Source organism: Coloeus monedula (genome assembly GCF_965178545.1).
Source record: "Coloeus monedula genome assembly, chromosome: 12".
Lineage (NCBI taxonomy): Eukaryota > Metazoa > Chordata > Aves > Passeriformes > Corvidae > Coloeus > Coloeus monedula.
Window position 1 is genome coordinate 20,574,491 of NC_138792.1, and position 226,301 is coordinate 20,800,791.

The following is a 226,301-nucleotide window of genomic DNA, read 5'->3' on the forward strand; positions in this document are numbered from 1 at the left end:
GTTCCCCCTGAGCCTCCTTGAGACCCCCAGTTCCCTCAGCCACTGCTGATCAGACTTGTTCCCCAGTTCTTCCAGGAGCCCTGCTGCCCTTTGCTGGACATGCTCCAGCACCTCCATGTCCTTGTAAAAGTGAGGGGCCCAGAACTGAACGCAGCACTCGAGGCGCAGCCTCACAATAAGAAATAAAAATGACACTTTTTTTTACAAAGTTGTCATCATATTGCACATGTTGACCAAATTACAATATAATGAGAAACCCAAATACCAATACACATTTTAATTATCAAGCTGCTGCCATTTTACACCACAATATATGAATGATTTACACCCCTATCCCTGCAGAAATTATTCTGCCATCTTGTTATTTTGTTCTTTATGTTTTATTTATTAATTAATTAATTTTAGTAATAAAAAGCTTCTTCATTTATTTCCAAAAGCCACTGCATGTCTTGAGCAAAACCTCTCCTTGCTCTTTGGTGTTCTTTGGTGTTTACTTACCAGTGAATGTTTATTGAATATCAGCTATTGGGGAGGGAAATAAAGCCATAAAACAATTGCTTTGGGTTTTGCCTGAAAAAACTTTTCTGGTGGTTGTGCTTCCTTCTGAAGACAATTTTTTTGTTTCCCTCTGGCAATATTTTTGTCCTCCTTCGGCACAAGGAGCTTTAGAGGGTAACATTTGAAATACAACAGTAAGGATGATGGTGATGGTTGTTTGATTTGGCTGTGGTTGAAGTCAGTGCAGTGCCAGGTACTGCTGAATAGCCCTGCTACCCATGGAGTAGGCAGGAAAAGCTTTCTGGGGAGAATCCTACGGATTTCACATTCAAGTACAAGGCTGAGAATCAAAGGTATGGAGCACAGGATGGAGGTGGAGGCTACAGTTTGTGTGCTTTATTAGAAAGTGATATTTAGTCCTATTTTATTCCCCATTTTCCATGCCCAAGTGGGGATACAAAAATGCTGCTAGCAAGAATTTTCCTGCTGCTTTCTAAGCCGTGAGATACTTTTCTCTCTCACGGAAGATAATAGCAGGAGTTCTGTAAACTATGAACACCTGTGACCTTGTAGAACTATGTTTATGGTACAGTAGAAAAATATTTTGACAATAGATATTTAGGATTTCTAGCCAATCCACCCAGGGGGTGGCCGATCCTTTGTCCAATTAGACTATGAAGAAAAAGTCTATAAAGGAGTTTGTAAAATAATTAAATAAATCAATCTTGCTGCACAATTCCTGCCTGCTGGATCTTCTCTCCTCCTCCTCCCTATGGCTGTGGGATACAGTAATATTTACTACAGTAATACACGAGTGTTTTTTCCTTTCTTTATAAAGGAACTTAAAATGAACACAGCCAGTAGCTTTACTCCTTACAGCACAGCATCTAAGAGCACTCTAGGGATGCTGCACCTCACAGGAATATGGAGTTCTTACACACTCAGTTTCAACAAGAGGCTCAGCAAGGCAGAAGAATTAACAAGTTTTAGAAACAGCACATCCAGTGGACTTCATGTTTTGTCATTGTGATGGTTTACAGCCAGAGATCCCAGGAATAATGATCATGTGCAGCAGAATCACAGATTTAGTTTGAATTCCTAGTACCAGGTTATGATGAGCCAATTCATTTCAGGGGGCAAATGACAACACAAGGAGATCCAAACTTTATTGTAAAATATTTTGACCATACTGGTGTGGAGCCCACAGGCATTAACGACTGCAGGAGCTTTCAGAACTTCTCAGTGCCTTGGGTTTGGCAGGCTCATTACCCACAAACCTGATTATTTACTTTCATCCTTCTCAAGAGAACAAGAAATGTCATAATAAAGAATCTAAAAAGACTGAAATTACAAAGTGGAGGTTGTCATTTAGTCACAGACTCAGCATTAACTCAGTTACTTTATAGACCTCAGACTCATATAGAAACCATTTATCTCTCATCAGAGACATGATCAGCTTCGTTGATTTTCTGTAGCCCAGCTGCAGTGTAGTCCAGTTTACACTGACTTCAGTGTGTGCAGCTAAATATTTTAGTTAAAATGCTGGGGAATAAAAACTCATTTATTTCCCACAAAGCAGTGCCTTATTAAAAGAAACCCCAAACATTATATAAGGTCTGTAAGAACAAACCGGGGGGGGGGGGGGGGGAATTTTTTAAGAAAAATCATTTTAGGAACAGGTTGAATCTTCTAAAAAAAGTATCTCTTTAGCTGCTATATTTCTGTGAAGTGACTTAAGCACCATCCAAACAGGAGCAGTTAGACAAATCCTGCCCTTTCTGCAGTCTTGGTTTAGGTACAAGATGTAGCTGAAGTTAAACAGGGTGAGACCTGTGCAGCTGCCAAGAACAAACAGCCCAACCAAAACCCAGCTACTCACTCAAACATCCCTCACATTCTCTCTATTTGGACAGCACTTTAGGAACAAAGGCAACCTGTGTACGGGACAATATTCTAAGACAAGCTCTGCCAACTTGGCTTTAAGGAGAGTCACAAAAAACTGATTGCAAGGGTTCAGGAGAGAAATAGAAATAATAAGAAAATTGATAATGGATGGAAAGTGTCCTGGGAAAAGAGAACACTGAATGGCTCAGCCATCCTGCAGGTACTCCCATTTATATCTTATCAGAAGGAAAAACAAAATCCCAGACCAACAAAACTTCTCGTAATTTTATTGATGGCCATTCAAATGTAGGGTAAAAATGATAATGAGTGTCCCAGTTGGAGTCAAATATGGACATCAAAGGCTTGTGCCAAGAGATCTTGTGTCCAGAGAGTTTTGAGCTCCATCCCAAAACACTGCAGGCAAACAAGTCTCTTCTCTGTTTTCACTGTACAACTTGTTTTTAAACTCTAGAAAGCCATTATAGATTAGATACTTAATTGCATTTGCTTGTTTTTTTACAAGATTGTTGATCTTATTTCTTTTCATTCTCAAAGCAGCTACAAAATGTCCAGATGTTAAATCTAAAGTGAAGCAAAACAAGTCCCCATAAATCCCATTCAAAAGGAACAAATGTTGCCAATGGTGACTGAAACCTTAATTACTTTACTACTGATTATTTTATCATAAAGATGTGTATAAGGTACAGTGTTCCCAGTCCTGAAGCAGCTCTTTCATCTTCCACAATTACAAAATACAGAGGTTCCTCGCTAACTTACTCACTCTAACTCATATTAATTGAGCTAGAAGCACATCAATACAACAGCACATCAGCTGGATGAGGTATCACATATGCACTGTGCTTTGTATCCATAAGGACACTGGTTTAGTGTTCTGTCACCTCAATATCTGCATCTTAGATCTGCCACGCACTGCTCTCTGTTGCTCTGGGATAAATGCTCTGTTAAGGCATGAACAGATGCTTTTCCCGACCTAAGCCTAAGGTTTGTTTCTTATCTTTCACATCATACATGTTTTACCCACAATTATGGGTGGGTCTCATGTCACTCCATCTCACTGTTTTTTTCTCTCTCTCTTATCCACATAGGTTGCAAAGGTTTACGAGCAGGAGTTTCTTTCTACAGGCTTATACTGCAGCCAGCATCCTGCTATTTCCTAGGCCTCTAACTGCTATGTTATACAAGTATTTAAGAGGTGATATTTTCATATGTTTGGATAGAGATCTACATCTCAGTTACTTGATTCCTTACCTGTACTCTGGTATCTTGCAGAGTTAAGCATGACACAACCAACGAAGTTGGTCCTGCTCCTGTACAATTCACAAACTAATTCGTAAAAGGAGATGAGCATTAGAGATCAGCTATCTTACAAATACAAGGATAAAATGGCAATAAGAAGTAAGAATTTCCTACCATTTATGAGTTGGGAAATATAAATCATTGTTCAGATTCTTCTTTTGGGAAAGGAGAGAACTGCGATAAACATGAATGCTGTATGTATGGCTTAACCAGGTGGACTTCACTGCTAACATCAAGAACATTGGGTTTTGTATTCTTTTATTTCCTAAAGTAATAGAACAATTCCGAACAAATCTGAAAAGGATTAATACAAGTTGTATTTGTTTTGATTTATGATGTAATTAATGCAGATTCCACCCTGCTTTTAAATACACAACAGATGTTTGTGGTTATAGTCAGTAACTGGAACATGCAAACCATTGAGGCTAGAGGTATAAAGAAGATACATTTAAAGATCAGTGAAGGACATTGGAACAATTTGGGTTCTAGAATTTTCTTAAGATTTTTTTTCTGCTAAGATATAAATAGCTAATACTACTCTCATTTAAATAACCCTCTTTAAGTTTCTGAATTAAACCAGTCAGGAGCACTGTATGGTTCTGGGAGCCATTGTCAGAGCTATTGCTTCAAGCCATCTGTGGCTTACAGCAAACATCTTCTCCTCATTTGAATTCAATACACTTTTAAAATCATCAGCACTTCCTTAAAAATAAACCAATCTCAGATTGTACACCTCAGTTTTTCATCTAGGAGAGGATTTTACAGCTATGGATCTAATACACTCTTGTGTTTTTTGATACAGAATATCTTCTTTATAGTCAGACAATAAAGATATCTTAGACCAGCAGTTCCTAAACTTTCTGGATGAACAAACACTGTTGATTTCTTAATGAGTTAGGGATCACTGTCAGATGTATCTGAAAACATTGACTTGTGAGTAATGGCAGAGGCATTGCTGACTGTCCTCTGGGAATACCTGCATGAGACAAGTAAAGCTGCAAAGTGTATGTAAGACATAGGCGTTTGACATTCAGAGTGAAGACATTCAGAGAACAGTCCGTAGTTTTGGTCAGGATCCCTCAAAAGAGGTGGATAATCTGTGTATGTGATTTGGGACTTGAGTCTTGTCTATGTGTAGTTTATATCCTTTATCACAAAGAATATAGATCCTTCTGACTCCCAGAGGAGATGCGAGTGATCATCTGTATTTTTTTTATAACCAGCCTGGCAACCTGGTCTGACTGATTTTAGGCCAGCAGCACTCCCTGAGCCTGGGAGTGACAATGTGTGACTGGGGAGGGGGACCACTTCCTTGTCAACGCAGTCCCAGCTGGGATTGACACAACTTTGGGGAGGCATTTTTTTCAGGCTGTTTTTTAAAGTACAAGGACAATTCTGGTGTATGGCCCAGGACAGTCTGTTGTCTAGAAACCTACCTGGCCCCACAAGGTAACATTCTGAGAGCCTGTGAGAAAGGAGAGATTGATTATTCATTAGGTATCAGCAACCAACATGCCGCTACCTCTCACCAACACCCACACATGACTAACCTGTTGCCAGATCTTGTCCCAGAGCTGCTGGCTTTGAGCTCAGCTGATACAAACCACCCTGCAGAGCTCTCATTACTTTACGCTCCAGCAACATTGTCTATGTGAATGGTGTGGAACAGCCAGGCAGAAAAGCTGTAAACAAAACACACACTCTGCCATTGTGTTTTATTGCAACTTCCATGGTTTTCTGAACTGAAATTGTGGACTTTCCAGCAAATTACATTAGCACTACTGCAAAGTCTTTGTGTATTGCTATTTGTTACTTGGACAGCAGCACAGAGGCTTCTCAGTGTTGTCCAAAGTGCTTTCCCATTTCCAGTACTTTTGGCAATGTGTGTTGCCTTCATACTCTTGTATCACCTTGGCGAGGATAAAATTTAGTTATCACATACTGCCTGGCAGGAAACCAGCCTTCTGACAGGTATAGCAAAGGCTTGTAACAATAAAAGTATCCGTGTGTGGGCTAAAATTCACCAGGATTTTACATATCCCATCAAACAGTTCTTGCCAGTTTTCAGCTCATCACTTCATGGAAACACACTGCAGTTATCAGCAACCTATTACATTTAAGATTAAAAAACAAAAAGCAATTCTCAGTGCAAATAGACTGTGAAATATATTTGAAAAGCAATATAACAATGGTAAATTATATTTTAAGAGCTTTCTTCTAACAGTAACTATCACACTAACAGTACAACATTGGGACACTGGGAATACTTAAACTTGATAGTCTAGCCTAAGGACTGCAGTAAGCTTTAGTAAGTCATTACCTGGAGTACCATTTACCATGGTTTCACTTGTCAGAAGTCAAGAGATGGACAGTATTTTAAAGATCCGTGGCTCAGATTCTGCCAGTGTACACTGCCATGCCTCATAGTCTGAACCTGAGCTCAGAAATACCCTGGAAGTATGAAAAAAATGTGCCACGCAGATTAACTGCAGTGTTGGACATTTCACTTTAAAATAGTTAGCCTTACCTTAAACACACTGAAAATCTAGCAGCTGCTATAGTGCTGTTTATCTCCCCTTCTTTCTGTAGCTCATTTGGTGACATTCTCTATTCAACAAAATTGTGGGAATAAAGCCCCAAAAGCATTTAAACCTGGGAAAGGCCCCAAACCAACCACTCCAAAGAGATTTTAAATTAAATTGCATAATAAACTTTCAGGTTTCTTCTTCCAGAACAGGCATGATGGAAGAAGGCGCAACACTGGGCAACATTTTGCATGTGAGAGCAATGACCCCAAGGATGAAAATCAGCAATGGCAAGTGAGGGAGTTTTACTGCCGGGGAGGAGAGAATTAGGGAGAGTTCACCGCGGGAGTCAAGCAGGAGATTAGTTTTCATTTGGTAGCTTCAAGTCAAATGTGCTTCTAAATCATCACAGAGAGATATGAATGCAGTTGTGATTGTGGGTTTGGGAGACAGAGGAAGAGGGAGAAGATTGGCAGCAAGACTGCCCTTGGTGAAAAACGCCATTTTTGCTTTACAAAAGCAGAGATGAATACTGAGCTGTGCAGGCTCAGCCCTATGCAGAGCAGCCTGGAGAAGACAAGCCTCAAACATAGGACAAAGGCCACAGAAAGCTGTTTCAGCCTGTCACCCCTGAACTGGATGCTTCTGCTTAAAATATCCCAAACAATTCTGCAGTCTCTCCCCTTCCTCCATTTACCCAGCTCCAGACTCGACTGTAGTACAGATGTAATAAAAAGAAATGAACAAACCATCAAAAAGTTTGAATCAGTGCAATTCATTTTACTTTCTTGCATCCATTTTTGTTTCTCTCAAATTGCCTCTACCCAGTCACTTTTCTATTTTGAACACCCCATCCCCCTGCCCCCCTCCCATAAAACACAGCTTCTAGTTATACGGTAATTTTGTCCTATAGCTTCTTATAACTTGATTTTTTTAAAGCTAGCTATTGTTTAATTACTACTTTGAAGTCAATTTAGCAGAAGAAAAATCCCTAGTTTAAGGTGGCTTTTTGCATCCCCACCAAGCTATTCAGCAGGGCATTCATCCAGGATACAAAACTGGGCTGAAGCTTTAGGAGTTGAATGGATCACTCCAGTAGAGATTTAATTTCCATGAAATTCCTTCGTGAAAATCCACTCACTCCTCTTAGATCTGACAGACAGGCAAAGACCAGCCATACCTTTGAACTGAGTAATTTTTAAATCCATCCCACCCCTCTTTGCCCCCCATGTAAATATGAATTGCTGAGGCTCAGAGTGCCCTGGTAGACTTTAAACCACTCACAGAGTGCGGGTAGGAGGGGAAGCAAAGACAGGCACATGACGCCGTGGTGACTAAACTTAGGGTGGTTCTATGAATGAGCACCAAATCGCTCTGCTGCCGGCTGTGTCCCGCTGCGGCTGAACCCAGAGCTATTCCCGCAGGGGCAGCGGCTGCGCCGCCGGCTACCCCCGCGCCTGCTCGGCCATGGTTCGCGGAAACCTGCGGGCAGCCACTGCCTCGGGCAGAGCCGGTCCCGGCGACCCCGTTTCCCTGGCCCTGTGTAACAGCGCCCGGAGATGCACCGCCCGCCTGATGCGCCATTTCATTGCCGGGGTGCCTGCGCTTATAACCCAAACAATCTCGCAGGCGCGGCGAGCCCCGCCGGGGGTGCGTTGGCTCCCGAGTGTAACACGGGAGAAGCCGCCGCTGCCGCCGGGAGCTCGGTGTGAGACCCGAGTGCTGCCGGTAGCACAGTCCCGGTCCTGTGCGAGCTCTTCCCTGTTCCCTTTCCAGCGGGAATCACCCCCGACCCCGGCCGTGTGTGGTGCGGAGCCCCGGCCCCGCCCGATCCCCGCGCCCGGGGGCACCCCATTGGACCCGGGAGGTTTCTGGACGGACAGCACGAAGCCGAGCCGACGGCGCGAGTCTGGACTCCGCACCTCTCCCCACGCCTCCTTCCGTCCCCTGCAACTCCTGGACTTCCTTCCACTCGTGTGTTTTGGAAAACGCTCACCCCGAAGTAACCAAGTGCGTCACTTAATGGTTGGGACAAAACATGGGGGGGGGGGGGGGGTGTTATCTATTTATAAAGCTTTAATGTAGCAGGCAGGCAAGATTTTTCTACAATTATTCACTTCACTTTTCTTCATTTAACAGCTTCTCGCTCCTTATTTTCCCGAGTGGTGCTGCATTCCCGCCTCTCTGTGCAAACCCTATTCCTGAGCTTGGCTGCTATTTTAACTTTGCTCGGGCGCACATTTGGCTGTTCAAATTTCAGTCCATAGCTAAGCGCTGCTTTTCTTGCCCGAAGCAACTCTTCAATTCATGTCCTGAAGTTTGCTGATTTTTTCCCTTAAACCTTGTTTCAAACCCTCAGTTTCGAGATCTTTCCTGAATCTTGCCCGTTGACTCTGTAAGCGGGGGGCAGGGAGGGGGGGGGTCTCCACAGTGAACCCCATTTTCCCTTTTCCCATTCCTGCTCTCCCGGAGTTCCCACGCGCGGCTGTGAGTGAGCTCCGGCGGCTCCCGGGCATTTCTCTCCGCAAAGCTGCGGATGCCTTTGCATTCCAGGCACAATGACCCTCTGTTCCCTGGAAGCTTTCTTCAGCTCCAACATCTAAATCACCAGTCCCACAGCAGGCAGAATCCCCTGCTCTTTCCTCCTTTGAAATGTTTATCTTTGCATCTCCTAACTCGGGTTCATATGCTCCAACAAGGAATTTGGGAACCCATTGTTTTCCTTTTGAACTCTTCTTCCTCTAGAATTTTTGTAATTGCCGCATTGTAGAGGGTTTTTTTGTTTGCTTGCTTGTTTGTTTTCACTCTTTTTTCTCCCTTTCAAGACAATTTTTCAAACATCAGCGATTCAGATTGATTAGCTTGACTAAAGTCCTGAGCACTGAAATTATGAGAAGGTATCTCCTCCCAGTGTTTTCTCTTCATTCCTAAAGTTTGTTTGCTATCACAGGGCAAAAAAAAGTTTGAACAATATAATTTCACTTTGATGTGAATGCTGACTGGTTTTATTCTAGAAAGGTTTAAAACTTTTAGTACTTCTCCTTAGCAGTCTTGACATGAGGAAACTCACCAAGGTTTCATTCAGTGTGAGTAGGGGTCTTAAAATACACCAACTAAACACACAGGAGCTCATCTGTGTTTTAGCTGTTGGTGTGATATTAAAGCTGTTGGTATGATATTAGTTTGTTGGAGAAAATATACACTTTTAAAAACAAATGTTACAGTTAATGCATTAAGGAAAACTTATTTCTAAAATACAGTCAATTTTATACGACCTATGTTTGAAATGTTTGCATTTATGGAATACACACTATATTTGTTGTAAACTCAATTAATTGCATCACCACTCAAGCTCCTCAGAGGTTCTTACTTTGTTTTAACATTTGCATTGGGATCTGGATGTATGAAACACGACTGTGGTTTAGGTGCTAAGTGTTATTTAAGAACTGTGGAGGTGTCAAACCTCATTACACCGAGTTACTAGAAAGCTCTGCAGAGTATAGACGGGCAATAGGCTGTCTCTGGCAACCCTGACAATTGCCCTTTAATCCTGACCTACAGGATTCTTGATATTCCAGCCATAGCCCATTCTTTGTGTACAATCTGAGCAGAGACACATTTATACAGAAACACATTCCTGTAGGAACTTCAAGGGTATCTCCAAATCCCTGTGAGTTGAAACTAAATTAGGACATAAATCAAAAGTTTCAGGAGTGAAAAATTTGGAATACATTGTTATCCTGTTTACGCAAAGTTATCTGTTCGAGTATGTTTTATTGCACCATAGTTGCTGAACTGAGGAAATGAAACACAGTTGTTGTTAAAAACAGAAAAGTAACAAATTTTATCTGGATTTACATCAAAATCCCATAAGAACAACTATAATAGGTGAAATATATTTCGGAAGGATTATGGTAAATATTTGTTTGTTCTCAGAATTGGATCATCTAAAATCAAAAATTTTATAAGATTTATAAGCAATTTAAATGAGATACGAACAAGATTTTTGGCACACACTTTATATTTGTGGATGAGGAAAGTATTTACTAAATAACAGCAGTGATATTTCACTTAACCAAAATTAAATAATTGGGCAGCAGTAAGTTCAGAGATGCTTTATTAGGTGTTGAGGTACTCCTATGTGGTATGAGTAAATTGAAATACAAATGCTGCAGAAGGGATGTCTTCTACTTCAGTTTCCATTTAAACTTCTCACTGACATTAGAGGAGGATCAGTGTAAATTGGAGGCAGTCTGAAGTCCTGAATTTCTGTCTCAGTTGACTGAGGATTAATAATCATAGAATCTGTCTTCCTCCTCTGTGGGATTTTGATTCTCCTCATCCAGCAGTGATCAGACATTAGCACAGTTGTTTCAGCCCAGATTCAAACAAGCAGGTACCTCTGTCTCAGAGGTCAGCACCATGCTGGGCTCAGAGACTAAATTAATCTGGAGAGGAGTCTGAAGTCACACAGGCAAGTATCTTATTGATCATAAGAGAATGGAAATTTCCCCTGAAGTCATTCTACAACACGAGTGATGTGCACTAGGAGTGCAGATGACAGAAATCTGCAGCCTATTCTGCAGTGAGCAGCCTTTCAGGGCTTCTGTAGGGCAATTTGCCAGAGTGGTGCTTTTATGGAACAGGTTAAGAACAAACTCACAGCTAGATAAAGAAAAAAGGGAAAAGGAAGAAAAGAAACAAGACAGGATGAAAGAGAAAGAAAAGACAGGAAGAGAGGAAGGAAGGAAGAGAGGAAGGAAGGAATTCGGAAGGGAGGAATTCGGAAGGGAGGGAGGGAGGGAGGGAGGGAGGAAGGAATTCGGAAGGAAGGAATTCGGAAGGAAGGAATTCGGAAGGAAGGAAGGAATTCGGAATTCGGAAGGAAGGAAGGAAGGAAGGAACTCGGAAGGAAGGAACTCGGAAGGAAGGAACTCGGAAGGAAGGAAGGAAGGAAGGAAGGAAGGAAGGAAGGAAGGAAGGAAGGAAGGAAGGAAGGAAGGAAGGGAATGTAAATACTGTTATTTATCCTCTATAATGCTAACCTTTGACTCATTCCAACTGTGTATCCCAAAACTCATCTCCAAACTTTGGAAACAGATTTCTGACCACATTACCAATGAACACAATTAGCCATGACACATTTGTTTCATAATAAAAGTAGGCTGAGTTCCAATGCAGCAAATGAGCAAAGTAAAACCAAACAACAAATACACATTTGGTCAGACACTGAAAGTTTGAATTTTCAAGCTCCCCAAAGACCTGGTATTGTGTAAGAAAAAGAAACACTTATAATTTCCTCCCACCAGCCTCAGCTGAACTTTTCTGCATCCTTGTTCAGACTCCAGCCATTGCTTCATGCTGCAATCAGCCAATTCAGCTCAGTGAAGAGAGACTGAAGGAGACCCCCCCCCTTTTGTACCTCTGTCCTGCTTCAGCACCAACCTGGGCACACAGGGAACTGCCCCAAGCACCCACCCAGCTCTGCCAAGCTGGTTTGCCGCAGAAACCTCAGCAGGACAGTAACTCTCGATCTCAAAACTTTGGATACCCGTCACAGAAATCGATTTTGTTCATCTATGTGAGACAGTGTACAATGTGACCTACAAAAGTAATTTGTGCCGATGTAATTGCCGGATAAATCAATTAAAAATTAAATAGTAACAGAAGGAGTTACCAAAACACTATTCCCAGAGGGATATAGGTACTGTGTGCAGCTTACTTCTCTTCTACTACAGAGGTAAATTATACAAGTTCAAAGCAACTGACATGAGTTATAACTGCCTTTGGAGCTTCCCACATTCAAGCAGCTGTTCTCCAGCCACATGCTGATGAAAAGCTCTGGAAATGCAACGATTTTGGTTCACAGTCTTAGTCTACGGGACTGGCAGCTTATCCTCTCAGTATTGCCCTAAAAATGGGCTTCCTTACAATACTTATTTGACCTCTGAGCTAAACTGATAGCTAAGGGGCACAGGAGAGGAGGGAAGGAGAAATTCATCAAATTTCCTGCTGCAGCCAGATCTCAGAGGAAGTTGTTGCTTCCTGCAACTTGGGTAGGGGAGCCCTACAAGCCAGATGGAGATTTGCTTCAAGAAATATCTATTTAGGTAAGTCAAAAGCTGGACAGGAGCAATCAAAGAGAACTGCCAAACAAGGCTGGAAAGAACACCACCAGTCATACAATCACAGAGTGATCTGGGCTGCAAGGAACCTTAACGATCAACTAGTTCCAACCCCCCTGCTATGGAAATGGACAGTCCTGCCAAAAAAAGATCAGAAGACACCAGATCTTATATAGCAGCATTTACCTCTATGCTCTGAGGACAGATAATCCCATCATTACGTGATAGGAACATGGTGCATCCACAGTCAAACCCTGTATTTGTGGAGTGACAAGCACATTTTGGAAGGGAATGGAGAGACACTGCGGCCTCCAGCTTGTTACCTCAGTCCTCTGCCAAAGATTGCTCACCCCATAGATCTAAGGACAGAGTGACTGGCATTGCACACTCTATTCTTTTTTTTTTTTTTTTTTTTTTCTTTCTTTCTTTCTTTCTTTCTTTCTTTTTATGCAAGTGGGTTGGAGAAGCAGTTTGGGTTTGGAAAGTATCCCTCATCCGACCCTCTTACATCTGACTTGTGAAGAGCTGCCTTGCTCTGTGGGTTCCCAGGTTTTCCTGGAGGTTCAGCACTGTATATTAAGAATTTTCTTTGCCTCCTTTCAATAAAGATTTGTCTTCCTGCAGGTAGCTCTGTGTTCCTTGAGAGCAGTGGAAGGGTTTGGAGATGTCTCTACCTGACAACTGTGATTTCAGTGGGTTGTGCTGGTTGTTTGACACAGAAGTCCAAGGAAGTGTTGGAAAAAACTGTTTCCTGTCCTGCACTCCGTCCTCCTGCAGAACAGCCCAGCATGAACCTCTGACAGGGTTAATGGAGGTGGGGGAGCCTACTGTTGCCCTTTCACAGCTGAAAGGGCACAGGAGAGCAATTACAGCTCTTCATACTCCCTTAAAGGTATTTTGCATTTCATCAGAACAACAAACATAAAATATGTTCCTGAGGCTTGTAATAAAAGACGATAATTTTTGTAGCATGTAACTTTAAATACGAAATTATAAAAATAATACTTAAAATGTAATGATGTGGTTTGAAGTGTATTTTATATGTGACTTTCTTGTATATGATGCAGGTTCATGTATATATTATGTCATGGAAATGTGTGACATATGTGCTTCAGCCTCAACATTTACTTAGCCAAGGATGTAATTAACACCTTGATAGAATGAAGCACATCCAATTTGTATAAGTAGTGAGTGTTTGGTCTATATTGAGCAAGAGCTCAATATATAAACATTTATTGGATAATCCTTTCCTCTCAGTTCTTTCAGCTTCTGTCCTTGTCTTAAATGGAAGCACTGAACAGAACAGAAACAAGCCATTCTCAGCCCCAAAATCTATATTTTTGTCTGATATTAATTTCTTTTTGTTTTATGAAATCCTATTTTAAATTTCCCTTCAAGTTGCTGGAGATACCAGGCTGAGATGAGCACATGGAAATGGCAATCTGAGTTTAGGAAAATTGGGTGATCAAACAAGACAGGACAATTTGGAGCAGCCAGGAACTTCTGCTTCATTAGAAGTTAAACCTTCACTCACTATATGTCAGGTCCACCAATTGCAAAGGAAATCATCTTCTTATGGCATAAATGAGTGTAATCTATACATTCAACCAGACAAAATGCATCCAGTGTGAAGTATCAGTGATTCAAGGCTGCTAATCTGGTAGCAACTCTCCAGTCTGGATTAGATATAGCCAATATTGGAGGATTCCAGTGGCTGATAGATAAACTGGTTTAATTTAATTCTGGTAAATTAGAAATACCTTCAATTTCCAAAGTAACAAAAAATCTGACAACACAAACGAAAATGTCTTCTGGATGTGGACACTTGGTCTTTTCTTCTAATTTTCAGGTGCACTCCATCTGCTATTAGGAAAATTAGCACCGTACCTTGACACTACAGGGTTGAATTCTTGGAAAGGGGAGGGACTGCAGGGGATCCAGAAAACAGCTTTAAATAGATTCTCTTATCTTGTTTTTCAGGGAAGATTTGGGAGGCTTTGGTATACATTTCAGTACAAAACCCGTTAATTTACAAACTGCAGTGGTTATGTTGGGAAATGCATCCTGCTCTTCTGTAAGCAAAACATCCTTATCTTGATGGATTATTTTCCCAAAAAAAAAGGAAAAAGAAAGAAGTGAATGGATCACAGAAGCCTCTGCCTGCCTCAGAAAGCCTCTGCCTTGGCAGAAAAGGGAAAATGAGAACATGTGGCAATCCACTGACAAGTGCCGTGAAGCTTTTCGGAATTAAATGTTTCAGGTTTTGCATACTTTTTTTTTTTTTTTTTTTTTTTTTAATTGATCAGGAAACTAAACAGAGCAACACTTGATCAGAGGTAACACGCTTTCCATGGAACACTTTACCTTGGGAAATAACTCGTTTTCCATCTTTAAAGGATGGGATCAGCCTGACTCCTGAAGCACAGAGGAGCCTGACATGGCACTGCAGGCTCCAACACTTGCTGTCAATAACTAAATCAGGAGTCTTATCTCAGCCCCCAGTGTTAGGGAATGAGTCTCCTCTCTCCCAGCCTGTCCCCCTCCACAATCCGACCTTGTGTTTGATCACTTCCCCATCCCTTGCAGCTCTGCTCCAGCTCTTACCCAGCTTCTGCAATTTTCTCCACCCTTCTTCTACTGCTCTTGCTGGGACCTTGAGAACTGCTTCAGAGGATGTGGATGTGCCTGAAGGAGGGGCAGTGTCCTTCTCCTTCAGAGCTGACTTTACCCAGGGCATGATGCTTTGAGCCCCAAATTCCAACAATTAAATGCTGGACTGCACCTCCCCTTAAAGAGCTGCCTTGTATCAGAAACATAAAAGCTAAAACGGGGATGGGGGTGTGCTGTGAGGATGTTAAAGAGATGGACTATTGCAAATAACATTTATTTGGTATGATTAATCTTATTTTAAGGATGAAATAGACATATTTAAGAAATGTGCTTATTCCTTTCTTGACAGATTTCAAAGGTGGGCTGTTAAATTTCCTGTCTGAAATTTAGTTTTCATTAGTCTTTTTATAAGGGTAAGGGGTCCTTAAGAACCATGATTTAACTGGAAGAGATAACAAGATGATATTTAGATAATAAAGAAAATAATTAGCGTTTCTCAATAAAGTTACAAATACATAGTGAAGTCCTTTTAAAAAGATGGTACCAAATGAATTAATCAATTTAATTACAGCTAAATATTAAAATAATGTCAATTTTTTGCTGCTTGGCAATCATTATTTGAATGCTTAGAAACACTCCAGGATTAATTGCATGACTTTATGAATAGATATTTACTAAAGTTTGGATATTGAACTGTGTGTTTAATGAAACCTTTTCTCTTGAACTGCAATCTTAACTGTAATTTAACAAATCCTGCAGCTTGAGTTCTGCTACATGAAATACCCTCCATGCCTTGACTAAATTTAAGGTCCTTTAACTGCCTTTTTATACAGAATTTTAGGCTAGGAGGAACAAAAGGATGCACTTTTCACGACCCTGGAACCCTGTGACCACTGGGAAATCAAAAGGGCGGTGACACGAAGGAAAACTATTGTCCACAAAAATAAGCTCTTCAAGGGGCACCAGGAATGCACAATAAAATCCCAGTTTCCTTTGTGTAGCTGTTTATGCCTATGGCTTGCATCATCCAGAGCTCAAAAAAAGATCTAAACTAAAAAGGAATTCAGGTTTCTGAGAAAAATCTATATTCTTAAAAAAAACACCAACAAAACACCAAAAACTATGGGAAAAAGAATCTTTTTAGAATTCATCATTTGTTTACAAATAAAATATGTAACTCTGAGGTAATGGAAATCCTCCTGTCCTCTCTGTGGGAACTGGAGAGGTAGATTTAAGAAGTGATTCCAGCAAGTAGGAGTAGATGGAAATAACTTGATTTGTCAGAACTGTAGGATTTAGTGAATTTGTTGCCTTCTTTCATTACTAGAATGTAGCAGCATGTAAGAGCTTAATTAGAGAATGAGTTCTACTTTGACCTGAAAACATTTCAAGTAAAAAGGCAAAAGTAAAAAAAAAGGACTGGTCTTAAATTCTTAATTAAGCAAAGCTGCGATTTAACCTAGTAGCCTTTTTTCCCCAGAAGACTGGAAAATATGGAAAACTAGCAAATAAAAAAAATATATAAATAAAATTATGTGTGAGCCTCATGTTACACTCTCTGAAAATAATTTATTGTGTCATATTTTGTTAAAAATTTTTTTTTTAAGTTATTGTTGTTTAAGTCTTATTCAAAGACATTTTTTAATTCAACTTGAAATCAGTGAAGAGAAAAAATTCCATTGACTTTAATAAGCTTTGCCAGGGAACCGCCTGGTAATTTATTCAGAACATTATAATGAAATTTTCTTCTCATAAAATTGTTCAATAAAAATGTGTAAAATATGCAGTTATCACATTTTTGTTCGTGTTTATATGTAACTCGGGTATTTGCAGAGCAAAGTGAAAGAGCTGTGTGAGCAGAGCAAGTTTAGGCAATGAAAATGGTCAGATACTACTTGTAAGCAACAATGAAATCAACAGAATTTTCTCATTTCTCCTTAGAGACTTTTCAAAAAAGTAAGCAACAGCAGATTTGGAGAAAAAACCCAAACAAACAAAACCACAGTTCAAAAAGCTGTAGCTTTAACAGTTTGCTTTTGTATCAGGAAAGTGAAGAAGTTTTTGTTAAATAAAGATTGTTTTAAAATTGTATAATTTAACAATTAAACCGATTGTGAGAATTTACTCATAGGGAATGATGCTAAAAGTAGACACATTTTATGTTGCAGCTGTTGGCCATCTCTAAAGAAATATGTAAAATAATCACTTTTGAAAAAGACAAGTAAACTGTCCTGAAGGCACGTTGCTAATGCACGTGATCTTTTTAACAATCCTTTTTGGTTGTGGGTTTTATAGGGAGAGCAGAGGATACGATCCTGCTAGAACTGGTTGTGCACAAGCTGGGAGAAGCAGCAGGACAAAGCCGCCGCCCCCAGAAACCCTCGCCGAGAGCCCAAACCCAGCAGTGACCTCTGGAGCCCTGGGGCACTTCATGCCGCCTGCACCGCCTGCAGACAAACTGTTCTCATTCCTAGCCGGGGTTGCAAGCAGTTTGTGAAGTGAGTTACTAGATTTCCTACACAACAAAGAATAAATTTACCTGGAATTCTTGTGTAATCTTGTAACAGAAAGTAAAGAATTTAAACGCTCTTAAAAGGTTGATGAGTTTTTTCACATTTAATCAAAACTTGCTGTTACAGAGGTCGAAAGGAGATTGCAAACAAGCAAATCTTAAGGGGGAAAAATCACATTAAAATTCATATTATTCTCACCGAGTCTTCAGTCTTCATAAAGTTTTGTGCTTTCTGGTTAGTAAAAAGAAAAACTATTTCCCTTCTGGGCAAGCAAACCACTGTCACAAACTGCAGTGATGCCACAAGCCATGGCAGTCATCAGCATTTTTAATACAACACTCCTCAGGAGGAATTTAAGAGAAGAGGATCTGTCTAAATGAGTAATGTAGAAAGGAAAAGTCAAGCTAAATCAAAATGAACAAAACAGAAAGACATATTTTCTTAATACTTTATACTCTGTAAGGTACAATATCTCTTAAGCACTGAATGCTTAAATTATACAGAGGCTCATGTGGAAAATCCTGCTGCAGAATCTCCATTTCAGTTTTACATGTAAATTAAAATATATATATACTGAGTGTACTCTTGTATTTTGCCTTCAAACCTTTTATATTCTTAACAAATTGCACAGACATTTTTAAAGCACAACAGTGAAAATCTAACACAGAGGTACATGGCAGAAAATATACTTTAAATCATACACAGATATATTTTTTCTGCCTTTTAAGACAAAATTCTGGGTGCATTATAACAAAAGGATGCACTTTGCACGACCTTGAGAGCCTGTGACCATTGGGAAATCAAAAGGGTAGTGACACTAAGGAAAACTATTGTCCAGAAAAATAAGCCTCTCCAAGGGGCACCAGGAATCCACAATAAAATCCCTGTTTCCAAGAAAATTCAGGCATTTCCATCAAAAAAGACTAGTAAGATAAATAGAATGTCCTCATAAGCCACAGATTCTTAATAATACAAAATGTCTAAGTCCATGGTAAACAAAGCCCCAAGGAAAACTAACATCTCCTAACTCAGGCTTCTCAAGACCTGGGTCATGACCCAGTGCCTTGTCACAAGGTACCTCAAAAGCATTTCTAAGCTGAAATTGCAGGGAATTTGTTTTGCATAACATATATTTCAGTTAGAGTTTCACTCCTTGCAGAGCTCATAAAACTCCTACAACTGTTTCCATGCTGATAGATGTGATTTCAGGGTTAATAATGATTGCTGCCGTTATCTTTTAAGGATTTCAGTTTCCATGTGAACACACACTGATCTAAAAGAAACCCCAGCATGCTGGTTGCTTTCTTGCTTTCTGCCCTTAAATTTTGTGCATTTTTGGTTTTTTATCCCCAAGTTTTTCAATAAATCCATTTGGAGACTTTGAAAAATCAATAGTAAATGAATTTTGCTACACATTTTGTATTTTGTTTTATAATTTGGTATTAAGACTTAATATTTAGATTACTTTTTTTTTTACTTGATTCTTTTCAGTTTCTATTAAAGATTTCATGGGAGAATAAAATATTTGTGATAGATTCAAATCTCAGAATATACTATTTTGTGACAAATGAGTGTGGCTATGGTGACAAAGTCATTTGCAGAACATTAGGGTTTACGTTGAGTCCTGCCTTAGCACTAAACTCACCTTATTCTACCCTAATCCTGAAGGAGGCAGAAGCCAACAAATCTGTTATCATTTTTTGCTGTTCAAAGGCATTCTTGCTATCGAATGCCAAGGTTTTGCTAGTCAGCACTAGCAAGAATTAATTGAACTAGGAAAGTTATACACATCAATATTTTTAGTTGATTTATGCTTTTGAAAGGCTCATTCTGCAAATATTTAGATACATGAGTAAATTTGCTCACATAAGTAAAATTACTTATATGTTTATGTGTTTGCAGAATTGACCTATAATTTCCATAAAAATCTAAAGAAAACCATGTCTGATTTTTCTCTAAGACTTAATAAAAGGGCATATATAATAGGAGGATGGGAGAAATGGATGATTTATTTATTATCAGTTTAATACAAATCCTTAAGAGTTACTGCCTCCATGAATTTCTACACTTTGGCTTTAACTTTTTATTCCTGAAAAAACTTGTGGGGAGCATTATTAAAGGTAAAATATAATGAGTTTCAAGGGCTGAATCACAATAATCTGTGTGTTTTCACTACTTTTTGCAAAGCTGACAACTCTGTGATGTAAACTGCAAATCTGCTTTAGCTGGTTGCATATGGCTCACGTTTAACCAGGAAACAATTTCATGTAAGGAGCTACACAGTAAACAGTTCTTAAACACTTACAGGACCTGATGTCTTGAGATGCGTGATTTACATGGAAAAATACCTTTTGTCCACATCAGTTTCATGTTCTTTGTGGGTTAATGAAATTACAGCACAGAAGTGTTGCTTTGTAATAGGCTACAGAGTGGGAGTAAATTTATGCAAACAGGGAGACGGATGTCTTTCCCGAACTCACAGCCCTAATTTCTAGGGAAAGACCATGCCAGAACGGATGATTTTTTTGCACATCAGATGAAGCAGGAGTTGTAGTCTCCTGGCTGGAAGGCGGCGGGAGGCGGCAGTGGCAGGACGGACGGAAGGCTCTGTGTCCGCCCGCGGATGGCCGGGGCTGTGAGCCAATCTCATTAGCTGTGTAGAGGAGCTTTTCCTGCGGTGCCGGATCTTGGACTCCCATCGGATCCTGGACTCCATCACATCCTGGGCTGCCATCGCATCCCGGGCTACCACTGCCACTGCAGAGATGCTGCTGCGCGTCCCGGCTGCCAGCGGTCCCCACCTCCAGCCGCTTCCCCGGCGCCTCTGGCTTCACCCCAGATGTCCCTCTCCCTCCCTGTTATTAAAGCGAGTGGATATTATTCGTCTTTGGAATACTTTTTTTTTTCCTAGTGCTGTACTTCAGCCTGTTTGCAGCCTGGGGGCAGAGGCACACCGGCTGGTGCCGGCAGCCAGAAAAAGCCGCTTCCCGGAGGATTTCACAGCTCGGACTGGTTCTGGAGGGGGAATAACACCTCCTTCCCTCTGTTAGACATATAGTTACCTCACTCTGAGGCAGAAAGGAGCTTCCTTCTTAAAAGGAATTTTTTTTTTTTTTTTTTAACCCCATCTTTGCATGTTCCTATGTGAACTCCAGCCTGCAACCATCTTCAGCCTTATTTCCCGTCTGGGCTGGATCTGTGGACTTTTTTTACTCCAAGCAAGCACATTTTCCCAGTATGCTGAGATCAATTACACATTCTTCCTCGTGGTAAGGTTTGTTTATCTCCTGTCATGCTGTTCTTTCCCAACAGAACATTTTGAGTTTGGGATAACAGGATCATCCTTTTAGTATGCACATCCCAAAATGTGTTAAACTATTGTTAATGTATTTCATCTTCTTAGCAGGGATCTGGAGCACACACGACACATGCACTGGAAAAAAGCGTTGCCTTGGGATGAGAGGTGAGATCCTGTGTTATGCCTGTAGCCATAGAAGTGGGAACATATAGCAGGTTTAAGATGGTTTTATGTCCTTCTAATCCTGAGCTGCTCTGCAGGCTGGAGTAGACATCCTAGTGCTTAGTCAGCCTGAATCTCAATGTATTTTAACTAACCTGTAACCTCAGCTGTTCCCTGAATTTACAAAATGCTCCTGTGAGAGGCAACAACCTCTGAAATGCACCTGCCAGTGCCCAGCTCCTGCACAAGTGTTTGGAAGAAAAATCACTGAAGGGGAACTTTGAAAAGCTGCGTAATGAAATACCTCCCCCAAATGGATGTAAAAACTACTTCACACTGTCCTGCTCCAAGGAGCTCATCCTAACTGGCAGGATTTTGGAATTTAATGAACACATACACAGATTTCTGTCTAGGACATTTGCTTCGATCAGTGCTCTTGAAGCACAAACTGATGTTACACAGAGAAAAGGGCTGGAGGGATGTTCTGGGTGCTGGGTGAAGGAGGAGCATCCTGCCATTTGCAGGTGGTTTATAGAGCCTGCCCTGCACCTGCACAAGTCTTCTTCATTTAACAGGCAACCTGAGAGCTTCTGTCTGTAACTTGCTCATGTTTCTGCTGAAAAAAAGAGAGGAATCCTTGCATTTCCTATTGCATGCAACTGTTGGAACTCAAGAGTGGAAAAAAGTACCAGCTGGTTTTTTGCTGTGTATGATGATCAGGTGTGTGTGTAAACTCCCAGATTTCTTACATGTACAATACCCAAACCTCTGCCTCTTCTCAGAGGCTGCCTGACAGAAACAGCTCTCTAATACTTGCTCGACTCCCTTGAGTGCACACTGTCTGATCAACAGGGGAGAGGTACGTGTCTTCCCTGAGATCAATGTATAAACCACAGGACACAATGGAAACATGAAGACAAGGTCTGGTCCCTGGGTCTTCTCATCACGTGCTTACATCAAATACTGATAATATATGTGGATTTCAGAGAAAAATGCAGGCAATGCTGTGCATCATCCTGCAGTAATAGTTAATGATCTCAACAAAATACAAATTTTATGTGTAACCTGGAGTCACACAGTAATTTATTGACTAATTTCTAAAATGCCATGTGGTATAAGGGAAGTATATTTTGGAAGGAGATGTCTCATCTAGAAATGACGAGCATATTTTTAAGTTTATGCACAGAAAAAAAGGTTAAACCAGTCCTGTTTAGTTCCCCTGCCCTGAAGGAGGAGTTCAGAGTGTGCACAGAGGTGTGTTCAGGGCTGGGGCCAATTCTCCCTGCCCTGGACCTATGGATGGGCTGGAAGCATCAGCGGGAGCAGTCATGTCCAAACTACCCACCATGTGTATCAAATGTGTAGGATCAGATTCAGGGTGCAGCCTGCCTTTGTAGCTTGTTTTCATGGAAATACCACCGCTTCTCAAGACACAGCTTTCATGATTTGCAGACTTACACACTCCTCATTTAAGCTATTTACACAGTTTTAAGGGCTTAAGCACTTAAAAGTATTTGGATTATGTGGCTCATCCAAATATAAAGATTTACACAAAATCTAGAGAGTTCACAATATATTCTGATTGCTAGCTGTGGAGAAATAAAATCTGTTAAGCAATTTTACAAAAGGGGAAGTTGTGCCCTGTTACAAAATAGAAACTGTATTTCAGAATTAATATGTGGGGACATATGCATCAATTAAAATGCTGTATTATATACACAAATCAGAAAACTCAGCAAAATATCAGTAATATTTGGCAAAATTGGAAACCTGTGCGTGAGAGGAACTCACCCATCTGGAGTGAAATGAAGCAGAGAAGTTGTTACACAACAAAAACCTTCTGATGAGAAAGGCAAATCTCAAACCACAGAGAGTTTAATGCAGTGGTGTGGGCAGATATAATCCGTGATATATCAAAATGGCAGGAGGATGCGTGGGGTGTCTGAAAAGGTGTTTAACAAGACAGACTATCCAGAGAATCTGACACAGATAATAGATGGCCAGCATTCAAAACCCTGCCTTCAAAGAATTGATTTTGACATGAAAAAAATATAAACCCTATTCCTCAGCAAGTTCATGTGGGAAATGTTTCTAATTTCAGCATTACACATGGCCCTATCCTGTACCACAAAAAGGCTCATTTAGTCATGCAAGTAGCTGCCTTTCAATTTGATGACTTATATCCAGTTTTCAGGATTTAACCCACCTGAAATGGGAAAGAAATAGATTAAGAACTCAGTCTACTGAAAGGATGAATTCATTTAACTTCCCATGATAATGAAGGTGGAGGCAACTCACAGAATCAAACCCTATAGAAATTGCATAAGAGCTTTACAGAAATGTAATTTCAGCCTACTACAAAGTAATATAGACACACAATAAATGAAAAGGATTAGAAAGCTAAATGCAGACTTTCATATACTTAGCCACCAAACTGGGAAGATAAATGAGGAAGAGTTCATTCTATACATTTAAATTTTGTTATAATAAACATGTTTATAATAAATTGTCAAAGAGCTTCTAAAAGGACAGGTTTGAGACATTAGTATGCAGCAGTCCTTTACAGCATGTCAGAGATACAGCAAGTGTTACATTATTTATTACAGCAATCAATACAGTAAAAAAAAAAATTAAAATTAGACATGAAGTCTATGCCATTACTGTACCCTTGTTTCTTATTTTATATGTAGACTGGTCTTATTTAGGAGAGGGCTTAGTGTTTTTATAAGCATATTTCACTTAGCTAAAATGCAAGGTAACTTAGCTTATTCGTATCCCATTTTTCCCTATTAAATAGTTTTACAAATGAAGCAAATAGAAATTAAAAGGTGAATGCCAGTTTCAAATGTTTTACTAATACAATGACAAAAATGTGAAATCTTCCGTAATAAAACCTCTATTATTAGTCCTTTTTCATGACAAGTGCAAGTACATAGCAACGACTCAGAAAACTAATATTAAATTTTTCATTGACACTGACGAAAATCTCAAAGTATCTCTTTTTATTCTGTCCTTACAAGAAGAAAATTTTCATTCTACATCTTTTTCAGCTGAATGCTTTATAATAAAGACAGTTCATCAGCACATGACAGGTAATCCACAGTTACACAAAAAATCCAAAGTGTCGAGGAGACAAATGAAGACAGACCTTTAAGGAACTCCACTGGTGCAAAGATTTACCAGAGTTGTGACTGTGTGAGAATTCACAGAAAGAGTTTGCAGCCTCCCTCTTTTCAGGGGGATAACTCTGTAGCTAACAATTAAAGTGTTTTCTCCTAAATATTCCTTTGGGGTTTTTGTTTCTTTATAAGATGACCTCTCTCTCCAAACATTTTCTTCCAAAAGTATAAAAAGTATGGTGTCTGAAAGACTTCAGACCTGGCTATAAAATAGGGTTTTGGACACTGATTTCATGCTGGTGTTCTGCAAGTTTAGGAGAAGATCTTCAGGCTTTCAACTGTTCCCAAAGTTTTGAGAAGTTAGATTTTATTAATCTGACAGAAATATTTCCGTACAGGAACTGATCTTGGGTAGTTTGTTTCGAAAACTAGTTTTTTTGTTTCATGAAGATTCATCCCTCTAAGTTGTTTCTGATTTCCTTTTCTTTTATGCATTTGGATAGTTCAGCACAATTCACTGTGCTTTCTCCAGTATGAAAAAGGTCAGACAATAATTCTGATTTTGGTAGGGAACAGAAGTGGAGCAGACAGTCCAAGGCAAGCCTTGATCATAGCTATTAGAGTATGAATGAATCAGTAACCAAGAAGAGAGAGAACAGAATTATCTGCAGCACTCAGAAGAAAAGTGAAGGAAACAGAAATATCTTCTTAGCACGTACACATGCGGTTCCATTACAGGAAAAAAAATTCAGATTTCAGTATATTTGTTGTAAGAGTGAGGTATAGAGTTTCACAATAAACTCTGAAAGTTTTTCAGCAATTAAAATTTTTTTTCTCTCATCTCTGTATAAGGATTGCACCTCGCTTAGTTTTGCTAACAGACCTCCTAACCTGGAACAAAACCTTCCCACAGTGAGTAACATGTTTTACAAGCACCACCTTGCAACCTATAAATCACCATGTGCTTGCATCAAAACTCTCTGCCCAGCTGACATGGCAGAGAACCGCTTTCACTACACCATACCCTTTAAAATATTAAGGAAAGTTCTGGCACTTTTCTCTTTGACCATTACTTTTTTTAGCTACTGATGTATTTGCAGACCCCAGGAACTCCCTTCCAAGATACACAAAAACACAAGTCAAAGGTTAGCAGGAGGATGTAAAAATACCATTTAATCTTATCTGCGCAACACTTCAAGTAGACTTATTCCACCATCTTCAGGCTCTCTTTGTTCAAAGACTAATTTATTTCTGAACTGACAAAAAAGAGATAATCAATTTGCAGCATGAATTGAGTAAAAGCTCCTACTCTTACATGTAACTTTATTCATATACAAGATTTGAATATGCTTATGACACAAATGTTTATATTAAACACTTTAAAATCAATGCACAGCATATAAAACATTTTTTATATAAAGCAGAATGTTTTCTAGTACTGTGTCATGTTTAGTCCTTATTTGCTGCCAGTTTAAAAAAAATTTGTTTTACACAGTTAGACATGAAATATCTTTTCTTTGGGAATGTTTTCTCTGTTATGCACATATGAGTTACTGGGACACTTGCATTTTCCATCACTGTGTCCATTCACTGTTCTCTTTCTGCAGGGGTGTTGATAACAAATTCACACACCCATGCTAAATTGCTGACTTCAGTGTTGAGCGTTTTGCTCTCTTTTAGGATTTGTGGGTCAGGACCTCAGAAAAGCACTTTGCCTAATCCGGACAAAATTTAAATTTCGAATTTTAACTGTGTCCTCCATTACACGTCATCTTCCTGCAGCTCCAAACCAGGAGCCAGTAAATTCGGTATCAGTCCCGGGCACAGAGAGCAACCCGGGTGAGGATTTCCACTGTAATGAAGTAACAAATTGCAGTTTCTGGAAGAAATGAAGGAGCCCGTGGCTGGGTCTGCCTGCGCAGAGCCCGCCCGTCCTGCGCCGGCAGCGCCTGGACTCGGCCGCTTTGTCTGAGGCCTCAGACGCGTAGGACCTCGCCAACCTCGCCCTTCCAACCTGCGAGAAAGGGGACGCAGAATTCTAATAAAGAAATTAAACAGTAATAAATACAGGGGTGGGGGACACAAAAGCCCGTTTCTCGTTGTGTGCGATAGTCCCGATAGATACTGCCCGGTTTCCATGAGGACATTTTGTTCTGACTTCAGATCCCGATGATCGGGGTGAGATGAGGCACGTTCGGGGCTTTTTCGCCGAACCGAGCAGAGCCGCCTGGAGAAGCGGGGCAAAACTGTTCGTTACCAATCTATTTTATATTATTTATTCTTTAAAAAAAGATGATTACACCTAATCCCTGAGGAACCGTGGCCGCTGGCTGGGCACAATTAGCACATTTTTAGCATTCTTGCGAGGACCGCCCGCCAGGGCAGGACAAACACCCCGCGCGGGGGTCCCCAACACAGCCCGGGCGCGGGGAGACCTCTCGGGGTGCGCCTGGGGGGGGGCTGATCCAGGTGCAGTAGGACCCCTCACGATGCATCTCTGGGGTGCTCAGGTGCTGGAAGACCACGGTGCGTGGACGGGGAGAGCCGCCAGAAGCACCGTGTAAGCCCAGCTCGGCCGGACAGGACCCGCCACGTCATTTCGGGGCTTTTCACCCCCAAAACGACCGAAGTTTCCTCCAATCACTGCGCTGGTGGCCCTGAGCAACTGCGGCCACACGTGGCCGTGACGGCTGCGGTGGCTCGCGTTCCATGAGGGACGGGCGCAGCCCCAGCGCCCCGAAACCCCTCATTCTCAATCCCTCACTCCTCATCCCCGCCGAACGCCGCGGCCGGCCCGCCCCGTCCCGGCCCTGCCCGGGGTATCCTCCATCACCAACCCCCCGCGGGAGGAAGGGGCGGCCGGGGGCGGCGGCTGCCATTGGCCGGGCAGCGGCGGCCGCAGCTGCAGGACACAATTAATTATGCTAATGGCGCGGGGAGCGGATGTGCTCGCTTCCCCCCGATCCCTCTCCCCGTTTTTGGCTGGCCGGGCGGGAGGAGCCGCCCTGGCCCGATCACATGATATTGTCTTCGCGCCACTTTCGTAAAACCCTTTTTATTCCAGGGCTCAGCTCGGCTCCAAGGTACCGTGTTTATCTTCTCCTTTCCCTGCTCTCTCCTTCGCGCTCCTTTTTTTGTTTCCCCTTCCCAAAACCGGCGCGAGCCAAGGGCACGCCTCGCTTTGCACCTCTTCTATTATTTTATTTATTTTATTGCTTTTCTTTTTTTTTTTCCTTCTCTCTTTCTCTCTCTCCCCCGCAGCCTTCCCGAGCCCCGCCGCAATCAGTGCCGGCCGGCGCGGGCTACCCGGGGCGGGGGGCGCGCAGCGGGACGGGCACCCCCGACCCCGGGCTTGGTGCGGGGAGCGTGGGGGCGGCCAGCGCTCTGCGGGGCGCGGGCGGCCGCCACCCACCTGTAGGAGTGTGCGGGACTTACCCCGCGTCCCGCGTGGGCCCGTGGCTCCCCTGCACCGCGGGGCCCCCCACGCTCACCCCGTCTACCGCCGGCGGTTCCCGCGGCACCAACAATGGACCGGGGAGGCGGCGGCGGGAGAGGCCGAAACTCGGGGCGGTGCGGGGAAGGGGGATTGGGGATTGGGGGGGGGTCGGAGGGTGGTTTTTGGGGGGTCCACGCGTGTTTCCCCCGCGCGCGATGCGGGGCGTGTGTGAGGGGGTGTCTCGCGCCGCCCCCGCATGGCCGGTGCGCGTGGGGCGGGGGGGGAGGGGGCGCGCGAGGCGAGCACATGGCGGCGGCGGGGGGGGGGGGTGTCGATGGTGCGCATGCGCAGCGAGCGCGGGGTGCGCTGGGGGTTGTAGTGCGGAGGGAGGCGGGCCGGCGGCGCGCGCGCGCGGGCCGAGGGGGCGGTCGGGCGCGAGCCGCACCACGCGCTCGGCGGAGCCGCCGCCGTCGGGGCTCCGCGAGATTCCCCGCGCGCGCTCCCGCGGCGGTCTCCCGCAGGCAGGACCGGGTGGGGGCCGGGACGGCGGGACCGGGCGGGGGGGAAGGACGGGGGGGGAGCCGGAGCGGCATGGACACGGCGGCGGGAGGCGGCTGCGCTGCCCCGTCGGGCCGGGACAAAGGGGCCGCCCGCGGCCGTACGGAGCCGCACTCGGCGCAACTTGCCGCTGCGCTCGCGGCTCCCCCCTGCCCTGGGGGCGCGGGGAGGGCCGGGGTCCCTCGCGGTGGCGGCGGGTGCGGAGGGGGGGCGGGCGGGCTGCTTGGCGCGTTTTTGGGGCTTTGAATGGAGGACTGCATTTCCCACCGTGCTTTGTTTCGCCGCGGCGGCCGCGCGCGGCCCCGGACGGGGCGGGTAGCACGTGGCGGGGCGCCCCGAGACCCCTCCCGGGACGGGGCCGCTGCTCCCCCTCTGAAAATGCCGACGCCAGCGCCGAGCAGTGCCCCCAGGGATGCTCCGGTTCTACCGGGCATGGGAGACGCCGTGCACGTGGCGAGCAGGGCCGCGTAATCCCGGTGCCCGTCCCCCCGAGCAGATGGTCAGTGCTGGAAGATAACGGCGGCCCGGGGGCAGATAATTCCCCGCGGGGGTGGGGGCCCTCCCTCGCATAGCCCCCGCCAGCAGCACTCGGAGCGGCTCCACTTTGGGGAGAGTCCCTCGGGGGGCGGCCCTGCTGCCCCGGGGCACCCCCGACCAGAGCCTTCCCACCCCCGCAGGTTTGTAAGGCCGGGTTCTGACAGCGTGGCTGCTCCGGAGGGAAATTAAAAGTTGTTAATAGGCAATTTTTCCCCCCCCTCCCCTCCTATGCGGAGGGTCCGTCGCTTTTGTGCCGCAGCTCAGGCATCATCTGGAGTAGATATACTCCATTATCTGATGTCGAGGGTGCGGGAATCATGTGTCAGAACTTTTCTTGCACTACTGGGGGGGGAAATGTTTGGTGGTTGGGTGATGCAAGACCCTCGGTAAAGCTCCAGGAGAAAGGTTAACTAAAGTGTCTCTCATGCTGTAGTAACACGTGAGCAGGAAACTGGGATGTTTTGATATGCATTACGGTGCTTTTCAACTGCCATTAAAAACTGGAAGAAGTAATTTTTACCTTAATTCAAGGGAAAGCTAGCTACAAACCTTTCCTCATTTGGTGTGCCCTCAGTTAAACTGCCTTCTCAAAACTCTGAACCTATTTCTGCTGTATGCTTTAATAAGAAATCTCTCCTAAACTGAGTAGCAAATCTATATCTGTGTTATGCAACATTAATATTGGTCTTCTCTCTTGGCAGGTACTGTGGCTCCTGTGCTTCAGTCAAGATACTTCTGTGATGCTTTAGCTGTGCTGAAATATCCTTGAAATAGAAGAATTTGTTTCTGGTGATGGGCCTCTAGTTGTGCAAAAGTGCTTACAGTGCAGGTAGAGTTAAGGATCTACTGCAGTTTAAGCACTTCTGGCATTACTGTGGCGATTCCGGGGCATGGATGGAACCAGGAGTGTTGTGCTGCATTAGAGCTACGCTGCAAATGGTCCTTGTGTTAAGGTGCATCTAGTGCAGTTAGTGAAGTAGCGTAGAATCTACTGCCCTAAATGCTCCTTCTGGCACAAGCTGCTGCCTGCACATCCAAAAAATCCCGTGTCTATCTGGCTTTGGCTCAGCAATTACTGTTTTTAGTTAAAGGGTTTTTTCCCATTGAAGGCAATTGCTCAGAAAGCAGTTTTGTCCTAGCAGTATCAAAGTGCTCATAGTGCAGGTAGCTTGGAATTGGACCTACTGTAATGTGGGCACTTACAGTACTGCTAGATAAAGTGCATCCTAGCCAGTACTAGTTGCTGGAGAAGATGGTGCTGATTACAGTCAGTTTTGCAGGTTTGCATTCCAGCTTACTAAAATTGCTGTGCAAATCCATGCAAAACTGACTGTGGTGGTGGTGAATCTGTGGTGAATAATGGGTTTTCAAGCTTTTTTTTTTCCTTCCCCCCCCCCCCCCCCCCTTTCATGGAAGATTTGAAGATGCCTTGCACTGATTTCTCCATGGGTGGGGATTTGTTGCATTACTTGTAGCTGTATGTAGAGTATTGCACTTGTCCCGGCCTGTGGAGGAAAGGAGGACTTGTCATCAGGCTGAACTGCCCCAAATCTGCCAGTTTGGTAAAACTCTTGTTTTGCTGTTGTCGGGTGGATCACGATGCAATTTTGATTAGTTTAGTAGGAGAAAAATTGCACGGTATCCATCTGTAAACCGCAAGACCTTCATCACTGACAGTGTGGCTTGTGTCAGTAATCACTGCTCACAGTACAGTCTCCAGGGATGGGCACAGTCCTTGCTGGTGGCTCCACACCTTCAAGGGACACGAAGAAAGAGAACATTGATACTAAGGTTTGTCCACCATTTAAAAAGACTGAAAAAGCCCAAAACATAACCTGAAAAGGAGACCCCTTGAACACTTGTGGTGGTCCAGGGAAACACATTTTGGGGGTTTGTTTGTGTAATATGTAAATTACTATGGTGGACTTACCAATAAAAACATTTTAAAATAAAACTTGCGTTTAATGGATCTCACTAAGTGTGGTTGCAGTAGACAAGTAAGAAATACTGGAGATTTTTTTGCTGATTGTGGGTTACAGCCTCCAACAACCTCTTCTACCTCGATTTTAAAGAAGGTGCATCTGCTACAAACCTTGCTGCTGCTAATTCAGGGAGAATCTTTGCTAGGATTCTCTCCAGGCCAGTAGGATGTCCACTCAGTGCTCACCCTTAAGCAATGGTCATGCTCCATTTTTTTTTTTTTTTTTTTAGCTCTTTGCCTCTCACAGCCTTGAAGTTGGGAGCTGCATCCTATCTGGAATTGCTGCCCTGGGAGTGGGGACCCCGTGGTTTGTCCCAGCTTCAGAGACTGGCAAAATGGTGTGACCAGAAGTGGGGCAGGAGCTGAGGCTGCTGTAGAAGCTGAATGTAAGAGCTGGGAGAGAGTGTCCTGATTGAGTGATGGGATCTGGGTGCTCTGGCAAGGGAGGGAGCTAAGCCTGAGCTGTGGATGTGCAAGGGTTGATGGACATGGTGTTGTTGAGACCGTTGTTGCATTGCTGTCACATGCCAAATCCTGGGTTGGCTTTGACTTTTTTTTTGAGTGGTTTATCTGTTATGGGGAACCTCTTGAGAGTGTTGCTTGGATGCTTAGGCTTCTGGGTGTTTTTTCTAGCCTGCCCTCCTAAAACTATGCTTACACACATTGTGTGGCCAAACTTGACATGCCCCAGCATGGCAGCGTGCAGTCGCTGCAGTTGCCTTGGCACAAGCAGATGTGGTCTGTGAAGTGGGTGGGCAGCACCAGTGAGTTTTCAACACCCTTTTTCCCCCAGCTATAATACCGTGAGATCCAGAAGAATCTTATTGCTGGTCTGACTTACTATGGCCAATGCAGCTGGGCTGATACCAGTGTGGGTCCCTGATGGAAGGCTGTCCCCAGTGTCCCATGCTCAGATGTGGTCTGGAGGTGGTTATGCACAGCAGAGAAGGCAACATGCCAAGCACAGGAATACTTCCTTGGTTCATGCACAGCTGCAGAGCTCCTATGAGGGTGTCCTGGCAGCTGGTGGCTCTGGATGATTTTCTACCCCAGAATTTAATCTGAGGCTGAATTGTAATATTCCTTGTGCCTGGAGAGTTGTAATCTGGTCTTCAAATCCCTGTGCAAACAAGAGGAAAAGATGTTCCCTAAGTGTAGAGCCCTTCTGGCTGTACCACTTATTGAGAGTGAGGAACAATGGGTTGGAGTGTATGCTAATAGTGATTTACTGTAGTGTGCCATACCCCAGCCGGGTGGAAGGCATTGGGATGTGTTCATGCCAGGAATGAAACTCAAGTTTGCTACGGTGTTAGTGCACTCTCGGGAGATGCTCCAAGCCTGGCTTTGTATTTCTTGTACTGGAGCTGCACCCAGCTCTTGCATGGGGTCTTACTGGTGGTTTTGGTGTGACACAGGCTTGTGTCGGTGGGGTGGGTGCTGGAGGGAATTCTGTGCCACCAGTGTGTGCGTTCAGCACAGCCAGTCTTTGTAGCAAGGGGCTGGTGTGGTCATCCTGGGATGTGTCACTAGTGAGGGCTTCTGAGCACTGTGTGTGGGCCAGAGCCTGAGAAGGGCACCCCAAAACCACCCGTGCCAGGCTGAGCTGTTGGCAGATCGCAGGTGGCTTCAGCAGTAAGTGGGGTGGTGTTGGAGTTACTGAGTGGGGGGGACTGTTGATGTCTGTTCCCATGAGTGAAAGCTCTCCATTAGCAGCGTAGGTGTTGTGCTGTGCTGGTGAGTATCTGCACAATCTGTTCCAAATGACAAGCTTGCGGTGTGCACTTTGGGTAGTGTGCGTGGATTTCACTGACTGCTCAAAGTGCTGAAATACGGAAGTGAGCTGAATGTTCCTGTAGTTGTAAACTTGGCTCAGGCATCGGGAGGAAGCGAGATCTGTTCCCTGGGAGCAGCTTCTGCAAAGTGGTGTCCTGCTTGTGTATGCACGATAGTAAGTTGATTTTATTGTCAGGCTCTGGTACTTGAGAGCACAGCAGGGTAGGTGATGCCTCTCCAGAACTGTTGGTGGAATAGTGAGGAGGGGTTAACCCACAGGGTATTGGCATTGCAGGATTTGGAAGTGAAAAATGCTCCTATTATCACCTGAGCAAGTCTCTAAGGCTGGTGAGGAGTGAAATGGTGTGAAAAGAGGCTTCATGTGACAGCAGTCTGCTGGCTCTGAACTCATCACTGCATCTCCCATTGAGGCATCTCTTTTATCTGTGAGCTCTTCTGTCCTTTCCTCTTACTGAGGATAAACTATTGGCTTTCACACGTTGCAGAACCCCCTTTCTGAGGAGGTCTCCCAGCCTCTGTCACAGCTGTGCCCAACCTACAGCCTGTTTTACACTGGTCGAGTTTCTGTGTCAATACTTAGGTTTTCAAAGGTTTAAAAATGCCAAACCTGATGTTTTGAAGCAACGAATGATCCTTTTTTGTACTAGCAGCACTGAGCAGAATTGCCTTGTCTTAAGCCCAGAGCGTTGCTTTGGAAGCTTTTTCAGGAGATGCCCTTTGATTCTAAGGATTTGGGTGCTCTATATGATCAGGTGGAGCCCCAGAAGGACAGAAAAAGCTCAGAAAAACCAAGCAAGCTCTGCTCCAAAGCAAACCGGACTGAGAATGGTGGTTTTGGGTATTTTGGATATCTGAACTCTGAGGGTGGATGCAGAGAGGGGGTGTGCAGAGCTGTGCAGTGAGGTGTCCACTCCATTTCTGGAACTGTGGAGTTTTACCTCCAGTTCCCTGCAAGGAGGGAATCCACAGGATCTTGGGCTTTTCTGGTGTACCTTTTGGCTTGCCCTGATCCTGCCTTTGGAAAAGCTGAAGCTGGGGGTTCCCCCATCTGTTTGGGGATGCTCTGTGCAGCCCCTTCTCCCATGGGAAGCCCTGGAGGGGTGCAGGGATGGGTGTTCCAGTGCTCCAGCAAAGGAGGAAAGGGATGGAATCTCCTTGGCCACACATGCAGTGCTGCTGTTGCTGCACCAGTGCAGGGGCGGCTGTACTGCTTTTTAAACAAGGGGGTTTTTTTAATCCATGAGAAGTTGTTGGAGCCATGTGGCTGTTGGACACGAGTGCTGGGGGACTGAGGCTGTTCCAGGGGCTGCTGCAGCAGCTATTCCTGGGAGTGGGATGTCAGAAAGGAGTTGGCACTGGTAATTTTTTACTGCAAGTATATTAATAGGTACAGGCACACACAGACATGAGGGCTGATCGTGGAAAGAGACAACTCTTGTTCTGGAAACTCCAGAGGGCTTCTAACATCAGAGTACCTGGGCTATTTTTATAGAATGGAAATATTTCATATTATTTCAGTCTCCTTCCTGTCACACAACACTTTGTTTAATCTGTGTGTGGTTATTCCCAGCTGTAATCAGTGGTTATCCTGCGGAGCACCCAGTGGGTGCTTTGTTCTTCTGCAAAGGGAAGCTTGTTAAGATAATTCTTAATACTTCTGAATTATTTTGTTTTTTAAAAAGTATCTTCTGCTCTTCTGCTGTTGATGGACTTCAGAGTGGTTTTTAAATAGCATGTTCATGTCTAAATCAGTGCAATACACCCAGGTAAGCATTTCTAACTGGTGAGTTTTTCACACGGTCTGTGTGCTTGCTGGCCATCATCTTTGGTTGCTCCCAAGTTACTTTTTAAAAAGTAATCACAGTGCAAAAAAAATGTGAGGTGGGTTGTTTTTTTTTTTTTTAATTCCCCATGTTACTAGGTTTAAATCATAGCTGACAGAGAGGTGTGAGTATTTCTAATTTGCTTATATTGGTCACTGGACCAAGTGTTGTCCAGATCCAGAACAGCTCTTGACCAGGAGCCACTGGCTGAGAAAGTGATTATGTGCTACATCTGTCCTTGTCTCCTCCTGGCTTTTGTATCAAATCCCTGTGATAATACACCACAACAACATGCCTTGTTCTTTTTGCCTTTTTACATCTATCTGTGGATTTAAGTTGCTGTACTTCTGCAGTCAGTGTGTTGGCTGCTGCAGCCAGATCATAAGTCACCAGTTATTTGGCTAATTACCTTTCCCCTAGAAGTGTTGCTTTGTAAAGGTTAAGTGTCATTTGCCAAAGGATTTTTTAAAATGTAGAGAATTGCTCTACTGAATCAAAGGAGAAATCATCAATGCTTTTTTACATGTATAAATGTATATATATGTAAAAATAATATAGAAGAGGAATGTGGAAATTACTTTCTTATTATTTTAATTATTACTCTGGTGATACAGAGCTGAAGTGATTTTTTTTTTTTAACATTTGTTTGTTTTTTTTATGGAAATGGTTTCTTTGGTGCTAAGTGCCATTCTTCTACTGTTCTCTGCTGGAGGAAGCACTCAAGCTGGTTCCTGGGTAGGTGTCCTGCAGCAACAGCAAATGGCTGGCAGGACAGATTGAAAGCTTCAAAGAAGTAACAAATCTCTTGGGACTTCAAAGGCCACTCTTTGTCAGCCAGCCTGCCTGCCTGCCCAGAGCTTCATTGCAGCAATGAAAAGAAAATTAAGATCTTCCTGCCCTAAACCCACAGCCCTCTTCCCTCCTCCAAGGCCAGACCACTCTTCTGTGTTTGTCCCTTCTCATACCAAGCAGTGCTGCAGGTGCCCATTGGTGCTTTAATAAACACCAGTTTTTGAGGTAGCACCGTCTCCCAGAACATCCGCTTGTATTAATTTTTAGTGCTCTGAGATGGGTGCTTAAATTCTTGTAAGTGGCTTGGAAATCCCAGCCTGGATCCCTGTGCTGCAGTTGGCTGCTGGAGGTGTTGATGGACCTTCAGCTGCAAACTGGTGCTGTCTGTAGCTGAGTTTGCAGCTTTTCATCTGGGATGTGGGAGGAATTGTAGACTGATGGGGGAAGCACTGTCCTAGGAGATGGGAGGTTTGCTGTGCCCATGCACTCCCAGACATTGCTGTTCCTTCAGAGAGGCTGCAGGACTGGTCTCTCATATGGCTTCTTCCTTTTTACTTCCTATTTCCTTACTAAAAAGAGTCCTTTGTACCAACATAAGTTTACTGGTTTTCACTGGTGAAAAATCTGGATTTGCACTGATATGGAATAAAAAGGATACAGAAAGATGGGAAAAGAATTTAGTCTTTGCTTTCCTTCTGAGTTTATGCAACCCTCCAAATACTTCTTTCCTCAAAGGACCAATTTCTACTGAAACAAAATGGTGGTGATGGAAACCTTATAACTTAACCCTATAGCTAAAAAATGTTAAGCCTTACCTTTCAATCCAAGACCAGCATATGACAAGCTTGACTGGTTAAAAATGTTTTAGTTCTCTTTATCATGAGATAAGAAAGAAGAATGAGATGGCTGCTCACCCTTTTTTTGGGGAGGCTTCATGGTAAGTGCTTCATCTGCAGTAAAAGCAGTGGTTAGCTTTGAAGAAAAATTTAAAACTAACGGAATTAGGGCTGCATCAGCAGAGTATGACTCTTCAACCACCAATCCTGTGTGTGAGCAGTGGGGATGGAAGGAGCATTGCTTGTCATTCATTGCTCCTTCCTGTGCAATTCTATTAGTGCAGTAAATATAGCAAAATACCCTGGTGTTAACCCTGATTGCTGCGTTGCCTTGGCTCTGCTGACGGGCCATTCCCGAGGCAGCCCTGTCATAAACAGACCTGCTCAGAATTATTTTTATGTACCAAAAATCTCTTTTACTCAGTAACGCCTTACTCTCCAACTAAAACACGGGCCTGGCTTGTTTTAGGAGGTGATGACAAGCAGATAAAATGGAATTAGAGCCTCTGCTCTCTGCAGGCAGAGCTGCAGCACTGCCTTTCATAGTTTCTTGCTTGGGCAGTTTGTGTTGCAGTGCTGGTGCTCCAGCTGCTGGAAGGTTGCTGGCAGAAGACTGAGATTAGCAGATCTCAGAACTTGTCGGATGGGGATCTGTGTGAGCATCCTGCTCTGTGGGCTTAGACCTCCTTGTGCAGCTGCTCTGCCTGAGGTGCCTCAGAAAGCAGTGCCTTTTGGACCTGCTGCTGTGAGAAACTCATGTAAAATGTGGATGTTGAGGTGAAACTGCAGATGCTGCTTGTCTAGGCTGTAGAAAATCTGTGACCACCATCCAGACTGATGCCTTTCATTGCATTTCTCCTCATTTCCTGTCAGCTGTCACAAGTCAGTGGAGGCTTTGAAGCTGCACAAGTGAGACGGGGACAGGACAGGTCGTTGGTGCTTCGACTGCAGTTAAGGCGTTTTAGTTAGCAGAAGCATTGGAGGAAGTGGGAAGATGCCTCCTCTGTGGCTCCACATCAGCTTGTGGTGTTCAGCTGGGCACCAGCTGTCCCCCAGCATGTCTTCAAGTGATGGCACAAGACCTCAGGGACTCTCCTGATCCTGGGGTTAGTAACTGCATCTGTGTTGGGCAGGATTTGCTTCACTTCAACTTCCTTCCCACAGTGCAATTCTGTTCTGCTTTTCCCATGCTGTTCAGAAGCTACTGGCAGTGAGAATCAGCTTTGCTTTGCCTGTGTCCCATCAGAGGCTGGGGCTGCGCTGTGGATGTGCCGGCTCTCGGGGTGATGTGCAGGTACATTCTCTCATTTTCTTGCTGGGTTTCAGGATCCTGCAAGCCCCAGTCAGGAGCCACTATGTTCTGTTTGCATGTCAAGGGCGTCCTGTCTGAGCCATGAGCTACAGGTCCATACCAGACCTCTCACTGGGGCTGGCTACTGGGCAGTCTTGGCTCCTGGCCTGCACCATCACCCACTGCCCCTGAGTTACTGTCCCGGCTGCTTCTTGGTGAGTCTGGTCTTGCATCACAGCTGGTTTTTCAGTGACGGTTTGGAAGATTTGTGCATATCACTGATTTAAAAAAATAGAGTTGGTTGGGTGGGGAAGATACAGCTTTTTCAGCTCTGTTACTCAGCTTGGTTTTATTTTGGTTGATGTCGATTCTGAGTAAAGCTTTTATTTCCTGTCATGATAAGCTGTGGCTGCTCCAAGAGGCTGCCCAGAAACTACCTTATGTGATGTGAGTGCAGTTGCCTTTCTGAGCCAAGGCTGCACCCTCATGGAAAGTGTCGCTGGAGTTGTTCAAGAAAATCTCCTCTCTGTTCTGCCCATAAACTGACTGCAAATGGGGCTTTTCCTCATTTCAGCTGTTGTAGCCCCAGTGCTCTGCCTCCATGGAGGGGTTGCCTTGGCTTTGTGGAGCCCCTCATGCCCATGCTGTGGGACCAGCTCAGCCTTGGGAGTGGGTGCTGCAGCCCTGGTGCTGTGCTGGGCACCCAGGGGCTCTGTCAGGGCACTTGCCTGTGGCTGTCTGGGAATCACCAGGCCAGCAGACATGAGTGCTGTGCAGATGGGAAGGGAAATAGGCACAAAAGTGACTGAGTAAAAGCTGTGTGTAACTTAGCTGTGAGGGATTTTCTCCCTGCCTGGATCCTGGCCCCTGCCCTCACACATTGCTGGACAGTTTTAGTCCAAAATCTTCAGCCTCCTGGTTTTCCATTCACCACATGAGGGCAGGCTGTTTCTAAATAAAATACAGTGAGAAATCTTGAGCTCAGTGGATAAATTCTCCAACTCCAGGCTCCGTCTGGCTCGGGGAGGGCTGACTGCTGCATCTCCCTCCAGGTTTTGGCTCCCAAAGGCCAAGAGGGATGCGGTGAATGAGGATAGATGTGCCCAGGGCCTGGATGTGCAGAGTCCACCCAACCACCATCATCTCCCATGCCAGGAGAACCCTCCAGCGTCTCCTGTAACTATCTCACTGCTTTGTTATTCCTCTGGGCAAACTCCATTTACTCTAATGGCATTATTAGCTCTGCATAATAAATGTCTTTTCTCATCGTGCTGCTGCTCTTCCAGCCACAGGCTTGTGGTGTTTTCTTGCCCTGGTACCCACATCCCCCTGAGTGCAGGGATGCTCTTGGCAGCATCATGGTGCTGTCAACCAGCTCTGTGGGGATTTACCACCATGGTCTCACTGACTTCACAGATTCTGCGTGCTGGCTACTATGCAAGTTAACACAGCTTCCAGTGGTTTAAAAAATGTTCAGAGTTAACTGGAGTTTGTCTGATAGTTGTTAATGCTGCCTCTGCTTGAGTTTATGCCTCTCCTTGACTTTTTTTTTTGTATAGACATGTAGCAGCAAATGCCCAGTGGGAATATATGACTTGAAAAACAAAGCAATATGGATTTATCAGTGTAGCAAATAATACCCATGGGTTTATGACCCGTGGACTTACAAGCAAAGCAAGGACACTTGGTGTGTCAAAGGAGGATGTTGAAGGCTTTGTGGTTGGTGCCCTGGGCAGGAGCACAGGGGGTGAGAGTGGGACAGGGGCAGCCCTATGAGTGGCTCCAGGGAAAGTCCTCTGAGATGTTCCTCTCCAAAGCCTTCTTCACCTGCAATAACAAAATGCTTCGCTCTCACCAACAGCACCAGCAGAATTTGTGGGTCTGAGGAAATCCTCATGCTTGCAGTCGAGTGTTGGCCAAGGAGCTGTTTGTTAACATGTCACTGGAAGTGACAGAACAACCAGGGATGAGGAGAAAGCCCAAGCGCTTCAGTCAAGCGATGTGATTGCTAGTGGGCAAAAGCCTACCAGATAGTATTAATCTCAGTGTCAGACACATCACAGTGACTGCAATAAACCCCAGGTCTCTCTCAGTTATCTTGAGAATGATACAGTTGGGAGACATGATGGGAAACCCTCTCAGTGTGGCTCTGTCCTGCTCGCTCCTGCTCTGCTGCTTTTACCAGGTTTTTCAAAGCTTCACTTGGGAAATAATAAACCCAAAACCCCACAGAAAAACAACAGAAAGCAAACCCCCAAAACCCCAGAGGTGGCTGCTGGGGGAAGTGTCCAAGAAGATGTTGGTGTTTGGAACCCCAGCCATCTTTGAGTGAGTTTGTGCCCTTGTGCTGCTCAAAACCTGATTTCTGCCCAAGCCCTGCCTGCCCTCAGGGCTGTGCTTGCAGAGCTGCAGGCACCAGTGGATTTAAATCAGTGTAGATTGTTCCAGTCAGCTCCTCCTAGAAATGCTTCTGATTTGCTTGCTCTCTCAAATAATTTTTCATGTCCTCCTGTGTGAAGCATTTGGGAGGACACCTTGGCTCCATTTAAAGTTTTTAGCAGTGTCTTCAGTCTGGTGGAGCTGTTGCAGCTCTGTGGGAGAAATGTATCCTGTGCCACAGATGTATCCTGGGCAGAGGATGGGCCAGGCAAACACAACCTGCACTTCTGGCAACCCCTGCTTTTGCTCATCGTCATTCTCCACAGTTATGCCGGCGTGACTGCTGATATAAGGCATGTAAATCCTGGGCTTGAGGCTGCCAGAGCCAGAGGAAGTCCTGGTCCCTTGCCCTGACCAGTGACAAATTTATTCTCTCTTTCTGCATTTCTTAAAAATTGATTTTTTTTTCCATCTAGAGGGACATAAATAATTGGTGCTGGTCTGTTGGGCTTTTCCAGGATGGGAAGAGGTGGTTTCCTCAGTTGTTTTTTTCTCACTGTTGTGTGATGTGTTGAAGTGCAAAACAGCAGCCGGGGAGAGAGATGGCCAGGTGGACAATTGCTGCCTCCTGGATGTGGCCCCTCATCCCCAGTGGGGAGAAACATGTTATTTGTCTTTGGAAGTGGTGGCTCTCCTCTGCTATCACTCTCCTGTGGACTTACAGGAGTAAACAGCAAACAGGTCATGATGGAGTTTAAGGACTGAATTTTGAAAACCACTCCCTCCATGAGTGTTGTTAACCTGCTTATAAAGAGTGAGGAAGAAAAGTCAGTGCTCTGTGGGTGTTATCAGCTGATGAGATTAAGCCATAACTCTATTTCAGGTCATCTCCCAATGTGTTCCTTGGTGGTCCCAGCACCTGGACCAGGACCTGCTCAGTGGTGTGTGATCTTGTGGTTGGTTTGCTGCCAGTGTCTGCTGGCAGGACTGGAGCTGGCCGAGGAAATTCCTCACCCTTTCTGGCCATTAATGATAGAACGGGTTAAAGTAGCTTTTCAGAGGAAGACTTCCTCTGTCCCCAAATCCTGTCCACCCCACCACCTAGAAAACATGGAGCACTAAATTGAAAAACTATTTTCACAGTGAATAGATTCCTCTGCTAAATATGTAATCATGTACCAGCAGGCACTGGAATGAGCTAGTTGGATGAACAAAACCTAGGACTAGTGGGTATTAGGCCCTGGCTTGCAGTTGGTATTGTACTGGTCCCAGAGTTTGTGGGATAACAGCAACATTTCCACTATTTCTTGGTACTGGCCCTGTGGGCTGCTTTCCTGCAGTTCTTTTATGCCGCTGTGTCAGGGTCTCTGACCTGGTGCCAAGCTCAAATCCAAGGAAATCCAGAGCAAATCTCTTTGGAGAGCTGTGTGATGTTGGTAGAAGTGAAGGAAAGCTTTCCAGCTGCTCTACAGGGAAATTCAGCCCTCTGCAAAACACAGGGACTGAATGTCAATGAGAAAATTCCCACTGACTTCAGCTGGGCTAGGATTTGGGTTGGGATTAAAAGCTCAAAGTGCTGGTGCTGAGCCCAGCTCCATTGCCCCACTTCCAGCACTGCAACCTGAGGACTAACCTCTATTTTAGCAGCGTTCAGCCTGCTGGATTTGTTGCTGATCAGTTCTGCCATGGTTGCTGCAGGAGCTGAAGTGCCATTGGATGGTGCACAGGGTGTTTGAGCCCCTGTCTGGCACAGGTAGTCTCTGCTTACAGCTACTTCCCCTTTCCCATGGGTGGTAGCTAACAGGTAACAAGTTGGATTTCCCACCCCAGCTCCCTGTACAACCAAGAATTCAGGTATGGGAACAAACCTGCATTTCATTTTCCTAGTTTGGGATCACTGGTGACCTCTCTGGGTTTTAATTTGTGGCTCTGGCACCAGCCTGACTGTGGGTTCAGGATGGTCAGCCTGATGCCAAGAACCAGGATCTGCTGTCCTGCATGCAATGTTCTCCTGCATTCAGTTCACCCTTAGAATACCCACAATTAAATTTTAAGACTCAGCACTTCTCTGGATCTGACCCTGGGAAAACAAAAGGCTCCTCCAGAGTGGTATAAAATGTCCAAGGAGACAAACCACCTGACCTAGGCTTTTTTTTTTTTTTTTTTTAAATCTGTAGATGCATGACCATGGGGAGGGGAAAACAAGGCCAGTTTCTGTATTCATTGCTTTCCAAACAGGCCAGGATTGCTAACATTCTGCCCCATTGCTGACTGGCTTTAGTGACCATTCTTTAACATCATCCCATAATGGTTAAATACAGTAACGTCCCTTCAGATCAAAAAATCTATGGCACTGATGTCCCAAGTACTTTGGGATTTGGCCTGTGTTCAGACCAATTCATGAAACTCAGCTCAGAAGCTCACTCAGTGCCAAGTCTGTGGCGCTTCAGCTTGTCCTGTGATTCTGTTTTAGCCAAGACGAGCAGAAGTGATTTGACAAATTCTTGCAATGTGTTGCTTGGATGAGCTGCTGCCTGGGCTGGTGCCTCTCAGGGTTGTGGGGGGCACAGGGAGCCACAGGTTCTTCTTGGATACAATTCTGCAAGCAGGGTCAGGTGGTAGCTCTGCTCCTGGCTGGGACTGAGTGGTGCAGAGGGGTTTGGGTGCCTTGCCCAAAATGCACTGTTATTTGCTTTTTTCCCAGGCTATTTCTGGCTGCTGCACTTGCTGCCTGCCTGTGGCTGTTGTCTGGTGTAGAGAAGCTGCAAATGACAAAGCTCCTGCTGGTATCCCCCATCTGTGTGCTGAGCCTTGGAAGGCTCTTGCTTTCTAGCTCTCTCAGCTTCTGTGGGGTCTCACATTGTCTCCACCATCATACCCTTCTGACGCAGGGAGATGTTTCACTTGGAAGACATCAAACCAAGATTACAAGAATTTTGAGGCTTGGACATCAGCCTGCTCCATAATCAGAGGAAACAAAAGGTGAAATCCTTGAATAAACCTTTGTAAAAGACTTCAGATTTGCAATTAAATACTGAGCAAGCCTTGGTGTGTTCTGCTGCATCACAGAGAGGCGCTTGCAAGTCACAAGGGTCTGAGGTCTCCATGGTAGTTACAGATTCTCTCTCAAAAGGCTGTGGATGATGCTTGTAGGGACTGTAGCAATCCAATGGATCTGGATATGGTAATTCCAGAGCTGGCAGGCTGAAGTGGTGGGCTCTCCATCCTTGAAATACATCTGCCCAGAGCAGGGCCTGATCCTGTTCTGCTCCAGTCTGGACAGTTGCTCTCTTTAACTTAAACCGTAAAAGCTCAATATGGCTTTGTCCAAGCAGATCCCAGTGTGATGTTAACACCACCACATCCTTAAAAGATGCAAGTGGTGTTAATTTAATCATTATACTGTTTTTCCACAACAGATGTTGACATTTCACTATTGTCCCAGAATTAAATGTCAAGTTATTCCTGTTCAAAACTACCAGTGGAACGTTCAGGGATTCCATCTGCAGCTGTATTTAGAGCCTGCCTGCCTGCTAAGCCAGCATTTCCAAGCAGGTTGGTACACGGGCTGTGGTGAGTTCACGTGTGTACCAGAGAGCGGCCTAGGTTAATTAATTCCCTTTCCACACATTATAACCCAGAGAAGCAATGCAGCTGGAGGGGGAGGTTTTCTTTTCACATTGTGGGAATAACTTTTGGATTTCTGCTGTTGCAACCTGGAAAACAGAAGCAGCATTTAAGAATGAGCTGATGGTGGATGTGAATGCTTCAAACGCGACAGATACATGATTAATCTAAAACAAGTCATAACCCAAAATCCAGTGCAGAAACACTGGCACAGCTTTTAATTTTGCACTTCTCACTGCTTATGAGAAATTTCTAGCTATGCCTCTGAAGCCACTTTCTGTGCTCTTGGCAGCTATTGAAACACTTTGCCTTCATTTGAGGGGTCAGGTAAATATCTCCGTGCATCACTGAGCCAATACAAGTGCCATGTGCTCTGCATCTGATGCCGAGTGCCTCAAACCATCTCATCAGAGGCAAACTCTTCTTTTCTCAGCTGTGGAATGTTGTTTCTGAGCATCTTTCCCTGCTGCCTTGTTCAGGGGTGAATGCCAGTGAGAGATTTGGGAGAGACAGCAGGGATGGAGCAGGTTTCTTTTGTACAGCCCCTGACCTGCTCAGCTCTTATCATCGTGCTGGTGACAGAAGAACTACACTGGGTGGCTTCAGGTGGCCACAGCAATGGCAAAGCTGGGGATTTGAGAAACCTAAGATGCAGGTGATTTTAATGCCATGCTTGATAGCTTTAGCTGCTGTTGGAGTGCATAGCCTATGGTTTGACAGCCTAAAAGACAAAGGCGTTCTGCCAGGGCTACCAGCTCTGTGCATCCTGTGCCTCTCTGGAGAGAAACCCTGGGGGTAGAGGGGCAGCAGAGGCGTGGCTGGAGCCACTGGTTTTCAGGACATATGCAGGAGAAGAAGGGGGGTTGTGTTTTGGAGCAGAGGGCACAGGGAAGGAGGGAAAGAAGGAAGACAAACCCCAGAGTTTCCTTCTTGTAGCATTTTCAGATTGAATCTGGATGCCTCCAGACCAACACAAATGGGTGAGGGGCAGATGCAACCAGGAGGCAGTTTGAAACTGTGGTGACAGGAGAGCAGATAATCCACCCAGTACTTCTGATCCAATAGATTATGGATTAATGTCTCCTCAAATAAAGGCCTCAGGTGATTGCAAATATTTCTGGAAAAGAGATAAACTTCCTCACATGGTCTCAGCCAACAGTGCCATGAAATTGCAGCTTGGGCAGCTCACACCAGCCATGATCTGAGCCTCAGGGCCAACCTTTAGGTGACGAAGCAGAAAATGTCCCTTTGTTTTTTTGGATGGCAGCTTGCAGGGAGTGTGCCATTTTCAGCTCTATGAGCTATTGCTGAGATTATCAGTCAGAAGCACAGAGAGTTCCTGTTTCTGGAGAGTCTGAAAATGAACAAAGAAGAGTAATAAGAAATAATTTGAGGAAGTTTTATTATTATTACTTTTAGTGGAAGGGTTGTTTTTTTAATGCTTGATATGTTTTTTCCACACTAGATAGGTGAGCTTATATTACACAGTAAAATGCTATTAGTTTTCTCAAAAGATTGTCAATTTTCTTTCCAAATTGCTAAATTCAATTTTCTATTTTATGGGAATGCTCTTTCATTTGTGCAAAATCCTGTGCTTAGATAGTTAGGCCAATCTCATCATGCAAGACCATTAGATGAACTAATTGGATCTGTCTTACTTGTACATTTCTATCAGAAATATCTAATAAATGTGGAAATCCATTTGGAAATGAAGACAGCATCTTCATGTTCTCAGGACCTTGGAGATTTCTGGTGTTGCAGCTGCAGCCTGAGCCCAGACCGTGGGAATTAGCTGCTTTCCCGTTGGCAACTTTATCAAAGCCCTTTTCCAAGGTAGGAACCTGATCATCTTCATGATTGTCACAAGTTGCTAAAATATGCAGTTTCTCCATGGTATTTAATCGATGCTAATCCCAGGAAGACACAGGGGCATCTCTGGCCCTGTCCATTTGGGCTGTCACTGAGGAAGGCATGAGGGTGACCTCGGTGCTGTCATTGCTGATCCTCTTCAGTGTACTTATGAATGTATCTCCTTGCTTTCCCAGTAAAGCAAAGTAAAACCATTATCCTGTGTAGCAAATGGAGAGCTGTGGGAGTGAGGCAGTGAAGGAGCTCCCAAGGCTGTCTGGTCTGGAGGCATCTGAATGGAACTTCCGCACTCTAAATCCCAACACTTCAACGTTCACCTCTGCTTGGTCTTCCTGTCGATGCTTAAGAGACTGGCACAAGACTATCAGTGACTCCTTTTGTACTCAAGTTTTATCTTCTAAGACTCCTGGCTGGATTCAGCCAGGGATTTGCGGGCAGGGCTGCTTTTAATGGGATCGCTTTGCATTTTGGAATTAAGTAATTTTGTGGATGGGGTCCCAAAGGGTTGGATGCTGCTGGCCCATGTGGAGGGTGTCAGAGCTGTGCTGCCAGTGGGACCTCTCTGTGGCAGGATTCCTGTCCTGTGAGTGAGGATAGGTCTGTGTTCCCTTGGCAATGCCTGGTCTGGCAGAAACTCTGCAGAACAGAGTGAACCTTTTATGTGTTCGCAAGGTGCTTGGACTGACAGTGTGTGCTTGTATTGGTTCAGTGCTTTGTATCACACAAATATGAGGTATTTTGCTCTTAAACTGAATATACTTTCTTGCCGAATCAGAGTCTTGCCTTCCAGGGGAAGCCAAATGTTGGGGTTTTAGGAGTTCTCCTGGGGGTTTTTTTCTGTTAAAGGCATTTTCCCCATACATGTTGCTAGGGGGACAAATGGCTGGATAGTTAAGAAAAACAAAGACCTAACCACTGAGGGTGGGGTGCATCTGGCTACTCTTTTGTTTCACCTGGGTGTGGGGACAGTCGGGTCTTCGGCATTTGGACGGAGAGGGAGGCTGCTTTCTTCGGCTGCTTTTTCCTTCTGCTGGAGAAACCCTGGGATCCCAAAACCTGCCTTCCCTGCCCCGCTGGGAGCTGGGCTGTGGCTGCCCTGCCCTGCCGTTGTGTCGAGCCTTCACTGCGTTGTAGCCGTGCTCGCCCTGCCTGCCCAGACCTCCGGGGGGGTTCCCTGTTTGGATACATCGTGTTTGCCATCCGGGATTTGTGCTCATCCCTGCCGTTCCAGCCTGCCGTTCCAGCCTGCCGTTCCAGCCTGCTGTTCCCGAGAGTCCGGGATCGGCTGCCCAGGGGTTTGTGAAGCCTTTGTTCCATCCCTTCCCGGGATTCCAGGGCACGGGTGCCGCGTGCTCCCCGAGCTCGCTCCGGAGCGCCCCCTGCAGCCGCGGGGGAACCATCGCACCTGCCCTGCTCACCGGGAGCCGCCAGCGCCCCTGCCGGCTGCGAGCGGAACTGCACCCGAGGGGAAAGGGCCCGACAGCCGAGAAGGCTGGGACTGGGTTTGTGATTGTTTGCTGTTACTGCCATAGTTATTGTTGTTTGTTTGACTGGTTATACATGTATAGATATATAATAGTAAAGAACTGTTATTCCTATTTTCCACGTCTTTGCCTAAGGGCCCCTTGATTTTGGAATTATAATAACACAGAGGGAAGGGGGGTCTCATCTGCCATTCCAAGGGGGGCTCCTGCCTTTCCTTAGCAGACACCTGTCTTTCAAACCAAGACACTAAACCAAAGCCACCTGCACTCACTTTGTGAGTACTAAATACTGCTGACTGACAACAATTCTCATTTGTGAGAGCCGTTTCTAATAAAGCCAGACCTCTTTCTCCCTAAGATCTTCCTTCTTTACTCTTGCCCAGGTCACTAATGGTGAAAAATCCCTAAAGGCCATGGGTAAGACCTGAATGCTGCTTGCTCCACACTGCCAAAATAAGCAGGACATTTACTGCTGGCCTCAGAGAAGGTGCAGTAAGAGAAAGGGGGGCAAGGGGAAGTACAGTCTCTCAGCTCTAAGCATGTATTGTTTAAATTATTCACTCTCTTCTAAAACAGACCATTGAATAATACATTGTGGTCATTTTTCTTTCTAAATGCTTGCAGCTAGGCTGAGGTTAAAATGATGTCCTAAAATGCCACTTGCACTCAGGTTCCTCTGGAGATGCCCCCCTGTCAGGGCCTTAGTCCATGCTCTTCTCACCTGTGTTTTATGGTTCTGGGTCCTGTGTTGGGCAGAGTCAGCTCCAAGTCCTGCCCGGTCAGGTCCCCCGCACCTCCAGTACCAGGAGACTGATTTCAACTACCCCAAAGCACTAAAAATAACAAGCCTGGGTTTGTTTCTATTTGCTTTTTCCATTGCTGGCTAAGCTCTCTGGAGTCATTTGTCAACAGCTTTGTTCCTTCTTCATTAATCAGAAGTTTTGAGCTACTTGCACTAATCCCTGAGTTTATGGAAAACCTTTGAAGTGCCCTATACCAGAGTCATAACATGGACCAGTGGATGGAGCACAGTGACTTGTTCTCCCTTTCTTTCCCATCCTGTTCCTGTAACATGCTCGCACAGTGATTTCTGTATTTGGGGAGAATTTCTACTTGAGACATATGTAGCTCAGGTGGGTTTTGCAGTCTTACTTAAAGAACAGGGGGAGTAAGGAGAAACTACGTCTGCATCACACTTATCTGCTTCTCAATTTCTGGCTCATGTTTAATAGTAATAATATAAACCAAATCCCCAAAGAATTGTTTGAGAGGTCCGACATTTATGCATTGTATGCGGGAAAGTTTAGCATTTAAAAATAAAATAAATCTCTCTGTGTAAGGTGGTTCATTATTCTAACTGATTGGAAATGAGATAAATGTGAATGTTTAGTGAGGCTCCTTTTAAAACAAAACTTCCCTTCTGTCGATAAACTGTCCTCCTCCACAGAGCAGTGAACCTGCCTAAGCGTCCAGCAGGATAATTAGTTGTTCTTTGGGAAATGCCTTCAAATACACCAGTGTTAAATCTTACTAGGTTCTTTTATTAAATTAATATTTGGCTTGTGCAAGAAGGATGCAATCTTAATAGCCAAGCCCTCTGAGATCTGTTAATATCCTCACAAATGCAAGTGAGGATGCTGATTCTGAAAAGCCCAAGGTGTGCTGAGCTCTGAGCCCAGCCATCCATGAGGAGTACTTGGTGGCTTCTTGGGCAGCTACTGCTGCCATCACCTCTGGAAGGGTGTCTTGGGGTGACTTTATGATGTGTATCCCCTTATCACTGCTCTATGCCCAGAAATTAACTTTGTGCTTTTCTGTGCCTTTAAACTGAGCCTGAGAGGGGGGAGAGAAAAAAACTGAGCAAAGTTTTCAAAACAGTTGTTCAAGGACACAGATGCACGCTCCTCTGCGTCCTGCTGCAGCAGCAAGAGCGGAGGAAGCACCCTTCTTGCTTTTCAGCCAGCTTTCACCTCCTTGTCTCTGGAGGGAGATGGAGAGTTGAACTTTGTTTTCCTGGGACTTCGGTTTTTCCCTTCTTCTCTTCTGGACTGTTTCAACATCAGAACACATCAGGAGAATTTTCCACCAAGGCCCTGGAGGTGGGCCCACACGGACCCACCTCTGAGGAGGAGGAGAGAGACCGCACCTACAGAAGGACTCTGAAATCTTCCCAGGTTTCTCTCCACAGTGAGAGGTTTCATTATTTAGCATTATTATCCTTTTCCTGTGTGTTTGTTAAATAAAAGTTTTTTTATCTCTTTCACTTTCCTCTGAGGAAAATGTCTTTTTTTTCTGAACCTGGTGGGGGAGGGGTGGTTGTAAACTGCTTTCTATCAGAGGATATTTTCCTCCAAATTTGTCCAAACCGACACAAAGGGTCAGGCCATGAATGCAGCTGACAAAAAATAGTCAGTGCAAGGCTGTGGTATCCCAAGGGGATGGAGGGACAAATGATAAGGGAGCTGCTGATGGCAAGGGACAACTCTGCACACCTTGTGGAACCTTCACCTCCCAGGCAGAGAAGGGTTCTGGGACACAGCTGTGCTCAGCACAGACATTACATCTGTGATGGGAGACCTGGGGCAGGAAAAGCTCCGATAGGCCAAGCGAGCCTCTGGGAGCAGGAGGTGTCTGCAGCAGAGGGATAGAACAGTGCTGAGCCCCATTGTGAGCAGAATGTGCACAGGGGAACGTCAGGCACTTCCCTTCTGCAGGATGAGGCTCACAAAAATCCCAGGGGCCTGGTGGGTACTTGAAGAAAGTGGCTGTAAAAACAGAAACTCCTTTGGCTTGCAATTTTTTCTCCTTGTCAATTTGTGCAGTGACCTTTCCTTTATGAGAGAGAAGCCTGAGAGGGAGGGAGGGAGGGAGAGGAAGAAGATGCTGGAGAGGGACATGTCGACTAGCAGAGGTAGTGCCTGTCCTGCTGCGCAGTGGCTGAGCACCTCAGTAGCCCATTGGCAGCCCCAGAGCCATCCTGCCTGGGACTCTTGTCTCCTCCCTTGCTGGGACTTGGTGCTTGCTGGGGCTTCTCCAAATCCACTGGCTCTGGCAATGACTCCTGATCTGTGTTGGTGAGGGAGAGGAACACTGTGTCCCTTCAATTTTTTTAATTATTGGGTATAAAAGCTGACACTGGGTCACCTATCCACTCTTTTACCGACAAAATGGTGTTTGAGGAGCAGTCTAACACTTTTGATACCTTTGGAAGTGCCTCATTACCATGCGACTGGAGACAGCCTCCGCATGAGCCCAGCAGAAACAGTCCTCCATTATGTCTCTTCACAGAGTTTTTGCATATAATATTAAGCATTAAAATAATTTAATAAGGCATAAATCAACTTTTACTGTAGTGCCACTGCACAGGAAGAAAGCACTCCAGGAATTGCACCTGAATACGTTGTGGCCTCCTTTGGAGTGGGAAAAAGATATATATTCAATATAATTTCCACCGGTTCTGCTGTAAATCCTGTCTCAGAGCTGTGTGCTCTCCTCATTGTACAATGAGACTTTGTCAGCATGTGCAGCCTCACAGCTCTTACTTGGGGCTGCCTGGTCTGCCTGGACTGCAAAGGTCGAGTCTGACTCTGCCCTCTGACCTTGCACTGTGCACCACATCACCTTTGCTCCAGCAGCTCCAGAGCCTGTGTGTGCTGTTGAGCCTGTGCAGGGGACTGGGAGTACTGCATCTCCTTGGAGTTATATCCAGAGTGTCCCCCATGTCTGCCCCGAAGCTGTCGGGCTGCTCCCACTGTGCAGAGCTAGTCCACAGCTCTGTGGTTTTACATCCCAGCTCTCTGTGTGAGTGTGATGCCCATGGTGTGGCAGCCCTGGGCTGGTACTTGTCGGCAGCGCTTTATTTCCATAGGTGAATGCTCTGGGCTGATCCCTTCTGGGCTGGCTCCTGGCGACGTCTCTTCTGTTGATTAATCACCAGAAGATGATAAATGAAAATATCAGCTTGCTGAATAGTTTTCTCCCATCTCTTCTGTTTGATTCCCTCTGCAGAGCTGCATCTCAAGTGATTCTCTTGTACTTGGGAGCTTTGCCAGTGTTCAGCCCCACTTGCTAGGTGCTGAAGAAGAGAGGGGTACTGCACCTTGGGCAGTGGTAAGGAGTGCTATGATCATCCATCCTCCCTGCTGGCTGCATCCCACTGCCAGTGCGGCCCTAACTCCAGCACACTGCATGTTTCATTGTTTTATGCTGTGCTTTGGGTTCTCCAGAGATGGAAGGTGTGTGGAGGAGCTTTTGAGCCACACCAACTGTGTCTGTGCACTTTTAATTTTACAAAAGATGTAAAATCCTTCAGGTGACTGCATGGTTAGCTATACAGCCAGCTGCCCCCTGAAAACCTGTGCCTCATCCACAGTTAAGAGCTTGTTTGGGGAAGTTGGATCTGGATGGGATTTTATCCCATGAAATATTCTGCAGTTCTGTGTCCTTTAATGGGAGAGAAGACTTTTCAAACCCTTTGTAAAAAAAGAGGAGATCTCTAGGACTGGAGTGCAGAGATTTTCCAAGGCTCTGGGAGACATTTCTGATGTGTGACTGAAACCAGTAGATACTTGGAAAAAAAGTTCTAGGTCTGAAGTATCTCATTTTGGACAGGGAAAGTGATTTGTCTGTGCATTCTTGATGTACAGCCCTATTGGCATCTGCAGTGTCTTTAAATGCTGTATCTCTCTGAAGGCTCCAATGTTTCTGCTGTGTGATCTGCTCCCAACAAACTCCAGAGAGCAAGTGATTTATCAGCCACTGCTTTTTAGGGTGAGGAAAAGGCTAATGCTTTATGGATCTATCAGCATTCCTGTATGGCACACAGAATACAATATCCTGCCAAAGCGCGAAGGGATGTCTTCTACCTGGCAATCCATCATTTCTCCCAGTGCCCCACAGCAAATGCACTTTTCTTTTTTCCAGCAGGCTATGTGTGAGTACTGTTATATAGTGAAGAGCTTATCCTTTCTCCTCCTCCACAAATGGTTATGAAAGCCTGAAAGTGCAACTTCTGCAGGGTGCAGAATAAGATGGGAAGGGCCATTTTGACAGGGAGATATCACTGCCTGCAGCTCCTGGCTCCAGCAGGACCTACGAGATCTCAAGCGATGCAGCTGTGCCATAGACAGCACAACAGGAGCACAGCAAGGATGAGAAATCCAGGCCAAACATGCCCATGTAGACTGCCAGGTATGTACCAAAACCATGCAGACATGTCAGCAAATGTTCCAGGATCTTCCCTTCTCCCCTGCCCCAAGGTGATTTCCTCTGTTATAGGCATGGCTCAGCTGACCTTGTCCCCATGGAGCTCATCCATCCAATCCACAGAGTAAGTAAAATGTGTTTATAACCTGGTGAGCATCTACTGGGGAGTATGAAACCCTCTCCTACATCTCTCCTTGGTGTTTTAATTGATTCAGGGTTTTCCCAGTGGAGAACTTCATAAGAGCATTTGATAAAATCAGCTACACACGATCTTGTCTCTCATTACTCGCAGGCTTGAGGCAGGTAGATGATTAAGTGAATTTTTTATGGTGTGAGCAGTTGTAACAAGGGAAATTATCATCCTGGATATGAGACAAGGACTTGGCTCTTACTACATCTGCTGGCAGACAACTAGCCCAGTGACTTTGCCTCTGATATTGGAGCAAGTCTTCTGCTTTCTCCTCCAGGACAAACCTGCACACTTTGCTACCCTCACATTAAAAGGACAAGCCATATGGATGTGCCTCTGCTCAGGAAAATAGCTTCAGATTTTCATGAGGCTGATGTTGCAGTCCTGATGGATATCAGAGAGTCTGCAATTGTCACCTTGGGAATGCTTCTGCAGACACTGTGGCGGGAGAGCATCCTTTGGGCTTGGGGCTGGAGGTGCTACAGAACATGACAGTATTGTTGGTCCATGGATGGGATGGGATTCACCCCTTATTTCCACTTAGATGCATCCTAGACTTTATTACCCCAAGAAAAGTCAGTAATGCTGGAGTGACAACTAGGGGAAATGAGTGAAAATCACTCCATTAGGGAAAGTCTTCAGTTAAAATGTGAGTTCTCTTTCTTCCTGCCAGTGGATTTTGGGTACAACCTAGAAGAGTGACTGAAAGAAAGGGCTGCCACTTAGTTTTGTTGCATGTTTTTAGAAGCTTTAACTTGCTTTTGACACATCTCCTTGTTGATAAATAAACATTATTTTTGCAGGGAGTCATTGTCAAGATAATGTCAGATCCCACTGTGAAGCCAGATCCAATAAAGAGCAGTAATGTTGTTTTCTAATTTGCTTGAAATCCTAAAGCACTCCCTCATCTGAGCAGAGATGCCTCAATGGCACCTATTTGGTGCTGTGTGTAATTCTTTGCTCTAATGGCATGCTTGACAATATCTGTGTACTTACCTGAAGCAGGACAAGCTCCCTGTACTTAAATGAAATACACACAGCAGGCTTGAAGACGAACACAGGAGATGCTTGAATGCCTTTTAGACAACTGTAATTCAGGCCATAAACATAATACAGATTGCAATATTGTATATAAAGGAGTGCTTCAAATACCAGGCTTTGTGTTCTGCAATTCAGTCTAATTGATTCCTGACCTAATACAATGCTGTACCCCAAACTGTTGCATAAACATAACAAATCCATCATCAAATCAATGAAGTAAATGCAGAAGAGGTGTGGTAGCTATCTGGTGTGATGTGGCTCACATCAGCTGCAGCCTGTGTGCTGGTATTCCATGTAAGGCACCAGGAGAAATGAAAATGGGTAAAGGATGACTCCTCATCCATATCACTGAGTGCATGCCCACCTTTTGCTCTGCTGAAAGGCACAATTTGCATCGTGGAGCACCTGCACCTCTGAACAAAATGAAATTTCTGGGTTTCTCTGAATTCCTGCAAAGCGGGACTTTTTGCTGACCGGTTAATGGGAATTTTGTCAGTCATGCTTAATAGAAACAATAAAGGGATAATAAATAGTGCAGTCTGTGGACAGCAACAGGCTCCGACAATCCATTAACCAATGAGACATGTTGCACATTCCAGCTTATTAGACACGTATCCATAATATATTTTAACAATCTCTCCCTGGCAGGCATTTTCCTAGAACAAATACACAGTTTGGACTTCCATTTTTCATCCCTGTTCAAAATTTCAGAGTGAAAAAGAGCTGGTAGTGAGCCATTAGCAATAATTTGATCCTGCATTTGCATGGGAAATTTTTAATAGATTTTTCTTCTGTTCTTCTGCTTGCACTTGCTCTGTCATTGTTTTTCTGTGCATGGTGCAGGCTGGGGGCGAGCAGTGAGGAGACTGCCTGGGCAAACACTGTTTTGGCAGTTTTTCATACGTGGTCCTTGCTGTTTTAAATAGAGCCTTTCCTCACCCCACCTTCTTGCTTCCTTTTGTACAGCTGCCTGCTGAGCGATGAGCAGTATGGGCCCCTTCCAGCTGAGGATGCAATCTTGGTATTTACGGTCTTTTGCTGGTTGAGATGGAGCTGGAATGTCCTTTCAGCTGGTAGACACAGGATCTGACCAAGACTGTTAGACCCCGGGGGACCTTCAGCTCAGTGAGCGAGGTGTTCCCAAGAACTCCATCTGGAAAGTGGTGCAGAAATGCTCTTGCTGGAAGAATACAACCTGCTCGTGTAAAGCTGCCTGTTTCCAGTGTAGCTCCCCTGGTGATTTGTCGTGTGCACACCCAACAGCACCCCAGACTCGTGGCACTCCTGAGTGTTCTGGAGACTGGGCTATCCAGACTTCAGTGGTGCCCTAGGGGGGCTCAGTGATGCTGATGGCCCTGCACTCAGCACCACTCCCGCCTCATGGCAGGGTTTCCAGGTGAATCCCACTCCGTCCCTCCACCTTAAGGGAAGGGTTTGGTGCAGTGTGTGGAACTTTGCTCTTCCTTGCAGCCCCAGCCGGGGCTGGCGAGGGCTTAAGAGACGCTCTATTCACTCGCAGTGCAGCACTATGAACTCAAGCAACACGTGCGAACGAGGTACCGCGCGTCCCGCATACCACACCAGGTGCGCGCGCGGAGCTACGCAGGGTCTGCACCACACAGGCAGCGAGCGAGAGGGCACCGGGAGCAGCGCTCAGCGCGGTGTGAGCCCGCGGAGCTGCGCACCCCGCGCCCGTCCGCAGCGGCGCCGGTGCCGGTGCCGGGCGGGAGCGCGCGCAGGGGCGCGAGGCGGGGCGGGGCAGCCCCGCGGGGCCCAATGAGCGCCGGGGCGGTGCCGCGCGCGGGGCGAGTTTCCCGCGGGCGGGGGGCGGGCACCAATCAGGGCCGGGGCGGGGCGGCGCGCGCGGGGCCGGGGCCGGGGCCCCCAGAGCCAGCAGCGGGGCTGAGCTTCGCTCCGCTGCTCCCAGGCCCGGCGCATCCCGGCACGGCGGGGATGCCCGCTGGCAGCGCGTAGAGGAGCGCCCCGGTGGCCCGGGAGGATGTTGGGGAGCAGCGGAGCGCTGCTGCTGCCGCTGCTGGCAGCCGTGCTGCTCGTTGCTCCGGTGCCCGCGCAGCCGGCGGGGGAAGCCGCCTGCCTCCCGGTCCGCACCGCCTTCCAGGTGCTGCAGCCCGGAGCCAAGTGGGTCCCCGAAGGCCCCGTGCCAGGTGAGATCACCTTCTCCGTGGTGTCCAGCCGGCTGTCATCCCCTCCCTGGGGTTCACCCGGGGCTGTTCGGGTGCGGGGCGAAGCGGCTGCACCGCCCCGGGCCGAGGCCGCGGACGGGGGGTCGCTGTGCGGCTGCGGGACGCTGCGGAGCCGGGTGCGGGCTGCCCGGTCTCCCGCGAGGAGCTCCTCTCCCCCGGCGGCAGGGGCTGCTGGACGCTCCGTGCCGGTGACCGCCGGGCTCGGCGCTTCGGATATGGGGATAACACGAAGCCTGTGATTACGTCGCGGTAATGGGAACCCGCTGGAGAGCTAATCTTTATTGCGCTCGGTTTGTTCAGGGCGGTCTTTCACCCCGGGTGGCCGAGGTGAGCTCGAGCTGTCGGGCAGAGCCGCGGCGCTGCTGGAGGGACCAGCTGGCCCCGTCCTCGCATGCCGCTGTCGGGGGTCCGGTGTGAGGTCCTTGGGAGCTCGCGGTGTCCTGGCCGGCGAGCGGAGGCTCCGCGCGCCCGTCACGTCTCTGCAGGTCCCGGGTCCGCCAGAGCTGCTTTCCACAGCGCGAGGTGTGCCAGGGTCCGAGGCAATCCCGCTCTGTAAGGCTGCTCGGAGAGCATCCAAACCCTCATCCCAGCCCGAGCCCGGGGTCTGCCGCAGCTCCAGGGGATGGGGCTGGAAAGAGGCAGCGCGGCTGCCTCGGGCTGTGCGGGTGCTGTGCGGGTGCTGTGCGGGTGCTGTGCGGGATGTGAAGGCGCAGTGGGAGTCTGCAATAGGTTTGGGAGAGGTGTTACTCTGCTCTGCAGTTCCCATTACAGGTGGCTGCCTCACCACCTACGCCCAGCAAGGCTGCTTTCTGTATATATGCCTCATTCCTATTTTAAAATGTAAGTGAAATACTTGAATTCTTTGCCTTTTAAAGGATCTTTTGCAGCTTTTTGGGAGCTAGGGAATGTCGGCTGCTCCGGGTGGGTGGCTGTGTGCTGGGAGTATATGTACACAAACGGATCAGTTTTGATGGCTGCGTTATGGAGCTGTCTGGAGAGCTTGGTGCTGTTGTGTTGGGTTCAATACGCAGCGGAGAACGCCTGCCCTGAAAAGCTTATGATCAAAGTATGAAAAGGAAGAGGTAACAGGCAAATGTGACAGGCAGGGGAGGTGCAATGAGATCATCGCCAGCAGTGGCTGCTTCTAATAACGATGTGTTGAGTTACGTTTCTCGCATTTGGTGTCGCACAGGCCAGAAACACAAGAGTTCCTTCAGCAGTGATGTGCTGCAGCACAGGAGAGGAAGGGGGAAAATGGGGTGCCCAGGGCTGGGAATGTAAGATGTTGTGGCTGCTGGTGCAAATCCCAAGTCTTGTGGTCTGTAGGACTGTAGCAATGCCTCAGCTTAGCAAGACCTGTGAGAGATATAAAGGGAGTTTAGACGTAAGTGAGAGTGTACCTTTCCAGTCACTACCTACATTCCCGTCTCACATAAATTTTGACACTTAATGGTCCTTTCAGACTAGCTGCGGGAACAGCATCTCTTTCTGTCCCACAGGGCCTTGGTCTCCTGGTCAGTAAGGAACAGGCACTGGAAATACTTTCCAGTGACATGTTTGCATGAAGAGTTGCAGGAAAGGGAAAGAGCTGCTCTTATCACCACTGAATTGACAAATTCTGTTTGTCAGAAGGAAGGGAAGGTTTCTTTTGAAAGTCAGTGAAATTCTTGCTTTGATTCCTAAGTAACTTTACTGAGTATGTTTTTACATACTCCAGGGAGGTGATCGAGGGGTGGGCAGGTTCCTGGAGGATGACTCCCATTGTACTGAGGTGCTGCTGCGGCTGCCATGCTGCAATGTGATTGGTCCTTCCCCAGAAACCAGTAGCATCCTGTAGCCTGGCCTGGCTGTGATTACAGTGGGTGTTTTTGCCCTGGTATCTTCCCATCCCAGCAGGGTTCAGGTTGCTGGGGTTTCTCTGTTGTGCTTTTGCTCCCCTGTGAGCCCCAGCTACATCCATGATAGTCAGGGGGAGTAAGGAGCCCTCTGCCTCTCTGCAGAGCCTGTGGGGAGCTGGATCAATACCTCATAACAAGGCTGGTGTTTCAAGTGAATGCTTCCAGCTTGTTACGATGATGAAGTTCCCACATATCAAATCGAAAGTGGATTTTACATTTGCCTAAGTACATAAACTTGATCATAATTAAAGCAATGACTGCTTGCTTATACCTTGGATCTGGCCCATCTTGCATGACTCTGTTTGGTAATTACACTTTAGAGCACTTGCTTCTCCTAGTAGCAGCTGCATAAATCTCTGTAATAGGCGAACATCACTCAAGGACTATTTTCCAGGCATCTGTTTATTGCTTTTCTTCCTTTCATACATCTGTCAATTAAAAAAAGTTTCAGAGTTCCCAGCCACAAATCACCATGGAATCAATTCTGAGAACCTTTCCCTACCACCTGGAGAAACTGAAGCTAAACAACTTATTTAAAATGTGTTTTTTTGGTGGTTTGGTTTTTTTTGTTTTGTTTTTTTTTTTTGGTCACAAACAGAAAACAATTGTTTCTGGAAGACCCAGTTTGCATTATGAGCAGTTGTGGCTGAAGGACTAAGTAGTGGAAATGCTGCTGAATTGCAACACACACAGGAGAAATGTCCCAATGTCCCACAGCTCAGTTTTACCGCATCAGTGGTGTGTGGGCTGGAGGGACATTGGCACAGCACTCTCTCTAGGAGAGCTCTAAAGTAGACAGAGACCACACTTCTAATTAAAAAACAAACCAAAAAAAAAGGCAATTCTGATAAATGTGAGGGATGTGTCATGCTGTTTTGTGAGCAGTATTGATGTTCTGGGAGTAATTCTAGCTGCAGGCATGCACCAGGCAGTGAGAAGCTTGGTCTGCTCCGGTTCTGCAGTCTGGGGACCAGGTTTTTGTCACTCTGGAGCATGCTCAGAGGTGGGGAACAGCATGGCTCAACTACTGTCAGATGCAGCTGACTGTTCCGAGGGGTGGGAGGATGTAATTCATGGCAACATCTTGATTGGAGCTGGATCAGAGATCTTGTGCTGGGGAGGAGTGAAGGCAGGGTGATGGGAGAGTGCTTTTCCTAGGTTTTGATGAAGATGAGACTGAATGCCAGCTCCTGAACCAGCCTGTGGTTCTGTGTTGGGGTAGCTTCATGTACAGTAATAATTAAATTATCTTTTTCCTATGTTGCCTGTCTTAGTTTTTTCCTCCATTTTCCTTTTCTCTGCATAATTTCTCCTATCTATAAACAGCAGCTTGAATTTCCATTTCTCCTGCTCTGCTTTTCTCTCCTTTTTGCCATTTGGGTTTCTCTGTATTGGTGGTGATGCTCCACATGCTGGTGCATGTGGTTAGAGGGGAAGGGGTGAGCTGGTGCCTTGGCAGGATGAGGAGAGGGGATGGATGTCTCCGCTCTGGGACAATGGAAAACTGAGGAATATTTATCTTGACAGAAATATCTGCTGGTGGGTCTGTTTCCTTCTCCCACAGCAAGTTGTTATTTACAGCTTTTTGTTCCTTTTCTTTGATGGAAGCAAATATGGGTTCACCCTAAGAAAATAGGAGATTAACCTTTTGGAGTTGAAGTGTAAGGCTTTACAAGTGGCTGGCTAAGCATGTCAAGCTTTCTTTTCTCTTTTTTTTTTTTTTTGTTTTGGCAGCTGGTGTGTGCCAACGTACAGTTTAAAAATTAAAAATCCCAACTCTTCCTGTTGGTCTCTATGCGCCTTTGCTCATGAGCTTGTTTCCGTTGTACTCCTGCTCTTTTATTCTGTTTTTCCTGAGTGGGACTAATGATGCTCCTCCCTGTGCAGCCTTTCCATTTAGCTAAGCATGGTACTTTAAGAGCTCAGTTTACTAGATAATAGAGTTTTCTGTTCTTAATTATTTCAGGCCTGCAAGTTGTTCTCTTGATAGTTAAGAGAGCAGGAGCAGAACCCTAAAATCTAGCAACTTCCCCAGGCAGTGGTTTTATAGTGAGATCATTAATTTTATTTTTTTTTCCCAGAGGTTAACTTTAACAACATCCTGAGGAGTGTTCTTCCCAGTCTTTGGAATGGCTGTAGGATGTGTGCATGTGACTGTAATAAATCTGTGTGGGGAGTGGGTGCCGAAAGTTAACTCCATTGATGACAGTGTTGATACATTTGTACATTTGTTAGGAGGAAACTTTTGCTCTGTAAAACATATTTTTCTCTGTAATGTTTTCTTTGAAAATATGTGTTTTTATAGAGTGTTAGATTTGCATGAGAATCATCTGGCCAACATTGTAACACCAGGGGAGGAATCCAGAGTCAGATGGCCTTGTGAAACACAAGATGGAATAGAAAATAAAGGATAATTAAGCAGTAATAAATATCCCATGTAGTACCCATACTGTTCCAACTTAAATCACCTATTGAATGAGGTTGATTTAAAATTTATATCTCTTTAATTAGGTTTTAAAAAGATCAGCATTAAATATGGATTCTGGTTTCTAAACAGTTGCATTTCCTTTTCCTCCCCCCAAATGCTGAGCATTAAAAGGCACTGACAGATGTACAAACCCCTAATCACATAATCTAAAAATTTTTAATAAAAAGTATTGAAAAAGCTGGGGGGAAATCCTCTACATTTAAATGTTGAGTCACTGCTTTTATCTATTTAAAGCAGGATGCTGGTTGTAAAACAATTGGAGGAGGCAAATTGACCCAAACCAGCATCTTTCTTGTGGGTAATATTAACAAATTGGTGAGTTAAGAGGGTGGGAGGAACTCCTCTGACATTTCCAGACTGCAGAAGGCGAAGGTGCCACTGCGTGGCATAGCAGAGCCCCCTCACACAGGAGGAGGCTGCAGGAATGTAATGTTAAGCAGGGAGAGGTTCTTATTTTGGCAGTGCCTGGGGTAAATTTGGGGGGAATGTTAATCTGATTTAAGCTGCCATTGGATCTAGGTGGGAAGGCTTACGTGCCCCAGTGTGCACAGCTTGTCTTCCTGTATCTGATGACAGAGTTGAAGCTATCCTGGAATGCTTAAAATCAAAGGAAAATCCTTCAGCCTTGTGAAGGAGTCCACAACTCCCCATAGATGATCTTGAGGGTTTTAATTTTTGACATTTAATCCACTGAAATTATTTTCACTTCTGCTGTACTAATCACCTGTGGGAATAATTGTACATCAAAGTCAAATGTAATGGTTTAAAGTCACTGCTACCCGTCCATCAGTAAAAATTTTCTGTCAGGAGGAGGAAGAGGCAGGGTGCTACTGAAATTACTGCAGCTTTAGAGTTTATTTCTGTCAGCTGGGAGCGTATGCGAAATTGCTGGAGCATTTACACTACTGTTCCCCAAGATGGCATAAATGGCACAGCTCTGATGGTGCCTGGCATTCCTGCACCCATGGGAGGGGCTGCAGCCAGTGCCTTCTTATCCATGGGAGTTGGGTGTCAGAGGGTCAGGCTGCTGTGCTTGGCATCTCATCATCTCACTAATCTTGCAAAGATTGGTATGTGAGCATCCAAATGCAATTTAATAAAACGGTTGCAGTAATTTGAGGGACACTTTCTTTCTGAAAATGAATTTGTAGTGATTTATAGCAAAAGGAGAAGGTTGTTTGCAAGGGCTGAGACTGGCATTACAAGGTGTAATGACTTGAAACTTTAAGAAAAAGGGGTTGTGTAGGTTGGGAGATGAAAACAGTCTTAACAGTAAGGGCCATTAGGCAGCAGAATGGGCTTTGCTATCTCACAAGCTGGAGTATCGCTGGAGGTGTTTGTGTTAGATAAAATGCTGAGAAGGGGTGGATTGGGAGGCAGAGGTATGATTTGATGACTCACAGGACCTTTTCCATGCATTTTTTTTTGAGCCAGAAACGTGTGGCACCCTAATTGCTCATGTCTGGTCCGTGGGCTTGCTGAGTGTTCCCAGGTATTTGTGTCTCTTCATCCTTCACACTTCTGGAGCACACATGGTTTGCACAGCCCCCGGCCCTTCGGGCTCTTGGGGGGTGCTGCAGCTTGAGTGCAGAAGAGGCTCCTTCAAGCAATGGCACAAATAAACCCCAAATACAGTTGCAGGTCTAAAGGTTTTGTCTCTGTTTCATCCATGTCAGCTGGGGCTGAGGTCAGCGGGGTGGGTTTGTGGCTCCTGAGGGACTGGCATCAAAACCTCCCATCCTTATTTCTCCTGGGGGACTTGGAGATGGGAGTGTTTGAGCCAGCTCACCATCTGGGAAAGCCATACACAGAAAAGAGCTGGCAGATGGGAATCAGGCCTCCATTCCTCATCCCTCTGTAGCAGCACTGTGCCAAGAAGAACCTTGTCCCTGGTACCTTTCAAGAGCCTGCCCTGCCTCTGTTGTCCTGTTGTGTTTACCATGACATTTCTTATCATGGTCATTGGTGTTAGTTGGCTGTCTCTGTAAAACATTTTAAGCTGAGTTAATTGCCAGGCTTTTTCCTCCTCCTCTGTGATTGCTCTGATACAGCAAGTGTCTTTCTTTTTACTGCACAAAAATAAAAATCTATTTAAGGGGAGAGTTTGGCTTAATTGCTAAAAAGAAGGATGGGATGTGAATAGATGACCTTGCTGCTTCCTATCCTTGGCTTTAACTTGCAGAGACCTCTTAATTGCCAACACTCAGGTTTTCTATATTGGTATTTCCATTAATCATGGAAGGATTTTTATTTTATAATTTGAAATGTGTCCTAATATAATAAATGTAGGAGGAAATAAGCTTTGTATTAAAAAGAAATTTATGGCTGTATTGTAGTGTTAAAGAGACCATGCTAAGCCTTTTTGCAGTGTAAATTGAGTTGGGTTTGACTTTAAAAAACCTCTTTAAATTGCTGTTATATAACTGCTTCTCTCATTAATGCAGTATCTTGCTGTTATGTGGTTTTTTGGTCCCTTTTATTTTTTCAATGCGTGAAATACCTGTCGCTGTGGTCCTCTGGGGTGGATGAGTTCATGAACCACTGAGGCTTGAGCTTCAGATGTTGGTGGTTCTGTGTCTGTGTCAGAGGGCTTGAGGAAGGGACTTGTGTTGGGCATCCTGCTTTGCAGAATGGGAAACCGATGCAGTGGGGAGCCAGGATGGGAGTTTGGACCCCTCTCTCCCCCTTTACAATGTGGTTTTTTTTCAGCCACAGCAGGACCTGCACTGGTTAAATCTCCTTTCTCCACATGCAGTGTGTGCTGTAGATCAAGTGTTTCATGTTCCTTTTCCCATGCTGTGCCAGGGGAAGGGACAGGGCTGGAGGGAGGAGGATTTCTGCTGTTGCTGCTCCTGAGCCCTGACAGCTGGTTTTCCCTTGGCACTGTGCATGACTGTTCTTCAGGAGGCACATGATTGAACTGACATTAATATTAATCTTGTTCTTCTAGACTACACTTGCAAAAGTGACTTTTGACACTTTCTAGTAATTAGGGAGAGAGTGGATGTCGTAAAAGGTTCCTGTCTCCTCTCCTTCACAAGAGTCTGAAAGGATGTATAATCCTTCCAGAGCAAAGATGTAAATTACCAAAGTAGCTTTTACTGAGGAAAAAACCCTTTATAACAAGCAGGAAGGCAGAGTGAGGGCCGAGAGGTGTGAGGAGCCTTCACTCTGTCAGGGCTGTTGGTCACTGGCCTGGGGACTGCTTCCTAATCCTGGTTCTTGGCAGTGCTGAACCTAGCAGGGAGCTGCTTTTGGTTTGGGCATGATGCAGTTTGAGTGGCAGACACTGAAATGTGAGGTTCTGGCTATTCTTTGACCCTGGATAGCCGTTTTTAATGGAGCTGTTGTTTGCTGTTTCAGTTTCTAAGAGCAGCATCAGATTAGATGTGTTTTGCATGAGAGCTGTTTGCTTTGATATGAGCTTGTTGCTCTGGTTGTGTGTTTGGGGCCTCAGTTTGCTCTTAAAAGTTGATTGAAGATGAGACTTTTTTTGCTGCTACTTCCAGCTCTTTTGTTTCATTTTCTGTTGTCTGAACCTAGAAAGATTTCTATTTTTTTCCCTAAATTTTATCTATTTTTAGCTAACAACACTTTTCTTAAAGTTGTATACTTTCTCCAGGAATAAATGCTTTGGGAATGTTAAAAAAAGAAGTTTAGCATCACAGAGCAGTGCTGGAGATTCCAGAGCAAGTGGTGTCCCTCTGGTCTTTGTCCCCTGGCTTTTGTCCCATCCTGGTGAATGAATCAAGGTGCTGCTGAAGAGGCTCTTGCCTTGTGCAGTGCTCTCAGGATCTGTCCCTCTGCAGCGGGATGTCCACAAGTGAAGCGATAGGCCTTGAGCTTTGCCTGTTGCAGTGGAGGAAGCATGGGATGGGGACATTAGTGGTACAATTTAAAAGTCAGCACTAAAAAACCAAGTAAATCATTATAGTTGTGTCCTTCTGCTATTACGGTTGTTGGGGATACAGAAGGGTAGAAATTGCAGGCAAATATCACTGTTACATTTCAAATTACTTTTAAGTCTTCATGCAAATTACAAGAATATGCTCCTTGATGTACTACATACATTGCTCTATTCACTGTAAATACAGAGCCTCAAATCCTGTCTCTGTTTTCCACCTCCCACTCTATCTTTTCGGCCCACCTGTGACTCCTCACTGGTGTGCTGTGGGCACACAGGAGACAGCAGGGCGAGGCTCGGGATTGCTTTGCTCGGCACCAGCACAGCAGTGCATGGAGTGTGTGGGAGCTGAAGCAAGCACTGTGCTGGCAGGCAAGCACAGCTCTTGGGGGCCACTGCTCAGCAATGTGGGCTCTGCCTTATCAGTCCTCTACTTTGGCCAAGCTGCTTGCTCAGGACAAATTCCAGAAATGTCATCAATTTGCCCAAACAGTAATTGCGGCCATACTGATGCTTGGAGTTGGTTTCCTCTCCACTCTAAGCAATTTCACCTCCTAATGTGAATTTTCTACTCTTCTTGTGCCTCTCCAGGGACTGATCTGCAGGTATGTATCCCAAAGGGCTCCACGTGCTGCTCGAGGAAGATGGAGGAGAAGTACCAGGCAACCGCCCGCCTGAAAATGGAGCAGCTGCTGCAGTCTGCCAGTGTGGAGCTGAAATTCCTTGTCATCCAGAACGCTGCTGTCTTCCAAGGTGAGTGCTGGGGGTGCTCCAGTCACGTGCAAGAGGAGACAGCATTTCTGCTCCTCTTCCTCAGCACTAGGCAATTGGAAGTGAGATGGCTGGAAGCTTTCTGTTCACTTGTTATCATGTGTTTGTAGATATTATATATGCTTGTTTATGATTAGTAATACACCTGGTTTGCTGTATGGTTACTCTGCAGGGTTTGTCCTAAATATTCCTGCAGCTGTAAGAATGAATGGAAATTTAAAGACTAAACCTCTTGAGGTGCTCCAAGAATTAAAATCTGTGTGCAAGTATTGACTTGTCTGACTCTGTCAGTCCCAAAATACAGGTTGCAGGGATATGATCTGGTTGTCACCTCAGTGTAATGCTTGGTAAGATCTGCCTCAACTGTGTGTATTGTTATTGTTATCCACTGCACAACAAAGTTGGTTATTCTGTGGGAAAGGTGGCAGAGGCTGCTGGTTCCCAAATGTGGTCCCTGGTGCCCCAGGGGGTATTTGAATGCTTGGTGACCTGATGCCCTGCTGTCTGGGGCAGCTTTCTTTCTAATGATAGCATGATGGTTTTGTTTGTTTGCTTGTTTTTTCTTTGCAAAATGAATCTTGGAATATTTTTTAGTGTGATTACACACTAGTTTGTGCCACTTAAATCTGCAATCATCTTTTTAGGGCCTTTACACAAGCAAAACTTATTCCATCCATGGTTTTTGTGTGGTGAAATGACTGCTTATTTGTTGAGTGCTGTCCTATTAAGGTTCCATCATTCTGTATTAATGGTGGTTTTGCCTGTGTTTAAAAAAGCAGTCATGGGCAATCAAGCATTTTTTTCCTTCCTGGTGATATTTTTGCAGAATAATTGATTTATTTTTGTTTATGCCTCACTAATAGCAAGACCCAAGGCCTGCTGAAGCCTGTGAGATCAGGGCAGAGCTCTGTTCTGGGCCACAACTAACTGATGAAGTCTAATATGTTGTTTTTCTCTATGTAAGATCAAATGAATTGCTGAGGGGATAACAGCAAATTTTTTCCCCCCAGTAATTCTTAATGCAGTTACCATTAAGTTCCAATTCTAATAACCAGAATGGAGTAAAACTAATGAGTGAGTGGTTTCCTAGGCACTGGAAATGTGGACCGGCTTCAGAAATGGTGAATAACCTGGGTGGAATACAAAGTGTCTGCCTCCTTCCTTCCCATTTGACAGAAACTGCAACATTAGTTTTTATTGTGTGTGGGAATGACACCCTGTGGTTGTGCACAGCATTTGGGTGCTCTGGCTCTGAACTTTCTTCCTCTTCTGGAGACAGCTGAATCCCTTGCTTTGATTTTATTATATTCCACTCCCCCCCCCCCCCCTTTTTTTTTTTTTAACTGTTATTTGCATCCTGGCCCAGAGACCTGTGATGGGATTTTGAAGCTGAAGTTATTCTGAGAAGCCCTGGTATGTGGACTTGCCATTCTTGGTGGTGGGGAAGAAAAGCATTTAATTGAACAGTTTCTGACCACTTCTGCTTATGAAAAAGCTCGTGACTAATAATCGTTGGCAATCCCATTGCAGAGGAGGAATTCCTAGCTGGAACCATTGAGGAGCTCAGTTTAATTACCTTGTATAAAGCGTTTTGGACTTGGAAGGATGGTTCATTAGACTTTGAACACCATTTACTTTTGTTGTCTTTAAAATTAGTCTGAAAGTATGTAGAAGAACACTTTTAAATAGGCTGATCTTTTGATTGCTGCTTGCTTAAGAGTATTTTGATGGCAGTGCCAGAGGCTGTTCCAGCTATAGATATTGTGCTGGATGCCCCTGGCAGGGCTGTGCCTGGGGCTGTGCAGGGCACTCAGCTTTTTGGGGGATGCTGGAATGGTCAGGGAAGAGAAGCCCCTGACCACCATTGGAGCGGCCCCTGAGCATCTCCTGCAGGTCCTGGGCAGATTCCCTGTGGCTTTGGGAATTGGGACTGCAGGAATGGGATAGTTGAAAGCAGTGCCAGCTGTGAGATGTGCTCTGGGCAGGGAAAAGAGCTCCCAATGTGTCTTGCTTTGGGTCAGACCCCCAGTCTGGGGACCCAGTGCAGAGGATGGATAATTCCACCTGTCTCCAGGGAGGGGAAATGTGTTGGTATGGAAATACAGCCCAACCACTCGTATTAAAAACACAAATGTGAAATCCTTCAGAGTTAATTTTAATATTTTTACCCTGGCATCTAAAGGGACTGCTAGTCTGACAAGCAGAATCTCACCCAGATGTTATTATTTTGCACCAAATTTAATTTCTTCCTGCTGAAGCTAGAGCAGCATCTCTGCTGATAAAGATCAAGGGAAATTATCTGGCATTTACAGGAAATCTCATCCAGGCCTATCTGTTACAATGTTCACTTAGCAAAGTTTATTAGATTCTTAGTTTTAGACCCTTGGGCCTTTTCTTTATTGCAGTTAAGAAGGAAAAATCCCAACCAAAAAAATCCTCCATTCACTAAATTTAAATGGTACAATTAGCATCTGGTCTTATCTTGCAGGCATTTTTTAAAATATGAAGATGATTTAAGCAGTGATTTAATCTTTTGGAAACTTGCTGCATTTGACAGTGTTAAAATGGATTGTGGCTGCCACGACTGCAGTTAAATCTTACTCCAGGATTTTTTTTTGCAGGCAGTTTTTTCACTTTCCCTTGGTGTATCCATGCTGGTACCTGCCCATGTGGGCACCTCCTGGTTGGGGTTCTCAGCTCTGAAGCTGGGATGTACCCCATCACCTCAGAACTGCTCATCTGTCTTTTGTCACGTGACATTTAGTATTGCTAAATGTTCTCATGCAAACTAACCAGTAGTTAGTGCAACTCACCTTCTGGAGAGAACAGTGAGAACCTTGCCTATGGTTTGCTTTCTCCCCTCTTTTTCTTCTGGTAGATCTTTGCTTTTTCAGTGGGGGAATTTCTGGTCCTGCCACCATCTAGTCTTTTCCTATTGAAACAATGACAACAAAAAAAAAAACCTCAATGAATTCTACTGATTTCCTAAATATTAAATCTGAATAGCTCAACTTTGTGAAAGGTAAACTTGAGCAGGAAAATACCATTGTGGTTCTTCATCTGTCCTTCCCCTCACTAAGGAACTCTGTTCCCTGGGGTTGGCTTGTGTGCATGTTTATCAGTCTGATTTCTTCTGCTTCCCAAGCTTGGGAATATGCTTTTGAATGGTCACTTAATTTCTTGCCCTGCATATTGGTGACATTGCTCTATGGATAACAGAAAATGAAATCTTTAGCAACTGCTCACTTGCAGCTTTTGTGGTATGTTCCTCCCAGTTCTTTGTTCAAGGGAAAAGGCACTTTAAAAAGTGGAAAGATGGCAACACAAGCACAGAAGGACCTCTGAGAGGAGAGGAGCATCTGCACCCATTCTTTGTCAGACTTTCTGGTAATCTACCCCCTCAATCAAGTGAGAAGAGCAGGAACAGGAGAGCTGACTGCGAGGGACTGCTTCTGCACACTGAGCTCCTGGGGAGAACTGCTTTCAGTATTTTAAGTGATTGCTCAAGTAAGTGTTCAGCAGGATCTCTTACTGCCTTTCTGCAGCCTCTTCTGTTGATGCCAGTCCCATCCTGGAGGGACTTTTCCATGTGGTGCAAACAAGGGGCTGTTGGAGTGTGTCAGTGTCTGCTCTGTCTTCTCCTGGCAGTGACATAAATCGTGAGATACACAATGTGGTTGATTCTGACCCTGAACTGAGCTGTCCCAATGCTTGTGTGGGTGCACAATTTCCTTCCACCCACTTCCCAAATAGCTCCTGTGGGGCTGCACTGCTGCTGGAGCTTTGGGAATGTGCCGGATGGTGGTAAGGTAGTGTTGCCTTTCCCTGGTCTTAAAATTAAGAGCCAGACATGGTTTAAAGGAAAAGGGTTTTTTACCTTGGTATTTATTTAAGGATCCTTAAGGTGCACTTTGTTCAGGTGGAATGTGCCAAAATGCATACACACGTATAGATAGATCACGTATACAATTTATAGACCTTGCAAATTAGCATATCTATCAAAGATTCCCCAATGAGAAGCTTAAATGAATAGTGTGATATCCCCCCCCCCCCCCCCAAGGAATATCCCCCTGGATGGGCCTATCTTAGTTTACAGGATGTGTTCTGGAGAGTACCTTGGTTTCTCAGGATAGTGTAGGGCCTTCTGGCCTCCAACTGTGAGGCCCCCAGGATGTTTGGTCTCCTGGCTTAATGGAATATTGGGTCTAAGCTAAATTATCAGACTTAAAGAATTACAGGTATGCATGCTAAAAGCACTGGGGATACATAAAAGCTATATAAAAGGGTATATAAAAAGTATATATAAAAAAGGCAAAAAATCATCATGGCATCAGTAGGAGTGCAGTAACCCAATCTGGAAAATTGACTGGGATGCTGCAGTTGAGGGCCCCTTGGTGAAGGCCTGTAGGTGTAAATGAAGGCCTGGTCTGTTCCTTCTCAAAGACAATGGTGTCTTCCCTTCTGCAGATGGCAGCTGGAAAATAACAAAAGCTGTATCGGGGAAAACTTGCAGGGGCTACAGAGATTTGAGAGGCTTTTGGGATGTGTATTTCACAGTGGTTTCTAGGAAGACCATAATAAATCAACACCAACCAACCTGCCTGTATATGTTTATTTTCTTATTCGTAGGAGAATCCTGTTCCTTGTCTCCTCTGGATGGGGCCCTCAGTGGTTCTGGCAGAGCAGGTGCTGTGGGGAGGATGTCAGTTCATCTCCCCTTGTGTGCTGTGGTAGGATAAAGGCAGAGCTGTTAACTCTTAGTCCTTCCAGGCAGCTCTGAAGGCTGTAAATCCTCCATTAGGCATAAATGCAGCCATTCTGGTTATTTATAGTTATTTACACTATCCATTCATATCTGTCAGGAATGAAGGCAGTTTTGACATTGCAAGCTTCTATCAGGTTATCTTTAATCAGTTTAGAGGCACCTAAGCCACAAATATATCAAATAGCTGATCCTAATGTTGGAGTCCTCTAAAGTATGACTGAATTATTTATTTTGTTATGATGAAAATGTCTGGGCTTTATTGGGTTTTCTTTGAAGAACTTGATTCTGCTTGAAGTCTGGAAGATAAAAGATCAGTGATTGTCTCTCCAAGTTTCTTATTCCAAATCCTTCAAGGCTTTTAGTTTTTCATGAGCCACTGTTACTACTTTAGAGTCAAGGTGAGAGAGCTGAGATTTCTTTTATTCTATTGATGAGGTTTAACTGTACAAAGAATTTTATCTTTACTAATTATGCCTTGCACAGGTAAATCCAAGATACACACAGCAATTAGATGAGAAGAGATGGGCTGTGTGGTGGGAGCTTTTGCACGTTAATCACCAAGAAGGGGTCTATTGATACCAGCACTGCCCAGCAGAGCTTGTCTCTTATCATTTGGAACAGTTTAATATTCCAGTGTCTTTAAGCCAATTAAGTTTTGATAATTCAGGAAGGTCTTTCTGGTGCTGGCAGAAATAACGAGCCTTGGGTGGACTTTAGCACTGTGTTGTTCTACAGATCGTTGCGCTTAGTGTGGGGAGGGAGGGAAGAGGTGATATGGGGCAAGTGGGAGAAGTCTCTAGCTTGGAAAGTTACTAACTATTTCTGAATGTGGAGGTGAGAGGTGCTGGGACTTGGGAGGTCTTGGAGTTGAACCAGCCCTGCAGAGGGGAGATGAAACCAACAGGTCACAGCTGTGGTGTGTGGATGGGCTTGGTTGTGTAACCAGTGTGCAGGGTTGCACAGTTTTTCTAAACAAGAGGAAAGTGATTAGGATTACCTGAATAAATGTATAAAATAATTCTTAGCAGGACTTGAAAGTCTTCTGAGTGGGGTGGTCAGTTTAGTAGCTGCAGGTGGAAAGCACATGTGAAAATGTCAGCTCCTGCTTGTGGGCTTGTAAAATATTAAGCTGACATTTTGGAGTAGACTCAAAAAATGAATACTTTTTTTGGAAGAGAATATTAAAACTCTTATTAGACTTTACAAGTAAATAAGCTCAAGAAACAGATCTCTGTATCATCTTACCATTCCTCTTCCTAATTAGTCCTCTGCTAACTGCAGTCTTGCTGCATTCTTCTGTGGTGCACCTGTCTCCACTGTGGCTCTTCTCTCCAAAAGCTTTTTAATTTGTTGTTACTTTAATATTTTCTTTTTTTAATATCTTGTATTTAAAATAGGAATTGTCTCACTGGGTCAATTCAGGCTGGTGTTCTGCCTTTGGTGGGGCTTCCTGCCAGATGCTTTGGATTTACAAAGTTTGTAGTGGAAAACTATGGTGATACATTTACCAGGTTGAAAACTATGGTCTAAACCAATGATTACGGGTAGGTGGAAATAATGTCTGCATAATGAGAGATCTCTGCCTGTCAGAATTGGTCTAGGGAGGTAATGTTTCCTTTCAAATAACCAGAACTTACTGTTCATAAATCACAGTTAATCTGTTTATTACACCAGCATATGAAGCTGGAAGTCTGGAGTGTGCCATAATGCTTAGCTTTAGGAGCAGAGCTGTAATAGCAGCAGCAATTTCAAATGATTTGAAATTGGGGGATCAGCAAAATGCAGGAGTTTGTGAAGGCTCTGGGCATTAAAAATGACTGTTGAGGATTGATGAGTTTCTTTAACGAATTGTAAAATCCATCATGCAGGAGTTAGGGCATGAAACTGCCCTCCTGAGCCACATAAACCATGGCTTTGGAAGTATTGCATGACAGTGCATGCTACTGGGAAGGGATGTTCTGAAATATCTTTGATTTTGCTTTTGTTTCTTCCTCTCATTGCCTGAAGTTTCACTGCCGGCACAGCACTGGCATGCGGCTCACTGGGCTCTGGGGATGCTGAATGGGGCTTCCCCCACAGGAGCCTCTCAGTGCCCCTCTCAATGCTGAGCTTGAGGTGTGGGGCTCCCCTCCTGCCTGGGCTCCCTCTCTCCTGCCTCAGTCAGTACCAGAGTGGTCCCATTCCCCATGATTTCCCAAAACCCTGGTGCATCTTGGACAGCCTTGCTCATAGTTGATGGAGAACTTGGCATGTGTCTCTGGGGTGTCTCCTTGCAGGAGGGACGGTGTTGGCTTTTGCTACTGTTTCCCCGCATCCTCCCTTGAGCTCTGCAACACATCCCCCCGCACGGATGGCTTCTCATGCTTCCACCTACATTTCCATGCATCTATTGACTGCTGCAGGAAGATTCTGTGTTATGCCCTTTGCAGAGATTTAGCAGCAACCCTCTGGCATGTCCGTGGAGGAGTAAAATGTGCAGTAGGAGATATTCCTGGCCCCCTAGTCCCTGCTTTTGGAGCCTTCATGGCTTGAGGGGGTGCAGCAGTGGGGAGTTGTGTGTGGTTGAGATCCCTCCCTGTGTCCTGCCTCTGTTTTTCCCCTGCAATTAAACACTGCTGGTGTCCATCTGCTCATCGGTGAAATGAGGCTTGGAGGTTAATAAGGGACTTTTTGTAACTACCTATGTGCTGCTTCAGCAGTTTTTAAGCACTGCATTTGGTGTCTGGGCTTAGGGGTCCCCAGTTCAAAGTGCGTGGAGGAGTTCCTGGATGCTTGTGCCTTCTGCTGCTAGAGTGCTGTCCCCTGCCAGCTCTGATGCTGCTTTTCTGCTGTGGAAAGGGATGGTGCTTTCCTGCTTCTGAAGGGGGAGGGAGGAATTGACTGCGTGCACCTTGGGGCTGCTCCCTGGAATTAATGCTGCAGCTCCATAGGGAGTGTAGACCTTTTGGATGGGGAGGTGTCTGGGCTGGGGGTCTGCAGGAGGATCACAGCCTTGCTGGAGTGCCTGTGACATTTCCTACAGTTCCTCCACGTCTGCTTGGTGGTGCTGCCTCTGTCCCATCTGCTCTGAACCACGTGGGCAGAACACGATCCTCTGCCTGCTTTCCCTGTCGGAGAGTGAGTTGAGACAACCAGGGAGTGAGGGCTCCCTGTTCCTTCTCGTCTCCTGCTTCCACAAGTGGGCTGTTTTCTGTAAATACCTTTTGAGGTCCAAGTTGTCATCTTTTGATGTTCAAGTACTAATGTTCTTTAAATGCCTCCCAACGCTATAAAGCAGTCAAATGACATCTCTTTAGCTTGCAGTAAGGTGATCTAAATGTCATGTTACCCTTGAATGTGGTATTTATGGAACTACTTGGTGCTATTGAATATTTGTGTTTTATCCTTTGTAGTTCCAGTACAGAAATGGGCACAGCAGCATCTTCCATCACTTGTCCTGAAAGGATATATAGAGGCATTCTCATCCTGCAAAGTGCTTAAAATGCAAACAAGAGCTAGTTTGCATCTGCTGGGAAGGAAAGGGAGAAGGAAGCCAGCACCCAGCAATAAAGACAGGGGCTGTCTCTGTAACAAAAACATTTTGCTAGATTGTCATCTGCTTCACTTTTAAAGCAGCAATAAGATACAGTGATAAAATGGCCAATGGTGCATTTCATCCGAGGGAAATGAACTCTTGCTGAGCCAATTAAACTGTCAATACACTGTGGTTTCATGTTCCCCTGAGCAGACTGGGTCACCTCAGGTGTGTTACTCACTCTGACTTCACCACTGATGTGAAATCAATTTTAGCAATTTATAATCTTTCGTTCTACTGTGAAAGTATATTAATCTGTGAAAAACACCACTCAGACAGTGAGGACGGATGACAGTTTTCCTCATAGGTGTGTATGGCTGGCACTGCCTCTTGGATTATCTGGTGCATGGAAGGCTGTGTAACTTTTGGACACTCTAGAGACACTGACAATCTAGTCTTCAATCATGGGGCTTTATGCTTAAAATGTTAAAAAAATCATAGCAGCGCCTTGGTCAAACTTTTTACTACTCAACTGAAATTGAGTACTTTGAAATTGGCTTTATTCCCTCAGCCCAGAAAAGGCAGAGCTCTCCACATTGCTTTTGGTATCAAAGAAGTGCTTGTGGCAGACTTGTGGTATTACTGCTCACTAGAAAGTAAAGCAGATACATCTGGCATGGATGGTGGAGAGATGGTGAGGGATATAGGATCTTCTGTGTTTGTTTCTGTGGCAGCAGTATGTGAATGTTTGAGTTTAGGATTTTATCCTGCAGCTGTGAAGGGGATGCAGGCTGGACTGTGTCTGGTTAGGACTACCTGGAAAAACCCCTTCCATCCAGGCACACTGGGATGCTGTACCTGGTGCTGTGTCTACTTGCAGCCCTCAGAGTGCAGGTGTCATAGGAATCATGGAATCATTTAGGTTGGAAAAGACATTTAAGTTCATTGAATCCAACCATTAAGCCAGCACTGCCAAGCCTACCACTAAACCATGTCCCCAGGTGCCACATCCACACAGTTTTTGAACACTTCCAGGGAGGGAGTTAGATTGAATTTGTGATTGCTGTGGTGTGCACAGTGGCTGAGCTTATTTAGGTGTTTTTGATGGGTGCTGGATTGAGCCCACTTGTCCTGTGTCACACTGGTTGGTCAGAGATGGACACGCAGGTTTGCGTGTGGCAGCCAGGGCTGCACAGGAGATGAGTGAAAGTTCTGATGTGTGAAAGTAAAGCCATTTCCATGAAGTATTGCATCTAGGAATTAATGCATCTTCTATGACAGATTAAATGTAGGAAGCACTGTGTGTTTAATCTGCTACTATTAAAAAAACCCCAAAGCTTAATTGGAAAAAAATCATCTGAATGTGTGCTTGAGAGAAAAAAATCACAAACCTGTTGGTTAGCAAGTGAAGATTAAAAAAACCAACTCTCTGAGACAAAGCAAAACAAAGAGCAGTGTAGCTCAATTGCATGTGAATTCTTTTGCTGATTATCTCTTCCCAAATTTGTCATCTTCAAGTCAAAAAATCTATGACCGGGTGTCATAAAGAAGCAATTTTAAAAGCAGTAGAGGATAGTAAGGCTGCCTCTAGGATTACAGCTCACAGCTTTGGAATTCACTCTTTTTGAAGGAAATTGGTGAGTAACGGATTGCAGTAATACAGTGTATTTGTATTGGTCAAATTCCTATTATGATTACAGTGAAAAATTATGTTCCTTTTTCTAGGGAAAGGAAATTAAATAGGCCTAGTAATCCATGTAAGGAGATTGGCTTACTAAAAGGAGGAAAGAATGTGAAGGCTAATCAGATCAATGCATACTCTCAAATCTATCTCATTAAGAAAATAAAATCAAATTGCTACTGAATTTCCAAGGAATTATATTGAAATGACACACATGCTTTTACTGCCTTTTAATTATGAAATTATTTCAATATGCTTGAGTCTGCTATGTAAGTGGGCTATCAGCTGTTCTTAAATATTGGCTCATAAATTCAGAATAGGTCTTTAAATGGAAGAAAATAGTATCCCTGGTCCTTCATCTGAGAATGCCAGCCCAGATCATGACAGGGTGAGAGCTACTATTTGTACTGGAGAAATCTGCATTGGTTGATTCAGGTGCACAACTTCCCTCTGGACGAGGCTTTTAAGGTTGTTATTTATGCTGTCATTTGTCAGGGGGGCGCTTGGTCTCCGATGTCCAGCTGCACAGCCATGATCCACCTTCTTATGAGACCTGTGGGAATGGTTATGTGCTTAGTGAGAGCTGGATGGAGGCCTCTGAGGTGGCCTGAGAAGGATTTTCATGTGTGATGTAAGTCATTGCCCCCCTCAGTGGGGCTGGGGTGCACAGCTGGTGGGTGGTTGTGCAGCTAAGCCTCCTCTTGTGTAGACAAGACATTAAAAAAAATTAAAACGTAAATGAAAGTACTGTCTAAAAAGAAAAATGACAAGAAGAATGCTGAATCTCTTGCACAGCATTTTTGCTTCCAGCAAACACTTCTGTCAGGAATTGGCCTCTGCTGTTAATATGTCAGTAAGACACATTGAAAACTTTGGCTTTTTTTTTTTGGATGAGAAAATACAAGAGCCCAGCAGTGGATGGTGGTCTTCTGCTCAGCCTCTTGTGGAGGACAGGGTGATGGCTGATGGCCTTCTCTGTCTTTGCAGAAGAGCTGTGTGTGCTGGTTGGAGGGAGGATGGTGTTTGACCATCAGGGGCCTGCCAAAGTACTGCCATGGACACAGGGGAGCAGCATGTGTGAGACTGACCAGTGGCTGTCCCAGCTTAAGCAGAGCTGGTTTTAGGGGAGGGCAGGGGGGAGGGATGGTTAGTCTTGCCTGTGGTCCTGCAGGAGGATGGCATGACTGCGTGGTGAGTTGTGTGCTGGACTTCACCCTCTATAGAAATGAAGGACAACAGGAGGAGGATGCCCGGCCTCTGGGCTGCTGTATGCTGGTATGGTGCTGAGGGATGGCCTGAACACTGGGATGCTCTGCAGGTGCCTCTAGGAACAGCCCAACACCTCCTGGCTTGCTGTAGGTTCACATCTGCCCAGCTGTGCTGGGTGCCTATGGCAGCTCTCCTGGGGGTGGGACCTAGGATGTGGCTGAGGTGCTAATGTCATCTGTCAGCTGGCAAAGAGGGGAGACCACACAGTGCAGGAACCAGGAGATCACACTTTTACTGCAACTTGTGCGAGGCTGCAGCACTGGAATAAATGAAGAGAGTGCCTGCATTTAGACGGGTAGCCTTGAAAAGGGGGAAAGATCTGCCTTGAAGAGCACTGTGTCGATGGAGCCTTCACTGTCCTTGGGAATGAGCTTTGTGACTTCTGAAGAAAGACTAGAGGTATGTTTCCATACTGAGCAGCTCTTCTGTGTTTGCTGAGAGGTGGCACTTGTATGTTGGAATTTGCAGTAGCTTTAAAGCTGGAGGTGATAAGCTATGTTTTCCCCTCTCTTTCTTTGTTTATAGGTTGTTTAGATAATGGCCTGGAAATTTTATTAGTAACCTTGTACATCACGTTTTGCTACCAGTGAGAAGTAAACAGTGCATTTGACATTTGAAGAAATGGTTTATTTTCTAAGGGATGTGATTCAGAATCTGGTTCTTGAACTAATGGACAGTATAATGCTACTTTTTACTAGGTTGCACAGATTTTTACCTTGAAGATGCTCTATAAAGTGCTCTGCATTACTATTGTTAAATAAAAGCAAATGCTTCACATCAAATGAGAAGGCAGTGTTTGAACTGGAGAGAGGTTGAAACTCATTTCTTTGTCTAGCTTGTGATGCTTCACTGTGACATAAGAATGAAAAATAATTAGACTCACTAGTAAGTAAATATTTGGTCCTGAAATGCATCTTGAACATACAAAGCTGGAAAGAGAGTAACCTCTCCAGAGGCATGTTGATCCTCCTGGATTCATCTCACACCAACAACTAGATCACAAAATTGTGTCCAGAAAACTACATCAGAAAGACATTATTGAGGGTGAAAAGTTTATAAAGGTTATGAACAAACCAGGCAATCTGTGCAACCTCAATTTGGTTTTTTGTGCATTGGAATACAGCCTTTAATGATAGTATCACGAGTTTTTCCACAAGGTTCTTCCCTTGTGTAAGGGTACTGAATGAATGTCCCTTAATGAGTTGATTTCGTTCTCCTTGTTGTTTGATGTCTATTTTTGAATACTTTAAAATGACACCTAAAAGATAGAATCCTTCAAAATTTTCAATTACATGTGAGTACTTCATTTTCATGCTACTTCATAATGCTCAACACTGAGAAGAAGCATGTTTCTTTCACAGACAGAAAAACTAGAACTCAGAAGGACCTTAATTAAGACCTTTCAATTTTGTGTTCACTGCAGTGTAACAATAGATACTCAGGTTCTAGGTCTTGGGCTTGGGTTCAGCTTCTTTGGTTAATGCTGGCTTTTACACCACATGCCTTTTGTCCTCTGAAGCTGGCAAGGCAAAGAGCTGGAGGGGCAGTGTCCAGCTTTGAGTACTTCCATTTGGTCTTCAAATTAATAAAAAGAAGCATTAATGCACCAGACCCTGGGCTCTCTTTTGAAAAGCAGGAGCTTTCAAGGTTGTAAATATATAAAAAAAAAAATTCAACTCTTATTCTATCTTCCACCTCTCAAGGCAAAAGTGATTTGGATCTGGGTATGTTCCTGCAGATACAGCAAAACCACACCAAACTCGACCACACCCCCAAATTGTGACCAAAAAGTTCATGTTTACACAGACTTGAAATAAATCCTGTCAAAAGCTGAGTTCTATTTCAAAGTCTGGGAAATGCTTTAGCTAATTAAAGAAAAGGTCAGCAGGATTTCTTACTGTAGGCAAAAAAAAGAAAGATACATCTTTCTTCTCTGCCTTGTTCTTAGAAGCAGTCAAGCTGTTTTGGCTGAAATTAAAATTTGCCTGAGACAGACAAAAGGCACATGAAGTTGCAGTCCAGATGGCTAGATCTTGGCAAAATTATAGGTAAATAGGAATGGGGTCTAAAGATCAGAAGCATTAGGCAACTGTAATAAGCAGAGCTACCAGCTCTTCCTGTAATCAGTTATGATATTTAATCTGTCTCTTGCAGAAAGCTCTTATGCTGTTTTGAAGGTTGATCATTCATTCAGAGATTTGGAAGGGACTCAAAGCTGTAGTTAAAGTGAGTGCTTGTGGAATGTGAGATGGTTTTTTTATCCTCTGGATAAAGAATGTTAGGAATGTGTCACTTCCTCTCAGCTGCTCTGTGTGAGCTGTACCTGCTGTGGCCATGTAGACCTCAGGTGCCTGTGTTGTTGTTTTATTCATCCTGTAATCTGTGTAATAGATGAATAAAACAAACCTTGATCATAAACAAATCTTTTGTCAGTTTGAGTTTATTACTTATACGCTGATGCATTTGTAATAAAAAGTTTTGTTCCAATCTTGTAAATGGCTCTGCTTCTTTTTTCATTTGTGTTCATGATGCTGCAGGCGTCACTGTAAACAAAGTAAGGCATGTGTGGATATTTTTCCATGGAAGGCATTTCAATACCATTTTTAAGCCCTTTGGGGACTAACCCAGCAAGAGAACTTAGTTTATGGGCTGAAAAATGATCACCTGTTCAAGGACTTGACTCTAAACGCTATGAATGTGTCAGAAAATGTTTAGAATTCCTTAGTGTGCTCAGAGGAGAGGAGAAATGAAGGAAGACAAGAAAGATGCAATTTTATCTGTAACAGGAGCTGAGCCTGTTTAAGGTGGCAGGAGCTGCAGAGAATATGTTGCAGTAGCCCAAGTGGAGCTTCATGCCACCATTTTGGGGAGAAAGCACTGCTCAATTCTGTCAGTAACACGGATGCTTGTGGTTCATGGGACAATAAAAAGTGTAAGGACCCTCAGCAGGCTGGAGCAAAGTTTTATTTGGAACAGGTGGCCCAGGGGAATGTTTGAGTCACTGTCCCCTGAGAGATGTAAAAATCATGTAGATGTGGTGCTTGGGGACATGGTTTAGTGGTGGACTTGGCAGTGCTGGGTCAGCAGTTGGACTTCATCTTAAGAAGGCTTTTCCAGCCTAAATGGTTCTGTGATTCAGTGATTTTTAAGTAATACCAAAATGTTGAGTTGCTCTGGGTAAGAGACAATCTGCCCTGTTTATACACATTTTGGTGCTACTGGCCATCAGCTACAGCAAATGATGAAATCGGGTGGTGACCTGAGCCCTTAGATCTTTAGGCTGTAAAATTCCTGTGGAAATGGGATTGGTGTCTTCCATGGGCAATGCCCGTTGTGTCCCAGCCTTTCTGCAGAGGCTCTTTTGGGGAAGCAGAGATGGATCTCCTTTAGTGTTTTTGTAGAGGTCTGAAACTGCACATAACTCACTGAGATGTATTTTCAGGCTTCAGGAAGGGTGCTTGTGCATGTACTGGCACTGAGGTCACAGTAAAACAGCAGCAGCTGAGCTCAGGGGTGAAACGGGACAGAAGTAAGACTCCCATGTGTTATTTCTGAAGATGATCCCCTGCCTTCTCTGGGGCAAGCACTGAGGGGTGGCTTCAGGGATCCTTCTGAGAGACAAGTAGAGTCAACACAGCACTTTTCTTCATCCTCTCCACAGACAGCTATCATTTTGGGTTGCCACCTCTGCATGCAGAGGTGTCAAAAAAGGAATTTAAAGCTGATTGAGCACGGAGGATCAAGCCTATGGCTCTGCTCTCCTCTGGGCTTTGCGTGCCCCTTCTTCTGAACAGCATGCAGCTTTTCAGCCTGCTCTCAAGGCAGAGACATTTAGTTTGGTGCTCCTTATGTTTAAATCTTGTTTGCTTTTCTAACCAGCTAGTGGCTAACACTGCTTGGCTCCCTGGCCCACTCCCACTCCCCGTCAAGCACCCTGTCTTCCTCTCCCAGAGTGAGATGGTTGAGGAGGTCATGCAGTATTAATAGGGAAGCAGATCTCTGATTTTGTTTCTGCTTATGGATTCTGACATTTCTTACGTTTTCTGAAGTGTAAAATATTTCTGAGAAAACAACAACTTGGCTTCTACTGAAAAATTAATTATGTTGGCACTTCGCTCGTTGTGGTGGGCTTCTGTCAGAGGACAAAGCCACTGACATTAGGGGGAAAGGGCGGGGTGTGGAAGGACAGGAGGAACGTTAGGGAGAGGAAATCTGCATTAGCGTAAAAAGATCTAATTAAGCGCGGATTATCAGGGAGCAATGGAAACTCTTCAGAAGGCATTACCTTCTGTGCACTTATGGTATAGAGCTAACATACATCCAAGTTTATTTGCTTCATAAATTAGTTTTTCCTCTAATTACAATTAACAGACTATGACTTTCTCTGCTCTTCAGTGATGTTCTCTGTGTCTCTGCTCCCCTCAATGCAGGGATATACCTTGTACAGCAAAGCACATACAGTTCCTCTTGTGCTGCTCTGCAGAGTGTGTGGGAGTAAAATGGGGAAAAACAACCAGGTTTGGTGCATGTGTGCACTTCTAAAGAGTTAGAGGTCCAGTAAAAAGCACAAGAGGAGGCAAAATACCAAAGGGCTGTGCTGTTGATCCTTTCTGACCTTTTCAATGTTGGTTTTCCTTTTGTCCTTTGAAAGGAAGGGATCATCAGGGAGTTTCACAGTAGGGACACTAAGGAAAGGATGATTCAAGTTCTTGCTGAAATCTGGGGTTAGGGGCAGTTTGTCCACATTAATTGCAATGATGTAGCATTGGCTTATATATACACACACAAGTGTTTGTACCCAGTCCCTACATGGGACAGTGGTGGTATTGTGTCTGGTCTTGCTTCTCTCTGGGGTTTGCAATCCAGGTGTAAACAGATGACAGCTGTTGAGTATGGACAAAAGAGGGGATGTAAAAAAACAGGCGTGTGTTGATGAGCATGCAAAGAGCTGTGGTCTCAGCGTCACAGTAAAAAGAAAAAAAGGTGTGAAGGAAGAACCTGAAGGTATAGAAATAAGTAGCTTTGCCCATGTCTCTGGTAGCCCTTCAGATGTAGTGGAGCATGGGAGAAAAATTAGACAGTATATTCAAATTTCCATTTTATTTATTCAAGCAGTTTTCAAGAAGAAATGGAGATAAAATATGGGTTTATAACATGAACAGAAAAAAGGAATAGTTACTGTATTCGGAGCTTGCTTGGCCATTAGTATTCTATTAATTTCCCCCCTGCTTCTAATGATAAGAGGAACACTGGATACACTTAAAAGGATGCATGTCATCAAAATGGTATCTGACAACAGTCCCTTCACTGCTTATGATGCTTTTGATTAATGTAGATAAAATGTCAATGATCAGAATATAAAAACTCCCTTTTGTCTTTCTAATGTTTTCAGCTGCCTATTAAACAAATTACATGGGAAAGTGAGTAGTCTGTTACTTAGTACAGTGGTGTCACCCAGATACTTGGAAATGCTTAATGGTATAGAATGAAGTGTCCTTGGTTTGTTTATTTTCCTACTAGTAATGACTAGTAGGAAAATTCTAGGCTAAAGTCATACTTGCTCCTCCAAAACGCAGTTGCCTTGTCCTTACTATGTAATTGTAGTTTTAATGCATTTTGGTACTGTCCTACAGAGTTTTATGTCAGGATTTTAGTAAGAACAAGTGGTGGAGGTGTAGAGCTGAGTTGGGCTCTTGCCAAAACCCTCTGCAGGCAGCAGTTCAGAAAGAAAGAGCAGAACACTGTACTGGGGACTGAGGTCTCCAAAATGGGGAGCTGTGGCACCGAGAGCAGCTGTGAGGCTGGTGCTTGGTCAGGGATGAGAACAGGGCTGGTCTGATGTCCCCATGGGCCATCTGGAAGGGAAGACCCTATACAGGTACCTTCAGTGGATGCGGTAGGGGAATGGGTTGGAGCAGTTTGTTTTCCAAGAGCAGTGTGGTAAACCTTGGTCATCCATCTGCTGCTGGTGTGTCACTGCATCAGGACATTTTATGGGCATTTGTGGTTGCCCTGTGGCACTGCCCAGGCTGGGACTGAAGTGGCTGTGTTGCAGGTCACCAGGGCTAGTGGTGAATAGCATCATAGTCAATAGTGAGGAGGCAGTTCTGAGGTTTCCTTGTACAGAAAAGTGCCAGATGCCTCAAACTGGAAAATACTGACTTTAAAGTCAGCTCCCTGTCTCCCACAAGGCTTGATTTGCCCTTCTTGCTGCAGTGATGTTACACACAGTTCCCTAAAACATGCATGTTTTCTTTAAGGAAAGAGCAATACCATCTGCTGTTGCATCGTAATCAGTCTTGTGCAGATATAACTGGGAGATGTAAAGTCAGTTCTTCTGCTTTCATTTGGTTCCTTCTTTCAGGAAAACTGCAGAGATGTGCATGGGGCAGCTTTTTGTATTCCCTTTCCATTTCAGTAAGGGTTACATCCAAATGGAGCGAAGCATTTGCCATCCGCCTTCTGCAGACATTAACATTTCACACTTCCAAGCCAGAGTCTTCCTTTGAGAGCTGTGCTGGCCTAGATAAACAGTAACTGCAAGGATTATCTTTCTTTTGAGGTTTAGGGTGCATGGAGCCTGTGGGATCCTGCTTTGTGTTGGCACAAGTCAGTGCACAGCTGCAGATGCTTGGAGGAGAGGCTGGTCTTCAGCTGTAGGGGCGTGCTGGTTGCTGCAGGGGCGAAATCTTTGAGGTGGTCTCTGGTTATTTGCTTAGTAGCTCCCAGCTCTTGGGTACTCATCTGAAAGCTAAACAAACATCTCTCCTTGACAGGTCACTGATGAACACACACTGCTGATTGCCATGTTGGATAAAAGCAATTTTTTATAGTATTCAGCACTGCAAGTATGTTTTTTTTCAGTACTTTTTTGCTCTTCTGTAAAATGAGGTGAGCAATTGTTCTGTATTGACAGCTGGCTTGTAAATCAGCCACTCACTTGCCAGATGAGAATGTGGAAATGCCTTATAAGCACTTTCATGTTTTGTGATCATTTTAATTCCAGAATATTTAGAACCTCTTTGCATTGGTGCAAAGTAAAATAAAACATGGTCTCTGACAAGTGCCAGAACAAGCATGGGAGGAATCTCTCCTCTGAGGGTCTGAGAAGTGGATTTGCAGAGAAACTGCTGCAGGCTGCAGGGAAGGAGCATTGGCTTTTGGATGTTAATTTCATTGTTTAAGGTCAGATTATGTTGATCTAAATCATGCAACTAATTCCATCAACAAGCAAGACTATTTACATAGCAGATGGAATTTAAGTGCTGCTTCTCCTGCACCTCTCCCTGGTTTTGTATTTAGGTTGCACCTGAAAAAATAAACTGGTGTCTATGTTAAGAGTGAGTTTATTATGCTTACCTTGTTGGAGAGGTGTTGATCTGGGTATTTCCCTTATGGCAACTTACTTTTTATTGGTGTTTTTATGGCCCTTTCTGTGGTTGCCATTCATCTTACTTGACTTCAGAGCTGGTCTTCCAGTTGCTCTGTTTCTTTGATTGTAGCAAAAAGAAGCAGCTTCTTTTCCACAATGTAGAATTGCTCTCTTTTGGCCTCTCTCCCCTGCTTGTCAAAGTCCTAACCAGAGTTAATTTTGATGTCTTCCTAAATATTTTCAGTGCATAATGCAGCAACAGTGGCATTGTGTAGAGAATCCAGGAAAAAAATCAATTTGAGAGCTGGACAGAAAAATGCCTGCTAGGTAAAAACATATGTTTCAGAAAAAAACCCAAATGTCACAGCTTCCATTTTTCATAAGCCCAAGCTGTTGCCTTTCAGCTATCACAAACCAAGGTCTGTGGATGGGTACCTGACTCATGAACAGAGCTGGGGTTTTCCACAGGATATCCAGTGGAGGGTTTCCATGGGAGTGGCTGAGCTTTGTCCACGCTTCTTGTTTTCCCTTCTTGCTTTATTGCATGGTACCCTCTGGAAGTGGTGTGGAGGGGACAATACCTCTGCAGGCAGTTGCCTGGCAATGGTGTCGCTCTGATTGCTCTTCCATTTGGGGGACAAAACAGGTGCCAGGACATTGGTGTGACTTTTAAGGGGGCTTGTGGCTTTGTACAAGACCAGCAGCATGCCAGAGATCTGCATGTGGCAAAAATGTGGCTGTCAAAGAGGGGACCTGAAGAGGGATGGGACAGGACTGTGGTCATCGGTGTGGTGTTGCAGCCAGGGTCTGTTAGCATGCAGGGTTCAGCAGCTGCCCTGATGCAAGAAAATGGATAGGTTCACTCTAAAGGTCCTGAAAGGGAGTCCCTTTTCCCTTCTTTTTACATTGCTCTGAAACTTGCCTTGTGGCTTGCACACCTCTGATTCCACACAGCACAAACATTCCTCTCTCTGCTGCTACTGTTCTGTCTTTTCCTGACAAGACTGGGTCCTTTCTACAATCCGGTGAAGTATTAAATGAAGAATCTTATGAGTTTTAAAGTTTGTCTCAAACTTTGTGCTGTGCTAGGACTAGGGTCCATGACCAGATCTTCCACAGTCCTCAGATAAACTTGCACTGGGAGATGAATGGAGATAACCAGTGTCCTGATAGGATCTGATCCTTGAGTAAAGCAATGATTGCAGTGCAGTAGACTTTTTCCATCTTCTTCATCTTACTTTTTTTTGTGTTCTGGTTAGAACAGTCTGTTTTCTTGGTGTCTGCTTCTGTCTTTCCCTTACTTTTCCCAAAAAGGAGAAGGGAAAAAAAATAACCCACAAAATTTTGAAGCAGTAGTTCAGATTGGTTTCTTGTATCAAGGCATTCCTATCCCTTTGGATGGGAATTTCCCTGCATTTCAAGACTACCAAAGGAAAGCAGCACCCTTGAACAGGAGAGATGTGGCAGGAGACCTGGCTCCAGGGTATTGGTTTTCCCATGACAAACTGGTCACCTGCCCAAACCTGCGTTGCTGGAGCTGTGTGGGATTGGAGAATTGCTGCTCTTTTCTTTGGAGAGTGATGACACTTTCTTGCCTGTTTGGATTTCTGGATAGATAAGATGTTAGATGGAACTAAACCAGCATTCTGCTCCTGAGAGCCAGGACTGGGATTTTTGTCTCAGTTGAGACTTTTCTCTGGGATTGTCTTTCTGCTGGAGCCCTGCTAAGTGTTTAATAGGTGCACCAGCTTCTGGGATTACAAGCACTTTACTGGAACCCCCATTTTGTGTACTGATATTCCCCAAGGGAAAGCAATGCTCAAGTGTTAAGAGACTGGATTCTGTTTCACCCACCTCATATTATTATTACAAATCATATTATTTTAATGAAACAGGGGTCCATGTATTAGAGAATCCATTGTGTTGGCAAAAAAATTAAAGATGCATAGGAATTGTGATCATGTTAAAATAATTGCCTCAGTGGTAACATTAATGCTTTTTCACTTCACTTGCTCCTTGTTGATTGAACAACCCCCTTCTGTAGGCTATAAATCGCAATGGCTCTACTAATAAAGAACGAAATAGTCTAATAATGTTTCCAAATGTAGCATGGCTTCACTGTTTTAAGCAAGTGCAATCTTTTGTCCAATCCCCTGTTCAGGCTGGGAGGTATGACTGTGCCGTAGCTACACAGTGATTTATTACAATGTCTTTGTTACTGAACTCCTTCTGTGGGAGACAGGTTCAGAACTTAAAAAATGGTGTAGTTACCAGTAACAGAGAACTTTTAGTCATTTGAAATGGAAGATCAAGAACCCCAGTGAAATGCATCTGGTGATGGTGCCCTTCCTTCCAGGTGTCCAGTGCAAACAATCAAATGCTGCAATATATTAATGGCAGGTGTTTGAAGCCTGTGATTTTACTTATGTCTGAAGTTCTGTTTTGCATCACCACCAGAGTAGTTTCACCACTCATTGCTCTGTTTGCGTGGATGGTGCTGCAGGCAGAGGTACCTGGTTTGGATGGTGGAAGATTGGGTAGGGTGGCTTTAGGGCAGGAGAGCCCTGGGCATGCAGAGAATGGAGCTTTTGTCAGTCCTGTGCCCTTCTTCAAAGTACAGAAAATAGAAGCTTCTCCTGAGCAGGTATGCCATCTGCCTGAGCCCTTGCTGGAGAGAAGCTTTCCTTTGGAAATGTCAGTTATTCAAATTGGTGAGAAGAAACATTTTAAGGGTTCTTTGTTTCATAACTGCAGTTAAAGATCTTATGAATGGCTTTTCTTGCAGCTATAGCTGAAGTAAAGCCCCAAAGTGTTAGATGACGCTTTTTAGCTGTCACTTGAAGGGATCAGGAAGTGTTTAGTCATTTGAAATTGCCAGGTTTGTCAGATTGCTAAGGGACAGCTTCTTGGGGAGTCAGAGATATGAAACACTTGTACACACAGCTCCTGGTGCCATTCGTTTTCAACTCCAGTCGGCATCATCGCCCAGCAGCATTAAATACAGCAATATCTTTGGATTTCTTTAGGTGGTGGTGTTTGTCTTGAGCTTAAATGTTTACCAGTCCAGCCACATACTAGAAATGCCCCAGGAGTTCAGCCTCTCAGGAAATCGGCAGGAACTCGCAGTGCTGCTGTTGGAGCTTGGCATTAGGAGGGTGACGCTGCTCCCACAGCGCTTTTCTGCAGATTCAGCAAGACCTTTCTGTGATGAAGTCACTTTGCTGCCTGTGAGTTTAGGCTGCCATAAATTATTGTTGCTGAATCAAGAATGCAGTGACCCTAAATAAAGCCTCTTGTAGAAAACACCCATGTCTTTTAGCCCAACAAAAAAAGTGTCGCTTCTGTAGGCAGGTGCCGCCTCTTCTGAAGCTTCATTCTGCAGCTCTTCTTGCACATCTGCTGGTCCCTGGGCTGGGGACTGTTGTGTGTGCAAATCCCCTCCTTCCAGAATCACTGCTGTACCTGCTGTGGAGCAGAAATCCTGGCTGGGTATGCAAAAACCTCTTATGCAAGGACTTTGGTAAATGGAATTATTTTCATACTTCTTTTCATGTGTGATAAAGAGTCAGTTGTGAAGCTGGTACGGGGATGATTTGGGACCTGCTGGAAGATGGGCTAAAAGTGACAGATGCAGAACAACAATGTCGTTCTATCCGATGATGGAATTGTACTATCCAATGGCATGGTATGCTCTCCTTATGGCAAACAGTGCTGCAGTGAGTTAATGCTGCTCTCTTCTCCTGGAGGAGGGCCCCCAGCTGTGCTTTCCTGAACTTTGGTTAATCTGTTGGGTTCCCAGCTCATTAATGGACTGCGAAGCGAAATTCTTCTCAAGTCTGGGAGTGACCTTTTGTGGCTTTCTCTGTGTGCCTCTAGGATGTAGCAGCTCTGTGTGCTGCGGCAGACTAGGAGAGACTTAGTGTTTTTCCGGGAAGCTTATCTGAAGGTTTGTAGGCTGTGGAACATGGGCAGTGGTGAGATTCACAACAGGACTGACACCTTTGGTGGGCTTAGGGGGATTTTACACTCCCTGAAACACGTTTGTGTTGTAAAGGCAAAACTCTGGCAATGGACTTAACCTCCCAAGCACAGAGAAGCAGAAAACAGACCAACTGCTGTAAAAGTCTTCTTTTGGAGTGTTTTCTTTGCAACCGAGTAACTGTTCTGGCAATAGATGATAAATGAACAGGGCTTAACTTTTAAGAGATAATGTTAAGCTTCCACAACTGGGCATTGTGCTGGGAGCAGCTAAGCACAGCGAGCTGTCGTGCCTGCATAATAAGGTTTTTGATCTGACAAGTTTTACTGTAACTTCAGAGCAGGCTGGCAGGAGCAGAGAGGTCCAGGGGGGAGCAGGGCTCAATGAAATCTGTGCCGAGGGGGTGCCAGGAGGCTGGCTGTAAGCAGCAAAGTCCTGCAGGGGACTTACAAAATGAGCAATTTGTGCCTAATTCCTTTAGGTTTTTCTCAGCTAGGTAAGCTTTTGCTGCAGCACCCTTGGAGGTATCTACGTGCCTTTACTTGCTTACAGGTAAAGAGTGTGTCTGTGTGTGAGTCACCAAATACATCCCTTCATATTCCTTCCCAGGCTGCCTGCAGAAAACAAGTTGAAGCTTTTCAGATGTACCCAACGTGCCTGGATAAAACATATTGAAAACACTGTGAAAAAGCTCAGCCCTTGGTCTAGCAAGGGCTCTCTGAGCAATGCCAAATGCTGAACCAGCTTTGTTAGCTAAATTGCTTTAGCTGGCTTTAATGTTTTCATTGCTTAAAAGAGGCAGAGGATATGCTTTTTGATGTGCTGGTTTTAGAGTTTTTTTTGAGGAGGAAGGTGTTGGTTGATAAAAGTATATGGAGAAATAAATTTCTTGTATATATCTGAAAATCCTTATTTTGTCTGCATTCCACTTTCATCTTAGATTTATGTGTCAATTTATGTGCTTTCTGATAAATGCCACCTTTTGGTGTAAAACAGCTTGAATATTTAAAACACGGCAAACACGGCCTTTTGATTAGCTAAACTATAGATTTGCTTTGACATGTCATTTCTTTTGTTCTAAAATGCCCTGACAATTCATATCTGTGTCAGCCAAACAAGCAAATCTATGTACAAAGATATTGTTCATTCCTGAAGTGTCACCGTTAAATGAGCTGAAGTTTAAGCATTTGATTCCCCCCCTTTTGCATGATGGGAGGTCCATTTCTCAATAATGAAACCAGTTTTCTTGTAAAAATTCAATTAAATGAAATATTAAACATAAATCAGAATGAAGCTTGCTTTCAGTTCCCATATATGCCTATTGCTGCTGTGATAACACTGGAAAAGGCATTCATTATTCAAACTGTGCTTTTTGTCTCAGTATTGTTTTTCTGGAAGAAAAAAACTCACATAAAACAACAATGAAAACCAGAAGTTTTGTGGGCTACAAAGCCAGTCTTGATGTTCTCAAACTTGGAGGTGTGGCAGCCTCTCCCAGAGCACAGTGGCACTCCCATAAGCAGGAAAAATGTTTGGAAAATGCTGTTTTCCTATTCTCGGGGATGGCTCAGACCACAGTTGTTCTCCATGTGCTGAAGACTCGTTGCAATGTCATGTTCATACCTTTCAGAATCCCTGAAAATTTTTTTTTGAGACATAATTAAAAGAAGTGTTAATGCCTTCATTTCATCTATTTGTATGAAATAGGAGAGTCTTGGGGCTGTAAAGCCGTCCCTCGAGTTTCTGAAAATCTCTGCTGCCAGAACCAATGTGGTATTTTTAAAAAAACCTTTTAAAATTATTTTTTTTTTAAAGTTTAATAAGGTACTGGTGAGCTCTTAGTGTGAAAATACTTTTTTTTCCCTATGTTAGAATAAGGTGATATAAAAGGCTAACAAGGAAAGGTAGGTTAAAACACTCCAGATATATCTTGGAAAATATATTTCAATTATGTTCTGTGTGCTTTTAGTGGAGACGATAAATCCTAAAGAATTAAGAGAGCCATATAGATAAGTGTTATAGGAGAGTACGTCTCACACTTCACCTTTAGAAATTAAAATATTTGCTGTGAAATCAGATGTTTTAAGGGTCACTGCTTTGCTTGTGGTCATTAATAGCAGGAGGTGACTGTTGGAAGAACTAAGGGAAGCCGTTTCTCATCACATGGAAATTAAATGTGCAATTTACTGAAAGTTTCCTTCCCTGTGAAATGGCTTGCTAATGCCAGGCTCTGAAGGGAACTTTGCTTTATATTTCAAATTTGCATTTGGACAGACCATCTAAACTTTTATCTGCCTTGCATGAAATTGATTACATTAACATAACATGAGGTCACTTTTCTGTTTGTTCAGTGTAGGTGGGCAATAAGGAAGACAAATGAGTCATTTCCAAGATGTTAATGTTTGTAAGTGAGAGCACAAAGCAGCTCAGATCACAGGTGCCACTTTGCTGTACCTGTGTGTGCATACCCAGGAGTGTCTGTTGCTGGTAACTGCTACTCTGCTGCTGTTCAGGGGAAATTGGTATGACAAGTAACAATTACTTTAGACAACTACTGACATTGCACTCAAAACCACCCCCAGACTTTATTGTAACAACATTTTCCACCAGAAAGACAGTAAAACCAATGAGGCAGAGCCCGCCTGGCTGCCTCCTTGTGCTATGGGAGAGCTGTTGCAATGTCATAAATGGCCTAGTATGTCTAAATGTGAGCTCTGTAGCTGACTTTGGGCTTTTGGCTGTGCCCTTTAGTGCTCATCTGTGGGTTGCAGTCCCACAGATGAAACGCAGCTCTGGGTGCTCCTATGCTGATACTTTATTTTTTAACTCCCTGTATTGCTTTTGCAATGGGTATACCCCAGTGCCTTCATTTGTTCCCAGTCTGCGGACTGGGGTGGATCAGAGTTCCTGGAGCAGGGGTGGCACTTGGTCAGGGGTTTGTGTGTAAGCCAGTCTGCACCACTCAGCACAAGCACCAGGGCTGGTTCTTTGGCTCAGATCACCCAGAAGTGTGGGAGGACCACAGCATTTGGAGAGGCTCTGTAGAGTTTAGCTCCAAACTGGTGGTGTGTGTTTGTTTTTTTTTTTCTCCCAGGGAACAACCATCAGTGTATAAAGACAGTGCAAACATTGAATTCTTATGGCTCACACGACAGCTTTCTAATAAGTTTTTATTTCTGAGACCCCAAGGCGTTGGCTCTATCGGGGCAGGTTTTTACGTCTTGACCTTTCTGCCTTGTTTTTTAAGAGCAATGATATCCAGGAACACAGCCAGGATGTTCCAGTGACTTCCTTGCACTGAGCGATATGGTCCCTGGGGGCTGCCAGGCAGCAGTTGGGCTGACAGATGAGCATCTTAGTCCCAGGAGTCCCTCACTACCACAGGCTGGTCAGCAAATACAACAGTTAGGCATTGTGCTGCCAGTTCCCAGGAGATGGAAATCTGTGTGCTTCAGCTTGCTCCTTGCTATGCTCTTCCAGTGAGGAGGAGAATGAAGAGATGCAGCAGGAATCACCTTTTTCACTTAAATCATCTTTTGCTTTTGCATCTTATGTCTTGTAAGCTACATACTAGAATTATTTCTTGTAGGTCTGTACTCATGAATGACTTGCTCATAGGCTGGTCTGTGAAAGACACTGAATTTTTTTAACTAGTGGGATAGTCTGGTCTCAGAAATTATATTTTGGAGTTTCTAGGCTCTGGATTCCCCACCCCTTGTATTTTCCCTTTTGTCCCCTCCCTAATGACTATTATAAGAACAAAGCTGCTCTAGATGAGTTGTTTGGAGAAGTTTGTTTTACAGAAGTGTTGCGGATCTGGGGCAAAGAGGCATCTGTTGAACCTTGTTTAGAACTGCATCTCAATGGAAAGCTATGTTGGGAGGGTGTCAGTGAATCGATGCTATGTTTTTTCCACAGGGTCCCTCGCTGAGACGCTTAGGTGGCACTCTGCTAGCATCCACGTGTGCACATGATCTCACCCTCACAGGTAGTCGTGAGTAGCCGCTCACACACACACAGTCTGAGCACAAACCGGAGACAAAAAGGCAAGAGGGGTTCTCTGCATGCAGTTCTGAGGCGTTTAATGGAACCAACAGACTCGAAGGGAACAGAGGCAAAGAACAAAGAACAAAAGCCTGTGCGTGGTTTTTTTATGCCGAAGGGTCCCAGGGGCGGGCAGAGCATCAGAAGCCAATGGTCTGAGGGCTAGGGGGCAGAGGCAAGGTTGAGTGACATAAGAGGGGCAATAGGAGAAGGGAGGGGGAGAGGACCACTGACCAGTGGGGTCTCGGTAAAAGGAGAACTTTCTAGCACAGCGGTGTGGGGAAAGACCACTTCGTAGTAACATGGGGGGTGTAAAGTGGACTTAGCCACCGCAACAGAAAGCCATACAAAGGATGGGGTGAACACGACCAGTAGACTTCAAACTACCTTTACTTTAGTCAAACTGAATTCTAGTATGAGCCCTACAGTTTTCTTCCTACACCAGCCCCTATTAATTGTAGCTTTCTTCTGGATTTCTTGTTGTCTTGAATCTTTCTTAACATCTGGCACAGCAGAGTGGATTTGACAGTCAGTTAATATTTCACCATTTGGTGACACAGAGCAGAACAAATTTCTCCTGTTTTATATGGCACTCGGCATCACCACTCCTGCCTTCTTGTTCTTGCTGCTTAGCAGCCTTGGGTGCTTTTCCTGCTGTGCTCCTGCCCGTCCTGGTGTGTGTTTGTCCATGTGGGTCCTGGTGGAGGACATCTCTGGGCTCTTGGTTGAGCTAATTGAATCATCTCTCCGATTTTTCAGAAGATCTTGAACTTTAGTCTTGTTTCCAGAAATTTGAGGGGTTTTTTTGGTTGCATTTTTAAAAATCTCCTCTCTAGTGAGGTCCTAGGAGAGTTCCCTTTTCCATCAAAGGAGGGAGCGGGAAGTAGGAGTGCTCCTAGACAGCCTGGGGTGCTGTGCCCCTCCCCTAAGTAGCAGTGTCTCTTAAAACCACACATAGTTTGGGTGTCTGCTATGTATTAAGCAATAAGACCAGAAAGATGATTTGCAAAATATCCTGGTTTATGTCCAATCTGCTTTCTTTCCTTCCTTTAATGCTGTTAACTAAGGATGGCCTTTTTAATGTAGAAGATAATGACCCTCAGGTTTTGTGCTGTCCCCCCATCCCTGTCTGCCCCGTGGAACTGGGGGATGCTGTGTGGGATGCTGTGCAAACTCTGTGCCCTTCACCAGAGCATCCTCAGTGTGCTCACACCCTGCTTTGGGGTCCCCTCCCATGGGAATGTGTGAACCTTGCTGCCTCTTTCTAAGGCTTCCTGCGCACCTCTGCTAGTGTGTGAATAATGGCCAGTCTGCAGAAATGTCCCTCGATTTGTTCTGTCTAAGGCCATGGGTTTTAATCTGTAGACCCCATCCTGGGTCTGCTTCTGAAGGAGCTGTGAAACTAAAACCATTGGATTGTCACTTGGCATATATTTGCTGCCCAGGTGCTAGTGTGTGTTATTTTTGGGGATTTTTAATGAGCAGAAAACTGAATGATGTGGGATGCTGAGAAGAGCTATGCCTGGTGCTGTGCTTGGTCTCAGGAGTGACTGTGCCTTGGCAGACCTCTCTTTCATGTTTGCACATAAAAATGAAACCTGTGATTCAAAGTGGCCCATCCTGGACTGGGCTTTATGAATCAGTGGTGGGAGAGACTAAAATATTCATATGGTGAATATACAGTGTGAAATGTGGGAGACAGTGCAAGAAATTCAGTTTGCTGAATCACTGGAGGAGTATGGAGTTACTGAGTGCCCTGGCCCTCACTGGGCTTTCAACAGAGGCATAGGAGGAAAAAAAATCTGCCCATTGGGGATGTGCTGTCTAGGTCTGACCTCTCCATTCTGTTCACTGAATAATTTAAGCTAGTATGGATGTCTGGAGCTCATCTGGTCCAGCTGCCTCCTCAGGGCAGGGGTTGCAGTTTCCAAGTTACCTCTGCAGCTTGGAACACTGCCCCAGCCCAGGGGCTGACATCTCCCAGTCCAGTGAGCTTTGCCTGCATTTGACTCCTTCTCCCTCTCATGGTCTCTCTGTTTATTAGTCCTGCTGTTTTCCTGCCTTGGTGTATTGCTGTTTTCAAAGATGCCTTCTCCCTAAATTCTGATTCACACATAAGAGTTGCAGGGTTGATATGAAGAGGTGATTTGTTGTTGATTTACCTGGTGCTGTTCATGGGCATGAATTTTTCTGTTCAACATATTGAATTAACTTGAGTAACTAAGTTTACAGGGGGTGCCAGTTAAACCAGTATAACCAGCTTGAAATGATTACCCGATGCCACATGCAGAATACATGAGTTAGAATATTTAGGGCTCATAGGGCTCATGGGGTACAGCAATGTCCAACTGCACGTTAACTGTGAAATATTAAGCTTGGTCCTGGCATCGTTAAATGTGGTGAATCTCTGTCTCTGACACCATCCTCCAGTGAGCAATGCCTCCAACAGGCATGATTCTAATGCAGAAATGTTTGATATTTGAGGTGACATATGAACATTTCGAATGTTGTCTCCTTTGTGGAGTGCATCCCCTACCTTGGAACTGCCTGGAGTTTCCTCAAACAACAGCCTGCTTGTGTTTGTTCTCAGCATTGGGATGTTTGTGTTTTCAGTTCCTCATTCTTCATTAATGATGTACACAAGTGTCAGCAGAGCCTTCCTCTCATGTTTGTTATTTCTTGCAGTCATTGACACAGAGGCATGTGTGATAAAGACTCATCAAAGTCATCATTACTCTACAGTTATCTGCACTGAACTGTCTGATTTGTCTGTAAACCTCTCTTTTATCTGAGCCTGTTTCTGGCTATATGCCTCATTATTTACTTTCCTGTAGCACTCCCTTCTGAAGAGCACACGTCTCTTCTGTTTAATTCATGATCAAAATATATTAGTGTTCATATTTGTCTCCCTTTTTGGCACCGTATATATGAGTGACAAAACCCACCCAGCCTCCCAGTGCTACTACTTGTCTTGATCTCAGGCTTGGGCCCCTCCAGCTCATGTCTGCTCCCAGCCCCAAGGCAGCTGTTGTGGAAGGACTGTGGGTCTATCTTGGCTTGTCACTGGAGGGACTTCAGTCACAGCCAGGAGTAAAACCTGGACTTGTAGTTGCCTCCTGGCATAGCTCAGAATCCATGCAATGGATTTCATGCATAGTTGTGTTTTGCTGGGGAAAACTGACAAAGAAGTCAACACTAACTTGATTTATCTCTTTCAGTTGTACCACGAGAAATATGTTAAAATATATATATCTTTTTCTGGAAAGGAAGTAATAAGGTGTGAGTGAAACGTGCAGTCATCTCTCTGTATGTAGCACTGTCGAGGCTGCACCTTTACTGTGGGTTCAGTTCTTGGCCCCTCACTACACTGAAGTGCTGGAGCAAGTCCAGAGAAGGGCAATGCAGCTGTAAAAGGGTCTGAAGCACAAGTCTAATGGGAAATGGCTGAGGGATCTGGGGTTGTTTAGCCTGGCGAAAAGGAGGTTCAGGGGTGACCTTATTGCTTTCTACAACCACCTGACATGAGGCTGAAGCCAGGTGGGGGTCAGGCTCTCCTCCCAGGTAACAAGTGACGGGATGAGAGGAAATGGCCTCAAGTGGCACCAGTGAAGGTTTAGATTGGAAATTAGGAAGAATTTCTTCACTGAAAGGTTCGTCAGGCATTGGAACAGGCTGCCCAAGGAAGTAGTGCATCACCATTCCTGGAAGTGTTCAAAAGGCATGTCAATCTGGCATTTTGGGGATATGGTTTAGTGATGAATGTGGCAGTGCTGGGTTAGCAGATAGACTCAATCTTAAAATTCATTTTCAACCAAAATTTTACTGTGATTCTATACTCTTGTTCAGGCAGATGTCCCATACCTGTCCGTGTGTGGCCCCTAGCACGGAGCAGCAAAGCTGGCACCCAGCCCTGTGTGTGATCCCAAAGCATTGTGCCCAAGCAGCTCTCCCCCAGCCTCCAGTGGGTTTGAGGAGGTGACTCCTGAAACCTGCACCCATAAATATCACTTAAACCCAATTATGTGAAACAATTGCTGTTGCTAGGTGGAGGCAGTGGTGGCTGCCCACAGATGTGGCTCACAGCTCCCAAAATCCGTGCATTCAGTGTTGCCTTGCCTGCCAGTGCAGCTGCAATCAGCACGTCGGTGGTTCCATGAGCGTTTGTTTGTGTAGGGGAGAGGAGGCGCTGGAGAGAATTCTGTGGAGACACGAGAAGGTAACATTGATCATCACCACACAGAGATCCAGGCACTGTGTGTCAGTGGCAGTTTGGCGTGCCAGTGAGTTGGCTACACACAGTTATGAGTTTTCATTATAATTTTCTGCAATGCAAAGAAAAGCTTTAAGTTAAGGGATGTAGACCAGTATATGAATGAAATTCTGTTAATAATCTAATGCCTCTTCTTGGTGGTCTGAGAGTTCGGTTGCTGGTATTTCTATCCCCTCTTCTTTCATCTTGGTTTGCAGGTAGATGAAGGTGTGGTTGTTCTTTATCCATATTGAAGGATTAAGACCCCAAAAATTCATGTTCTCTAACATAAAGGCTGCAAATAAACACAGCAACTAGTTGGGTGCTGTTGAATGCTGTGATAATTACAGAGCATTAAATGACATTTGAGATAAAAGCCCTTCTGAACACACAACAGCTGTCAAGGTCAGGGTTTAGCAAAGCTTGTCATTCCTGTGCCTTAAAATGCAGATTGCATACCAAGTCCCAAATGGCCTCCTAACAGTGTGGAAGTTTTTTCCAGCCTGCAGTCGCACAGAAGTTTGAGCATTTTTTCTGAAATTAGTGAACCATTCATGAAGTTAGGCGCTATTGTGAATTTAGCTGTTAAAAAGATTGTTTAATTCCATTTGGACATTTGAGAGCTTATTGGTTAACAGGAGTGATAGCTTTCTTACAATATTTGGTATGCTGTTAAAGGAAAGTTTGCTGTTCCCAATTTTATACAATTAACCAAGGAAGAGAGTTTGGTTTTTTAACTCTTTTTTCCCCCCAAACAAAGCTTAGCCTGTGTAACTGCAGGGAGAGGCTTGAAAACCCAGCCTGGTCTTGCCTTACAGTCTAAGATGTCAGGAGACAAAGCAAATGAGTCTGCCTTGTTTTTATTAAATGCCCTTGATTTTTAGCCTAATTACTTTTCTTTTTATTGCTTTGGGTGGGCACAGAGTGAGCACAGGTTTTGATGACCATAAACCCTCTACTGCAGAGCAACATGCCTGTCTGTCCCAAGCCTGGCTCTCCTCTGCGCTGCTTTTCCTGCTGCTCCGTTTCCCTTGATATTATCACCACTGAGCGAGGTTTTAACCTGCCTCAAGCAGCATCTACTGTGTGTGCTGCTGGCAAAGGGGCACCAGGTGTACTGGTGGGGGGCTCTGCTCTGAGAAGGACCCCAGACTCTCCCCTGCCTCTGCCTCACAGCTTCCTGAGCCTGCTGCCAAACTTCCTTGTGTGCATGGGATATGATGGCACTTGGAGAGTGGAGGGGTGGCAAGATATGTGTCACCTTTTGCCCTTCCAAGTGCTCTGGCAGCTCCTGGGAACATTGCAGCCCTCTCTTCCTGCCGTCTGGCTCCAGCCTCTCTCTGTGGGAGCTCTGGCTCAGTGCTGGCACAGCAGAGCCAGCAGTGTCCAGGAAGCACGTGCTTTTAACTCGGTTTATCCAGGCTGAAGAGGATTGTGCTGCTTCTGCTGTCACTTTGACAGATGTTTGCACTTCACAGGTTGAATGGACTTGCTGTGGTTACATTTTGACTGAGGTATCACATAAAAAAAGTTAATAGGAAAATCCCGATGGCACAGCCTGCCAGGGTCAGTAGGGCTGGTGGTGGTGGGGAAAGGAATCGGCAGTCTTGGGCAGCGCTTTCTCTCTGGATAGCCATTTCTAATTTTAACAGGGACTGCAGGCACTTGCTTTTTGTTCTGCTGCTTCTGCTGATGAAGTCGTGCTTCCTGAGCAGGCCGCTCAATTACAGAGGTTTAGCTGAAGTCTGTTTGAAATTTTTTTTTTGACTAGCGGGTATGAAATGGAATTGGATCTCTCTGGAGCATTGAGATTGGTCAGAGCAGAAAGAGTAAGAAGGGAAAGTTACTTTGAAGTGGGATTCTTGGGAAACTTGCATCAAACTTTGCCTGGTTTTGTACCCAAAATACCCTTTATGCTGATGTCCATGTAGCTGGTATAAGAGAGCAGAATGTAGCCTGTAATTTGGGCAGCAACTATTCACAGACCAGGCAGCACACTGAACCAAGATGAAGCCAGATGCCAGCTAAATCAGCAGCATCCTCTTCCTCCCTTTATTTTTCGCATTACAGGATTGTATGTATGGGACCTGCTTTAATAATAACTACTGAGAAGGGAGAACTTGCCCCACTAATCATGAGCTTAAAATAGAATATTTGTCTCAAAGTTGCTTATACTTTGCTTTGCATCTTCTGTCTTGTGCCCTATGCTGCTCAGTGGCTATGGGACTGTGTTGGTCCAAAATCACAGTTCCCCCTTTAGAAAAACAAACCCCTCATTTCAGTAAGATAAGAGGAAGAAAGCCTTAAAGTTTTTCAAACCAGAGCACGTCATCCCTCTTGGAACTGTTGGTAAAAATTGATGCTATAGATTAAAATGAGAGAGAAGAAATGATAAAATCCCTCCCCCCCATCCCCTTTTCTTTTTTCTTTTTCTGGGTGACTTTAAATCATTCCCTTCCTGCAGATGGCTTGCTGTGCTGGAATGCCCCATATGTGGCATCACGTGTGTGCAATTACACATTTTGTCTTGATAAGTTTGACGTGTTTCTGTAGCCGGCTGTTTGTCAGTCATCAGCTTCAGCCCCCCTGTAAAGAGTCAGGGTTGTTCTTCCTGTGATTACATTTTAGATCCTTTTCCTTCTCAGCTGAATGACAGGTATTAGCATATTCCTTTGGAGGGTGGTGCTGGGTGTTGGTACCACTTGATGGGGTATTGGCAATCACCGATTCTCTGTTTGTCATTTAGCTCAGTAAGAAAAAAAAGTGTCTGAATCTGATAATGGAGAACACAGAAGTAATGCTAGCAGCCAAATGTCTGCTTTAGCCCTAAATCACTTGTTTCCTAAAGCAAAACAAATCTGAAGTGTGGGAATACCTTGGAGAGGATCTGTCCGTGGGAACTCATAGGTACTGATGAAACTCAGTACATGAGGTTTATTGGACTGAATGAGCTTACTGCTGTTTTGTGCATTATTTTTTTTTTAAGTGAAGAAGGCATGTTGTCTTTCTAAATAACTCTTCCCCATGGATGTCTGGGACAGCTCTTCAGTCTTGCCTTGCTTGCCTGTCAGTATTAGGGGTGGATCCTGTGGGTCTGTTGAAAGAAACCTTTTAAAGGACAAGGTGGATTGTTGGGTTGGATTGAAATTCCTGTTGCTTTTAATGTGGCAGATTCAGGTGACTAACTGTCCAACAAACCCATCTGTTTTGGATTTAGAGGAAATATAGGAAAAGCAGGAAAATGCCTGCTCTCTCAGTAGTACAGAATTAGAGCACACAGTGGGAACAGTTCTAGTCCATCAGCTGCAAAAATGATCTCCATCAGTAAATACCACTTTTCTGCACACAGGATCTGTTTCACTCTTTATGCATATGCCTGAATTAGGAACTGTGCTATTAAACTAGCTGTGAGCAGAGTGGTGTGTGCAGACAGGAGTGAAGGCTGCTCATACCTTGTTCTGCAAAGGGAGGAAATTTCCTTCTCCCCAGGCGCAGCTGGATGGGCTCAGCAGAGTGTGTGCCTGTTGCTGTGTTAGGTTTTTTGGGCTCAGTTGTCAGTCGGGACTACAAACCAGAAATTAGTCCATCATATAAAAGTTTCTGGTACAGCTCATTCTCAAAGCAGAGGAAACAATTATCAGTTGCAATCACAGGTAACAAGAGTTCCTGCTGCTGGTCCTTCCCCTTGCTCTCCTCTACCTCGTGCCCACACATTGCTGTCTTTCTCTTCTCTCCTCCTCACCTCTTTGTTGAAGGCACCTTGATAGTTCTTGTTCTGGTCCTTTGCTAACCTGAAGGTGTCCCAGGGGACAGAACACGGGTACTGCGGAGGGACAGTTGTGCTCCACAGCACAACAGTTCAGAAATTAAAATTTTAAAAAGCCAAAAATATTGTCCCAGTGTTAGCAATAACTGGCTGATAATTGTTGGCCTGCTGCTTTACCTTACTCTGTTCAGCCCCTTGTGGGTGCTGCTCTGATGTTGTGCCCCATTTCTGTTGCTCTTACCAGCTGCAGGATGGAGGGTTTTGGACACAGCCTCTGGAGCTGGGATGGCTGACACATCCCCACAGCAGTTAAGTGCTGGATGTGAGGCATTGGCTTATCTGCTTGAAGGTCCCTTTTGCAGCCAGGAGGGTATTAAAGACCACTTTGTACAACAACGCTGAGGATCCCTTTGATCCATGAACTTCTTGTGAGATTCTTACCAAGGCAGGTTTACAGCATTTCTCTTAGCAGCTTATTAGCCGTGGGCATTCTTGGATAAAATCACCCTGGCATCTCTCCTGCAAGACTTCAAAACATTTATTTTTCAATGCAATAGATCTGCCGTTGCCACCTGTAGTGTTGGGTCACCATCCTGTTTAGAAAATCCTGACAATGAAGCAGTCAAAGCCAACTGGATGAGTGATGCCTGAGACCTGTATCAACGAAGGAGCCAGTCTTCTTTTCCTCCTTTTTTTTTTTTTTTTTTTTTTTTTTTACCAGAGCATAAAAAGACTGACTTCTTCTGAATTGAGCCCTTGAGAGAGGTACAGAAACAGCACATGGTAGGGATGGGCAGAAAGGTGGGTGATCTTGGGCCAGGTGGACATTACCAGCAAGGGGGAAGCAGGTTGTGGAGAGGCTAAGGATGCAACTGGGCACTATCAAGCAGATTGTCCTGCATGAGTCAGTAAGGATGACTTCTGGCCTCCCCTTCACTGATGTTGGCAGTCACAGATGCCCTGTGATGGACGTGGTGCTGCCTAGGTTGGGAACTAAGCTCTGAGTTTAACGGGCTGAAGTCCTGGCAGACATATGGAAGATGTATCTGAGACTTGACTGAGCCCTAGGCAACTGTCCCAATTTGCACTTTGTGCCTTCCACACCAAAGGATTTTTATATTATCATCAGGCAGCCAGGACTCTTGCAATATGCTATTAGTTGTTTTAATGCTGTTTTATTAGTTAATAAATTCTTTTAGCTGTAACTTTAACCTGTAATACTTTGGTATGGGGTGCCTGGGGAGGAAAGCAAGAATCCAGAAATCATGTGAAAGCTTTTAATAAACCATTAGCCTTTCCTGCAGTGCAGTCCTGTGGGAATTAACTGCTCTGTGCATGAATGAATTCTCCCTCAGCCTTCCATGGGTGGCATAATTTTGTCCTCAGCTGGCACAGCAGATGCTTGACTGCTCTCTTGAGTGTAGTAAATGGGACATAACTTGTTTTCTTGGTGTTGGGGGACAGCAGTTTCAGAAGCTGGACAAATCCTTTAAAAATAGTGGGCTCAAGCATGTCACTAAACCCTTCTGTGGTGCTGGGCTGGGCTCCTTCCTTGTCCAGGCAGATAATACCAGAGCTCCTGCTGAGATAGCCTGTGTTGCTGGTTCTTGTGCCGCTTAGCAGAGATTTAACAACAAGCTGCATTGAATTTGCAAGCAGTGGAACCTAAGCCAGTGTGCTCTGCATGAAAGGTGTACTCGAAAAACCTGGAGCAGGCTCCATCCAGGCCATCTGATGGAGCTGGCACAGCGGTGGCACTTGCTCTGTGTCTCTGCTGCTCTGTTTGTGGGATATATTTTGCCATTTGCCAAGGAAAGCTTTTATTTGAGGCTTTTTTTTTTTTTTCTCTCTGATGGGGGAGAAATTAATTACCACCCTTGCTCCTCTTACTGCCCTGAAGACTAGAAATATTCAGAAAGTTAATATTCAAACAGCTTTAAAAACCGGTATCTCTAAATGTCAAGTTAACGTGCTCTGGGAACAGTCTGACTCAAGGACCCAGTATGAACATCAAATTGCATCTGCTGCCTCAAGGACTTGTGGGATTCTCTGGGGCAAACACAATGGAGAGATTGAGAGTTTATTTCAGCTTTTTTCAGTCTTTCTTCTAAAAGCAAAGTTGTATTTTTCTCATGCCTGTCCTCGCCACAAATGCAGCCTGAACCTGTCTGAGATGGCAGATTAAAAATGAAACCTCATGAATGAGAAATACAACCTGCATTTTTTATGATGGTGGAAAAAGTAAACCCGTTTTAAAATGTGCATATTTTTAAGACAGTAAATGACTAAGTAGGTGAGATGTAGGTATCAATAAATATTTATTCCAAAGAAGTAATCTCCCAACAGAATTGGAAATTGTCTCATCCTTTTAGGCAATTAAAATCAATGTTTGTTTTTCAGAGTGGAAGTAACATTTTTCCAGTTGCTTTTGGAGTGTGGCCACTGTTGAGTGAAAAGTTTCACAGCTACATAAGATTTTTTTCAGAATAATTGCACTAAAAGGACAGACTGATTTATAGGATGGATTGCAATGATCTTGAAATGCAGGGGAGGAAAAAACTTCCAGAGTTAACCCAAATGTGAAATTATTCTCTGAAAAAGAAGTTGGAAATGGGGGTCTGTAGTCTCCAGGTGGGCAGATGGTGAGTGCTGAGGCTGGGTCACATCTACTCAAGGTAGGAAATAGTCATGGAGGTTTATAAAATTGAGACAAATTATATATTCAAATGAGCCTTATTTTATAGACCAGGTAAACCAATTAAAGCTCTGTAAACACATGAATACAGATTCATGATCTCAAATACAGTTGGTCACTACATGACTGGCTTAGGTACACCTGCCACAAGAACTTAGGGACCTGTTTCTGGGGTTTTGGGGAAGGCTGTTGGTGCCTCCTGAGCCCTGTTTCCTGTTTGTCCTTGGAAGTCTCGGTGTTGCAGACTGTGACATGTGAAACAGCACAAGGAGAGAACAGTGATCACCACGCTGAGCTGTGGTGCTGGGATTGACCTGTTGCACATGTGCTTGGGTGGGAATATCGTGTAGTGGGAGCACCAGGTCCTTTTGTGTCTGAGGGGACTCTGATGCATTGGTGCAGTGAGTGGTCCCTGTCCCTCTCTGGGGATCCTGGCCACGTCACCTGGGTGCCCCAGGGCTGGTCACCTTTGTGGCCAGGAGCTGGTCCTGCCTTCCTGCAGTGGTCAGCACTGTGTGTCAGGTCATTGCAGGCAAAAGACCACAGCACTTAGGTGAGGGGCATTTAATTTTGCAGGAATAATCAGAAGGAACCATTGGATTTCCTCCCACTTACCTTTTAAATTTGTGTCGCCTTGCACACAATTGTGTACACTCTTGGCTTTTTACACCAGCTGCTCTAAATGCATTTTAAAGAGCTGAGGAATGCACACACAGCAAGGTCATATAAATTAATAATTATCTAAGTGCTTCTGCCCTTTTCTGCCTCCAGAAAAGAAGTGGAGGAGGAAAAAAAAATTTAACTGCCTTTTTTTTCACCCTTATTTTTTTCTTCCCTTTTTTTAATCTCTCAAACTCATTTTCAGGGCTGATCCTGGGCACTGTTGTTTCAGCCACAGCCTTGGGCTGGTTTTACTTTGACACTTCACTGTCACATTGCCTGTATTTGAGCCAGCGCATGAATTTTCATTTGCAAATGTGTTTGGGTTTGTAATTCATACAATTCAAATAGCTTAATCACAAGCCATGCAGAACTTGTAATTATCAAAACTTGGAGTACAGAAGAGGTATAAATCATGACAGTGCTGCTTTCCAGCTGCCAATTAAAAATGGGAATTTAAGCTGCCTGAGCATGGAGGGTTTAGGTTGGGAAGTTTCTGTTTCTGTGTCTTGCAGAAGAGTTAATGAAGAAAGGGTTTGCTCATAACTTCTCATTAAGCAACAGCTGGATTTATGAAATACTGGCACTAGTGGAATAGTTAGGACTTTTCTATTACTGATGAGTTGGACTCAGAGGGACGCATTATCTCAAAGAGTGCTAATCCTGAAGCCTGTGCTGGTGCTCTATGCAGTGGCTGGAAGTGTGCCTGGACCATGTGGAGCCTGCCTGGGCTGTGCAGGGTGCTGGGAAGAGGAGCACATCCTCAGGTGGGGTCCTCCTGCTACCAGGCTGTGGCCCAGAAGGGGTTGTGGGATCGGGCTGGCTGGTACAAAGTGTGGGACAGGATCTAAATCTGGACTACCTCCTCCTTGGTCACCTAGGAGTGGTGCCAGGGGATAAGGGCACCACTTGCTGAGGGGTGGGGAGGTGGCACTGTGGACCATCACTGCTGGCTCTGGGCTATCCAGAGCAGAGGGGCTAAACTGAGGAGAGGGGCTAAACCAAGGAGAGAAGACAGGAGGGATACACAAATGCCATTTGCTGCTTTTTTTGCCCCATTCTTTGGTAATGTGTTAGTGGTACCCAGCACACCAGGGCCCCCATGCCAGTATGCTGGTGCTCTGGGCACTGCCAAAGCTGTGGCCACGGAGCAGATATCAGGAACTACGACTGACTTTTAGTACCAAAGCAGAGTCCCTTTCCTTGGGGAGCCAGAGTTGGTCTTTCACGTTCTCCAGGGAAGCCTCAACCTTCAGGCTTCAAGGGGCTGGCAAGGCAGCACGTTGGGCTGATGGAGCTGGGCAGCCCAGGGTTATCCATCATGATTCCCAGGGTCTGTGGGGATGTTAGGCAACCTTGTAAGCCTGTTGTAATTTTAAAGCATTTTGATAATGTTTCCCTCAGCTTTAATGTTACATATCCCTGCGTATGTTCCTCAGTAATTGAAAGGGGTATCGGGCCAATTTGATCTGTCTGGCTTTGACTTATGCTGTCCTTATCTTGGCCTTCGTGTCATTAAGAAAAAAATTGGTATTGATCTGAGACTATACCATTACATTGTGCTGCAATTTTTCTTCCTTGCTAGTAGAATCTAAATCGATAAAAGGCAGCTGCTTGTGACGTGGGGCAGATATGATGCTGTCATTTATATATTGTAAATCCAATGATAGCTGATCAAATCAGTGCGTCTGCTGTTCCAAACCTGACATGATTGAATTGTCAATAAAAAAGATTCTACAGTAAGGGAAGTTCTGCTGGCAGTGTAAATGCCTGGAAGCCTCACTAAGTTTGATACAAGATGAAGCAATAAGCTAGGCTATCATTATATAATTCCAACAGCCAAAATATTTGAATACTTGTGTTCTCACATGGTACTGGAGCTTGGGGAAACCTTTTATTGCAACTTGTTTGAAGAAGAATTATTCTGAGACTGAGGAATATGGATGGCTTCTTCTAAAATGAAGGTATGTTGATGAGGACTAAGAAATAGTGTAGGACTTGTTTGAACTGAAGATGTGCAGTTTCAGGGCATTAGCAGGAAGGTTATCAGTGTTTCTGTTTGCTTGGAAACAAATCTTGCAGGAAGGAATGTGATTGATAGGATGGTAAGAAGAGACTGGCTCTGCTCCTGTGTGGAGTCTCTGTTAACATGAAATCATAATATGGTTCATGTTTTCTTCTGGACTGCAAAAAACCTTATATTATAAATCTGTTCATGAGCCTTTTCTTGGGAATTAGGCTGGAAGATGCTGCAGCCAGTGCAAGGTGGTGCCAAGCCATTTAAGAGCTAATGGAGTTGCTGCTGTAACTTCTCAGAGCTGATTCAGTTTCTGCTACCCAAAGACCTCACTGTACCATGTCTCAGCCCAGCTGGAGGAGAAGTGCCAGCAGGGAGAGAGGCTGGTATGTAATCTGCTCCCCTGCATCCCCCAGTGGAGTGTGCTGGAGTGGAGATGAAGGGGAATAGGACTCAGGGAAACACATGGAAATATGCAGTAAAATCTAAGTAAAAATGTGCCTTGCCAGGCTCCAAAAAGACCTTGCACATTCAGAGCACATTAAACTCTTGGACACAGCCTCACGTAGTGTTTTTTTGTGACACCATTTGGTGAGATGTAGTGAGGTCAGATGAGGCTGTGCAATGATCCTATGAGATCTTGGCTGGATCCTGAAGGTATCCATATTATGGTATCCCGCAGTGGTAGGGAGGAGAGCAAAGATCCAACAGGTGGGAATTGTACAGCAAGATTGATTTATTTAATTATTTTACAAACTCTTTTATAGACTTTTTCTTCATAGTCTAATTGCCGGGGCGGGGGGGGGGGGGGGAGTTCGGATATCTCTCCCTCACATGCCTCTGAAACGGACGAGCCAGCTTTACTGCTACAGTCAAGGTCTAGCAGCAGATTAAACAAAGACTGCCATGTGCGTAGTAATTCTAGCACTGATGGATCCCCAGATGGGAGCTTGCACCAGATAGCACAGCCTAGTTCCTGCCACAGCCCAAAATCCGGGGCAGTATCTGCGTTCAGGGAGAAACCATGCAAATCACCCCAGTCTAACAATTCACAGAGTGAGTCCTCAGAGATGGAGGCGTACATTGAACTGATAATACCTTTCCAGACTGATAGCACAGCGTTGGTTTTTAAGCCGCTGTTTGCCATTCTTTCAGTCCCTTCAGACATCCTGGTCCGGGGTGGGGGGGAAGGGAACAGCATACCTCTAAAGAAATTTGGCTTGGCTCGCAGCGTGCAGGACACAGATAACATCGGGGTCACCAAATACTACAGTATCCCGCAGTGGTAGGGAGAAGAGGAGAGATCCAACAGGCAAATTGTGCAGCAAGATTGATTTATTTAATTATTTTACAAACTCTTTTATAGACTTTTTTCTTCATAGTCTAATTGGTCAAAGGATCAGCCACCCCTTGGGGGTGATTGGCTAAAATCCTAAAACATCCATTGTCAAAATATTTTTCTACTGTACCGTAAACAAAGCTCTGCAAGGTTGCAGGTGTTCATAGTTTATAGAACTCTGCTACTATCTTCCGTGAGAGAGAAAAATATCTCTCGGGACTGGAAAGAAGCAAGAGAAATTCCTGCTAGCTGTATTTTTGTATCCACATATCCATGTAGATGGTCACCTGTGGGAATGGGTCTGCATCCAGCAGTGTGCTATTTTAAACTTGTTCATTCTCTTTGAATACATTTTTCAAAGTTAAATGGCCAGTAGTAATGTGAGCTTTCATTTCTACAGATAAGCTTGGACCAACTGCTTCCTCATGCCAGGGTTTTCCTATGTTAGAAATGGAGAGCTTTGTGTCCCTGCAATGCTGGCTGCTGTGTGCAGCTCCTTAGTGACTTTCCCCAGAATCTGCTGGAGGAAACCTCATTCTCTGCCCTGCATTTCTGCTCTACTTTTTCCCTGCTTGGTAGTTACTCGTGGACCTTGCTGATAGCCATAGCTTTTAAAGGATGTGCTAATTCAGTTGCTTGTGATTGACTGTGTTCTTAATCTCTTTATTGTGTTTCACCAATTTAGCTAAATCCTAAATCCATTAGGTACTCTCAGATTGCTTTACAAGTGTCCAGAGGAGGTGATTCCAATAAATCCACCCTAATTCTCTCTGCAGACAGGGTCTTAAGACTTCAGGCTTGGGCTGGAAGAAGAGTGGACTGATGAAGGAGTGGGCTCGCACAGGAACACAAAGGATGAGAAGCAATTTAGCCTCTGCTTCTTTACTTTTATTTTCTACCATCTAGTTGATGCTACTGTCTACTTCACTTTCTTGATGGAGAGAAAAACTTTGAGATGCATGTGCTGAGAAACCAGCTGTGGGGACTCCCAGTCCCCTTTCACAAAAAACAATGAGGAATTGAAATAATGTTCTGTTTGTTAAGTGAGGGTGGCAAAGCTCACTTAACAAACAGCATTTCCTGTAATGCTCTTTTTCTTCTATGTTTTTTGCCCTCCTGTATGAGGGTCGGTGTACTGGCATTGCTAAACACAAACCTGGCACTTGCTAACTCTTTTTTTTCCTGTCCAGTTTGCATTGCTTTTATGCTGTTTAAGCCAACAGAAATGCTTTGTTTTAGGACAGGAACTGTAGCTAATAATTCATTCAGAAGCAAAGGAAATCAGCTTTTTCTGCCTAATTGTCCTTTCCTAGCTTTGGAAGTGAACACTGCAATATGGTTGGCTCTGGGGGTGCCATCACACCCTGGTGCTGGGGAGGGTGGGAGCCCCAGCCCCTTCAGGGTCCCAGCTCTGGTGCCACCCAACCCGCAGTGAATTTCCAGTGCTGCATCTGGGAGGAATCATTTGTGGTTTGTGGCTGTTTGAAACGGCATCTTGTGCTTATACACTGCTTGTTAGGTCTGGGGATAAATGGCATGTCAGCCTGGGAAATGGGGAAGGGTAAGATGCCCATATTTAAAACTGGTTGGCTTTGTTAATCTATAAAGGTAAAGGCTCGGACTCCGTCAGATCAGGGTAGAGTTACACTGATGCTCTGGAAAGAAAAGGAGTAAAAATCTTCAGGAGTTTTACGGCACTGTAGCTTAAGCTAGTCAGTCTTTGGGAGATTTGGGTATATTTTTGTTGTAGTGGGGAAGTAAAGATTAGGATGGAACATGAGTGTCCTCATAGGAAACATGAATTTGCAAAACATTTTGCTTTCTCACTTGAGTGGAAGCATGTGATTTTCAGTTCCCATAACCTCAAGGCATTACAAAATCATGATTAAAGCCCTAAGAACAATGTGATCGGCATTAAAATTGGTAAGTTTGAAAAATTATACACTCTGAGGTTTTCCTTAATTTACTTTTCTTGTCTGCCAGCGCTACAGGTCACAGTTTCAAGCCTTTTTCCACAGCAGCAAGGGCTGGATTGTTTTGGTTTTTAATTGTAAATGGAGGTCTTTATGTAATCTGCTCTGTCCAAAGCTGGGGCTTCAGGAAAACAACAGATTGTGCAAGATCTGAGAGCAATTCCAGTGGTTGGGAATAGATTCAGCCTTTGTCAAAAGTGAAACTTTGCTACAACTGTCACTTATTGAAGTGGGGAGTGTGCCAGTTGGAACCTATATGGTATTTATATCCCTTAAATGATAAGGTATGAAAATGTTCACCTTGCAAAAAGCAATTGTTCTTATTAAAGGTCTGTTTATTAAACAGCTATCTCTATTTGATCTTTTTGGTGAAGAAAAATACACTATCGACTGTATATACAAATTGGATGATAATTTGGGTAATGCTTGATGATGGGAAGTCAGGAGCACAGCAGTGGCTCTGGACAGTGGGGAGTGTGCCAGTTGGAACCTATATGGTATTTATATCCCTTAAATGATAAGGTATGAAAATGTTCACCTTGCAAAAAGCAATTGTTCTTATTAAAGGTCTGTTTATTAAACAGCTATCTCTATTTGATCTTTTTGGTGAAGAAAAATACACTATCGACTGTATATACAAATTGGATGATAATTTGGGTAATGCTTGATGATGGGAAGTCAGGAGCACAGCAGTGGCTCTGGACAGCAGAGGTGTAGATGGCACTTCCAGCATTTTCTATTGTTACCCTTTTTTTTTAAGTTGTAGCCTGTTTAATTCATGGTTAATGATGGTTAATTCATTCATGTGCAATTAAAAATGCCCAATGCAGACTTCATGGAGACTGCACATAAAACACAGAGGCTTAGTAGGGTATTAGAGATTCATCTGGGTTCCTGGAATACAGAGGATCTTTGCTTTGGCTTGTGTCTAAGTGGTCTTTGTTTAACTGATAGCTGCTAAGTTTGTTTAACTGATAACACATGTTGTGCTGTTACTGGTGTTGACCTTTTCCCAGTTAAACTGGCTTAAAATCAGAGTGTTTATGGGGAGATTCTGCAGCCCTGGCATCCATGGACTCTTTGTCTGGGCAGAGGCGGGATTGGTGTTTGGGGGCGCTTCAGCAGAGCTGCGTGTTCGCAGATTTTAATGGCTCTGGTTCCAGATGGCTTTTAACATACTCCCTACACAGGCATCCTGGGCAGGAACTGCTTTTTCCATTGCCAGTTTAGGTTTTGCCACGGTGGTTTCATTACACTTCAGGTTTCTTGAGCACATAAAATGCTGTCAAATTGTTAACAGGAGGAGGAGGAGGCAGGTTTGCAGCACAGCCTTGGGCTCCGCAATAGCAGAGCTGCTGCTGTGTGTAAGGGGAAATCAAAGGAGTGCTTTGTGCCCCAGTCTGGAGCCTTTAAAGAAGGTCTGGGTCTGTCTGTGGGGGCCTGCTCTGAGCTGCTGCTTCTGGACATCAGGAAGAGCTTTTCCAGTATATGTCACAGTGACTGGACTGAGTTTGAAGAGAAGTGTCAGCAATGGAGCGAGTCCATCCCATCTGATTGCTGGCAGCTTTTCACTCAGCCATGGACTGAGCCTCCGTGAGCCTGCTGAGAGCCTGTCTCAGCTTTGTTCACCTGCTTTCAGCTGCCTTGAAGTTCCAGGGAATCTGTGAAGTGTTTGTAATGGAGAAGCACATGGGGAGGGTAGCCACAGTGTTGCAACGTGACTGTGGTCGGTCAAGTGTTTTCCAGAAATGTTTTTGAGGATGCAGGGATGTCATAGAGGATTGTTGCTCTTCTGCTGTCCCCAGCTCTTTCCCTGCCTCCAAAGGTCCCTCTGTTGAGGGCTCAGGGTATCCCTAGATGGAAGTGTAGACTGCCCATCAACTGTGGGCAAACTGCCCTGGTGCTTCACCCTTTTTGTCCTGGCTCGGGGTGAGGCTGTTCTGAGGGATCTTCAGGAAGGTCCTTGGGAAAGGGACCTTCCAAGGTCTTTGGGTCTCCTGTGAAAAGTGGAAAACCTTGGAGAAAAACAAGAATGTTTGCAGAATGCTATTTATTTCAAACAGGAAAATGGATTTTGATATAAATATGGGATACTGTCTGCAAAGAGGTTGTTCACCCCTCTTCACCCATGTTGAGAAGTAAATTTTTTTCCTGTGGCAGACACAAGCATACAGGTCTCCTCTTCTCTCTTCCCAAGGATCTTTTCCATGCCATGGTGCTGCATGGTGCTGGAGCTCGGCTCTGGCTTGGGTGAGGGAGATTTGAACCCAGATCCCAGAATCATTAAGGTCTGAAAAGACTTCCAGAATCATTGAGTTCAACTATTAATGCAACACCTCCATGTTCATCACTGAACTATGTCCCTAGGTATCATGTCCCTGCATCTTTGGAACACTTCAGGGATGATGACTCCACCACTTCCCACAAGCAGCAAATGATTAGTTCAAAGATTGGAAAACAGGTTGGCTCTGCTTTTTCATTTCTAGAGGCTGTTAAAACTCCCACTATTTTGTTATTAAAAAGGATCCATCTCTGACATGCTTGAGCCACTCAGTTAAGTGCAAACCTGATAGGAAATTTTTGGTTCTTGACAAGAAGTGAAAGAAAAATGGCTCTTCAAAGGGAAGTGTTCTCCTGGCAGGAACAGTGGTAGGCTTGGGGTGGGGGAAGGCAGTTGTCTTTGGATCAGAATTCTGTATTTGAACCTGAGCTCTTTTCCCCCTTGTTTTTTTTCCATGGATATAAAAAAATCAGCTGTTGATTCCCAAAGCAACTGAATAATTGTACCTAAATTGTTATAACCTCTCAAATATGTCAGTGCTTCCACTGGAAGAGGAGATTATGGATGGGAGGAGAAGCAATGTGAAGGTTTAGAAAAAGGCGATGCTTTTTCTTATTCATTGGAGGATGTCTGTAGATGGAAGTGTGCAAGCACTTACTCAAAGGCTCACTAAGACATTAAATACCTGCAGAGGGTACATTTTAGACAGGCCATGGTGCATTATGTCTTTGAAATGACCCTCATGGGCTCTGCCCCCCTTGTTCGGCAATAAACTAATTCTCAGGACTAATGGTAAAATTCTGGAAGGCATGAATTCCCAACTTAAATAGATTTACAGTGAGTTAATAGATTTTCCAGCATATCTCTTGCAACCTATTTGTGGTGGCATCATTTTAACATGCACAGTTATTGAAAAAATTGTCAGGATTTACAGTCTTCTCTGACCTGTGCTTTTGACACCTAGGAAACACTCCATAATAGACATAACATTTGCAGTATGGATATAGACCTTGTGTGGAAGTGTTGAGACAGGAGGTCTCTCTGGGTAGTAACTTTTCCTTGGGAAAAAGGGGATTTTGGGATTATGAGCATCTAATACTTAACAAATGTCACCAAGAGGGTCACATGTCCCACGAGTTGCAGAATAGACAAGTCAGAACAGTGTCATGATGAAGATGAACCTTCAGCTTTGTAGGTAATATATTCTGTGTTGGTTTCCACATGCAGCCTTTGACATACACGATCTTTATTTTGAAAGGGGTACGATGAAAGTATCATTTGGAAAAGCTGTTTATTTTTTTCCCAGGCATATTTTTCATTGCTCCTTTTGTTATTATTTATAAACCAAAAGTTACATTGATCTGGAGATTATGTGTTAAACCATGTCTGAGCAGTGGTTGGTCTATTACTGAGAAAAGCAGCTGCCATAAAACTTTTGGTAAATTTATTGATCAATACTCTCCATATTTCTCTTCAGAAAAAGAACAAGCTGAATTTTAATTTACTGGGAACGCAGCTGAACATATGGCCCCTGCATCCAGCAAGGTATTTAAGCCTGTGAGGAACTTTCCAGAGATGAATAGTGCCATTACTTTGCAGAGGACTATTCATGTTCTTGAAGGAAAGCCCCTCTGGAGAGGGCAGTGGAGCCTTGGATCAATTCCTGGCATCTGTGGTTGAGTCTTCCTCTTGAGAGCCAAATTATCATCTTGTGCTCCTTTTGCAATGGTTGCCTTATTCTCACAGAGGGGAAGAAGGAGACGATCTTCCTTGTAAAATGAGTGTTAATCAAGCCAGGGCTTTGAGCCAGGACAAGCAAGATGCAGGAGCCACGTGGAATGCTGGGTAGGGACCACCCATGGGCTCAGCTGGTGCCACCAGGACGTGGTGTCCCACCTTCTGCTTCCTCCCTGGGCTGGGACCTGCCCCTGCACCGACTTAGAAACCAAAGTCAAAATCAATCAAACAAAGAGAGCCCACAAAAAAACCCCAAACCAACAACCACCTGAAAAAGCCAAGCAAACAACCCTTGCTCAAACAGACAAAGGCAACCCACCAAAAACCCAACTCAAAAAACCTATCAAACCACCCTTCCCCATAAACAAACGAAACAATACCCAACCTCCCCCCCAGCAAAACCACCAGTGTTTTGAGGGGCTTCACTCAAGGTACCACAGAGGAAGGGAGAGAATAAGTGAGTCTAGTTTTTGGATCATGGTCAGGCTGGAAACTGGGGCCATGGGTAGGTTTTCCTTTTTTTTTTTTTTTTAAAAAGGATGGAGATGGTGCCTGGCATTTGTGTGCCGGGCATGCCCTGAGTCCTGTTACAGGGGTGCTGCTGTGAGTATGGTATCCTGTGTCAGCCCCTGTGGTGTTTCGGACAGGAGGGAGGTTGGGTACCCTGCTCTCTATCAAGCAAGAGCAAGATGCAGCTAAAATATTCTGCAAATGCTCAGTGAGTCAGGTGCTGCCAGGGGACATTGGAGTGGCTGCTTGCACGTGTGCTCCTGAGGTGATCCACAGTCTTATTTCCAAGTTGGAAACCTCTGTCTTTCTCTGAGGTGTCTTGAGACAAAACCAGCTTGAAAATCACCGAATTGCTTTTGAGAACTTGGACATTGTTCTGTGTCTTGGAAACAGTCACTCCTTAGGGGGAAGAGTTACACCTATATTGGTTGCTGTATGTTACTGAGTAAATGGCTTTCCCAAGTTCTGCTGGCGCAGGTAGGAAACTAATAACAGAAATAAATGGGCTGGAGTGACTAAAGAGTGGTCAACAGGTGGCCTGAAATAAGTTCAAGTCCTACACGTTACTACAGGGATCAAGAACTGATCTTCTGCCATTTGCTTTTCATCAAACAGTTGAGATACTTTAAAGAGAATTTGGCCAGGAGAGATTATTAAGGAAGGAATTTGCTGCTTAAATAAATAGTCTGCTCTCCATTGTTGGAGACTTAACAGGCTGATAAAAGCCCTCTGGAATGAAAGGGAGCCTGGAAAGCTCGTCTCAGATCTGCCTTGCTCTAAAGTTACTGAGACCAACGCACTTTCAAAGAATTTTTTTCAACTTTTTGAATACAAGCTCAACTTGACCTGGTGGCTTTCTTTATCTTCATTCATTCTGATGAATAAAGGAATTTGCTAGGCTTGCATTTTTTCAGAAGTTGCTTATAACTTTTAGTTTAAAATACATGGAGGAACTATACAAATTGGTGTCCTGGTCTTTAGAACTGCTTGGCTTGTAAATTTGGGTGGGAGTGCATGAAATCACTTGCCCTCTGCTTGATATGTGTGGTTTGTCATTCATCTTTGGAGAGGTATGCTGCTTTTTCAATATCTTTATAATCCCATTAGGTGGATGTTGCAGCCTCCAATTAGTAAAGGCTGTGTGGGTGACCAAGTACTGGGATTTTATTGGGTTTTCGTTGTCGTTTTTCTGTTTTGTTTGTTTTGTTGAGGTTTTTTGTTTGGTTTTGATTTGGTAGGGGTTTTTTTGGAGGGGGGTGTGGAAATGCACTTGTGTTTAAAAATAAAACCAAAACAATCCTAGATGTGCTTTTGCAATGGTAAAATGCCTGGATCTGTAATATCTGCTCAGTTACCCAGGGCAGAGAGGTCCTTTTCCCAAGGTGTTTGTAGCTGTTCCTGCTGCACTGGGCTGTGCTTGTAGCTGTTCCTGCTGCACTGGGCTGTGCTCCCTGGTTGAGCACCTGGCTTGAAATAAGAGTTGTAGATGGAGTCTGTTGTCTCTGCAGCAAACTGGAGAGGTAAGAGAGACTAGGAGCAGAGAAAATAAGTATTTGGGATAAAAAAAATGGGGAAGGTGAACTTGAACCCTGGGCCTCATGTGGGTTTTGGCATCAGGATGGAGGCGTGGTGTTGGAAAAGTCCGGCGACTCCGGCGGGGGGAGAAATTGCAGACCAGCCAATATGGTTGATATAAGCAAGCTCCGTTTATTAGCAATCCAGAGGCACTTATATAGTATACCAGCTTATTAACTCTTAATTGACTCAAACCTATCAAAGCGCATTTCTGCTTCTACCTAATTAGACTACATTCGCAAGCTTCTACTAGTTATGTTATCATTAAAAAATTCAGAGTTCACCCTCCTTTCTCCGGGTCTTATCTGCGCAGCTGCACATCCTCAAACTCCCTTTTTGTTCTCAGGCCTGTTTCTCACACAGGCACTTCTCATGCAGGCAGTTTCTCACACAAACCTTTGCTTTCAGGCCTTTTGCTTGTACAGTTACTGATTTGTTCCCTTTATCAATGATCCATGCCCCTGATCCTCTAACCATTTCCCAACAGCGTGGGGCGCATGGAGAGAAGTTTATCTTTCTCTCATCCGACAGGTTACCAGTACAACCTTTTCCTCTACCAGAGCTACCTTTTAACTGCAGAAGCCTCTTACATTTTCTCTCTCTACTTTTCCAGCTTGCACTCCCAGGGCTTGGATTGAGCCTGCTTCTCTAGGCCCTTATTCCTCTTGCCCTTTGATTTTGATAAAGTATCATGTTCACTCACCACTTGCGCCAGCCTTGACTGTTGGCATTTTTAACTTTGCCTTTATTAAATTTCCAGGAATCTGTTAAGCATTCACACATCTGTCATGGCATGAAGCATTACCTTTCCTGATGCTCAGGAAAACAAATTATACAATGGATGTGCAACCCATATTTAATAAAAAACGCCAAAGCCATGTGTTCAAGCATGAAGCCCCAGGAAAGATTTTACTGCAGAGTCATTCTTGTAAGGTGTTGGCTGTGAGATTTTGGGGGGTTTTTTTAGCTTTCACTTGGAGTGTAGGTTTCCTGTATTTACTTGGGTACTCCCAAGGGTCTCTAGAGATCTCTCAAGGCATCCTGGTGCCCTTCCAAAAAACATTGTTTGTCTGTGGTCTATTCCAGCACCCCTGACTCTGCCTTTTGCTGTCATGACTTGTGGATGCCAGTGTGGGGTACAGAGCACTGCGCTGAACTCCCTCCAGGCAGGGTCTGGTCCAGGCAAGGGGCTGGTTGGAAGTGGGGAGCTGTGGGCACCAGCATTTCTTGTTTCCTTGCTTCTAGGCTGGTAGCAGCTTGTGTTGGTGAGCTCTAATGTCTGCATTAACAAAGTTTTTGTGTGCAGGATATAAATATTAAATGGGAGAACCACAGTGTGACTAACTGTGTAACAGCTGGACTGTTACCTGGACTGGAACAGGAGCACATTTTCAGGGCAGTTTGAGTGGGTATAATGAGATGGATCATACAGTATTTTTATTAGAAACTTCAGGGAGTGTATTTCAAACTGTCCGGGCACTAGATAAGCTGAACAATTAAAAATAAATGGCTTTGGAGCTTGGTGTTTTGATAGAAACTAATAATTAAGAGAAGATGCTTTTCTGACAAAAGGGTAAGGATTTGGCAATGGCTGGTGAGCAACACTGGTTTGGAAACTTGTAACTTGGGTCCTGTGGGAGTGAAGGCAGTGGGCATGGGGCTGGAAGGAGCCCCATCTCATTTAAAGACTGGACCTTTGCTCTCTTGGACTGGTGGTGATGGAGCAAAGGTAGAAAGTGCAAACCTTGACGGCTTAAAATTAAGAAGACAGAATAACTGAATTGTTCCACTTTCTATTACTAATGCTTTGAAGCTAATCTCAAAAGCTTGGGAGCTTGAGACCATAATTTTTATGGTGACAATATTGTAAAAGTAATCCAAAAGGCTGTGTCATAGTTGGAAAAAATAGCATTTCCTAAGCTTTAAACCCAAATGTGCTCAAAAACCCTGTAAGAGCAGCAGTGGCACCATCTGATGGGTTTTGTAATGCCATAGACAAAAGTAATTATACTGCTTAGAAGAGCTTTTGTCTCCAGATAATGTTGTTAAAAACTTGCAGTGTAGTGTAAATCATAACAGAACAAATCTGGAGGCTGCTCTTATTGCTGCCAGGGGAAATTCTCTTAGATTTTGTTTCCTTTCTGCTCAATATATTGCAAACCTTTTCCAAGCTGGTAAATAAATATTACCTGCTGTTTGAAAAATGACTTGGGGTTCATCTCACCAGTAGTGCCTGTGGCCGTTGTTGCAAACAGTTGTTCCTCTCTTGGTGAGCTCTGCTGTGTTTTGGGAACACAGGCTATTGTGATGGGGCTGAAGTTGTCTGATTCATTGGAGATATTAAAGAAGAACATTTCTTCCTTTTATAGCTCACTCAGATGAGGATTTCCCTGGCTTCTTTTTCCACTTCTGAGCAGTGCCACAGCAAGAGCCAGGTCAGATAATATTTGGTTGAGCTTACAAACACCCAAACTTTTAGCATTTCTTTGATGAACATTTGAATTCCAATCCATGGACGTTGGTGTAGTGTTTTTGAGAGGCTCAGCAGGTTTGGCTTTTAGATGTAAGGCATTTTTAAAGGTTTGGGAACCTTGGGCCTGCAGGAAATGCAGTGACTGCATTAGGAGCTGATTAATGAACTGATGAATTTTCCATGTCCTGCCTGGACATCCATGCTTTTCTCTCAGGGTGGAAATGATTCCTGTGGGCTGAGAGATTCCAGTGCCAAGCTCTCTCCTGATGATTTGTTATTTGTGTCCTGAGAAGTGAAGTGAGAAGTTTTACCATCAGCAGGGAAGTGCCAGAGATCAGGTGGAGCCAAGGCAGGTAAAGTCTGGCCATACCAGAGGCTCTTTGACCCCTGCAGTTATTGCTGTGCCTTGTGCAGAGAGTTTGGTTTCAGGCCTTGTGAGCAGGGACCCTCCAGGGACAGGCCTGGGGAGCAAACCCAGGGACATGAGGAGAGCCATTGAAGCCTGGAAGAGGGACTTGAGCAAATTCACTGAGCTTCAGGAGCTGGGTCTCTTGCTGCCCTGGAGCAGTCACATCATAGATGAGATTCATTGTGGGAGGAGGAGCACATTCATACCTAAAAGGCATTTAAAGTGCATTTTGTGGAGCTGGTAAGATTTGAAAATGCAGGACAGGGAATCACTGTGTGCCACGTTTGCAGCCTGTGGTGCTCCCAAGCAGCAGCATCCTGGGGAAGGTGCAGGGAATCACAAAATGCATCATTGTCATCTGCAGAGGGAAATTCAGCTGACTGCCACTGATCCGTGTTGACCTCAATGGAGGTTTCTGCTGCATGGAAATCAGTTTCCTGTTCATTTTACAGTTTGGGATAGTGCATGAGGATTCACTACTCTGCTGCAAACTCCTGGAGGAGATGGCCCTGAAGCTTTTCTGAGGGCATAGGGAAATGGTGATGACACCATGACCTTGTCTAGAATTACTTGCCTGGTTTTCTCCCCCCAAAAAACCCTGAGCCTTGCCGTTACTGGCTCTTGGTAGTGGAATAACAAAGGTTGTAGTTCCTCCCCTGTGAAGATGTATCTTAGTGGTCAAGATAAGACAAAGTGTGGGGAGGCAAGTTTTTACGCAAACAATCCTTTGCAAAAGAGCAAATGGGAGTTGTGAGGTCAGCTCCTGAGAGGAAGCGAGAGTAGCCATGGTGGGAGCTTTCCTGCTCAGAGAGCATTTATGGTTGCAGGATTTATGTGTCTAGATGTCAAGAAACAGGAAAATCAAGGTTATAGGTGCAGTTTTAATGCCTTGGTATCCATGTGCTGAGGGGTGCATGGGTCACACAGTCCTGCACCTCCACCTATCTTGTTCCTTTCCCAGGTGCCCCGTGGATGATGAGCTGCTGGTGCAGCAGGTTTTGCTGTGGAGCCCCTTCACCGTTGCTGAACCATTGCCAAGAGGACTTGCTGTGCTGTGTGACACCCAGAGAAGGGCAGCTGTCCATGTTGGAAGCTTGGCTTTACAGCAAAACCAGAGCAACACATTACTGGAGGGGCAGCATGAAGCCTATGACATGTCATGGTATCTGACTGCCATGGTGGATCCTGCTGTCCCTCCTCCCAGTGGTCACAGTGGTGTGTGGAGGTGGCTCCACACAGCTCCTGTGGTGCTCGTCTTTGGTGAGCTGGCATGGGAGGCAAAAGGAGGACAGACCTTGTTTCTGGCTGGCGGCAACTTTCCAAACACCTTCAGCTGCTTGTGGGGCAGCACTTGCTGAACTTGGAATTGGAGGTGTCATCTCTGTAGCTGCCCCAGCTCTGCAGCTACCATCAGATTTTGGCTCTCCCCTCTCTGGTGGGCTATTGTATGGGAATGGCTCGTTGGGGTCACTTACACTGGGTCCTTGTGGCTCAGGCAACTGCATCACATAATCTCTTAAATAAACCCATCAAGTGGCGGTCATGGCTGGAGCCTCCTGCAGGCTGGGGCAGCCAGTAGGTTAATCCAGAGCTCCTCTGGCCCTGCCGCCGACCCCTTTGAAGTTCCTGCAGCTTAGGAGGCAGCGCGCTTTCTCAGGAAAGCTGGCATTTTACTAAGCAGAAGACTTTTATTATCTGGGCTGAGAACACAGTGATTTCCTTCTCCTGCCAGTAATCCCCACTCAGGGCACTGTTATGCTCTTTTACAATTTACTTTCTCTAATTGCCAGTTTGCAGTGGCCATGCAGCTCTCCTTGGGCTGTGTTCTGGGGAATTTTTGCACTTCGAAAGGAGCTTAGTCCTTCCCTTCTGGCTGCTGGAATCGGGCAGCAATTCCTCTCCAGGTACTTCAGCAAGAGTCCAGCCTGAAAAATAAGTAATAGCCTGTGCTTTTCAGCTAGTGACTGATACCTGTGGTCTAGAGTGGGTTCAGCTGTTTCATTCATCCTTTGGGAGTCCTGATAAACTGCCCTCGACTGATGCAGTCAACAGATGTACAGTACCAGGGCTTGGTTGGTGATGATGCTCTGGCTCCCATCCTGTAAATGCTACCTTGGTTTCTCTTTCCTGGACCGGTGTCTAAGCCACAAGCAGACAGTTTCTCCAAGAGAAATGCTGTGGGAAACGTTGCCAAAGTCTTCTCTAAAGTCCTAGTAGACAACATCCCCAGCCTTTCTTTGATCCACCAAGCTGGCCACCTTATCATAGAACGAGATGAGATTGGTCAAGCAGGACCATGAACCCACGTGGGCTGGGCCTGATGCCCTGGTTGTTTTGTACGTGCCACATGATGGTACTCAAGGTGATCTGATTTTCCCAGGTATTGTCACATTTGCCAGCCTCCAGTCTCCTGGGACCTCCCTGGGTAACCAGGACTGCTGGTAAATGAGGGACAGTAGCCTTGTGAGTTCTTCTGCCCACTCCCTCAGTACCCTTGGGTGGATCCCATCCAGCCCCACTTTAAGTGGAGTAGCAGATCCCTGACCATTTTCTCCTGTATTATGGGGACTTCATTCTACTGCCCATCCCTGTCTTCCAGCTCAGGGTGCTGGATACCTGGAGAAAAACTGGTCTTACTATTAAATACTGAGGCCAAGAAGGCATTAAGTACCTTAAGAAGGTACTTATTAAGAAGGCGTCTGCCTTTTCCTCATCCTTGGTCACTGTGTTTCTCCCTGCATCCAATAAAGGATGGAGTTATCTTGAGCCTCTCTTTTGCTGTGAATGTGTTTAAAGGAGCATTTTTTATACTCTGCTATGTGCACATCTGTGTGTATATTCTACAGTGATGGAGATTGTAAAACGTGAGCCCTGCTCAGCCGTGCAGTGCTTCTGCCTGCTGAAGTTGAGGGCAAGTCTGATGCCTTGCTTTGTATTCACACTGCTTGAGCCAGACTTGCAAAACAGCTGCCTTAAATGGCAGCTTTTGAAAATATCCTTGAAATAAAAAAAAAAAAGATAGAAGAGAGAAAAGATTAAATTATCCTCCAGCAATGAGAGTTTCAGTAATGCCATGTTATGAGTTGGGCAGATTTTACCAGCAGCAAATCCAGGCTGTGGGATTTTATGGGGGATTAGAAGCTTCTGTAATGCAGTGACCCCTCTGTGTCCCTGTGAGGTTCCCTCGTGGGAGTGCAGGCGACTGACCCGCAAAGTTTCCTCCACTTTGAAGTGCTTGGAGGCTGGACGAGGGTCACTGAAGCTGCTGGTAGCTGGAGATTTAGAATTCCTGCAGCCAGCGCTTTCTGAGGAATATTTCAAAATAAGCAACTACTGTGGGAGTTGGGTGGGAGAGATTTTGGATGTGTAAGACTTCTTTTTTACAAAGTTTTATTATTTCTTGCATCTATTAATAGGGCAGCAGGAGTCTCCATATGCTTTTATAGTCCCTGTTGCGCTTTCTAATGGATATATGCAAAAGCTCTGAGGTGCATAAAATAGACACTCTCAGCCAGTTATTACGATAAAAATTATGTGCATGTCATGACCTTTAAAGCAGTGGGACTGTGTGTGCATGTTCTTCTGATACGCCACTGTTCTCCATTCCTTTCTGAAGCCTTTCTTGCCTTAGGAGGTTTGCATAGGAGCTTGGAATATTTTTCTAATCAGTGAAGAGTCTTTTGGCTCTGATGAGAACTGGCAAAGCACAGAGGAGCAAGAAAACAGAAGAGTGATGACTTTTTCTAAATGGAGCTAACAGAGAAGAGGGTAAAGGCAAATGGTGAGGCACAGCATGAAAATCCTGGCATTGTCTCCACTGCTGTCAAAAAAACACTGGTCCAAAAAGTTCTTTGTGCTTTTTGAGGCAAAAGCTATTCTGGTGTCCTTGAGAAGAAAGAGGGGGAAAAAAGTTTTGTAATCTGTGTGCCCTCTTCAAAGAGACTTTTTTTGTTGTTGTTTTAAAACTTTTAATAATAGTTCAACCAGAGTTTGCTCTGCTTGCACAGCCCAGTCTGTGTCAGACTTGCCGTTGTGCCTGGAGAGCTTTCCCATCCTCTGTATGGGGGTGAGGAGCAGGATGCTGGCTGTCGTGGCGAGGGAGGCAGGGAGAGAGGGGCCCTGTGTCCTTGCACCACTGCATCCCTCGATCTGTGCTGTGAGGAGGGAAGGATTGCTGTCGCCTGGGAATGCAGATGGTTGTTCTTGGCTTGCCAGGACACTCCTGGTGTGAGTGTCTAGAGCTATGGACAAAATGCTTCAGCAGCATGCCTGGAAGGTGTGCAGGCACCAGATAGGATGGAGACACTGTTTCCAGAAGTGTATCAGTAATTTCTGCACTGCTTACACCACAGCTTTCTGTGTGCTGGGGTGGGGTGCAGCAACAGCACCCTGTCCATCCAGGCATCCCTGAATAGGGTGCACCCAGGAAGAAAGAGCCAGAAGTTCTGGAAGTGTGACGGTCTTAAAAGCTCTGGAGTAATGCAAGAGGTTATGCAGGGTGAGCAGCAAGGCCCGACATTGCTTGTGATAGTGTTGATACTGAACCTCTGTGGAGATGTGTGAGGCCATGCTCAGCTGCATTCCAGCCTTAACAAATGGGGGAAATAACTCTTATGGCTTTAAAAATTAAACATTCCTTTTAATTATTGAACATGAATAATTTTAATGCAAATTGAGCCAGGATGTGTGTTTCCAGAGTGACAGAGTTGAGAGCAGTTACATTGAGGGGTGTTTGTGACCTGTGAACCGAAAGGCTGTTCATTAATTTTAGCATTTTATGAGTAGTACCCTGGACGGTGGGACATGGGCTGGTAGAGCAAGCTGGCCAAAGAAAAAGACTTCAGTTTGCACTGATGGCCTCCCCTTCTAATGCTTTAAGATGCAAAGTGGTGTGTGTGTAGGTATGTTGTCCTTATATAGTGAGGTCTGGATATTTTGGAAGCCTCCTGATGAGGAGAGCTATAATTAAAGGAATAACTGTGCAATGACTGTGGGGTCTTCCCTGCTCACCTTGGGAAGGAGGTGTGGGCTGAAAGTCCTAAAGTCTTTGAAGGCAGAGATGGGAAAATGCACAGTGTTTTTTTCTAGAAAAACTACAGTCTCTGTCTAAAACTTAAATTTCATGGGACAGTTTGGGACAACCTGATATGTATGAGAGTGTTTCTGGCTGGGCACCCACAGGTGGACATGGCATCACTGTCTCTCAGCATCGCTTTGGACAATGGAGCAGCTCACATCCAGGGCAGATGAAACATTGGATCTACAGCTGAAGTGAGCCTGGTGCATTTGGGAAAACTGCAGCATTGTGGGGGCTTTTCCAGTGGCTTTGAGGACACTTGGTGCAGGGCACCTGCTGGAGTTGAGTCAGAATATTGTCTGTGATTAAACTCCTATAAATATTTTCCTTTTCATAACGGAATGTCAGCATTTACTGTTTCCTGATTTTAAACACTGTACAGTTTGTCAAACATTTATCTCTGCCTTAAATTAAGTCTGGAGATAGAATTCCTGTTAATTTCAAATCAATATGAAAGGGGGAGAGAAAGAAATTGCAGTCTAGCCCTTTTCTTGAATCAATATTTTCTTTAAAAGCTGAAATGTTAACTAGATCCTAGGCTTTTTTGCCATTTTGAAATGCAGTTTCTGTTTAAAGAATTTATACGTTTCCCCTGGAAATTGCTGATGCTGGTGTTTTGCAGCAGGCATGGCTACCAGCAGGTGTTTGACCCAAGGCAGGCAGGATGGGGTCAGCCCTGGCAGCAGTTATGTGGTAGAACATTATCCTCCCTGTTTCTGAGCTCATCGTCTCTTAATAACATTTTTTTTTGTTGTTCTGTTTTGCAGAAACCTTTGAAATTGTAGTGCGGCATGCAAGAAACTTCACCAACAGCATGTTTAGGATCTACTACCAGAGCATGGGGTCCAGGGCTCTTAAATTTGTTGGAGAACTTTTTACTGATATCTCGCTGTACATATTAGGCTCTGACATCAATGTCAATGACATGGTAAATGAATTTTTTGACAGTTTATTCCCTTTGGTTTACTCTCACTTGATTAATCCCGGCTTCCCCGATCCCTCTGTGGAAATGACTGAATGTCTGCGGGCAGCCAGGAGAGACCTCAAAGTCTTTGGGAACTACCCAAAGATGATGATGACACAGGTGTCCAAGTCCCTGCAGGCCACACGAGTCTTTCTGCAGGCGCTGAACCTGGGGATTGAGGTGATAAACACTACTGACCACCTGAAATTCAGCAAGGACTGTGGACGGGCACTGCTGAAGATGTGGTACTGCTCCCACTGCCAGGGGCTGCTCCTGGCCAAGCCTTGTGCTGGCTACTGTGGAGCAGTGATGCAGGGATGCCTGGCAGGCGTCCTGGAGATCCAAAACCTCTGGAAGGAGTACATTGGGTCTCTGGAGGGGTTGACCAGAGGCATGCACGGCATCTATGACATGGAGCACGTCCTCCTGAGCCTGTTCTCCGTGGTGCGCGATGCCATCGTCCACGTGCAGAAGAACGAAGGGAAGCTCTCGACAGCTGTGAGTAGTTCGCTGCAGTTCCCCAGGCTTGCTGCCATGGTTTGTACATGAACTCTGTGTTGAAACCAAGCTGTCCAGTTCCTCCCGCCAACAAAACCCAAATGCTCCAATTGCCAGTCCCTTCCCTCCCCCTCTGATCTTCCAAAACTTTTGGTAGCATTTGAAACTGGTGTTTGCAGGGCCTGGGTTTCCATTAAGGGCTTTGACTCTTTTTAGGTTCGTCAGAGCAGAAGGCTCTGGACTTGTCCTGGGGTGTGAGGTTGGGAGCTGAGATGTCCCAGTATTTTCAGTTTTCCCTGAGTGCTGTGCTTGCCCTGGGTAGCTCTCAAAAGGCTGGTCCTGCTCTCCAGGTGTCTCCTGCCTCCTTTAACATCTTAAAAAATGTACCTCCAAATAGATGCCAAGCAGAGACATGTGCCACAGCATCCCCTGATTTACCAAAGAAGAGCAGACTCTCCATCTTTTAGTAACTCATTCCAGTTTTGGGCTGCATTTCATTGCAGGGATGAGATTATTTCTTATTTTTACTTGACTCTTTAAAAACACATTGTGTGAATTTCTGAGCCTCCTGAGAAACTGAGGCTGTCTTGTTCTGAAAATCCTGCTGCTCTGTTTGAACACCAAGGACAAATGTACAGTGATTATATGATGCTTGTTCTACAGAGGAGATTTTTCTTGAGACACAATTGAGCTGCTCCATGTAGGTAGGGAAGAGTTGGGGATGGGGCAAAAGTGCAGGAGTGTTGTAATAGTTTGCTTAAAGCCAACAATGATTAAAATCTGACACTGTGTCTTGGTTTGAAAGACAGGTGTCTGCTAAGGAAGGCAGAAGCCTCCCTTGGAATGGCAGATGCACCCCCCTTCCCTCCGAGTTATTATAATTTTGAAATCAAGGGGCTTTTAGGCAAATATGTGGGAAATAGGAATAACAGTTCTTTACTATTATATATCTATATGTGTATTACAAGTCAAACAAACAACAATAACTATGGCAGTAACAGCAAACAATCACAAACCCAGTCCCAGCCTTCTCGGCTGTCAGGCCCTTTCCCCTCGGGTGCAGTTCCGCTCGCAGCCGGCAGGGGCGCTGGCGGCTCCCGGTGAGCAGGGCAGGTGCGATGGTTCCCCCGCGGCTGCAGGGGGCGCTCCGGAGCGAGCTCGGGGAGCACGCGGCACTGGTGCCCCGGGATCCCGGGAAGGGATGGAACAAAGAAGCTTCACAAACTCCTGGGCAGCCGATCCCGGTGTCTGGCCGGACCCTCGGGAACAGCAGGCTGGAACGGCAGGCTGGAACGGCAGGGATGAGCACAAATCCCAGGTGGCAGACGAGATGTATCCAAACGGGGAACCCCCCCGGAGGTCTGGGCAGGCAGGGCGAGCACGGCTACAATGCAGCAAAGGCTCGAAGCAACGGCGGGGCAGGGCAGCCACGGCCCAGCTCCCAGCGGGGCAGGGAAGGCGGGCTTGGGATCCCGGGCTTGGCCAGCAGAAGGAAAAACGGCCGAAGAAAGCAGCCTCCCTCTCTGTCCAAACGCTGAGACCGACTGCCCGCACACACTCAGGTGAAAACAAAAGAGTAGCCAGATGCGCCCCACCCTGTAGCCAGCTCTTTTGTTTTTCTTAAGTACCCAGCCATTTGCTCCCCTAGCAACATATATGGGCAAAAATTCCTTTAACAGAAGAAAAACCAGGAGAGCTCCTAAAACACTGTTTCCCTGTTAGCTGCTTGTTCCTGCCAAAAGAACTGTGTTTATGTAGGTCACTGTACTACTGACACTGTAAGTAACTTTTATCTTGGGGGGGGGGGACGGGACCATAGAAATATATCGGCTTATGGGCTTTGAGCTGTGTGACACTCAGCCAGCAGCACTTTGTGCTGTTCTCTGTGCTGGCTTTGCTCAGCCACCACACTTGTGCAGGCTGTGAAATAACATGGTGGCACTCAGGTGGTTTCCCACCCCAGGTAGTTTGGCGCACATGGAGCAAGCTTTCTGCATTGCTTAGAAGGGGTTTAGGGACCAAATTACACTGAGTTGGATTACTCTTGTGCTGCAGTGACCAGGAGGCGACTGTGGCTGGGCTGTGTGTTGGTCACCTGGGCAGATGGGCCCAGGCAGGACTTGTGGGCAGTGTGTTAAGCTCCAGGATACAGTGCAAGATTCTGGCTTTCAACTTGCCTTACTCCCTTTCTGCAGAAAATCACTGTTTTATAGCAGCCTGCCAAGCACTACTTGAGCAGGGAGGTTACAGCTGACAGTCCAGGAGCAGCAGCTCTACTGCCGTAGAGCCAGGGAAAGTTGTTCTCCCATCAGCCAGAACCATCAGTCAACCCTCTCTGGAACAGCAAAGGAGCAGATATGTAACTGTAGGTTTACCTTGAGTTCATGTGAGAGGGAGAATTCACATTACAGCTGATAATGAGAGAAAACCCAGCTCAACTCCAAGCCCAGTTGGCATTTCCAGGGCAGTAAGAAACAAAACTTATTTCTCTATGTAGAATGAGCCTGTTTAATCTCAAAAGATCCATTGACATATTCAACTGTGAGCAAAAGCATCCAGCATGTTTTGCATCAGTGAACCCACCATGCTTGCAGGTGCTAAGGCATAGAAGAAGCATTGTGCATATGGGCTGTGTGCCAGGTTTTGTGAGCACAGACCTGGGCATTGCTGTAGGATCCTGAAAGGACCAGTGTTTGTTCTCCCGTATCTTTCTTTAATTGGCACAACAACAAAAATGCACTTTTTCTTGGAGATGTCCATGTATATAGTGAACAAATATGACTGTCCCTTATATTATTGAATATTGACACCTTGATCTGTCTACACTTTGTTCTGTCTGAGAACATGCTTGTGGGAGGACAAGTAGATGGAGAGCCACTAAAGTCAACACAAAGCAGTAGAGCTACAATGTGCCCATCCTCTGCCAAACCAGAACATAAACTGACTTCCTTTACAATAAAAAATTTCTGGGCATTACAAAACCATTCAGTGCTTTTGTACTTGATAAAGCTGTTGAAATTCATTAGTGCCATATGTAGCTAGTGTGAAGGATATCAAGTAGCAGGAAACAGAATGTTTTGTTCACTAAATATCAAGTAGCAAGCTAGGTACTTACTTAAACATAACTCCTCTTGATTATTTAATACTTCAGTGATTTGTTTGTCTGCTCCAGAGACATTTTTGAGTTACTGGAGTGAAGAAAAAGTCTAAGCCAAACAAGCCAGCTGCCTGGCAATTTTCACCAAAAGAGAATGGCCACTGGGTTTTTGAAGTTTTTATTTAAAACACTTATGTTGCTCAGCTAAGGGTCTTACATCAGACCTGAGGCCAAAGCAACATTTTTTTTTCCCACAAATGAGGATATGAACTGTTCAGTGGAGAAATAAGGCAATAATGGAAGCACTGACAGTCTTAACTACAGTATTGCAGAGGGCTGACTCTAATAGCTGAGCTGCATCAGGACCTGGGGTAATCTGGGGTAAATATCTTTGTAAGATACCACTTTGTAAATGATAGAATAAAACTTTTTTATTCAGCTGTGCTATGATGAAAGTTTCTCTGTTAAACTTATCAGTACATACTGAGTTTCAAAGAATATACCTGGAAGCAAACAGTTGTATTTACTGTTATCCTGTAAATACGATTGTTTTTAGACACTGTAGTCATACCAAAGTATGAAATGCCATAGGGGTTGTCTTTGAAAATGTGGGGTTTTACACTTGCCCTGGCTTCTCATATTGACCTCTTTTATTACTGACCTTGGCCACCACTGCTTCTGTGGGCAAAGTACAGTTTACCTGTATGGTATTAAGGATAATGACAGGTTATTTAATTGTCATTAAAATCCTCTGGAATTATGGAAAACTTACCTTCCATGCCCATAGTGATTATACCATGAGTAACAACATTACTGCCCTTGCCTGTCCTTTGGCCATCTTTTGTTTTTCCACAGCATTGGCAGCATTTCTGCAGCAGTAGTTTTCTCTCCTGGTATTTCAGATCCTCAGATATGTTACCTGACTGAGTGTCTTTTCTCCATGTGGTTGTTTCTTATTCCCCCTTGCCACCCACCCCTAGGCTGGGTGTGGGCATTCACACACAGACTTGGACCCATTTGTAGCTTGGAGCAGATCTTGCTACAAAGGGCACAAACTTGAGCTCCAGAGGTGTTGCAGAGCCTCCAGGTAAGTTTCTGAGGAGCTCTACAGTCCCCAAGAGGAGGAAGTCATACTGCTGTAAATCTGCTTTTGGAAACTGTGCCTCCAGGCATGCATTTAAATGGGAGCCTGTGTGTTGTTCCTGGTCTGTAAACAGCAGTGCAGAAGAGTGAATTCAGTAATGTGGCAGTAAACAGTTCCCATCCCAAACCTTGCTTTAGTAGCTAATTTGTCAGTGGTGGTGTGTGTTAAGGCTTTATTATTTCTACAATTTGTCTGCTTAAAAACTTCACCCCTAAAACATGCTGTTAAAATACTTTATAAAGGAGGCTGATTCTCAGGGCACATTGGGAAAAAATCTACTGTCTAGGCCTATAGCTGTATTAATTTTGTCATCTTCTACTTTTTCTCTGGTTGAAAATCTACCTAGTATGTCCACCTCTTGTAGGTATTTTTATCGAGTGTAAGGAAGAGTGATTTTAGTCAGTCTGTGCTTTTTGCAACAAACCAAGGCAATTTGGAGAGATCCAGTACAAATAAGCTTAGTAAAATAATCAACCCCAGCACCCCTGGAAGTTAATGCTTTCTCTGTTACTGGAATTGGAAGGGAAACAATCAGTCTGCAGGTCTTACATAGGTAATAGCTGATCTCCTCAGAGGTTAGACTCATAGAATGATTTAGGTTGGAAGGGACCTTAAAGATCATCTGGTCTTAACCACCCTGGCATGGGCAGGGACATCTTTCACTACACCAGGTTGCTCAAAGCCCCATCCACCCTGGCCTTGAACATTGCCAGGGATGAGGCAACCACAGCTTCTCTGAGGAACCTGTGCCAGTGCCTCACCACCCTCACAGTCAATAATTTCTTCCTAATACCTAATCTAAATCTCTGTCAGCTCAGAGACATTCCCCCTTGTCCTATCACTCCATACCCTTTTAATAAGTCCCACTCCAGCTCTCTTGGAGCTCTGTTAGGCATTGGAAGGTGCAGTGAGGTCTCCTGGCAGCTTTCTCTTCTCCAGGCTGGACAACCCCAACTCTCTCTGCCTGTCTCCATAGCGGAGATGCTCCAGACCTCTAGCCAACTTTGTCATCCTTACTCCAATGGGTCCATGTCCTTTTTATCTTGGGAGGCCTTGGAGCTGGAGGAAATACTCCAGGTGGGGTCTCACTAGAGTGGAGGGACAGAATCCCCTCCCTCAACATGCTGCCCGCCCCATTTTTGATGCAACCCAGCTGCTCAGCCCCTGCTGCTCCCCTTGCAGTCGGTTATGCAGGTCTACCTGCAGAGCATTGCCTAGAAAGGAAAGAGCAGGGAGCTCAGCAAAGTATTTATTTTTCACTCAGAACTGATGACTGAGTTTCTAGAAAATCATATTAAATTGCAAAATTCACTGGAGCTTTGTTCAACCACTTGCACCTGTTGGAAGGAGGGAAGCAGAAAGGTACCAGTGCTGTATGGGAACAGCATGCAATTCCCAATGTGCTTGCCTGTGAGCAGATCCTTGCTGTTTTACTTCCCTGCAAACACCTTTAAAAGACTATTTAGGTGTGGGTTAACTAGGTTATACAGCTGTGCTGCTTGGGGTGCTGTGGAAGTGATGTGGAGGCGGATTTGATGTTATTACAAAGCTGAAGTGCTCACCTCACGTGGCTCAGGGAGAGTGCCTGGTGTGAACCCAGATCTGATGGCTTTGGGAAGCCTCTGAGTCAGGAAAACTGGACCCTTGCTTCCCTAGATTTTTAGGGAATCCTGGCAGGGAGTCCACGAGCATGCTGTAAAGATAAGCAGGTACTTTGGTTGGTTGTAGCACCACAGAAACATTGCTGCAGTGTGTGTTCAGAATAGCAGTTCCAGCAGATACACAGAGGTGAAAATCAAGAATATGTAAATAAAGAGACTTTTGGCACCCAGGAATGAGAAGATCACCTGTTGCCATACACAGTGATTTAGTACATTTGTCAGCACAGTGATGCCAGGCTGGTTTTCCCCAAATGCTGCCCAGGAGCTGCTTTTGGGGCCATCTCACCTGGTGACTTGCTGGAAGTTGCTGCTCAGCAGGTTGCACTGGCAGGGAGCTCTGGTGAGTTTTCCTATCTGCTAATGGATTTTTCTGTCTGTACTAGAGCTAGCAAGAGATTTGTGGACAAAGCTTTGAAATTACACTGCTGTTTGTGAAGCCCTTCCCTCTGAGACGCCGAGATTGGTTTCTTTGTACTTTTAATGTGGGTTGTTTTTTGTTGGCATCAGTCCTGGGAGAGTCAGCTGGATGTACAGCCTCTGTATTTTCAAGTTCTTTATTGGCAAAGTTTAATCCTCAGGCTATTCTCTAATACTCACTGGTAGCTAGCTCCATTTTTCACTTAAAGCTGGAAATACAGGTGAAGTTTTGGTTTTCAGTGATCTCAGACCCCCTCAGAACTATCCCGAGGTGTGTGTATTGTGTACTTTTGTTATCCATTTTGTGATAGGCGGTGTAAGGTGCCTGATAAGCATGTTAAAGCAAGCATGTGTTCCCCCTGCGGGATGAAAATAAACCTTATTATGAGGGCAGTATCAGCAGCATTCCCATTCCTGTGAAAAGACCTTGGGAGTACTATGATTAGTTGTCTGAAGAGGTTTCAGGTAGTAAAGATTTTCTGACACTTGGGGAAGCATATGGCAAGGCACTGAATTTCAAGGTGTTGATTTTGAGCTAGAAATCCCCATGGTGTTGGTTGCTGAAAGAGTAAGGGCAAAAGTTGTTCGTGCCTGCAGTTTTGTAACTCAGTATCAACAATTTTGATCCAGCTATTTTGGCACGCTGCTGCAGGACTTAAATCTCTGGTTTAGTACTCAAATACGCAGTAGCAAATTAGGGGCCTGCATCTCATTCTTGGAAGGGACGTTGGTATGAATGCTCTTGACCATCTTGACTTGCCTCTCTAGGGGAGTGAGACTCAGAGGTTATTCTCAGCCTAGTGAAAGCTTTACCTCTTGTCTGGCCTGGGGAGGGAGACCATTGGTGTCACAATTAATTAATTCACTGCTAACAAGAATTTTGCCTGTGAGGATACAGGGCAGCACGCCTTTGGTCATGGATATCCTTTTCCAGTGTGGGCAAAATGGCATGCTGGTGGGCCCTCCGGCTTGCCCTGGTGGCATGGCAAAGCTTTGAGTCAATTTGTCACTGAACTGGGTCTGGATGAAGCAGACTGAGTGTGTGGGGCTCTGCAGAGCTGCTGGATGGAAGCAGTGGCCAGTGACGCTCAGCCCTGTCACTGCAAAGCCAGAGGAGGTGGCACTGAACATCAGTACAGGTTTAATTTTAAAATAGCATTTGATTTTGCTTCTATTTGTAAATTTTTACATTATATTCTTCTATTTTGTTCTCCCTTTGTCCTTTTAATTGGACATGTTCTGACCTCTGAGATGTGCCATTTCAAGGGAATTTGCAGTGAGGCCTTTTTTTAAAATAAAAAGTAGAAGGTAGCTGCTGACAGTGCCCCTTCTGCCCTGCATGCACACAGGGCAGCACACGGAGCATCCTTTGACAGTGTGTTTGATGTCCAGCCCAACTTTGCACTGAAGATCACACAAATCTGTTTATTGACTTCAGTCTGAGACAGAGCACTCAGCTGGTGGCAACTTCATCCCTGCTACTCTGCAGCTTAAAAAGAGCTTTTTAGGGCTGCTGCATTTTATGGGCAGGAATATCATACAGCACCCACTGAGCGTGGCTTGATCTCCCTTCAAATCACGTGTTGGCTGCAACATGAGTGAGATGGCCACAGGTTTGTGTGTGATGGGATGTCTTGCATCTTTTCCAAGCTGAAGTCAGAACAAGCCTAAACACCTCATGCAGATTAATTACTGGTTCTGTGTAGGTGTGTGCATGTACCGTGGCTTTGCATGTACCTTGTTTTAGTGGAGAAGTTAATTTGTTGTTTTGCAACTGGCTCCTGAGTGTTTAAAAAGATACTTGGTTCTGGGATGCCCTGTCATCAGTGGATGTACAAAGTACATAGTACAAAGAACTCCCAGAGTTAGTAGGGCAGGATACAGTCTTAACAGTTGGAAATGAGGTTACACAGCTTTGCAATGTTTTGCAGCTTTCTTCACTGCACAGAACAGCTTATTTTTTTTCTCATATCTTTTCTTTTACCTGTCTCCCATCACAGCTGTCTTGGACAGCTGGACCTGGGATGCTTTGAGATGTCAGAGAGGAGGGAACTGGTGGTCATATCATCCAAAGCACTGCAGCAGGGGATGTGTGGGATGCCTGTTCCTTCACCTCTGAGCTTCAAGCTTTGAAATTTCAAGCTGTCTGATTTTGTAATAAATTGTAATGGTCAAGGACATAATGTGAGGTCTTGAAGTAGATTGGATTTAAGCAGAAAAAAACCAAGTTTCAGTCTGAACCAAAGATCACAGCATCAGCAAGTTCCCTCTGGACGTCTTGAGGCTTCGTCTTCATCAAAAACTGTGGGAGATGTGCTGGGCAGGGAGGAGCTGCCTCTCTGAAAGGGGAGGGTTGGGGCACAGCCCTTTCACTGGGGCTGTATTTGCAAATGAGCTTTACAGCTGAACTTCCTTCAGAGTTAAACCAGCCTCATGCTCTGGATCTTTGCTGAGATTTAGATTTGGTTTACCTGAAAGATGCTAGAAGCTGGTGTATGATAGAAACAGGAGACTTTTAGGTGTGGGCTGACCCCCCTGGCTTCTGAGTAGCCTGCAGAGAAGTGATATGCATGGCATGAACTGCCTTTATTCTTATTTAACTCAGTGCCTCCAGACGTGCCATTGCCCTGTACACTTACTGTGGAATGGTGGAGTTGCCTCTGGAATTCTCTGCTAAAACTGCTCACGCATCTTTCGTTGACCAGAGAGATTAAACCCCTGAGCACCAGCCCCACAGACATGGCTCCCTCGCTTGCTGCCCAGATTGCTGCAGCCTCCTGCAACCCCTATTAACATAGATGCTTTATTAGCAAAATACATTCTGGCCCATTTCCTTTCCTGAAGATTTTTATCCTTGCTTAGACCCGCAGCTTTGCAACACCAGAGTTGTGCTCACCAATATCCATCTCTCTATGCTTTTTATGCTAAACCCTCTTTTTGGCCTCATTATCCGTGACTGCAGTTTCCACTCAGACCTCCATCCGGGGTCATTCACCGGGCATCCTTCATCTTAACAGCGCTGAGTTTACTTTCAGTGACAGTAACCCCCGTGAGTGTTGCTGCCTTAAAACCAGAACTATCTCTCCCATTAGCAATGCTGATGAATGAGCCAAGAACAAACCAGAAACTTAAAAGCGACCCTCTGCAAAGCAAAAATAGTGCCCAGAGCTGCCCGGGCGAAGCAGAAGTGTTTTGTTTTGTGCTGGAGAGGATGAAGGACTGGGTTGCAATGAGTGGTTTGCTTCATTTTGAATTCTCTGCCTGTGTGTGGTGCTGTGAATTATATCATTTTTACGTCTTATTTTAAAGTGGCTTTGAGGTACCAGGCATGAAAGATGCTAAATACATTTTTCTGGGAAAAAAATTCCAACAAACGAGGCAGATTTTTCATCCATCTGCTGCATCAACGCATCCCTCATTGCCAGGCTACTGCAAAAAGAACTGCATTCCTACCTGTTGTGTTGCCCCACTAATGAGCCCCTGAGGGCACGGAACCTGCTTTCAGTAGGTGAAGTTTGCTGCTAACTGCATTATTTTTCCAAAGATTTGTTTAAGTAAGAGCAGGCTGGCTGCAGAAAGCTGTGCTGATAGCCTACAGCTACTTGGGCAGAGTTATTTTTGTTTAAAAAGAAAAAGAAAAGAAAAAGCAACACAGCTGTTGGCAAATTTTACAATTCCTTATGCAGGTGTATCTTTCTAACCTAAGCAATTTTCACACCCAATTCTCTTCCATGCTATTGGCAAAGGTAGAAATGATGCTCTGAGCCAGTGACCTGGAGAAAACCACCCAGAGAGCCGGGTGGCTACTGAGGATAACTTGAGGGTGACTGATGTGCTCTAAATTATGTCTTTCTTAAGCTTATTAACTCCTGGATTGCACATATTGATCTGTATCGCTGTACAAATAAACCTCATGCTGCTGCTCTCCAGAGAGCCAGAGTGTGGATATTTCTGTAGACACCCAACTGCCTGTGCTGATATTTAAGTCATCCATCCTCTGTCTCCTCCCTGAGGGACAGCCAAAAGCCATGGAGGGAAGGGCACTTGAGGGCAGTAGGAGCTGCAGGAGGGTGATGCTGATGAGCAGAATGGCACCATGAGCTCAGTGCAGATGGGCCCAAAAGGGTTTGCCCAGCAGATGCTAAAAAACATCCAGGAAGGTCATCTCTGAGCCTTGTTTCATGCAATTCCCATTGTTTAGGGCCAGAAGGAAATTTAAGAACTTGCCACCTGTAGATTTTGGTGCAAGATGTTTATCTTTTCTGAGAGTTGGGGAAATGCCCAGCTTACAGCTTGCATGGCGAGTGGAAAGTAATGACAGCAAACCAAAATGCATTACAAGTGTTTAGTCACTTTTTTTTCCATCTAGTGATTCTCCTACCTCATTTTGGAATTGTTGTATGTCAATTTATAGGAATTCACTTCTCATAATCAAATACTAGTCCTCCATTTGATGCCATTAATAAAGATGTTGTGATAAAGTCAAATTAATTTAATTCCTGTCTGCAAACAGCCTATTATTGAATGAGTCCCTTTAATACGTTAATCAGACATATAGCATTGTAACAAGGTTAAAAGTGCACACAGATTTCCATTATAAAGATATTCTCAATCACGCAGAAACTAATCTAATGTTGTAAGTCATTCTGTAACTCAATTGTTCTAACCACAGTACATGTAAAAACAAGATGTCTTACAACAAAGTTTCAAAAAAGCCCTGCAGATATTTTTATCTTTATAGAAAAGAATGATTTACCTTTTCAATAAGCCTTATTTTGTCTTTGGGAAAAATGTAATTCCTTTATCGAGCAAAAATCTAATGGGAGCCTTTTTACCTTGTTTGCCATATTTTGGGTATATTATCTTGGTGCTGACCCTTAATTGGATTAGGTTAGGCCTGACTGTCACGGAGAAAAAATTGTTATGGATCTGGTAGCGTCAAAACTTAGAAAAAAATTAACCGATGAAGTAAAAAAAAGCAATGGCAAAAAGAACACAGGGCCTTCCCAAGCCTTTTGTTGGCCTTGAATGGATTAATTTTGCCAGCAGCTAATCACTGGTGCATGGAGGTATTTTTACTATTTTCCCTTAATGATAATTATTATACTTCTCTTTTAGGCTTTGACTGGGGAGGTCCATGGCATGGCCATGAGGAAAGCCTCTTGCCAGGAGCTGGATAATGAGTGAGATTGCTCTGAGCTTTGCTGGAAAACAAATGCTTGTAATTTTTCTGCTGAAGAAATTCAGCAACTTAACTGTTGAAATTATTTGGAGTGGTTTGGTGCCTCCAGCCTTGTTGTCTTAGAAAAGACTGGTGTTTGGAAAGAGAAAGGTGGATTGAGGGAGAAAAAAGTTGCTGCTGGAGGGATTATTCCTATTTGAAGATTAAAATAAGTAGGGTGATGGTCCTTTGTAAGGGCTGATGAGTGGGGAGGAATGGTGAGTACCAAACCCTATGGGGTAGGAAGGGTTTCCATTCACCACAGGAAGGAAGAAGGGCATTTCATAGCAAAAAGTACTTAGTGGTGGGATGGTTTCAGTATGAGCATTTATTGAAATATAAATCTGAAAAGTTGTGGGTACCTGTGAGCATGGTCTGTGCAGGCTGCAAAACAGGCATTGCCTTTTACCTGCTTGTTTTGATATCACCAGTTATAGCAGATTTAGCGGTAAGCCCTGTGCACCCTATTTTAAATAAATATTACACTTGCTATTGGATTGCTGAAAGAGAGAGAACTAATTAAGGAGATGGGATATCATCAGTAAATTTTTCTTCCCTGAGATTTTATGAGCAGTAATTAGAAAAGAGTCATAATAAAGTCATTGAGGATCAAGTTAATGCTGCGTTTCTGAGAATACTGCCCTTCTACTCAAAGATTATATTAAAGAATAAACAGTGTACAGTAGGTAATTGGTAGCTGACACATTAGAATGGCTTTATACTTCCAAAATTGAATCGGTCTGGTTTAAAGGAAAAAAAAGGGGGAAAGTAATGCAGTAACCTTTTAATTATTTAATGAAGTATTTCTGAAAGAATAATTGAATCTGGGCTCATGGCTGCAGGGGGGAAGAGAGACTGGTATGTATTGACCACATTTGCAACCTAGCTGACACAGCTGCTGTTAAATACCCTGTTACAGGCTCTGATTCTGGCTTGTGTTCCAGACTGATGGCAGCTCTAAATTAAGTTGCTAGGAATTTATTCCTCTCAGATTGTTCCTTTCTGTAGTGCCGTAGGCACAAACATGGTGCAGTGTTAAAACCCACAGAAATCTGCCAAGGAAACCGATTAACCTGCGGAAGGAAAATAACAAGCGCATGGCAATTGCCTGGAGCTGTCATGCTGCCCGGCTTTTCCCAGTGAGGGTTTTCTTAAGTTCTTGGTAAAAACTGGTGATCCCTCAAGCCAAGTCCTTGTTTCTCAGTCTGTTTGGATAGGGTAGATTTAATTGCCTGGAATAGGAGGGTCTTCTAGGGACCTATAGTAGCAACTGTGTAAGTGTTAGACCATGCACAGAATGCAGTTGTATAATTTAACTCTATTTAGCATCCTTAGCAGAAATGGGCTTTGCTACCTTGAGTTCAAATTTTCTGTCAGGTTAGATGAATCAGTGCTAATGTTGAAATCAGCTGTTTGAGTTTGGAGCATCTTCAGCCTCCTTGGGGAATCAGTCCCATAGGCAGAGCAGCAGCCTGGGCTCAGGAGCAGCCACGTCCTCCACCTCTGCTGTGCCACCTCATTAGCCATGAAGCATGCTGGGGGCTTGGGGCTTCACCAGGAGATGAACTCTGGGTACTGCCACGTTCTGCTCCTGAACCTGGCTTTGGTCAGTCTAACATGCTCTGGTTTTCTCTGGATTTTGCTTCCACATCTTCCCGCTGTTGGAAGTGTTGCTCTGCTGTAACCTTCCAGGACTTCTCCTTCCAAGTATAAAGTCTTAGTTTGGTTGTCTAAGAAATATCAGATTGTGCAGATCTAACTTAAAACCATAATGGTGCATTAGTATGCTACAGGGCCCTGCTCCAGGAAACGTCTCCACTTGGGAAAACTGCTTAAGTGTGTGCCAAAAATTAAGCAAATGTTTTTTTCTTGACTCTCCCAGTTGGTTGGCTGGGTTGGGTCTGCGCCCTGGCTGGGGCTTCAGCTGCCCGACCTGTGGTTTGCTGCCAAGGTCCAACCATCTGAACCACAATACCAAATTTTGTGTTAAATATGGAATTAACAAAATGCTGGAGGGAAAGGCTGACTTGAGAAGTTGTGCTTTAATTATATGTCTTCAGTTATAAAGGCAGAAGGAACAACTGTGATCATTTAGTCTGACTTCCTCTCTACCTATAAATTACAATAAACAGGCTTTCACTGAAACACAAAGCTGCTTTCTTTGGTGGATTAAACACTCCATGCTGGGGATGCAAGAAAGAAGAAACATCTTGTTTGCATTATTTTATGTAGGTTTGAAAGGGCTTGACTCAAGCTGAGGTCACAGCTCCTTTGAGAGAAAGGGCATCCTGTGCTGGGAGAGGCTGGGTCAGCACAAGGGTCAGGACATGGTGGGACACTGTGTGGAGGTGCCTTGTGTGCTGCAGCATATGTATGGTACATTGGCCATCACACCCTCTTGGGGACAGGGTGGCATGTCCTAATCGGAGCAATGATTGGAGCTGCAGTGGTTGTCTCTTTCCAATTTAAGGCATGTGAGCCCTGATGTAGCAGAGGGAAGTGCAGGTGGAAATCATACAGCTTCAGCAATTGGCATCAAGGATTGAAACCCATAAAAACTCCTGTGCTCCCCACTGCTCTGCTGAGCTGGTGCACTCTTGTCATTATGCAGTCTCTGGGTTAGAGTGATGATGTAACCATGCCATGTGTCAGACCTGCCAGCTCCTGTGTCAACTCTGTCACATCGACACACATGGCTTTGTGTGGTGCACATCCTGCTCCTTGCCCTGAGAACCAGTCCTATTGGTCCTCTCTGGGCCCTGTGTTTCTGCTGTGATGCGGACCCTCTGTAAAGTATTTTGTGATCTTCTATATGAGGGATGGGAATTTGGATTTAGAACCAGATGATCTTTAAGGTCCCTTCCAACCCAAACCATTCTATGAAAAATTAAGTTATATTTGCTTTGAAAAATGGTTCCTTAATCCCTCTGTGGTTCTGTAGCAATTTGAAGGACCTAGTCTTCTAACCAGATGGTGATGGCCTTCAGCACAACCTGGTCTGGTAGCTGCAGGGGTCCCTGAGCATTTGTAGTGCATGTTTGCAGCACGTATTGGGCGTCACCGCAGGCACTGGTGTGACAGGCACTCTGTTATTTTAAGCATTAGTGTTTGTGTGCATTTTACACATTATAGCATTGCATTATTTAAGGGTGATGCATTATTAAACGTTCTCCTCAGCATGGAGAGTAGGTCACTTCCTGCAGTTCCTGTCTCTGCATGACCGAGTTAGGATGCTGTCTCTTATGTAATCCTTGCAGTCTAAATAATGAAGACTGTAATACTATAGAGCTGATTAATAACATTTAGTACTCCATTAATGAGGAATTTTGTTGCAGTGTTCATAGAAGACATCTGTGTTACCATACTCAGTTTGTTCCTTCTGCTTGAGTGCCTGGAACCAGAAGAACAATCATTACTTAGCTAATAATGATGTGCTTCCTAAAATAAAGGCTTGTAAATTCACTTTTATGCCCATAATCACATTTTTCTGCTGTGAGTGGAGTGATCTTTCCCATCTTCCTGACAAAATGTATATAATGATTAGAAGCATATAATAAGAGTGTTTGTCCTTGCCAAATGTTTCTCCACTCCTGTTAATCAGTGTTCATTTGAGATCGTGGGTGGTGCCGTTTTGTGGAAGGCAATGCAATCACTGGGGCAGTGTGGCAGATTTAAATCAGTAATAAAAGCCCTGGGGAAATTAAGAAGACAAAACATTAACCACAGACTAAACATTAACATATATTAGCATTTTTATTACACCTGTAGAAATGGTAAATGTGCTTGGTTACTACTATTAAAAAGTTTATGTTCTATCCCACATCATCGCAATGTATATTTTTGGTTTAAGCCCTTTAGAATTTAATTAAGCGGAATTCTGTAGCGGTACTTGAGTATTAGACTTCAGGTTCACTTTTATGGTGACTTTGAAGATAAACGGGGCACAAATGCGATCTTTATAATGCTAACAACACTTGTGATGTGTAGTGGAGCAGGTTGTTAAAAAGAATGGGGGGAAGAAGCACCAATTCAAGCAGCTGCTTTACTGAGGCTTTTCAGCCTCACTGGTCAAACTGGGTTCCATCACTGAAGGATGCTCGGGGTGTAGTGGGCACCAGTTGGTTCCTCCAAAGACAGCATGTCTGTGGTCTCTTGATGTTCTGTGCATACTGTAGCAAATCATCCTTTCAGAAGCTGTGTTCAAATCAATGATAATAGTTAGTCTCTTCAGTTTAATGTGTGGCTTCTCCCAGAGGAAACTCACGAATAGGTATAAAATGACTTACGTGAACTCCAGAGAGCAAAGGAGATTGCGGGAGGAAATCTTCAAAAATGAGGCCATCCCCTTGAGGGAAAAAAATACTGTGTCTTCCTGGAGAATGAATCTATAAGAAGAAGAGTTCATAGGGAAGGCAAATGGAAACTCCATGTAAAGTTTAAGCGAAGGTCAAATACAGCAAACTCTCCTTTAGAGCAGAGTGGTGCTCCTGGGCTGAATGAGAAGTGGCAGCAGCAGGTATCCAGCAGTGTCTAATGCACTCTCTTCTTGTCCAAGGAGAAGTTGATTAGCTCCTTTTTTTTTTGGTGGATTTTTTTTTTCTAAATCATCTAGAAAATTACCTTTAAAATGTTCTTACTCTTAAAAGCAAAGCTCAGGTTGGCACTGAGGATCACAGTGTGCTGCTTTCCAATCCTTTTATCCCTGCATTTCCTTGCTGATGTGGAAGGTAAGATGTTTTTGCCCTGTGTGGCTACACTGCCTTGTGCCTTGGCAGCAGAACGGGTTCATCAGGAGCCTCAGAGGCGTCGGCGATGCCATCCTACCATAGCCAGGCTGGAGGTGCCCTCCATCAGCTGCACAGAGGCTGTGATGCTTTGCACAGAACATGGTACTGTGGTCACTATTTCTTTGATAATTAACCCCAGCCATCGCAGTTTCCGTGGACTGGCAGGTACCCACGTGGATCACTGCTGTGCTTTACACCCATGCAATCAACACAGCTGGAAGCAGCCGTGGTGGTGGATCTGGTCCCTGGCTGCTTGTAGTGCATTGTTCCCATGCAGCCGCAGGTTCCCTGCAGTCCTCAGGCACCTCTTATCTTAAATTAATGGAGAAGCGTTAAAGTGGGCTGATAGTGCTACTCCATTAGCCTTGTCCCTGTGCTCCTCTCAAATCAATGTTCCCTCTAAAGCGGAACCATTACACGGTGTGCAGCTCCCGCGGGTGTTGGGAGCCAGCTGCTTCCCATCGGGCATGAGGACTGCCGGCCTTAGGCAGTGCCCGAGGAGCTCTGCCCTAGCTGGGTGTGGTATTTCCCCGTGGCTGGAATAAAGAAATGGAGCGAGGACTAGTGGTCGTCAGAAAGCAGTGTTCCCTTCCCCTCGTCGACTGGGTCATACTCTCATGGAGGAGAGTAATTAAATTGGGTAATGAGTGAGTTTGTTAATGAGCTGGGGCAGGGAAATTTTGCTTTGGCTGTTACAGTGTTGGTGTCTTTGGGGGTTTGTAAAAACTCTGGGTTTTGGGGTGGTTTTTCTTGCCTGGTGTCCCCTTGCAGCAGTTTTTTGGTGGCCTGGCAGATTCTTTTAAAAACAAGGTGTAACTCCTGTTGCCTAAAAAACACATTGGGATTTGATTTACTTAGTCATTTTTTTTGTGGCTTGATGTGTCAAACTTCAGCCTATTCTGAATTAAGGCACAGCTCTTGCACTGACTATACTTAAGGACTAGTGTATATTTACAATCCACCTGGTAGCGTGGGGAGCCCAAGGAGAAGATCCAGTGGTTCTGCCCTGTTGATTTGCTTTGAATTTCACATTTATATTTGTGTGGTGGGAGGAAACCACATATTAAACACTGTTGCTTGATACAAGTTTGGCACCTGGGTTAGAGAAGGTCCCTTCCTTTTGCTCTCCCTCTTGTAGACACACCACCGTGCTGGGGAGCTGACTGTCCTTGCTCCTGTCAGAGCAAGCAATACCTAGAGAGCTGAAGCATCACACTTGTTTCTCCTCAAGGTCTGAGCTTGTGTCTGTCCCTTCTCTGACTGCCCTACAGTAGCATTGTTCTTTACTTTTTGGAGTTGGCTTTAAAATGGCAGTGGTTAGGAAGAGACTGGGAAGCTGTGTTCGTGTGCTCCTGAGCCTGCAGTGCAGACTCAAAAAGAGGGAAAGATTGAAATAGAATTTCTAAGCTGTTGTCCTAGGACTGCTTGTGGTCCAGCAGACTTTGGCAGATGGTTTGTGAAATCCTTCCCTCCCCCAAAAAAGTATACACAATGCCGCCCCTGCAAATGAGCAGGCAATCTGTTCCTCCTACTTTTGCTCACTTTATTTTAAGTTCAAATCTCAGTTGGGTTTTTGTTTGACTAAAAGGTGACAACCATTTCACTGTGACTTCACAATATGGGCTGCAGGGTTGGGGTTTTTTCCTGAAAAGGTTAGCTCGAATAAATAAATAAGTAAAAACTTGGTGGAAAGTTTGAGCAGTGCATCTTTCTATCCATAAAGATTACATCTGCTGTCCCATGTCACAGTTAACACAGTCCTGTTCATGGTTTCATCCCTCACGGAAAGGATGGCTGGACTCAGTGATCAATGAGTTGACTTGATGATCAACGGGTTGAACTCAATGACTGTAGAGGTCTTTTCCAGCCTTACAGATTCTATGAATCTTGGAGCCTGTGGTACCCAGATGCTGTGTGGACTGTGAGGATGCAGCTGAGCCGCGGCACCTGCGCAGGACTTGGTAGCAGAGGGGCTGAGCTCCCTCCAGTGCTGGGTGGGAGATGAAGCAGCCTCAGTTTGCCGGGCCCCTTTGCCGTTTGAAGCACGCTCTCAGATGGTGCCATTGTTTGCGCTGTCGCTCTGACCCTCCCCTCCCATTCAGCACCTCTCTGCATCCTTGGGAAAAAGCCTTGATCCTGGACTTGATCTTCCCTCAGGGTTTGATAGGTTTTGCCAGCTGAAAGCTGGGCTTTGGAAAGGGAATGGGGGAATTTTCACAGACCCGGGGAGAATCAAAGGGAGTAATCACAAAAGGCAGCTTAAAATATCCGACCTTTCTCCACTTCTCTCCTGCACTTTACGTGTCCATGCAGAGCGTGGATACAGTGATGCTGCTTTGTGGCATTGCTTCCTCTATACCCAGTGTCCTGGAGCTTTTGTGTATCTTGTGTTTCCCTGGAGTAGGTTTCATGGCAGGTCTCACCTCTGACTTGGGCAGAGGAAAAGCCCACAGACCCCTCAGCATCCTGGTGCTCTCCTGCTGGTCTACCCTTTGCAGGGACAGTGGCACCAGCCAGTATAGAGAGAGAATGGGACATCTGGACCCATTCTGTGCTGGGGGTGGTCTCAGATCCCAAATGCCATTCTCCAGGTCTCCCATTGTGATTTGTTCCTATTCCTGTCTGTTTGCATCAGGGGACTACCTGTAAACGTTATGAGAGGGATGAGTGCTAAAGGAAAGCCTAAAAGGCAAAGAAAACAGCCCAAAACGTGGTCCATTTTCTGAATCCCTTCCTCCCTCTGTTTTTGAAGCCTGCCAAGTGATTTAGGGAGGGCAGTAGAGCTGACACATTCTTCCGCAAAACTCGGTTTTGGCAAGGCAGAGAGGAGACACAGCCAAAGGAGGACAGAAGAGGAAAACCAGATAAGATGCTGCAGAAACTGCTCCCCTGGCAGCTGCTGGAGGAACTGCTTTGGCAGAGGAAACTGCAGGTGCAGAAGGATTGGTGGCAGCATGTCTTCCCACCGTGCTGTGAACCAGAAACTGCAGTGCCCAGCTCCCAGGGGGTTTCTATTTTACTCTTTGTTGTGTGGCAGCCTGTGCAAACAAACTGTGCTGCTCTTGATAATGACACAGGTGACATTACTAATTTATTTGCCCACCCAAATGTGAATGTAGTAAAACAGAATTAATCTCTTCTCTTTACACATCAGATGCTTGTAGCTTTGGGCAGAGGGTGTGTTTTTAACCTCTGGTGTGCAGCTAACTGGGAATTTAGCTGATTGCCTTGATTTGGTGTGGCATGGAGATAAATGAGGTGCTGCAACGAATGGGCATTTCATGGGTGTGTGGTTGGTCCCAAGCCTGGAGTGGGTGGTGGGATGAGGCTCAGAGGAGGTGAGGGTGGTGTTAACTGAGGTGCCTTCATGGTCCCAGCAATCAGTCAAGCTCCTTTCACAACCCAGCATGGATGAGTCCTGCAGAGCAGCACAGGGTGGATCAAAAGGAGACTTTCACAGTGGCAGTGCTGCCACAGGGGGACAGATGTCCCTTGGTAGTCTCCCAGAGAAGGAAATGGTGGCAAACCCATCTACAGCAGGGACTGCAGCAGTGGCTGCTGCTGGGTGAGTCTCGGGACAGCGGCCATGCGAGAGAGCTTTAACGAGGTGCTTTGGATTCCTTCCCTTGCTGCTGCAGCCGGTTCCCAAATCATCATTAGCTAATGAGCTAATTTGTGCCATTAGCAGAGCCCTGTTCATCAGGGCCTCCCATGATATGACTGGGCTGTGGCCCCAATGCTTGCTGTATTTTATGCCCTGGGTTTTTTAATTAGTAGTGATGTATATGATGCTCATCCCTGGGGATCTGCAGTGCACTCTGTGCAGGTGCTGAGCTGCCTCAAGATGCAGAACCAGGGTCTTGGGATTTTCCTTCAGAGAGGAGGTGTTTCCTAAAAGTTTGACTAGAGAGGTAGAGTGTAGAGCCTTGAGATGCTGTGGCATTCAGGAAGGAAGGAACAGGGAACATTTCAAGCCCCCTCCTGTCAGCCTAAGTTTCGCCTGACACAGGAAGATTTGCCTGTCACACCTGCAGCTCAGGGGTTTTGATAGCCACAGGAGCACTTCAATGCCCTGACATTTTGCCTGAAGCTTCCTGCATTCCTTCCCAGGGGGCAGGTATTTTACAAAAGCCCGGTCATATCCTTAGGACAGCAGTTTGCTTTCAGGTGCTTGCTGAGCTATGAGCAAGATGGGGATGACAGGACGATAGCAGCTCATGTGCAGGTGCCAGTGTGCATCTCAGCTGTTTTCCTGCAGTCCTAACACTTCCTCACACTGCTGTTTGTGTTTTCCAGATAAGCCGGTTATGTGGCCATGCTCAGCAGAGGCAGATTCGATCAGCTAATTATGCAGAAGACCTTTTCATTGACAAGAAAATCCTGAAAGTAACTGACACTGAGCAAGAAGAAACTTTGTCGAGCAGGAGGAGGTGAGAATGCTCAGGCTGAGTGTGGTGCCTGCTGGATGGGCTGCGGGAGCAGCCACCATATGAAATGGCCCTGTGGAAGCAGGTGCAAAAGCTGCTTATTTCCCTTACCCATAAACCTGGTTTTGGCTCTGATCATCAGAGCCGCTCTGTGGTGGACTCTGAAGTGCAGTGAGGTGTCTACATGGGTTTTCTCACCTAGTGCACCCAGGTTAATACACCAAATGCCTTGTCTGGATTTCTTGGGCACTGCTATAGTGCCTGAAATACTCACAAGTGTAGTTATAGATAGAAATGGTCACTCCAGCCTGAATTGTTGTATGTTACACTGTGTGTAGGTAAGGGGGAATGCATTTCATGCTTTTTGTGTAGTGTTTTATGGTAGTTCAGAGATGTTAACAGCCTTTTACTGAGTATTTTCAAAGGAAGCAGGTGCCTCCACTGCTGGCTCTGCACCCTGTGCTTCCTTCCCCACGTAAGTAGAAGCTGTAATTAAGTGGGCTCACACTGATGTGTCAGGGAGCAGCATCTCCCCTCTGGATCTGAAAGCGCACCCAGAGATACGCGGTGCCTTTACTTCTGTCTGGAATAAAAGAAAAATCCCTGCGGAAGAGAAACAAGCAAGCTTTGCAATTTTTAAAACTGGAGGTAGACTAAGTTGAGTGGATTTCTCTCTGAAGACTAACAGGGCCACATTCTTGATACGGTTCCCATGAGATACAGCACCAGGGCTTGCATTCCTCCGTTGTCTCAACATGTTGGAGGTTACAGAGCCCAGACTCTGACAGAGATGTCCTTTGAAGACTTTGAAGTCTAATGAAATCTGCTGAGATGAATTACATGGGTTCATACCTCCAGATATAGAGGAGTTCCTCCTTTCCCTACCCCTCCCTGCCCTGCCGGGAGCTCTGCTCCCCAGGAAAGTTTCCTTCTGCCTGTTCCCCCCAGCTCTACTGGGGTCTGTGGAAGAGGAGCAAGGCAATGCCTAGGATGTAAGGAGCTGAGTGCCATGGGCAGTGAGGCTTGTCCTCATTGGGGTTTGCCATAACTGATGATCCAGGTCTCCTCATTTTGGCTTTCCAGATGGTGTTGGTTGGACCTCTGCCCCACTGTTAGGCTAGTGGAGGAGATGGATGTAGGAGGTGGTTCACGCAGGAGGTGACTGCCTGAAGCATACCTCTGATTTGTGCAGGGGGCTGTGGGCTGAATTCCCACCCTTTGGAGGGGCCTTGACTCATCAGACAAACCCTTGTCCATTTGCATGGCAGTGACAGACAGGTCGATGCATGCGATGCCTGGGCAGCACGTGCTGTGGTGGTCAGAGGCAGGACTTGAGTGACCCTCTTTATCCATGGGCTGCGGCTCTCCCTGCGAGGGCTGTGTCAGCCCCACCACGGCAGGAACAGGCTCCTCGGCAGGAAAAGGCAGCATACAGCACAGGCTGCCTTCTCCTTGTATTGCCTGCCCCCAGCTGGCTGTCGCGGGTTCTGGAGAGGGAACCCCATGGAAACCCAAAGCAAGGAGGGATGGAGGGAGCTGGGCACCCCCCTGCACACCAAACTGCCTAAGATTGCAGGGCAGCTCCCCACAGCTGGCAGGGATGGACAACCCCCCTCTACAGCACCTGGGGAATGCCCCTCAGAGTGCTCCTTGCTCCAGGTGCTAATTCCTCATCATCCCTCCCAAGGAGCAAGGAGGCTGAGAAATAACCCCTTGCCATAGGGAGAAATGTGCTGATACAAAACAAGACGACTGTGAGGCCAAGTCTTACTGTCTCCAGTCCCTGCTATTTATATTACCTTACTTTTGGTGCTATTTACCTAATTAAATCTCTCACTATTCCCTGGTGACAGCTGCTGAATGTCCCTGAGGGATCAGACCTGGGCTGGGGGGATGTCACATCCCACTCCCAGAGCCTCTGTCACCTCTCTGGCAACATCAGAGATCCCATGGTCAGCCTGTATCCTGGTACCTCTGGACCACTGCTGCAGGTGACCAGCTGGAGATCCTTGTTGCTGGGAAGGGAGGGCACAGGGTTGGGATGCAGCCTGATTCACAATCCCTCTGTGTGGTGAAAGCACTGCTCCTGCAGCTCCTGCAGCTCCTCCTGCCTTCCTGCGACAGAGCCATTTTGGTGAGTGTAACCTGCCCCTTTGAATGCGGACTGTGACAGCCCAGTGCATCCCTTGAAATTGTGTACTTTTGAGAGTGCAACATCAAACACAGCCTTACCCATGTGTACAAATCTGTGCTGAGAGTGTCAGCTCTGGTCTACTACCAAAAATGCCACCTGCCCTTGCAGCAATGCTGGATGGCCAATGTCAGCCAGACAAAACCCCTGAAGGGCCTCTGTTGCCTTCTGCAAAGCAGAGGGGATGCTACAGCCTAAGCCCTTGCTGCTCAGATGTACCCCACAGATGCATGGCCTGAGCCAGTGGCACCTTTCCTTAGGTGCTGTGAGAGTGCAGAGACTCTGTCTGGCTTTTGCCTTGTGCATGGTTGGGCTGAGGTTCTGCTGCCCCTACATCCCTCCCCATCACCAGCAGTTTTGCCCTGGCAAACATGGGTTCAGCCTTTGACTGAATAACATCAAGGAAAACCACAAAAAACTACCTGGGGTCAGAAATAAAACTGATGCTTCATGCTTTTTTTCCACCTAGCTGCTTTAATGTTGTGTTTGTGTGACTACCTTCACTGGTTGAAATGCACCAACCTTGTATTCTCCTTTTAGCTGAGCACCCTTTTTCCTCCCTTTCTTCCAGGGAACTGATTGCAAAGCTGAAGTCCCATAGCAGTTTTTACAGCACCTTGCCAGAGTACATCTGCAACCACAGCTCTGCTGTCCAGAATGACACCCTTTGCTGGAATGGACAAGAAGTCGTGGAGAGGTGAATCACATCTCCCTTGCCCTCCCTCTCCCCAGTACTGTTTATCTTTTGTTAACCAGCACAGGAGCAGTCTGTGACCAGGACAACTTGCTCCCTTAAGGACCTTGTGCAGAGCAAGCGTCCAGCTGTGCTGCAGCTCAGATGGATGTGCAAGATCTGCACAGATAGAAGTGGTTGTGTGCTGTCCTCCACTGAGTTTTCTACTTAGTGGAAAACCCTGCACCCATGATGGGATTTGGTCAGGGTGGGCCAGAGACAGGAATACAGAAGCAGCTTGACACAGCCCTGTTCCCATGGGAGAGTGCACCACAGTCTAGGGATGGCTCCTCTGGAGCAGCAGTAAGGGCACTGCCCCCAAGCATTGCATGGGGTGGGGATACCTCCAGCTAGGCTTCATGCAGTGGTAGCAGGACACTGTGGTTGGCATCCCCTGCCCCATCCAGGGAGAGTGAAGGGAGACTCCCTTGTTGAATTTCTCCTTGCTATGGCTCTCAGCTGGAGGAAGTGGAAACTACTGAACTCTGGTGGTGCCACTGCTGTCATCTGACCACCTTCCCACCACCAAGTCTTGACTGTCATCTCTGGATGGAGCCATTCCCACTAAGGTCCAGCTTGTGCTGTGGCTACTTTGCCCTGCCCCACTTGCCCTTTTGGAGGATATACTGGTGGTAATTGAGGTTAACAGAGACAGGTACATGCAGGATTCATACCATAAAGAGGAAGAAGTGTTAATAGAAATGGAGATTTTTCTTGCAAAAAATGCCTCTTGGGAATGTTAAATAATGTGGAAGTAGAACTTGGAAATGTTTTTTATAATTACATAAATCTCCTCTAATCACCCTACTTTGCAAAGCATCCTTTGCTATTAAGTAGTTTGCATAAGGGAAGAACTAGAAGTAAAATCAGGAAGTGGTGAAATGTTGAGATATTAATTATGACTTCTTGATCAGTAACTTCAGGTGGTAATTAGCCTGTACTTGCAATACTGTCCTGAAACACTGAATAGACCAAAATAGCATCAAATTCTATTTTGAAAAAAAATGACTCAACATCTAAGATCACCCGCTTAGTAAAATGTACTTATGTTGCCTAAGGAAAAATGTGTCCTCTATTGGCACTTATTTCTGGAAAATCTTGAGTTTCCGTGCCTAACTGAGAAATTCAATTGGGAAGAAAAATATTATTTCAATATTGTCTCACTGATAGATAATTAAAACTTTTAAAGCAGGGCTATAAACACTGCAGCTCTGGAGAGGAGTATCGAGGGTGAGGTGTTAGCTTATGACAGTTCACTGGGGTCACCAGTGGCCCTGGTCCAGGTCCTGCTGATGCCACAGCTGGTTGAAGTGGTAGCAATGGAAGAGTGCTGAGTCCAGATCCTCCTGCAAATGTAAGTTGAAAGCTATCTGCAGATTAAACATGACTTCAGGTGATAGACGGCCTTCAGCTTTCTGCTGAGAATACCCAGGGGGCTGTCATAGGCAGAGATGTCCCCCTGGGTCCCTGCTGCAATGTTGTGGTGGTGGTGGCACCATATAGCAGGTCACACAGATGCCATGGCATGCAGGGGGGCAAGGCAGAGAGAGGATAAAGTCTGTGTGAATGAAGGGGGCACCAAGATTTCAGCCCCTGGCTCTTGAGTTAAGGATTAAATCCTCTACTGTGCTTGAAGAATGTGTGCTTTTGCACTCCTCTCCTTGCCCCCTCTGTCGCCACCTCTGAGCTCCTATAAAATATTAGTGACAGTTCCCTTGAAGGCAGATATTAGAGATTTTTGCTGTGAGTGGGGAAACCTCAGCTAAATAAAGCTGAGCTAAGATAATGGTCAAGGGTTCTCTTCTCCCAGGACCCATGTAGTTAAAATGATCTCTACACAGGCTGCTTCACGTGGTTGGACTTCCCAGCTTGGCATCTCTTTCAGAGTGTCTGGGAGGATTCCTGAAAATCAGGAGCCTTTAAGGTAAGGGTATTTGAGTACCCCAAGCTGCTAGTTCCTTTATTTCAGTGTTTTCCCCAAGAGGGAGCCAAGCAGCTGTTCATGGTGTAGCAGCTCTTACTCAAGTTGCTCTGAGAATGTGCATTATGTACTGGAGCAATTCTATGCTCCTGCTGGGCTGGTGTGTGTTTGTTGGTCATCAGACTCCATCTTGCCACTTTCTGCAAGAAATTTGGTGTGGTTTGAATATCTGGTATTAATTTCAGGATGCTGTCCTGGTACTTGTCCCACATATGTGGTGGCTGCCAGAAAGAAGATGGTGGAGACATGGTGGGATGGTTCCTGTGGCTGGAGTTTCGGCATGGAAGGATGGTCCTCTTTGAAAGGACAAGCAGGGGAGACAAGGATGGGGTGCCTATGTCAGTGACCAGCTGGAGTGCCTGGAGTTCTACCTGGGGATAGATGAGGATCTGACCAAGAGCTTTTGGGTCAGGATTAAAGGGAAAACAGAGACAGGTGATGTTGCAGTCTAGCTCTGCTTCAGGCCATGTGACCTGGAAGACTGGGTGGATGAGGCCCTTTATAGACAGACACAAGCAGCCTCCATTCAAAAGCCCTGGCCCTCATGAGTGACTTCAACCCTGGTATCTGTTGGAGGGACAATGTAGCAGGGCATAAGCAATCCCTGGGTTCCTGGATAAACTAGAAAGCTCCTGCTGAATCTGCTGATCAGGTGAAGACCTGGGCAGAGCGATGCTTCGGTAGATTCTATGCTTCCATGTGTTTCCATGTCTGGTGCTGTGTGTGGGCAATGGATAAAACTGTTCGAGCATTGTTTTGTCTGTGAGGTCAGTGTGACCATCTGTATGAGCATGTCTAGGATTTGATTGTGTTCTTGTAGGGATTGTGGCTATTTACCTCTTGCATTTCTAATGTAATACCTGAGTGTTCATTAAGTTAGAAAAGAGCCCTACTGACTTATCCATTTCCAGACCTCCCTGTCATGACAAAATCTGTTAGTTATTCTAAGTCCTTTTCCTATAACACGTTAAATCAAACCTGGAATAGCAACTAAACAGCCCTTGCCAGTGGACTCAAGTACTTGATAATACCAACAATGTGCATCCTGTTATTTAATGCAAACAGTCCCTTCTGCACTCTGCAATCCTCCTCCTGTGGTTGTTCGGGCTCAGTATTTACTCTGTCCTGTTTATCCCAGTGCTTTGTTATCCACAGGCAGTGAGAGTGTCCCTCCTCCCCATGGACTGGATGTGCTCAACATCTTTCCACTGGGTCTCACTTCCCAATTTGAGCCTTGCACCATCCTCTGTTTCCTCCTTGCTCTTAAGCCCCTCTGCCCTGACTGAAGGTGGCATGTTCGGGGCTCCAGTGCAATGCAGCTAGCTAGGGTATTTTATCCTGCTTTTAACCCCTCTTTTTTTTTACTGAGTCTTACTTTCTGATCCTTTGTAATCATTTGCTTTTCCACGTTGGACCATCTAATGGCAAGAATTCATCCTCCTTCCTGAGGTCTGATCTGTGGGTTAATAGTTTGATTGTCATCCCTATTGTGGATTTAGGACATGGTGCCTTGAAATAACTGCTGAAATAACAGTGGAAACCACACAAGAAAGGTTGATTTTTCTGTAATGCAGAACAGTGCATCATGTCTTTTGCTGTGCTTTTGCATGGTTGAAGAACATAAGCTGAAATGGGAAGAAAAAAGAAAAGGCAACACATTCCTGCTTTTCACACTTCTCAGAGTGTGCAAAAACACACTGTGCTTTTATGGGACGCCACAAAGGTTCATAGCAAAAGCCACGAGTGGCACATTCCACCACTTACAAAGAACTTGTTGAGGGGTCACAGTGCTTGGGTGTTTGTGGTAGCTGGGGACCAGACCTGCTGGATCTTCCTCTGTCTCTGTACATCCCTGTGTGCCTCTTTGCAGCTTTCCTGGGCTCAGTTCCAGGCACTTCCCTGAGACAGACATGTAGGCAGGGTGGGTGTACAACAGCTTAAACCTGCCTAAGTGAGGGTTTCTGTGATGCCCCTCCTTTCCTCTGTCTTCATGCCCCATCCTCTCTTATCCTTATTTCCATCCAAAGTCGAGAAAAAACAGAGGTCAGTTCTTATCACCGAAGTACTGACTGAGTAATTCAGATTAAGTCGAGTAGGTGTTGAGATGTCAAACTCCCCTCAGTTTCTATGGGAGCTCAGCATTGGAATCTCAAAGATGATTTGAACTTCATATATAGTATCAGGGCTTTGCAGCATTTAATACTAAAAGCCTATTAAAATCTAGATTCTCAGAGTTTAATAATCTGCTTACATGAGTATATTCTTTTCCAGCTGTTCTGAATAGAATGACAGCAACATCTGCCCACTGCAAAACTTCTAAGCACATTAAGCATTACTGTTAGATACTGCCATTTCTAAATTTCTCAAGACAAATGCACACATTAATCTAAATCACCAGCGTAACTCTTTTCTTTGTACCAATTCAAAATTAATATATTTTTAGCACCTTGCCAGATTCTCTTCTTCAAGTTAGAAGTCTCAGATTTCCCTGCTGTTGCCAGCATACCATGGTTTGTTTTAATCATATAAATCATAAACAACAAAAGCACAATTGGAAGCAAGACAGAAAAATGAGATTCTGTAATTGGAACAAAGGAAATTCCGTGCCAGCGATAACCCTTTAGTTTGTGAAGGGTTTGGTTATTTCTGGCAGTGTTGCAAAATATTTGATACGATGGAGTCCCCAAAGAGGGGGCTGTATAACTTTTCAAGCCCATAAAACACAGCTTTGTAGCAAGTATAAGCTATAATGAAAGGACAGTAGGCAAATTCAGAGGGTTATTTAGTGGCCATGATTGTTTCCAGAGTATTTCAGAAATTAAGATCATGAATCTTCCTCTATTAATCCTGCTGCTTGGTCTCAGGTTTAGCCAATTTTTCCGTAATCTATTTGTCCTGAACTGAAGTAAGAATAGAGGGAGACTTCAGGCTGTCTATAAACTCTCATTGTTTTGCTATGAATATTACAGTTTTTGCTGTTCCTTCTGAAGTCCCATCTCCCAGAGCCAGCTGATTACCTGAGACCTCACATTTATGACCAAGCCATCATCTGCAGCACACTCACTGGCTGTAGAGCTTTGTGTGGGGCAACTGGGAAGAGGCAACAATTCTCTTGGCAGGGAACTGAGGCAGCAGGATCTGAGGAGGCTCTCAGAGGCTTCAAGATGTTGATATTTGGAAATCCAGCAGAAAATGGTTCCTTTTATTTAGGTGAGAACACTCCCCACTGAGAGCGTTGGATCCTCCTGGTTGCCTTTGAAGCAGCTTGTTTGGAGCTACTGGTGGTGTAAATTGACTGCGGTATCATGAGCTCTGCAGTGACTGCAAGGACTCTCTGCAAGCAAGCAAGCAAGCAAAGCCAGGAAGGCACCTAAGAGCCATACACCCCACCTCTCTCCTGCCACTTGCACTCCCATGTAACAGATCCCTGTATATGGTCATGGGACGGTGGAGACTTGCACCCCATATGGAAGAGAACAGCTGGGGTGGACCTGCACCCCACACCCAGCCCATGTCTGGGATGACGTATGACTGACCAAATATCTCTGGACAATCTGTCTTTAGAGAGGAAACTATCCGGGAAAGAAGCTGTCACCTCTTCATGGAGGCTTGTGGGTGCATCCAGGAGTTACACCCTGACTTCAGGGCAGGATGAGTGGGTTGGAAACAGCTTTTCAAGCCTTTTGGCCCCCACTGCTTCTACTGCTGATGTGACACTGAGGTTGTCTCACTAAACCAGAAATTAGCAGGGCCTGAGGGTAAAATGTTGGCTTCACCACTGCACCCACCTTTACTGACCCATGAAAACCAGCTGGAGGTAAGAGCTGGGTTCTTGTCAGGGGTGTGGGGGGGCAAAACTTTTCTTTCCTTTCTCCCCTTTTTCATCTCTTTTGCCTCCTCTGTGGTGAGGACTCGGTGTCACCAGTCCACATGATCTTTAGTAAGTCACGTCTTGAAATGCAGAGGAGCTTTGGGGGTCTGGGGGAATACTGCTCTCAAACTCAGTTATTAACTCTTGTGCAATGAAACCTCTGTGTTGTGTTGTGTGTGTGTTCTGTTTGTCCCCCACCCACTCTCTCTGACAAATGTAATTCAGTGAACACAGATAGTCGAGAGAGCCTGTAAGGGATACTGTGCTGTTTAAGCTGGATCTGCATTTGAATAAGTAATTTGCAACTGGAAGGCAGGCATAAATTAATTGTTATTTGAATGACATGCTTACTTTCCTTTTTCTAAAAGGTGTAATTCTTTATGTTTGACTTTCAGGATTACTTTCTCCAAATCACACATCGTGTATTGCAGTAACTCATCTCAAAGCCTAGCAGGGCCGAGTAGGATGAACACACATTTTACACTCATTGCCATGTATTTAAATAACACTTGTCATCTTGTCTTCTTTGCTCTGAAATGAAAGCTTGGAATGAGATGCATTTGGACAGGAAAGACCAAACATTCACAGGACGTATTTGTGGATGGTGGAGGGGAAAGGAGAGGAAGATCCCTCAATATGACAGCACTTGGGCACTTATGTCCGGTGGATGAGAAGAGGCAGGAAGGGTCTGCAGTTGTACTGTCCCCACAGAAAACTTCAGATCATTGGTGTTTTCATAAGGTGGATGTCTCTGAAGTAATTTTTAACAAGGGCTGCTTATCAGCACATTTTACAATGTGATATTTGTCTTTGGAAAATACCATGTCCCCAGCAAGAGCCCATACCCAGGGAGCCCAGGAAAGGAGATGCTGCTGACTGACATTGAGACATGTCAAAGAGAAAAGTATTTTGGGCTTTGCTTATGAAGTGTGAGCCAGACTATGCTCATGTTGCAGCACTGATACCCCTTCGGCACAGAGACCCCCAGGGACCAGGGTGGGGGATGTTATCCGCTGTGCATATTTGCTGTTCCATGCTGATATCAATCACCATGGCAGCGGCATGTGATGGGTTTCATGAAGTGGAACAAGTGTCCTGCACAAGGGGCTGTTTTGTCTGCATAAGTTAAAAACAGCTTGAGGTGGCTCAGAGATTTATCATTTTTTGCACTGACTGGAGAACATGGGAGGAAGGTGATGCTTTGGCTTTGTTTTGCCTGCGAGCCCGCCAACCCTTCAGCTTGGGGGGGATGCAGAGGAGCCTGCATGGGTACTGTCCTGAGACTCCCATCCTCCAGCTTGTTGGGGGCTGCAAAGGCATCTCTCTGCCATATTAAGGCCTTGCTGCTTGGCCAGGGCTACAGGGAGGGGTGCCAGCTGCCTTTTCCAGCTTCTCTGGCATTTCAGGAATGCAGGTCATTCACTGAAGCTACATTTCAAAGCCTTTAACCCTTTGGTTGGCTGCATCCCACATGCCTGAATGTGGCCACCAGGCTGGTGCTGGGGCAGAGAGTGGCACAGCTGAGGGGAGCTAGTGTCCCCCTTGTATCCGAGCACACCAGGAGGTCTCAGCTTGGCAGCACAGAGGAAGTGTCCCCCAGAGCATCCAAATCACACAGGACCATGTTTCTGGCTGGTGGGATGTTGCGGGTCCCCGTGCATCTCCTTTTTTGCAATTCATGCTCAAAGATGTGTGGCTTGCAGGGCCCACTGCCTTGCAGCTTTAAATGACTTGTATAATGGTGCAAATGGTTCATTTTGGGCCAGGTACATACCCTTGTATCTGGCCAGGTGGGAAGCACCAGGAGGTGATGCTCCATTTCTCCAACATCACTGTTTTAGGGAGAGATCCCTCTGCAAATGCTTTCAGGTTTGCTTCCTTCTCTAGTAGACTTTTTCCCCTGAGAAGGCTGATCTGAGGTCCTCACCACCCCAGCAGAACCTTCTGGAGAGCAGTTTCAGTCTCTGACCATGGAGTTATAGTATTGCTGTAGTACTGTGTTCCTCCCTCCTGTACTACATTGTGTAGGCTACAGAAATCCTCTCTGACAGCCGTTGCATGGATTTCAGAAGAGATTTTGCCCACTCAAACTTAAGCTATTGTGTTTCTTTGTATAAAATTGTTAAGGAGAGAGATTATATTAATTCAGACATGCACCAAGTGGGCTTGTTTCTGCTCTTGCTAAAATCTGTGTGAGTTTCCTGATTAAATCTCTGAAACCACAGGAGACCTTTCAGCAATGTACTTTTGAGTTCCACCAGTGTTTTAAATTAAATTTACAGTGATACCAAAGATAGGAATTTGTCATCTAAAAACACACGTGTGCTGTGGATGTTTACATCCAGTTTCCAGATGTGTTTGTCAGGTCAGCATGGTGGCATTAAGAGGCTGTGTGACAAATAAGCAGCAGGATTAATGGCTCACTGCTTCCAGTGCTCTATCCCCCTGCAAAAAGTTCAGCCCAAGTTTCAACAGAGCCGGGCAGGTCTGTGCTTGCGGCAGCAGCCTCTTCCCACGAGATGGTGCTCGGAGCATGCACGGCTGTGCCAGGAGCACATGGGCTGCTGCAGGCTGGCCGCAGGCTGCCCCCATTCTCCCAGTCACTAAACTTTCAACCTACAACAGCCCTCCAACTGCACGAGGGTTTTTCTGAACTGTGAGCGATTGTGTCTCAGGTACAGCCACGTTTTGTGCTTCCCAGGTTAATGCAACTATTAAAAAAAGGAGTTTTGCAAAATGCTGAGTCCTAATAGGAGGCCCCAGCATGGGGACAGGGTGTTGGGGTGCAGAGCAGAGCTGTCGATCTGGTGCTGTGCTGGTGCCGAAGTGCAAGGGGTGAGATGGTTGTGCAGGCAGCTGCCCCCGTGTTCAGGAGCTGGTGGGGCTTGGGAGAGTCAAGTTGATGTCTCTGCTTTGCAGTGATGCCTGCACCCGGGCAAGCTGCTTATGCCTCGAAAAGGAATATACACAGGTGTGTGCTCCTGTGCTGTAGGCAGAGACACCTCCTTTTTCCTGTCCTTTTTCCTCTGTCATCTCTTCAGTGCAGCATGTTGCAGGGTTGTCAGCCATTAATGGAGATGCATATGGAGAATGCCTAGTGGTGGGGACCCAGCTGGAGGTGCAGAAAACTCCTGTACATGGAACTCCTGCTCTGAGATAGCCTTGGAGTGGAAAACTGCCTCAGTTCTGTATTTTAAACTATATGAGTATTTCAGGTCAGTGCAGATTGCTGCTGCACCATATAGATCTGGGGTTGCCTTTGCATCCCCACATGTCTGAGTAGATCTTGTCCCTAGTTTAGAGTTTAAGCCAAGCCCCTGAGTATCCCCAAGTCCCTCAGTGTGCCCTGATAGCTCTTGTGACCAAATGTCCACATGTCTCTTGCTTTCTACCCTAGCAAAGCATCCTGCCTGAGTTGGGCCCACCATCCCTCATGTCTGCCTCTCCTTCTTTAAATGCCTGCTGAAGTCCCACTTTCTCCCCAAAACCCATGTGAAATAGGCTGTCTTTGCCTGAGCTTGCCTGGCAGCATGGGGATGGAGGATTAGCTAGGCAGGGGAGCAGGGAGCTGATAGACAGGGAGGCAGCCACTAGGGCTGGTGCTGGGAGCTGCATAAAAACATTATGTGTAGGAGATGAAAGCAGAAAGGAAAATTCATGGTTTACCCATGGCACTAGAAAAATACATGCACAATACAGCAGACTGATGCTGGTGTTATCTCAGCGATCTCACTTTTGGCTTTGCTGGGGTTTGGTAGTGCCTGTTGTGGCTGCTGGCTCTTGGAGATGAGGACTTGTTTTCTGCTTGTAGAACACCACAGCCCATCACGGGCGCTGTGACGAATGGCAACAGCCCAGAGCTCGAGAAGGTGCCGGTGTGCTCTGTGCCACTGCTGTCGCTGCCAGACGGCAGTGGTGGCAGCTGATTCCTCTGGTGCAGACCCAAGTTTAGAGTTTGGTGCTTGTCTTATGCTGGAGCATCATCAGCTGTTACACAGGTCCTGAGTGTAAGAACGTATTCCTCCAAAGGCAAGTATGCAGCAATTCTGTCCCACTTCCCCTCCCTTTTATCACTCTGGTAAACTTTGTCATTCCATAAATCTTGCAGCAAGTAAATATATATTTCTTTCCCAATTGCCAATGAAAAAGCTGAGTGCAGGGTTGGCCACCCTCCTCTGCAGAGTTGTCCTGGCAGTTTAATCTAGTCTGCGGGGGCTTTGCTGACTTGCATGGTACCCGTGTAAATCAAGATACCCCATGGTGCAGAGCCCAGCACTGCACCAAAGTCAAGGTAGATTCTGTCTGAGCAGTTACTTTGATCCCTAAGGCTGGATCTCATCAAAGACTGAAATGAGGATTGTTTGACAACACCTATTTTCCATTAGCAATGTTGACAGCATTAATTATATTCTGATGCTTTAATTCTTTATTATTGAAATCACACATCAGTGATAGTCATTATTTTGCAAGGGGGTTGATGTTATGCTAATCAGCGTGCAATTAACTGGGTCATCCCACTCATTTTTTTGGCTGTGGGCACAACACTACTGCTCTTGTACTGGAGTCTCTGTGGTCTGCCAAGATTTATTTTAAACAAACATGAGCAAGCCAGAATTTCTGAGCCAGCTTTTTTAGGACTCTTGGGTGCAAGTTATGTGAAAATATTTATCTCTGTTGTATACTGTTTAACATCTTCCTTGGTTACTAATGGACTGGAAAGGACTTCATTGTCCTCAAGTGATACAACTACATCATCTTGCTGCTTTGCAAAATCAGAGCAAAAATGTTTATGGTAATCTTCTGTCCTTTCTTTGTCATTATTAACTGTCTTGTGCTCTCTGTTTTGGAAAGAGCTGGTGCCTGTCTTGGGATTTTTTATGTTTGTGCTGAACTTTAAAGATCTTCTCTCTGTTAGCCCATCACATTGTGGTGTTCTCTGTTCTCATTCCTACAGGTACAGTCCCCAGATCACAAGGAATGGAGCAAAAGCGCAGGCTGGCAACCATGAGGTGAAGATTAAAGGTCCGGAGCCAGTGATTAGCCAGATTATTGACAAGCTGAAACACATCAACCAGGTTTGTTGTAGACATGCCAGCAGGGATGTCTCCAGAGTGGGTGGTTTCCAAATCAGTTTGGCCTCCCTTGCACTCTCTCTGGGCTCAGACAGACATCCCTGGTGTCTCCATCTGCAGCAGCTCTGGGAGCCCTGTGTGCAGAGCTGGTGCCACCCTGGCCTGGCCCTACACAGCACCAGCCCCAAAGGGCACACAGGGCCAGTCCTGTTGGATGCCTGCTGGTGTGGTTCTCCACGGTGCAGCCTCCCAGGACTCAGCCTGTACCTGGGTCATGTGAAGATGCATGGCTGCAGTACAAGAATGCTTCTGCTGGGCATGCCCTTAGCAGTGGAGGTCCAGGAAAGATGGAGCTGATGGGGTGCCCCTGAGCATGATGTGCTGGCAGGGGGTCATGTGGCATGTACCTGATGTTCCCTCTGATAGGAAGAGCTCCTTTTGGCATTGCTCATGGCTGGCCATAAGGGTCACTTTTTTCTTTGCTGTATCTCCCTGGGCATTCACTCCCAGTTGGTAATGGGATAAGTTACTGTTGAATAGGGAAATGGCAGAACTGGATGAGATCCTTTCTGCTGGGGAGGAAGCTTCCTTCCCACTGCCTCAGACCTGGCATCCTTCCTGGGACAAGCGGTATCTTGTCTCTACCCATTATGTCACGCAAGGCTAGGTCTGTGAACAAGCCCTGCTGCTGCCAGGGAGGAGTTAGGTTGCAGCTCTGCACAGTGTTCAGCTTGTGGCTGAATCTTCCCCAGCACTGCCTTAGGCCAGTGGGGCTTGGGTCTGGCTCTGGACTCTGCTCTCCCCTCTGTGTCACTGAGTCTGGACGTCACAGTAACTCGTAGAGGGGATGTTTTTCATAGGCAGATAGCTTGGACTTGCTGTTTTGCCAGGACACAGCACTGGGACCTCACAGGGCAAATCCTCAGGTGGTAATGCTGTTAACACAGCTGAGCTGCCCCGTCTCTCCTGAGAGAGCTCTTTCCAGTGGGGACGTTGCTGATGGTCGCTCTGGTACGAAGCTCTGGGCAGCTGTGTGTTCCTGGGGCTAAGCCCAGCTTTGCTTCCAGACCGGGTGGGCTGTGAGGGCAGCTCTGTTTGGAGTTGCTGGCTTAGCAACTTTTCTGCAAACCTCTGCTTTCCTGCTCCCTCGACTGCCAGGGACTGTTTTCACAGCCATTGCCAGTTTAACCCCCTTGCCCTCCGACGCAGGCATGCCTCATTAGGTGCTGCCTGGGAGCAGGATGCAGCGTGGGATTCAGGGTCCCCAGGAGCACCCCACAATGCAGGAGCTGCCATGGGCAGAGGCCCTACAGCTTGCTCTGGCTTCCCACACACTCCCCGTGCTGAGTGGTGCCATCTGCCAACAGCCCATAATTATTAGAAGGGGAAAAGCGGGAGGAATAGCATAATCAGCTCCCTATTAAATGGGGTAGAGGGCAGGCTTCAACCTGCAGGTGATAATGATATTTTGCCGTTCACAGTGAGAAAGCTGCACTGAACAAAACATGGTTATTAGTGTACCTGAAACTGCTGACATAAAGTGGTTGTGAAATGCTGGCTGCCAGACTGGGTCAAGTTAGGTCTTTGCTGAACAGCTTGGGCTTCACAGTGGAGGTCTGTGGAGTGGGAGACCCTGGGTAAACACTGCTGTGCTCAACTCAGCTGTTTGCAGCAGCAGAGTCTCTGTCAGCTGCCGCTCAGAGAAAAATTGTGCTAAGGGGGTGAATACAGTCAGCTTAGTCATGATCTCTTACAGAGAGACTCGTAGTATTGGGTTGGAATGTGTTATGGGGGGCAAGTAAGCTGTTTTGGTTTGTACAGTGTAAATGTAAGAGCCTGAAAAATATTGAACGCTCTTGTAAAGCTGTGTTTGAGAAAGAGGAGGAATTGAGAATAAAATCAGGAGAAAATGGGAAGTGATTTGTGCAAATTAGTTACGAAGCTTGCCCAGAGAAGCTGTAGCTGCCCCATCCCTGGAAGTGTTCAAGGCCAGGCTGGATGGGGCTTGGTCTAAGGAAGGTGTCCCTGCCTATGGCAGGGGATTGGAACTACATGATACATAAGATCCCTTCCCACCCAAACCAATCTGTAATTCTATGATATGATTCTATTCCTGTGGAGAGTCTATAGTCTATGTTCAGTAACTTATATACCAGGAAAGTAACTGTGGAGGTTACTTAAATTTGGGATTTAGGGTGTCAGAGCTTACCATCACACTTATTTTCTTGGCTGAAGAAGTTTTGAGCTCTCTTTCACTTCTGGAATGCATCTTGATTGCCAGACAATATTAAATGTGGAAGGAGCAGCAGCTCTGGATGAATTACAGTTGTGTCTTTCAGGTGTTGGCTTCAGATTTGGGAAAAAGTGGGAAGTCCCAAGCTGGAGAGGGCTGAAAATCTCCACCAAGCTAAGCCAACAGTGGCTTTTAAGGATTTTCAAACATCCAGATCCTCTGGAGAAAACACCATCTTTGCGGTGCTCAGAGCTGTAAACTAGATTCCCATGTGACTACCTGTAAATTGTGAATCTTGTACAATGTTGTGACTTCCTCCCAGTGTGTTGTGTTAGAGATACAGCCTGGATTTTGTGGTGTGGGCAGACTCGGGAACCATGCTGTTTGGTACAATTTTCATAGAGGTCCATAGCTTTTATTTTTACTTGGAGATTTTTGCCAAAAATCTGTAATTTGCTGATGATTTGACTTTGCTTTTATTCCAGGATGCTTATGCTGCTGGCAGTGTCTCTTCTTTCAGTGTTGAGTGTACAAATTGTGCTTGCTCTTTAGTTCGTGTCTTCTCAAACCTAATTTGGGTAAATATACATACATTCACATGAGAAATTCTCATCCAACGTTTGCACTTTGAAATGAGAATGGGGTTTGTGCATTTGCATTAAACCCATGGGGATTGAAAGAAGTAGAGAAAACCTAACCCAGAGAGAAGGGAAAGTGCTCCAGATTGTAATTTTTGATTTGAGCATCCATCAAGCTAAAATAAATAAATGAATAAAGCACAGTGCCTGAGTTGTGTGCTGTCTCAAGTCAGCCCTTTCTGGATGAGTCCCCCTCAGTGCTGCCTCTTGTCTTGGTTTGAAAGACAGGTGTCTGCTAAGGAAGGCAGGAGCCTCCCTTGGAATGGCAGATGCGACCCCTCTTCCCTCTGAGTTATTATAATTTTGAAATCAAGGGGTTTTCAGGCAAATATGTGGGAAATAGGAATAACAGTTCTTTGCTATTATATATCCATACGTGTATAACCAGTCAAACAACCAACAGTAACTATGGCAGTAACAGCAAACAATCACAAACCCAGTCCCAGCCTTCTCAGCTGTCAGGCCCTTTCCCCTCGGGTGCAGTTCCGCTCGCAGCCGGCAGGGGCGCTGGCGGCTCCCGGTGAGCAGGGCAGGTGCGATGGTTCCCCCGCGGCTGCAGGGGGCGCTCCGGAGCGAGCTCGGGGAGCACGCGGCACCGGTGCCCCGGGATCCCGGGAAGGGATGGAACAAAGAAGCTTCACAAACTCCTGGGCAGCCGATCCCAGTGTCCGGCCGGACCCTCGGGAACAGCAGGCTGGAATGGCAGGCTGGAATGGCAGGGAGGAGCACAAATCCCAGGTGGCAGACGAGATGTATCCAAACGGGGAATCCCCCCGGAGGTCTGGGCAGGCAGGGCGAGCAGGGCTACAACATAGCGAAGGCTCAAAGCAACGGCAGGGCAGGGCAGCCACGGCCCAGCTCCCAGCGGGGCAGGGAAGGTGGGCTTGGGATCCCAGGGCTTGTCCAGCAGAAGAAAAAAGCAGCCGAAGAAAGCAGCCTCCCTCTCTGTCCAAACGCCGAGGACAGACTATCCCCACACAAAGATGAAACAAAAGAGTAGCCAGATGCACCCCTCCCCCAATGGGTAGGTCTTTTTTTTCTTATGTACCCAGCAATTTGTCCCCCTAGCAACACATACGGGGAAAATTCCTTTAACAGAAAAAAAGACCCCAAACCAGGAAAACTCCTAAAACCCCAACACCTTTTCATCACATGAGACCATTTTTGTTTCACCCAAATGTGTGATTGTGGCTGATGGTACTTTTTGCGCATTGGCGGATGAGATGGTTTATTATTGCCATATTGGAATTTTTTCCTCCAGTTCTGTTAGATGTCTACGAAGTTTTGATTTGAGTTATTTTTGTTGTGTGCCCAGAGGCATGAACAGCCTATCCATAAATATTAGCATTGTTATCCCAGCTGGGAGGCTAAGGGTCACCTTCAGGAAAATGAGCTGGAATTGGTTCCTAACTTTTATTTCCCAGAGTGGATGAGGTCTGTTTCCAGCTAGAAAGGTTTTCACTCATCCTATAAGTGAAACTATATTGAAACTGAGAAGTTATTCAGTGTCAGCACAGGGTCTTGCTCAGTTTTTTTGTGGCTTGGTAACACCCCCAGGCAGAAAGCTGTGTGCAAGGTGAGCTATTTCCTCTGGTCACTCCATTTTCCTCCGACCACGGGGACGTTTGAATGGCTGACAGGTGGGCACGAGCTTCAGGTTTTAACAGCTATGGAGGTGGGAGGTTCCATGTCCTGGGAGCTCTGCCATGCTGGTGACCTCCTGTTGATCATCCTCTTCCATGAAAACCTCTTGTGAGGAATGAGACAACTCTTAGAAAAATTATTTATTAAAAACAGAAAAATTGAAAAACTACAAAAATCAGAAAAATATAAAAATTTGGGATCGTAGTGGCTCAAGAGCTATGCCCCAGGAGCGCAGGGATTAGAGATCTTCAGGCTTAGACAGCAGTGGGCCTCTGGTGGAAAAACCTGCAGTGCTGGGCTGACTTTTAGCTAATCCAAAAGTCAAAGAAAAATTAATAACAGCTCCTAAATAGGAGTAAGGCTTAAGTGCCCAGCACAGGTGTCCACTACAGCTAAAATCCACAGTGTTCTGCCTCTGCTCTGAAACTGACTTGCTGTTTTATAGTGCCTTTGCTCCGCCCCAGTCCGCCCACAGACCGCCCATAGACTGCCCACAGCACACCCCTTTGGTCCCAAGTGATTGGTGCTTCCCTTTTGACAGATCATCTCTGTCTACCAATAGCTTGTTGTTGTCAGGGGGGGTAGTAACAGCTGAAGTAAGAGTGGTAACATGTCCTTATTAAGATTCAGGTTGCCATGGAGCTTACCAACAGACCAATGGCCAAAAGTCTAAAAATAGCTTTTGGCTGTTAGAAACTGGGTTTTGGGAGCTCATTCTGAAACTAAGGTGCAAAGTAGAAACCCTTAAAAAAATATTAAAATACATCTAATACATCTTAAAGCATTTGTAAAAGTATACGGAGAACATGAGAAAAACAACTCTTGCAGTGTACAAGTGGTTTAAAGTTTGAAAAGGGATTTTTAACTGGGACACTTTTAACTGGGGGATTTTAACTGGAACTGGTGCAGATAAACTGCTTTGAACAAGTGAAAACACTAATAGCAGAACTTGATATTTGTACCTGGACTGATGGGTGAACATTTACATTCAATTAAAAATTGTTTAACTCAAAATTAACTAATTAAAACACTTAACATGCAAAAACCAAGCTAATTAGGGATTTCATGTATGACAGCTCTGGAGAGAGGACCTGAATGATGCTGGTGTAAGGATGCAGCAGGGATCTGTGGTACCAAACTGGCTGATGTGACAGTCTTGGTCCTTCCTCTTGTCCCTGTCTGTCCTGAAGTGATTTTTATGTCCTTTGCAGTGCTTATGTGGCTCTGATTCCATTCCAGCAGATGCTTTACTCCTTAATGCCATTACCTCTTTAAGCTTGTGCTCAGTTGCAATCTCTTTTTATGCTTAGGTAAATCCCGGTGTTTATCATAGTACTGTCTCGAGGAGGACGAGCACAATTTTTTAAGAAAATGAGGGAAAAAACACACCAAAAATTAATAATAAAATCCATAAAAGGAAACCTAGCTGCGGAATATGTGTCTTTACAAAATTGAATGGCCTGGAAACATATTGTACATTTCCAGACACTCAAGGGCTCATTTAGAATATTTCAGATATACTGGAGTATGACAGTTCTTTGGTTTCCACATCAAACAATCTGTGATTTATTGCCCCATATAGGGACTATGTTTTTATCATATTGCATATTTTCTAGCCAGAAATCTAACTCCCATATAAGCTCTTGAAAAAATAAACCCTTTGGGGATGGGAATCCAGGCAATATGCTTTCACAGACCCTGAGAAACTGCCTTTGATTTATTTCCTTGGAAATAAGGGGAAGACACAGTTTCTTGGAGTATTACAGCTGTTTCCCCAAGCAGGGTCTCGCTGCCTTTCTTCATGTGCTCGATGTAAAAACCTGGGTCCTGCAGTGAGCCCCATGTGAAAGAGCCTCATGTTGCTCTTAGAGAGGTTTGCAGGAGGACAAGAACAACATTTAGAAGTTTTATGAGGCAGTAAAACACACAGATATAGTTGGAAGGGAAAAAAAAAAAAAAAAAGACAGGAGGCCCAGAGGTGCAAAGGACCAAAGACAAAATAGACCTGAAGTTCACAAAAAAAAAAAGCACATCCTGGCATTTCCAGAGCCGTGTTTGAAGCTGGTTTGATCAACCAATATGTCCCATATTTGTTTGTAGGTTTAATGGGCTGCTCCCTGGCGGCCTGGCTGCTGGGAGAGGGCATGGTGGAGGTCACCCAGAAGTTAATTTGGAAAGAGGCCAAAAGGCCACAACTTGATTGAATCAGATGTAAACAAAATAGGCCTGGGAATGGTGTGATGTCCTTGTGCCTGAGTTCCCTGCAACCTCTTTGCTCAAAATGCAGCATGGTGGAGCACTGGCACCCAGTGAGGAGGGTCTGACCCCACCATGGGGAGACAAGTTCGGGTGGCAAAAGGATCCAGACACCACTCAGGGCACACAGGGAAATACAGAGTTTATTATGGGGAGCTGGGGACTTTTCAGGAATATATGTCCCCTTCAGAAGAATCCATTACTTTGATGGATTTGGTGAAATAGAGTTTCCCTGTGCCTGCTAGGCTTTCTGAGGTTTATTAGTCCCACTGTATTTTAATTCCCCAATCAGATGAAGCTGCATAATAATTAGAAAAATGTGCAAACTGCCAGATTGTTAAATAATGCAACGCACAATACTAATCACTTCAAAATACAATATTTAAATTGCACCAAAGCAAGTAGTTTTTGACTCATTTTCCACCTTTAATAAGTTAGCACTACAATGTCTGAAGTATTGTATATATGCAATATAATCTATCAAGTCCTCAAAGGAAATGTCAATAAATACAATAATTACTTGGACACACCTTTCGCTCATCATTATTAAACAGTTTGTAACAATTAAAATATTAAAACCACATGCTTGTTAAAAAGCAACCAGACATTGCATTTATTTCTTACTAAGGCTATTAAATGAAATGACGTAAGATTTTTATTTTAATGATAAATGTGCTTTAGAATGGATCAGTTAATTCTTCTTTAGTGCACAAAATAATCTACAGCTCCACCGAGTCTAGGCCTGGTATTTAAGTACTAATTCCATTGTTCTTTTATCTGTGCCCTGGCTCCCGTTAACACACAAGGTCAGTGCTCTCCCACTCTGTATGCAAGTGGTACTAACAGGATTTTGCCAGGACAGTTGAATGAGGGGAAGTGTGACCCTCGGTAATGAGAATGTAATTAAATCTGAAAGTATCTGACTGTCAGGTGACTTTTCAAACCTGAACCCCTTATTTCCCTGCCCGCAGCAGGCATCACCTGCCTGGATCCTGTGGCAAACCTCCAGGTTTATCAGGATTGTTGAGGGAATGCTGTATCCACACTGAGGTTTTTTTTAACAGCCAGAGATTGTTTCTACCTGGTGTGTTTGTGTGCTTGTTTTCAAACAGGGGTGTGTACTGGAGTGGTCTTACACATGTGAAATGTTACAACTTTGTCCCTGTGGCTTCAGCTCCAGCAGGGAGTCAGGTGCTTCAGGTGTGTCCTGCAGGGACCATCCTCTAAACAATGTTGTGGAAATCAGCTGTGGAAAAAAACAAATCAACACCTTTAAAGGAGATTAATTTGCTTTTGTGTCCAGAACATGCAGCTGATGCACAGCAGTGCCTTAAAACAAACACCAGATATCCTGTACCAGAGCTGAAGTTTATCCTGTTGTGGAGGAAACAAACTTGAAGGAATCCTTGTGCAGCAAAACCCGGTGTAAATGGAGGTGTTGATAGCAGATTAACAGCTAATTACAGTTATTCTGGGCCTTGTGCTGTGAGTCAGGCTGTAATTTAATCAGTAAATGTCTGAGGTAGGTGTCCTCCCTCATGGGCCCGGTAACAAAGGACACAGATCTCTGGTGTTAGTGGGATGTTAGGTAGTTTCCTCATGTTTTTCTCTAAAATTTGACTTAACATCAAGGTTTTTAAAATGTGGTCCAGACTGAGAGGGGGACTGGGATTCAAAGAGCTAATCTTCATTGTTCAGAAGGTAACCTTAGTCTTCTTGGCTGCAGAAAAAATCCAGTTGCTTTTGTTCCCAAGAAAAAGCCTTGATAACAATAATGTTACCTTTGATTCCAGTTTGAGGTGGTGTAAGACTGCTTAGTGATGATGTTCTCAGGGGCAGGAGGAAAAGGCAGCGCTGTCAGACCTGCTCAGAGAGGGACTGCTCTGACAGGAATTTCCTTCTCCAGCCCCGGGCTGTGCTGTGGTAATGTGGTGCCCAGCTGTGGAATGGTGTACAGGCAGTGTGACAAAAATGTCTGTGAGATTCCCACTCCACCCTGAGCGGTTTCACAGGCCAGGCAGGTTGGAGCTGGGGATTTCCCCAGTGCAATTCTGCCACTTCACCCGAGCCTTGTGTTTGCAGGGGGAACAAGGCACACTTGTGGCAAGTATTTTCTCTGTGCTGGCAAACCCTGTTCCCAGTCAGTGAGACCCTTTTGACCTGATTGCATTGGTGTAAGTACCCCTCATGGCTCAGGAAGACTCTTGGTTAATGCTGTTGCTCATTAAACTTCTTAGCTTGGTTTTGACCTGTAACTGGCTGCAGAGACTGGGTTGTATTTTCACGCTCGTGCTGCTGGAGTCCATGCAATGAGAGATGGCCCTTGCAGCACATCAGACTGTGAGCAGAGAGAAGTTTAGGTTGCAGCAGGATTTGCCTGTGGCCTTGCTTAGCTGTATTGCAAGGGAGTGATATTTAAGAAAAGGAAATGTGCTTGGTTGAGGACATGTGTAAGAAGATGCTGCTGCTGATGCAGCAGGGTCAGCAAGGAAGTAGGAGACAGCTGGCAGAGGGTGTTCGAGCCATCAGCAAATACTGTGATGGGCAGAAAGTTACCTTTTATTTTTGTAAGGAACCCTTGAATGCCTCCTGCCTATGGGTGGGGAAGCAGTTTACTGACCTTTCTCTGCAGCACATAAGAATCTAAAAGCTGAGGGTGAGACTTATATAGGTGCATTTCAGGGCTTCCTCTGCGAGTGTTGTGTCTCACTGGGGGAGGGTATAAAGTCACCAGCTTTGAACTTAATTTAAACACTGAGTTGCTTCAGCTGTTCAGTTGGTGTCTGTGCATCTGTGTGTGGGAGAACCACACCAGGCAGGGATCCTCCTGCCTCCAGCTCCAGAGGCCTGAGCCTTGCTGTTGGGTACATTCAGCATCAGTGATGAGTTGCACCCTGGTGTGTCAGCAGTGCCCATGCTGGAGCCTGGTTGGTTCCTTATCCTGTTGGTAGACTCATCCTAGGTGCCAATATTGACACTGGAAAATCTGTGTCCCTGAAGTTTTTTTGGTTTTTGCAAGCAGCATCCGTGCTCTGAACAAAGAGGAGAGCTGAGACCTTGCCCAGGAGGCAGTCCAGCCATCGTCTATTAATTAGAGACCAGCTGCTTGATCCTGCCTAGCTAACAGGTTTGGAGGTGTTTGCCATGGAGTCTTCCTCCCCCTGCCTGATTTAAGTCTCTGCTAAAATCAACAGCTTGATAATTAACCCCACGCTGGGGTTGTCTTGTCTGATGGGAGATAACTGGCTTATAAGGCAGCTGTTCAGTTCCCTGGGAAGCTCTGTGGACCAGGGGACATCTATTAGAACTGCTTGTAGTCACTTGTTGGGCTTCCAGAGCCTTGAAGAGAACTAAATGCAAAAGTAAAGCTTGGAAAGAGCAGCCCCCAGGAGGGCAGGATGCAGCTAGGGTGACTCAAGCTGGTGTTTTCGCAGAAACCTCTGTGCAACACAACACAGTGCACAAAAATGCATGATTTGAGGAGTCCTTCTCCACTGGGAGCTTTTAGGGGCAAAGGAAAGCGACTGGGACAGGGGTCTGTGTTGCAGAAGGAGAAGTGGAGGAAAAAAATTCTTCCAGCCCAGCTCTCAGCTTGCTGTTTCCTACCTGGTGCCAAGGACAAGATGTTTGTCTTGCAAGCAGCCCTGCAGACGTCGCCAACAGCCAGAGAGCCGCCATGTGTGCCAGAGCCTGAGCCAAGAGGAAGTCTCCCAGCTGCTCCAACTGGCTGGGCTGGGCTGGGCAGGAGGAGGCTGTGGGACCCCCTGGCTGCTACACTGCCTGCCTGGGTCACCCTGATCCCCTCTACAGAACCATGGGGCTGTTTTAGCAGATGGCTCGAGGTGGTGTGAGACCTGCACGTCCTTTTAGGTGCTCTTGCATCCAGGGCACCTTCCATCCAGGCCATCCCTGCTCAAATGTCTGAAGGATGTGATGGCGATGAGGTGGTTGATTGCTCCACCTCTGCCCATTTTGTCTTGCTTCTTGTGCTTCTACTTTGGTTGTTGTCTCATGTTTCATCTTCTGGTGACATGCACTTTGGGCATTCCTGAGCAGTGTTTGGTTAGCAGAGTGGGGTTCTGCTCCAACATAATGAAACAAAATATGGAAAACATGGATAATAGCAGTGTCGGGTCCTGGCCCATGTAGGCTCCCGCATCCCTTCTTCACTCAGCTGCCAATGCCCTGAGGGGTGGCTGCTTGAGAGGTGAAGAAATTGGTCCAGGTTCTCATGTCTTGTGATGCAGAGTGGGTGAAAAGGAGAGGGGTAGGAGACTACTGAGAAACTTTGTGGGGAGAAGGAGCAGGGATATGATGCCAGAGGAAGAGCAGTGTGGAAAGGGGACAAGATAACCAGCCCTTGCAGGCAGCAAGAAGGGAGCATCTTTGCAAAACCTTTTCTACCACCCTTGATAGCTGTGGGTAGTTAATGTGCCTGATCAGCCCAGGCAAAGTGAAGAAGAGATGGAAGGGGGTGTTTGCAATAAGTAGCTGCATTCCTATGTTGCTTCTAGGGAAATGGTAGCTCATGGAAGTCTTTCTGATCCTGAGAGGAATTGGTCCAGGCAGACTTCAGCAAAATGCTGAAGGCATCATCTATTGCCTAGTCCAACCACATGTTTGATGATTGGTCTAGTGATTGGGTTTTTTGAGTTTGAGGGATGTCTGTGTTTGATGAAAGCAGATGTAGGAAGGGATGCTGAAGGTCCAGCAATAGTTAAGGCTTGGAAAGGCAAAATAGGAGAAGGGGCTGTAGTGGCTCAAAGAGGAAAGCAGTATTTCTCCAGCACTGGCATTGATGTGTGGCTCAGGGGATGAGCCAGAAGCAGACAGGGATTGCCCAGGACTCCATCAGGCTGGGCTGTACCCCTTAGCCCTGCTCGGCACCTGCACTGTCCTGTTCCTTCCTACTGCTGCACAAAAACAAGCCATAAATAGCTGGGGTGGAAGGGGAAGGAACTGGATATAAGGTGAATGAGCTGATCGTAAAGCCTGGGTAATCTCTTTTTCACATGTGCCTGGTGATGAATGAGCATTTGTTCAGGCCAGGGAAGTGACACCTCCCCTGCCTGGGGGACAGCAGGCAGGAGCTGGTCCCTGTGCCTGCCGTGGTGCTAGCCAGGGCTTAATCTCCATGGGAGCATACAGTCCCGGGCATACAGTCCTCACCAAACCAGAGCAATCCATAATTCCTTGGCAGCCCCTTCTGCTGCCAAATGAGATTTACTGTCCAGTGCGAACTCGTGTTAATTACTGCCAGCACTTAGGGGTCTTTATCTGTCTCCCTTTACCCATAGGGATGATGTCAGTTTGGATAGCTAATCTGGAATTAAGCTGATGATCCATAAAGTAGAGCCACCCTTTGGTCAATGAATTCACTGCTGTCACCATCTTTTTTGTGCTATCAGGAGAGTGACCAGGAAAAGTGACTTAACTGGCAGCCAAGAGCATCTCCTCTGGAGCCTGTGAAGATAATAAAGTGGGTCCTGCTGTGCTGGTAAACCCCAACTGATGCGTGGTAGGGATTTTTCCTATTCCAGGTATTTTGAGTGCTAGAATTAAAGACTAAAACATTTTTATGGCTAAGGAGCCACAATATAGGCTCAGAACTATGGTTCACAACTTTAGTCACCCATCACCATGGACTAGTGCAGAGCCCCAGAGTAGGAGTGACTCAAGAGCAGTGTGTGGGGAGGGAATGCCCTTGCTGATGCTGTTCATAGCAGGCAGGAGGTGCTGTCTGGGGCTTGGTCTGCTGAGTTCAGCTCAAACCTTGTGATGTCTCAAAGGAGGCAGCACAGGGAAATGCAGAATTGGCCTTTAGAGCAGCTGAGAAAATGGCCATGTCCAACTCATCATTTTTCCAAGCGCTGCAAATCACTTTTCCATCTCCAAAGTCTGCTTTCACTTTATTAACATTTGATTAGTGATCACTTTTTGTTCTGCTGAGCTTGAAATTGGAGCTCAATGAGGAACAGGTTTCTTCTCTGCCATGTCTGTGCTACCAAGGTGCATCCAACTGGAAGGACCATAAGGAAACCACAATTCAGATGTCCTCCTGCCAAAATGGGTGGTTTTATCCATGGGCCAGCGCTGTCATCAGAAGAGCAGTGGTGCCTGCCGGTGTGCACACACTCATGTGTTCACTCTTGCAAGACAGAAGTACAAATCCTGGTATTTACAGATATTTTTAAGGTGTTAAATATCCTTATTTTCAAATGGAGTTTGGTGCTTGGTGCCAGTGAACATTGGGTTTTTCTGTAATATGTGTTGCATTTTGTTGCTGCCCAAGAGGGGGAAGGCTTTCTGGAGCTTGTAAAGAAGCAATAAAAAATTATGCTGTTGATGTTGCATTAAGTTTGTGTTTGTGCATACTCCTGTTCCACAAAGGTGTGTCTCCACAGAGTGGGTAAACCTAAGGCAGCGGGGAAATAGAAACGTGATGTGGAGGGCACCAGCAATCTTATGAGGGTTAGTTAAATAATAAAGTATTTGCTAATAAAATATAATCTTTTCCTGCTATTTCCAGGGCTAATAAGCAGGGGAAGTGGAGAGAATCGATTCTGCTGTTGCATGCTTATGTTTGATCAGGCCACCAAATTCAAAACACATGAGTTTTGAAAAAGTCCACAACTTAGCCTTATAAAATGGGTTCCTTATCCCAATTCTTGCCTGTGATCAGATAATGACCTTCGTAAGCAAAACAACCCCAGCTGTATTTCATAATGGGAATATACTTCTGTACATCATAATGAGCTGTTAAAGGGGAACAGTATCGTGTGAAAATCTGCACGTTTCCCGTGATGATGCCCTGATTCAAAAGCCACACATAAATTATTTGGTATTGCAGATTTCAAGGTCAGGATTGGCCTCATAAGATCTAGTTTTTCACCCCCAAAACCTAATGTTTTTAGCAGGATGGAATTTCAAATAGAGAAACCTGATCTGTTGGGAATCTCAGGAGTTGTGTGAGAAGTATCTCAGCACTTGTGTCAGGTACTTGTAAGTGTGTGGCTGGAGTGGGTGACTGGAGTGAAGGAAGGGGAGGTAATACCTTTGCTCCTCCAAAAGTCTTCCTTACAAGGCTCCTGAAGGAAGGCATCCTGAGCTTTTCAACCAGTTGTGAGGTGGTGAAATTCACTGAGTTTTGTGAGGTTTCTAGCAGAGCCAGGAGCTGGTTTTCCCTGCTAGGTTGAGTTCCCAGGGTTCCCTTCCTGATGCCAAGCAGCACATGGACACATGGCTGGAGCTCCAGAGTCATTTGTGCACTGAGCCACTTTTTCTGCTGGATGTGAATACTTGATTATTAAGCATATATTACAATTCTGAATATTATTTTAGCTGCAAGTTCAGTCTCCATCCTCTCCAGCTTTTTAGGTTTGATCGTATTCCAGAGGCTTACTAAAAACATGCAAAGAATTTCAGCAAAACTCTCTGGAGCACTTTTTGTTAAATTTTTTCAGTCATGCAAGCTAAATTAAATGACAGCTCTGTCCACCAAAAGATTACAAATATCAATCAGCCTTCTCCCCTAAACTCATGAAGGAATTAAATGTTTTTCTAAAAGTCTTCTATTCCCCTTAATAATCTCTTTGGCTGTTCTCTTTACTTTACATATTTTTGAAGTGTGTTGAAAGGGATGATTTCTGCCCTAAAGGAGCACAGTGCTTGTAGCTTGCTGACAGTATTTAATCTGAATTTGTGGGCACAATTTTGGGTGTTGCTCAAATTGATACTTGCAATACTGCGGGCTTAGTTTCCAAAAGGACAAAACAGCTATGAAACTGCAGTCCAAGAAACAAGATGCTGAGCTCTTTTCAGAGATGGGTGATTAATGGTAAAAACTATGTTGCAGCACCCACTGTTTGTGTTGAAATTGGAAAAATAAGACCAGGTGGCTCAGTGGGCTGGTGGAATGGGGGGCTCTGAGTGAAGTGGTTGTAAAGAATGAGGAGTTAAAAAGATTTCAACATACAGTGGCCTGTCCAAGACAAGCTGAGTCATTACCCTGTGTTGCTGCATCTGTTTTGTCTGTTCACTGTACAGTTATGAATAATTGTGTAAATCATGCTGGGATATCCTGGGGAGCTTTCTTTGCAGGAAGGCTCAGCACACCGTTCCCTTCTGCCTTGTGTTTTAAGCTGTAGGGAGACCACAAGACAAACCAAACAACAAAGATGTACATGGAAACCAGATGTGACTGCCCAGTGTCCCTTGGAGTCCCTCCTGCTGATGCCCTGGCACTGCCCACCCTATCTGTCCAGAGGGTCAGGGTTTAAAGGGGATGAGGCAGGAAATAAAACTGATGGATGCCTGATCTGTTAGAACTTGTAGTGAGGAGCAGAGGGAGTTTCTTGCCGTGGTGGTTGTGTGGATGGAAGAGGAAAGCCCCACAGCCCCCTCGGAGGTGTGTGGATATCTGTCCCCGGCCTCCCACAAAGTGTGCTCCAGTTTACATCAGGTAACTTTACAGTGTATTTTTGCCATTATGGTTTAGCAAAGAAGAGTAGATAAGACAGTAAACTCTTAGAGCTGGGTGAGTTGTGATTAAGTTAAAGCTATCTCACTGTTACATACTACTTTAGTGATCACCAGACTGTGTATTTTCCTGCCTCTTACCACGGGCTTTAAACCACAAGACATGAATAAACCGTAATTTTAGGGTACAGTCAGCTCTGCTTGCTATTTAAGGATGGGGAATCTATGTTCAGCCCACCAAATAGAATTTCATAAAGCATGCAAACCATCAAGGAGGTTGTGGAATGGTTGATGAGTGGGACTAAGGCTGCTGCTCTGGATGAAGCTGACATCCAACAGCATTCCTGGGTCTGGATGTACCAATTGAGTGGAGTGGGATTTCCACCCCACGCCTGGTCTCTGCTAACTATTCCAGTAGGTTTTGTGTCATGGGCTCTATTTCTCCCACAGGCAGCTGAAAAATTTAATTGAATCTCTCTATAGTTGTCAGCAGCTGGGGAGGGCATGGCTAAGGATGGAGGTTTTCTCCTGGCAAAGGAATGAGCAGTGTGGCACAGGGATGTCACGTTCACTTGAGCCAAAGTTGGGGCCCACGTGATGTTTCTCAGAAAGTTCCTGTTTTATTGTGGCTACAAAGGCATAGAAATTAAGCTGCTGATTTATGGCATGCCAAGGAAAAAACTAGTATTACAAGAAATGCTCAGTTATTTTATTGTTTGAAAACACACAGTTGAAAAATCCTGATTTTTCCTTGCCCCCCACTGAGCTTATTAAATCTGAAAATATCCCAAAAGTTAATTCTCTCTGCCAGAAAGTTCCTCTGCTCTTTCGGGTAAATCACGAAAGCTGTGCCACCTGGACTGCATGGTTGGGTCCCGTCTGGCTTGTTGTGTTCCTGGGATGCAGAGGAACGAGAATCCCACAGAGGAGCAAGCATCCTGCTGCTGAACAGTTGCGGTCCCTTTCAGCACGATGGACTTGGGTTTTGGCAGTGGTGCACTGGAGCAATGGGTTTAAACTGGTGTGTGTGCTAATTAGCTGTGCATGGGAGACCCTCATTCTACCTGGAGCTGAGGACTGCTATTAGCTGGGGGCTTTGTTTGGAGGAGCAAAGTACAAGTGATGATGTAAAGGCTTGGGTGGTTGGCATGTTCAGTTCCTGGGTGGGGTCTTCCCTGTGCTACCCCCAGCGCTGCACTTGCCTTTTTGTTTGTTATTTTTTTGTGGTTGCACCATATTCTGGAAGAGGCCTGTAAATGTCTAAACAAAATAAAATTCCTGAAAAATGAACTTAACCAGCCTGAGCCAAAGCCTGTTGGAGACCGTGAAAGCACATCCTCTGAGTTTTGAGGAGATGAGCTGCATTTTGCTGCCTACCGTGGATGTGGGACTCACCCAGCATGGTTCTCACACCAGGCAGACTTTGACACGTGCCAGGGAGAGCTTTGCTGCAGGGTTTGCTGCAGCTGGGGAACCCAAAGGGGTCTTACATGGAGCCATTTGTTTTTCATTATGTTACACTCCTCTAATATAAACACTGAAGTATGTGGACATTGCTGTGGACAGGGCGAGCCAGATGCCAAAGGCATTCCTCCAAGGCTGTATAAACTTCAGGAGCTAAATATTTTAGAAACTGTTTTCTAAGGCTAGCTTAATAGTTTAAAAATATAACCTAGATTCCAGATATTAAAAAATGCCTTGCAAGGCATGCACAGTGCTGCAAGAGATGGAACTAACTAAACCCCTGAAGTATGTGGAAAGCTCCCATTTTGCAATATCTTCTCTGTTACTTATCCTTTTCATTTTTTTTTCCTTAGCACTGAGATTAAATTCAAGAAGCTTTTAACAGCAGAGTGGCAGTGATAGAAATTTTCAGCATATATTAACTAGCTGACTCACACTTTTTCAAAGGGGATCTGGGTTTATGATGGAGTAGCTGGCTGCTTTCAGCAACAGCAAAATCAGGAAAGTCAGTGAAGAGAGGAAGCTGATAATTTATACTGTGTCTAATCCCTCTGTGTGCTGTGATGGGAGCATGGGGAGCTCCCACCCATGTTTGGAAAGTGGTCCTGACCCCATGCTCAGGGGAGGCATTCAAGTCCCTGTCTCAGGGATGTACAAATTCTCACTGTTACTTAGGACTCAGCTTTAAAATATTCTTTAAAAGATGCTTTCATTGTGTCACTTGGCTACCCCAAAAACTTTCACTAGCACCCTCTGTGCTTCAAGAGTGAGAAATGAGATTTTTTTTAGATGTAGTTTGTGGAGTCCATACAGACCTGAGAGATCTGCCATTTCCTTTCTTGTGTTACTTCTCAGATGGGATAGAGTCCCTGAAAGCAGTGAGATTCCCTGAACAGAGGTTCCTCTTGCTACTATTTTTTCCCCTGTCTGGCCTAACTTGACATGTGTTTTGTAGCGGACCCCAGAGCTTTGGTGACATTGGGGTCTTGCAGGGCTCATGGGATGCTCACTGGGCAGAAGCTGAAGGGCAGAATGACTCAATGTGGTTTTGCCTCCTCCTTTTGTTTCTTCCACTGAAGTTTTGCGTGCAGCTTTGTCCATGAATGAACCTGAGCTCATCAGTACTTTGGCACAAGGAGTGTGCTGGGGTCTTGTCCCACTGTCCTGGCTCCACTGAATCCTGTCCCATTCCTGTCACCCACTCCCCCAGCGAGCAGAGGACAAAGCAGCAGGGAGAGTGGAGGGAAGCGGCTGAGTGACTGTGGCCCCTCATGTCTTTCAGCTGCTCAGAGGGATGACTTTGCCCCATCGAAAAGCTTCAGGAAAAGCCCCAGAAGAGGAGGAGGAGGAGAGTGGAGACTGCGACGATGAAGATGACTGTGGCAGAGGCTCTGGGGATGGAGTGCTGCGAGTGAGGAACCAGCTCCGTTTCTTAGCAGGTGATGGGGATGGTAGTATTGCAGCAGCTGTCCCTCTGTGGATTATAGGTTTTGGTGATGGTATGGGGAGCTGCTCCCTGGGGTCTGCTCAGGTTCACTTGCTGCAGCCACCCCCAATGCCCTCCACAGCCCAGAGGCTACAGATGCCCAGAACTGTGCTGGCTGGCCTTGGTGCCAGTCGAGGCAGCAGCTGGAGAAGAAATGCCTCTGCTTTTCCAGGCTGGTTTTGTAAGGGTGTATTGAGGGCAGCACATTGGAGAGGATTTGAGGCAAGTTGCAAATCTGATGCAGGTCCCAGGGTCACCCTCTTCTTTCCTCCCCACTGCTGCTTGCAATCCTGAGATTCAAGATGAGCTTCTTAGCTTCCTGATGGGCATCAGAAAGTCAGGAATGCTTGTCTGACTGCAGCTAATGATGGTTATTTCTGATGTAGGGTTTAGAAACCCCCAATGATTTTTTGCAAATACCTCAGGCTCATTTTGTGGAAGTGATTTAGGTACTTGGGAGCCTAAAAATCTTTGCTTGCCAGTGTGAGTCATGTCTTTGGTTGCTTTGAAAACGGCCCTGAGGCACTCCTGACATTATTAATGAGGTAGTCCTTGGTCACCCCTTGGGAGGAGAAAGCAAAGGACCAGTCGGGAAGTCACATGTGCTGCTGGTGTGGGCTTTTGCCTTGACCAGTCTGTGGAGCTCATCTGTTCGCTAGTGTGAGCAAGCCCAGGCTGTTGGAGGCTGTGTCCAGCATGGATGAGCAGTGTTGGACATTGGTCTGTGGGCTGTAGGCTTGGCCCAATTAATGCTGGTTCCAGTGCTACACGGTGCTCTTTGAGAGACCAGACAACTGAAGCTGGATAAAATCAGCTTTGCAGCTTTGAAGTTTAAAAGGCAAATTTGGGCTCCTAAACGAAGCACAGATGTTTATAAACTCCCTCCCATTGGTCTGGGATAATTAAACTATCTTTAATGAAGTGAGAGCTGAAATATTAAATGCCAGTCTCATATCAAAGATTATTGACACATTATGTAAAATGCATAAAATACATATATTCAAATATTAAGTAAGAGAAAAAAAAGACTTTTAAAGTCCTCCACTCCAAGTCTGAAAGAGAAACACAGAATTGTGCGAAGGATAAAATATACTTTATTTCATCCAAGAACTAAATAACAAAGTTTGTTAAAGAAATACAGGTGATTCACAGTGTCCCATGCTGAGAGCAGAGATAAGTGTTTCATTTTCCATGATCTTTGTGTCGCACTTTGATGCTATTTTTAATGTGTTTCTAATTTCCTCTTAAAGCCTTCCCCACACTATCATCAGTGATCTCTGAAGCCAGATATATGATCCTTTCTGCCTTTTTCTGTCTCTCTAGGCTAGTTTAATTACTGTATTGATGTCCCTGATGACTTGCCCTTCTGGCAACTTAGACCCCTCTTGTCACTGTGGTACATGAACATGTAGTAGGAAAAGAGGATTTGTCCTCCCTGTGCTGCTCTGCTGGAGGGTGTTTGCTGCTGCCTTTGCTCTGGGATGGGTAAATACTAACTTTAAAGCAGTTGTGTCTCTGGGGCGTGGGGTTCCTGGCAGGTAAAGTGTTTCAGGTTGCTGAGAGTGTGGAGTTTTTCCAACAGGGCTTTAAGGCATTGACTTAGCTCAGAGGGCATGGGCTGTGCCACCAGGGAGACCTTCTTCCTTGCTTGCCCATGCCATATGCTCTTTTCTATGATTTGCTTTAGAGCAGAAAGGTGAAGCTGATATGGCAAGTGACAGAATCCTATTTGGTTGGTATTGGATATAAACTGTGACTCTGCTCAAGTTTTAAGTTGGAAACCAGCCCAGGAAAAGTTGCTGATGGTGTGGAAATATTCACTTTCAACATGAGAATGATATTTCTTTTTACTTTGAAAGGGTATTTTTCAATTAATTTTTATCCATCATATTACATGTACATAGCAAGAAATAAAAGGGACCAGAAACTATTCCACATTCCCCCCCCTCCTTCTTCAAATTCTAAATTTTAGGGTAGCATGCCAGTTTGAAATTATGCCAGGCTTTGAAATCTGGAAATAGTTTACAAAATGTAATGTGGCTTTATCTCTCTACTTTCCAAGGTGGTTACCCTGTAATAGAGGCAGAAGGGACTGGGAGTGACTGGGATTGTGTTATTGAGCCCCTGGTTTTATCCTGTGCTGGATGCTCTGCAGTGTTAAGGCAGGACCATGGATGGAAGGCTGTGTTGTAGTGCAATGGTCAAACCCAACCCCCCATTTGAGCATGTTTGAGTCCTGCTGACCCTCGATGTCTGCAGTCAGGGGACACAGTCTGGGGTTTTGCCCTCCTTTTCTCAGGTGCTTTGCTTTGTTCAGCTTAGGAGGAAATTGGCAGTGGAGAACTCTCTTCCAGAGGGTTTCCCAAGCCTTGCAGATGGACTTGGTGATGCCTTGAGAAGGAGGAGAGGTGAGTGTCTTGGGCTGGCTCTGATTTTGGCTGTTGATTGAGTGAAAACATTGGCAGAGTTTGCCACCTCTGAGGTCTTTGCATCTCTCAAATGCAGTGAGAGTTTCTCCTGCTCCCTGGTGTGGGTGCCACTGGTCCTGCCAGCTAACTGCAAACATCTACTGAGCACTGGCCTCACCAAGATGTCCCCTCAGAAGGTCTTGAAAATAAGGAGATGAAAAAGGAGCAAAAGAGGAAAAAAAAAAAGTCACTCTAAAATACAGACTAGTTTTGATTTATTGCCTGTTGTATAAAATGTAACCTTTGTTTCCTATTTATAATGAGACTGTGATAACTGGACAGTCAACCTAAACTTTAATGATTTAAACATACTTGTAAACTGTCAAGTCAAAAGTTTGTGAGTGACTATAAACATATGTTGGTGAGCCCTATATGCTAATAAATTCATTATTATGTTGCCCCAGTGGGAAACATGGAGATGGCAGGCTTTTTTTTATGATAGGTCTTTTATTGTTTGTCACATCTGCAACACATTAAGGGTTTTGAAGGCAGATGATGTTTACAATAAGGGGGAGGACTGAAAACCTCCCAACTCAGAGAAGAGTGCATCCTGTTTGTCAATAGAGTACCCATGGTGCTGGCACCCTGGCCATGCAGCTCTAAAAATAGAGCTCTGTACGTACACACACATATATTTATGCCACACCAATGGCAAATCATGTCTGCAAATGAATTATAGTATTTCCCCCCAAATTATGAACCAGTGAAAATGTCTTCCAGGCTCTGTGATGCAAACATGTGCTCACAGCCTTCTGGGATCAGTCATCCTGCACTAGGCACTCAAAGGAAAAAGAGCTCGGGGTGGTTGGTGCTTTGCTGGTGCTCCAGCCAGCCACCCACTAATTAGCTCACCTTGGGTGTGCTCACTCCAGATGCCACTTGGAACCAAAGAGATCATTCCCAGGGAGCTTGAAAATAAAACATAGATGCTGGACAGGCTCCTGTGCCAGGTGTGGGCTTTATTAAATGCTGGGGGAGAGGAGGTGCAGGCATTTCAGAGGCTTTGCAAAGGTGGTTTGATCCAGCTCACCTGTGCCCCATGGCATCTCACAAGCTTTGCTGGGAGGAAAAGATCTGTTTTAGTAGGTGAAACACCCAGGGAACATTCTGAACAATCCAGCAACTGGGGGAAGGGGTTGGGAGCTTGAGGGGAAGATTTACTCTTCCAAAATATCTGTGTTAGGCAGCAACAAAAGTTGTCTTGGGAACAGATGGATTTGGCAGAATTAAGCAGAAATAGTTTGTCCTGGGAAGGGAAGTTGGCCTCATCCCATGAGATATGTGTGCAATAAAGATATATAAAGATGGCTCTGGAAGTCTGTGTATATAAAACAGCTCCCCTGCCTGGCTGCTGCTACTGCAATAACCTGCAGTTAGTTTTCCTCTCGGCTGTCCCTTGGCTATTTCTAAGGGGAAGAGGGAGTTTGTAGGTTAAGCCCCCAAGGAAGCCCCAAGTTTTCCTGCACCTTGCCCATTTGCAGCCAGACCCTTTGTGGGTTTCCAGCAATTCATACCATACCTAGGCGCTATTTGAAAAATCAGCGCAGTCTCCCCCATGACTTACCAGATCTGTAACTCTTTAGTTTAGCTCGCTTTGCCACTGATTTATTCTCTTGGCAGGATTTTTTCTGAGTGCTCTCATCAAATTACAGGCTTGAATATTGCCTCTGAGCTGTCCAAGTGTGGTCTCTTCCCAGGTGGAAAGGCTGTTTGCTGGTAGCCCCTTTCTCCATGTTACAAAGGTGGTTTTGCTTCCAAATGGGAATATAGGCACTTCACAGGGCAGGGGAGGTCTCTGTGTTTGTGTGGTGGCCATGACCTGTGTGGGCACAGAGTGGGAACCCTGTGTTTTCTGTCCTTCACCATGTTTTTTGGAAGCTGCTCTGAAACCCTGTGAGTTGCAACTTTCATCCTATTCTGCTTTTAAACAACTCCAAATGCCCCAGTAAAGCATTCTATGTTAGAGGTCTCAGTGCTGAGATGTTCCTACAGCTCAGCCTTTGGTGACCTTCCTCCCCTCATTCCATCTTCTCCCAGATTTATTTCAGGAGGGTGCCATCAATCCAAGCTCCCTCCCTGAGGCTGCTCATTTTGGGGGTCAAACATGTACTGGGGGGTTCCCCTGTCAAGGTGGTGGCTGTGAGTGGCAGAGGGGGAGGCCAGACAAGGTCGCTTTGGGTGCTGCCCTCCTGGTTTCTGCTGCTCATTTCTGTGGGAAAAGTTCCTTAGAAATGAGCTTTTGTGCTGGAAGAGGGGATGCTCCCAACATGGGAATAGCAATCAGTCTGCCGAGGGTCACTCCATGTGTGTACTGGGAGACAGACCAACACTAGTTAAAATATTTACAAGATCATGTATTCCCATCCTTTACCACAGTGATCACTTCTCTGCCAATGCCTCAGGGGTGCCCCTGTCCCAGTACCTGTATCTGCTGACACTGCTCTGCTCCATTTACTGCTGGGTCTTGGGCTGTTCATCCCTCTGCTGAGACAGGCATTTTCAAATACCTGAATGACTTTTAAAATACTCCTTCCACAGGTGGGACATATCCCCATCTGTGTGGGTTTTGCTGACAGTGCAGGGCCATGTGGCTGTTGTCCCATCCTCATGAATGGCCTGCAGGCTTGGATGGTCTTACTGTCAAATATCATGTATGCGGTATCAATATTTACTGTGCATGGCTCTGCTCAGCTTTCAGCAGGGCTGGCCTGTCCTTTGATCAGGCACCAGGTGAGCTGGGTTGGATTGACACAGCATCCTTCCCATGAGTTTTTCTATCTGCTAAAAGCTTTAGCACTTATCATTTTAGTAGCAGAAACTTTTTTTTTTTTAATTTTTCTTTTCTCCAAAGAGAGTGCTGTTGAATGCTTGACTGAAGCAACGATAGCAGAAACATGCTGTTTTACAAGACATTCATCCTGTCCCAGAGTGAAAAAATGACAAGGCCAAATGTCAGCTAGATTATCCTGATGGAAGAGCTGGAATTGTACCAACTAAAAAAATGCAGTAGCCTGATTATTGCTTTTCTATTTCAAATGTTTGTGTTTATTGAATTTTTCTTTTAATGAAGATTTGGTTGAAAGTCAAGAATTCCTCATCATTGTCTAAATAAAAGCTGAAAGATGGAGAGGGAGTCACATGTAGCAGTTGACTGATGCTCTGATTGAGTGGCAAGTTCATTAATTTACTTTTGACGTCAGCAAAAAAAAGATTTTTTTTATTGACAGACGGGGAAAATTATTGGTGGTGTTTGGAGAAGGGCTTGTTCATAGCATCCTTCAGCTAGCTGTGACTCTTGCAGGCCTCAGACTGTACCCAGTGTGTATATTTTGAAGGGTTCTTGTGACCTCTGTGCCCTGAGTTCCTCCAAAGAAACACTAAGTCCACAACTGAAGAAGCAGAAGGTCATCTATCAGAATTTGTACTTTGAGAAAAGCTATATATGTGCAAAAACCATTGGTGGAATCAGCAAGTAAGTCCACTGGACATATTAATCTCATGGTTCTATTTTTTTTATTTCAATTGCACTTCAATTTTTAACTGTTGTTTAACTTTTTCAGTGTTGTGCTTACAAATCCAAGCCCATCTGAGCAATTTGTATCTGGTATTTTCAGGACTTCCTCTGCCTCAGTCCATTCTCACCCAAAGCAAAGAATGATGTACCATTTTTAAAAAGCTGAATTAGAGGAGGGGATATTCATAAATCACATGAAGCATTACATTCCCAGTGTGAGCAGACACTGGTCTAAACCCTTCTTTTGGAAGATGAGGCTGATCTGTGGGCTCAGTGTGAGGTGACTGGGTGGGGCTGAAGGGCTGGAAACACACTAAAGGTCAGATGAGATGATGCTTCTGCTATAACACGTAAAAATATGCCAAGGTCTTTGGGAATCTGTGATTGCTCATCACTCCCAAATGTTTATAATGCCAATCTGCTGGCAAAAGCATCTAGTTAGGCTGCAGGTTTGAATAACAGTTTGTACTATGCCAGGGTGTCTAAGGAGATACTTTTCAACAGTGTCATTTGGGAGCTAATGTTTCTTTAAATTGTTACTGCATGCAGCATCTTACAAGACTGAACGCCTCAAAACAATTTCAAGTATGCAAAAATGTGCCCAGTTGCAACAGTGATGGCCATATTTTTCTTTAAAGGATGATGAATCTGTTTTTTGTGGCTGAAAACACATGAATTCTGATGAAGTTGGGAAACACAATTCCTGACTTGGATACATTCTTGCTTTTCTTTTTTTTTTTTTTTTTTTGCTGTTTTTCCTTGTGGAGAGGCAAAATAGTTTAACTGGTTTTCTTTTTAAGGGACAACAATAAAGGCATATTTCAGACAGAAGCAGATCAGGTGCTACTTGCTAAAGGCCTGATAAGATAACCTTACACTGATAGTCAGGGTACCGTATCTGCACATTTTGTTGTACAAAGGGAGGTTTGTCTGCAAGCTCGATAACAATATAACATGTTGATTGACTTTGCACATAGGAGAGGGTGCCCCTTTCATGAGTGGCTTGGCTTTTACTAATGCCTTACTGCAGGTAAGCTGATAAAAGCGATTATGGGGATGTAATAAATGAAGCTGTCGGACACAGCCCTGCTCAGCATTGTGGGAGAGGGCTCTGGCCCTGGAGTGTGTTCCGGCTGTCCTGGTTGATGTATGTGCTCAGCACTTGTGTCAATGTGCCAGCACTCAGCTGTAAAACATCACAGAATGTCCTGTGGGCACAGGGCTGGGTCATCCCTCTCCTGCCCTATGCCTGCTGCAGCTCCTGTTCCCTGAAAATGTGCTCAAGGCCAACTTGGTCTGAGCAACCTTCTCTAGTGGAAGGTCCCTGTCTGTGGCAAGTGTGGTGGAACTAGATGATCTTTAAGGTCCCTTTCAATGACAAAAGACAAGTTCACAGAACTAAGGTCCATCAAGGACTAAAAAACATGTCTGCCCAAAAAGTGTCTTGGGGTGTCTTGGTTTGAAAGACAGGTGTCTGCCAAGGAAGGCAGAAATCTCCCTTGAAATGAAAAAAAAAAATTGCAACCCCCTTCCCTCTGAGTTATTATAATTTTGAAATTAAGAGGCTTTCAGGCAAAGGTATGAGGAATAGGAATAACAGTTCTTTACTATTATATATCTATATGTGTATAACAAGTCAAACAAACAACAATAACTATGGCAGTAACAGCAAACAATCACAAACCCAGTGCCAGCCTTCTCAGCTGTCAGGCCCTTTCCCCTCGGGTGCAGTTCCGCTCACAGCCGGCAGGGGCGCTGGCGGCTCCCGGTGAGCAGGGCAGGTGCGATGGTTCCCCCGCGGCTGCAGGGGGCGCTCCGGAGCGAGCTCGGGGAGCACGCGGCACTGGTGCCCCGGGATTCCGGGAAGGGATGGAACAAAGAAGCTTCACAAACCCCTGGGCAGCCGATCCCGGTGTCTGGCCGGACCCTCGGGAACAGCAGGCTGGAGTAGCAGGGACGAGCACGAATCCCTGGGTGGCAGAGGAGATGTATGGAACTCCGGAGCTGCGGTGGGAACCCCCGGAGGTCTGGGCAGGCAGGGTGTGCGGGGCTACAGAGTAGCGAAGGCTCAGAGCAACGGCGGGGGCAGGATGGTCGCAGCCTGGGTCCCAGCGGGGCAGGGAAAGGCAGGCTTGGGAATCCCGGGGTTTCTCCTGTAGAAGGAAGGCAGCCAAAAAAGCAGAAGTCTGCAGTGCTGACAAATTCCTTCCAGCCTCTCTCCCCATCCAAAACGCTGAGAACTCACAGCCCACAAGCCCAGGTGAAAGAGAGTAGTACAGCTGGACTCCTCTCTCTGTGGCCAGGTCTTTTGTTTTTCTTAAGCCCCTGGTAATTTGTCCCCCTGGCAACATGTATGGGGAAAATTATTTAAGAGAAAAAGAAAACAGAAGGAGAACTCCTGAAATCCCAACATGGGGAAATACAACTATGTAAATAGCTGAAGACACAATAAATGTTAGGCCAGGTGGCCCTGTCTCTTTGAAAGTGCATAGGAGAAGGCCCTGGTCTCTCAGCTGTGGCTGCTGCACTGCTGTCCATCCTCTTGCACTGAAAGAGATGTCCAGGAGAACAGATGATGTTTCAGGTGGATCATGGAAACCACCACTTACTGGAAACATTTTGGGTACAACTTTCAGAGCACTTTTGAGCTCTAAGGGGAAGAAGATGGGGAATGCTGAAATTCTCCAGGCTGCCTTAAAAAGCCTGACCTCTTGGTTCCCCTCTTCAAATTTGAACAAATGTGTTTGTTTTTGTGCAGGTGGTTATTGTGGCAATGACCTGGCAGTGCGAGTTGCAGCATCGCATTGTGGCAGCAACCAACAGCTCTGGGGAGCTGGTGTTTACTTACATGTGGTTGAGTGAGAGTCTGCATGGCAGCATCTCCCTACCCAGGATCCAACAGGTCCCTACTTGCTGCAGACAGCAGCACCGCATTTTGAAAATTAGTTTTTTCATCTTTCCATAAATAAAAATGTGTGTATCTATGAAATAATTCAGCCTGATTAAATGAAACTCTGAGCTAAATATGTGGAAGATGTCTGTATCTGGTTGTAACCTGGGTGGAGGAAGATGCATTACTTGAGATGAGGTTTTCAAAATTAAATCAATGGACAGCCCATGCTGGACCTGTGCATAGACCTGACCATGGAGCCTGTTGCTGGTTGCTGTTGGTCTCCAGCAGAAAGAAACACAAACCTGCCCAGAAAGCAGCCTCTTTTTTAGTCCTTGCCAGAAAGGTATTGGAAAGGGGAAGGATAATGCTCTTCCAGAGAAACCTCATAGGATCCTGGTGTTTTAATCCTCATTTCTTTCTCTCTTCTCACCCCTTGCTTTGCAAGTGAAAATAATATGAATTTAGGTCTGGTCTGCAAATCACTCATCAGTCGGTGCATTACCAGGATAGGATCAATTACTGAGTCAACACTGCTCCGTGTGCTCCAGAAACAGAGGATCCATCATCTGTCAGGCAGGAGCTCTCCTCGGCTGTTGTGCATTAGCCCTGAGCTGTGCACACACATCTGCTGGGGCTGACACCAGGAGTAACATGAATGGAACCAGGTGTGTTTGCCTGAGCACAGGCTCCCCTGATTCCCAGGTGTATCTCCAGCAGATCCCCAGCCCCGCGCACTGGGATGGATGAGCTGTGAACTAGAGGGATGTCCTCCTTCCCACGCAGTGTCTGCCACATACTGGGCTCTGCCTTCTCCCTCCATTCCTGGCCTGGGGCTTTCACAGCTTGAAGGAGAGCCCAGATGGTTTTCTTCCACAGGAACAAATTTCAGGCAACCAAATGCTTCTGGAGTGTGCTGGCTTTGCCAGCTTTTCTTGGTCTGTGGGGCATCTTCCTTGGGGCAAAAGTGCCCTGGCTTCAAAGTTTAACCTCCCCTCATGTTGCTTTTAGGGCAAGCCAGAAATTTTCTGATGGGAGACTTTGTGTTGCAAACTGCCTCTACTGGAACTGGGAGGCAGTGAAGCATGCTGGAGTTCTGGATGGGATTTTCTTGCTTTGGAATAAACTGAGACATCTTTCTTTGCTCTTGCAGCAGGGAAGTGAAGCAGCAGCAGCCTGTAGCACAAGGTAATGCTGTCTGCTTTCACTCCACAGTAGCTTCTTGTCTAAAAGTCTGCTTGAAATGATGTTTTTAGTTATACCACAGAAAAATAATTTAAAAAAAGAAGTCCAAATGAATTGATTGGACTTTGTTGGAGTGGTATGTCAGCTTGCCTTTTAAAAATTTTTTTTTATTTAAACAACAGAAAATTTGGACACGGTTTGCTTTTGTTCTGCTTTGGAGCACTAGCACATTCCCCTTCTTCTATGAGAATGGAAATCTGGCATATTCACCAGCTTCTGTTGTTTTAAAAAGTGTCTTCAATGGTATTTGGAGCTCTCAATGACATCTTGTTGTCTGTTCCTGCTTTTCATGTGCTCTTTGCTTCCCATGGGACCTGGGATGATGCTCTGCCCTTCCCCCCCACAGGAGGCTAGGCCGGTGCCTAGTACAGAGTTTGAATGCAAACCCAGCAGGACCTTCCCTTTCCCACACCTTCCTTCCTTGGAGGGCCCTGTCTGTGTATCCCATCTCCAAGCAGGTGGGAGCTGGTGCCTGAAGCACTGCCTTAGGGCTGACTCTTTGCTGGGTGCTTAGGGACCCTGTGCACCTCTGAGTGCCCACGATGCTGCTGCATCCATTGGTGGTTCTGTGCTGTGATGTGTGGGGATGGATGTTTTGCAGTGGCAGGTACTGCTGGCTGCTGAGCATCAGGTTTGGCAGCTGGACATATTGTCAGGGCATCTGTCACTGCCTCAGTCCAGTGCAGGAGTCCCAGCAGGATTTCTAAAATGTGAATTACAACTGCAATGTGAGACACATCCTTTAGCTTTACTGGGTTTTTTTCTCCCTCCTTCCTGTTTGAATTCAGTATCTCGAGTCTCTGTAAAGCTTGAAGCTATTTTGCTTGTGTCTCATGGATACTGGAGACACTTCCTGCACAGGGAAGCAGACATCTGCTCCAGCCTGTTTTTGGAGTTTTTGTGTCAGACAGCCTGCAGTTGGCAGGTGGGAGCCAGTGGTTATTATCAGAATCTGAGTAATATCCTCTGTCTCCTTAATAACTCTCTGCCGGCTGCTCTGCAGCTTTGGTATGTTTGCTCGTCCTCTTCTGGTTCTCTGCAGATGATTCCAGTAAAAAGTAAATAAAAAAAAGGTTTTGTGCTCCCCAAAGTCATTGCAGAACACAATCTGCAGTATCTCTTCTCTTGTTCACATAAATCACTGCTAAAGCATGTGCAGAGAATGTGAAAGAATGCATTTACACCCAAAATGCTCTCCCCTCCCCTTCCCTGTACAAGCAAACTTCCCCACTTGTGCACCAGCGCCTGTTCTCAGGGAGCATCTGATGCACTGTTGCCTTCCGTGTCCCTTCCTGACACTCGTAGCTTTATTTAGGCATGGGCTTTGGTGACAGTCAGAAAGCTTTGCCCTGGACAGTTGATGTCTGGCAGCTCTTGTGGGGATGGAGGTCCTGAATCTGCCCCCTCCAGGTATCTGTTTACTGGTTTGGATTCCCTCCTTCCCACCCCTCATTGGCTTTATTTACCCCAGAATCATCAGGGATGCAGCCACTGCAGTTATCAGACTTTTTATCATACTTTTTCCTGGGCCTCAGACCCGTCCCCCAGGTCTGCTGACCTTTGTGTTTCCAGTGAATAAATACCAGCTGGTGGGTCAGGTTTTGATCTTGGAGGTTCAGCTGATATCTCTAAATGTTTTTTATGGCAGCCCTGAGCAACTGAAGGCAGCAGAGGTGGTACAGCACTGTGGGCAGAGTGGGTCTGGTGCAGCCTGGAGTTCCCAGCTATAAATAATTCCACTGAACTTGGCCCTTGGGTGCCTGTGGACTTCGGCACCAGCTTAAGTATCATGTTGATACTTAAGTGTCTGCTGGGCCAGACACCTAATATTATTAGCAGACACTAAATAGGTCTCTCTTATTTAGCAGCCTTAATTTATTAAATCAGGCAGAAGTGCTCTTGGAAGAGGAGTGCTGGAAAAGGGAGCACAGCAAGCTGTCAGTTTCTAATTTGCTGGATCAGGCCCCTGGAGATCCATGTGATCTGGTGCAGTAGAGGCAGTGCTATTGCAGTGACTCATAAACAGATGTGCCCAATTTACATTGCAGCTTAATACCTTTGTTTAAAAAAATTGGCCTTTTTTGAAAGACAAACGTGTTAAATCAGACGTTTCCAGTAAAACAAATACTTGTGTGATTTACAAACAACTCCCTACCACCAGAACTCATAACAAATATGGAAAAAAGAAAAATTGTTCTGTGTACCAAAAAAATCCCAAAATAAGGAGATAGCAAGGCAGTATTGCTACACACGGAAGGAAAATTACTGCTGTGCTTGGGTTGGAAAGCAAGAGGCTAGAGCCTGATTTCAGTTGCTAATAACTAAGATTAACCCTGACCAGTTGCACACATTAAGGAGCAGAAACCTGTCTGTAAAAATACTTAACCAGCTCCTGTTATGTAGGATGTGGAGTAACTGGGACCACTATATGGGATTGCCTGGAAGCTCCTAAATCTCCTCCGTCCCATTGAGACCTACACTGGGGGACTGGATGGCTGCAGGATGGCGCTAACCCTAAAGCAGAGCTAACAGATACAGCCCCGAGAGCAAGCCTTGCTCTAAGGGACCCCTCACTGGGCATCTCCCCCACAGCAGGATGGGCTGCACAGGGGGATGCTGTCTCTGCCTCTGCTTGACCTGCAGCTCATGTGTGCCTGTTCACTTTCTCCTCCCTGTTTTTGGGAGGGCAAAGGCAGGCATGCGCTGAGAAACTCGTGTTGTTTCTGGTCTCTTTGAATTCACTTCCTGCCCAGCTCCTGCTTGCCCTGCAAGCCCACCACTCGTGTTACAATTTGACACCCCATGTGGTCTTAATGGGTTTCCCAGGCCACAGCTCCAGCACAGCCACCACTTTTTGTTAGCTGCAGGGTCTGGCAATCCCCCTTTGCCTTCCAGCTCTCTGCAGCACAGGTACCATATTTTTTTAATGCACTTGTCACCCATTTCATCCAAGCATTTGTTGCAAAAGAAACAATGACAGCAGATGTTTGTGGTTTGGCAGGCTGCTCATCTGAATCCATTGTGAGTGCCCTGGGCAAATGGCTCGTCCAGCTTCTGAGAGGACATGAAAGCATCCAGGCAGACGGAAAGACAGGGAGGCATCCCGCAAACATGAATGGAGCAAAACAGGGGAGTCAGGAGGCAGAGAGGATTTTGTTTATTTACTGGAGCATTGCAGGAGAGTGACAAAGGCTGTGTCAGATGTGTGGATTTATTCCAGTGGAGGATACCAGCTCTGCAAATGCTGCAGTGGGCGTGGTTTCTGGAGCATCTTGGAGCACCAGTGCATGTTGGGGTGCCTGCCCATTGGTCTGCTTCCCATGGGTCTGCTGGGGATGCCTCTTGCAGCTGGAGAAGCTGGGAGGGTAGGGCTGGAGGATGTCTCACCCAGGAACAGGTGACACAGCAGCCAATGGCCCACAAGAAAGCAACAAGGATGATGTGAGGAGCTCCTATTACTTCTTGGCACATGGATGTCTCATCAGGGGTGTCCAGTTCGTTATCAGGAAAAATGACTGCTAATGTCAGAGACTGTTGAGGAGTCCTTAGAAATCGGGACTGAGCGGATGCCCTGAAGGATGGCTGTGGGGTGGGACTGCCCCTTGCCCTTCCAGCTCCCTGGTGTGTCAGCTTTCCATGCCTTGCTATAAAGAGTGATTCAGAGCCAAACCTCAAATGGCTGCCTTCTCAGGGGGACTTGCTGGGACATGTCCAGAGGAATTATAAATAACCTGGGGGGAGGATTCTGCTGCTTCAGGGTGGCTTGGGGGACTCAGAGGTGCTTTTCTCAGCTCTCCTGCAGTGTTTCAGAAACCTTGGCACAACCTCGGCTCAGTTTTAACCATTAGTGAATGGAGGCTTGTGCTTGGCTCTCAGGGGCCAGGAGGCTTTAGTGCTTAATTAATTTCTGCAAAGTGGAGGGTGTAATTAATGCCTGTGGTGTGCTTTGAGACCCTTGGGTCTCTTGGGCAGCATGAAATACGGTTTGGTCTATGAAAATCATCACTGGCCAGTACCACATGCCAAGCATGGCCAAGTCATCCTGTCACAATATCTGGGGGGTCTTTTGGTCTCTGCTGGTGTTGTTTCATGGAGGGCCATGGGCAGATGTAGCCCAAAATATCTTGTGTCCCCTCCATGCTACAACAGTCCCCAGTCAGTCCAAATTGTCCTGGGGAGGACATGGCGCCAAATGAAGAAAAAACTCCCCTCACTCCTTAAAAAGGGGGCATCTCTGTCTCCTTTCCTGCTATGCCCACACAGACTTTTGTGATTTGTTCCTGATTTCCCTTTGTTTTTCAGCAATTTCTTCAAAGAAAGAGGGAAATTTGTCACTAGTTGCTTAGTGCTGGTTTTAGAGCAAACCATCTTGCTAAGTCTAGGCAAACTGGGTTAAAAATTGATATATTTTGGCAGATTAGGAGAGCTAGGCAAATTTCCTTCCTGACATCTATAAAGCTTTTTTTTTTTTCTTACTGTCAGCATTGTTTTTGTGGGTGTTAAACATGAACATAAAGGAGAATGCAACAGATTGCAGGTATGTCGAGTTCCAGCACAATCAACTGCCATTATTTAAAGAAGATGCTTTTAACCAAGTCTTTAAAATTCCCTTCTCATTTATCAATTTTCAGGTGTATAACTGCACAGAATTGCTCCCTGTCCCACCCCCTCATGACACCATCACTCACGCTCTGGGTGATCCACAGACGTTTTACATCACCAAACATTAACAGAAATAAATTAACACTTTAAAAGCATAAATGTTGTATTTCATAGGAGTCAGTCAGGATATTTGGAAGGGAAAGAAATGTAAACAGAATGAAATTCTTAAGCAAGATTATTGATATGACAAGACTAAAGACCTTGGAATTCTGTGAAAAGTGCCTCTTTTCATCCCTCTAATAAGTCCATTACTTGCACTCGGGAATATTTTAAGGTCCTTTTCATGCTGAATCTGGAGTTGAGCATGCTTTGCATTTCAAGCTTTGTCTATGAATCAGTAGAAGCCAAAGTTATTTCTGCTTTAAAATAACAGAAGCAGGGAACAGCTAATCTCTTTTCATTCTGAGTCCTTACATTATTTTACTGGACAGAGTTTGTATTGGCTACAAAACAGGGCATTCACAAAATCTATGAGAAGGAATTTAGTCTAAGAATGAAGCCTAGATTGCAGTATGCATAAAGACTCCTTTTCCTAAGACCATTAAGAAATTCCAAATCTGAGCTATTTCGAACAGTGACATTAAATTAGCCTTGCTAATTCCAGTAATTCAAGCCGATAGCTGAGTTTACAAATCTACTAGATGAGGCCTTCCCATAATTACAATCTCAATGTGCTTTTCAGCTAAGGTGAGTTGGCACAAAAAAAAGATAAATAAATAAAAGGGGGGAAAATGCTCTTTCTGTTCTGGCTTTTGAGATGAATATCTCTAAAGAACAGTTAAGCAGCTGTATTGCACCAATAAGATGTCTCCTGTCCTAGACTGGTAAGTTCATTTTGCCTCTAATGTGCAAGTGAAATGCAGAGGAGAGACTGGATTTTTCCCTCCTTTGTTTTTTCTGTTGTCTCTTTACAAAGGACTATTGATGCTGCTGGTGCTTGTAGTTCAGTTTTTAGTTGTTTCTTTAGAGGTGGTAATTCTTCCTGGGAAAAGAGAGAGTGTGACTGGTTACCCTCTTTTGTGGACAGAAAAAACCCCCAACCTTTGGTGGATAAATCCAGGTTAGAGCAGGTGGAACAATGATACAAAGGTGCAACCCTTATTATTCCTCTGGACAAAGATGTTGATTTGCAGATCCCAACACAACTAAACATTCCCAGAGTGATGGAAAGGTTTTGAGAATATGTTTTCAAAGCCATAAAGCACAAAACCATGAAACAAATAAAAATTGAGTGTATTATTTAAAAGGGTGTTAATTTTATTATAACCAAGCTGAGGTAATATAAGGGCAAACGTAAGAATTCAGATCAGCACTTAACTCAGGCTGCAATGTTCATAAAATGTCCTTTTGATCAAGCTCTGAGTGTTTTGATCCTTATTCTATGAGCACCATTCAAAGTGACCTAACTGTAGCTCCAAACAAGCATCTGCAGCTGCAGAAGTCCTTGAGCAATAACAGGTCAGGAACTTGAATGTGTGCTCTGCCAGGAATGCTAATATTGCAATCCTTTTTTTGTTATTGTTGTTCCAAGTAAGAAGGAAAGGACAAAAACTCTCATGAAATAAAAATTCCCACCTGTCCTGCCACCATTGACTGTGGATACTTGAGTAAAAATAGTAAAAAAAAAAGATTTTAATATATCAGAATAATAATTGCATGGCTGCTAAATAATTTTATATCATCCCCACATGAGTGACCTTTCTCTTCTTGGCAACACTGTCACCACCGGCACATTGGTGATTTTTAGAAGACCACCCTAATTTAAGAGGATGTTTTTCTGCTGGGCACCCACAGGATTGGGTGCAAGTCCAGCAGCTCATAAAACCATGGCAGCACATTGCACAATCACATGGACTCAGTTTGGAGTGGGGATGGACCAAAACTGCCTGGCAGTCATCCCCTCCTCTTGCTGTTGCGGGCAGGTTTCCTACCACTGATGCACGTTGTCCACAGGCTCAGGTATATGCAGGAGATTGTGCCCCAAAATAGTGCTTAGGGCAAAATCAGGTAAAAACAGCTCTGCTGTTTTTAGGGGCTGGAGGGAGCTGCTTTTGCTCCCCAAGGTTGCAGTGATGGTTGAGGAGGAGTGAGGTGGGGTGAGGGGCACAAACACTTTTTTTCTGAGGCAGTGAAGAAATGGGGGAGGCTGAAATGCAATTCTTGCTTTCCAGGAAACTCTTATCTCTAATCTCTGTAATCCATTTTAGAGAGGATTTTGTGATTTTGAAGGGATTTACAAAGTGGATTACATAGCCTTTTTATTTTGATTTTCCATTGTGATTGTGACATTCCTGAGAGAGAGCCATGATTGCTTCAGATAGGATGGAGAAGGAGGCATTTATGGACTTGGACCTTGGAGCTCTATTGAGTTGTCACCTCCTTGTTTCACTGCTTGCTGGGTCAATGGAGGTGTCCCCAGAACAATCTGGATGCTCCCACATGAGCATTGTGTCCTCCTCCCTGGGATCTTCTTGTGGCTGTACAAGCTGACTCGGGGAGATGCCAGGCAGAAGCCCAGGGCCAATCCCCTCCATCCCTTGCTTACTCCTTCTGGAGCAAGAGCAGTCGAGGTGGTCTCCTTGAGCTCCACCATGGTCCCAAGCATGACAGGGAGATCCTTGGCCCCCAGGAAAGAGTAAGTGTGATGACACAGGTCCAGCACAGCCCAAGCACTGCAGCCACAGTGTCCTGGTGCTCAGCAGGGATGATACTGGGATTCCCATTAGAACTGCCACCACCATTCAGATCCAGCTTTTAGCACCATCATTCCACCGGTGCTTTGGGGTCAGGGTTTGCTCTCGGCCTGGGAGGGCGGCTGGGAGCAGAAATCAGTCAGGGTTTGTGTCAGATGTTACAGGCACCCAATAAGCAGCTGGGTTTAATTTGGGTCTTTCTCTGCAGCCATGCAATGCAAAGCCAGGTCCTGGTTTCAGACTAGAGAGGCTGTTCCTGGGGGTGCTTCCAGTGCAGGGAACATGTCCTGAAGCAGTTAAAATGTTCCAGCCTATGAACCCAAACCTTCTTCTATGTAAAGCAGAAAGGTTGGGTATGGTGGTGTTTCCCAGGGCCTTCTGCATTACCCCATTTATTTATATGCTGAAGTCACTTTAATGTTGTTTTAATGCAGGTCCAGGATTATTTATTTTTTTATTTTATTTATTTATGCAGGTTAACACAATGAAAAAAGCCAGGCGATGCTGTCGCCACTTGGCTCCCTTCCCTTGGCAGCTCTCTCACCTCAGCTCCTGCTCTATGCAAACATTCCCCTGGCATGGACAGGGGGACCTTGCTGTCTGTCCATGCCGGTGATCCTGGGCAGTGTCTGAGCACAAAACCTCAGGAAGTTTCTCAGGAGCAGAGGCAGGCTGAGCAGAGGAGCATGGAGTACAACCATGCCTGAGCCTACCTGCCAGCTCTACTGTGGGCTGGGCAGCTATGTCCATGCAAACCCAAATTCTTTGGTTTTTACCTGAAATCTTACTTGAGATCTTTACCTTGGCATCATGAGTTGTAGCCTGGTGGAGTCTCTGGCAGTTTGATCCTTGGGCTGGAGTGCTGCTCAGGCACTTTTTTTACATGTGTGCTCAAGGGGCAAAACAGCAGCTGCCTTGGATTCTTTTTTCCTTAAAAGCATAAGGCATTGATGGATGTCCAGGGATTTTTCACTGAGTGTAGACATTGCACAAAGTCCTTGTCTCTTCTGATTGAAGAGGCACATTCCAGGATTCCAGGTTGCCTACTTGAAGCAGGAGTGGCACAAACCCCTGGTCTCCGTGGGCACTTTCAGGTCTGGTTTCCACACACAGTGAGTCACAAAGGAAGGTGTCAGATGTTCCTGGGTGCCATAATACCACCATGAGTTTTCCAATCAAGCATTGAGAAATATCCTTCTGCCTTGAGGGCTGCTTTTAGTGCCTAACATCTGGAAGGCAGCAACCATTGCATCCCCCCTAGGACTGCATTTTGTCAGGTCTTGCTGTCTCTGAATGTCCTGAGCTTAGAGAGTTGAAGGCCAGCATGTAGCAAGAAAGCGCTTTCTCTCCTGGTCATATCCAAGAGCTTTTGGGGAAGAAAAGATGAAGAAGAAAATTTCAGTTAGATGGGAGTATGTTGTTTTCAGTCATTAGAGGGAATATGAAGCATTTAATTTTGCTCTGCTGTCATTGGGAACCTTACTTCCCAAAATGAAGACCATACAGAGATGTCTCAGGTGACAGCAGAGTGATCAGAAGGGATCTCTTTGTGATTTATATCTTGAAGGTCTCCAAATGGGAAGAAGATGACTCCACATCTGGGTGGGCTGAGGTACTGGGGGATCTGCAGGACCATTGCTTGACCCAGTCCTATATTGCTGCCACTTAAATAATTTCATTTCTATTCACACTCTTCTGTTTCCAGCTATTCCTCTTTTTGTTTCTTGACTCCTGCCTTTGTAAATGTTTTTGGCTGTACATGTTTAGCTCCCTATTTTTCAGTGCTTTTCTCCTAAGTTCCTTTAGGTAGCAGCTCTTCTTCTGTGCTGTACGGCTGGATATCAGACAAGGATAATGCTTCTTCATCAGCAAAGTACAAAGACTCTGGCACTTCCAATTAATAATGCTAATGAGATTTGTTAATTTTTAATAGATTACGTGAGTGTGTTCTGCTAAACACATTTTTGTGGCTCCGCTCCGTGAGTGCAGTTCAGAAACTCTTTCACGCTCTGCCAAGGGGAAAATGAGTAATGCAATTGCAGGCACCAGATTCTCTTCAGGGTAGATCTAGAACAAACCAAGGAGCAAAGAAGAATGTAACAAGTACGTTTTCAAACATAGGCCCAGGCCATAAATGATGGCCCTTCCTTGCCACCAGCCTCTGACAAAGGTGGGGGGAAGGAGCAATTGCTGGAATTGGGGTCATGATGCAGTCCCTCTGCCTGTACACTGTGTTGGGTTTTGAGGGCATTTTATCCCTTCACTCCATCAAAATCTTGAGGACATGTGTGGAGAGACCTTTGTGGTAGTACTGGAGGCTGGGGGTCCAGGGTGTGCATAGTGGCTGCCTCGCAGAGTTTGTTGCCTCGTGTACCCGGAACAGCACCTGGTGACACCCCTGGCATGGGACTGAGATGGACCTTCCTCACATCTTGATCCCTCCAAATCAATTTACTGCTGCCTTCCAAAGAGCATCGATCCTAGGGGAACTTCCTTCCCAGCTGGTCCCAGGTTTGTGGTGGTACCTGTGGTCTCTAGGTCACTGGTGAACACATGCTGCAGGCCACAGGCCATCGGTAGCACACCAGCAGCCGAGAGGTGGCAAACAGGCAAGCGGGGGAAAAGTCTTGGTTTGCAAATCAGCAATCCCAAACCTGATTCCTTTGGGTTTCTGCCCAGGAAGTTGGTTTTACCACTTGCTGCTGAGCCACACCATGCTCTCTTGGCCATGTTGCCGATGGCAGCAGGGTGGTGTTGAGCTGGACTTTTCCTTCTTTTTTTTTCCAAATCCATATTGCCAAGAGCCGCACCTCCTAAATTGATGTGGAGGAGGTGGAAAAGCAGAGGCACAAGACCATGCACATGCTGCACATCCATCTCAGTGATCTGTGCCAACACAAGCCCCATGGCCAGCCCTGGCTCGGTGCTTTAATTATGCACTGGCGCAGCCGCACCTACGGCTGGGCTGTTGCAACTCGTTGTGTAAGAAGACAACTGGCAAACCTGTTGGTGCTCCAGGATTTTAATGGTAATAAGCCAGAGGGCAAAACCTCCCTGATGAGATGAAACCATGCTTGGCTAGGTGTTTGGAAAAGTTTAAGGTGTTTTGGAGAAGCAGAATGTTGGGAATCTTGGCTGTATCCATGCAGTTGTGGCTGTTTGTGCCATGTAACCCAATGGATGGTTTCAAGTGTTGTCTTTGGGGAGGCAGAGGTGTGTTTGTAATTTGGGCTGTTTGCATGAGAAAACCAAATACTGCAGGCTGAGGTGAGCAGAGCTTTTGGTGTTCCAGCAGGAAAAGTTTGGGATGAAATTGGACTGTTCTTCGAGATTTCAGGTGCAAACACCTGTGAGAGTGAAATAGTTGGTACTGTAGAGAAGGAGAGATTTGGGAGCTAAGGTCAGGCAGACTGGTCTGTGGAATAACAGGCTCTTACACTTCACCTGGCAATGAGTCAACACTTTGGGCTTGACTCAAACCTCTCTCCCTTTAAGAAATCCTGTCCTATTTTGGAGACAGCCAGTCTACTGCATCTATTGGCAACTTCTTCCCCACACTGAAGATGCTCGCTGCTTAAAAAAATTAAAGCAACACACTCTGGAGTTTGTCATTTTCAGTGGCAATGGTAACATGTGCTTTCCTAGGAAAAAACAGTCCTGAAGGAAAGATGTAGGCACATGTTGGCAGATGCAGAAGCTTGCCAACCTGCCCTACCTGTCTCTGACATTTCTACTTGATGTGTTTTGCACTCACTGGAAACACACAGTCATGATCTGTTCCCTTCACACCACAGGGTTTCCATCATCTGCAAACCAAGGCTATCACCACAGCAGCCCTGTTGGCTGAACACGCTGCGTTAGGCTTGATGATTTTGCCTTTGACAGGATTCCCTCGCACCCGTCACCGCTGCACGAGGCACTGGCAGAGCTATCAAGTGACAGGGGGAGGTAGTTTTCATGCCTGGCCATCCATTATGTCTCTGTTACTATATTGGGTCCATCACTGGAACCATCTGCTGAGGCAGGCAGGCAGCCCAGGTGTCTGGCTGGGAGATGACATTCCCTGGCTCTGGGCTCTGGGCAGCAGCTGAGCCAGCCTGCAGCAGCAGGGCTCTTGGAGGTCATTTGCCAGAGTGACATTTGCTAGCAGTTCTTTGCTTAAGGCCATGTTGTCCTTTTTGGGGTGAAAAGGGGTGTTTTTCTAGGCAGTGGTGGATTTGGCAGAGGAAAGCCTGTGTGCCAGAACTCATCCTCCCAGTTTCTGCTGTGCCAGTTGCCATGGGACTTTTTATCCCAACTCAAACCCAACTTTCTCCCAGTTCATCTGTATTTTGTAGCTGTCTCCAAAGCTGGTGGGGTTCAGCAAGAAGAGCTTTCTAATGATTCCTGTCCAATAAGATTGTGCAGAGTCAGTATGCCCAATTCCAGTCCTAATCCATGGGAAAATGCCACTGCTTTATTTTGTGGATTCAGAAGGCACGTGTTGTAGAGCTGGCGTTGAGTTTTGTCATCCACACTGCGAGGTCATTGAAGCTGTTGCTGTCCTGGGAGCAGAGCGCAGCAGCTTTGTGTTAGAGGGGCTTTGGTTACAAAAGATGCTTCCAGAGGGACCAGCTTGTATGCGTCTGGAGACCTTTCACCAGCTGTGTGAGGATTCCAGGAAACTGTACGGCACGCTCAGCTTGCATGAGGGGGGGAGAAAAAAGCAGTGCTAATGATTGACTATTATTTTAAAGGGATTATCTACTCTGCAGCCCAGAGGACAAGAGGGGCCAAAATGAGTGAAGATTGAATTTGTAATTAGTGCAGATTGTTGGTAATACCCCCTGGACTCTGACTGATTATAAACAGAAACAGATTTTCCTAGTTTCCTGCCCTCCCCCAAAAGTCTTTGCATGCCAAAGGGCCACTTTGTACTGAGAAACTGATGCCAATGAATTGGGTGATCAGAGCTGGGGTGGTGGAGATGTTTAATGCAGAAAGTGGCTGGGTAGAGGGGAGGCAGAGGAGTAGCTTCTCTCACGTTATTTTGCAGTGTAAAGGCAAAGTTTTAGGTGGAAGTGTCCGAAATGGAGTATGTTGAAGGTTAGTTTCTGTTACCCCACCAGCCATCCTGCAGCTCCATCCCTGATGCTGAGGCTCTTTTGCTTTTGGTGGCTGTGGGAGCAGGAGGTGCAGGGATGTGGAGGTGACCTGGACTAACCAGGTGTCTCGGTTTTGAAAGACAGGTGTCTGCTAAGGAAGGCAGAAGTCCCCCTTGAAGTGGCAGATATAACCCCTTTTCCCTCCAAGTTATTATATTTTGAAATCAAGGGCCTTTAGGCAAAGATGTGGCAAATAGGAATAACAGTTCTTTACTCTCTCTCTCTCTATATATATATGTATATGTATATAACCAGTCAAACAAAACAACAACAACTATGGCAGTAACAGCACACACAAACCCAGTCCCAGCCTTCTCGGCTGTCAGGCTATTTCCCCTCGGGTGCAGTTCCGCTCGCAGCCGGCAGGGGCGCTGGCGGCTCCCGGTGAGCAGGGCAGGTGCGATGGTTCCCCCGCGGCTGCAGGGGGCGCTCCGGAGCGAGCTCGGGAAACACGCGGCACTGGTGCCCTGGAATCCCGGGAAGGGATGGAACAAAGGCTTCACAAACTCCTGGGCAGCCGATCCCGGACTCTCAGGAACAGCAGGCTGGAAACGGCAGGCTGGAGCGGCAGGCTAGAGCGGCAGGCTGGAGCGGCAGGGAGGAACGCAAATCCCGGGTGGCAGGCGAGATGTATCCAGATGGGAGAACCCCCACAGATGCCCAGGCAGGCAGGGTGAGCAGGGCTACAGCGTAGCGAAAACTCGAAGCAGCAGCAGTGGGGCAGGGCAGCCACAGCTCGGCCTCCAGCAGGGCAGGAAAAGCAGCTTTTGGGGTCCCGGCGTTGTTTCCAGCAGGAAGAGAAGAACGGCCAAAAAGAAACAGCAGCTCCTTTCTCTGCAGCTTCTCTCTCCGGACGCTCAGAGCGAACTGACCCCACACCCAGGTGTAGACAAAAGGAGTAGCCAGGCCCGCCCCACTCCCTTTTTTTGTCTTTCTTAAGTACAGCTATTTGTCCCCTAGCAACATGCATATGGGAGAAAATTCCTTTAACAGAAAAAAAACCTAAGACTAAACTAAAACCCCAACATTATCCACCCCGAATTTTTTCCCATACTAACATGTTACATGAAACTTAACTTTTTTTCTTAACCATATAAATCTATGCATTACCCAAATTATATACAAATATACATGCTGATAGTGATACAAGTACAGAGCCATGGGTAGTTCACCCTAAAACAAGGTCCCCTTGAGGTAAGCATCGGGTCTCTCCATCCTTTTGCATCACCCACCAGGTGCAACCTGGTCCCTGAGCAAAAACAACCCCACGGATGGGTTTGTCTTTGCTCAAGGCAGACTTTACCCAAACAGTTTTTCCAAGCATACCTCTCATGTGCACCACTGGAACCTTATCTCCGTCTGTTGTTTGTAGGGGTTCGGATTGGGCAGGGCCTGCTCGGCTGGTGGAACCTCAGGTGTTAACTAACCAGGTGGCTCTTGCTAAATGCATCTCCCAGTTTTTGAAAGTCCCCCCACCCAGTGCCTTCAAGGTGGTTTTAAGCAATCCATTACGCCGCTCAACCTTCCCAGCTGCTGGTGCATGGTAAGGGATGTGGTACACCCACTCAATGCCATGTTCTCTAGCCCAGGTGTTTATAAGGCTGTTCTTGAAATGAGTCCCATTGTCAGACTCAATTCTCTCAGGGGTGCCATGCCTCCAAAGGACTTGCTTTTCCAGGCCCAGGATGGTGTTCCGGGCAGTAGCATGAGGCACAGGATAGGTCTCCAGCCATCCAGTGGTGGCTTCTACCATTGTGAGCACATAGCGCTTGCCTTGGCGGGTTTGAGGCAGTGTGATGTAATCAATCTGCCAGGCCTCCCCATACTTGTATTTGGACCATTGCCCACCATACCACAGGGGCTTCACCCGCTTGGCCTGCTTGATCGCAGCACATGTCTCACAATCATGGATAACCTGGGAGATACTGTCCATGGTTAGATCCACCCCTCGGTCTCGTGCCCACTTACAGGTAGCATCTCTGCCCTGATGACCTGAGGCATCATGGGCCCATCGAGCTAGGAACAGCTCTCCTTTATGTTGCCAATCTAAGTCTATCTGGGACACCTCTATTTTCGCAGCCTGATCTACCTGTTTGTTGTTACGATGTTCTTCATTAGCCCGGCTCTTGGGGATGTGAGCATCTACATGACGGACCTTCACGGATAGCTTCTCTACCCGAGTGGCAATGTCTTTCCACTCTCTTCAGCAGCCCAGATTGGTTTTCCTCTGCGCTGCCAGTTTGCCTTATTCCACCTTTCCAGCCAACCCCACAGAGCATTGGCTACCATCCATGAATCAGTGTAGAGGTAGAGCTTTGGCCACTTCTCTCTTTCAGCTATGTCCAGAGCTAATTGGACAGCTTTGAGCTCAGCAAATTGGCTCGATCCACCTTCTCCTTCAGTAGCCTGTGCAACTTGTCGTTTGGGGCTCCATACAGCGGCTTTCCATTTCCGGCTAGCACCTACAATTCGGCAGGAACCATCAGTGAAGAGGGCGTATTGTCTTTCACTCTCTGGTAGCTCGTTATATGGTGGGGCTTCTTCAGCACGTGTCACCTGCTCCTCTTCTTCTTCAGAAGATAACCCAAAAGTCTCACCTTCCGGCCAGTTCGTAATTATTTCCAAGATCCCAGGGCGACTTGGGTTTCCAATTCGGGCGCGCTGCGTGATGAGGGCAATCCATTTGCTCCAAGTAGCGTCGGTGGCGTGATGCGTGGAGGGAACCTTTCCTTTGAACATCCACCCCAGCACCGGTAGTCGGGGTGCCAGGAGGAGTTGTGCCTCTGTGCCAATTACTTCTGAGGCAGCCTGGACTCCTTCATAAGCTGCCAGGATTTCCTTCTCTGTGGGAGTGTAGTTGGCTTCAGACCCTCTGTAGCTTCAGCTCCAGAATCCCAGTGGTCGGCCCCGAGTCTCACCAGGCACCTTCAGCCAGAGGCTCCAGGACAGACCATTGTTCCCGGCTGCAGAGTAGAGCACGTTCTTCACCTCTGGTCCTGTTCTGACTGGGCCAAGGGCTGCAGCGTGAGCGATTTCCTGCTTGATCTGGGCGAAGGCTTGCTGCTGTTCAGGGCCCCAGTGGAAATCATTCTTCTTGCGGGTAACCAGGTAGAGAGGACTCACGATCTGGCTGTACTCGGGAATGTGCATCCTCCAGAAACCTATAGCGCCTAGGAAAGCTTGTGTTTCCTTCTTGTTGGTCGGTGGAGACATTGCTGTGATCTTATTGATGACCTCAGTGGGAATCTGACGCCGTCCATCTTGCCACTTTACTCCCAGGAACTGGATCTCTCGGCAGGTCCCTTGACCTTGCTCTTCTTGATGGCAAAACCAGCTCGCAGGAGAATTTGAATTATTCTCTCTCCTTTCTCAAACACTTCGGTCGCGGCGTTCCCCCACACAATGATGTCATCAATGTACTGCAGATGTTCTGGAGCCTCACCCTTTTCTAGTGCAGTCTGGATCAGTCCATGACAGATGGTGGGACTGTGCTTCCACCCCTGGGGCAGTCGGTTCCAGGTGTACTGCATGCCCCTCCATGTGAAGGCAAACTGAGGCCTGCACTCTGCTGCCAGAGGAATGGAGAAGAAGGCATTGGCAATGTCAATAGTGGCGTACCACTTCGCTGCTTTGGGCTCCAGCTCGTACTGGAGCTCCAACATGTCCGGCACGGCAGCGCTCAGCAGTGGAGTCACTTCATTCAGGGCACGATAGTCCACAGTCAGTCTCCATTCCCCATCAGACTTGCGCACAGGCCAGATGGGGCTGTTGAAGGGTGAGTGGGTCTTGCTGACCACCCCTTGGCTCTCCAGCTCGCGGATCATCTTGTGGATGGGGATCACAGCATCTCGATTTGTCCGATACTGCCGGCGGTGCACTGTCGAGGTGGCAATTGGCACTCGTTGCTCTTCCACTTTCAGGAGCCCAACTGCAGAAGGATTCTCAGATAGTCCAGACAGGGTGTTCAATTGCCTAATGCCCTCTGCCTCCACAGCAGCAATCCCAAATGCCCACCTGAGTCCTTTTGGGTCTTTGTAATAGCCATTCCGGAGGAAGTCTATGCCCAGAAAACACGGGGCCTCTGGGCCAGTCACAATTGGATGCTTTTGCCACTCCTTCCCAGTCAGGCTCACCTCAGCTTCCAAAAGGGTCAACTGCTGTGATCCCCCGGTCACCCCAGCGATGGATACAGGTTCTGCCCCCACATGTCCCAATGGCATTGAAGTACACTGTGCCCCAGTATCAACCAATGCATCATATTTTTGTGGCTCTGATGTGCCAGGCCATTGGATCCACACCGTCCAGAAAACTCAGTTCTCCCGTGCCTCTTCCTGGCTAGAGGCAGGGCCCCTCTAGCCCTGGTTATCATTCTTTCCCTGGGTGTACATGCTCGAGGTACCTTCAAGGGGATCCGACATATCATCCTCCCTTCTGTAATATCTGGCAGCTCGGTCACGGGAGGCTGAGGCTACCTTCACCTTAGCGGAACCCCCTCGGTTAGTGCCTCCCTCCTTGAGTTCACGCACCCACGCTGCCAGGACAGAGGTGGGTTTCCCATCCCACCTTCTCATGTCTTCCCCATGTTCACACAGGAAAAACCACAGCTCAGCTCGTGGGGTGTACCCTCTCTCTCTAGCAGGGGGACGACGGGCTCTGACTTGGGGGCCTGTGACTCGCACTGGTGCCACACTGACCCTCCTCATCTCCTCCCTCATCTCCTCCCTCATCTCCTCCCCCATTTCCTTCCTCATCTCCTTCATCTCCTCTTTGAGGTCCTGGACCACAGCAGAGACATGAGCTTTCAGCGGGCCATTGATCATGCTGTCATAATGCCTGAGCTTGCTGGCAACAGAGCCCACGGTTTCTCGGGTATTGTCAGCATCAATCGTTGCAATGAAGGTGGTGTATTGCTGAGGCCCTAGCCTTGCCAGGTTCCACATCATCTGTCCTGTGCACCTGACCTTATCGGGGTCATTATCATGCTGTCCATCCCTCCCAAAGAGTACCTCTAATATTGCCACCTCTCTTAGCTGTTGGATCCCTTGCTCGAGTGTCTTCCACTGCATTCTATGATGATACTCCTGCATTCTTTCTTTGTGAATGAACCTTTCTCTCACACTCATTAAGAGCCGCTCCCAGAGAGAAAGGGGCCCTGGCTCCCTCACAAATACCTGGTCCACACCTGGGTCCTGGGTCAATGATCCCAGATACCTTGCCTCACCACTATCCAGTTGCACACTTGTGCCCATAAGGTCCCAAACCCGAAGCAGCCAGGTGGTATAAGGCTCACGCCCCCTTCGCACAATGTCGTTTCGCATAGCACGGAGACTGTCATGCGACAGGGACTCAGTGATGATTTCTGGCTCTGGCTCTCCTGCTGGTTGTGAGGGCCCTGGTTGCCCATCATCATTAACTGGTCGTACTGATTTGGTCTTACACTTCCTCCTCTGCACAGGGGCGACTGCTGCTGGCTGTGGTTGTCCTTGTGGTTCAGCTGAAGCCTGGACGGTTGTAACATCCGTGGGTTCTACTGCTGCACCATCGGACTCACCCTCTTTGGGGCAGGGAGAGGGTTTTTCACTAGCTGAGGAGGTGTATTCCCTTAGCAATTGGCATATCTCCAGGCACACCTGGCCCATCTCCTGGCACATCTCCTTGAGCACCTGGCCCATCTCCTGGCACATCTCCTGGCGCACCTGACCCATCTCTTGGCACATCTCTTGCATCCCTTTTGCCAGTACCCCCACCCAGTTTGGGTAGTCCATTTCTGAGGTGGACTGTTGGGCGGTATCAGTCTCTGGGGTAGGATCTCTAGTGTCTGGGGCCATGCCAGGTTCTGGGGCAGGATAGGGCTCTGGGGTAGGATCTCTTGTGTCTGGGGCCATGTCAGGTTCTGGGGCAGGATCAGGCTCTGGGGTAGGAACTCTACTCTCTGGGGCCATGTCAGGTTCTGGGGCAGGATCTCTAGTCTCTGGGGCTGGTGTCCGGGTAGATATCCAAGCCAATCTCAACTTATCCTTGAGTGCTAAATAGAGTAGGCCTATCAGCAGCAGATGGTTAATATTCAGAGGGAATTTAAACCCTTCGAAAATTGATGGGGTGGGCCCGAAGAACTGGTTGAGGGGTTGGGGGAAAACTTCCCCTGGTGTCATTTCCTCACAAAAGGTACCATTGTTAACATAACCCCAAAAACATGTGCTCAGTGTGTGATAGCCATTTATCCATGTGCCCACATTCCGGAGGAAGCTAAAAACCCATGAATTCCTCACCTTCTCGACCCATAACGCAAGCTGGATAACAGCAATGGTAGCCTTAGTCAGAGGACCCATATTCAAGTAAGGAGCTGCAAAGGGGAAGAATATAGCTACGGCCACATGCCACCCGAACCAGGGTAAACTAGACCACATAGTGCAGCCTAACAAGGTTCCTATATCTGGTACACAAAATAAAGTTATCCAAGAACTGTTATTCCTTTTTTTCACCTCTCTCTCTCTTAATGCCCTCAGGCCCCACATTGGGCGCCAAGATCTCTTTTGGTTTTGAAAGACAGGTGTCTGCTAAGGAAGGCAGAAGCCCCCCTTGAAGTGGCAGATATAACCCCTTTTCCCTCCAAGTTATTATATTTTGAAATCAAGGGCCTTTAGGCAAAGATGTGGCAAATAGGAATAACAGTTCTTTACTATGTATATGTATATGTATATGTATATGTATATGTATATGTATATGTATATGTATATGTATATGTATATGTATATGTATATGTATATAACCAGTCAAACAAAACAACAACAACTATGGCAGTAACAGCACACACAAACCCAGTCCCAGCCTTCTCGGCTGTCAGGCTATTTCCCCTCGGGTGCAGTTCCGCTCGCAGCCGGCAGGGGCGCTGGCGGCTCCCGGTGAGCAGGGCAGGTGCGATGGTTCCCCCGCGGCTGCAGGGGGCGCTCCGGAGCGAGCTCGGGGAGCACGCGGCACTGGCGGCCTGGGATCCCGGGAAGGGATGGAACAAAGGCTTCACAAACTCCTGGGCAGCCGATCCCGGACTCTCAGGAACAGCAGGCTGGAAACGGCAGGCGGGAACAGCAGGCTAAAGCAGCAGGCTAGAGCGGCAGGGACGAACGCAAATCCCGGGTGGCAGGCGAGATGTATCCAGATGGGAGAACCCCCACAGATGCCCAGGCAGGCAGGGTGAGCAGGGCTACAGCGTAGCGAAAACTCGAAGCAGCAGCAGTGGGGCAGGGCAGCCACAGCTCGGCCTCCAGCAGGGCAGGAAAAGCAGCTTTTGGGGTCCCGGCGTTGTTTCCAGCAGGAAGAGAAGAACGGCCAAAAAGAAACAGCAGCTCCTTTCTCTGCAGCTTCTCTCTCCGGACGCTCAGAGCGAACTGACCCCACACCCAGGTGTAGACAAAAGGAGTAGCCAGGCCCGCCCCACTCCCTTTTTTTGTCTTTCTTAAGTACAGCTATTTGTCCCCTAGCAACATGCATATGGGAGAAAATTCCTTTAACAGAAAAAAAACCTAAGACTAAACTAAAACCCCAACACCAGGGATCCTAACAAAAGCTGGAAATCATAATGGAGCCCTCTCAAGAACTACCTGGTTAGAAACATTTGTTCATTTGGATTCCTGGATTTGAAATATGTTTATTATCAATAATATAAGCAGTAAGACCAGAGGCAATGGGCAAAAACTGATGGACAGGAAGCTCCACCTGAATATGAGGAAGAACTTCTTTACTGTGCAGTGACTGAGCACTGGAGCAGGTTGCCCAGAAAGGGTGTGGAGTCTCCCTCACTGGAGATATTCAAGAAATGTCTGGACTCAATCCTGTGCCATGTGTTCTGGGATAACCCTGCTTGAGCAGGAAGTTTGGACCAGATGACTCGGAATGATCCCTTCCAACCTTACCAATTCTGTTATTCTGTGATGTATATTTTTAATGATTTATTGCCTGGATCGGCTGCCTGAGGTCTGTTAGAGGCTCATACTTTTTATTTTCCTTTCTTCTGATGTAGCAAAGGTCATTAGAAGTTAAGTGAAAAGGATTTGCGAGGGTTACAGATCCATTATTAATACAAAATAAAAGATGTTTGGCTAAATCCATCAAGCCTAAAAATACAGTTGGGCACAAATAAGGAGTAGGAAACAATGGAAGGAACAGTGAAAACAAACGGCACACCCAAGCACTGAACTTCTGAAGCAGTTAAACAAGGCGAGGAAAATAGCACTCTAATCTCTGATGACAAGAGGGTTTCTGTTGCCTTCTCTTTAATTTGGCCAGAAGGGAATAGTGAGAGAATCACCATCCCCATTTGGGTGATATGCCGTGATTTAAAAAATTACCCTTACTCAAGCTGAGGTGAAATCCCAGAATCTGAGAATTTCCCACACAAAGAATATGTTTGAAATGCTCATTTTGGTACACCCTGGCTGAACATTTCCAACAGGATTCAGCTGCTGCATTGAGACCCTGCAGGAACTTGCATCTCATAAATTACATCCCAGAATGAGACTGTAAATGGGGCCATCAAAACCCTTTGTGCTGTTAAGGACCTTGCTGAAATACTCTTGTTTCAAATTTCTTTTCTAAAGGGAAGGCAAGAGTATTTACTCAGTTCCTGGGGACTTTTTTAGTTTTGCTAGGATGTCCAGTAAGAGAATATTCTGCCCCAAAAGCTCTCATGATCACTGGTCTGGGAGCGTGTGGGTGCCTGATAGTACTGTGACCCTTTTAGGTCTGTGAGCATCTTTTAGGTTTCAGGAACCATTGGAATGTGTGGAAATACCTTCCAAAACATACCAGGGCAGGTTGTGATCCAACATTGTGCCAGATGAGGAGTCTTGTGTAAAATAACCAACTGCAAAATAATCTGCTGTGATTTTACTAACTGCAAATCCCTTCACTTATTTTCCAGAAATGAGCTTGGGAAAATAAGGTGGTGCAGCCAGGCTGCTCCCAAACTGCCCTGAAGCCTGAGCATGCCTCATGCCAGAGGGACTTGTTCTTTCTGTGCTTGGAAAGCCTCCCAGCACATCCCTTTCAAGGTGGCACCTTTCTTCCCCTGCTCTTCCCATGGGTGTGCAGCACCAGAGGACAGCAGCATATCTGTACTCTTTAGAAGAAAAGCAGGAAAGTTGTGGAAAAGAGGAATTGCAATATTTGTGGTAATCTACTCAAGAATTCAGTTTACCAGGCGGGTTCTGCTTGCACCTGGCCCTCTCTGTGCATGGATAACTGCTCCCTTTGAGCCATTTCTGACCCCATTTGATGGCCTGGGCTGACTCACTTGTCATGCTAACATCATTCTGCTTTTGTTTTGCAATGTTTGGGTATTTTTTTATTAAGAAATACTGCCTGTTTGCCTTGGCAGTGGTGTTCATTGGAATTATGTGGCATTTTTTATATAGAGTGTTTATTCGGTCTCTTGCATTCTTTTTCAGGGGTGGGGTGGGATGATCCAAACCTTTTCAACATGCTAGTGATCCAAGCGGCTTGTAAAAGGCTTGAACCAGGGTCTCTTCTGATGGAAACCACCAGTCTTCTCCAACTCCAAAGGGCAGGCTCTGAGTATGAGACAAACAGGCTTAACTGATTCCCATTTGGGTGTGAAACCTGGATCCCAGAAGGATCCAGCAGCAGCACAAGCAGGGGAGCAAGGGCCCCACTGCCTTGAGACAAACATGGGTGTACCCACTCAGTCCAGCTGATGGACAGGTTCAAATGCCTGAGGTAGATCTGGCTAATGGCATCTTAAAACACCTTTTCCTCTTTGTTCTTGGCCGGAGAATTGCTGGTGTTTTGTCTTTCCACATTGTCTATTTGGACTTCTTTATTCTTCTATATTGTCCCAGCAAGACAAGGGTGACTGTGAGTTAACTGCTCAGCAGGTCCCTTGCAGCCAGTGATGGGTTGCCACAAGCTTTTCCCTCTGCTAATGTCATGCTCCTTTGCCAGGAGGAATCAAAACTTTTATACTGGATGTTTTCTTGGATTGAAACCCACATGTGCTTCATCTCAAAGTCTCCATGTTGCAGCACCAGCATGCCCAGGGTGCATGATCCATTCACATTCCTTCCTTTGATGAGGTGGACCAGGGATGGGATGTGTTCTCAGTGCTGTAAGGAGCATATTTTGCGCACTCTTACATAAGATTGCAGGAATGCAGAGCTCCTCAGGTCCGATAGCCAGGAGGTTTTGGTGAGCAAGGCCTTCTGCTGACTGGGTTTGAGGAAGTGATAGTGCTCACCAGGATTTCCTCACTCCTGCACACATCCTTGTTGTGCCAGGGGAGCAGACACAATTTGCATTGTGAAACACCCCCTCCAAAGCTCCACTGGCTTTCTTTGGGAGTAGCCCTCCAGTAAGGCACATGCCTTATATCTTTTGTTTTCTAACTGGAGCACAGTTGTGATTTTTTGGTCTCTCCAAGCATAAGGTTTGGTGTAGGGTACTGAGATGGGTGAGTGCAGGACTGACAAGATGTTTGGTAAGATCTTCTGGCCCATCAAGCCCTATGATGCCTTTGACTGCACCCAGACCCAGCTGCCCTCAGCTGTGGCATGGGCTGCCCCCAGGACCCCAGCTTTTGGGGAGGCTGGATGTGCTGTATGTCAGAGTGTTGACGCACACCACTGACCACCTCTCTCCTTCTGCTTTCAGAGCTGGTGTACGACCTGGATATGGATGACATCTCTGCAAATAAGCAGCTTCTGAATCAGCAAAACAAAGACAGTGCTGCAGTCCCCAGCAGTGATCCTGGGAGTGCGGCCACCCACCCCAGTCCTGCTGCTGCCATCGCTCTGGTCCTCCTGTTGCTGTTGGGCCACCAGCCATGAGCAGTGCTGGTGGCATCACTCCGTGTTTCTCCATGCATTTTTTTAGTGAGGAAGATATTTGGAACCTATTCTGAAATATGCACATTTCCAAAAACAGGACAAATTACTTCAGTCAGTTTTTCAAGACTCTTCACAGAAAAAAACCCCAAACTAAAAAAGTGCTGGTTCATGGCAAACTAGTAAATATCTAACAGGGCTTTTTAAAGATAATCCTGTTTAATATAAGCAGATTCATATTAAATTGTGTTCCTCACAGTTTTTGGAGACGCAGTTAAGGTGAAGACTGTATTTCAAGTTGTTCAAACATACATGGGGTATGGAACACCTATGGCTTATGAAATACTCTGAGCAAATATCATACCCCTGATCCTAGTTGACTTAATACAGATTTTTTCTGTAGTTCAAGTGGTTTTTGTACTTACTCCAAATTCGAGTCCCACCCCTGGGAATTTGGTCAGGACATAACAGATCATGTGAAGACAGAGGATGGAGAAGATCAGACACACAGCAGGAGGAAAAATGCTGTGGATGAGAAGTTGTCATGCACTGGGATTGTGGTGGAGATGTGCTCCCCTGGGCACAAAGCCCACTTGCATCATGACAAGTTGCAGGTGATTTTGCTGCTCACCTCCCAGCCAGGTCCTGAAGCTCTTCAGTGCAGGTGGCTGATCCCCACCAGCATCCTTGTGGCACATGCAACAGCCTGGTTTCATTCTTCAGAAGTGAAGCACCTCCTTTCCCACGGGAAACCTGCAAACACAGCTCCAGCCAAAGCACAGACAGCAGGGATGTACATGCTGTGCTTTGCAGGGTGAATAATGGCTGTCCAACGTGTTGTGCTACAAAAGGGGAAAAGAAAAGAATTTACAGGAGCCTCAGGCAGATGAGACTCTTACTCATGTGTTTCTTTGCATGTTCCTTTACGTAAGGTATTCTAAAATAAAGATTGGTTGCTCTATAAGTGGTGCCCTGGAAATAGCCTCCCATGTGTGTGAGACAATAGCCTGTGTTGTACTGGAGTGGGCAGCCTGGGAACACCAACTCTGCCCATCTCAGGGCCACCAGGGAAAGACTTGGCTTGGTCTGACTAAATGGATAGGCTGGGTTTGGTTTGGTTTCTGGCCAAGATATTGCATATTTCTGTTTCAGATCTGCGTTTACTAGAGTGATTATATCCACAGTATCCTAAGCTGCAGCGTGTGCATGTACGTCTGCATACACCCCCTCACTCGCATGTGCATGCTTCAAATATTTGTGTGCATTAGGCCTCTTTTACGGCAGCTTTATGTTTAGGAGAAAATAGATAGTTCCAAACCATGTAGCCAGATGGTTTGGAGAATGGAAACTTTACCCAGTTTCAATGGTGGGGCTGATCTGTCTGACTCTGATTTGAAGCCTTGGAATGGTGTGAAGTGCTTTGGGTTTGTGGCAGAAGGAGAGATGATTGTTGCCCCGCTCCTCAGCAGGGAGACGTTAACTCACAGTTCACTGCTCCTGATGCAAAGGAACAGATCTGGGCTAACCCATGGCCTGACCTGATGGTTAATTGTTGGAGACCGGGGTTTCAGAATCCTCATGTCCTATCCGCACCAGGTTGAGTGCTGGGGGTGTTTGGGCAGAGCTGGTGACATGCAGTATTCCTGTAAGGGCTGATTTTTTGCATCCATGCAGTGTGATGTGTTTTTGTATTTTACATGTTTTTGTATTTTATATTTTACATGTTCACAAACCAAACTGCTGTCCTCTCTGTCTCTTGGGACTGCGCTTTGACCCGTGGGTCAAAGGTGTCCTGGTGCATGGAGTGATGCAACAGAGAGCCAATGGTGGTGCTGCCAGAGGCATTTCTTCACCTTCCTGCTGCTCTGCTCTTGTTCTGGCCCAGCTCTTCGCATCGTCCCATCTCTGCATGCTGCAGCTGGCTGAGCCCATGAGCCTCTGCTCCACCAAAGGGAATATTTTATTAGTGCCACTTGAATTTCCATCGCTTCTTCCCTTCTGATCATGTTCCTTTCATCCCCCAGGAGCACTGGGAGTGGAAATGGGCTGCTGGGTTTTTTCAGAGATGATGTGCTGCCTCTGTCTCACCAGGTATCCCTGGTACCAGTGCAGGGACATCATCTCCTCTAATATTATGTGAGAAATATTCTGTGTGCTGCTGCTTCCTTAGATAAGCAGCAGGATGGGAGGGTGGCTGCAGTTTTTCGGTACAAGTCCAGTGTGTTTTCTCTCTGAGGAGCTGGTGTGGGCTGTGCCTTGCTGTGTCTCACAAAGCCTGATGGGTTCTCCCATTTGCATCACCACAGTGTGATGCCGATGTGTCTCAGCAGAAGACCCCTCTGAGGCACACTGAGCCTGGTTTCCCTTTGCTGTTTAGCAAAGCTATGCTTGCTGGAGACTTTGTTATGATCAGAGATCACAAAAAAACAGGCTTTGAGCCCACTACCTGCCAAGTTTATCAAATAATGGATTATAACTTGAAAAAGCAGCTATTGAATTTTCCCCTGCATTGGGTTGGTGCACATGTTTTAACAGGGGGCTTTGCAAGGAATGCCCTGGCCACTGAGGTGGAATAAAGACGGTGTTCAGTTTTGGGCAGTGTTTCATTTCCAGGTCATGAGAAATAAGGAATAATTTTTCCCTGTTTGTTTCTCTTCACCAACTCTGTCTACTGCCTTGCCATGGGACAGGGCCCCTCCATCAGGAGGTGGGCGCTGTCACCTCCCCTCTGCGTGTGTACCTGGAACTCCAAACCTTGTCCCAGGGCATGCAGGTTTAACTGCTAATACACAGTTGAGATTATTTCAAGTTTTATCATTATTGATATTATTATATATTATTAATGAGTATACATATAATATATATTATAATATGTTTATATGAGTTCAAGGAGGAGGGGGACTTAGGCTGCTGGCAGGTGCCAGGGCTGCAGCTCAGCTGTGCACACAGTACTATGATAACAGTGATGTGACTTCAGCACCAGTGGTGGCCACTTCTGGCCAGCAAAGTGTGTCACCAGAGTAAATACCTGGGGTTTTAGCTGAATAGAGGAGTTTATGGTATGAAGGTGCTTCTGGGAAAAAAAAAACAAACAGTGGAAAAACTCCTTTTCAGATAATTTTTAGCTCTGTGATAAAACCCAGGGCCAGTTCTGAGCTGTCGCTGATTCCAGTCCCTGAGTCTCCCTGTGCAGAGTCGTGGACTCCTTGGTGCAGCTGCCAGCACCGTGTCCCAGTGGTGCCTCGTGAGCTTGGCACCTTGTGTTGGCACCAAATAAAGGCCTGGCAACCTTGGGAATGTTTCCCATCTCAGGTGGTTGAGCCCTCACTCCTGCCAGTTAACCTTAATGCTTCCTGGCCAGTTCTGCAGCTCCTTTAAGCTCCACTGGCAGCAGTGGGATGGCAGGAGCCTGCTGGCCCCATGCACATCCCACATGTGGGCAGGAATGAGCAGCATCACCCCTCATGTAAAGGCACTGCACTCCCTGGAGGGGTTTGCAAGCCACCTCAAAAAGGTGATGAAGCTGACACCTTTCCCTGTGTCTGAGGGTGATGATGAGATGCAAACATGTGCTTAGCATGTGTAATGTGTTTCTGCACTAACCACACATCAAATTATAATTTAAAGCCAAAATATTATTGTTGGATGGGAAGTTCCAGTTCATTAATCAATTGACTGATAGTTTAGTGCTGGAATGGTAAAATCTAACTCACTGAACAGCTGCTAGAAACAGCTGGTGCTTATGGCTCATGCTGTTTGGGGAAGTAAAACCTAGAGTGTCTCGGTTTTGTTTTTCAGGGAGCTTTTCAGAATTCTTCATTCATCTCCATGAGCTTTGCCCTCAAGCTTTCTGGAGCATGGGCCTAACAGGGTTCCAGGACTGGATTCACTGGGGCTTCCAAATGAAACCAAATGCCCCTTGCATGGAGGATGCAGAGAGCACCAGCCATGCCTGCAAACCTGGCAGCTGGACATGGGGATGTTCCTGTGGGTCTGCAGAAGGGGGACACATGTAATCCTGTGCTATCAGGTATTTTGATTTGCTTTTGAGTCAAAACCAGTGCATGCTGAGCTATGGGCACAGCAAGGGAGATGCCACCAACCAAAAGGGCAGTTTCCAGCTGCTCCCCAGCCTTGGAGGGTGCTCGGTTGGTGCACAGCTCAGGATCCTGGTGGGGTGGCATGCTGGGGACTGCTGTGCTGGGAGGGAGGAGGTGACTGTCTTATACTTCCTCCTGCTCTGCTTTGTTGGCAGCTGCTGGTCCATGTTGAGATGGATGGGAGGCAGTGGTGGTGGGCAAGAGGCACCAAGGGAGCAGAGAGACGAGCAGGTTGCAGCAGGGACCATATATGGGGTGTTGCATAAGTCTCTAAAGTAAAACATATGAAACCACACGAAGACTCAAAATGTTCCAAACAGCCAGGTGTGCTGCTGAGACACCTCCTTCCCATGTTGGAGCACATAGCTCAGTGGTGGGACTGGCCATGGCCAAGTCCACTGGACGAGTCATGACCTGCAGGCTCTCCAGCTCACCTAAGCTAAAGCAGCCCAGAAATATCCTTTGGTTCCCGAACACTGGGATCCCTTGGTGGGATTTTCCTTGACCTTTCCAGCAGCACTAGAGCTTAATAATCGACAAGTGCCGCTAAAGCTTTACCAGATCACACATCACACATCACACCTCCTAGAAGCAGATGTCTGTTCCCAGAAACCCAGGGATTTTTCAGTTTGAGCCCCATAGCTGGGGGTGACTCAGCTGAGCACCAGTAAAATCACAAATCCTCCCAGTATATTATTTGTTCCCTTAGCAAGGAGTTAGGTATGCAGGTACTAGGGTGTTGGGGTGGCTCAGCCTGCTCTCGGGCTGAAACCATCAAATGTCAGTCACCAGAAGAGATCACTGAGGTCTAGGTTACCTCCCCCTGGGTGGCTCCCAATCCTAAATTACCTCCCCCTGTTCCAGAAAGTTCTCCCTTTTTTAGTTATTAATTGGTTTCCTGTTATGACTCCTGCCTCCCTGTTTTCCCCATTTGTTCTGAAAAATTGTATCCTCCCCTCTGCTTGTACCCCACTGGTTGTTTTCTCTTTCCCTGCCTTACTCCACCCCCCCATAAAGGGGGCTAGCCCGCATCTCCTCGGGGCTTTTGCTGGTCCCTGGTTCCTCCTGCAAGTAAACCTGTTGGAACTCACACCAGAAGCCCCTCCCGCGTTCTTTGCCTCCGGGCAAACGCCAGCCTGATCATCGGCTGCCCAACGTGCTTCCTCTGAGGAATGGGGTGAAACTATGACATTGGAGGATGCTTGCTGGTCCTTAGTGTGGGAATTTGGGTTTTCTCTTAGAGACATGGTGAAGGTCCCCATATGAAGAGAAAGAGTGGATTTTGTCCAGCTCCAGCCTGTGTCTTGCTCATGGGAGACCTCCCTAAGAAGTAAAAGTGGGGGAAAATAGCAACCCAAACCCACAACCAACCCCCTAAACAAACTTGTCAAAATGTTACTAAGGGCATTCCCTGGAGATAAGGTAACTGAAATTTTGGCGTAGGAAGATGAAGCACTGTGGCATGTTTATACAGTCAGCAAATTTACTGCCTTCCCAAAAAAAAAGCCCAGAAAAGCACTGAGCATTAATCAAATACAGTTTATTTTTTCAAACATTGTATCCTTTTGAAAATAACCATCTTGGTGGTGTTTTGCTGAGAGCGTGCTAGGGTGTGAAGTACACAGCTGTACCTCGGGGCTGCAAAGTGACGCATCCCATAGTTCTTCCTCATGCATAACGCCATTGCCTCCAAAGCCGTTGTGTCCTGGTGAGGCTCCCCGTGAACCATATGCCAGCACTGCAGCACAAAAGGCTTAGAGAGGGAAAAAAACCATCCTTGCTTGTGTGGGGTTTATCCTCCTGGGTGCCATGTGGTGGGGCGGGAGCTGTGCTGGTACCCAAGAACACTTTGTGGGGAAGGGAAGGCCCCAACGAGAGATTATCCAGCATTATTTCAGATGCTCCTTAGTGGCCACAGAGACAACAAAGATTTCTTCCAAGTGATCCAGTGCATTACCAGTATTGAAAGCCAGATTTTTCATAGCAGAAGTACAGATTTAGCCTCAACCTCCCAGTTTACTTGCTGTCTTCTCCCTTGTAGGAGCCCAGCAGAAACCTCAGCAACTTCTTGCAATGAGTTAACACATTTAGGGATCTCTGCCATTTGTTTTTGTTTGCTTTCACTGTCTTCTCTGTTATTATTATTTCAGTGTGCAAAGATGCTGCACATCCAGAAAGGAAATCAGTGCTGGATCCAAGCAGCACAACCACCCTTTGCATCCAGCTCTCTGCAGGCAAATCATTAGAAAGAAGCGGAAAGCCCGCCTGTAGCAGCCTGTATCCCTTCAGTGTCATATTACCATCCACCATGTTAGCAAATAGGAAAATAAACATGGGCTTGATAGCAAAACAAGAGGCTGTTTAATTACAGATGTGAAGAAGAATGACGTTTGTGTACATTCCACCCAGAAGTGGATTGAAGTGGTGACCTTTCCTGTGGTGTGAAACGGGTTTGTTGTGGAGCGTGGGCATCTTGTGTTGCTTCAAGATCTGCCAGACATTTCGTTTCCCCTGTTGTTTATGTTTAACATTGGATGATGTCTCTTGAATCTGAATCTCAGCAGCTGACAGCATTTTCTGAGAACTTGTCATCTGGACTCCATCTAGCAAAATTCGTGGTATTGGGTGTATTTGTTCCCATTTGATGGAAAAACAAAGTTTTATGGAAAAAAAAAAGTAAAGGGAGAACGGTAGCATTAGTGACTCATGATGTTGAGCTGAAATTTATGGAACGATCCAGGATTTGGCCCAGGGTGCCAGACCTGTGGTGTAAGTTACCGCTATTGCCTGTCACTGTGTGTGGGATAAACATCTGAATGTGGTAACCAGCACAGATATTTGCCATGGCAGTGCCACAGAGGCATCACAGATGGCTTTGCTGTGCTCAGCCTCCTGTGACCATGTCAGAGGAGGGGGATACTATTTCCAGCCCACCAAAATACCAGTATCTTGCTTTCTTGAATCATTCTAGCAGGGCCCTTGCTCCAGATTCTTGACTGTTCTGCTCCTGACAAGGATGATAGAACAGAGGGGGAAGGGAAGGGGATATTTTCCACTGGTGTCACCAGCCTTGGTGGTGTGAGACCCCCTGCAAAGGATCAGCTCACCATCTTGCTGGTGCTGCAAGCCCAGCCTGGGCACTGCCACCTGAGTGGCCATGGAAGCCCTTGCCAGTGCTTCCAGCAAGTGCTGGTGGCTCAAAGGGCCAGGATGGGCATCATGGGGCAGGGAGATGCTGTCTTGTGGAGGTGTAAAGGCACTAATTGGCCTGGTAAATTTCAGGGAGGGTCAGATCAGACCTGTGGGGTGACACTGGTTTGTTAATGAAGGACCGATGGCAGCAAGGGGGCTGCTCTGTGCCTGTCACCAGCAGCTCTTTCCTTAATTGCTGCCTCTTCACAAGGCACAGCTCTGAAAGGATCCAGGGCACTGCTGCCCAGAGCTCCCACCAGCCAGCCTGCCTAGGTTTGTGGAACCAGGGGGTGTTTTGCTCTAAGCTGGATGCATATCAGTGCCCAAGGCTGGGGTACAGGGCAGCCCTGTCTTGATTCCCCATGGCACTGGGGTGAGGGGCAATAGCAGCTGTGTGGGCTCCGATTTTTGCCCTTTCACTACCTTGAGATGCTGCCACACAGAGCAAGGGATACCAACACCTGGGCTAGGAAATGGTGACCCGCTTTTCAAGCCATGGCAGAGGTAACACCTTTTTGAGAGTCACAGTGGGGAGGAAAGCCATGCCACCAGGCTCTGCTCTGGCCTGGGAGGATGCTGCTGGTGGCTTGACCAGTCCAGAGGTCCATAACAAAAAGCTGCTTTGGGAGGGAGAAAATTCATTAACATAACAGGGATTGCCTTAAAGCTGGAGGTGATCCAGCAGAAAGACTGAACAGGGAAATGAGCCTGGCTGCGTGGGGTGGCTGTGTCACACAGCTTGGAGACAAATGTTTAGCAGCAGCCTATCTGCTGGTGAAAGAATAACTAGAGATATGGGTCTTGCACCTTTTAAACACTCCAAGTCTGCAGACTGCAAACATGGAGATGGGATTTGCATGCTGCTTTATTTAGTATTGTAAAAACTGTGCTACATTTATGGAAACCACCCTGCAGACACCAAATGTGGGACCACAACAAGAAAGTTTTTAAAAAAATGTAAAAAAGAGCACAAAAGTGGAGAAAACCTCTCATCATCAGTGTCCCAGCTCCAGCTCTGTGGCAATGCTCAATATTGCTTCCCCTCACGCTGTTGCTGCATTATAAGGCTGAAGGGTTTCACAACTAATAATTTATGTCTTTTCCAGGACAGACAAGAAGCTCACTGAAGTTGGGGACTAACTCATCCCCCTGCAGGGCCGCTGCTTAGAGGGGTGCAGGTGACAGGCACAGGGGGGAATGGCAGCAGCTGCTGTAGGTGGCATGAGCCAAAGTCTCCAATTTGGGGGGACAAACAGCGGATGATGGAGAGGCTGGAGCACTGGGAGGTCTCAGCACAGAGTGCAGGTAGGGTGAGAGCACCAAGGGAAGGAGGGGACCCCCAACTGCTCTGTGTGTGACTGTTGGATGGTCTTGGTGTCACCTCCCTCTGCAGAGACCTCCACAACATTCACTCATTCCTAAGGGGGAAGAGAGTCCTTGTGTGTGAGGGCACGATAATAATAACCATAATAATACTAACAATAACAACAACAACCACTGCTCTGTGCAGTTTCTATGCTTCTTGCCTGAAACTTCTTTTTACAGCCTTCGAAGAGTGATCATTTTAAGCAAGATATAGACAAATCATTTAATTATTTTTAAGGAGACTGATTGATCCCACTGCCTGATGGGCTGCTGTACTCCACCTCTGGCGACTGTCTAGCAGAAGCTCCTGGTCATTGTGGTCTTGACCTGTTAATCCAATCTCTAAAGGAGTAACTCAAGGTCCTGATGTTCCTGTCTGCTGACTGTGGGATAAGTGGATTCCCCTTTTACCACCTCTTTTACACAGCCTCACATGGCATTTTGGTTAATGTTCTGCTCTTGATCTTGTTTCTGACAGCATGGGATGGGTGTGTGGATGCTTTGCAGGGCTGTCAGGAGAGCCTGGATGGGCTCTGGGCTGCTGGAGAGGGACTTGCTCCTGAGCCCCTGGCTTGTTCCTGTTAACACTGTGAAACCCAAGGGAAGAGCTGGCTGCACGAGCAGGGGCAGCCATGGCTCAGGCAATGAAATCACTGCTACCAGAGGTGCAAAGGAAGGTCAGAGCAAGCCATGCCCAGAGTGTTTTTCAGAGGGTGTCTGGAGCATGCAGGAGGGATGAAGGAATGTCAGTCTCTGCATGTCAATCCAGCCAAACCTGCTCTGCCTCTTTTAAGGGATCTCCACCAATGCTACCTGTCCCTGGGTAGTGTTTGGCCAAGGGATTTGTGCAGTTTGTGGTGCTCCATTCCAAAACAGTCATGGTTAGACAAAGTGTTAAATAAAACATAATTTGCTTGGTGTTCCCAAGTGTGATGAGCCCTGAGGTGCTCACAAAGTGGAAAGGTGCTGATGCTTCACCTCCTGTCATGGTCCCATGCTCTTTTTCTCCTCAGCCTCTTCTCTTCCATGGAGTCCTGGGCAGGTACATGCCAACATTGATGTCCAGGGTAATTAAACCCTTTGTTTTTATATTTTTTCCACTTGAAAGTGTCCCTCTGAGAGAGGCCAGATGCTCCTGCTTTTGAAGCATACTTCTGCTGGGGGCTGAGAACATCCGCTACCCCAGCACTGCTATAACAGGGGCACCTTTCTGCACAACCCACCTCCTGCAAGACACAGACTGAGGCTGCACCATGCTCGAGCAAAGGAAGAGCCCATTCTGCACCAAGTCCTTCAGTTGAGATGTGGCTTAGGTGACTTAGGAGCATGTCTGTGTCTCTGGGACATGTGTGCTGGCTAACAGGCTCTGGGGAAAAAACACCCATAGGAGCTGGTGTCATTGTAAATGTCACAGCATTGTCATCCCAGCAGTGTTGGAGCTGGTGAATGAGCCAGGCCTGCCTTAGAAACCAAATTAAATTTAAAAGAATTTTTAAATTAAGAAATAATTAATTTGGATTTCCCTTTCTGCCATCTGTTTTTGCATGATTTGGGTGTGATATTTCAGTTTTCCCACTGCAGCCGTGGGACTTGGGGAAAAAAAAACTTCTTTAAAGAGCTGAGACAACAATTTCAAGTGCCGAGCACTTATATTAAATATTGTGAAACCTAAATTGCAGGAGCTCAGCATTACTTATGGTTACTTTCAGGCAGACCCATGTCACAGAAGAGCAGGCACACGGCTACCTGATGCTTCATTTTCTCAACCGAAACAGAGATGTGAGTCACAAGGAAATTTTCCACAGGGAACATTTTTTTGCCCATTAATAGCAAACACTGCTGAATGGTTTTTTTCCTCCTTGTACAAGAGCCTGTGGTGAGCATCTGCACCACGGGATCCACAAGAGCTGGTTGTTTTGGAGGGAAACAGGGTGGGGAGTGTGCTGCAAGGAGGAGAGATAGTGATTTTGCACAGAGGCGGTTTTGGAAGTGAGGCCTGAGCATGGCACAGAGGGGACATCCCTGGAGCTGCTCTTTCAGACCAAGATGGAGCCAAGAGAGTGCAAACTGTGGACATAATAGCCAGCAGGATGCCAGGCCCTCCAGTGAAGGGCTCTGCAGAGGGTATTTTGCACACCCTTCACCTCCTCCAAGACACCTTTTTCCAGAGGAAGGAGATGTGGGGCTGTGCTCAGCCCTGTACTGGTCATCCCTGGAGATTCCCAGCCTGTGCACCTGAGCATGGTTCCCACGTGGGCTGTGGGAAGCCAAATAAGGTATCAAGAAAAATCCTTTCTTCATCTTATTTTTTTGCTTTGTCCCTCTCTTAATTCTTCACCCATTCTGCCCTGGATGCGTCTGAAGGCCTTGGGTGCTCCCAACCTGCCCGCTGTATTTCCAGGGGAAGGCATGGTATGGGCAGCCTTGCCACACATCACAGGGACAGTGGTGCTCCTGCTGTCCACATCCCATGTGGGGCACACTCCCAGCCGGGACCACCCACACCGCCCCGCACATCAATCAGCCCTGGCTGAATCTTGCCACTCGCCACCTCTCTGACCCCACTATCTCCCTCCTGTTCCCTTGGGATTCAAGTGCAAATGCCTTGGGCCGTGGGCTGTACAGCCCCTAGCCCCGGCCTCAGCCCTCGATGTCTGCCCGGGCTGATGTGGGATCTTCCTCCAGCTGCGAGACCACGGTGTCCTGGCTGATTTACAGCAGGAAACATTGATCTGCAGGGTAACCAATGGCTGATTTTTTTTAATCCTTTTTTTCTTTCTTCCCTCCTGAACAGCTGTTGCAATAAAACGACTTCCATTTTTTTCTCCCTCCTTTCTCCCCAGTCTATGCCCAAACCACACTATCGGTTAAAAATATAATCTGTGAGAAGAAAAGGCAAATGAATGAGCACATCAAAGCCAGCAGCCTGGAGCTGTTGGGTTGGGATAAGAAATAGGGCTAGGCCTTGGGTCCATTATCTTGCTGATATCTAATGCCACTGCTTCAGAGTGTGAGAATGGAGCCTTTTTTTTCCTCAGCTGAGCATACTGGCCCTGCTGGTGTTTGGGAGCACAAAGGCCGCCATCCACCCCAGCTCTCAAGACAGACCATTGACATGTTGCTCTCAGATTTCATTCCTGAAAATCTGGAACTTTATGCTGAACAAACAACATGATCTTTTTCCTTCATCTGGAAAGGATAAAAACAATTGCTGGCACTTTGAACCGATCATTCTTTCTTTTCCTCCCTCCTCCCTCCCGCTTTCCTTGCAAGCCCTGGACTCACTACCCGCAAGTCACAACTTGCATATTTTCATTTGAAAACTTTAAACCATGGGGGGTGAGGGGCAAGAATGGAGGGGAATGAAAAAAGAAGATTAAAAAAAAGGATTTAAAGCAGCAATGATATAACCATGAATATCCAGCAGCCAGTGTGCTGCCCCAGCCCTGCTGGACAAGGAGAATGGAGCCGAAGGCAAGGGGTGTGCATCCCTGCTGTGGAGTGGATGGTGCTTAATCCATTTAGGGGCTGGGATGGTGAGGAGGGTTGTACCCTCTGACGGGCATTGAACCTGGGAGGGGGACAGGAGCTGTGATCACTTTGGTCCAAGGCAAAGTCTCGTGAGTCCTCCAAGCAGCAGGACTTGAGCCAACATTCATCCTGCATCCAGTTCTCCCAGCTTGCTCCTTCATGGGTTTTTGCTTCCAGCAGTGCACTGTTGGGAAGAGGAACCACATCAGCCTTTCCAGCCAGGAGATCCAGAGGGTGAGCAGTGTGTGCTGCCAGTACCTTCTGCCTGCAGCAGTGGATGTTTTAAGCAGGTCTTGTTTACTTCCACCTGTGTAAGCATACACATTTTCCACTCTGTGTTTATGAATTCTTTTGAAATAGCCTATAAACAGAATTAAAAGAGTGCCTGAGGGTAAAAAAAAAAAGTTTAATTTTTTTTTTTTTTAATATATCATTATTTTACTGATACTGAAGCCAGGTCATGTCCCACTCAGAGCTGGTGCTCTGTCTGCTCTCCTTTGACCTGTTTTGCCTACTGCATCGCAGGCATTAAAGGGGTTGGCCACTTCTGCTCCCCTCTGCTAACAAAAACCTCAAAGGCAGTGACACGCATCCCAGCTGGAACGAGGCAAATGTCTACAAACCAAGTGCTTGCTGGACTGCTGTCCAGGTGGAAGTGCTTTGAGGGTAATGAAAGACCCCAGATGAAGTGCTGGTTGCAGTAATTAGGACTTCTGGAGATCCCCCTGGTAAGTTCACACTGATCTCCCCAGGTTCTCAAAATCAACTCTGACCTCTCTGCTAGCCATCACAGTGCTGCTCTATCCCCGGAGAAGCATAGCTTGGCCTGGAGCATGGAAACCAGCACTGCTGGTGGAAACCAGCTGCCTGCCTACAGGCATGAGTGGTGATGCCCAGCATCAGAGGGGACTGAGACGGCCTTGCTGACAACTGTGGAGCAACCGGCTCCCTCCTCCTGGCTCTGCTCCACAGTGTTTTAGCTGGCACGAGGGAGTTCAGGTGATATGTAGCTATTACTCATTTTTAAGTAGTGCAAACTGGCTGGGTTATCTGCTGCTCTGAACATCCTTCTCCCTCTCTCTCTCCTTTCCGTGTTGGAGAGTATTTCCTGCTGCTCTGGATAGTACTTGGGATTGTTCCCTCTGCTCCAGGTCTGCAGGGACTGAGGCCATTGAGCTGGTGGGGCCACCAACAGCAACAGGGGGCCATCTCCAGCCATGCCATGCTGTCCCGGCCACATGTGCCAAGAGCTTTGGGCTCTGCCGATAGCAGGATATGTTTTCTCCACGTACAGGAGATAGGAGGAAAAAGATAGCCAGCTTGAATTGTGGCCAGGGAGGTTTAGGTTAGCCATTAAGAAATGCTTTTGTGCAACAAAATACCGAATCAGTAGCTGGGACAGACTGTGCAGTCTTGATTGAGGAGAGATTTTGAGAACAGACAGGGAGAGGACAGCTTGAGGTCAGTTTTGCTGGGCCAGGGAGGAAGGCATCCAGCATCTGATGCTTTTTCCAGTCCTAATCTCTGCAGCTCCAGGTTTTGTGACCCCTCCAGATAGGTGATGAGCTTATCTGTGGACCAGTAGGCTGCACATTCTGGAGTGTGTGGGCTGGCCATGCCACTGCTCACAGCACACAAACCATGCTCTGCCCCTGCCCTGCCCTGTCCCAGGCTGGCACCAGCATTGAACCAACTCTTAGGAGTGGATTAAAAGCAAAAGAAATCAGCCCAGGCAGTGATACCTTCTGCAAATATAGTCCAGAATGTCGAAGGGAGGGCTGAGCAGGGGATTGCTCCTTGGAAGGGATGAAAATACAAGAATGAGTTGTGGGCTTGTTTCCTCTGTCATCCTTGAATTGTGCTACTCACCTCCTCTGCCCTGCAACCACTGCTCCCTCTCAACCCCCCTGCCTCAAGCAGTCCCCATTCCAGCCCCACTTCATGGCCATAGGAAGGTTATGTGAGTGCCGATGGAGAATTAAATGTCACGACTATCATCACACTGAGAAAGGCCTGGGTGAAGCAGATGCAGGGTCCCATCTCACCTCCCACCCCTCCTCAGTGGCAGCCATATGTAAGGCCACCTGGGGAAGGGAGGATGGGGACATGTCCCCAGGAATGCTGTGCTGTAGAAGACATGCAGGTGAGTCAGCATGGATCTGGGATGCCAACCCAGCTGCCAGCACTGATCTGTGTGATGCCACTGGGGAGACGCAGCCTGGGGGACCCTCTTTGCACCCTCAGATGGGGGATTGAGGAGAAGAAGAAGCCATGGCCAGAGCTGGAGCAATGGTGACTGACATTCACTTCCCAGGAGTCCGTTGGGGGATATTTTTATCCTCTGGGTGTGAGTGTGCTACACGTCAGAGCCATCTGCCACACAGTCACTTTTGGGAGAGCTAGGAAGTGCAGGCATGAAAATCTGTGAAAGTGAGTGCATCCCCGTGCCCTTCAAAGCTGTGTGTCACCAGGTCTCCTCCCTGTGGTGCCTGGGGACAGAGCTGGGATGACTTCTTGTCCTTCTGGGGAAAGAGACAAACTCTTGCATTCCCTAAAATGGAGATGGTCTTGAGCTCTGCAGAGCAAGCCCAGTGCACTGCAAGCTGGTTCAGACATGGGAAGCTGAGCGACACTCTGGCAGTGGCCTCACTGCATGGCCGGCCTGATCCCCCCTGTCCTTTCAGAATCTTCCCATCTTGCTTCAGTGTGCACAGCGCCTCGCACCCAGCTGGCATCAGCCCATCTGCAGAAAGCAGCAAGGAGCTAACTCAAGCTAATCCTTGTCCCATAGAGGAGCAGTTACTGCAGGAGTTTTTGTTCTTCTGTATAGGGTGAAGTAGCCTTCAGATAAAAATAAGTGATAAAAATAAATAGAGACATCAGCCCACACCAAAACACTGGATCTGCTCACCCTAAAATATCAGGCTGTTGACATTCAGAAACCAGATTCAGACCATCATTTTGCAACTAGCAGGATCCCCCATCTACATGACAGATGTCCTGGATTAAACACCCCTGAATTTGTGGTATCTGGGGTTTTATCAAAGGAGACTGTTTCCTCTTGAGCATCCCTCATTCCAGCCCAGCTGCTCTGCCACAGGAACATGCCTGGTTTGGGTTTACAGTGAGCCATCTCCTGCTGATGAGCTGGAGCTGGGAAGACATGTTTGTCCAGTTCCCTTTCAACACTTTCTAACCTCCTTGTGGCCCAGACTTTCCTACCAGAGTGTAGGATTTAATCATCCTTAATGATAGCCAGGCCAAGGATAGCCTTCAGCCAGGTTTTCCTAAACAGCTACATCTGAAATCTTTATCCAAGTACAACCCCCCAGTAAATTCCCTGACAAATGACTGGAAACACTGCAGGGTTGTGGCAGACCTATGGCCAGGACCAGAATTAAATCAGACCCAAAGCTTAAGCCCTCATAGAATTCCAGAGGGATCTTTGGATGTAACTGGTGCCGCAGCTGGGCTTGGTATTCCTCTCTGCTCCCAAGATTTGCCCATGCTAGAGGGCTACTCCACTCCTGCCAACTTGAAGTTACAATTGATCCCAGGAATCCTGTGCAGCTGGCAATTATTTGTATCAATTTTCAGTGTAAGCCAGTACATTGCTGATAGGAACTCGGTTGATACCAATAAGATTTATCATGATTTAACTACAGCCCCATGGAGAGTTTGTGCTGATTCCTTTAGAGTGGATTCAAAGTGGTTTTAATTAAACAAACATAACTTTGCTGTGTGGATGAAGGCTTGGGCAGGAGCAGTGTGGCTGGACGTCTGAGCTGGACAGGAGAGGCAGCACATGGGAGGAAGGTGAAAAGCAACTGGAGACACGTCTTCTCTGGCTTCTCCTTCCCTGCCTTTCCTTCTCTCTGAAAAGCTGGCAGGGCTGCAACTTTTCCACTGAATGAGATGACGGAAATTTGAAATGCCAAGTCGTGCAAGGTCCATGGCATATGCTGGAAGAGGCGCTGTGCAGACGCAATGTGGGTGATGTCACCCACATTGTTTCTGTCTCCTGTGCTGGCACCAGTGATGGCTGTGCCAGCAGTTCCTCGCTGCAGCTGGCTGTGCCCAGCCTGGGGTACCTGCACGGGTGATAGGCACACGTTGGGATCCCCCAAAATAAGAGACTCACAGCTGAGTGTGAGCAGGTAGAAACGAAACAGCTTTGAAAGCCGTGCAGGCAGCACTCTGCCAGGTAGGGGAGATGGGGACATGAGCCCCAGAATCGAGGAGCAGCCTGTGTCACCACAGCAGGCCTTGAGATAGGGCTGGAAAAGAAACACAGAGTGTGGGGGCAGAAATACTAATGGAGACAAAAGAGTTTTGGGGAACATATGAAGTCAGAAGTTTTCAGTCTTTTCAAAACTAAACCATGAATTTTTCCCTCCGTTTTTCTCCATCTTTTTCTCCTGGGAAAGGGAGAAAAGTGGAAAAGGGAAATCGCTCAAGTGGTTTTGGGTGAGGGGGCTGGGGAGGGTCTGCCAGATGTGCAAAAATGCTGGAGAAAGCAAAAAACTCAGAGAAAAAAATTCTCTTTTGAGAGAGGCTACTTTTCCATTCCTTAAAAAAGATAAAAAAGAAAAAGAAGAAAGAGTTTTTAATGAAATTTTTCAGGCAGTTCCATTGTTTTGCTTCAGCCTTTGATTTAACTACTTGAGCAAGTATTTGACAAAACCCTCCGTGTTTTTCAGGAGGTTTTTTAAATCCCACCGAGGTATGGGATTATGAGAAACAACAAATGGCAAGCTGTCTCTAACCCCACAGACTTTCTCACTCTCGTTTTCTCTCTCACACTAGAATAAAAAATGCAGTGCTCCCTGCTGGGTTCTCTTTAAAATTCACATTG

At 45.8% G+C, this 226,301-nt stretch overlaps 1 protein-coding gene across 1 annotated transcript; it reads left to right on the forward strand.

Annotated features, from left to right (window-relative positions):
• Positions 1–54,893: 54,893 nt before the first annotated feature.
• GPC3 (glypican 3) lies at positions 54,894–209,261 on the forward strand (the record flags this gene model as incomplete). The annotated part of the gene is made up of 8 exons (XM_082289651.1): positions 54,894–55,059; positions 63,980–64,141; positions 122,312–123,006; positions 143,630–143,763; positions 146,523–146,648; positions 157,491–157,611; positions 175,604–175,760; positions 209,086–209,261. The coding sequence occupies 8 exons, from the start codon at positions 54,894–54,896 to the stop codon at positions 209,259–209,261; spliced, it is 1,737 nt and encodes a 578-aa protein (XP_082145777.1).
• Positions 209,262–226,301: the final 17,040 nt, after the last annotated feature.